This window comes from Cyrtonyx montezumae, unplaced genomic scaffold (assembly GCF_038088225.1).
Source record: "Cyrtonyx montezumae isolate F1298 unplaced genomic scaffold, pur_monq_1.0 scaffold_4, whole genome shotgun sequence".
NCBI classification, from domain to species: domain Eukaryota; kingdom Metazoa; phylum Chordata; class Aves; order Galliformes; family Odontophoridae; genus Cyrtonyx; species Cyrtonyx montezumae.
Genome location: NW_027072045.1, coordinates 15,255,617 through 15,543,974, shown reverse-complemented (window position 1 = coordinate 15,543,974; position 288,358 = coordinate 15,255,617). Strand labels below are relative to the sequence as shown.

The 288,358-nt window shown below is 40.5% G+C and overlaps 6 protein-coding genes across 9 annotated transcripts in view; 4 read left to right on the top strand and 2 right to left on the bottom strand.

The window, feature by feature from the left end:
- DRGX (dorsal root ganglia homeobox) overlaps nucleotides 1-10,174 on the top strand; it is a 15,352-nt gene extending 5,178 nt beyond the window's left edge. The window contains exons 5-6 of the mRNA XM_065746185.1: nucleotides 366-478; nucleotides 9,912-10,174. Coding sequence (XP_065602257.1) covers nucleotides 366-478; nucleotides 9,912-10,174 — 376 coding nt within the window. The remainder of the gene's footprint in view (nucleotides 1-365; nucleotides 479-9,911) is intronic.
- A 12,096-nt stretch (nucleotides 10,175-22,270) lies between these two features.
- On the bottom strand, nucleotides 22,271-39,425 carry CUNH10orf71 (chromosome unknown C10orf71 homolog). Its single transcript, XM_065746153.1, has 3 exons — nucleotides 39,186-39,425; nucleotides 29,516-29,681; nucleotides 22,271-27,856 (listed from the first exon to the last, which is right to left on the bottom strand). The coding sequence occupies exon 3, from the start codon at nucleotides 27,613-27,615 to the stop codon at nucleotides 23,089-23,091; it is 4,527 nt and encodes a 1,508-aa protein (XP_065602225.1). The 5' UTR covers nucleotides 27,616-27,856; nucleotides 29,516-29,681; nucleotides 39,186-39,425; the 3' UTR covers nucleotides 22,271-23,088.
- Nucleotides 39,426-67,147: 27,722 nt separating this feature from the next.
- Nucleotides 67,148-86,829, top strand: TMEM273 (transmembrane protein 273). Its single transcript, XM_065746132.1, has 6 exons — nucleotides 67,148-67,246; nucleotides 71,174-71,221; nucleotides 72,046-72,156; nucleotides 73,325-73,349; nucleotides 83,998-84,024; nucleotides 84,707-86,829. The coding sequence occupies exons 1-6, from the start codon at nucleotides 67,192-67,194 to the stop codon at nucleotides 84,759-84,761; spliced, it is 321 nt and encodes a 106-aa protein (XP_065602204.1). The 5' UTR covers nucleotides 67,148-67,191; the 3' UTR covers nucleotides 84,762-86,829.
- Nucleotides 86,830-100,263: 13,434 nt separating this feature from the next.
- Nucleotides 100,264-130,397, top strand: VSTM4 (V-set and transmembrane domain containing 4). The gene is made up of 8 exons (XM_065746450.1): nucleotides 100,264-100,433; nucleotides 105,464-105,862; nucleotides 111,418-111,486; nucleotides 112,997-113,104; nucleotides 116,346-116,379; nucleotides 121,526-121,632; nucleotides 122,037-122,095; nucleotides 128,842-130,397. The coding sequence occupies exons 1-8, from the start codon at nucleotides 100,379-100,381 to the stop codon at nucleotides 128,965-128,967; spliced, it is 957 nt and encodes a 318-aa protein (XP_065602522.1). The 5' UTR covers nucleotides 100,264-100,378; the 3' UTR covers nucleotides 128,968-130,397.
- Nucleotides 130,398-138,943: 8,546 nt separating this feature from the next.
- WDFY4 (WDFY family member 4) lies at nucleotides 138,944-255,717 on the bottom strand. Of its 4 annotated transcripts, none has more exons than XM_065746149.1 (64): nucleotides 255,603-255,717; nucleotides 253,996-254,048; nucleotides 253,870-253,915; nucleotides 250,899-251,160; nucleotides 247,593-247,707; nucleotides 246,897-247,000; nucleotides 245,457-245,600; nucleotides 244,691-244,880; nucleotides 243,650-243,839; nucleotides 243,406-243,566; nucleotides 242,635-243,087; nucleotides 241,730-241,834; nucleotides 240,807-240,997; nucleotides 237,850-238,460; nucleotides 235,309-235,402; nucleotides 230,229-230,443; nucleotides 229,348-229,460; nucleotides 228,432-228,639; nucleotides 228,089-228,165; nucleotides 227,181-227,399; nucleotides 226,311-226,495; nucleotides 224,715-224,946; nucleotides 222,754-222,905; nucleotides 222,112-222,223; nucleotides 221,784-221,974; nucleotides 219,486-219,638; nucleotides 218,514-218,587; nucleotides 217,591-217,752; nucleotides 215,901-215,992; nucleotides 214,865-214,964; nucleotides 213,924-214,129; nucleotides 213,150-213,319; nucleotides 212,521-212,646; nucleotides 211,955-212,116; nucleotides 211,644-211,841; nucleotides 210,091-210,208; nucleotides 209,384-209,541; nucleotides 208,727-208,965; nucleotides 207,535-207,644; nucleotides 206,506-206,697; nucleotides 205,879-206,018; nucleotides 194,624-194,701; nucleotides 193,934-194,137; nucleotides 193,105-193,156; nucleotides 191,599-191,765; nucleotides 181,026-181,174; nucleotides 179,770-179,890; nucleotides 178,618-178,703; nucleotides 177,408-177,470; nucleotides 167,406-167,448; nucleotides 166,504-166,623; nucleotides 165,805-165,922; nucleotides 165,040-165,149; nucleotides 160,964-161,117; nucleotides 160,149-160,240; nucleotides 156,535-156,747; nucleotides 155,875-156,022; nucleotides 154,879-155,036; nucleotides 153,204-153,362; nucleotides 149,373-149,552; nucleotides 145,740-145,922; nucleotides 144,839-144,926; nucleotides 142,674-142,785; nucleotides 138,944-141,599 (listed from the first exon to the last, which is right to left on the bottom strand). In XM_065746149.1, the coding sequence occupies exons 4-64, from the start codon at nucleotides 251,157-251,159 to the stop codon at nucleotides 141,533-141,535; spliced, it is 9,588 nt and encodes a 3,195-aa protein (XP_065602221.1). In that variant the 5' UTR covers nucleotide 251,160; nucleotides 253,870-253,915; nucleotides 253,996-254,048; nucleotides 255,603-255,717; the 3' UTR covers nucleotides 138,944-141,532. The 4 variants fall into 4 exon arrangements, with proteins under 4 accessions (XP_065602221.1, XP_065602220.1, XP_065602222.1 ...); XM_065746148.1 differs by having other exon boundaries at nucleotides 253,996-254,045; XM_065746150.1 differs by lacking the exons at nucleotides 138,944-141,599; nucleotides 142,674-142,785; nucleotides 144,839-144,926; ... (36 more) ...; nucleotides 221,784-221,974; nucleotides 222,112-222,223 and having other exon boundaries at nucleotides 222,888-222,928; nucleotides 253,996-254,045.
- LRRC18 (leucine rich repeat containing 18) lies at nucleotides 174,615-175,523 on the top strand. Its single transcript, XM_065746180.1, has one exon. The coding sequence runs from the start codon at nucleotides 174,662-174,664 to the stop codon at nucleotides 175,448-175,450; it is 789 nt and encodes a 262-aa protein (XP_065602252.1). The 5' UTR covers nucleotides 174,615-174,661; the 3' UTR covers nucleotides 175,451-175,523.
- Nucleotides 255,718-288,358: the final 32,641 nt, after the last annotated feature.

The following is a 288,358-nucleotide window of genomic DNA, read 5'->3' as shown; positions in this document are numbered from 1 at the left end:
AGTACAGCCTAAACCATTAGAAGATGAACCATCATCAACTCCCTTCTGCCCATGTGGCTGTGGGAAGCTGACATTTACCCAGGTTTATTTGCCTCCAGCTGGTTCTTGAGGCATCAATACAGAATCATAGAATCACAGAATATTCTGAGCTGGAAGGTACTCATAAGGATCATTGAGACTAACTCCACACCAGACTCCCCAAAAATCAGACCACGTGTCTGACTGTGCTGTCTGGACGCTTCTCGAACTCCATCAAACTCAGTGCCATGACCACAGCCCTGAGGAGCATGTTGGTGTGCATGTGCATATGCTGTTTTTTGGGTTAGTTGTTCTAGATCTGAAAGCTGCTTTCTCCTCTCCCTCAGCATGAGTCGAGCAGTTGGTCCCACAGGACCCTTCTTCCCCTCCTGCCTGCCGGGGACTCTTCTCAACACGGCCACCTATGCACAAGCTTTATCCCACGTTGCCTCTCTAAAAGGTAAGTGACTGCAGCAGCTGAAAGAGCAGCTCCATTATATTTGTTGGATTCTCCCACCTCTGCCAGTGAAAAGCCATTGGGAAGTAGTAGTCCTTTCTCTTGTGATTGGTGGCAATTGCACTGACTGATGCTATGGGCACAGGAATGGGTCTCTTCTGGTAGTGTGGTTTGTGGACGAGCTCCATCATTTTGTTCAGTAACTTTTAGTGAGGTCAGGGTTTGTCACAAGGCAGGTACAGCTTGGTCCTTTAAAGTTTTCTTCATATGTGTTTTTTTTTTTTTTTAAGAGTCAAATTTATTCTAGTAAATTAATTATACACATCCTTTTGCATTATACATTGCCTGGCATCGTTACTGATACCTCATCCACTCTTTGCACGCAGTTTCCTTTGCAGTATTTCTCTGCAACTGTTAGTCCTTTCTCCTCTTGACCAGTGGGTCCCTCTGAGAACTTGAACACAGTGAGTGCAGAGGGACAGAGCACTATACGAAGTAATTCCCCATTATGTGGGACTCAGGCATTGGGAAGCAGTGTCCATATCCCTTTGGGCTGCAAAAAGCAGCAGTATGCATCTTTTAAAAATAAATCGCCAGCTGATCCATTAGCTGTTCCTGGTCTAGTAATTTCTAAGGCTAAGGGTGTAAGCAGGATGAATTCAATTTATAGATTTATAGGATGTACGGTCTCATAGTGCTGCCAAGCACAAAGTGGCACGTAGCTTTGCTCTGTGCTCCAGTGTGGTGCAATATTTTGTGAGGAAAATTTCCCTATTGTGGACCTTCTGCTCTGAAAATTGAATCCTCTGCAGCCTCTCGCTATGCTCCCTGGCATAACTCATGCTCCTCATGAGTATTCCCCCTTTAATCAGGGCAGTCAAGGTTCTGAAACAAAAGCTTTGAATGCTGAGTTTTGCATTAAGTTCAACATTCTGTCCTGTCTTCCTTCTTTCCCCACGTGTTTCCAAAAAAGGCAGAAGACACAGCAAATGCCATTTTGGTGGGTGATTTTGAATTGAGGAAGGCCACAGAGATGTGATCTAAGCCCTACAGCTTGAAGGGTGGCAGACAACCTAAATGCTGTGGCAGACAATGGCTGTTGGACAGTGGCTGCAGTTTCCTCCACCTCTGTCCTGTGACCATGAGCTCCTCCACTGGGCAGGAACGGCCTCTCCAGAGTAGACACAAGTGATGTTTTGAGGGGCAAAAATTATTTTCTAACAGATGTTGTCCTGGATGTAAAAATAGGGCTGACTGTGTTCAGTAAATAATTTCAGGTGGAACTTGCTGCTTTTATTTTTCCTTAAAGTTTACTGTTAGGTGTTTTAGAAATTGAATGCGTCAATAAATCCTTCTCACATTTTATGCTTAAATTTAGCTAAATTTTAAGGAAAATAGTAGTAATAAATGGAAGCTGAGCAAAATGAAATAAAAGTGGACAAATGCAAAATTTGTCATGAGGGTTTTTAAAGCTTTATTTATTTGGAAGACTGATGGAAATTCTTCTCTGTGATTTTATGAATCAGTCACTAAATGGAAAAACTAATAATCTGCTCCTTTTTGCTTGATAGCAGTTTTACAACCTAGGGGCAGGAAAAATCCTATTCCTGAATCTCAGGCAGATATAATCATTAGGTAGCTAGTTGCCTAGGCTAACAGACAAAGTCCCTGAAACTGTTCCGAGATGAAAATACAAAATTTTCTTTTTTTTTTTTTTTTTGGGCAGCTATCTGGTGCACATCTGATGAATTTCTCAGTTACACCTTCAGTTCCTTGCTGAAATGATTTGGTTTACATTTCCTTTGTAACTCTAGAAGCATCTAGATATGTTCAAGGAGGTAGATATATTGCAGAGTATTGTGATTTTAAGAAATCCAGCTACCAATCCTACAGCGAGTTCTGTGTTCCCTTTCCCTGTTTCTCCAAAAACAATTAATCTGGGTTAGAATTGAGTCTGTCCACAGCAGATCTGTGCTCCTTCTAGTTAATTGTCAGTCAGAAGCAGGATTGTCTCTAAAAGTCCAGTGCAGACCAAAAGGTTCTCAGGTATGATTCACATTCTGTTTTACTCTGGTACAGAAACACAAGTGAATGATGGTCCTTCTGAAGTAATGTGACTTGAGAGCACAGCCAAGCTCTCACGCAGGTCTGGAAGAAGAGAGAATAGTTGTAGGAAGGAAGTAAAGGACAGAGTGAGGCTCAGTGTTCACTAAGCCTTTACATGGCCTTCTTTGTCTTGCTCAATTCAGATAGTTTCCTCTCTTCCCTCTTTGAGGTAGGAACTGGTTTGTACAACTTCAGGTCTGCCAAGGGAGAGCTGACCATACATTTAGTTGGATATTGCTTAGTGTTCTTCTGTACCTTAATGAAGTTTCCTAAGCGTCTCCCTTGAGAATCTAGTCTCTTCTTGCAACAGAAATAGTGACAGAGCTCTACCATGATGATTCTGAGAGCAGAGAACTTTGAGTAACACAAAATCCCATCAAACTGAACACAGGGCATAACATTCCAATATTTTGCATTTTTTTCCCCAAGAATTTGTGCATATTTTTGAAAAGTCATGTGATCAAGCTCTTCCTGGCACCTCTCTTCATGCTGACCACAATTTGAAATTACCATGAATTCTTTGTGCTTTTGGAAGCAAAAATATCTCCTCCAGAGTTAAAGTCAGTTCACTAGCAGTGGATGCATAGCCCAGTTTCCTTCTATGCAAATTTCAAAGGAAATAGTGATAAAGAGGTCCTCTATGTGAATCCTGTAATTAGATATGTATTCTCTCAACTGGGAGAACAATTCTGGCATCATTCGGTAGGACTGTAAAGACTATCTTCAGACAAAACAGCACTCTGAGCACAACAGACAGCACTGGGAAGTTTAGGTTGTTTTCTTTTGAGGAGGCAAGATGTGCTTTGTTGGGCTTGTGAGCCAACACTTTGTTGGTGTCAGTGAGTAATATTTGACTGATGCTTTAGAAGGAGACAATTAAAATCAATATGGTGAATTACAAGTGATGATGGTGATGTAACTAATTAACAATTATTTTATCTCTCAGGGACTGTTTTCATTCTGCCACCTGAGAATTCACTGTCTTTTATAAAGAAACCAATACCTCTCTTTCTTCTTCTCTGACTCTGATGGTTTGGCTCCTGCCCCAGACTTCCAAAGCTGCATAAAATATCTAGGGTACATGCTATCTGGATCTAATTCATAATATAAGGATATAATAAGTGCAGTTTCCCAGATGAAGTCAGTCTAGTAAAGACAAGATATCTCAGGACAGCCTAGCAGAGGGCAGCAGCTTTGCTTTTGGACAGGCTGTGAGGTGCTCTGTAGTCTTGCTTTATACTCTGCGTGGCTCTGCAGTCCTTCAATGGGGAGTGCTCCACTGAGTCCCACACATGCTGCTTCTGGGTAGCTGGTGGATATGGCTGGAACATGAGACTGGGTCTGCTCTGGTAACTGAGTAGAAAACTGTTCACCCTGTGCAATTTCTCATTTGAATAATTAGCGTAATATCATAATGTTGGTGGATTACCATGCTTCCTACTTCAGGCTTTTAGTTCTTCACCGCTGCCCACAGTCAGGGAGAAGTGTAGCTCACACAGATGAAATTTCTGCTGTTTGTTACTTTCTGCAATTGTCCTAATTTGACAACTATGCTACTTCATTGTGATGACTTCGACATTTCCTTGGTCTTCCAAGATGAATCACTTACTGTAAACTATACATCTACAGTCCATTTAGTAGATTTAATTGCAGACCTCAAATATGAAGGGAAAATACTTGTTTTATTTATGGGCTGTATAACAGTAGAGTCATCAGGAGACGCTAGCATTCTGTGCACAGAGAGACCTCAAAGTACCTTCTTAATGGATGACAGCATGAATGCAATTCATTAATGCAGAAGATGTTATTAATGGGTGTAAACAAGAATCTCCGGTTTTTAGCGGAAGTGTTCTACCATTTCTGGTGGCTGAGGCCAGAAGTGTATCTGTTACATTCCACTGAAATTTCCCCAGACCCTGTGATTCAAAGTGCAGTGTATGAGGAGAGAAATAATTACACTTGTCAGGGAATTACTTTCATAATTCATTCACGGATCTGCCCTGTGCAAGTTATAGCTCAGTTGGTTTTTATGGCACCTCCACACCACTCGCTGATAGAAAAGCAAGACTGCATTATGCCCACCAAAGTGGATATTCCAGGGCACCATTGATTATGCTCCTTTATGATTTCTTGCTGCTGTGGTTGCTGTTGTTTCTATTAGGGGAGGTTTAATTGCAGTATCCAGGAAAAAAAAATCATACCAACAAAGAACCCCCAGCTAGAGCTGTCTATCCATTATATTTCAATTTCTATTATGAAAAGATGGAAGGAATTCGCTCAACGTCGTTATGCTATACAGGCTGAGAAAGAAGTATTCAGGGACTTGACTTATCCCTAAACTGGTGCTTGCTGAACTGAAGCACTTCTGCTTGCCTTGAGACTGGGGAACTGGAATCAAAACTCAGGAGTTCTTCTGTTTTCTCTGTCATTCTTTTGTACTCAGTTACAGACGTACTGATTTTTCTCAGCATGTGACCATAGCAATCTCATGTAAAATAGCAAACTAGCAAGTGGGTTCTGTTTGGCAAATGTGTTTTCCCTAGTTTGCTTGCCACTAGGACCGTAGGGAATAAAAAACAGTTTAGTTTGCTGCAGACAAAGAAACCCTAGGCAAATTGCTTTGATTGTTGTACAAGTCCCCGACTCAGGCACTGCCCTACCTCACAGCTAGATTTTTATGTATGTATGTATGTCTTTACCACAAATGTTAGAGAACATGCAGATATCAAGAGCATCTGGGAGTTATGTGAAAGAGACAGGTAGTGGGCTGTTCCTCAAGGCTGAATCTTGGTCAGATGTGCAGACGTTACCTAAGCAAGGCTTCCCATTTGCCTCTACTGGAGTGTCACATAAACATAATTTAGGGTCAGATCATCTGTATGGGAGAGGTTGCTGACATAAATGGTGATGATTGCAGACCAGAGAATATTCAGAAGACTCATTCTCTAGCACTTGTGGGCTCTATTCTAGCTTTCATATCCAGGCAGGCAAGGTTATTACTTCTGAATTTTCTTTTTTAAACTATACCAATGGTAAAAATAAAGGAGGATGTAATCTCCCATTTCCAGTATCAAGTTATTTGCGCTGTGAAGCTCCTGTTAGAAGAGTTGAGCCAGATGACCAGCTCCTTGTTGTTTGTGTTGGTTACGTAGTATTCACAAGCCAAGGAGTTGTGAAACTGTAACCTTTGGACTCTGCTGCCTGCTCTGGGCAGCCAAGGCTGCCTTCCACTTTTAACTACCTTTAGGACAAGAAGGAAGAAGCACCCAGCACAACTTCAGCAGGCTACTTTCAATTACCCTGGAAACATCTGGTGCCTCCACATTTCAGCATTTAGGTCCATACCTCTCAAATTGTTATGAATCTCGTTTCACTGCTCTAAAATGTTTGTATAAAGCCACCTATTTTGTACCCACTTGTTTACCAGTCTTTAGTAGACACAGTGTTGGCAACACAGATGAACAGCAAGAGGGGGCTTCCTTTCTTATCAGCTCTCACTGGTAAATGACACAATGAATTCAAGATTATTGTTGACCTTTCAACCCTTGCGGAAGTGACTTCAGAGTTTTTGGGGACTTAGAATTCAAGCAAACCAATGTAACTATGGAAAAGTGTATTTAATATGAGCATAATATTTTCACTGCAAAGTAAACAGAATGCATTGACAGAAGAGGATTTTAAAAGATATTTTTTTCTTCACTTCCTCCCCCTCCCCCATTCTCCCATTTAGCTTGCTATTCTGCTGTTCACATCAAATGCTGACATGCACAAACACTGCAAGAGGTTGTGAACTGAGGTTTTGCATTTTGGAAAGACTGCCTGTTAGTTTCCTTAAACTGTTGGGTGGAAATAGAGAATATATTTTAAATACTTGTGTTTCAATATGAGCCCCACTCTCATTTCACTCTAAGCTGAAACTGAACCTGGGAATTGCACAGAAAGGTCTACAACCAAAATTGTAGTTCAAATATCATTACAATTGAAATGTAATGTTGGCAGAGACAAGACAGAACTAATTTAATTTTTCCTGTCAGTCTCTGTAGTAGATCAATTAAACTGCCAAGTGGATCAAATATTTCAGACTGTATTTATGACATTAAGTATTTATGTTCAGGCTGAGCATTTAAAGTATGATCTCATATAGGAATACGTAGAGGTTCAGATCAATTCAGCAGAATTTGCTCTAAGTTAATGGAAATCTAATTGTGCATTTTAATTTTGCGTACAAGAGGCAGTAAGCTCATGAAGGAAAGAAAACAGTTCTCTGTCTGTATTGTAGTAACCTGCCCTAAATCCCATTAAACAATATCAGGCTGCATGAAATGTTTGCAAAAGTTGGAGCAGCTTCTAAGGCTAAAGGTCTAAATCTCACTGATCTTGATGTGAATTAGTTAGATGCCTAAACATTTCTGAAGCTGTTAAGTAGGAACAGTCTCTTCCTCCCCTACTGCAAGCTCAGGTCTTCTCCAGTTAGATGTAAGAAAATACCGATGTCTGCTGAATGTGGATGAATCTTTCTTGGGTCACATCCCTGTCCAAAATAGCCTGACTGAATAGGCTGGTGGAGACCTTGGGCTGCTGATTCTCATATTGTTTGTCCTGGTTTTTATGCCATCAAAATCCAATGGATTTCACTGGATTTGCTGCCTGCAGACACAGGCAATTGCAAGGTAGATTCAATCTTCCTTTTACATTAAACAGAAATAGGGATAAATCCTACTCTCCAGCAAGATTCTCGAGCAAATGACACTAGCTACTCTGTATTATTTATTTATTTATTTAGGTAGGTAGGAACTGTTTTTTGCAAGTGTTTTAACCTGGAAGTTTTAAGTGAAAATGCAAGGAGTGATTTATGGGTAAATTATTGTTAGATATTCTAGTTCCCACTGCAGGTAACTCTGCACCCTCAGGTTGCAGAGCCATGGGTAATATCAGGTCTAATTATTAAGCAAAGAGCTTACGTTGGTACTGAAGGCTGTTAAATATTTTATCCCTCTCTAACAATGGAATGAAAATTGTTCTTAGGAGCTGGAGCTGGTTTATGCTCTTTTGAAAGGGACAGACTCTTCTCCATTTTTCCCCTTCTCCTGCTTGGCAGCGTGTTTATTTCTGGTGGGATATCTTAATGTGTTAGAAAGCAGCAGTGTGAAGAAAGCTGATGCACAGAGAGACTTTTACATGCTCCATTTCAGAAACCAACCTTAAGTTAGTGGGACTTACTAGCAGTGGGAAAAAAAAGAAAAGACTTTCCACAGCTGAAAGACCTACAGGCTGCAGGGACTCTAAGTACCAATCCCCCTCTCCTCCCTCTTGTGAAAGCAGTGGCCATCCAGAACCCCCGAAGTGGCTGCATTTCAGCAGGGCAAAACATGACTTTATAAGCATGGGTAGTGGTGGCAAAACCGTAAGTTGTGCTACTGAGTGGATTTTGCTATAAACTTTTGTTGTGCTCAAAACAATCACAAAGATTGACTTTCCTATGCAAAAAAAGCAAAACTGGAGGATGTTTGTCAAGTAGTAATACATGCTTGTGTAATCCATTTGAATGTCTAAACCCATGGAAATATTCTGCAGGTCAGATGCTCTTTCAGGGAGTATTATGAGAGTAAAAGGGACTACACTAGAAGGGATGGTTTGTCCCTTGTAGAACCTGTTTTATTTCTTTTCTCCAGAACCTTACCTGCAAGCTGCTAATTTCTGATGATTGTTGTGAAGTCTTGCCAACATCCTAAAAGCAAACAACTGTCTGCTTTCATCCCTCACAAATGGGTGCTGACCCTTGGCTACTGAGAGTAGCGTTGTAAGAGAAAAACTACCTGCTCCCTGCAGATTATTAATTCCATCAGTTAGTCATGAGCCATTTAACTCAAATATTAACTGCAGAAATTAAAGCAAGTCCTTGGCTTGGAAAGATCATAGGAAGATACTGTGTTATGTCAGGTTGTGTGCAGCCCAGCTGTTGCCTGCTTTGTGTATCAGTGAAGGATGGGCTTCCGTATGGGGCTCAGAAGAGGATGTGGAGCTTTTGTGGCCGCTGAGAACCCTGGGGAGAATGGTGTCCCATGGTGTCTTTTACCAGAGAGCAAAGTGAAGTAAGTGGCAGCTCAGTCATTTCACTCCCCCTCCAGTACTTCATTGCCTGCTTCATACAGCAGGTGTATCTCAGATGGTTGGAGGTAGGTAGGTCCAGCCATCCTGATGGAACTCTAAGCCATCTCAACAGCAGAATCTTTAGGAGGAATTGATGCACTTCTGGAGTCACTTCTTTTTGAGTCATCACACCTAAGCAATACAGAGTTTGTCTCTTGAAGGTAGAATAGATTCACACAAGAAGACTTGATGCTGGTAGTTGGGGTGTGGCCAAGAAAAATCCTTTCTCATCTTACAGTGTGATAGGAGAAAGTCAACAGTTCCTGTGTAATATATAGAATATATTCAGCTGTTTTTCTCTGCAGTAATCTTTCAGATGCAGGGGTTGGAGTCCCACACTCACCCAACAAATACTATTGCCCAGACTGATCTGACTTCAGTATGTGGGCAGAGGGCAGGAGACACCTCCAGGATGGGGCTGAGGGTAGGCACTGAGCAGTTACTTGGGATAGGGTCTGGAGACAAGTTCAGCTTTGGTTATGGTGAAACCTCTTCTGTGATCTTTGCTGCTCTCTTCTGCCTCTGCTTGTCCTCACTTGCTTCATCTGTTTTGCAATATATGAACTCTCTACAGCTACCTGAAAGGAGGTTGTAGCAAGAGGGAGTTGGCCTCTTTTCCCAGGTAACTAGTGATGGAACAAGAGTCAATGGTCTTAAGTCATGCCAGGGAAGGTTCAGGTTGGATACTAGGATAAATTTCTTTTCAGAAGGAGTGGTGATGCACTGGAACAGAGAAGTGGTGGTGATAATGCCCCTGAAGGCTTTCAAGAAAAGGGTAGATGTTGTGCTGAGTGACATGGTCTAGAGTTGTCACAGGCATGGGCTGATGGTTGGACTGGATTATATTATTGGTCTCTCTAGCCTTAACAGTTCTATGATTCTTCAGTTCTGTCATTCTCTGTGGGCTTCAGCAGAGCAGGATCTAGCTTTTCTAGAAACAATCAACATCCTGAATGCATTCCTACTAAATGTCTATTGAAGAGGGGATTATGCCACCTGGAATTCCGGCACCATCTCTGTTTTCTCCAGTTTGATTGTTGAGGGAAAGAAACTGTATGGTGTGGTACCTGTAGGTGTGGGTCACTCTGAACAAGTCAGAACACCATCTCCATGAGGATGCCCTGCTGTTGGGAGCATCCCTTCCCCAGCAGTGATTCTGCTTTGTCTTCTTCCTTCCCAGGGAGCCCACTGTGCTCATGCTGCGTTCCAGACCCCATGGGCCTCTCCTTCCTGCCCACCTACGGCTGCCAAAGCAACCGCACCGCCAGTGTGGCTGCACTGCGCATGAAGGCCAGGGAGCACTCAGAGGCCGTGCTGCAATCTGCCAACCTCCTGCCCACCGCTGGTAGCCCCACTCCTCCTGCAAAGCCCAGCCCAGAGAGCAGCCAGGACAAGCAGCCATCTCCTGCAAAGGAGCATATGGAAGGGGAGAAGAGTGTATGAGCCAAGCCTTGGAGCCAAGACCAGAAACTGGGGCTTTGCCATTGATGGAACTGCAGAGTGGCTGTGCCCCCGCAGGACATCACAGGGCCACCAGGGACTCGGCAAGTCTGAGTAGCCACTCTGGCTGCCTTTCACACACCCTTGCCTCTTTTGCACCACTGTAGGTTCATTCTCCTGATTTATTGGCACTATCCGTGTTTGGAAACATTTGTGAAACTGTTTTTAGCCCCTTTCCATATTCCAGAGATGCCAAAATGCCCAGGACACTGACTTGCTTCTGTACACCTCAGTCATGCTCCCCAAGGCTCCATTTCTCAGCAGCAGGGCCAACCCCAGCTGCCTCTGTGTTGTGAACCACCTCCACTTCGTTCTGAACTTCCCAAGAATAAATCTCACCATGCGGGGAGCAGAGCTGCTCCCTGGGGATCACCACCACAAATAGTCCTTTATCCTGCATGAACAGGGCATGGCTGCCAGGTACAGAGTCTGGGGGGGGACTCCAGGCATCATCTACCCTCATTATGTACAGGCACATGAAAGTGCATGTTTACACCAGGCTGGCCTGATGTTTTCTGGTGGCATTTGACTTCTTAACAAATTCTACCCCAGGCAGGCCAGCTGTAAGAGTAGCAAAGGGAAAAAAAAAAAAGAACAAAACTCTTCCTAATTTTGCCTTCTTCTATCCTTTCCCCTAAAGCCAAACTTCCAATGGAGTAGAGCATTGGGGAATTGTTGAGATCAACTTATCCATAAATAAAATCCTTGCACTGGCTTCTATGTGAACATCAGTCTTGCCATTCCCAAGGTTAGACATAAAAGACACATAATTCCAGAGCAGTGTTCTTAGCTTCAAGTGGTAATGCTGGTATTTTATTGGAGAGTGCAGTTATGTCTATATGCAGAAAGTTGGGGGGATTACAGTGTCATTCTCTTGGAAAGAAAGACTGGAAAACAAAATCATCCTGCGTTGCAACAGTGCAAATATGTCCTTTCATGATGAGTTTTTAATAAATAGGAAATAAAACTTGGAAGGGAATTCCTTTATGCCATCCAAAATCAGACTCTTCTGCTCACTGAAGCCTGGTTGGAATGACTCTGGACACGAAAATGGCTGAATTATTACACAGTGGGCACAGTGCAGAGAAGAAATTGGTGCCTCAGGAAGTGTGCTCTTATTCCATAACATTGCAGAGCAAGACAGGGTGAAGATTCCTGTCAGATCCAAAGGTCTTCTGAGCAGGTCTTTCATGAGAATGGTGCTCAGGTCTGTCCTGCTGAGAACAGGAACCTATTACAGCCCTTGGAGTGGTGGTGTTTATCACAGAGGCTGATTTTGGCATAGAACCTCACCTAGCAGAGCAGGTTCACACTTAGCAGTTCAGGATTTTCTGCCGCATTCATTGTTGACCCCATGGCTTGAGGATGTGGTTGGAAAGGCATTTGCAAGTAAGGTTGGCAGCAAAAATGCTTTCTTCAAGGCAGGGTTTGGTGTCAGGACCCACGCAAAGTGTGGAAACCCTGATGTTCAAGGGATAGATTGGCTGCATCAAGTACCTTCTTTGTGCTGGGAGTGAACGGCGCTGGGAATATCTCCAGAGTGGGATCCATTTCCTCGGCTGACAAGCCATGAGGAAGGTTGATGCTAGCTCTGTCCTTGGGCCTAAGTACAAAGAAAAGCCCAAGAGGGTCCACGTCCCTCCACTGGAGTCATTTTGCTTTACATTTGCCATGGTTTTTTTTCTTTTTTTTTTCTTTTTTTTCTGTCAGTCCTGAACTGTACTAAGTGTTGGGGTAAACATGCAGCAATCTGTGCTCCTGCAGTGTGCTCCAACTTCAGGAGCTGCTCTGCTGAACAGTAAAAGAAGTATGTTTTCCTGACTGCAAATCATGGCTTGGTTTGAATGAGAGTAACAACCTTCTTCTTCCACCAAAATAAAGTAGATTGCGATGTGCTTTGTTGAAGGGGGCAGTTGGAGAAGAAAGAATCACCAATTTCTTAGTGATCTTTGCAATCATAATTTGTTGGGTTTTCCTTTATTATTTTTATTTATTTATTTATTTATGAGATTTCCACAGCCTCCAAAAAAAGATTAAAAAAAATTACTTCCACTCCAAACAGGCAGGCCCAACTTCATTTCAACATAATTACCTTGCATTCAGTTGAACTTCAGCCCTTCTGTACACTAACTCTTCAATCTAATTGTTTGATTAAACTCGTATTTCCTCCAGAAAGGTACATAAATAAGTGAATTGTTGAGCAAATTAAGAATACTTAACAGTATTGCATCTGAAAAGTAGTTATGCTGATTAAATTTTCTGTCCTTGAGGATTTTCAGGAAATTACTTTTGATCGTCAATAACACAATTAAGTAAACTACACGCACATTAGCATGAATAATTGATAAGAAATTATGTATTACCACGAAGCACTGATTTAATAATTCATGATGCGACACTCTAGTGACTGTGCAAAACTGGATAACATCGACAAGTCTGCCTGATGTTGCTGGAAATGCTGCAATTACAAACAACTCCATAGTTTCGTTGTACAATAAGGAAAAGTATCCGATGCATGCTGTAGTTTCTGTTTGTTTAATACATGAATAAATTTAGAAAGAACATCCTGAAAATTCCTGTCCTGTTTTCATTCAGATTGGTTCCTCTATGCCATCTTCCAACGATGGCTATCCCATTCTGCTTAGACCACAATGCTGTTGCAGAGTGGGGAAGCTCTCAGATTTGCAGCTGGAACCTGGATGCAACTTGCACAACGTGGGGGCTCGAAGTTTTGCAGAGCTTCCTGCTTTAGCAAAGCTGCTTTAGCCACCCCAGAAGCCTCAGCTCAGAGTCTTCCAGATTCTGTGTGGTCTGATATTGCTATTATTATTATTGTTCAGCAGAATTTTGTGGGTGGTTGCTTTGTCAGCTATAAATGAAACACTTGGATTTTGTACGTTTTGAATGTGTACAACAGCATGTTAAATGTGCAGCCCACTCACCTGCTGGTCTTGCAGCCTGCCTAGCAGAGGCAGATATATATGTGCATGTTGGGAAAACCAGGGGATGCTAAGCCACATTTTCCTCCCAAGTTCTGGTCTAAGACAGGGCAGTGAATCCCATGGGAACTTGCTGGAAGTTGCAGGGCTATAGCATTAGGGCAAGAGAAAATTCAAGTGATGTGTCCCTGTCATGCCCTCCTCCAGCCACCAGACCCTGCTCCCTTCCAGACACACTGTGAAGGAGCCACCTGCCCTCCTCCTGTGCTGTCATATATCAGGGCTATCTCTCTTAAACCACTTCTGAAATGGCCATCTCAGTAGCTTTGATTAAGCCTGGCATTTAAAAGTTTATAACTCAGCTATAAAAAGCCACTCAGGCTGAACCCCAGTGTGCAAGGCTCCAACCCAGGGGGATGATTAACACGCAGCCTGATCCAACATCAGCCTTTTTTCAGATGGAAAATGTAAGCCCAAGTTTTGAGGGACAGATGGAAGACAAAGATTTTTCTGCTTGATGATCACTGCATTTATCACTAGATCCCCTGCAGTTATTCTCCATGTATTTCCAGATTATCATGAGCCAGGCACAATGTGAGTGGCCACTATGCAAGTATCACTTGCATGATTTTGGCAAAGCATCTCCAGTCCTGGGCTCTTTCTTCATGTGGTCACAGACATCCGCAGTGCCCAGGCATCTTCTGTGTGGGCCATCTCTGCTGCCTCTGCCTGTGCTGTCCCCACTCTGCAATTCACCTCTGCCACAGCTTGCTTCCAGGCCTTTGCAGCATGTTGTTCTGGGTTTGTTAATGGGCTCGGTGCAATGCACCATGAGACCTTCTAAATCTGTGTGGCCTATAAATCTGTGTGGCATCCTCTCAGCCTTCCATGTATTTTCTGTCTCGCAGATCTGTTTAGGCCTTCTTCTGCCTGTCTACAATATAGAAGAAAACGAGGAGCAGAGAATACATCTTCACTTCGTTATGCCGTTGGCTAGTGCTTCCCTCACTACACGCTGGATAGTAATGAGATTGCTAGGCTAATTGGCTCTTTATTAAGAGTATTATTTACAATGATGCTGCAGGCCATGTGCATGCAGAAAAGGACAATCAAACTCTTCCCTCTTGTCATCAACGCCCTCACTTCTGTGTTCCCACAGATTGTTGCTCCCAAGCAGGTCAGGGATGGCCTCCTCCCAGCTCCTGGGTCTTGCCCACCCATTTATCCAGGAAGTCTGTACTTGCTTACTAAGGGCAGCATTCATCAGGGCCATGTGTGTAACTCCTCTCCCTGAGGAGACCGAAGCGGAGCCTTCGTACAGCTCTAAGAACCCCAAGAAGTCTCTGCAGTGGAGCACTCATGGGATCTGAAGGCAGAGAGCTGTACCTGAGTGCTGTCAAGGCCTCGCGTGTAGGGAGGGCAGCTGCCCTCTCAAACTTCACAGAGAAAATCAAAGCCTCAGACCACATCTCCTTCTCCAGCACCACTCCTGCCTCCCTGCAGCAGAACCAGGCAGGGAGATGTGGGAGGAAGTCTTTTGCTGTTGGGTGGACCATAAGGGAGCAGAGAATGGAGATGAAATGCTTGCGGTGTGCTTCTGTGGCACACTCTGCCTCTCAAGGAGCTGCTGCTCAATAAGGATTCTGTTGTGTTGGTTGTCTGTGTGGTGGAAGCAGCGTGTGAACAGGGGGAAGTGAGAAGCTCTGAATGTATACCCGAGCTCTCAGCACATAATTCAGCCTTCTCCACTGAGGAGTTTGACACCCCTGCCATAAGTAAAAGAGCAGCCTCTGCAGAGCGGAGTAAATAATGCTTTACTCTTCCCCGTTACAAACTTCCTTTTCTCTGCAGTGAAATATTGACTGCGTGACCGTATTACCGCAAAAAAATAAAATAAAATAAAATAAAAAAATCTCTTCCTGACACACACTAATGACGTTTTTACATAGATCTGGCCTGTGAAATTTCTTCGGCATATAGCATATCCAGCCTTACTGAGGGTGATGCATCAACAATATGTTAATGATCCAGTCACAGTGCCTTCATTGCTGCCTTGAGCTCTCTGCCATGAGACAAGCAGGTGCTGCTCTGCTTCCTCAGATGTCTGGACACCATTTTTTGGTGGTGTGGCAGGTCTCCTTTGGACAACAAGAAACGGTTACAACTCACCAGAATTTAATATATTGTTCTGCATAGGTTTTTCAGTATTTAACCCTGATAGTTTCTTACGTAGTCAGTGATATTGCAGTATTGCTGCAACAACTGAAACAGAGAGGGAACAAGATGTCATACAGAGAGACTTGGACTCAAGCAGTGGACACAGGACAACTTCAGCACGAGGAGCTTGGCTAAATACAGCTCATTAGCTGCCAAATTCTATTCAGTTATGCCAGTTCCTGCATGCTCCAGGTCATGCACTTCAGCCCTGGCTGGGACCATAAGTGTGATCACCAGGTATGTCCCAAGAGCAGACTTAGGAGGGCCATCAGAAGGCAGCCTCAACATAGCCAGCCTGAGATGCTGGCTCTGGGGACTGGTCAAGGCCATGAGAAATCATTCGTTTCTAATTACATTGCTTTTGCACTGTCAGCTGAACTAGTTTACCTTCTTGTTCTTCTACTTTAGAATTTTTGTTTATTAAACTCTAGCAATCAGTATTGGCCCTAGAGACTAACACTTGCTGTAGTGGCAAATTTATTAGGCCTCCCTTAGCTATTGAATAAGCTGAGATTTTTTTATTATATACACACAGCTTCTTTACACCCTCACGGTACATGAGCTGATGTGTTAACTAAGATCCAAGGCCCATTAAATAAGAAGCCCATCTCTGCTGAGAAGACTCCCCAGGAACCAGAGCTCTGCCCATTATATCACAGCTGGCTCACCCCTGCTCCACCGTGCTGGCTGAAGCCATTGGGTTTTGGCAGATGCCTGAGAACCAAGATGCTGATGTGATCACCAGTCCTTGGCAGAGTAAGGCACAGGAGCAACCCTGGGAGTTGTTTGTTTTTATTAGATTTTTTTTTTCTTTCCTTTAGCAGCATGCATGAAATTGGCTGCTGGCAGGGAAGGAAGATCTACAGGAGAGTGAAGTTGATCCTATCTCTCCTTTGAAACATTACTCCTGATCAGAACAAGATCTAATTGGATCTGAGACAGGAGTTCTCCAGGGAGGATTTCACAGTCACAGTTCAATGGGGGCCAGAAAAGAGAGCCAAATACCCAAGGACTTCTGCAGGGCTGAACCCAGGAGTCATCCAGATTTGTGCTGTAGCTTCTTTGGAGAAATGACCAGTGAGAACAAGCAGCCAGGCATTCCTTGGCGCGTATTCCTATGAGTGGGGTTATTAGCAAAACCAGCTTCATCCTTTTTGATGGGCTTTGCCTCCAAAGGCCTCAGGACCTGCACTTGAGGGAGCCAGCTCCATGCACCTTGCTCAGCCCAGGACTGTGCACAGTGTTTATCCCCACTCTGATCTGTGGATCAGAGCTCACAGCCTGTGCCCAGGGGTCTACTTCAGTAACTGTCCCAGACTCCATTGCCTGACACTTCCTCACTGAGGGCTCACAGGCCATTCATTGCTCCATGCCATACTGCCCTGGCTGCACTGCACTGTCAACATGGAGAGAGGAACAGCACATCTAAAGATATAGGAGATCTTGTTTGCCCTACAGAAATGAGAGATCAAGGTGGATTTTTTTGTTTGATTTTGAAGATAGTGATGGTCAGATTCATTATGTTTTGTTAAAATGACTCAGGTCCGCTGCTCTGCACAAACGTTGAGTGTCTAGAGAGCTGCCGAGGCTGGAAAGCTTCTTGTTTATGGGAAACTCTGGAAAACTTCCAATTTCTATTCAGCTCAAATCAAATCAAGCTTTCTGAAAAATAATCCAGTGAGTTAAGAGCCATGCTTTTGTACTAGCGCTAAAAATCAGAGATTTATATTAAAATACAATCAGTGACACTGTTTTTTTTCCTGTTCTGCAGTATATAATTTGTCAGTGCAGTGGAAATGCTAAGTCATGGTCTGAAGCAGTGAATGAGCACCTGGTGGGAAGGCAAGGCCAACCCAAAGGAACTCAGGTGCATGCAATACAGTTGCAGTGATCAGAAGGAGTGGAGCCAGGATTCACCACTTCCAATACCTCATTCAAGGGTTGGCTGTGGAGATAAGTGTATTTTGCTAGAGGACCCTGCCCATCTGAGGCCTTCTGAAGGTAAGCAACTCTTTTCGTTTGTTTTTGTGTCTATGGCTGCTGCACTTGGGTTGTTTGCCCTTGTTTGCTGTTGCCAAGGACTTTGCCACCCTGCTATTACCACTATACTTTCAATCGTGTTACAGTCTTGCAGCCAGAAACTTTGAAAGCAGGAAAGGAACAAGCAAGCAGGAGTCATCATTATTAATTAGATTTTAGAATCTTATTAGTGCTCCAGGAAAGAGAAGCCAAGGTCCTGGAGATGCTTCACTCCTATTTCCCCATGCAGGCGTGTGACTCGGCCTTGGATTCACATTCTGTTTCTCCAGCTTGTACATACTTACCAAAATATATCTGGGCCGTGGTTTAACAAAGCCCATGAGAAACTTGCTAGAGAGGAGGATTGCATTTATCAAATGTCCTCATTAAAAAAAAAATCCAAATATCTGTTAACCCCTCTGCTCCTCTATGCCTTCATCCTCCCTCCACTCTTTCTGTGACCATCTCTTCCCCAGCTCAGCTCCTTGCATTCCCATCAATGGGAGGGACTGGAGGAGGGGGGTGGGAAGTTAAGAGTGAGTAAGTGAGAATTCACTTTGATTTGGGCTGGATTTAGTATTAGCTGGAATAACAAACATGCACTGAGTATCCATATAGCTCTACCTGTGGCTTCTGAACATCACAGGCTTCCTCCTTTCTTATCAGGGCTACTTGTCCTTTCCCTGTGTTGTCCAGAAGTATCCATGGTATGGATGTAGGCACACATACGAAGTCTTTGTCTCACCAAAATGGTAGAACTTAGAGGATGGTCTCACTGCCACGGTACAAAGCCGAGTTTTGCTGACAAACCTCAGCTGCCTGAAGATGTGCTCCAAGCACAGTGTGAATGTACCTTACATCAATGCTACTCTTACAGTGCATGTGTGGCCGGAAGCTTTTCAAAGACCAGGCTGTTGTTTGGGCTCTTCAGATGAGAAGCTTAAACATTGACAAGTCTAAACCACATGATTAGTGTCCTGCTGAGTATGATCAGATAACCTCACTTACTATCCTCCAGGGACAGAGATATTGCACACCATTAAGCTTGTCATGGATGCCCAGAAGGATATAAAACCACAGCCGGGTTCCTCTAGCATTTGAAAATGTGTTTGGTTAGCAGCAGGAGCAGACCCCAGCGCCGATAACAAGACTGCCTGCACAGAGCTGGTCTCATAGCAGCTGTACACAGAGATGCAGGCAGCTCAACACCAGAGGGAGTTCTGCAGTGGCTCAGAGGTGGCAGCCACATAAAAGCATGTCAGTATCAAGTGAGAACTACTCATTTTTTTCCATGAAATGTCTCAGCTCACAAGAAGGCAGCTGAGAAACACAACTGTGAGCAGGAGGCTGGGGTTTGCTGCCTGCAGGGCAGGTACCAAGGTAACTGTAATGAAGCAGGGCAGCATGCAGCTCTTAGGAAACTGTTGGAGCCAGTGCGTGTTAGTAGGTCTTGGCGTCAGTACTCTAGCTGGCATTTGACCTTGTTTGGTGTATGTGAAGGCTCAGCTGGTTGCTAAAGGGAGATGTTTACTGCTGTTTAGTTGTTCCAGGTTGATAATGCAGGGATTTCATGAATGGAAAGCGCAGCTGCTCACACCTGTGGCAGGACAGAAGGAGGAATGGGGGCACCCCAGGTATATTTCTTTCTTGGACAAGAATGTGGAAAGAGGCAAATATCTTCCCTTCACTTTTCTTTTGGGAAAAAAAAAAAAAAAAGAAAAAGGAAAAAACAAACAAACAAAAAACCACAAACAAGCCACAGCCAATTTTGGCAAAGAATAGTTTCGAAATGCTTCCATCACCTTCCTTGAGAAGGGATGCTGTCCCAGGAGACCTAATCCAGGCAGTGCTCAGCATAAACTGATAATGCTATTGGACTTTCTTAGTGTGGCCAATGAAATATCAGCATGGCCAAAGAAAAGATTTCTATTTGACCAGATCTATTTTGCATCTTCTGCACCTTATCAGCACGTGGAATAAAAGGAAGGATCCCTGTTTGTCTCAGTGCATCCATGCTATCTGTGTTCTGTCAATGTAAATAAGATCTTGGTTAGGGTCACCTGAGCTTACCATATGCTCATAAAATGCTCCATACTGTTGGTGACTATAAGGGCTGCTACTGCCATAGTGGAAAAAGCAAAGTGCCCATTTATTATTATTATTAGTGTTTTCAGTGTTTAACTTTTAAGGAACTGGAGGGTCAGTTGAGACAAGTTGAGGGTCTGACACTGAATGGGTGGGTGTGGGCATTGAGAACTCCAGAAAAAGGTTGGCCAAGTAAGCATAAGGATGAGTTAAGGGTGTCAAGGAAAGCTTGACTTTGACAAGCCCTGGCTTTTCAAAGCATTCCCTACATTTAAACACTTGACTTTTTGCTGAGGTTTAACTTCTTTCCATTGCCAGAAAAATTTTAAAGACCATCCCTACTTCTCACAGCATCCTACCTACCTCCTTTCAAAGTACCTCAGATGCTCATTTATTAATCTTTGCTAGTGGACTTTGACATGAAAAGGTGCTGAATTTTTAGCATGGGAAACTGCTTCCCCAAAGGCCTGACTTAAATCTGCTTTAATAAAAACAGAGAGCTTTAAGCAATTGGGACATAAATAATTTCTCTTCTGCACTATTGAAATGCTGTTTTCTAAGTATGTTGAGTAACATATTAGAAACAGGTCTCTAATTGCCCATAGAGTACTGAAGACCTGACTACTTAATGTAGAAAGTCAACATCATGAAAACTTTGAGAATATCAAAAAGAAGCAAGGGAAGACCACAGGTCATTTTCAGCCATTCCCTATCCACTTAAACCCCATAATTACATTATTATTTTCAATATCAGGGGGCAGCGGTAAATGTAAGATCATTGCAAGACTGAAATAATGTTTCTAAAGACCAAATAAATTAATCATTGACCTCTATTGCTATAATGTTGTTTCACACACAAAAATCACGTTAATGTTTACTTGAGTGTTCCATGTTCTTTCTATCTTGCATAAGGCTCTAAAACAGAGTTTCTTTAGTAAAAATGACTGATGTGAGTTGCTCCAAATTACACACTTGAGTGTATTCACCAGAGCCCATGTAACCCATCACACACAGTATCACCAGCTCCTGATATTGGTTTTGAGTGAGACAGAGGGTCAAACATAGAGGTCTTTATTTTTACAGGAAGAAAACAGAGTATGCCTCCCAAAGAGGTACAAATCTATTGCAAGTGTTTCTGGTAAATCATACCTAGTACATTTTCCTGCTTGTGCTCTGTCTTAACATTTTCATGGTCAGGAAGGACTGCTTGGCTAGTCAGAATTCAAAGCAGAGAGAATCTGAATGAAATTGCCAGTGCATACAAAGACAGAGCTGAAACCTTTCAGAAGAGTCTCAGCTGTATTTTGTAATGGAACAGGCAATGAGAGAAACTGGGGAGAAACTGCTGGACCAGCAGCTGGCACCTTACCTGCAGGGCCTCTGGCAAGACTGCAGCCCTCACGGTGGGGTACAGATGGCTGTGGTGCTGGCTTGGGGTGCACTCATCTGGCCTGCCCACACCTCTATAGGAGGGGCAGAAAGCAAGAGGAAGTCATGTCCAGGGCAGCTCCCAGACCTATGGTTATGTACCCCATGCATTCTTTGCTGGTGTCAACAGTTTTGTGGGCATAACTGGAGATAAAGCTACAGTGAGATGTAATTGCAATGAAAAAGCTGGCTAGAAGTCACCCCAGTATTATAAAACAAATCCCTATTTATTTATTTATTAATAATTATTTGCAAACATGGAGTTTGTGATGACACATGTTCCTGGAGAGATGGTTACCAAGGCCCTGAATACTCAGGGAAGGGATCTTTCAACTTGGCTGCCTCTCTGAAATAAATAAATGCAGCATTTTGCATGAGGAAAGCTGAGTTCCTGGAACTGAGTAAAGGCAGCAGATTGGCAGACCCCATCTGTTGTGTGACAATGAGAATGAGAGACATGCGGGCTTCCCGGGAAAGGAAGGCTCAAAGTGAGGAGGTTCTGCTGACAATGCCTAGCTGAGGGACACCTTGGCCCCTCTCTGGTCCTGTGTTTGTTCCTGTCACATAGCAAGGAAGGCCCATCACTGCAACCAAACCTCAGGGCACCCAGAAATACAACACAGAATAGAAACTGCAAAAGAATGGAGAGGTGAAAGCAATGGCCCCAGCCCCCCTGCCTGCTGTGCTTCTCTGCACACTGAGCCGTGTCAGTTTGGTAAGATATTTGTGATCAAAATAAAGGAAAAATATTCATAATAGGACACATTTATCTTAATTTAACAACTTGGTAAATGATTTTTAAATTATTTTTTTTATTCCTTCCAAAATGAGCCCTGTTCTATTGGAGAATAGATTTTCTGAGTTCCAAGTCAAAGCTGATTTTTAAATTTTAATGTCTGAAGGCATTAAAGTACTCCTGTGCTTCAATTTTGATAAAGGAAAACTATGACATGAGACAGGAAAAAAAGGGAAACCAATACTCCAAATATATATATTTATAAGCAGACACATTACATTCAGGTTTTTTTCAATCTTTTCACCATGGTTCTCTTATTATCTATCTGTGATGATAAAAAAAGATCTTAAGCAAAGATGAGTTATAGTTTGATACAGAGCTTTCAAAGAATCTGGATAATCCCAAAAGCACTTTTTCAGAAATTAATGCGTTGGATGTTGTATCTCTCTCTCTCTCTTTTTTTTTTTTAAATCACAGAATGCATGAAAACAAAATTAAGAAAAAATATTTTTCAGATTTTAAAAGTTAGCATTGTATTTCAGTGGGAGCCTAACACCGAACCAAAACAAAAAGCATTTCAATTATATCAAGCAAAGGCCTTCTCATCCTAACAAAAAAAAAAAAATCAAATACTGTTATGGGATTTCATTCAACTTTGCTCCTTACCAAAATATTTTGGGCCAAATATAAGTAGAAGTTTAAAGTTGCCTTTTAAATAACCCCAGATGATAGAGGAGCATATTTGGAAATTATCAACAAATATAGAGAATTCAGCAGCATGTTAGTGGACACTGCAAAAGTATATAAGAAGTCAAGAGCAGCTGCAACTGTATTCTGGTTGTTTAAATGTTTCTTTGGTATGGCTGTTGTATTATGCATTCAGTATACAATCTTGTCCATAACATCTGGTTAATGTGCGCAAAAAATGAATCTCAGTTTTGTGGCATGTTTGTAGCTTTCTACCTGTCAATACAGTTCAAAGGCAGTGAGTGAGGAAAGTTCAGGAGATGTGGCATCTCTCTTAGATCTCAGGATGAACAGGATTGTCTCAAAGGTTTTACTTTCTGTCATGTATCACGCAACACATCTGGGCAAAAGGACACTTGCTTTGGCAATCCCAGCCATCATAATGGCAAAGCAGCAGCAGCAACAAGCAGAGGCTTCATACTGTTGTATTTATTTGCTTAGCTGACATTGCCCCTTTATCTCACTGATGATTTGAGGTTTACTCAATTTTATACATCTTCAGAGTGATCATCTCCTCTTATCTTTCAACATGGTCACCTTTTGTTTTCCTCCCCCCATACTGCAGTGAGATTCAGACAAAAAGTGTTGTACAAACATCAAACCTGTATGTGCTCATGAGTGCATGTGTCTGTCCAAATGGATCTTAAAAACAAAATACCAGCTGGCATGTTTTGTTACTTCATTTTTCAAGATACTCCTTCAGCAGAAAGATCATCTAAATTAGTGAGAGACACTAGGGCTGTATTTGGGGTTGGACTCATGTCCTTTCCTAAGCAAATATTAGTTTCTTCAGTATCTTGGTTGCAGGAGTAAGAGTCTGGTTCAATATAGGACTGGGTTTCCACAGCTTCTTCATCTCTGTAGTCCTGTTGGCCATCTTTTGGTAATTCTGCTGGTTCTCCTTTTATGGCTGGCATTAACCAGGTAGATTCAGAGAGCTGAGAAGGTGACTTCAGCAGTGCCACAGATGAAGCTGGCAAAGGCAGTGCTCTAGGGTACGAGGCATAAGGAGAATTCCTAATTTCTGAAGATGAGGGCTGGTATACATTTCCTTCTGAGGAAGGGACTGAGACTTGAACATACTTGCCAGTTTCTGGGTCATAAAATGTCTTTAAATTAACTTCAGCTGGTAAATCAACTACATAGTATTGGCCAGAATCAGGGTCTTGGAGAAGTTTACGCTGGGTCAAAGAAGGTGAAGGGCTTACTGCAGACACTCCACTAAGTCTTCTTATACTGGTTTCTGTAGGAGTAAAAGTTGAGTGAGGAGCAGGATGGATAGAATACCCCAGCGGTGAGGGAGATGCTAGTGTGTATCCAGAATGAGAAACTTTTCTCCCTACACCATCTGTGTGCTCTGTCTGATGTTTTTTCTGCTGTTCTTCTATTTTCTTTCTCCTGCTTGCCAGCTTTTTGGCCCGCCTCAGAGCCTTTTCTGTTTTCGGTGGCACAGCGGGTGGCTTGCCTGCTCCTCTCTCCCCAAGTCCCAGTCTCTCAGCTTCCCCTGCAGGATCAAGTAGAAGATGCCTCTGTGTTGAATTAAATATTTCTTCTGCAGACGTATCAGACTGACTCTTCAATGCCATATTTAGTAAGGCAGGGTCTATAGAACTCTCTGTCTCTCCAAGGCTAGAAAATGTTGGTTTCTCTGATGGTAAACTGACTAGAGAGTGCACTGTGCTTCCTGACCTGGGGCTTGTAACAGCAGAGCATTCAAGACTGTTTAACAAAACTTGTGTACCTTCCACATCTAGCATGTTCTCTAAAGCTTCGTGAGATACAGAAGAATATGCATGGTCCTCCGATATGGATTCAGTGACAGGGGAAATTGTTTCTGTAGTTATTATTTTTTTTGCACAAGAACCACCTCTGCGATTAAATAAATTATGGTTCTTAAAGTAATTTGCCTTTCTTTCTGTGGGATGGCTGGGGCTCTTTTGTAATCGGTCATTTTCCAGACCTAAAATTGGCTGTGTTAAGCTGTGTCTTGACCTCCTAATCTGGGGCTTCTCTTTATCCTTGCACATACTTTCCTCGTTCATTTTCCCAACTTCATTTAATAAAGCACAAGTCTCTTCACCTTCTTCCATCAGCTTCTTTAACAAAAAGCTCTCTGCATCTTCCAGAATATTGGGGTCCACTGTTGCTGAAGTAGATCCAGACTCACTGGCATCTCTTCCTCTGTTGGGTGCTCCTTCCCTCACTTCCTGCTGCCCTCTGCATGTGGATGCTAACCAGCCTTGCTCTGGATTATGCAGCATGTCCCGGGGTTGCTTGCTGTGTGCTGTTGGGGGTACAGATCTACCTTCCATTTCCTTATAACTGCTGCTCACTGTATCATCTAGAGAAAAGGATCTAAACAGTGGCAACTTGACAGCTCTTATTACTGGAGGGGACCTGAATGTGTTATTTTTGATCATAAACAGACAGGGTTTGGCTGAACTTGAAGATGGTTGGGTTTGTGGCTCTTCAGACCTTGGAGTGGATGCATCTTTCATCCTTTCAGAAGCAGAATCCATGCCATTGCCCTCTTCCTTTTTCTCTTCCCTTAGTTTTTCTTTCATTATGCTCCTTTGTTCATCCTCTGTAACCATACCCTCCCTCCTCTCTGTTGCACAGGATTGCAATTCATCTTCCCCAACTGCTTTTCCTCCTTCCTCGTGGCTTTTCTTACTTTCTGCGCTCATTTCAGCCTTATTCCTCTGGCTTTCTTTCTGCACCAGGCGCTCTGATGGAAGTGGCTCCTCCTGAAAAGGTTGCTCTACGGTGGAGACAAAAGATTGCTCAGAAGAACTAGGGCTTTTCTTGTCTTGTGCTTCATGGCCAGTGACTAACATATTGGTTTGGATGTCACTGTAAAACACATCCTCTGCTGGTGAGAGTTGGCTTGGGAGTGTTCTGGCAGCAACATTTTCACTCTGTTTACCTGCCTGTCTTTCCTTTTCCTCAGCTTGGAAACTGGAATTTTTCAAGGGCTGTCCAGGTGTTGTATCTGCATTGTCTCTACTGTATAGTACCATTGCTGAATAAGGCAAAGTTTTTCTTAAATTGGGCTCTTCACATTGATGCCCTAACAAGGGGTGGTTCTCATTATCCCTTGTATTTTTAATCAGATCTTCACGTGTTGAATGATCTTGCTGCAAACTGTCTCCAGTTTGGTGAAATATAAAGTCTGCTGTTGTCTGGGGTGAACTCAAAGTCAGGTAATTGTCTGTGAAGTGTCCAGCTAAATCAGTTTTATTGTCCTTTTCATGAACACTCTCAGACAATACAGAAGTTATATCACTCAATTCATCTTTCTCTGCCATCTTCATGTTATTTTTTTCTTGCAAATTCTCCAGCATGCTTTCCCTAGTCTTATTTCTATTCTCCAAGACTCTTAACAGAGGAGACGGGGTATAAATGCTTTTAACACGTTTACGCACGTCCTTCAAGTTGAATAACAGACTTGATGCTTTTGATTTGTAACTATCCCGAGACCTGTAATCACTAAACACACTTCCCTCATTGTCTCTCTCTGACACGCTCTCAGTGGGAGGAGGTGTGAGCAGGATCAGCTCACTTTCCATGGGGTCCATCTCCTGTTTTGGTGGTATAATGGGTGTTAAGAGTTTAGTGATGTTAAAAGTTGGACTGGTCGATCCAGGGGCACTTGCCTTTTTAATCAGAGGAGTCACATCCTGATCAGCTTTTTCAGAAAGTAAACATGTTTCATTGCTGGCTGGGAACTCCTCTGAAGCCGGTCTCCTCTCTGATACTCCTTTTGTAGCCCTCAGTCTCCTCCAGGGTGGACTGATGGCTTCCTCTTCTGTTGTGGTGTCTGGAAGCCCTCGTGGGGGTGGGACAGGTGCCTGGGATGGAGGTGAGGGGGAAACCATCCTATAGGACACAGACTGAGGTGAGATAGAGGTCTGGGACATGGCAGGAGGGGAAAGTTGAGCTGGCTGTGGCAGGGGTGGTACAGGAGGGGCTTCATGGATGGACGGTGTTGGGGGATGGGTGGGAGCTGGGAGAGGAAGTGGCTGAGGGACTGAGGGTGGCTGAGGAGGATCCTGGTGCACCTGGATCCTAGGTGGGGGTACGGGAGGAAGAGCAGCAGGAAAATCAGTCCTTGAAGGGAGGGGACCCTGAGGTACAAATACAGGTGGGAGAGGGACACTGAAAGCAGTTTCTGGTGGAGTTGTCTCCATTCGAAAATCTTTCTTCTGCTTCTTAGTGACAGTGGCCTTGACAGGTGGCAATTTAAGTTCACTTGCATGGGATCCTTTAATAAAAGGTGCTTCTTCAAGTTGTGTAAGAGTTTCCTTTTTTGTTACTGGATCAACAAGCTCCTCTTTTTCAGACAATTTTTTATGATGGACATTCCAGGATTCAAAAGCACTATTCTCACTGTGAAGAAAATTGCCTTTTTTTGCTGGCTCATTAACTTTCAAATTTTTGTTTTTGAAAGCATTTTTAGATGAACGAGAAAAATTTGACTTGGCTACTTTTGACATCTCAATCAGCACAGGATAACAACCATCAGAACTACAATAACTCAGATCTACTTTATTAGGTCTTTTCTGTGTCTCAAGTTTGCCACTGACATGGTGGCTACGTTGACTGTCCTCAGAAAATTCAGTCAGTTCCTTGTGGGTGTTTAAAGTGGCTGTGTTATTGCAGCAAGCCATATTGTCTTCATGATTTAATTTACATCTTTGAAAGCTATTTTTAATGGGCTGCTTACTGGCTATCAGGGAATCTCCTGACCCTTGGTTTGCAGTCTTATCAAATGTCTTAATCAGAGAAGACACTTTTGAAACATGTTTACTGTTCCTTGGACCAGGGACTGGCAAATTCAGCTTTTTCTTTTCCATACCAAGGGTGTTATTCTTAGCACTATTTTTCTCTTCTGGAGCACACTTTGGTAACTGCTGGAATGTTGAAGCCCATATTGCATGATCATTGTTTCTTGCTGCTAGCTTGTTACAGCCTGCCGTTAGCTTGATGGCATGGTTTAATGCCCCTGGATGAAATTTAGCAGAGAACTGGCGGGTGAAGTCAGGTGAAAGGACAAGATCTGGTTCATTGTAAGAATCTTCAAGTTCTGCCACACATAGACTTTTGAAGGCCCGGTCTGTGAGGCTGCTCACCTCTCGGTCTGTGTCATCCAGGAGACTCCCAATACTTGAGGAGTCACTCTGTCCTTCTGTATGTTTCTTATTTCCCTGCATTGTTCACGGGAGTCATGAATGAATTATCCAAAGGATTAATGCCAGGTGTCAAACAGGCACAGATGACTGTGTTGGAGAGTTCCAGTCGTTTGCAATTTATGAACATAAAGCAATTCCTCCGGTCAGTGCTTCTGCATATTCACAGAATCACAGAATTGTAGGGGTTGGAAGGGACCTCCAGAGATCATCTAATCCAACCCCTTCATTCATCTTACGGAACAGGTGAAAGAATCTTTCTCCTCTGCAAAGGCAAAAATTATGAATTATAATTTTCATATAGTAAGATTATTAAAAAAAGTGACTGATCTATCTAGAATATATTCTGACTAAATTGCTGCTACATATATTGAAAAAATGCTAGGAACACATTCAACAGTACGAAAAATAATAATAGTTTCAGTCAATGGGGGTAGTTTACAAAAGATAGTTTAGTCACTGGAAAAGACCATTAAAAGTGATTTCACATCAGAATACTTACTAGAGCGCTTAAAGACTCAATAGCCAAATTTCAAGTACTTCCTTTTGTACACCTCCAGCATTTCCAAAGGCTGGGAAGGCTGGCCTTTTTTTGTCTGGGAAGAATTAGCAGTGAGAAAACTTATTTCAAAAAAGAATGTCAGTGTACATCCGTGCATACTACGTCTACAGAGGTGAACACTGTATCAGTTGAGCTTTGCTTTGATAATTACCCCGAGCATGAGGAAAAAAAGAAAGGAACTGCAAGTAAAGCGTGAAAAAATAATAAGAAATAGTTTGCTGTGCATTAGCGTGTTCCAAAAAAATAAAAAACTGTTGAGGGAATATGCATTAGCCACCCATATTCAGACGCAGTTGGGTTGATGGAAACTGAAGAGGCTGCTATTATCAGTTTAGCCAGCAGAAGGCAGGAGTGCCTAGGGGACTCTATCAGTCCCAGTAAAGGAGTGTAGGGAACACTTGGCTTCACTGCCAGAACGGATGACAGTGAATGGAAACCCATTCAACACAATTATAAAATATCAGTGTTCCATTAATTTCTGATTGCAATGTGAAGGCAGGGCCCAAATCAAGGTCTATCTTTACATCAGTCCAGAGACAGAGTGGGGGAATCCTTGGGTGGAATGAATACAAGCAATAGACCCTTCAGCTATGCTTGAAATGTATACTCTAAACCCTCCGCAGTTTATTTTCTAAACTCTTTAGATAAGTATTCTCACACTTGATGGCTTGAGCAGGCTATTGACTAACTGTTGGTTAAAACCAACACCCTAAAGAAAATCTGATCTGATTTCCCATTTCCCAGTGGAATCGCATCATTAACTTGTAATGAGCTGAAACACCCAAGTTCCCTTCTGAAGTAGCATCCATCTTCTATACAGGTGGGGGCTATCCCCACATAGAGCTTGGATCCACTGCAGAACTGAGCAATGAAATATAGAATTCAGCCCCTCAGCTGTCCAGATGCACGACTTCACGTTGGCTCAGATCTGTAAGACTCTTAGAAAGGGCATGTCTTTCCCCATGATGACTCAGTGCTAGCAAGTGTGAAAAATCAGAGGAACTGGGGTTACTCAGCTGAGGTAGACACAGTCCTTCAAATGAAAATAATCCTTACCTTCCTTTTCTATTTAAAAAATTCAGCCAACCTATTTATGAACTCAAATTATCATAGTGAATCTTGATTCTGATCTCCCAGTCATAAAATCCCAATGACTCAGATAGAACTACAATAGATTTGCACCAAAATGAAAACCAGCTTTCCTTTTTTACCTTGTACAAAGATTTTTCAAAACTCTGTTTTGCTTCCATAACCCCATATAATTTTTGTGTACAATGCAACAAGAATAAGAGATTAGAAAGGCCATTCTGATATTTGTTGAGGTGATTAATTGTAATGCGAGAGGGAAATACAGGTGCATACCTGCCAATTTTGCTTTTCATCTCTAGAACTTCCTCTTTTGCTTGCATTTGGCTTCATCTCCACCCATCTTTAGTGAGGAGGCAAAAATAATCCAATGATGTAGGTTCGGCAGAAGTAGTTTACTGGGATGTTTCCAACCTCCAGCATTTTTGATCTTAAGCAAATTCTGCAATTTGAAAACACTGAAGACATTTGTTTGCATGGCAAGAAGATATCTGCACACGCTATACTCATTCATTCATTTGTTCATTCACATTTTACAAGCATTTCAGGACTGACTTAAAGGATTTCTTACCATAAGAGAGACAGTGTTAATAACCTGATAATTTGGTGATTCGGTAGCTTGTGGAGTGCAATCAGGTTCCTAGCAAATAACTGGCACAACCTCCAACACTCCGTTAGCCCCAGCAGAGACCAGCAGGGGTTATGCCAGATGGCTCCTTCCCTGCTGCTTTCTGCCTCCCAGCTGTGCCACCCCCTTCCAGAGGGACTGCAGAGGAAAACGTTTATTTCCACTCCAGCTGCATCTGACTTTCTGCTGCCAATGGGGATAGACAAATGTCCATCACCTGGACTGAGAACTAAAGAAGCTGAGACCTGAAAGCCCATCCTTTTTTCTGCCTCTGTAAAGGAGAGGAAACATGGACAGATGGGATGGTGAGGAGCAGTAAACAAGGAATCTTTGTGCTTCAACACACAAATCAGAGGATGCTAAAGTTATGCTCAGTTATGGTGGACACATACAGCTGCTTCCATTTAGCTGTGTAGAGCCCCACAGATTTCAGGCTAGCTTGCCTATCCCTTGTAAGATAGTATTTATTTCCCACAGGGAGAGAACTGCCTGGAACTAAAGTGAGGCAAATAGGACACAGGAGTAGGTACGGTAGATTTTCCTGAAATAAGAGCCCTCCCTCCCCGAGGAAACTTTCATGTAAACCTGCAGCTGTAAAACAAACTGGACAAAGGAGCAAGATGGTCACCTACGCCTTATCTGAGAAAGGATGGCTGTTATTGTTAACTTAAGGACAAGCCTGTACCCATCAGAATTTTTCATGGTCTTTTCAAGATCTCTTGGCTAAAAAATACATACATAAAAGCAAAGAAACAGAAAAATGCCATGTTTGGTTGTGGACAGATGTAGAACATCCTCACCACAGAGATCTGTGATCAGTTATCTCTTTGGACTGAGGTTAAATTATGATTTCACTGCTTCTGTGGCTTCTCTCAATTGTGCAAAGCTAACACAGCCGTGGGAGCATATGATTATACTCTGTCTCACTCACCAACAGAGCTGTTGACTAAATTCCAGTGGCACAATGCTTATCACTATTTATTGGTGGTGATGTCTGAACTAGGAAGAAGTTTGGCTTTCAGATCTCATGGACAGAGGTCTGAAGAGACATGTTGTCCCTTGTAAACTGAGAACATTTGCTGAAAAGTGAGTAGGGTAACAATAAACACAGGGATCATGAAGCAATCCCAGCAATTATTTTCCTAGATGGAGTCACTGTTATAAAAACAACTCAGTGCCACTGACTAAAGAAAAACAGTGACTGCTTCTGAAACCTTTCTGAAGATCCTTGTCTTGGCTGGTCATAATATTAGTACTTGGGCAGTGTAGTGTTTAAAGTGGGAAATGCATCCACATCAAGAGTTCAAGATGTAAATCACTACAAGGACTGGGTTGAACCAACAGCACTATACTGTCTGCCTGTCACTTGCATAAGTACGATAGCAACTTCTTAACTGTTGAGCAAATAAACTACTCACAGTTTGGTAATCTGGTAAAATCGTATTTCTCTGCTTTTTGTGGACAAACATAGCAGTCTGCAAGCCAAGTGCAGTGTTTGAGCTTAGCTCAGAATTTACCCGGTTCTAAGATTTCAGATACACGAATTCAGTCTATTTTTTTTCCACATAGTGAAAAGCAAGGCTAAAAATTTGAAACTGCTTGGGAAAAGCTGATGAACATGTCAGGTGTTTCCATAGGCTATCGAAAAACCTTGCACAAATGTACAGACTTCAAGGAGCTTACTTATCAACTACTCTCCCTTCCCTTTTAAAAAGGAGGCTTTTTCAGTGGCTCTTTTAAGTGCCTAGCAAGTTGTGATGAGGAGGTTAAGTTACAGAGACTATTCCTGTCCTGGCACAGAGCGAATGTCAACTGTTTTCACTAGGCAGGAGCTGGATGAACCAGCAAACTTGGCTGTAGAGTGTGACATCACTGCTGCTGCAATACATGAAGGCATGGTTTGTTCCTCCACACCCCCCCTGGGCTGCTATTTGGCTGAAATGTTTTGCCATCTCAGTGGCATTTTGGCAGCGCCCTTGTGAGTTACATAGCAGCCTGAAGTCAGCAGCACTGCATCTCTGAGCATGGGAAGGGAAGGTTTATTTTTTTTCTTAACCTTTGTGAGCTGTTTTCTTTAGGTGGTGCTCTCTGTATGGCATTCATCCACAAGGAAGCCCCAAACCCAGAGATCAACGACTACTGGATACGTGGGCTGCCAAGAGTGTATGGGTTGGTCATCCTAGGCTGCATCAGAGCTAAGTGCTCCCTCTGACCTGTCCTGCTGCCTAGGCATCTCCATGAGCACTGCTTCTTTTGAACAATACTCAGGATGTATGCTCTGTGGGAAGGATCACAGTATCCTCAGCAAGGAGGGGAGCTCCTTGCCAAAGGAGACAGTGTCACTCCAGCCACATTTTCCCAAATCATCAGGAAAGGCAATTTCTGGATTAAGGTAGTCAAAAGGTGAAAGCTCTTAGCACAAGTCTTCATTTCTCTCATCCAGCAAGATCACTTTCAGTTATGCTTTGTGCTCATAATGGACATACAAAAAGTGAATTCACCTTCTTGCTAAAAGAGATACTACATGGCTGAGTACAAATACCTGCACCAGCTGAAAGAAGATGGAGAACTAGGTGTGCATAGTTTACAGTGAAGACCTCAAAGACTGACAGAAATTAATACAGTAGAACAAGGTGACTTCAGCTATTCCAGCATCTGATCATTGCAAAGATCAGTCAGTGTAGACTGGGGGTGCATTCCCCTTGAGTATTTGGCCTAGCAATTGTGTCTCAAAAAGCTTGTCTTGTCCAGAGAAGAGGAGACACTGTTCTTGACTTTGGGCCAACTTCTGTTCTCAGTTACACTCGTATAAATCTAGAGTCATGTTACTGACGTCAGTAGAATAACTGAGAACAGAATTGGTGACTCAAAATACATCTACTTCCTAAGCCGACACTGGCACATTATCCAGAATGCTACCTAAGTAACTGTAGCCATAGTAAAGAGAAACCCAGCATCTCTCCAGAGCCAGTCCTCACCCCCGTGTGGCATTCAGATCAATATGTAAAGGAATAGAATTTGGAACTTACAGTAAATTGCTATGTTACCAAATAGTCTCTCCTAGAAATTCTGGCAATAGCAATGTATCTGTGGTAATTTTAGTATTTTCTGCAACTATAACCAGAGTATCTAGATCTGAGAGCGGTGTGGTAGACATGGTGCAATTCCAGACTGGATTAGGAGAGCTGGTTAGCAATCTGAATTGTCACCCTGTGACGTTACAGGCTATGAGAAGTAGCACGAAATATATATGAGTAGTTAAAATTGTCTATTATTACTGTCCTTAACTCAGAGAGGGCAGTTTTGCTTGAATTAAAAATGCTCATTTTATTTCCTGCATCAAAAAATACTCTGATGGTGCTGTAACAGGGAGTGTGATCTTGTTTTGAAGTTTCCCTAAGTAAATACTCCAAGTGATCATGAAAATCTAATCTAACTATTTTTCTAGAGGAAATACTGTTAAAATAAATATGACTTATTTTCTTTGATCAAAATAGGTTTCTTTTCTGAAGGAAAAAAAAAAAAGCTGAAGCCTTGTTCTCTCCGCTAGTTCTACTAAGGCTGGTGTTTCTGTTATCTGGAACTGGGGACTCATCAGAGCTGCAGCTCAAAGAAGACTGCTGCAACTTGGTAGAAGCATGAATGCAATGATGATGATGTTATATGTATTCTGCTCTTTGTTCTGCCCCCAGAGGGAGCCTCTTCCAAGGCCTCAGCTGGAATGCTTATTGCGCTCAGGCTGCAAACCTTCAAGCACTGAGACATGAAGAAAAATAGAAGGAACAGAGACTCCTTGCAATACATATGGAGAAACTTGGCAAATCTCTCTACCTTTCCTTTTTGGATTAAATGACAAAGACCCAGTGGTTATTTCCAGCTGCTCTCTAGGCTGCCAGCATCCTCTAAATGCCCCATCCTGTCAATAGACCTGTCAAGTCTGGAAGAAAGATGTCTCTCAGACAGGGTTGCATTTTAACTGAGGCTTTCTTGCAACTTCCTGCTCACTTATTCAACCACCTGAGCCCTGTCCCCTGTCTTTGAAGAGTCACTAAAACACAAAAAGGATGGAGGAAGGCAAAGGTGCAAAGCACATAACTGACACGGGAGAAGGGCAGGTGCTGCACTTGACAAACAGTACAACTCTGTGAGAATCACAAGGCAAAAGCATGATGCTCCCTCTAGCACAAACAAATGACATTTAAGAAGTGAAGCCAAACAGTACATTTCTTGGCATTAAATGTCTGACTGGAAAAGGACACTGCAACTAGATTGGTCATCATATTCTGAGATATTTATACAGTTCCCCAGTAATATGGTATGTGTACACTTCATGGTTATCCATAGAAACTCTCCTGCTACAAGAAGGATTTCTATCTCATTTATATTTCAGTAGCAAACACACAACTTCAACTAACTAATTTTCCCAAGATCTGTGGCAGGCCAAGGAACCTAATCTGTATTTCCTGAATCCAACAAGAGGAGCCTAACCTTTGACTGTTAAGGCAAAAACAGTGTTATCCTACTGCCCTTTCTAGAGCATATTAGCTTATCACAAGCGGCTGCAAGAGCATGGAAAAAGCTTTATGGTATAAAACCCTACAACTCTGTGGTGATGTAGTTTAGCACTACATTATGTAGTGAAAATCATGCAGATTTGCAGGTGACTATCTTACTGCCAAGCCCCCTGCTCCTCCTCAGGTTCCTGACACCCATATCTCTTTCTGAGATTGTGAAAACTCCAGCTCTCCTCATCAGTTTGAAATGATGACTGACACTGTATTGGCACAGCCCTTTCCCAGAGCACTGACAGGATTTTGGCTAACTAGGTAGTTATTCATGTCCTTTTATTTAGTCTCAAGCAAGTCTTAGAGGATGAAAGCTGAGTTGTTACTTTCTTTGAGTAGCTTTCTTTGAGTTACTTTGAGTATAAGAAAGGAGATTTTCCCACAGCAAAGTTGTAGAGTACTGCAGTGTTGCAACGGCTAGAGATGAGGGAAGAGGAAAAATATGGATGACAGAACAAGTATAATGACCTAGTTATCTTGTAAAGGAGTATGCTGGACAGTCCCAGTTCTACTTGGGAAAATTGCAATGATACAAGCAAGTATGCCAGACACAAGAGGAAACCAGATGTATTCTCCTCTGTGACCTACACAAGGAAACCTGCAGATAGCACCCAGAATGCTGCACTTCTCTCTCCAGGCTGGGGAACCTGAAACCAACCCCCATTTACGCTGCCCTCCCCCCCCCACAGCCCCAGCTCACCCATACCAACTGCACCGTCAGGTTCACACTTGGGCCATTTAAGCCTCTGGACAAGGAGAGTCTGACCCACACCCACTCACACAGGATACTGTCTCAGGAAATAAGCCTGCAGAACACAAGTATTGCTCTGTTACAGGTAGTCTCACCTTCTCCTTTCCTTTATATTTTCTGGATAGTTCCAGGGTTTGGACAGGGATTTCACACTATCTATTAATTTTCTATTAAATAACATAATTCAAGCCATTTGTAGGTGCTAGGGATCATGTTCTAAGTAGTTTTATGACACAGTGAATTCCACAGAACATGTAACATGAAATATCTGTGCTGTATTAGTAAAGAAACTTTCCAGATACATCACTCTTGTCTTTGGAAACATACAGAACTTTCCGAAGGCCTTGTGAGACACAGATGTTCATTCACTTTCACAGAAAAAAACTTCTAATCCAAAATGGATGTCAAGATTGTGTTTCAAAAGATAAACCAAAACAGTATATAACACATTGTCCTAGCAGTATATAACACATTGAACTAGTAGTACCCGTAAGAAACATATTATGGAAGACACACATAAACATACAACAGAAGAGCAGAGAGTTTACAACGCTGAACTGAGATGAATATCATCATGTGGCAACCTTGCAGCTAAGGCAGTCCCTCTGAATGCCAGGGAGCAATCAGTGAGGAAACTGTCCATAAATGGATAACAAGAATTGACATACCTAGTCACAGTTCATCTTCACACACGTGAGAAACAAATGATGACATTCATATCCTGTAAACTGTCTAAACACACTGAAATCAAGCCCCAGTTTAATTTTCTTCACTACAGATTTGCACCAGAATGAATTAATCAACTCCAGTCAACCTCTGTTGGATTTACAGAAAATTAAGGCAGGGTGAAGGCTCATTAGTACAATCTGTTAGTAATATCCAGCATGATGCAGAACAAATCCAGAGAAAGAGAGCTCTGCCCTAGTAACGTCCCTGCAGTCAGAATTAGACCCCTAGAGCTCAGATAGTGAACCAGGAGATTGGGACATGCACCTGGGCACGGAAGAAAAGGTGAAGGCCTTAGTATTCAAGGTTTTCTGGCTCAGGCTGCAGAAATAGATTTTTTTACTATGCCTAGCTACAGCACTCAAGTGCAGTCAAGAGTACTCAGTTCTTGAGAAGTGATGCAGCAGGCAGGGAAATAACACTTTTATACATGCCAGAGCATATGACTTCAGCACAGAGCCATCCATTTGCTTAACATCTCTCTTCCAATGACAAACTGCACCTCAACCATTTGCAATGATAGCAGAGCCATTCCAGCTGAAGGACAATGGACACAGTTATCTACTCACAGTAGGACTTTTATTTAAGAGGGCTGGAGAAGCCCACCCACCTGTGCTCCCAGTTGTTATCTCTGGAAGCTGCACTATTTTCTTCATTTTGAGGAGAAAAACCCACCTAGTGGGCTCCTCCTGAACAAGATAAAAGCCCCTTCCAATTCTCTCTTCACTGTGAAATGAGTTCATTCTTGTGAAAATGGTGTGTCCCTAAGGCCCTTCTTCATCCTTTTATAGCTACTGCATAAGTTAAGGCATTTCTTGAGATTACTCTGTAAGGGTAATATATTAAAAAAAAAAAAGAGAGAGAGAGAGAAAGAGCAATAAAAAATCAAGTTTTAAGCAGAATCCACCCTTGAGAGAGAGGCCAGTGACTGGCTTGATAGAGGACAGCCCAAGGTAGTCCTCTCAGGAACTTCAGTGATGCTGTCATCACACCTGAAATACACCTCAACAGAGCAGAAGTCAGAAGTGTGCAGAATTGTACAATGGTTGGCAGTGAAGATGACAGACAAGCCAAGCTGACATGAAGGTGCAACAGCTTCTGTCTGATCCAGCTCTAAGTTGACATTCATACCTGAGACTGAGGGTCTGCAGTGGCTGTGAACTGCAGGGCATCGCTGTTTGCTGCCTGTTTGTAAAGGTGTATCCAAATGTTAACCACCCTTTTAGAAAGTTTTCCCAAAATTTCTCGGATTCTCATCTATCTTTTTTAAGTGGAAGGTATGAGTTGGGTGGCTTTCAGTTACCTGGTTCTGTGGCCAAAACAGATGGAGACATATTTTCTAAGAAAAAGGGAAAACAATCCTGAAACTTGCAATGCAGGTAGGTGTGAGACTGACCTGCTTAGCTCACAGGAAGGTTGGTCTGACTGTTACTGGATGATTTAGATTAATCATCACTAGCTAATGCCTTCATGAATATCATTATTTGGATGCACGGGAGATGAATAATAAAGAAACCCAGGACTATAATTAAATATCTGTTTTCTTTGCCTGTCTAAAGAGGATCATTCGGCCAGGAAGAGGGAGACCAGGGAAGGGCTGTACTCTGATGGCTTCAGTACTGCCTCAGTTTCTCTGGGAGCTGACTGGAGACAGTCTTTTTGACCACATACATAACCCCACACCCCAGCTGCACGCAAGTCAGCACAGCTAAGCCTACAGTTAACAATCACTTGCAGAATTCCCCACTGCCAGAAGCTTTCTGTGTGAGTAAAGCCAGCTCCAGTAAAGAATCTAAAGGCTGATGCAGAGGTATTTTCTCCCAAGCTGGTCCATAGGTTTAGTTGGCTTTTTACTGGTCTTGGAGAGATTTGTATTGTATTTTGTGTGGCTCAAGTAATGCAAGCACAGATAAGACAAATTTTTAAGCAGATAGGAGTTAGAGACTTCAGAGGGAAATCTCTGCATGCAGATTTGTGCTGCAGGGATGCAGTTACACTTGCAAGCCCCCACCTGGCTGGGCCCTTCCAGTTCATAGGTGAACACTTGTTAATAATGTTTTGCTAAGTATGCTGCAAAAAATGCATGTAATTTAAATATTGTTCCAGTGGGAAGGATGGAGAAATTTAGGTGTCTTGCAGACACTATATACTGAGAATCTCTAGTTTGTTAGTATTTTTCACAAGTCTTATCATCCAAGCAATTAACTGAGAGTTTTTTGCTCTTTACGTGTTCAGGTCTCTGAAAAAACTGAAGGGAAAGAACCACAAACTTTGAGTCTGCCCAGAAAAGGAACTCCTAGTTTCTTCTTTTCTCACTTCTCCTTTCCTCTCACTCCCCCACAAACACCAATAAGGGATCTCTAAATGAGAGCTGACAAAGTCAGCCACAATCAGCCACTGTGGCCTGGTGCAAGGATTTTTTTCCCTATTCAGAACTAACTGGATTGCCTATTTACAGGGCATTTTAAAAAGTGATTTAGGTTCCCAAGCTTCAGTTCAGCTATTCCCGTTCATATTTTGCTCTGAGGTCTGCAGTAGGATAACAACATGTCGTTCCTTTGGATGGCAGATGAAGAAGTTCTGCAACAACTGGGCTCAGAAAAGCCTATGCCATTTAAGAAATTTTCCAGTGATTAAAAGTGGATACAAGTCCTAGTCACAGTCATTTATAGTGGCCTCTTAGCACTGCTGAAGTATTTGAAGTATTTTACTTTTTCAGGCTCTATAGTGTACTAATTGCTGCCTATAAAATATTTAAACTGTTTCCTTCCTATTTGTTAAAAAAAAAGAAAAGAAATAAAAAAAGGTTGCCTTCAAACCCCTACACAAATCACTGAAGTTCATAGGAGTTATTATTTTTTTTAATCTCCTGGCAGTAATCATCTGGAAAATAAAATCAGTGTACATTTGCTCAAAAGTTGCTTAGATCACAATGTGCAGGACAGTTACATGGAGCTTCATAGCAATTTAGTGTTCTTTAAAAAAAAATCATCCCCCTTTACCAAATAGTTTCAAGTGTCACAAACAGTAATCACTACATACAGATATATATGTAAGTCTTGTTCCATGCACAGACTTTCAGAGGCAATCCAGCATTTTTTAAGAGCAGAAAAAAGCTGGACAAAATGAAATGACATTCCACCTCTCATCACTGAAGAAAAATAAAAAAATACTGTTTGATTTCTCTCATCTGATCATTTACACATTCACACACTCAGACACCATCATTCTTCATCATTTCCAGGTTTTAAAAATGCCCGTATGCTTCCCCCTTACCTTCAGTGCTCCAGCTTCCTGATCAGGGACAAAACAGTGCTGTGCTTTCCTCCCTTAAGTTAAAGCCCCAGCACATTTTACAGCAGTCTGCTTACTATTAGCACTTCCCATTATTTATGCATTTCAGACTCTCCTTCTGAACATGGTTATCTTAATAGAAACAATCACTGAAAAATACACTAGCAAAAAAAGAAAAGTGGAGGAGCTAACCCTTGAGCCCTCACAGACCTGCCAGGCCAGGTGAAGTGAGCAAGGAATCCAAAGTTAGTAAAATGTATTTAAATAGTTATCAGGCAAGGGGAAGCCAAACGGAGATCATGGTGGGGAAGAGGCAAACATACGTATTGGAATAACCATGCGGTGTCAAGTAACAGACAGATGAAACAAACAGTCATCAGCTATTTTTACATTCAGATTTGCCCGTGGTAATGTTTGAGAGATAACTAATACAGAAAGTAATGGTGTGCGATTGGCTTGCTACAGCCAGTGATTTCAACCTGAAAGCACTGCATTTTTGTACCTCCAGATGGGAGGCCAAGTGTTTGTTAAGGACACCATGAAATATAGCATGCAAGAAATACGGACATGAGTAACAGATTACTGTCCTACCAGTGCCTTTTCATAAATAGCTCATTTCATCATCAGAGCTGGACAAATGTATCCAGCGTTCTTAGAGTAAGGACCCCATTCCACCCTCCTTCCAAAGCAAACACCAGCAGCCCTCCTGGAGGCACATGCCAGCATTGGGTTTCATTTGGTGAACTGCAATAGGATACCGAATAGCAGGGGAAATATGCCACAAAGTCAGCAAGCTAAGTTTTTGTAAAGCAAATATAAACAATAAATTGCCCCCTGTGCATATTATGAAATATATGCCTAAAGGCAAAGAACTCTTTGTTGATGTTATGGGGCTCAGCATTGTTCTGGATTTGAGCCTCAGTCCACAACAAATGAAGAATCTCCTACAATTATGGTCCAACTCTTACTTCCATGCTAGAGCAGGTCTCTACGTGAGCCCGGTGTTCACCTGCAGTTTGAAAAGAGCTGCTAATTACATTGCTACAGCATGAGTAAGGCAGCAACCATGCCGTTTCTACCACTTCAGATTCTTCAAGCTCTGGGAGACTTGGGATGAACAGCAACTCCCTGCAACCCAAGAGCAGCCTGAACTCACCTGTCCTTGGAGGGGCTATGATCTGCCTTCCCTAAAGCAGCCTTCAGCCCCAATTTTTCCACCTGGGAGAGGTGTACTGCTCCCCACATATCCCAGCAGGAAGATGTTGCCAAGGCCATTCTCCTAGACTCCTGGTCTGTGCTTTTGGTGCTCAACTGCTTCTGCTAATTCATCCCAAACCAAATGCTGGTCTTGCCAAACGTCAGGGCACTTCTGTCAAGTTCTGGTCCCAAATTGTACACTCCAACAGCTGCTCATACCCACAACCCATGACAGCACCTACATTAAGATCCAGTGGATGCACAAATCATAGCCCCTACGATCTGAGCCATCTGAGAGAACTGCTGCACACTGTAAAAATGGGTTGCAATGAAAACAAGCAGTGGAAAAGAAGTTTTCAAGCACCCACTGACAGTAATGGAGGCAAAACTGTCTGTATACGTGTGCCCGTCTCTCCCACACATTTCTGAAGAGGGGTGGAATGTATTTCTGGAATACTTGTGCTAAAAATAAATCCATCTCTGCTATCTATGAAGAGAGGCAGGTATAGCCCGGGTTTCTGTGAGCCCATGAACTTATGAACTGCTTAGAGGCTGAATCACAACTAAAAAGACCCCTTCAGAAACTAACTGTAGAAGCTCGCACAGGAGGGGTGGCTGAGGGATTGGAAAATCCAACAGAGGCCTCTCACAGGAAAGCAGCTGGGGTTAGTGCTACCCATGAAGAATGTGCTGCTCAGGCTCCAGCTTCAAACAGGCTCACATCTTAGGATAGGCATTATATTTGTTCAAATATGATGATAATAGATACAAATATTTGCAAATTCAGTGCTCAGATGAAACTCTGGGATCAGATGGCCTGCCATTAAAATAAAACCACTTCTGGCAAAAATTACTGAACAGTATACAGCAAACACAATCCAGAGGCACACAGATGTTGTTACCCTACTCCCAGGAAAGTTAGAAAGCAAAAATTCCTGCTGTGTCTCTTCAGTGAGTGTGGAACAATAAGAGATCACACTGAACTTCTGTAGACAGATATTTGGAATGAAATTCGAAATTTATGTGAAATGAGAATGCAATTAACACAAATATGTCAATAGCAAATGAATATGTGTCGTTTAATGAACTCCATCTTTCACACACACTTTCTCACACGCACAAATTTGAAACTCAGTATGACTGGCGAGGCTGAGAGCACTCACATGAAAGCCTTATGCAAAAGCAGTAGTTTTTCAGGATTTTTTGACTTTTATCCCACAACCTTAACCCTTTTTCCAGGGAAATAAATGGCATTCTGTCCTACTAATGGAGGCAGGGTTTTCCTTTGCTACCTTAGCTGCAAGTCCCACAGATACAGTATTATGCAGACCTCAATGAGCTGATGGACCAATGACCAAAAGGTCCCTGATATATGGAAACTGCAAAGTGGAACAGATTATAAGTAGAAATGAAAGCACGCTAGGAAAATGCAAGTATCAAACTACTTTGGTTGTAGAAAGTAAATGGTTTATAATTCTCATGGCATTGACAAGCAAGGGGCTTACTTAATAACCCAGAAGAGCATTAGGACTACATTGAGCTTTTAGTTGTTTGTTTACAACACTTTTTGTCCCACTGCAGGAGGCAGCAAAGGGCTGAGGGTTCTGACAGAAGTCGCCTTGTTATTGCTATTGCTATGTGTTTTCCTACCCAAATTGAAACTAAAGATGCGTTTTCTGTTCAGTACCTCTTGTTAGCTAATATAGGCTGTGCTGCACCAGGCAGCAGGGGAAATGGCAAATAGATCTCTGTATCCTCTATCCTCTTCTGAATTGAACCTCAACCCACATCCAGGTTTGAAACAAACTTCTGTCCAGAAAAACATAGCAGAGCAGACATAAGTGAGGGCAAACAGGGGCAGTCCTGCAGCCTTCTCCCTAGTGGTCATTTCTCCAACCTGCTGGAAGGGCTGCTTACCCTCACACCCACAGCCATCATCCAAGACTATTTCTCAAGGTTCAAACCTTGCCAGAGACTCCTAGAGCTCTGACAAGGAGAGAAATCCTGATTTATGAAGTCCTTGGATCTTTCTCTATTTGCCCTTATTGCAGATTGGAAGGAAGCCTAGAAAAATAAAAGCTGCAAAAGGGAGCTCTGGAAGAAATTTCAGCATGGGTCAAACCATTTCCTTGATTTTACAATTCAGAATTTTACAATACAGTATTTAATATAATAAAAAATCCAAATTATTTTTAGTACGCCCTCTGAAAGTATTAAGAGAGGTTTTCTTTCCACAAACAGAAAGCTATAATTCTTCCCTGAAATCAGATTTTTCTTAAAACTATCGGTCTTTGCTACATCTCAGCTTTGTGTTTGTGAGCTCTGGCAGATGCTGGCTGCACTAGCACCTATCTTATGAGCTCTACCTTAAACTCAATTTTAAAAAAAATCTCTCTGGCATGACCTGCTCTCTCTGTTGCTGCCCCATCAGTAACACACAGTCTCAGCTGACTCGGAGATGGCTCCTCTGGATTCCAGCCCCAAGCACCCTGCTGAAAACCCCCGGAGGGCTCAGTAACCCTCTGATGGCTCCCAGAGACAGAAGTTGCCCTTGAAGGATTGTGAAGATCAGAAGCCTCTGTGACGATATTGGCAAGGATGTCAGTCACAACCACATCCTATTTGCCCCAAATTATACTGCAGTCAGGAGAAAAATTCTTGCTTTTGACAGCAAGACAGCAGTGTCACATACCTTACTCATATCTGCACAACCCAAAAAAGGTGCTTTTTGCACAGAAATTTCATGTTAAACACTCTGCTAAATGCTGAAGACAGATATGACTTAAAATAAACCTACTGTGGGAAATGCTAAACAACAGAAGACGGCTATATTACTCTACAAGAAAGGGTTCAATCCTAGAAAGCATTGTACTACATAAGCCACTAAGCCAAAAAAACCTGCCAGATACCTATCTGTGTCTGGGCACCAATTTACTTTAGGAATATTATTTTTTTCTTCACTTAGGATTTTCCAAGCCATCAGGAATTGTCAGTGCAATAAGCAAGAACTGAGAGAGTGCCAGCCCGTCCCAGGATGAGCAATGAAGCAGACTTCCAGCCAAAGGTTAGGAAATGAACATGCTTGTGACAGATCAGATGAGGGAAAAATACCTGTGAATAGCTTCAGTGACCTAAAAATCAGCTCTCTGAAAAAAACCATTACAGAAAAGCCAGTGACATTTAGAGATGCTAAGACAAATGCATTAGGCATTTTATAAACATAGCTCTAATCCGTCTGAGTTAAGAAAAGAGGTGGGAGGAATGTGGATTTACTGGACTAGCATAAATATTTCCTATTTACACATCACAAAGCAAAAACCAGAGACCACAGGCTAATTAAAATAGCTGGATGGCAATGATGGGAAACATAAGCTGCTATTTTTAGGGAATCATATGAGTGCCCAACCAGCTACAAGTCTGGTCAATGTGGAGGTGTCACATGGCTGCCCAGAGCCCTGAGCACTGTACCTTGCCACAACAGATTAGGGACCAGATTTTCCATGACATTTTTCTTAGGACCACTGACTGTCTTGTGTCAGGATCTCCTGCAGCTGAGAGATGGGCTTTGGGCAGTATTTGCAGGACAGCCCCCTGCAGATTTTGGGTATTACCAGTGTTTTATGGGAGGGAGCTATGTCACACCACAGCACAGCTGGTACTGGAGAAGTAGCTGCTGTTCAAGTGTGGGTTCACTGCTCGGTGGGGAGGAGTCAAGAGGCAAAAGATAAAACAAAACAACTTGCGATAGGCTTGTGGATTTGCCGACTCACAGTGGTTTTCATTTTGTGGTTTGTAGAATATATTTGCTGGGGGCCCAAAAGAGGAACAGCAGAAGAAAACATGAGAATTTTCTTCCTCACCAGGAACAAAGTATACTTGCACTGTCACCTGAACTCACAAAAAGAACAGCACAGTGTACTCAGAAGATGTGAAGCTGCAAATGTGTGTCTGTGTTGTTCTGTGCTTGAGCACTAGTAGGCAGGGATGGAGAGACCATCTTGCCTCAGTAGAGAGAGTTAATTCCAGAAGTGAATCAGACAGGGAAAGCATTTACATTTACATACTCTCCTTCCCAAACAAACACTCTTCTGAGCTCAAAGCCCTCCTCAGGAAAAAAGTGCTGGAAATCACAAAAAAAAATCTGAAAACGCTTCAGTTTTATATATCCTGGTAACATTTCATTGCACGGGAAATGCTCACTGCCTGAGTAAAGGCACCTTGCCTTCCCCACAGCCCTTCCCTCTATGCATGGAGCCACTACTGCTGCCAAGCCAGCACCCTAAGCACAGCTAGCATGCAAGCCACAGCATACACCATTTCCAAATCTGTTTCCAGCCCATTAGCAGATCAGACTGCACTAGATGACTGGGAAAAGCAGCATGGCCTTTTCCTTTTTCCCATTCCAGTAATCCAAGGAATTGGACTATTGTGTTTCTAGAATGGTACAACTTTAAGTTCTGCTGAAGGAGAACAAATAATCTAAAATTGGCTCTCGGTAAGACAGGAAACATGCAAGAGGGAACTAGAACTTGATGGCCAGTCTTTTAGAAAAAGCCAGTGTGTAATTGTTCAGGGTTTCATTGAATGTTCTGAATGGAAGATTAACAAGCCAACAGATGGTGATGATGAGATTATTAGGGTTAGCAGGAGGAATTCACGCAAAAACAGAACTGCCACAAACAGCTAAAAACCTGTTCTGAAAGATAGCAAATGTGTTTTCTGTGCAGAGCAGTTCTGTATAAGACTGGGAAGAAAGGAGTCAAATGAATAGAAACAACTGCTGCAGAAAAGCAAGAAAACAGCATACATCAGAAATTAGAGCTTGGATGTGCAGACTCACTGAAGGCACCAGCTCTTCACATGGCACTCAACACACAGCCCAGGACCTGGCTGTCACATCCTTGGCACCACCTGCCATGGAGTTTGGGTGGGTTGAGAAACTGGGGACGAGTCCTCAGCCTGGAGCTAAGCCTGGGCAGCATCCGAGATTCCCCTGACCACTGGTCCTAAATATTTTATCACAACCCCTTAATTAGGATTACCCAGATGGGTCCCTAGTAATCAGAGACTGCTCTTAGCAGTAAAATAATTCCTGGGACTGAAACTCACTGTACCAAATACACAAAGGTTGCTCTGAAAATAATGCCTCCTATTTTATTCTGTTGGCCTACAAAGTCAGAGATGGATGGTGATGGCATAGCAGTAGAGGCTGAACCTTCCCACCAATATTCCATTACATTTTGCTGTTGTGTGACAGATAGCAGCAGAGGGGCAGCCAGAGAAAATGATGTCAGACATGGAAATGTGTATGAAGCAGAGGTCTATCATTGAATTCCTCCATGCAGAAAAAAAGGCATCCACTGATATTCATTGATGTTTTATGAATGTTTATGAAGACAAATAGTGGATGTGTGCACAATGAGGTGGGAGTGGTGTATTTCAGCAGCGGTGACAGAGGCTATGAGCTGGTGCAGAGTATGATGAGCATGGCATGCAGGCTCCTGTTCATCTCTGGCAAAAATACATAGCAATGGTGGTAAATATGTTGAAAAATAGTGTTATATAGCTAAAAATTTGCTCTATCAGACAGTGTTATTGTGATCCTTGTAGCTGTTGCATTTTACATGGGAATTAAAAGGAAGCATTACTTTTGGAGCAACTCAAGTACTGAAACGGCTGGTATTAATAAAGGGAAAAATGCAAATAAAAGAACTGTTCTTTAGTCTCTTTCCACTAAGAAAAGAGCATGTGGTTTGAATTATGATTGCAAAAATCACTGACTTCAGACACTTTTTAAAGGGTTATAGTCTGCAAAACTCATTAGAAAATTTACACTATCAAATATTTGAATAAACATATAACGCAAATACAAGAACAAATACTGTACTTCTTCAAAAAGTCACTACTGGTTTTCTTTACATTTTACAAAGATATTTTGGATGAAAAGATATATAATGAAATGACCAACAGATGGAAGTTTCAATCCTGTAAAATATATGTGATTAATTATCTTCCTGCAGAGACCAGGGGCCCTTTCCTTAGGAGCAACATAAAACACATTTGCAGAATCAGGGCTGTAAGCAAGTCTATAATTTCACTCATGCAGATGTGCTCACTGATTTCAGCAGAAGTGTTTACACACAAAATATAGCAAAGACTGAAGCATTTAAGCATAGTAACCTCAGAGTGCATTTTTATTGCAAGAAAGTATTGCTTTTTCAAAATACAGCAATACTACTCAAAGCCAGAGTATATCTGCAATCCATTAACAGAAGGACTCTGTATGCAGACAGGCCAAAATGAAGAGGCAAAGTCTGATGTCTCCACGGATGACATTTTCAACATTGTCGACATCATTTGCAATCAAAAACCCATTGATTTCAATATTCCAGCCTTGCAGAAGGACAACAACTCTCCACATGGCAAATGATTTGACGTACTGAACCTGAATATTTTGGAAATTGATACTAACTGCAGGAGCAGCCTGGCAGATGAGGCTGAGACAGCTGCAATCAAGAGAAACCCTTTCAGAGACATGAGTGGGAGCTAGAACATGCTCTATTTCCCTATTGCTTAAAGATGGAGTTTGTGCTGTTCTCACAGAAGGGATGCTAATGGCACCTTGGGATAGCCTTTTTCCTGCCTAGTTGAGCATGACAAGCATGAAGCGTCTCTATAGAAAAAAAATACCACCCACAAGTTCTGAGAGTGTGCAGACTTTCAGGAAAAGTACTGAAGTTCCACATCAGTAATTTAAATGCAGAAAACAGGAAGAAAGCAAGAAAATGGTAGTGTAAACTTAACTGAGTAAAAACTATATGCTATTTAGACAGCAATATTTTTACACTCTAACTTTGGATACTTTTGTTAATTCCAGTCTCATGATCCGCATTTGTCTTTTCACCTTTCATAACTCTACCATTTATTTTGCCTGTTAAGAAAATTCACCTGCAGATTCACACAGCCCTTCTGTCCACTCATGATGTGAGTCACATTATTTTGTGAAGACTCTTATCCATTCCTGAGGTTTTAACAAAAGTCACACGTTTTCTTAGGGGTTTCCTTTGCGTCCAGTACTGGAGTAGGCAAGAACCTAACACTGAACTCTGTGGTGAAGATCTTTAGAACCACACCCCAAGTACACCCAGTCCTATGTCTTAAGACAAAAACAAACAGACAAACAAACATACACAACAAACAAAAACCCAAACCAAACAAAAACCCCAAGCAAAGAAATCAACAGTTGTCCATTAAAATTAAACCACTCTGCAGAGCACCTAGAGATTTATATCAAATACTTGTATCAGATGATTTTCTTAGTTGAACAGCTACAACATGCTCGTGTAGATGTTTTTTTAGATTCAAAGCAACTGAACAAAAAGAACCAATAGAAAAAAACAAGAATAGAATCCAGATTTCAGCATTACGGACCATTCATCAGACTAAGCTGAGTTCTAGCGTGAGAAAATCTCTAGGGGAGGATTTTTATTAGCACATTCTGCCTTCTGCAAATTACTTTGATATGATCATAATGCTGTTGTGCTTTTGTCTACCTATTGGTAGTATTTAGAAAGTGCCTATTGCTCTTGAGTCTGGAGCTACATAAACAACAACAATAATAATTAATAACTTTTGCAATTAAATTCTACCAAATGAAATCTCATCTTCAGCTTCAACTGGATGCATTCATCTGTCTTAAGTTGTTGTCTGGGGTTGCTGTGCACTATATAACTGTTGATATGTTCTATCCCAAAGGTGGTTGGGAAACTTTGAAGCTCTATAAATAGAATATATTATTATTATTATTATTACTGAGAGTTGACAGGACTGCAGCAGTGCAGCCTCAGGGGACAGAGACACTCAAGAACACTTTCAGCATTTGAATGCACGGATGGTTCACAGTCAGTGATAAGAGAGAGAGAAAAGCTCTAGTATGAAACATCCCATGAGAGCAACAAGATGAAATTCAGCAGATGAAATTAATCACATCCAGCCCTGGTCTTTTACATGTTTAAGGTGGCCACTTACACTGCCTTTCTCATCAATGGAGAGTAGCAGACAGCTCTGGGAGGTCTGAAACGCCTTTCTACCCACAGGAGGAATCCTGGCCTCAAGGGATCAGCTCCTCTAGAAACACCCTGAAACAGCTGAAGAGGGGTGGCAGGGCCATGACTCCAGTGAGGAGCCAAGACCCAGCACCCACACAGCCAGTAAATACAAAAGAAAAGTGCATGAGATAAGAAGACGTGTAAAGGGAGTGGGAGTACTGGGAAAGTCTTACAAAAACAAGGAAAGAGAAAAATCAACTGCAATAGTCACTGGTTTTCTAGGTTCTGAACTTTGTGGGTCCAATCCTATTTCTCTTGGTTACCATCAAATCCTCTCTGGCAGGAAATATGAACAGAATAAGATTGCACAGGGTCAGAAAAAGGATGCTAAACAAATGAATGAGGCACTCTCCTGTGTATCCCCTCACTTCCACTTCCTCAGTGCATCAAGGAAGATGTGGGCCTGCCCAGCAAGCTCTGAGAACATAGTTCAAGCACAGTATAGCTGCCTGGCTTTGCTGAGAGCTTTTGCTTTCATGCCTGAGTGTTGTTCCTGATCACTGCAGTGCAATGGGGGTTTGGAGCTAAGCTAAAGAAAAGAATAGAGAAGGTGGACACAGAAACTGTGGGCAAATCTGAGGAAGATGGAATGTCACAAAGCCACATAAGTAAAGGCTGCTATATCTCGCCTCTGAGTCAAGCAGGAAACAGCATTTTACACAGAGAGATGAATAGAAGAGATACATACATACCCTTGTACGGGAACCCTGCTGGAGCAGACAGCCTCCTTCCCTGCCAGCTACTCTGCTATGTCACGGCATGACAGCATGACCCCACCACCCTAGTGTAATCAGGTGCCTGCAGGGCCTTCTAGCAGAGCCCGTCACTGACAAGAATGACAGCAAACCCTGCTTTCACCTAAAAAGACAATTGCCTTTAGGTCTGCTTTCTTTCACTATTCATTTGACAGCATTGGAGAGGATATGTCCTTGGCTCTTAGTCTGCAGAGCTAGGGCAAAGGAGAGGGCCTCACTTCACCAGCGGTCTGACTGGATGCCATGGGGGGCTGAGTAGTTATGGTTCAGCTCTTTGTTCATCCTAATGAGGAGTTGGCCTTAACTGCACCTTATTCTTCTCCAGAAGAAATCCAACAAAGTCTGCCCCTGCCCTGTCCAAGACAACATCGGCTGATCTGACTCCTGCATGTGCCAAGTGCCAGAGAACCTGGAAATAAAATAATGCTCACACAATGGCCTGGAGCACCATTGGTCTGACCAGCATGACAAAGAAAGAGGGTGGAAAATCAACAACTGTGAGGCATGGCCATTGGCAGTTTGGCTTCTGAGAAATACTCTCCTGCACACAAACCCTATTATGTAGTGTCTCTCAAGAACAAACAAAAAAATAGCATGTCTATGACTCTGGACAGAATTATTTTTCCACTGTTATTCACTTTGTGGTTTGTAGCTCCTAGATTGTGAGAAATGGTAAAAATTCACCCCATCAGTTATCTTTCTTCTAAGCTGAAGAATCATACTTATTTAATCAGTTTTCATGGAAAAAAAAAGCATACTGCCCAATTTCTGCTCTCTCTACGTTGTCTAATCTATTCTTGTGTCCTTCCTGACAGCAATTACCACAGATAGTATTCATAGTGGATTTATGTGGCAACACAGTATGATTCTTGATTGCTTTCCCAGTCTTCTGTTCATCTTTCTGACTGCTGAGCACGAAACAGACATTTCAGAGTCATGAGTCTGTCCTACCAGCATGGAGAGACAGACATCAAAGCTAACACAGCAATACACTTCAACAGAGCGTCTTTGAAACCTTTGTTCCTTTTAGTTCTGTTCCAAGAAGTTCCACCTCAAGAGCATGTACTGCATCCACTGCAAAGCTGAGGACTCAGCAACTCCTGATATCATTTGCAGAATGTACCACCTACTTTAAATCACCCATAATCTCCTTAAATACACGTTCCCAGTGCCTGATATTAATCACTACTCAGGGAGTAGTGGTTAATGGCTCAATGTACAGATGATGACCAGTGACGAATGGTGACCCTGTACTGAGATTGATGCTGTTTAACATCTTCATCAATGACATCAACAGTGAGATTGAATGCACCCTCAGCAAGTTTGAGGATGACAACAAACCATGTAGTGCTGCTGATATGCCTGAAGGACAGGATGCCATCCAGAGAGACCTAGGCAGACTGAGCAGTGGGCCCAGGTGAACCTCATTAGGTTCAACAAATCCAAGTGCAAGATCTTGTGCCGGGGTTGTGGCAACATCCATTAACTGTACAAAAGCTGGGAGATGTAAGGATAGAGCATAGTCCTGCTGAAAAGGATGGTGTACTGGTGGATGGCAATCTTGGGCATGAGACATCCAAGGTCAGGCTGGATGGGGCTCTGAGCAACATGATCAAGCTGTAGGTGGCCCTGTTCGTTGTACAGGAGTTGGCTTAGATGGCCTTTAATGATCCCTTCTAACTCAAACAGTACTATCATTTTATGAGTCTATGATAATCCTGACATAAAAACTCTTTGTTTCTTTTTCCAATGAATTGGTGAACCACTGCCAATGCACACAGACAGAAAAAAATGAAATTATGCCTACTAATTTGCATTCAGTGGAAACTGTAGCGTGGGTGCAGGAAATGTCCTGCAAATCCTTAAGCAAAGATGAGAAAAATTATTTGTAGGTATGTGCAACCTAGGCTAGCACTGGTGAGTTCAGGTCTTGATGCTACAAACACTCAAGGTACTGATGCTTCCCCAGAAGCCCTTGCACATCTGTCATGTTGCTAATGATTTTATCCAAAGCGCGATCTATTTGCCTTGAAATGCCTTCCATTTGAGGAGTTAATTCACAGTCTTAACAGCACCACAAGGCAGGTTTTTGTGGTCAAATATATTGCCACATTAATAACTTCAGAATATTACACATAGCACAAAAAAATGAAAATAAAATAATAAATTAACAGTAGAAACCTTCATGGCACCCTTGAGAATTTAAGTGCCATTTTATTACACACACCTTAGAGTTAAAGTTTTAATTTTATTTTAAAAGACAGCAATATATCATTCTCATCCTCCATGTTAAAAAAAATACTTAGGTTGATTTGCTCTTTGTTTACATTACAAACAAAATTGTAGTCAAGTGATGCTGATCAAATCCTTACAGTTTCACAGAGACAACTGAATTGTTGCAATAATTCTTATTCATTATTGCTCTATGAGGAACTTTCCTCTAAGAATTCTTATATATTTTAAGTAAAAGTAAGCGAGCCCTCCCCAAATCCTTTCGAGCTGTTATGTAGTTCATTTTTACAAAGGGCTTATAAGGGTGGACACTGAGACAGGCAGGGGCTACTGGCATCGTTTTCAAAGCTACTGGCTTTGAAATAGTTCCTAGTTAGCAGTTTGGCTCAGGTCAAAGATCTATCTCTAAGTCAGAGGCAGTTCCAGGAATTATTCCCAGCCCCCTGCTCAGGGCATGCCTCCCTGTCCAGATGTATGGCTGCATATATTGATACAGTACAAGTACAGTAGGCGCTGCCATGGGTTCCTCTTGCCCTGCTGAGCCGGCACTGGGGAGCCTTCAAAAGTGGAAAGGCATTCAGAGGCATCTTTTTCTTTTACAAGCTGCAGACATTTGCCTCTTAGCAAAGAAGGTCACCAAACAGGCGTAGGGGTCTTGGTGGATATCACTGTAGTGCAGTTTCCAAATGGCTACTCAATCCCACAGCTCTCCCCACTGCCTTATATTGCAGCCCAGCAGAGCTATATTTGGAGATAGATACAGGGGTTATGCTCCCAAGAGCCTCTCATGCAGTAAGTTCAGAGTGTGTTGCTATGATGGACATGCACACATGTGCCCTAGCAGAGTAGAGGTCAGCCATCATTCATGAAAGTGTGGAGACCACTTACAGTCCAGTTACAGCATATGCTAGTAACACACATTCCCTACCCACCCTGCTTTCTCCCCAGTAAGCTGCTACATTTTTAATGCCTCCATTAGCTCTCAGAAAAATTGACAGCTCCCAGCCTTTCCCTGCAATGAGCTTCAGTGTAGAAACACCACGTCATCCAGCTTTCAATCACAGGCCAAACAGCTAAGGGTTGGGACAAGAATGCAATACTTGAAGAAAAAAATCTGTCCTCTCAACCCTACAGACTTAATATTTAAGTGTTATTCTTAAAAAGCAATAGTATCTAGCACGTGCAGTATCATTGTTGGAAACTGCACATGCTGAAACCACAGGTAAGCGTTTGGGTTTTCAGTTTTCAGTACATTCACATCCAAGGCAAGGATGCTGGTCCTAATACTTCTACTGAGAGTTATAAGACTCAATGTTTAATGCAGACACATTAGGTAATCCCCAGAATGCACCAATTTTTACATTTCTTTTAGCACAAGAAATGATTCTTTCATTTAAAGAAAGGACAGTAAGAATGGTTTCTACACAAGGCAGTCAGACCTCACTCCCTCCAAAAAACACTTAAGATGTTGACACTCAGAGCTGCAGAAGGAAAGCCTGAAGGTAGCTGTGTTACAAAGGTTCAAAGTACCAAGCAAACAGAAATAAAATGAAGTATCTGCTTCTCCTAAAATGCTTAGTTTTAAAGAGACACTGCCAGGCCCTAACATCCTGAACCAGCAAAGGAAAACGCGCTCTGTTGTGGATAAAATGATGTTTCTCTAAGTACCACATGATTTAGACTGGGAGCAGAAAGTCACCCAAGGCTCTTAATTGAAATATCACTGACAATTATGTTATGAAAAGTTGGCTCAGTTTTAGTGTAAGTGCCCAGCTATGGAGAGACATGAGTCTGTTTTCTCTCAGGTGATTCAGCTCTGCACAGCTACCAGGAACAGAAAGAGGTAAAATCATACTTCTGTCACTGAAGGAAGCCATGCACACAGTTTGAACACCAATTTAAATCAATTTAGAAAACAATTTTGTTAAATCAGATCCATCCCTTGGTATAGTTTCTTTGATTTTAGCTTGAGAGTGCAATTTTGGCTGAGGGACTGAGTGAAGCAAGAACAAAGCAGGTCACTCTGAAGCTGCAATTATACATGCTGTGCTGATTGCTGCCAAGCCAGTCAGGAGGTTAGTGCCCAGCAGTTTTCTGGCTTAATCTTACTGCCCCATCTTCCTGCTCTGGATCTTACTGTCCCCCTTGGATTTCCTAGCCTGACTCTGTAGAAACAACACAGAATGAAAGTCATCTTAGTAAGAGCTTAAACCAATCTGCATCTTTCTGATGGAATTGGGTTAGAGAGAGACCACAAATAATTAACACTGTCAGACTCATGAGGACAGTAAGCCCCTCAGTAAATAAGTAGTGATATGTGCTAACCCATATGCTAACTCAGTCTGAGCCTTAAGTTATGCTGCCTAAATCTTTGCATAGTACAGGCTGAGAGAGATGGGGCTGTTCGAACCCAAGAAAAGAAGGCTCCAAGGAGACCTGAGAGCAGCCTTTCAGTATCTAAAGTACAAAGGAAGGGGACCGACTCTTTAGCAGGTTCTGGGGTGAAAGGACAAGGGGAAATGGTTTCAAACTGAAAGAAGAGAGATTTAAATTGGACATAAAGAAGTTTATTACAATAAGGGTGGCGAGGCACAGGAAGGAACATGTTACTCAGGGAGTTGGTGAATGCCCCATTCCTGGAAACACTCAGGGTCAGGCTGGACAAGGCTCTAAATAACCTGATCAAGCTGTAGATGTCCCTGTTCATTGCAGGGGAATTGGACCAAGTGGCCTTTAATAGTCCTTTCCAACTCAAATGATTCTATGACTTGGTTCAGTTATCCACCACAAACCTTTGTATACCACACTGACCCTGCAATCAGATATCCTACTCTGAAAGGCTAAGTTACAGGATTGTCAGCACGATCACACATCAGCTGAACAATGCTGACTAGTTACAGGCTGCCTGACTGCTGTAGCTTTCAGCAAATATTCTGTAAAACACATTAGCTTAAATTGCAGTGTGTGTTTAGTTCATATCTGGCAGGATGGCAACATAAAGAAAAGTGCACTGTGAAGACATGCCTCTTGAGATGAGTTAAGGATGATGCATGAGTAAAGGCTGTCTACATCAGACTCCCAGCACAGGGGCTCCAGCACAGTAAGGCACTTCCCACTCCCACTGCCTGGGCCATGGGGCTGTTATTCTGTCATTGCTCTCTTGAACTTCAACCTTCCAGACAGTGTCAAAACATGCAATCAGACCTTACCCTTTAATCTTAATGCTCTCAATCCAAAACCCTATTTTCAAAAACTATGTGAGCTCTTAAGAGAGTAAGTCTCAATGAAAATGAATCTGACAGCAGCACTAAATCTCTTCAGCACTTTCAGAGGTGTATTTTTACTTCTGATTGTACATTTTGGCCAGGAAAACCCTTTTATGCAGTAGCTGGCAGTCTATTTGCAAAGCACATCTCCTTGAGCTCCTAGAAATCCTTCAGTTCTGAACAAGACAATGCCAAAACAGATTTCGTGTTAGTGATAGACTAGCTCTGAGAAGGAGACTGAAGAGATTCCTTGCTACCAATGTTCCTCTGATTTCTACAGCTCAGGAAGAAGTCACTGACAATGAATGACTCTACATCCATCCTTCAGCACAGGAGGGCCAACTCCTCTCCAGCATCCTTCAGCACGACAATCTTCAAATTATATATAACTACATTTATTTCATTCTCTGGAAATTCAGCTGGGTTCAGGAGCAGAAACACATCAGAAGATGACAAAAAACTTTTTTCTGTCAGAGATTTCAGAGGGAATTGTGAGATGTATGTATTCTGTTGTGGTAGGAGAAGATTGAGTCTCTACACTGAGAAGTGTATACCCTTTTCCTGGGGAAAAAGAAATAGAAAGTTGGTATTGTTGTTGGGGACTAACAGATTAGACATTTCTGCTGCAATACGATACCGTGGAGTTCAAGAGAGATTGTATGTGTGCTCAGAGGAATGAGTGAATCTTTGTAAATGCTGATGCACTGTAAATAAATAAATGAAGTATTAATCATCACCGCCATCAAACTCTGGGAGAAATCTATCTTTGTATTATTTGGATGAGACTTTGTGATTAGTTCAATCCTGCCATTTTAGAAATTATTAGTCTTTTATAGCAGGTCTGAAACTCTATGCCAACAAGAATGTGATTTCAATGCATATTAATGGGACAAATGGGGGAGGGGAGAGGAAGTTGATACGATTCCCTTATAGAGCAGAATACTAAATAAGAAGGTTCCAGCTGTGCAACAGGAAAGTTAAAATGGTTTGTTTGGATCATTAATATTGCAATGAAAACTAATTAAACCTAGAGCTACAAGGAGGAGCTCATTAGAGATTTGAATAGAGGCAGCTCTCAGCATCCTCTTGTTTTAGCAGTTTCTTTTATCATACCAAGTGGGATAGCAAGAGCTCACTGAACAGACAGGGGATAGTGTGAAGAGCTGACGGGTATGGATGCCCAGTCCAGGAGTTGCAAATGTAAGAGGTATCTGACTGCTGGAGGCCTTCTTTGGAAAACTCTGCGTAAGTTTTAGAGCTCTGTAGGATGTGGAAAGCCCTTCTGCTGCCTCTCTGCTCAATCTGTCCCCACACAAAATACTGCTCTCAGCTCCATGCAGAAGCCCAGTGATATAGGCTTATATGAACTTCTTCCTTAGACATTTACCTCAGGAATGAATACCGCTCAGACTGGTCCTCCCTATATCTGCTTTACTGCCTCAAGAAACCACACCAGTTCCAACTAAGCTATTGGTTATCCATCAGAAGTGCTGGAAACAGTGGCTTTGTTTCATGTCAGTAAAGGCTGCAAGGAGAAAAGAATGACGTCTTAACATCACTTGTAAAGGACTTTGGATGGGAAGGCTCTTACAGTGGAAAGGCACTTTACAATTTTAGTTATGATGCCTAAATGTTGCAATGACCTGAGGAGTTTTACTATACTGAAGTCATAGAGAAATCTAAATAAGATACTAAACCAGTGATACTAGACTGTACATATGTAAATCATATTAGAACTTTACTTGGTTGGTTGGACAACCAAATGCCAATAAAACCCAAACAAACAGAAAATGAACCCTTTCTTCCCTCAGCACCACTGTCAGACCACTTGAACACAGGGATCATTGAAAACTCAGTAATTTTCAAGTGATAATCTTCCCGCACACTGAGGTGCTGGCTCAGGGATTTATTCATTTTCTTCACTTTTGAGTATCAGGGAAATAAACTCTGAACCCTCTGTTGTATTCACTGCTAGGAGACAGAACAACCAAAAGGGCTGGTAGGAAAAACAAAACAGAACTAAAAAACACCGTCACCAACAGGAACATCAGCATCAACAACAAATGCCCAGAAAAATGTAAGATGGGAGATTTATATCGAAGAGTCCAGGAGATGAAAATGGCCCCAAGAAAGCACGCAAGAGATTAGCTCCAGCCCAACCTGCATTTCTAGTAGTATAAGAAAGACAGACTTGCTTAGCTAACCAAGGAGCAGGAAAAAGTATAAGAGCCCAAATGAGGCAAGAATGTACTTCTGATTGCCCTTGAATACAGCAGTCATGACCTGAATTCATATGCTTGGATGTACACTGAACCAGATTTACACAAAAATCAGTGTTGGAGACCTAAGGAAACGTTATCTGTATTGGTCTCACTTATCTTCATAAGAAACAGGTGAGTTTGTAATCATGGCACTTTTGTCTTTCGGTTGTTTGTAATCCCGGAAACCTAATTCCACTTTCTATTTTCCCCTCTCTGATGCTGTCCCTCAACCAAAGTCCTCAACAGCATAGTTTTGGAATGACTAATACCCAAGCTTGAGTGACTGCAGTAACCTCACATTCCCTTTTCTGGTGCAGCTTGCATAGTACAAATTCACATAGTTCAAACTCAGCCCTCAAATTCTTCACATAGTAGATCTGCTCCTTTCACCCCAGACATTAGCACCTTAGAATGACCTCATGGTGCCTCCAAACTGTTGCATCTGATGTACACTTGAACGAAAAGGATGGTGACAAATAAGAGGAAAGGAAAACAAGAAACCTGTCATGATCATGGACTTGATTTCCACAGAATAAAGAAGACAAGAGAATACACTGCTTCATGGAAGTTGGGACCAGTGATCACCTTGTATTTCTGTATATCACATAAGGGCTTTTATAAGGACTTATTAAAATAAATCTATGTAACAGAATGCTGAATTTTAAGCAGAAGAGAGGCAGTGGGTGACACCATGTAGGCTATCTACAGATGGACAAAGCAGAGGAATGATGTTTGCCCAAATCTGGTGTGCTTCAAGGATTATTGGGAAAGGCAATCTTGTTCAGATCCCTCCCATAAGATTAATTTGTGTTGTGATGCAGGAAGAAACTAGTAATGTAGTCAAAGTTGAATGCCTTGGCTGTCATTTGATCACGCATAGTGATGATTTTACTAGCAAAGTGACTATGCACTGAGATGCTGTTTCTGCTTATTGCTCATCATTAACGCTGTCTCCACGGGAAAGATCTCAGGCCTCATCTGTCAGATAGACAACACTGGTTAAATTCTCTAACCACGTTTAAGCATATAAATCCTAATGTAGGTGCATAGATTCCCATGGAAGGAGCTAAAATAGATCTTAACTTATCTACCTGTACATAAGTGTCTAAAGAAAACAGAGAGGTAGCTAGGAACAAATATATGTCTCATTTCAGGCATTCAGATTTGGTGCCTGTCTTCCTTGTTTGTTCATTAACATCTTTCCAGTCACTCTGCTTGGCACACCAGAACAAGGCAGGTACCACAGATTTTTGGGAATCTTCTGCCAGGGCCAGTAAGCTTTCGGCTTTCCACAGCACCATGCAGAGGAGCAAAATGAGTCTTCACAGACAATATATTCAAAGGAAATCTAGGAAATCTGCACGGAAATGATGAATAGTTGTTTTATTTTAACTTGGTGTTTATGAAGATTGCCTAATGACTTGTAGTGCTTTTCAGTGTTTGTTAAATGCAAAAGGAGAAGAATCACATAATTCCAGTCCCAAAGAAAGGCAATTGGCTTGTTTCTGCCTATTATATTCCATTAAAGAGGCAATATCTGCTTTGTCTCAAGAGAAGCCCCAGCTTATTTATGTCTAGTGTTAGGGCAAATATTAGTTAGCACCAAAATGGGATGCAGTTAAGTGTAATGCTATGTCACCAGCATTGTTCAAATTATAAACAAAATAAGTGGCAATTACTTTGAGGCAGAACTAGCTTGTTTGTTTATGTAGCTTTACTGTATGTCCATTCACAGTTTGCATCCAACAAAATTTATAGTGTAAAATGCAACGTTTGTACATCTGAGGTACAGTCTAAGCATTCTTGTTGGTGTATAAGAGCCAGTTTGCTTTCCACTGGTCATCGCTGCCCTTTATTAGTGGTATGATATCACTCCATTCCCTTATCATTTGGTACATAACTAGAGATGGTCAGGGCTGTTTAAGACTTTATGTCATTAAAAGAATAAAAATAAATGACCCAAGCTAAACTTTGTTACTCAGAAACTTACTGTGCCTTCTTACTAAAGTTCAGTATCACGTATTTTGTGCACCCTTTTTTTGATATCTGAATTCACTAGCCAAAAAAAACCATCCCAGGATGCATCAAATGTTTTGCTGTGCCAGTGCAATGCATCATTCCCACCTCTGGTTACTGCACATCACAAGAATGCAGCTCAGTTGGTGAACTGGCCAAGAGGGGATAACAGGGATATGAAGTACCTGAATCACAACTTGGATTGGGCACAGCATCTACATTGTCAGAGGAACAACTGGTGTTTTTCAGGGGTCTATTTCTGATAGGAACTCAATTTTTCCATGTTTTATTGAAATATTTCTTCTATCAGAAACCCCCAATTTGACACCTAGGAACAGAAGAGACAGAAAACATCTCACCCAGAACAACACCGCATTCTTTAGTGGATCATTCAGAAGAATCAAATTTCAGGCATTTGGCCATTAAAAAAACCCCTGCCTTCTGCCCAGGCTAAAAGCAGCAATGGATGCCTAGACTTTTCCCATATGTTGCCTAGCTGCTAAAATTGCAAAGATACTCTGGGAGAGCTTCAGGTACTTATATTGCTACGTACCTGTAAGAAGCAGGTAGTAGCTATAAGCAGTTTGTTATGATACCATTATTATTTCCTGAAAATGTGTATTACTAAATGCATTTGTCACTTCTAAATTTAAATTTACCTCTAAATTTCCTAGATCACTTGTTTCAGCTTGCCAAGTGGTGGTGTCAGCCATGATCACTGAAACACATTTTAATGAAGTTCTGGTTTCAGAAGAAGTAGGCAAAACTAGATAGTTTTTTCCTACTATGTTTGAGATACGTAAGAACAGCTGTGCTTTCTGAGAGGTACCTGTGCATTATGGGGGACGTCAGCACAATCTTAATAAGAAATTAACAATATTTCACTGAAAGACATATTTGCTCCCGAAAACCTCTGTCTTCAGAACCAGATGCCATGCCTTCAACACCATTACTCTTCAAATACTAATAAGGGACTTTGTCAGCACACAGCAAAATGCTGCATTCCCCATTCACCAGTCAGCACAGCAAGTGACCTTTTTGCTACCCACAGAGGCCAGCAAATGAGGATTCTTTCAGATCAGTGTGGGGAGAAGCCAGGGAGGAAATGCTTGTTCCCTGTCCTTCCTCTGCAAAACAATGAGCCTCTTCATTCACATGCTCTCCTGGATGACAGCTGCTGCAGGGAAAGAAATGGTCTCTCTAGTTGCATTAGCAAAAATGCTTAAATTAAGGTTGGATTTATATCAACTGACCCTACATTTTATCCCGACTTTAAAATATTGCAACTAAAGGCAAGTTTCTGTCATTATAATTACAAGATTCACTGAAAACAGTTCAATCAGCACAAAAGCATTTGAGTTCCATAAAACATCTCTCCTTTGCTCCAGAGGGGTAACTACATGTTAAAAAACACAGATATAGCATAACAAATGCAGATTTTCCAGGCAAAAGGAGGCTCTGAGGTTCATACTTAACCCTCTTCTATTTCTCTCTTGCTCTTGCTGGAATATTGGATTGGAACTGGGCACACTTTACCCTTTCTTTCTCTAGTTACGATTTTTTCTGGACAAAGCACTTTGCCCCTCCACCACTCATGCCACCTGCAAACACAGCCATTTTCAGAGGCTGCCTAGAAGCTTTCTGAGTTATCATCATACACTTCAAAGGTATTTTAAGACACAGATGGGTGTATCAGAATGTGCAACGACGACAAAGCTGGGCTGCCTGGGATGTTTGTTTGTGTCATATGAAAACTTACACAGGAAAAATTCCAGCAATGCTTTATCAACACAGAGCCCTCCAGCAACTGAGACACACTTGATTACCAGAGGAGTAGACATTATCTGCCAGCGAGTACTGGAGCCTTCATTTAAGGTCACTCAAGCAGAAGCTCATTACTAGAGAGACAAGTTCACCCCCAAAGACCTGGAAAGAATAGCTTACTACTCATGGAACACAGAGATTTTTCAATATAATTCTGAGTGTATGGAAATCCACATGGTCTAAGAAGAATAATCCTTTTCTCCCTGAGCAGACTTAATCCCAGTCCAGAGCTGACCTTTACAGAAGAGATGTTAGCTGAAGACAGTGGAAAAAAAACCAACAAGCAGACACATCCCTTCCCAAGCCAGCACAGTTCTCTGGTGGAGTTGGATCAAGTGGTGAAGGACATCTGCTCTAACACCATCAGGTGTTAGACTGCTGAATTTTCCATAGTGCAATATCTTCTACTCAGAACAAGAAATCAATCCATACAATAGAAAAGTACATACACTCAAAAAAGCAATGTTATCCATGTGGACACATTCTTTAGACAGCCAAGACCAAGATATTGCAGGATATCTCCGAGAGGTTGGTGAGAGCCAGGATCTGTAGAACCTCTACAGATCAGCTTCAGGACTGCTGTGATCACAGCATTGCATATGTGTGCTCATCAGACCTACCAAAGGTATCAGAACTCACTGAACTACTTCAATCAAATTTGAAAGTTAAAATATTTTATAGCTGGTGAAGTTTCTGCAGATTTAAAACAAACTTCCCACCTGCTGGACCTCTGAAAGATAGGAGAAATAAACTCTTTTATGAGAAAAAGCAAGTCAGATCAGGTGGTCTCAAGTCATTATTAGAATGCTAGTTGCTTCTATTAAAAATAAAACAGGATCAAACTACAAAAACAAGCAGAGCCTCTGTCTCCATTGAATGCTATTTGCAGTTTTACTTTTGGAGAAACACAAGCTAATCTTCAGTCTTCTCAGTTCCTTTAACTTAGTAAACTTTTGCCCTGTAAGTTCCCACGTTTCCCTCACAGTGACTCATGGACTGCTACGTCTAAGACAGGATCCTGACCGCTTTCCTATTTCCTTTTTCCTTAGCCCAGTCATCTCAAGCACCCTCTTGCTTGTAGACTCTCACAGTAACTGACAGGCCAGCTGGTGGCATTACGAATAGCCTGAAAGATTGTTTCTTTGTAATCTTTTAACCTAAATAAACTATTTCATGCTAGACTATTTGTCTCCAACTTTCATAAACAGGCTATGCAACAAGTTTCAGATTGGAATAGGGCAGTCTAAAGACAAATAGGGCAACAAGTTTCTGTAAAATCTTTCCACTGTGGGCTACAAATACACGAGGCTGTACACTGTATTTAAAGGTCACCAAAGGTCATCCTAAGAACAGATCCGTGGGCCTAAATGTAATACCTGGAAATCGACACTTCTCCTAGCATTTTTTTTAATTGTTCAAAACCAGAAAAGAGTTGAAATCCTTTGGTCTAAAGCATCATTCTGGAAACAGTACCACCTGGTCTCCCAGGATCCAAAACCTTGCTTATGGCAGTAGTAGGAGTCTAAAAACTCAGTCTTGAATGCATTTGACTGTTTCAACGCACCAGAAATGCACCTTTCAAGTAAAACAATTAGCCATGTTTTCTATGTTGATTTGCCAATCCCAATTTTTGTGTTTGTCCACTTTATTTTTCATTTCATTCCATCTCCTAATGCACTAGTTGATAGGTGTTAACCCAAAAGATATGCAACTTCTCAAATTGATTCACAGGTACTTTCCTTCAGCATAGGAAAATAAATTGCCTTATGCCATACCCTTCCACCCTGCTGCAGCATAGCACAGATCAGTCTGATAGAGAAATGCAAAAAATCCTCTTTACCAAGAAACAAGGAATAATCACACATAGATGCAGACCAATTGATTAAATAATCCAAAGCCACTTGGTAAAGAAGAAAAAGTTAGGAAACTTCATACACACAGTTCTATAAATCTTGTGAGAATAGAGCAAGATCTGAGGCAGGACACCTGCAAATTGAAGACTGCAAAGATGAGCTGTGAACTGCTTTGCCATTTACTTTCATGGTGCTGCATGAAATAGAGTTGAATACACCTGTGCCAAGGCTTTTTTTTCATCTTACATCTACCTCTCCGTGTTGGTAATAGCACTAAGCTATAGCACCCCTCAAGTAAAATAATGAAAAAGATTTTTAAATATATGAGCACATTCCCTCATATTGAAGAGGAAACAGAGAAGGAAAAGAGGAGTATGACTCAAATGTTGAATGGTTTCCTGTAGTATTCCTTAATATAAAGGGAAGAAGGCGCTAAATAACTGGTGCAGGCATGTTTCCTTCTATTAACACACCCAACATCTGCGATTCTATTGCTTGTTGAGATGTGGAATCCCTCCCAGTTGTCCCAGCAGCTCAGAGTCCTGACAGAGGAGGAGATGGAGAAAATAGAAAAGGAAGAGCAGCTGTGAGTTTTCAAGTGTTGTTTCAATTCGTTCCGGATGCCCATAGCAAAAGACCCTCAATTTTTTTGGCAGTAACCAGCCTGAACAAGTACTCCTTGATTTGTTCCATGATGTGAAATGGCACATCAGTTACAGCATGCCCACATATACCAGATAACCTTGAGATTGGCTAAGATCCATTGATACCCATCAAGCCAAGTGCAAAAAACTTTACTTCCTTCTCTTCCTAAAATGACTCCAAGACTTAAGCGTACACTCTAAAAACAGAGTTTGAGACTGGAGAGTGGATGTGTCCAATGATGTACTCTCACTAAGAGCCGCTAAGGGAACAAAAGAATCAGACCAGTGAATCATCTCACCCTGTTTCTGCCTACAGTGTTTAATACAAAGGATATTATCAATGCTGACAGACCACTTGGTGACAGAACATCCAGCTAGCCCCTAAGTTTAGTTTTGACTGCTCACTTTGGGAATTATGTGCACTCCTCTGCATTGGAGATCCTTATTTCTCTTCAAACATTGGATTGCCATTTCTTAAAGTGCATAATTTTTTCTTTGTTTTGCTATCTCTTCTACCTTTCTCATTTCTGTCATTCATGCATGCTGACAGAAAATGTTGACAAAAAAAGAACTGTAACTGGCAGTTACAGTTCTTTATATTGTTACTGTGCTGAAAGTAACCTGAATTTCCTTCTCTCTTCCTAACACTTTAGTTTGCTATGTGTTTTGCCCTGTAAGGACTTAATATCCCCAAATCAAGCAGATAGTCCTATCTCAAACAACCAATGAGAAAACTGTCCCGGCCACATGGGTAAAGGCTTTACAGCAAATCCCTTGTTCAGTTCAGCATCTTCACAATGCTATACCAGTTAAAACAAAAAGGGAACAAGCATTTGCTTGCTCTAGGGGTCTTCTAAGAAGGTCTCTTTCTGAACCCACTGCAACTGCCCTGGGACCTCCCACAATCACTGGCTCCTGCACCGACCTTACCATGCCCTTTTTGTGCAACTGTTTTAATTCATGTTTTCACACATCAGGACAAACTCAGTAGAGAATCAAAGTTTAGCAGAAGGACATAGACTTCTTTTGATCCTCAGATGGAAGAGAAGGAACAGCACTTTAGTGTGCCTCTAATTACAGCCACCATGACAGTTCATACGTGTAGCAATAAAAATAACCATAAACCTACCTAATCATTAAAATAAAGTAAACAACTCCTCTCTGTATCATCATACACAGGTACTGGAGTTGCTAATAAACCAGGAAAAGCACTGAGGCACTGGAGGTGCATCTTCCCTATCTCCACAGTTTCTTAAACAACTTTAGAGGCATATTTTTATTAAGTATATGCAAGGCAGATGATCTTAAACCTCAAAAAGAGTCTGTACAATAATTGTGTGCTCTTCTAATGCTCTCCAAAGACCTATTCAGAGTCCATTCTGAAAGACAATAATATATCAAGAACTTCTGCAAACTTCCTTCTAATGAACACATGCCAATTTGAGACCAAGAATTCTGGCCTCAAAGGACAAAATAACCACTGCTCTTAGTCTCTGGGTGTTTTGCTACTTTATTTCAGAGTGATTCAAAATCTAATTAAATTTCTAAACTCTAATGAAATTACAGAAGAAAAATCATTTAGGATTATATTATATACAATTACTCACAGCTGAAAATTACAGTTAGCCTCTTTCACCAGGGTAGGGTCTCCTGAGAAATCCTTGTTATTCATATAACATATAAATCTGACACTACTCCCACTATTTACAGGTCAAAGGTAAAAGCAGAATTAATTAAACGTATATATCCAGCCCAGTGGTGGAGATGGGTAACAGAGGGTTGGTTATGATGACTGTGCTTGAAGCTACATTTCCCAGTTTGGCCAAGAATTGGAATAAACCTACTCCAAAGTAGGAAAGCATTAAGCCTGGCTTATTCTGGTCAGTGTCCTTCCTCACCAGAGGTATGCTCTGAATGGGAATAGTGAAGCAAACATGCTCAGCAGCGCACAGCCAGCCAACCAAGCTATCTGAAACATTTTGTGGACAACTGGCAACAGGATAAACCATGTAGCTTTAGAGAGTTCAGCCAAACACTCATATTTAAATGCTTAGTTTATTCTCTGAAGTAAGAGACCAATGAGCCAGGCCAGTGGAAAAAAGCAAGCAAGCAAGCAGGATGGTAAACATTCATGTTATTTATTCTTTCCATAAGAGGTTCTCAGGAACTTAAAAGCACAGGATCATTTGCTGATGACATACAAAAACACTGAGAGTTTCTGACTAGGATCCTGATGTCTTTTACGTTCATCTGGTGCAGAAAGTTCTGTTTGGATTTGGAGTTTCCAACTCCAATCCCACATAAAACCATGAACTGCCAGAGAACAGCAGTGAAATACACACGTGCACACCTACACACTCACAATGGGTCAAACCATTAACAAATACTGTGGTTATGGGTACCACATTCAATGAGTTCTGCTTATGCCTCACAGAGCAAAATAAGCCATGAATTGCTGCCACCTCAGAGAGTTCACAGGTCATCTTTAGTTGCATTGTTAGTGACTTAAGAGCTGTACTTCTTGCCTAGTACCACGTTTTCCTTATCCTTTCACAAATACCTGAAAGCCTGTGTGAATCTTCACTCATATCTTGTCAGATAAGCTAAACACTGCCTGTCTGCAGTCATTTAACTGCCAAGGTGACTGTACACTTACAGTCACTAGCATTTCTTATGGCCTAAAATGGCCCCATTAAAAACAGACTTCTGGAAGGAGGGCTTTACAGCTGTAGTTTTCTCAAAAAAAAAAAAAAAAGTTTCATTCAGTCTTCAGATGCAAGATTTCACTAAGAAACTACCTCACCAAGAGGAGGAAAAGGAAATATCCAAGAGATTTTCTTTTAAAACCCTGCACTCAAATTGTTTCAGATTATATTGATTGAAGCAGCTACATGAGATGAAGATAATAGACAGCAAAATATTCAGCTAAAGCAGAAAGGCACACCAAGAATCAACAGGTAAAAGCAATATGGAGACTTTCCAGAGACTGCTGGGTGAGTTGGTGAGCAGCAAATTAGGAAGAGGCCCATGTTTTCATGTCTTCTATCCCTAAGGAACAGATCTGATGTGACCTCAGATGTATGAGCTCATTTAAGAAAATGTGTTAATATTTAGTTGCATGTTTTACTGTCATTTGATTTTGCAACAGGTTAATGTGTTTGAAAATGTGAATTGCATGAAGAAAAAATAAAACAATTTATTTTTTCCCACCACTGTCTAACAAATAAACTTTATTCCTCTCAGAAACATCACCAACCAGTAAGCTGGTGTTTTTCAGTTCCTACCTCACCTGGACATTTTTCTAAGGTAGAAGTGACACTAATGGTTTTATTTTCCTGAAACTCACTTGTAACATATTTGCAGCTGTGTTGAGTTTTTTCCACTCTGTGTTCAACCAAGTACTCTTCTCCTCAAAATATTATAATAGCATAAATTTTGACTTAAAATACATAAAAGTAAGTAGGCTGGCAACAAAAGGTTCCCCTTCTAAGGCAGAAAAGCCGCTTGCACCACACTAGACTTAGATTTCAGCAGAGACCTTGGTTGGACCTTTTCAATGCTGTAAAAATAAATGTTAGCATTTAAAACTCACTTAGAAACAAAATAGCTGAATGTAGCTCTTTTGATCTTCCCCAGAGTATATTTATTTATGATTATTGTTTATATATTGAACTTAAGCCCAAAAAGAGAACTTGTTTGCAGTTTTACTATGCAGGATGTGACTGTTACTTCCCTATAAGCCATGTGATCTGCCTTTTTTTTTTTTCTCCTCTTTCTCCTCTCTTCAGAAGAACTTAATTCAGAAAATTTGGGTGAAAGTCAGAACTTCATAATGGCCTCATTAAAAAGCTGGATGCCAGTCCTAATGACATTTCTACTTCTCTTACGTAAGTGATTATTGTATTTCTTTTCCATCCTTTTAGAGAGGTGCATTTTTCTCCCGACTTTGGTGGGGTTATTTATTTCCCAGACTGACTGCATGTATGTTGTTTACGAATTTGTTTAGAACTCTGATCTTCAGGGAAGGAACCTATGTAGAGTCAGTGAAGAAATTTGCTGGGTCTTCTAGCCCAGATTTCCTAGCTTGAGTGCTAAGGGATCATCCAGGAGACATCCTCAAGTTAAATGTGTGCATCTTTGCAGATGAGATGGCAAAGCTGCTGAGTGCCCTGTTTGGCACAGAGCAGGAAAGTAGTTCAGTGGAGCATGGGAAGAAATTTACCCACACACATGCTACCTACAAGCCACTTTTTGTTCTCTGTGTCTCTCACTTGCAAGACACTGAAACTCCAGACTCGGGATGCTTCTAAAGCTCTCAAGCCAGTGCAGGGCTTGGCCATCCTCACAACTTGCCTCTTTGCTTCATGGTTCCCCAGCTCCATTTTGTGCATGGAATAAGTGGGTCACACAGATAGGAAGCAGCAGCAGAACTCACACTATGATTGGGGCTGAGGTGGACTGTGAGAGAGGAAAGAGCAGGCAGAACCTCCAGGACAGAAATTTCCATGGGTTACACTGATCTCTGAGACATTAGGTAAGGGTGTAGGCACCCTCTGGTGGCAAAATCCTCATTGCCACCAAACAGGCACCCTATGCTGCCCTAATTTAAGCAGAAATTCACAGAAAATTACCTGTCCTTGGAGAATTCCATAGGTAGTTTTCCCCACCTGAAGCATGCAGAGCAGCCATTCCCCCAGCACTCACTCGAGACATGCTCCTGCCTCTGCAAGCAATGTTATCCATAGGTCTAAAGCAGTCCTCAGCCCTCTTATGGTCTTCCTCAATATATGTAGAAATTTGTCACTCTCACTACCATCACTGGCTTTTGAAATCCTCTGAACTTTCCTATGGATGCTCACTAGAGCCCAGAGGAATGAGGCTGTTTGCCACAAAGGACATGGGTAACCAGCTGTGCTTATAGATGTGAAGAGAACGTCAGCAGCAATTGCTCTCTATTACTGACTAGCTATTGCTCAGCAAACAAACGGTGCAAGTCCCATTATTACAGCAGCATTTCCCTGGAGTGAGGAGATGCAGACTCAAGAACAGCAAGAAAGCCACTTTGCAGGGAAAACGTATTGACATGCCTTCAAGTGTTATAGAAAAGGGTGCAGGCAATACCATATCTGTGGGCTTGGATAGAGGGAAGCCTGTCAAGGGCTAGAGGAGTTCCTGTCTCTTTGTAAGAGGGACTCTTATCCTCATCAACTTCTGTGGAAAAGGACAGAGGAGGGAAACCCATTTATATGGATGCCAACAGTGCCCATCTTGAAAAATTTAGATGCAGCTTAGAATTCTACGGCACCAAATACTGGCCAAAATATACTTTTTGTTTAAGTAATGGTGAAATGCAACAGAAAGCACTGCAATGACAGCAGGGTAGCAGGCTCCTAGGCTGCAGCAAGTGAGAATTCACTGAAAGCAGCCACGAGCACAGCAATAAAGGTAAAAAAAACTGCTTACCTTCAGAAGGCCTCAGATATGCAGGGATCTCCAGCAAGATACCCTTGTCTTCACTGCCATCCCTGAAATGAGGTCTGGGAAAGGGTGGATCCTGGGTCTACCCCTTCCCGTCACTCAGGTGCATGCACCCAAGCCCCCATGGGCTGGGCCTGCCTTTATACCAGGTGCTCAATCACTAGTTCAAGCCATGACTTAGCATTTCCTCTACAAATGACTTTCAGCAGCTATTTTAAGTAGAGTCATTGCCTGTAACACCTTCTTTATTGAAGTCATTCCCTATTTGACTCCGGAGTTGTTCAGATACACACTGTTAAATCTTTTATTCTACTTCACCTCTGAGTTTCCCAGATATTTTCTTCCTTCTCCCTTTACTGCTCCAAAGTAAGCTGGCACTGAACCCTGGGCTACTTCAGTGCCACGATGCTAACCACTACCTCCTGCCACGAGGAGGAGAAATTTGAGAGGGAGGAGGGGGCAGAAGGTCATGTGGAAACAGGAGGCAATAGAAGGAAATGAGGAATGAGGTGTGCACGAAGAGAGATAAAATGCATGTTTTTATTATGGCAGGTTATGGGAGATTCAGGTTTGCCACAGGCAAACTGGCCATACAGTATCAGTAAAACCCAGTGGTGTCTCTAACACAAGTCATCTATCCTCACTGTTGTGCAAATGTCACCTTCTGTATGAGTCAGGCACATGAGAGGGGTGAGAAAGCTCCATCAGTTACCTCAAGAGAATGATCCAAAAGTCACTCCAGCAGAGACATCGAGTTCACCTGCAAGGTTCTGTGACCCAGAAGCAAATCTCATTCAGGTTCAGAGGGTCTATTCAAAGGATTGGAGATAGTGTGAACCCTGAGATGAGAGCCATTCAGAAAGCTAGAACCGGGTCTGCAGAGTATTGGGAACCATTGCTGTTGCTGTCCTTGAGGATTGTTCTGATCCATACGAGATCAGAACTGAAGGCAGGACTTGGATCAATCAGCAACATGAATGTCTGTGGGTTGACAGTTATACAGATGATCTTAGTGCTCTTTCTAACCTTAATGATTTGATGACTGCATCAATCCATTTCTTTCCACCTAAAGAAAAACCAAAACAAACAGAAGCCAGCCACCGAACACTCACTCCTCAAAAGCAAAACATATTTAAGGAGCATCCAGTAAATGACATTAAATGTTAATTAAAATCATATTGAAAGTATGAATTGAAAACATTCTCTTTAGTCCTGTGGGTTTTCAGAGATTTCCCTCCTTCCTTTTTAAAAGGAAACTAATAATTAAATCTCAATATATTAAGCTGACCTACATAAAATATTCCATGTAAAATATTATTTCTGCCATAAAACACATAATCTGTCACTAGTTTAATTCCATTAGAAAGCATACATTAAGGTCTATGTATTATGACCATTAGGATAATAAAAGTAATACAATATAACTTTTATTATATTTGAATTTGAAACATTCTTCATATGAGCACAAAGAATAATTAGAGAGGTGGAAGAAAGGTGGCTTTTTTTTAATTATTTTTAATTTATAATGAAATACGTTCACAGGCAAGAGCAAAGAGACTAAAAGAGACTGGCTTTGAATCTGAAAAACCAGGAACTTTGCTTTTAACACCCACAATGTAGTCTTAGTTTTATTTATTTAAATTTCATATTCTATAACTTCGATTTTGGTCATGTTAAACGAATATCTTTGTGGTCATGTCTACAAATGAATTCTTCACCCCTCACAGCTCCCATCTCAAAGCATCATGGGATTTTTTAAGATAAAATGTTTTGTTTCTGTCTGTATAAAATAAATTTCCAGACATCTTGATTATGAAGAAGAGTTTGGAGGAAAAAAAAAAAAGGACTTTCAGCTGAGAATTACAGCTCCCAAAATACATTTGGTTTAAAACACAAGAGGTTTTTTTTAAGCTTCTCTCCATGATTTTGAAGCTTGGTTCATAATTTTGAAAATTTGGGATTAGAAACGTGACTAAAACCAGTAAATAAAAACAAATCTGTTCAGAGCCACCCAATAGATCAGATTTTTCTGACATAATGGCAGAATCCCCAGAGCCACACTCAGATCAAGAGAGATTTTCAGCCATCTGAAAAGCAGACTGAAAGTGGATTCTCTAAAGGGACTAGAATGGCTGGTTGAGTGGTTCTGAGGAGGATTATACTCCTAGTTTAAAAGCAATCCTATTTCTAACATTCATTTTACTGGAGAAAAAATGAAAGCACAGCCACCAAACCTAAAGAAGGCAGAATGACTGATAAACCATTCTAAGTTTTATCCAGGTAGATATAGAACATTTTTCTTGATGTCCTAACAGGCTAAAATATTTATGTTTCAGATTTCTGGAGTGCAAAGGTCTATGCTTCTGGAAACTCAGAGGATATAGGTGAGTTCATGGAAAGATTTTCACTTCCAGATAGGAAAGTAAAAACTTATATATAACAAAAAGGAATGTAAGTAGAAAAATTCACATGCTGCTTTTGTATAGAAAATCATACTCTGGTTATGTGCTTGTACTTTGCCTGGCACAGCAAAGTCTAGCCATGGAACTATGGCCTTAAAAATTGCTTAACTAAATAAAATGAGAATATGGAGGCCAGAGCCAGGAGTAGTACAGATCCTGCACACAAGCAACCCCTCAGAATGATACATAAACATAAGGGTGGACTCTTATGTACACACAGTGTTGCAGAAATCATGATATGCTTTGTAATTTACACTTAAAAATAAATATATAAATCTTCCTAGCAAGGACTCACAAGCAGAGGAGCTGGGAGGGACAGGATGCTGGGGTTGGGAGAAGATGAAACTGTGCACATGCAGGTAGAGGAGGCAGGAATATAAGTCTGGAGATACAGTGTGAAGAGCAGTGGAGGCTATGGAATCCACTTTGGGGGAAAAAAAAAAGTTGCAGCTATAAAGCTCTGCTGAGATCTGGACACACCAAATGCAAAACTTGTTCATTACCATAATACTTCATTGAGTTCCTTCACCAACAGGTTTGCGTGGCTTCATGCTGTGCTGGGGAAGTCTGGTATGTTAGTATTCTCAGCTAACCAGTCTGACTCAGCTGTGTCAGCCCCTTCTGAAAAAGTAAAAAACAATAATAAAAAAAAATAACTTTTCCAACTTCGGGTTACAGTATCTGAAACACAGTTATATTTATTAATTATTGGTGTGTATTCACATGTTTGTTCTCAATTTTTGCAGATTTCACATATCTTATTATAGGAGTTGCTCTGGGAGCCTTTCTAGCAATTGGTTTTATAGCAGTAATAATTTGCATGATCAAAAAACAAATGCTTGACCATGTCTTCAAAGGTAAGAGAAAATACTGATTTCTCATTCAGAGTTCTAGATTTCATTGTGTTCTGATGCAGCAGATCTGAGCTTTGCTGTTAGGAATTGCTTATGTGTTGCAACTCCAGCTTTCCTCTGAAAAACTATTTTTAAAGTGTCTGAAGTGGTAGGGACCCTAGAAATATGGATTCACTTTTCAATTTAACTAACTCAGCTATTTAAAAAGCAACTTTGCAGCTCAGGTTGCACGCAAAGTACCAGATCCGTGTAGTCCATTTTTCAAAACAAAGGAATTCCCCTAAACTTAGCAAATTCCTGCCACATTATAACAAACAAACAAAAAATAAATAGATATATTCACATATATAAATATATGTATATGTGAAGCCATTAATGATCTCAACCAGAGAAATGCTGGGAGAGATCTCAGTGTAGCCAGGCTGCTACAGCATAGGACTGGGAACCACTCATTCACCCACCACATCCATAAGCACTTGCTTCTGTGGCAATATCTTCACATCAGCCTTCATGTAACAAACAAGAAGTGATGGCCCAGCATCCTAAACTATATAGCTTCACTAATTCAGGAGTTTACCATGACCCAGCACTTCAACAGCAGACACAGCCTCTTAGTAAAAAGAACAGCCTCAACTCTCAATGTGAAGCAGACTGAGCTCCCTGAGCCTAGCCTATTGGTCTCCATCATAGCATAGATTCAATTTCATTTACAATAAATGCTGATCTCTTAAAGGGTATTTTTGCAAAAAGACTCCACAAAGACACAAATGATAGTGTAATACCACTTCCTGAAAGACAAACGGCTGATGTTTTCTTTATTGGAAGTACACAGAGGTCCTAAGGGGAAACTATCTCCTTCTAATACTCATCAAGCATCTGCCCTTGAAGTTGTTCCTCATTACACTCTGAGGATGTACTACAAACTCAAAAAAGCTAAAATAAAAACCAAAATAATTTTGAGAAAATTGTCCTGAGAAATTCCAGGTGGAAGAACTGAGAAAGGCTTTAGGAATGCTACGTGGCATTACTAATATCAAAGAGTTTTGCCTCAGAAAGGATGGCTTTGCTTACTTTATCACCTGCTCTAGTTACATCCTCACTGGTTCTGAACAGGCCTATCACCACTCTGTTCCTGATTTCTTAATTAACTCTATTTTCCTGTTCTCTTTAGAGTCAGATGGCAAAATGGATAGAAGGTAAGAGTCATTGCTCCCAGGATTTTCTGAGGTGCAGTGTGATATGCAAACTGTAGTAACTAACACCGCTCTCTTTATGCATGACGCTTCCCTACAGCTGTGATTTGAAAGATAACACAACAGACATGCAGGTCTCTAGAGGACCATGCTACTCAGTATGTCTAGTGGAGCAGCATGGAAAAGGGAAATCCCATTTGACAGGGGTTTGGCATGTAAGAACTAGGAAAAAACACCTCCGCAGGATGAGATTCCTTTTAAAAAGAAAATCCTTCAAAATGCTTTTGATTCTGCATATTTATTTTGTGCTATATATTACAATAACGTTTCAATCCCCAAGCCTCTAAAATGACAACAAAAAACACCAAACCAAAACTGTCAAATGAATCACTAAATGAGAGCCAAAAGCCTTGTTTCATGGGTTCTCTTTGACACTGTCAGAATTTTTCTGTATTTTTCCTATACTGATATTTTCACAAGTGCTTTAGATTAAATATGTATATATAAACCAGAGCAAATGGCTTTGTCCAAAGCTTCCCAGTCAACTACAACTGGACAAGTTTTGAGATTCCCCTTTACCCCTGTTTCTCACAGATCAAGTCACGCACTGATCATTCTAGAAGGGATGCATTTTTGTCCTTTACCTTCATAACCCCTACTCAGAACTAGCAAGACTGCTGTAGGTTTTGAGCACCTAATGGGCTCACAGGTACAAGAGGCAATGCCAGGCTGCTCAGGAGATGGCTGTTTCTCATCCGAGGTCATTCACTAGAGTGGAGATGTGCAGTGAGGAATGCAGCCTGCAAGCTGTCTGTTGGATCACAGTAATCTGCAGGAGTAGATTATGTTTTGTGTTTCTCCAAGACATTTTATAAGTAGAAAAAAATAAATTAATTAATCAGCATTCTCATAAAGTGAAGGCAACAGCTGTTCTCAGTGACCTAAGAAAAGCCCTTTAGCCTCTCTCAGAAAGGTGGATAGAAGTGCTAATAGGCATGTCCCCATCACAGCCGTTCTTCACAGAGGCCATACAACATATGCAGACACTCAGTTGAAGATCAAGGCAAGGACATTCCTTGGGAAAAGTACTTCATTATTTTGCTTGACAGATGAAGGCCCCCAGCCTGGAGCATGTGATGTTTTCCCAGGGAGATGCTTTCACAACATAACCCAGCTAACTGTCGCAAAACCTATTTCCTTCCACATCACAGAGCATTCAATCTATTTTCTTGCAAAGCACTCACAATTTACGTCTATCAACCTAAAACAAATTAAGTCTATCAAGTCAGAAGGCAGAACATCAAGCACCTAGTAAGCTGTTTCTGTTGTGCTAAGGGCAGTATGGACAGCAATGAATGGGAAGGAGCAGGGGAGGGAGAAAACTAAAGCAAAACAGAAACCACAGACACCAGAGTCAAGAGAAGGATGAGAATAGAGAAGGAGAGATGTATCTGAATGAGATACAGATGGCATTCTCTATAAACAGTTTTACACTGAATTTTGTTTAACTGCCATATGGCTGTCTGTTTTGTACGATATTTCTGTCAGAGACATTGTAAGCATCCATGATACCTTCCCTCTGATCTTTCTAAGGGAAGTGACCAACTTAATCATACCAGCAAAATTTAACAACCTTGATGAAGATACACTGACCTCTCAGATGATTCCTCATCTTAATCTGCAAGCAGTTGCTAAATTTTAGAAGTTCCCATTTGCATGTTAAAATTCTGGTCTTTGTGCTGGAAGCAAGATGCAGTTCTTACAAGTTTAAAGACTTTGGGCCACTGACACTGACCACTGAGAAAAACTCACAGTATTCCACAATATTTGGTGGCAAAACCATGCATGCTAAAGATGATGTTCTTCTGTTAAGTGGAAAACAACTAGAAATCCACCAGCTCTTCTTAGCTGTACTTTTTAATCCTATTATAGCACTGAGTAATTTACTAACTCCTTTGTTCTTGTTCACTTCAAGGGACCTATATACTACTCTTAGTGGATTTTAAATGGGTTTTATAAAAGAGATGCTAATCCGAGGAAAAAGTATTGACTTCTACTCATCTTGAGGAAGCCATTGTTTTGTAGTGTAAAAGAGTCAGTACATAACGCAAACCTCAGTAACCAACAAATACATAATCCATTCTTGTTTACCTGCTCTAATGTTGGAATAGCACAACTGATAAAACAGCTGCAGATGATGCAAATGCAGACTTACAAGGAGGATATGAGTGGAAAAAAATCAACAACACTTATCTGTGAAATGTAGCTATTCTTGAGATAGCACCACTTTTTATCAAGTGTTTTATAAACAAATATATGTATCAAGGTTTGTTTTATAAACAAATCTATGCTATTCCACACCTCAACTGATGGAGAACCAGCTTGTTTTTTCACCACCATTACTAAATGCAAACTATCTAGTCACAATCAAAGGGAAATGCAGCATACAAAATCCAATGTCCTATTTCATCTTTTTTCCAACCCTTTAGAAGGGGATCTTTCCACAGGACTCCCATCCATACTGGTGTCTCTTCTTTGTAGGACCCAACTTGAACCAACGAATGGTGGTATATGCCCTTTTTTAGATTTCAACATTCATCATTTAAGTGGTTGAGGACATTTGTATATCTCTAAAAACAAGATGTATGTAAGGAAACTGTTCCTAAGGACTTGAAAAATGAATTTAAAAAATTGCAAACAAAAAAAACTCACAACACATGAATACCACAACCCCTCTGACTTGAAAACATCACTTTCCTGAAAACAATTTTGAAATATCATAGAATCATTGAAGCTGGGAAAGACCTCCAAGATCACCTACCAGGGAAAAAAACCAAGATCAACAGTCCACAAATATTACTCACATTGAATACTTATGTTATAAATGCTGCAGTACTACAAGTACTGTGAATATCCAAAAGAGTAATCAAGCTATATGTTCATTTTATTAGATTTATTTTTTTCTGTAGGTCAAAGGGATAACTTCCCATTCACTCAGGTCAACAGAGACATGATGATTGAATCTAATCTAATTTTCACTGCTTGCTTCAATTCTCTGAGGACTCTAATTCATGGGTTTTTAGGCCAGCGGCTCATCATGGAAAACCCTTTTGATAAAGCAAAGTCCCCTACCAGAAATTACTTACTCCTAGGTTTACTCCAATCAATCACACAGCCATCCTGAGCGATAATTAACCTATCACTCCTTTAGCACTGGAGAGAAGAACTGGTACACCATTTGCAGACAATTTTCTACTTGATTGCTGACAATTTCTCAGGGAAAAGTAAAACAAAAAACACCACCTTAATTCAACTGACAGCGTACTTCTTGAACTCACGTTCAAGAAAATTTTGTTTTAAATTTCACACCATTATATCCAGAAGTACCTCAAGCCATCCTGATGACTGTGGCATACTTAAGTAGGTATCATCCAAAGCAGTGCCATTGTGGCCATCAAACTTAAATCATTCAAAGGAATGCAGAGAATCTCTTTTCATGGTAGAGTCCTGGAACTGAACTCCAGGGAAAACATTGCAAGGTCACATTTTCACCAAAATCAGACACCATTCTCGTGTCACTTTTGATGCTTTCCCAAACCATTAAAGTAGAAGTTTTTCTAGCTGCAAATGATAGCAGAAATTCACCGTGAATAAAGTGGTAAACACTGTTAGTTATTTAAGTCGGGCATATATCACTGTGACTTAATTCATAAGAGGATGCCTTTAAACTCAGTGGAATACTTACTAACACCTGAGAAGAGAAAGAGCCTTGAGGCAAACTCCTGTCAACTAACAAAACAGTAATTTAGATGTCAAGTGACAATTATGTAATGTCCTTTTTTAATTAATAGCTCGTGTCAGTTTCAAATACTGTCTTGGTGTAAGCTTAGTAAATTATAATGCTAAAATTTCATGCAAGTTTAATGTATTAATAAAAATGTCTGAGCACATTTAATGCTAGCAATATTTTGAGTTAACTACAGTGTATGGCAGCCAGATTTATTCTGACAGAAGGAGACAAAGAAAGAGGCATACAGAGACAAGGAGAAAGATGGAGAGACAGAGGACGTGTAGTAAAAAGGAATAGGCACACATCTGAGCCTACTGAAATAGCTAAAATAATCTGCTGCCTCAACAGTCTTAGCAGCATTGTATATCAAAACTCCTCATGCAGCTCCGTGGGTTCTACAGGCTCCTATATAAATCACTCAGTGTAAGATCAGGTTTTAAACACAATGCACAAGTTATTCTGACCTGTGAGGGAGGAGCTTCAGAGCTGCACACACCAAGTGCCAAGCATATTGGTGATACTTTGCTACTCCAAGTAGCATCTAGATGTTCTCGAGTTTTACACTTGATTTCTTCCAAGTAGCTGACTTTTCTTTCCATTGCTGGACTTTCCTTGTGAAACACATGATATGAATGTCAGAGGATTCTTTAAACAGAATGCAGAGGGCTTGGAACTAAACCAAGTACATATTTTAATCTTCTTTTGGATGGAAACACAACTTGGTCTATCATTCTTGAATTATTCTCAGCTGGTAGAGCTCTTCCAGAGGGTTGTAGCAGACCACATCTGTTGATAGGAAAAGCCCTCTTTTTTCCTCATTCTGACCACACAATATCTATGCACTCCAAGCACGAGCAATGCACCTTCTTGCTCATGTCAGATTTTCATAAATAATAGTAATGACAATAAGCAATTTCTAGGCAGTAACGTACATAAAGTCTATAATTAGCAGCAACTCCACAAAAAGCAGTCCTCCTTTCATCCTATACCCTCATGAAACAGGCATAAGATGTCTTTCACCAGCAACAAATCACACAGAGTGACACATGATGACACTGTGTATTCCCCATGTGCACAAAGGCTCACTACAGCTCAGAAATGCAGGACACTGGTCTGCAGCCCACAACCAGTTGCATCTCCAGCTCAAAGGTGTTCCTCTAGGAAGCGAGGTTTCATTTTAGTAACACTTAGTTTCAGCCAACCCAATTTCATTGCATAAAGGGAGCCTGCAGGGATGGGCCTGCTATCCTCTTGCACTGAACATCCCTATTTAACAGAGGCAAATCACAATCGCAGAGTGCAACAAGTGTTTTGTACAAATAGCATGTTACTTTCCAGGCTGCCAGCAATCTGTGATGGGCCTGTAGCTGAACAAACTCTCAAAGCCCCCATGAAATGATAACCTTTGAGGCTGAGACAGAGTTCAAAGTCACGGCTCATTGCTTCCATCTAACCTCCCTCTCTAAAACCAAGGAGAAACAATCATTGCATCTTGAAAGCCATTGTTCTCTATGTTGTTCAACTCCTAAAATATTGCTATGGATTAAACAGGAGGGGAAATCATCCACTTGGAAAATATAAACATCAGAGATGGATGGCACTGCAAAGACAATGAAGCACAAATTTGAATGTTGAGCTACAGCTTCTTCTTCCAGAAGCTGTGTAGGTTATAGAAATGTCTCAGCCTATAGATTTGGGTTAAGAACATTTTCCCATTTTAAAATGTATGGATCTGTATTCAGCTGCACAGACAGGCAGAAATAATAAACATTAACAAGAGCTGACTTCAGTTTCAGAGCTTCCTACCAGTTTTAGAGTTACAAAGAAAGAAAAACGTTCTATTTTCAAGAGGAGAACAGTTCTTAGCTTTCTTTTGATCCAAGTAGTCTGGACTATATGAGCTGCAGAATGCATCATTTGCCAAGCAGGAAGCCAATCAAGTAAACATGAGTCACACCACTGATTCTATTAGCTGAAGTCTGAGCTCAAAAACTTAACTGATTACTTTCTTTTAATGCTCGGGTACTTGAGAAAATCTCAAGGAGGAATCTTTTGGAAAATAGGGCCAAAATTCACAAATCAAAATCTTTAAGTATAAATGCATTTAAAAAGAAGGGACCTTGCCCTTATCTGAATGCGTCATTGGGAATGGGGGTGCACAGGAAAAAAGAATTAAGATCTAGAACACGAGCTGTGCAGGACACTGGGTGCTGAAATGCTTTGCAGTGCCTCAGCCCCTGGATCAGCTATCTGCATGTAACACTATACGTCCAGCCTGCAGGCAGGGAGCGATACAGTCTCAGCCACTCTACTATCCATTGAAATCAAATCTGCTTAAGATGCAAACACATACTGCTGCTGTACTATAGGCAAGTTCACAGGAAAAAGTTCTTGAAATAGCAAGATGCCAAAAATACATCTGCAAAGGAATTCTCTTTTATAGTTACTAACCAGAGTAACTGCGCTGTCTTCTCCACAGAAGATTTTAAAATGAAGGTAAGAGGAAATAGCAGCTGCTATTGGTCGTTTTATGCCATGATAGAGAAATTTTTGTGAATTTCAATTACTTTTCAGTGAAGTAATTTCCTCCAGAGGAAATATGTCAGAGTTAGAGGTGGACGTTTCCTTTGAGCTAATCTGACATTAAAAGAAAATATTTCCCAGTAGTAAGGTGTTTCACTTTTCAGCCAGGAGATACTTGGTATAAGGCTAGTCCATTCTCAGTGTTTCATTCAAGCTGTGGCCTGGTTCAGGATTTGTTCAGACATCTGTGTAGATGCTGCCATTCAAGTGCTATAGTTTCCCCCTACAAGACTTACCTCCACTTCAATGAAGCTTTCTTACACACATTTATGGAGCATCTTGAAACAACAGAATTGAGGCATCAAAAGGAAAAGAATTAGATGTAACTTGCATCTCTGTTTGCCTTAAATTCCCAGTCTCCCAGGCCAGCCCAGCTTCCCTAGAGTCACTGAGCCACATGCATATGTCCTTGCTTTCCTGAAACAAGCCTCTCTTTTCCTCTCTGAGGAATATTAATTTTAAACTATAATGGTCAGCATCCTTTCTTGGGTCTGGAGAAAATCAATCATTCAATAGAATCTTTGATACCTCTAGGGTCAAAGATCAGAAAGATTTCTCTCAACATTCCTCAGCTATATATACCTTGAGCTATTCTTTCATCACTTGTGTTTTCTCCAGAAGACTTTCTCAAATTCATTCTTCAAACAAATGCATTCTTCAAACAGTCAAATCAAGTCAACAGGGTTTTCATAAATCATTAGAGGCTTACAAATAAGAAAAAAGAAAGCCAGCAAAGACATAGCCTCCATAACCCAAATGAGCTTTGCAAAGGAATCTGCTTTACCAAATCAAAATCAATTCTTTGTGTTCTGCTTAGATGATAGTTTCCCTTTGCATTGACACCATGACAAAAAAAAAAAATATTAAAAAAAAAAATCAGCAGCAAACAACTATTGGGGGAACACAAGTGGAAGACTACTTGGTGAGTTACAGTCCACTCAGGCAGGAATGCTTTGGCACTTTGCTAAGGACCAGTACAAACCTGCACAAGATGAGCCCAACCTAGCCAATACACTGGATCAGGTCTGATTCTTTGCTCCAGGCTAGGGATTGGTGAGTGGCTGGTAGACCGAAGGCTTTATTCATTGCAGTAATTCTTTGGGAAAACAAACAAACAACAGGTGTTCTCAGTACGCACTTTGGATCTGAGATTAATGACAAACATTTAAAAGCTACCCAGCACTATAATCATGCATGCTATTGCCAGTAAACACATACAGAAGCAGGCAAAGATGGTCCAAAAAAAAATAAAATAAAATAAAATCCATGTGTATTTGTGTAACTATATTTAAAAAAGAAAGACAATCCTAGCAAAAAAATCTCTCTCTTCTTGCAAATATGTATTTGCAGAAAAAATTATAAATATCCATTCTCTGTTAAGGCAATAGTCACTAACAAATAGAGCAATAAACTCGCTTTTCTACCTGGTTCTTTAACTCAACTGTCTAGCAGAAGGTTGTTCATCTGAACAACCTTGTCAAGTTACTTTTGCTCAGGCTACCCTTTGAATAAATGAAATTAATCTTTATAATTACACATTTCAAAACCAAGGACACTCAGCTTTGCACTGTGCTGGGAAAAGCAGGCTTTAAAAAGCAGCACTAAGACAATTGGTAGGCACTTTCAGGCCTCAGTGCCATTCAGCACTATTCATGAAAACAGGGAATACTACTTATACAGGCACACATACAGAGGCAGAATTATATATATGCACACATACAGCCCAGACTGTTAGGGTTCATTAAATCCCATTCCAGGGTACTTCACCAATGCCAGCTATTAGCCTGATGGGCAGAGCCACACTTCTGGCTATTTTTTGCTCCTTCCTGGCCACTTTCCACATTCTCTGGGAGAGCATCTGCCCTAAGATGCCTGTGCTCTCACCAGATCTGTGGGCTGCATTTGCAGTTGACCTTTCTACAGCTGCCAAGCAGACAGGAATCCTTATTCCTTCCTCCTCCTCTGCACAACTGTTTGAGGCCAGTCTTGAATAGCTCTAAATCATTTGATTGTAAGAGCTGGTAATGAACCTGCTGAGTCAGGAGAACGCTTTCCTGGTAATATTCAAACACCTGTCAAAAGCAATTCCTTCCACAGCCATCGTGGTCTTTTTGCTGGCAAACCTGCTGGTGCCACTGACTGCAGCACTAAACAACTCTGCCTTGCCCTAGAACTGATGCAAACCTGGATAAAGCTCAAAAATGGAAGACCGCTCTCTGTGGGGCTGCCAGCACACACCTGAAGCAACTCCGTCCCTGACCACACCACAGCAGGGCAGAGGGCTCCTGCTCCCAGGGAGCACCTACCCAGTACCCAGGCTAACTCTATCCTTCTGATCGTTGTATACAGACACTCACCTCTTTATTTCACATGCATTTGGTATGGAGCCTGACTGGGTACCACAGCTTTGCAGCCTGGTGTCTGAGTACTGAAAGAAAAGAGGAAGCATCACAAAACGTAACTCTAACTTCTGCCTTGTAGGCTGCAAGTGCCTGGAATTTTGCAGGCCGTTTCTGAGGGGGGTTTACGGAGCCTGAAGGCTTTTCATATGGGTTTAAATTGGGCTTAAATACTTTTCACAGATACCCACAGCTTCAATGGAAAATCTGTATGGACTTGTAAATAGAAAGAGACAGAAAACCACTGGCTGAAAAGTAACTAGAGTAGTTTCAAGTGCATTAAAACACACCTGACTCACTCCCTGGTATGATTTACTGGTACAGAAGAGGCAGAGGAGGGTGGTGGCCAGGAGCAGCTACCCTTTGGTTAGCAGTACTGCCTTACAAGTCTTTGTGAGCTGATTCCCAGGGGTGAGCTTCCATTGCACCCTTGAGGATAGCACAGTGTGAATATGAGCTGCTCCCAAAGATCAGACCATCTCAGAGAAGTCCTGCTCTGATCCCCAATCCCTCCCAGCACAGTTGGGTGCTCAGCTCAGGGAACCAGGCCTACTGCCAATCTGCATAGCATAGCAGCAGCCACTTTCAGTGAGATCAGGCTCCTCAAGGATGGCCAGCACAAGAGAGGCATTGAAATTCTACAGCCAGTGAGGTAAGGCTGGACCATCTTTTGTGCCCCAGCTGGGACTGCCAATTTTCGGAAAGCAGTCTGGAAGCATCAGCAAGAAATTCATTCTCTGTGACTTACCGAGTGCACAGGGCAACGCAGAGAACAGCAGCAGCCTTCTGAGCAGTCTTCTCTGCTCCTCCTGTATGCAGAGAATTCAAGTCATTTAGGACTGGGACGCCAATCTCTTCAGGACAGCAGTGGAAGACAGTGCCTGTCCCAGTAGCTCCCTGACGCTTCCCCCCAAACACAGGCAGGGAATGGGATCAGGTGAGCATCCCTGAACCTAACCTACTGCTGATTCACTCCAATTAGCTCAGATCACTTTGCACTGGCCTCATTCTGCATTAATCAGCTGCTGTGGACAGAAGAAGAGGGGACTTTTTAAAATTTTTTAACGACTACAGCTGCAGAGAGGCAGAAGTTTGTCTAACTTAGTTCACGTGCTTAATTTAGTGTCTTTTTTATGTGTGCATGAAGAAATTTAGACAAGTTCATAAACACCATGTCCTCAAGTCCCTAGCCTCTCCAGAAGGAGCTGGTAGAAGTTCTTAGGAGCAAACTGAAAAATACTGGTGTTTAATTGTGATATCCCAGACCACAGCAGAGCAGTGGAATTACTTTGCCTGTGGAGCACCAGCCTGGTGAAGGCAAGAGGCAAGTTTCAGGAAACTGTGGGTTCTGTATGCTCTCCTGTGGACTTTATGCCCAGTTCAAACTAGAAAGTTGCAGACTAGCTCTTAGCTGTTTCTTACAGATGCACGTGCTTGGTGCAGCACATTTCACATTAGCAGAAAATTTTAGCACAGCTTTCAAAAAGATAGTTGCAATAAAATTTTTCTAAGAGAAGGAAAAAGTTTGAGGCATGTTACAAGAAGTCCATCCCTGGCTGCCTGATGTCCTGTGAGGTATTTCTTTATCAAAATAATCAGAAAATGCTTAAGTAGTACTGAAGGAGGAGGACTGAATGCCATTTCCCCCTCTGAGTCACAAGGTCTAAGAATATAAACAGCTGAGGTCTGCAAGACACGATGAGGTCTTACTTCCAAGCACTGACACTAGATGGAGTAAAACTGAATAAAAGAGTAATGAAAGAGGAAGAGGGAAAAGCTCCTGCATTTCACCAGCTGCAGACATGTTGAAGCTTTGCATATTTATTATGAGGAATGTACTGAAAGTCACTATTAACATTCCGCTCACTGTTCTTTGCAGGTCAAACGTGGGATCAAGCCAGAACAGGTGTGTTTCTGTGTGCACGTGGGGTTTGGGACCATCCACCTGGTTCCTACTGAAATCTAGAGAGCCCAGGTCTACCCTGTGTGGGCTGCAACAAGCCACGCAACTGCCTCATTCTCCTGCATCCAAGCTTCACGCCTAGGACTCTCCAACATAAGGCATACTGCAAGACTGCCTATGTTGTGGCCTGATTGTGCTGCAGTGCAGCTGCTCCATATGAGCAGCCACTGGAGCAGTGAGCTCTTAGTGTTGCAGCAACACTGGAGTACGTGAGCTGCTGCCCATTGACATGAGAAGGGGCCTTAGAAGCAGCCCCAAAGGCAATGATGCAGAGCAATTCTCTTAGCAAGATGCTACCCTAAAGTACCTTGTACACCCCTACCTAGCAGCAAAGAGGGCATCCAGAAGTCACATCACAGTGAAAATCTCACATTCATTCTATTAGCTTGCCAAGGGGAAACAGGTACCCCCAAAGAGACAGACGCATCTAGAAAGGAAAAGAACAAGTGGGAAGAACTTGATGAATGCAATTACAATCCTGATAATAATAGTTCTGTAGAAATCCTGTAATTTTTCTCTACATAGCACCCAGCTCAGCTTTTATAATGATGCTGTAGATATTTTTAGATAAACCAACACTAGAAAGTTATCGTTACCTGTAATGTTGTCTTTTCTTTTTTTTCAGAGATGACACCAACACACCAGAACAGCAAAGTACAAATAAGCAATTTTGCTATTGACAGTTACCTGGTCTGAGAATCAATGGATGTCTCTTGTGCGCAAACAGGAATCTCACCAGCAGTAATTCCTTTCTTTGTTCTTTAATTGAAAGACTAATTGATTGATTGATTACAGGAAGAGCTTACAGTGCATGCTAACTTCCATCACCTGCAACATAATGCCTACAATCCCCAACAGCATGCACAAGAAGGAAATGCATGAGGAAAATAAACAAGATGAGCTCTGCTCATTAACAGATCCTGTTTAGTCTGTGACAAGTGTATGATTGATTTCTAAAATCAATTAAATACGGAGTAACTGAAAAGCTAGAAATACATTTCAGCTGCAGTCACAGTCACGCTCATATTTTAAATCAGGTTGAATTAACTTAAATCTTGTTCATTTGAGGTTGAAGTAAAACATTCAATTCACACTCAAGTTATATTTTTTTAACTTTAGGATCAGTATCCTTTGCTTAACTTTAGATGGTAGTGTTAATTTCAGCTATTTTAAACGATTTGTGGTCAATTACAAGCAAATGTTTTCCATATCTTGCTTTTAGAAAATTAATATATTATGATATACTCCAAACAAAAACTTTTTGGACATCTGGTATTAGATGTTCCATTTCAACTTTCTACAAACAAGCCAATCTACTATTTCCAAAATCCACCCATCTTCATTTTTTTCAGCACAAACAATGCACTAAATTCAATATGAATTCATGAATAGTTTCAGTTTCCCATCCTGTCCATTCTTGTTCTAGCCCTGTCTATTTTGTTCAATTTGTTTTCATCAACACTGCTTTACTTTGTTCTAGTTACAGCCTTCTTACAGTGCAAACAAGAAGGGCAACTCTTAGGCTCAACTCCAGCTTAGAAAATCTTTATCATATTAAAAAGTATGACTTGAAAAACTCACGGATACCAGGTGCCCCCAGCCCAGTAATTAACTTCCAGACTGTGAACAGCCACTATCAGTCCTACATGTTATAGGCAGACCTGATGCCCTGAGTGGCATAGAGCCAAAACACTGTCAGAATAGAAATATCAAAATTATGTTTCTATGAAGAAAATATTGTACTAAATTCTAATTGAAACTGAAGTGATTTGGATGTATTTTTGTTCTGACCCTAGCAAGCCAGGTTATTTTCTCCAAATATACAAAGGGAACCTTATTACTTAGATTGTAATTTTTTTTGCATGCTTTGAACAAGAAAATGTAAGGCTTATTTCAGAGAAAAGTGATATATGGGAATAATTTCACTGGATTCCCTAGGTGTCTGTTACCCACTTCAGTACCAGTGCAGTTCATTAGTAGCATTTGCTAATGGATAAACTAAAGCAGTAATGTGATACTTGCCAGTAATTGTGTGCGTGTACATGTGTAAGTGAATAAACCATCTTGTAAGGTATCTGTTAATTGATTTGCTTCCTTTAGTACCGCTTTAATTAAGACTTGGAAAAGAAGAGAGCATGTGGTTAGGGAGGGAAGCTATTACCTTCCCTTATTTGTATGAACAAACATTTCTTTTGCATCGTTTCAGTACTCGACAGGAAATAAAGATGAAAACAAACAAAAAAGGGTAAGTTACAAGCAGTAGAAGAAAATGGCCTGGAGAATTACAGTTAATATTCTCAATCAGGAAAAGGCACTGGGCTGGAAAATACATAAATCTGTTCCATGTGATGTAAGAGAAGAGCCAGATTCAACTCCTCCCAAACAAAAAAGGATGGCCAATTTTCTAACAATCAAAAGAGTTGAAATCTGAATCTTCATTGGTCTCTCACTCTCATGGCTGTAAGTGATGAATCAAACATTTTAGTCAGTTTTGTTTGTTTATTTGTTGTTGTTGTTTATTACAACTACAATTAAATACAAAAGAATTAGATTATTACAAATCCTTTTAGTAGCTAATCCCAATTGGGAAAACATAAACAAAGGAAACCTATCAAACCTGCTTAATAAAAAGATGTTTATACTCACCTACAAAGAGAAATATGAATGGAGAAAGGACCAAGAAGTGTAGTGCAGTATGATTACATAGACCAGGTTTGGAATACTGAGTGTCTGCTAATGCAGAATCATATAGTCACAGAATCATTAATGTTGGAAAGGACCTCTAAAGTCATCCAGTCCAACTATTGACACATCCCCACCATGCCCACTAACCATGTGCCTCAGTGCCTCATCTCCACTATTCCTGAACACCTCCAGGGACGGTGACTCCTCCACCTCCCTGGAAAGCCTGTGCCAATGAATCACCCTTCTTTTGAGAAGAATTTTTTTCTAATATTCAACCTGAACCTCCTTGAAAGAACTTAAAGCCACTACCTCTCATCCTAAGAAGAAACAAACAGTTCTGATGCAGGCTTGTGAATATCACGCTCTACACGCAAGGAGTACTAGAATAGCTGTCCTAGGTCAGAATAAAAGTTCACCTTCTCCAGCAGCCTCTTTGCCACAGAGGCTAGTAACAAACGTAACAAATGTCTGCAAGAAATCTAGGATTGTAAACACATGCCTCTACTTTCCTAGAAGATACTGCTGGCCTCCAGCATGCTGCTGCTTAGCATCAGTAAGCCAAAGGAGATGCTGTTGAGTTTGATAGCTTCAGATGCACTTTCTTTCCACTGTCAGAAGTAGTGGATTCCATAAATATATATATATATATATATATATATATGTATATATACTAAAAAAACAGAGGCCTTTGCCCTCCCTGTCACTACATCAGTGTATTTGCATAGCCCCAACTCCCACAGTGTGAAATCAATTCCCAAAATCCTAAGAGGGCATGGTCACAATTTATAGAGAGGGGAAATGAGACATGGAGGTGCCAAAGTGCTGCGCCAAAGGCCAATGCAGCTTCAGCAGAGCAGAGAATACAGACATTTTCCAGGTCCAACGTGGGAGACCTAATTATTATTATTATGAGACCATCATTCTACTTTACTGCTGCCTCCAAGAAAAATACCACTTTTGGAATGGTTAGGTGTTAAGTATTTCACCTTATTGAATATTATTGGTCTTGATTCTCATATTTCAGGCTTTAAGCCCTTGAAGATCCCTATGCCTTCATTCACAGATGTATCAAACACCATCAGCAAAGTCTTGCTCTGGGGTTGAATGCTGTGTGTAATAAACCCAAGCCCAAATGCTTCACTGGCAAACTGGCACAATGCACAGGTCCTGTCTTGGGCATTCAGTTATAAAAATATCTTCCCTCCTATAAGTCATGCAGTGCTTGCAGGCCAGTGATGTTTCATCTGCATTCCTTACACTGCTGCTGGCAGCACTCTGTACTTATGCAGGAAATTCATAAGGCCTTTCACTTTACAGATCAGATCCCACTCACTGCTATCAAAAATCTATCTAAGTCAATGAACAATTATAATAATTACCTTTAATCATATTCTTCAATTACTCCACAGCACCAAGGGAAGACTCACAGGACTGGGACCAGATGCAAAGATACTCTGTTGTGATTAAAACTAGCTGAGTTGTTCCAGTGATGATAAAATACTGACAATTCACCCCCTCTGGAAGCAACCCCTGTACATTTTAAGCAGTCTCATATTTAAAGTGGAGTGGCTCGAAAGAATGAATGGAAACCTGTGGGGACCCCTTCAAAAGATATGCCACCTAGAAAGGAACATAAAGCAAAAAACAGCTACTTAGAAGAAATGGCTGCTGCATTTTCACAGGATGAGCAAAGCAGTTGTCAATGCTGGGCAGGCTGGTTGCCGAATCTATCCTCATCCTCCAGGCATCTCCAGCAGCTCTCTGCCTCTGGAGGCTGGCTGTCTCTACTCAGGCCTCTATATGGGACAGTACTGGTGGCTTTTTGTCCTGGGGGTGGTGACAGGTTGGCAGAACAGTCAAGGGACTTGGTCAGGGAATGCCAGGAGAATTGCTTTTTTGATAAGCAAACTGACTGCAGAAAGGAGAACTAAATATAAAGGAGACCTGACTGGTGCTGGGAAGGTACTGCAGAAGTGACTGCAGAGGAACAGACATGAACAAGCAATCCCCTCAAGGCAGTGTTGTAACCAGTTCAGAACCAACAAAGAAAGCAGACTGCTGCCAATAGACATTACTGAATTTGAAGTTTTATACTAGTTGATACTTTAAGAAATCAGGTCTTCGAAGTGTGGTTGTGGCAAACTCCCCTAAGTTAAAATACATCCTTGGGCTTGTAGAGAATAGCTGGAAGCCCTGATCTCTGCTATAACATACAGGATCAGAAACCAATCAATATTAATATTAGTAATAAATAGTAATAATAATAATAGTATCAAACACAAAACTTCTAAATTGCCAAGGCTGTTTCATGCCTGCTTACAGAGATTTGAATTTTCAGAGTTACAAAACACAATGGCAGGCTCACACCAGCTTACTACTGCAAAGGCAATCACTCCCCAGTGACAAACACCAGGCCCAAGAGGTTTCTGTCTTACAGAGCAGAGGGCAGAAGCCCTTTTGGACTTCAGTGTCAAGAATGTCTGCGCCTGGGCACACCAGCCCACGCCGGGTAAGAACTTGTAACTTGTTGCATGGTGAATGTCCCACCTTGTCTCTTCTCTGCTCAGTGCTGGAGCTTGAACCACAGCAGCACCCCAGCCACATCCACTAAAACAGGACAGCTCCAGAGCAGTTGCTGAATCCTTCTCTTAAAGGAGAATTCATGTGGTGCAGCCCCTAAGGTACATTCTGCTGAAGGGTTTAGATGTGTATCACATTCAGAGCTTGCATGGCTACAATTGGTTTTGATTCTGTTGAGTTTAGTGGGAGCAAGATGAAGATGTGACTGCAGCATCTGTGTAAACCATAGATGTCTTCCCACCATGACTAAGGAAAAATAAAAACCTTATCTCGTAGCCTGGATTGTCCATGACATAAAAACCAGTCATTGGCTTAGAGATTGGTGGGTCTTTAGGCTCCTTCCTTGGAAATGCAATTGATCTGAAACAGGAAGGAGCTAAGGGAGGCTGCTGCCACTGCACAACTTGTCCTCAGGAGGACCAAAGAAAGCATCCACAGATCAGGGTGAATACAGAATCAGAATCAGGCTCAGAACAAATAACAGCTATTAGTTCCCCACTCCCAAGCCTTCCTACTGACTTATTTATTATCTCCTCCTGAGTAATTTGTCATAATCTCTGACTCGTCAGGCCAATTAATCATGCTTCAGAAAAAATGAGATTTCTCACAAGGAGATTATCCGTCTCTGACAAACAAGGGATAATTCAATTAGTTTCCTTTTCTAAACATTTATTAACTGGTTTTGGTAAATTAGTCCTTTCTGTAATTTAGCTATAATTTAGGAAGATTTAATATGTCATTAGGCACACCAAATTCTGTGCTAATATAACATTATGGCTGTGATTTTAATTGCCCCAGAGTCAGGAACTGTATACATAAATGGCCTGATTCCCACATGGAAGCAGCAGATAGGAGGTACACAGTACTCAAAACCCCTTTTTCCATGAGTTAAGTACATGCTTAAGGACTGTAGAGAATAGGATGCTTTCTCTGACTTGGGTAAGAACTGACAGAGAGATAAACATTTGTGTATTTGTTTGCAGTTCTTCATACTACACACTACAGAGTTTCATAGCATACACGGACTTAACTCCCCTCACGGTTCTCAAAGGTGCTATTTCCCTAAGAAAATCCTAGTATCTAACCAGCAGCTGATGGTGGCTGAGAATGTCTTCTGCTTCATTCTGGAGAAGGAAGTCAGAAGGTGTTATCTTCTTTAAGTCGTTTTGGACACTTCCAATTGATACAACGTCATGGCATTAAAGAAGTAAAGGTCACTTCATACCAAGGGTATAAATCAGTCTCGCATTTAAGAAAATAGAGTTTATTACTGCAGGCAGCTGCCTTTCTGACTCCCCAGTTGGAGCAACTGATACTCGTTTGCAGCTGACATGACCATGAAAAGCCCCAAAGCAGCATGATCTGATTCTCTACCTGTTTTGAGTACAGTCATTGCTAGCACAGCAGGGGAACATACACCCCTGGCAAAAAGCCAGACATTGTAACCACTCTGCCATTACACCCTTATTTTGGAAAAAAATAAATAAATTCCTTACTTTTGTTTTATGGTTGACATACTCCAGGAGTCACTGGGTGGCATGCTGTGCTCTAGTTTAAAGCCATATATTTGTATTTGAAATAAACTGTATAAAACTGAGGCTTTTTCATGTGTTGTTTCACAAGCAGTAATGGGAGACACGATTCTCAAGTGGTAATAAGAGGCAATCAGCTACACCAACAAAGACATAGTAACTTGATGGAATTACTGCAGGAAAGAGTAATGAAGACAGAAGGAAAGCAGAGCCCATGTATTTTTAAATTTAAAATGCTCCTATATTTAACTACAACCCCAAACTCAATAATTATTACCACTAAGGGATCTATTAGGCAAGGACTGCTCTGGAGAAAGCCCAACTGACCTCAGTGGGAATTGTGCCTGAGTAAACTTCCCACTGGAGCATGCAATACTCCTCATATACTCACACTCAGGAGCATTAATAGAACTCTGTATCCAAAAACTATTTCATTAACTCTCAAAGGTGTCATTAGCAGCAGGGGCAAAGCTTTAAAAACTATGAGGACAGATTCTCTCTGTCCCTTTTTGGCCTGAGCAGTGTCCATTAATGCTCCACAAGCAGCTGGATGAATGCACTGCCATGGCCTGCAGGGTGCATTAAGCTCTCTTGATTTTTCTCCTCATCAATGCCACTGCAGGGTACAGAGAAGGATGGGTAGAAAGGTAAATGCCCTGGGGAAAAAGGAGTGTTCACAGCACATGTGGAGCTGTGGGATGGTGGGAGATGTGCAGAATAAAATGTTCAGCTGTACAGAGGTTCGTACAGAGTAATGCCGACAAGTCTGGACATCACATTTACAGTCTGTCAGACTGCCAGGCTTGGCATTATCTCAGGACAGCATACAGTGTCAGGGGAGAACTGAACCAGAAAACTATTCTACACAAAGCAGAAAAGCATGAGTAAACTCTCTTCCAGTGAAAACAAACCTTGGAGAAGACCTGCACAGTCTCCACAACTACAAACAATTTTTGCTTTCAGAGGGATACTGGGCAGAAAGTCAATTTATTTCTGATAAAAGTTGGATACAAAACCGAGGTTTTTAATACTCTTCAATTAAGATAGCCAAGACTCTCACAAATGAAATGGATTGCAGAAACTCACAGAGTACCTCAGAACATATGATTAAGACATTTTTAATGCAAGAGAACAAAATGGATAAAAGGCAAAAAAGTTTTCAACTGCTCTAAGACTTGACAGTTGGATTCTCTTCCTGAAGGAGGGAGTGAGTTGGCTAACCAGGTCCCTGATAAGAGAACATTTCTTCATCGGCATAAAAGACACATACTCAGATACAGACTAACAAAAGACTCAGATATAAAATCTGGCAAAACGTCTGGAATCTGCCAAGTAGAGGAAGTCACCCAGACTTGACTAAAGCTTAAATAGTGCAGACTGCTCTGATACAGCAGCCATGAGAGTATATTAAAAATACTCTTAAGAAATCAAGACAGCCTGTGCGTGGGTCTGTAAGTCCAAAACATCAGTACGTGACAGCACATAAGCCACAACCATGACCAGAGAGCAAAACAATGTGAGAGCTACAATTCTCAATGAGCTTGAGAGAAAAGCCTGGCAAGTTCAATGATGGCAACACCAACATTGCTGCTGCTGCAGATGTATGGACAGCATGGCTTCAGACTGAGACTTGGATGCCAACTGTGATGCTTACTAACTTCATCAGTGATGCGCAAATCACTGAAGGCCAGGAATGCTGACTGCACTACAATGATAATAAAATAAATCAGAAGTGAGGCCCCAGTAGAGAACTATACGAATTAGATGTATGGAAAGTTAAGCTGGAAACAAGTTGATTTTCAAAGTCTGGGTGAAGAAGGAAAATCTTACTGAAGATCTTAACATGGCAAGTCTGAACAAGACAGAAGATTCACTGGACAAGGAGAAAACAAAACAACAAGAGAAGATTTAACGGAACCTTTCAGGAAATAAGGAAGCTCCCAAGAAGAGCTGAACAGAGCAGAAGGATCACAACTGCCCGAAGACAGGCCCCCAGGAAAGCTACTTTGGGAACACAGGGAAGAAGAATCAACATGACTGTTGAACATCTGTCTGGTTACTGCAGTGGGAAATCACACCAAACTCCTGGAAAGAAAGAAATTCCCTGAACGCGTGTTGATAAAACAGAAATCATAGTGTGGCTCAGGGAATTATCATTTTTAAATTTGAATTTTAAATGTGTTTTTGCAAGTTTTATTAATCCATAGAATGTGCAGCACATAAAATAGGAAATATCTTAGCTAGAAAGAACTACAGATGTAAGTAATTAGTGGCACATTGCTCACATTTCATTGTAAAACAGATGTGTGTACTATTTTAATTACAATGACTAATATAACATATGCCTTTTATATATAATGTTTTCTGTGAGTCAGTGCTTTAAGTATGTTTTAATTTTATTTACTTTCCTAAGTTCAGCATTGGAGAAGGAAAGTATAGCTGTTACATGTTAAATGTTCAAAAAAACAGAAAAAGTCTCTGTGCACTATTGGAAACCTGTGTTTTGGTAGTATGCATTTGCAATTGGTAAGAGGAATGTTATGATCTCCAGCTTCACTCAAATTACTTCTTAATGATAACATTTCCTTATCCTGGGGATAGACCACAAACAATCATGGAACATTCTGGAGCTTTCTGACTTTTAAAAGGTCGTATCACACTTTCCTTTTTTCCCTACAATCTCTTTCTTTAGAATGGTGTTCAAATATATCCTTTAAAAAAAAAACAAAAAGCATATGTGTATGCCACAGCCCATATTATGGTTAATTGTAGTGGTCATTTTACACCGGAGCCAACATTTCTTCTCAGTTAAACTGTTAACTGCTTTTGCACTGACAGTCAGAGAGGAGTCTATTTAAAATATAAATAAATCAGACCATAGAATCATGGCAGACATTCAAACAAGCTACTAATAAACCTCATGTGTCAACCACGCAGAATTTAGGTGCTTTCACTCACCTTCCCTCTTTAATACTAGAAGTCCCCTAAGTTCAGATATAACTTCTGGAAAAGATCAGCATAAGGTGTGTTGTGAATCCCATCAAAGGAGCTGAATCCCGCCCCTCTCCTGCTGTGTCTGCATGGCCATGCAGGCACACACACACTTTTGAGTCTCCCCATTACCTTGGTGAGGTCAGCCCCTAGCATGGGGCACCCAGATTATGTACTCTAACAGCCACTTTCCCAACCAGAATTCTACTCAATGTTGCAGACAATGTATATTTTGATAAAACTGTTGCTCCGAGTAAAACTGTTGCCTTTTGGGATGTAATCCCACAAATGCACAGAATGCCACGATGAGGTATTGGCTATATTTACCAAGAAATCCTTATCCTAACCAAGGGAATATTAATTAGAGAGCTTGAAGTATTTTAACAAAAAAGTGATGCGTTTGTATTGGTACTAATTTAATTATTAATTTAATTTAACCCTCTGACACCCTTTTCCTTCCATTTTCTCCTTTCAGATCCCCAAAATAAAAATGGATGAAGTACAGTCACGGACCATTTTCTCAAGTATGTTGTAAATCACTGTGGTGGCAAATTAGCAAATGGCAGTCTTCTACCCCCAACCTTCCAAAGTGGCAGCAAATGCCTTCATCCTGCTGGAAAAACTACCAGTCAACAGAAATGAAAGGCCATGGATAACTACTAGACTATGTACATAAGTTTGAGTGTATCTACTACTGCTCTCAGCACTGCTCTTGTAATATTTGCTGGTATTTTCCCAAAGATTTTTGTACCTGACCTTCTTAAAATTTCATATTTCAAGTTCAAATTGACGTATCGCTTGCCATTGCACTCAGCCATTGCTTATGGTACTTATCATAAGCAATCTCCATCACAACCTTCCACTCCTACCATTAATAACTTTGACAGAGTTTAACCATCAGAACAAAAATGTTCTACACATGGGCTCTCCAACAGGAGTTGTTTTCTTTTCTGACTGAGAAAATATTAGTCATCTATTTGAAAAGCAGGGAGCTTTGCCAAAATCTGACTTAAAATCAACACAGTAAACTTCTAATCTTTTCATAGGTGGGAAAAAAAAATCGATGGTCACATTTCTAGGAAATAATCTAGAGTTCAGAAATGTCTTATCCAAGTAGTAGAGATCATTCATACAGGTCTGCTGTCATTTAGAGAGCGCAAAGGAAAGCACCCTTTTGTACTTGAACAGAGGAATTTTGCAGATGCTTGCTTGTGATTCTGCCCACGTCCCTGCTGCCCTGCACAGACATTGCTCCATGTAGCCATGGAGCTAGCAAACCAGGCAGGTCACAGCCAAAAGGGAGCTGGCTGGAGCTTCACCACATCACAGTCACTGCGTTCACTAGGTCAGGTTCTCCCCTCTTCCCCCAGGCAGTGCCAGTAGCTGTGTGCCTTTCTACAGCCCACTGCTGAGGCAGTTCTCCTCTCCACACTGTATGAAGTACATGACGATCCTTCTCCTATTGCTTTGTCATATGAGGAGAAGAGAGCAAGAAATAAGGATCAGGATCTCTTTTTTAATTTTTACTGCGTGGTCCAAATTTGAAAGTTTACACGAGATTACTTCTGAGACAGGAGAAATGCAAGCTAGTTTTGTGAAATGGCAACCCTATATCTTATCCAAGTGGCCACAACTCTGCTAAGAAAAATATGTTTGGTTAAGGGATTTATCCAAGTATCTGGTATGTTCAGTATGCAAAATGTGGCTTCTCTCATGTTCTCTGCAAAGAATCATATAACAAATAGCACCTAAATTTCTGTACTTTGAAAAAGGACAGATAAAGAAATTCTTTTCCTCCTGATTTTTACCTTTAAAGGAAAGATGGTGAAGAACACATGACATTCGGCAACTAACAGCTATGTGAAGGAGATGCCTCTAACTTACTGCAGCATCATTTTATTTTAATCTTAAAGGCAGATATTATACAACCCCAACTACAGCATGCAAAAGACTATATGTTAAAACATTCAGTATTTGAAGGGCATGAAAGTCAATTATTTTGTTTATTCAAAGGTGTGCCAAAAATTCTTCAGGGAGATCACTGCAGAAACACAAGCAAGGTAATTTTCTAAGCAGCTCATAGGCCTGCCAGATATTTGGATGGGATTCCTTCAGTATTTCACTGTTCAGTGGAAAACATAAACACGTGCCTCATCTGTAACTCCTCCTGAAGCTCAGACGCCTAAGTTTGGTCACTACTCAACCACATAGAGCATGCAAAATTTGTATGCAGATTGTGGCTTGAACTACTCCTGGTAAAGACCTTTACAAGGAGATTTCTTTAAGAGACAGTATAGTTTTTCTTCTGATTTAAAGTGCAGAGAATTTGTTTTGAAGTTAGCAGCTGCCAAAGTGCAGCAATACCATTCCAGATGAGAGAGCAAAAGGCAAGCACATCTTCCAGGGACATTCCTGAGGTTAGAGAAGGATTCCCTGCTTTTCTGACAACAAACTGTGCTGTGGGTAAGCATGTGGGTACTTTGCTTCCAGACTGGAATGTTTTAAAAAATGCAAAACAGACATGCATGATTTATTATCCAAATCTAATTAAAGTAGAAACACAGGAGGAGATGGTAGAACTTGGAGATAAGAGAGCAAGGTGCTATCTATGTCTGAATGTGGCAAGGTAGGTCAGAGCTGAAATATCATTCCTTGGGATATGAAGAGCTGAAGTGCCTTTTCTATCGCATGCTCAACGATTTAGTTTTTTTGCTAAAAGGGAGAAAACATATAGAGAACATAAGACAGTGTCAAAGAAGAAGTGGCTAAAAGAGCTCTCTGGATCTCATTTAGTTCAATATCCCTCTGAAAAGCTGCTTGTCCACTCGTAAACTATTTTTACAGAAGTTTGTGTAATCTATACCTAAAATCTCCCAACAGTAGGGCCCCTAAGCTCCCTATTCCAGCCCCTAACCAACCTTGTGGTTAGAAAACATTTTCTGCTATCTTATCTTACTTCTTGCAGTTTAGATTCATATTTTCTTGTTCTACTGTCAGTGGACACGGAGGGTTGTTTACTCCTTTCTGCAAGCACCCCCAAACACCTGAAGGCTTATTATACCTCCCAGTCTGCACTGAGCAGTCCAAATTTGCAGTTTCCTCACAGGCCATGTTTCCTAGAGCTGATATCTTCCCTGAATAATTCATGTTTTTTTCCTGGTTGTGAGCTTCAGGTCTTTCTAAAGCTAAAGAAGCAGTTTCTAAAGTTCCAGTAGCAGTTTGGTTCCATTTGTTAGAGTATGAGCTTCACAGCCAATTTTCCTGATTTCTCTGAAGAGGCAAATTCTCAGTGCATCCTAGGTGTTTAGGTAGAAAGAATAATAACTAAAACATAGGAAAAGAATGTAGTATCAGTTAGAAGCAATACTTGAGCAGTTTTTGTTCATATCTCACCTACCTCTTCACCATAATTCACCTTACTTAAAACCAGCAATTCGTAGACATTCATTTCCCTGCTAAGCACTTAACTCCAACTTCACCCTCAATGTATGTTGGGGAAAAGCCAGACCAGAAATGCCAGGAGCAGGCAAGGGGAGCACTTACTGTGGTATTTCTGGCCTGAGCAGCAGCTGGCAGGCTACAGAACTGATGTGAAGACCTTTATTCTTAAGATTCACCCAGGCTAAATTTAATAATATGGGAAATTTGTTGCAAAGAATGTCGGATGTTTAAGATAATAAATCAAAATATAACCAGACAAATGCTAGACATATACGTTCTGATATGAGTTCACTACTTTTGTTGGTGTAACTTGCCATATGTGCTGCGTAGCACCAGTTGAGAGCAGTTGCTGTTTGTGAGTCTCCATGCAGGCTCAGTGTCTCTTCTAAGATCCACTTAACAACAGAAAGCATTCCCTCCACAAACACTGTGCTTTACTGCTACCGAGGCCACGTCCAGAATCACCCTGAGCTGCCCTGGTCAGGGAAAAGGGGTACACTGGCAAACCTCATCTTGCTTGATGTTGACATAACATCTTGCCAAGAAAGTGTAGCAAATCATTTGAAGCTGAAAAAGTCACTTGGAAACACAGTACTGTGTGCCTGTGCTGTCCATATCACTCTCCTCCAAACATTTGCTGACAGACAGAATCAGAAGGAAGGCACCGAGCTGAGTGGATCACTGTTCTGTCCTGGGAGAACCATTCTTACCCTCTTTTTTGTGATAAAGAAGTGTTAGATTCTTAGATCCAAGTTTTAAAAATGCTACTAGAACACACTGCGCAGAAGGCACAGACCAAATCCCACGAGGCAGTAGATATCACTGACAAGCCATGTCACACCTCACCAGGCTCAGATACATCACTTACTGAGGAGGCAGATGAGCCAAAGCAAGGGCCATCACAGTGCAGCTCCAGGGCAGCTCTCTGACCACCAGCTCTGGCGTCTGCACCTCTTGAAGCCAGGCAGACTGGGATGAACAGCCTTCCAGCGGGCAGCTCAGAGAAAAGCAGGAGGGATACTTTAGTTGGGACACATGCCTAATGAGAATGCATAGCCAAAACCTATTAATGTCCTGAAAAGGCTCTGAAATTTATCTTACCATGACATGCACTCACCTACTGCCAGAAATAAGGAGAGCTAAAAGCTACATTTTCATATATTTGGAGAACAGAGCTGGAACTGGAATAGGTTTTTTAACAAGTTTCAATGACACTATCTACTGATACATGGAGCTGAGATGATACCTCTGTGTGTGATGAGGCATAGTAAGATGCAGTAAGTCTTAAGCAGATTTTAACATCTTGCTCACCTCTAAAACTGTATTTCCCAAACACCAGCCTTCAGTGTAGCCAGGGAAAAGTACCGGGGTAGAATTTTTAATCCCAGACCAAGTTATTCAGCAGCTCTGGACTGTTACAATTCGAAGTTAATTTTGCCCATTAAAGGGATGGGAAAATCTGGATACAGATCCAAGCTCCCTTCATGCTTGGCAACACTGAACAGGTCTGGACTCCATCTCTAATCACTGAACATTCATTTAAAATTAGGATCCCCTGGGCCACGGAGATACCTGCTGCTGGATTCTTAAGACCTGGCTCTAACTACTGCAGAAAGGTTCAGGCAGGCAGGGAGCATCATGCATGAGGCGTGGGAGGCAGAGAATGGGGACGTTTGCAAAACCTATGGGCAGCAGAAACCAGGGGGCTGTAGCTACCTCCCCTGACTGTGGCTGTGCATGAAGGTGGGGGAACTTGCCCAGCAGGCCTCACTCTTAGGCATGAGGCCCCACCAACATTGCTCCATGGGCACAGGGCTCCAGGCTCCATGGGAAGAGGAGACCTGAGATGCATCAGCTGCTCCAGAGTGCTGAGCAGGCACTTTCCTCCTCCCAGCAGGCCTGTCCTGACAGGAAACTGGGCTGTGTCACTGCTGCCAGAGCTGAGGAAGCAACATTCTGTGGGGCTTGCCTGTGTCAGCACACGTCCAGCAGAGCTGGGGAGGTGCACGGGCTGACTCGGCCCTGCAGAATCACACTGCATACTGCTGAGGCCTCTGGGATCTCCGGTGCACAGACTGTGATCCTATTAGGTCAGCAGCATGGACAATCTGGAGAAAACATTTTGCAAAAGCAGAGTAATAAGTTTTATAATAGAGCAAAGTGGGTTGAAAGGGTGAAAGACTAACAGTGAAATAATGCAAACCATACAATAGCAACCTTTCATCCAAGTTGCCAAAGTATTTACAGTCCTATCACAGCCCCTTCCACTCCAGGCAGAAAGAGTTCACCCAGCTGCAGCCTGAAGTTGAGGCCAACTTGAGTCAAAGCATCCCAGAAGGCAGCACCAAATCTAAGAAGATGGTGGGGGCAATGGTTTGTGTTTCCCCACTATGGGGAAACAAACTGATCCAAGCTCATTCCCCGAACTGATCCAGCTCATCCCACAGCTGAGTAGGTTTCTTGATGCAATTAGAGGGATTTAGCAGCACTGGCAATGGGTGGTCGCAAAGAGACAGTCTGATTTTTACAGGGCACCTCAAAGCTCAGGCACCCACGAGAGCTTAGGAATAGCTTGTTGGTATTGTTAGCAGAACAGTGAGCACGGGGAACAGGCACGATAGCCTGCAACATTTCAGACAACTCCAGGAAAGCAGAGGATGCATAACACAGCTGTCCCTGTCCCTCACTTGTTCACAAAAAGGCTCTCTGTGAGTGGAGAGAGGAACATCTCACTTGCTGCCTGCACAGATCGGTGTCCTTTGGGCAGGTTGAGCAGCCCGCAGCCCCACTTAGTGTTATGCCATCCCAGTGGGCTCAGGAAGTACGAGGGGAAAGGGAAGAGGAAGAGGAAAAGAGGAGGGGAGTTGCGGAGGGGGCCGGACGGTGGGAAGAGCAAACAAGTAGGGAGGGAAGGGAGAAAGCGGAAAAAAAAAGGAGGAGAAAGGGGAGGAGATGAAAGACAAGGGGAGAAGGGAGGACCGGTCGGGGAGGAGGCGAGAGGCCGGGGAGGAGAGGAGGGAGCCAGCTCGGCGGAGAGGGAAGGGACGGGACCCGGCTCCCCTCGGGCCATGCGTCTCCTGACCACGGCGCTGGCGGCCCTGCTGGCCGCGACGCCGGCCCCAGGTAAGCGGCAGCGCCAGGAGCCCGTCCCTGCGGCCCCTGAGGGACCCCGGCTCGCCGCCGCGCCGCGGGGTCCGGGAAGGGGCTGGGCAGCACCCGGGCTGGGGTAGCGGGCCGGAGCCCGGCTCCACACGGAGAAGGGAAGGGACCCGCCACCCCCGTCCGCTGCTCCCGCATCGCTGCGGCAGGAGCGCCCGCGGCTGTGGGTTCAGAGCGAACCCCCCTTCCTGTACGGCAGCTGCTGGAAACGCTTTCTCCGCCGCCTCCTTTGTCAGGCGGGACGGTGTTTGCACAACTGCAGGCAAAGTTGAGGCAAAGAGAGTTCTGTTTGCCTCACTGTTTTTGTTTGTTTGTTTGTTTTCTCTACAGGTTCCTAGGTCCCGTGGGCATCCAGTGAGAATGGAGCCCCCAGATCTCTTGTTATTAAAAACAACCCTCCGTTCAAGCCATATGTTTCCAAAATCAAATGCGTGTTGGCTGAGGTTGTGTCTTAAAGCTGTAAAAATTGATAAGATTCTGGATCAAAACTTCAGGGCACGGTGGGGATGAGGAGGATGAGGAAGTCTCACTCATTCAATAGCAATAACGGTTGGAATTAGGATTTCTGCCTCAAAAGGGCAGGAGATGACAGAGGCAGAGGTTCAGTTCAAGTTCAGTCACTGCAGAAGGGCTGTGAGAGAAGGAGCTTTTGACTTGAGAAACTTGCAGATGCAGCCGTTCAACTGAAAACAGCTGTTTGCTTTTGGTGATCTTTCTAGCCAGCTCCTAATTATTTTCCCTTAAACAAAGAGCTTTGCTTTTTCCTGGCTCATCTGCTATTCTTACTGTTTAGTAGAAGAGAAATCAAAATAAAGCAAGCTTTGACGGTAATATCATTTCACAGAACAAACTACAGGGCAAATAGAAGCCACCCCACCTGCTTCTGGTGATGCAAATCCAGGATGAGAAGGCAGCTGCCCTGATGGCAGACCTCTGTAGTCACCTAGCTATCCCCAGGGGCTGAGGAAAAACCCTGATTCAACCTGTCAGCGTCCGTGCAAGAGGGCAGATGGACCTGTAATTAATGCTAAATCCAGGTTGGGAGCAGTAGTGTTCAGGAACAGCCCCACTCATGTAAGCATCTGTACCAAAGGAGCTGGGGTTCTCACACAAGGATGCAGCCACTGTGACTGTTGGTCTGCTGCTGCTCTTCCAACACAGACCATGGGAACAGCCTTGACATGGACAGGTTTCTGGCTGCTAAACTGGTAGCTCCTTACACCTGACAGTGCCATAAATGTATTTTGCTGAGGAATATGGCAGTCCAAACCTAGCTAATACTTTCAGAATAGGCTTTTTCAGAATGGGGTTTAAGTTTTAGCAGTACACTTCTCTGATTCCTAGCAGGCAGTGAGACTTGATGGTGGAAGGTATGAAAGGAACAGCTGAAACACTGGAATGTGGGCAACTAAGCGAACTGGATGCTGATAGGAGAGAGATGAGCAAGGAATCCTCCAGTGTTGACCAGTCTTCCTTCCCTTTTCTATTGTTTTCCTTCTCAAGTAGAAGTAGGACTAAGCTTTTGTGAACTCTGCTAGAGTGAAAGGTAAAAAAAGACAGTGATTCCTCACTCAAAGCTGGAATCTGAAGTCTAGGAAGCCAGTGCTGTGTTGGCCTGCTCTCAAGTGGTGCAGGAGTCTCCTGTCTTGGCATAGAACCCAGTAGGGACAAACCTCATGCTGGGGCTGATCCAGCAGCAGTTAAAGACAGAAGTAACTTCCAGTAGCGCGTGGGAGCCCTGAATGAGGCTTTTCCTTTCCACATGAGAGATAAATGACCGCTTTCCTCCAACCATCCACCACTGTTCCACCTCCAATGGGGGTGGATAGGATCCAGTGGATTGTTTTCCTGTTTTATATAAAGCATCACCTGACCACCCTGTAACTACCAGTGTAAAATGACAAGAGGTCACAGGGAAAGCATTGGAAATTTGGAAAGCTCTCCCAGTGCTGCACTGATAGCTGCAGAAGAAAAATAAGAATATAAGTTTCCTCTGATCATACAAGCCTCCAAGCAACACGACTTAGCAGCAGATGAGTTTTGCTACATGAAAGATGCGAAATTTGATACTACCTTACAAAAGGGCACATCTCCTCAGGACAAGTAGAAGCCCTATGTATAAAATAAAATGTTTGTATGAGTGTAAACAGCTAGAAAGGGATCAGAGATGCCACATACAATGCTTCTTTATCTTCTCACAGAGGCTTCCATCGTCACTATGTCTGAATTCCTCCATATTTTCTCTCGAGTACTTTTTGGCAGTGTGTTCTGCCTAGTTTCAAATTAAGCAACGATTCTTTAGCTTTTTATTTAGGGATAGTATTCTACAATTAATCCTAGCCAGCTTTTTCAAACAAGAAGTTCACATATCAGGAAAATGACATAATTGTTTTCCTTTACAATTTTTCATGACATGTTCATAATTTCACTAGAAAAATCCTGTGTTTTGCATTTACGCAAACCACATTTTTATAATTGATTTCTTAAACTTTTGTAGCGTAATTATAAGAAACTTCAAAAAATTCTGAATTTCTGAACTTGTTTCTTGTTTTCTGAGCAGCACAGTCTTCAAAAATGTAATGTCATTTTGATGGTACTTTATCTTCATTTATGCATGTATAGCACCAAGGCCCTTTGACTCCAGCATGCAGTAAGTGAAGATTTGTGCCTGAAAATCTTTGGTGGTATTCAGACTTCATTTTTAATTTCAACATCCTGTTCTACCTGTTTGCTTAGTATAATACAAAATTAACTCTTGATTTGGAGCTCACACACAAACTTCATGCATAGACAGTTATAACAATAATTTAGAGCGTGCTTAGTTTTTTTTTTTCTTAGAGAAGCTAAAGAAAAAAATACAACTTTCATCATGTAACTTTTTTTCCTTCATAAAGACTCTACTTGGATAAGGTGTCTACTTTACACCATCTACCTGAAAAATTACACCAATAAACAATATGGTTTCAATAGAAAACCCAAAATAATTATACTTCGAATTTTCAGAGTTCTTCTCTCAAGCAGTTGCAACATAACTTTTTTTAATTCAGAGGATTTAAGTAAATTGATATAGCTAATCGCTCCATCTCACAGCTTCTCTGGGGCCACAAAGTCTCTGCCTCTAACGCTCTTTCAGAATTAGACTGAAGTGCTTTACTTGCTTATTTTGAAGATAAATACATGTTTGTGTTTCAGGAGCTGATGTCAACCAGGAGTCTGCCAAGATGCTCATCGTCTTTGTTAAAATGTTCCTAGCTTCTATGCTAGCAAGGTGTCCAGGAATGAAAAAAATCCATCTCCCAGAATTGCAATTCTCATTAGTTTTTCAGTACCTAAATGGAAGCTTATTACTCATATTTTAGAGGATGTTTCATGCTTTTCAGAGAGTATTGCAGGGAGTGCTTGCTCCCTGTTAAAATATGTTTTTTTTCTCTCCAGTGGATGCCATCAGACAAATAATTTAGGGAACACAATGCCATAGTATACCACTGGTCAAAAATAGATCAGTCTGTGATATGACTAATAGACATCCTTAAAATACATTCAGAAGGAAATAGAATGAGTGTTGAATCCCATGCCTCAGAAAAGAGGTTAAGCATGAATAAGTAAGGTCAGGAAATAAAAATCTTCTCCTAACAAACAGCTATGAAATTCCTTTAACCCTCACCTGTGTTGTCTGTTGGTAGAAAGAAAGAAGTGAGACAAACTACTGGTCTGAGCTAGACTCATGATGACAAACAGAAAAACACGAGTCAGAAATGAATGGGAAAATGGAACAACCATCTGTCCCAGTATAACCTCATGTCACATTTTCTCATTGAAGTAATGCCACTCAATCAAATTTGCACTCAGAAGGACTGATCTGACAATTTTCATCCAGATGATCCTTAGATTATGACAAGAAGAGTAGTACTTAAAACAGAGGACATAAGGAGCATTGTATTGAGGAGTTACTCGTGTATGAGGACTTATGGGCACATGGGGAGGTTAGTAGATTTTCAGTAACACATTTAGGGAACAGTATCGTGTAAGGTCTGCACAAATAGTGTCCAAAAGAAAGAAACAAGTACACATTGCTTGTGACTATCAAGTCACTCTGATTGGAGTAGCACATAGGAAAAACCGAGGACCAAGTAACAAAAGTGAGCAGCACTTAGAAAGATAAGTCATGCACTTAGGGAATTTCTTGGATAAACCAGGAACTCAACCACAAGTGACAAAAGAGGGAAAACATTCTGCTGTACCTAAATATAAACTGTCAAATAATTTCAAAATATCATGAAAAAGGTAAACGTCATTCTGGAACACACATGCAAGTTATTTCTAATCAAACCTGGGACGTGCACTATTTCACAGGACATTAAGAACAGCAACAAGAACATTACAACAAAATCAAAATTGAAACTAGAACCAGAGCACAGAAAGGTTACTAAGTGAATAGGGAAGTGGACAGGGAAAGGAAACACTTCTTTATTAGTGGAGACTAACAGAACTTGGCTTCTTTAGTTCAACAAAGTGAAGGCTGAAAGACCAGATATTTGGAGTCAGGAAGCAAATGGCAGTTAGCTTAAAAGACAAAGTTGGCACAGGAGCATAAACTGGCTATTAAAACAGATTTGCTTGGAAATTCTCAAAAGGCTGCATGTTGCCAGAAAAGAAGTCAGCAACAGCTTGCCAAAAGATATTCTGGACTCTTGCTCTAAGCTAGCTTCAGACAAGGCTCGTCTAAAGCCTTGGGTGACTGGGAGCCTGTAAAAGCACCAAAGAGCCCAACTCAGCCCTATCTAATTAAAGAACACAAGAATATTTAAGCAGACTCACTGAAGGAGATTCTCATGCTACCTCTCAGAATACATCAGCTTCTAGAAGCTCACTAAGTTACTGCACACTGAACTGATTATGATGTCTGTTTACCTACTGTGGACTTGCATGCTGGGGGAGATTATGGTGCTTTTGTACATGCCTGGGATTCTCACCATCTCTTTTTTCCTTTGCAGATGTTTGTGAGGCTTTAAATGTGACAGTCTCTCCAGGACCAACAGTGAGGTACTCGGAGGGAGATAATGCTACTCTTTACTGCCACATTTCTCAAAAGAGAAAGATGGACAATTTGCTGGCTGTGCGGTGGGTTTTTGCTGTATCACCCACCCAGGAGTATCTGATGATCAAAATGACCAAATTTGGGTCTGTCCAGTATTATGGGAATTATACTCATCATTTCCACAAGCAAAGACTTCGTCTTCTTAAAGAAAAACATGGAACTATGTACAAATTTCTTATTCTGAGCCTCCAGCAAACAGATCAAGGACATTATATATGTAAAGTTCAGGAAATTGGAAAACACAGGAATAAGTGGACAGCCTGGTCAAATGGTACAGCAGCTACTGAAATAAGAGGTGAGAAATCATAGATCACAGTTCTACAGTTTTCCTTGTCCCATGATCCTTCTTTCCTCTCTGCCAAGTTCATTCAAAAACATATAAAGCTAAGTTGTTTTTTTAGTATTTGTGAATATGAGAAGAAAAATCAAATACCCTACTTCTTTACTTATTCATTATAATTCAGACATTATTTAGCGTGTAGGATGATGTAAAGAAGTAAGATTAGTAGATTTGTTGAAAATAGTTTACTTCCTTCACCTTTTGCCAGAACAGCAGCAATTCAAACTCTTTTACACTGATCTACAGATCTCTATAATTTTGCAAATGGGAAATTATTATTTAAATACAAAAGAAATAGAGAGAAATTAACTGATTTTCAAATGAATACACAGGGAGTCAACCAGAGATAGAAGCTGTGTATTTTAGATCTTTGTTTTGTTCCTCTCAGTTCCTCTCTCATTGCATTTAGTTCTAGTCTAGAAGCAGTTTGCAAGTAGCATTCTTAGTATAATTCCTGCACTTTTGTTTATACTATTTAGATACAGAAAACAGAGCTAGAAAAGTAGTGACCTGCCTGTTTGTATTGAAATTCAGATAAAGGTATGACCAGCAGCAAGTGAGGATTTTGAACTGTAGATCTCAACTTAAAAACTGGCCTTCTCTTTGGAGTGGGTGATCTCAGACCTAACACCACCAGATCTGCACTCTTAGAGATGGGTGAAACTGGTTGTTGAAGAACAGACTCCTCTGTGAGGTGGCTGAGCTCAGTAGTTGTGCTGTTAAGGCTAACTGGTGAACTAAGCCCTGCTTGTGGTTATATAGACAGAGATCTGATTTCACAACAGAGCCAGCTATGATAACACCAAAAATCAAGTGGGACTGCTTGGTCCATAGGTCTGAATATTCAAGAGGTTAATTGGGCAATTACAGAAAAACTTGTAGGAGAAAAGAGTGCTTCATGAAGTTTATGTCACTAATGTTGATGGTAAGTTTACAGTTGTGTTTAGACAACAAATATTATTCCTGTATCTGAGAAAATCCACTCCTATTTATCTAAATAATGTTTTCAAGAAAATGGCCCTGAATCTCTTCTGAAATCTATTTTACATTGAGAGAATCCTACTGAGGACAGGCTTTTCAAGGTAGATTCAAGCACATTTATGTAGAGTCTGTATTGGTAGATTAAATTCAAAGCACATTCCCTCAGTACCAACTTCATTGGCATCATTGATTTTTCTCTGTCCCTTTTTGGATTATACACACAGCAGAAGAACAAATGAGGCAGTAAAAAATAATCTTTGTGAGTGCATGATCTCCTGAGGATTGTGCTCAGGCATCACAGGATTTTACTACGATCTATGGGAAAGATGAGGAACAGTGTGAAAAACAACAGAGAAACAACATCTTCTCTTTGACCAACCATGGTTAAACCTGCCCTAAGGAATCGTGGCATTAACATAATGTAATCAGTTGATTTCTAGTAGCAATAATGAAAGATAATAACAACCCAAAGCTGAAGCTCTGTTTGTTTTAGTAACAAAGACTGTGGATCAATTTTAAACAACCACAGGAAAACCTAAACTATTTAGGTTACTGGGTGTGCAGAACTTTTCCTTCATTGAAGGGAAAGTTCCATGTGCAAAACAAGTAACTTATTCTCGATTTGCCAAGTGCCCAGGGACCTTCCATCTCCCAGTCAGTGACTTGGGCTTCTGGACATACCACAGGAGAAGGTGACCAGTACTAAGGTTATGGTAGAGAGGGACAAAGGATACATTAACTTCACAGAGGATTCATTAAGTTTACAGTTCAAAGAATGAACAGTTTCATGTTTGATTTTCGTTGCTGCTTTCACACGTTTGTTCTTAAATAGAGCGGGGCAAAAGCACTGGAGCCCAGCATCACCCAAGCTCAGCCACATTGCATCTCTGGAGATCATTAAATTTCAAAAGCATTGACCCCATGTTGGGTGGCAGGAGCCAAGATACAGTTGTTAGTCTCACAAATACATGGGGTTAGGAAATTAAACTTCATTGTATTTGTGATTTAGCTCTACAGACTTCAAGCATCAGCTTGCTTCTCACTCAGTAGGTATTCTTCCCTGCTGCTCCTGCTCTTGCCTAGGAACTGGCACTCCTCCTTGCCCTCCTCTCCCTCTCTCTTCCTCCTTTACCCTTCCAGATTTGGCTAAAATGGGAGATTCAACCACAGTCATGAAAGAACTAGTAGGAAGGGGGACCTTTGGGTCCTAGTATTCAGATAACATACTGTGATTGTACAGGATTTGCTATGCACAGGAGGGAAGGGAACACTTTTCAGAGTGGTGATAAAATCTCCAGTTTCCCCAGTGGTAAACACTTGAGGTTTTCAAGGAAATTTTCTTCCAAACACATTTTGTATTTTATATTATAATCAGTTACACTTTTTACTGCAAAGGGATTTAGTTATATTGCAGTTAGACCCAGGATGAAGCAAAAGGAGCAATACAAATTGCCTAAAGCACTTGGATACTAAAATTGTGCTGCTTGTGCTTTATCAACTAAGGTTTCAACAGTACTATCAACAGTATCCAAAGGCATTACAGTTACTGCCTTTTCTACCATCTTGTTCCATTTAATGTGGCTGCAGTCATGTGCTAATTCAATATGACATTTTTATGCTAAAGCACCTGATAAATTTCATACAAACTTGCACATCGCAGAAATTGCATTTACATTGCTCATTTGGTTCACACAGGAAGAAGAGGTCACTCCATAAAACAGAAAATTGCAGGGGGAACACTGCTATTAATTTACATCCAGATTTTGTTTTTGTTAGCAATGTTATTAGTGTGAATTTGTGTAGTACCTAAAAAAGTTGCAAATGCATTTTCTTGCAACATATTTTTTTTGCAGACAAACACACTTTAGTTGTGAAAAAAAAACGTTGAATTACAGGTTATACTGTTCCTTACTGTTTAGTGGTGGCAGTTAAAAGATTTGTTACACATCTGTCTTCTTTAGGGCCTGAATACGTCTTCAGAAAAGAAGCCTCATTTGAGTTTGTGCCTTTAGGTGTATTGACAATAAAATAGTAAACAGAATTTACATAAAGGAACTATTAAACCCTGGTAGTAAACCCCACAGAAGTCCATGTTCTCATGTTGCCAAGAAGTGTCTCCTACTCCAGCCATGCAACATAGTAAATCTAGACTATGCTGGAACATTTCCCCTTTGCCCATCTCTCATCAGAGGCACCTGTTCTTTTCCTGGTCTTTCTGGCCAACATTAGCTCAAAAACATGGTAGTAATCTTCATTATAGTACAGAACCCCCCCCCCCAAAAAAAAAGAGTTTATTTAAGGAAAAAATGTCATTGTAAATGTGGTGTTCCTAATATCTTCCTATGAGAAGTCTCAGGACAATGAGTATCCTTCAGAACAATATGCAGTTGGGGAATCCCTTAAGTGCATTGTACCAAGTGCTACACATGGCTTAAGAAGAATAATATGTATTCCAAGTGCATTATGATCCAAGAGATTGTAGGAGGACAAATAGAAATTTAGACAGTCCAACTAAAATCCTGCTGGCGTATATAACACAAGTAGAGATGATCACAACAGTCTGTCTTGTTCGGAAGTTTGACTGTGAGTTTTCTACAAGACAAATCCTTGGTTCTTTTAAATATTAGTAGCTTGAGATGTTTTCTTGAAGTAAAAGTGTTGCAAAATAAATGAATGCAAGAATTCTTTTTCCTAAAATGAACAAAAGTCCTCTTTCCAATGAATGTATTCTAAAATGCTTGCCAAAAATCTACTGATTTGATGCTGAGTAGACATGTAAAATAAATATTCAGGATGGACTTCCCATCATAACTAAACAGTAGATTTAAACAAACCTGAAAGTAGTTCCATATTCACTGAGTCCCACTCATCACAACCCTAGAGGATGCACCTTAATTAATTTCCTGATTATTAGGATACTTTTCTATAGCGATTTGCCATGGGAACCTCTCTCAGCAACCTGAAGGACATCAGCAGACTCCTGTTGTATTGTAATGATGTCTAGCAGAAGTATTTGTGGATTAACGTGAATGAGATCATCTAATCTGACATCATAAAAAGGTCAGCATGCATAAACAGCAGACTCCAGGCTGAGGAGAGCAGAGAGGGGTTTGGAAAGTGATCCAGCAGTCGGAGCATTTGGATTCTAGAACTGGGTTGTACAGCTGTTATATCATCGACATTCATACATTTGTCAAGAGCTGTGTAGTCTGCTCCTCTTTCAGAGAGGACAAGTCTGTGCAGAACCTGCTGCCGTTTTCCCTCTTACCTGTGTTAGAGTGTAGTCACTTAGTCAGCCCTTTCTCTAGGCTATAGAAGTGTGTTAGTATGACTTGTATTCATGTAAACTCTCTTATCACATATCAGGAAAACCCCACAACATAGGCACAGGAATTTCTAGAGAAAAACATAAGCTGTTTTGCTCTCAACAGATGATGGTCATTGCTATGGCAGTGATAGAGCAGTTTATATAGTTACGATGTTCAACCCAGTCTGTTTTTGCTTCTAAGCCAAGAACACTGAGTGTCCTGTGTATCTCTAAAAGGTGGAACACAGAAGCTTTGAGGGAAGCAGGAAGAAAAAGAACTCAAGCAGTACTCTCACTTTGACGAATTATTTGGGTGCTGTTGTAGGAATTGCAGGGAAAAGACAACCTGCCAAAGGACATCCACAAGAGCTGTAGAAATAAGGCAAGCTGGGCAAAATCAAGGACTGCAACGTCAGTCCTGAGGCTGGGGAATCACTACTGTGTTTGCAGCGATCACTTCAGTGCCAAGCATTGTCAGAGTGACTTCCCTGGTTTTTTAAAAAGCTGTGCCTAAGATGCCTGGCTAAAAGTCAATACTCAGGAAATATTCAGAACTGCGCCCATCAGTAAAGCTGTTACTCTTTCAGTTGTTTGTTTGTTTGTTTTTTCCTTTTAGAAATGGACTACAGCATTGGGAAGATTTCTAAAATAAAATGAAGTCCTACTCTCTTGTTCAACTTCTTTCTGAGAAGTAGACTGTTTTGGGATGGACACACAAATTATAACCCTAGAGGTAGTAGTTCTGGGTAACTGAGAACAAAGAGTGGGAATAAAAATAGTTACATACAATTTTAGGGGCAGATTCTTCCTTGGCATACTCAGACCATCCTTACAAAATCATTACAGATCTTACAAGCCTGTGGCTACTGTTGTTCTAAGCTCTAGGCTCTTTAAAAGTGTGTTTTTATCCCCTCCACTACATTTAACTTTTGATTGAAGAGCCACACGCTGCATCTCTGCAGCATAAGATGACAAGGAATCCCATCTCACAAGCCATATAGCCCTCACTGGGGCTACCAAACCAGATGGGATTTGGTGGAAGACATTTTCGATAATGCTATTTTATAATTGAAGTGTTTCACTGAAACTTTATGATCCTGTGAGTTAAAGTACAATCTTGGTGCACTGATGTGTAAGGCAGAACAACCTTTACTCCAAGCAGTCCCAACACTTTATGCTGTTTTTTTAGTTCTTATTATGTCCTCTTTGTTTTGTTTTTCAGTCATTTCATCAAAAACTTCAGATGATCCCACTTACAAGAAAAAACATGAAGCTTGGAAGTTTTTTGAAGGTAAAGACACATCTAACTGCTGCTGGTTGCATGCAAGATGTTCGCTTGGCCCAACACTGCAGTACAGCTGAAGTGCCCTCACTGGGTTTGATTTTGCACATTCCTATACAAACTCAGGCTGTGCTTCAGATGGCATCCCAAAGAGTACCAGGTGCTGGCAAAATGAGAATGGAAGGCTCCAGCTCCTGTTCCTTATACATCTGTTACAGTCAGGGGTGGAATACCTGGCTGACTGTGAAGTACAAATGCAGACCCTTATTTAGAGGGGTGCTGAGCATGCCTGAAGAGGTGCCCAGCACAGTGTGTTCCCACTGGTCTTAGAAATATTTCTCTGCACAGCAAGAGCAGCATTAACTGAAATTCTCTGGAGTTTCAAGGCAAGCAGTATTTTCTCCATAGATTAGAGAACATCTGCTCTAAGAGACTTGGAAACCCAGAATATGCACTCAGCTGGGATTCCCCCCTCCTCCTTCTCCTCCTCTCCCTCCTGACACTGAACACCAGTGAAGAGGCAGCCCAGCGTTTACAGCCATGCTGCTCTGTTGCCTGCCAGTCTCTGCTCCATTCTGTGGGGAACTTTGCTGTTTAAACCACAATTTACAGACTCTATTGTTCTGTGTATGGGGGGATAAGTTGAAAACAAAGCACAGAACTGTAGGTCAGGGGTCTAGATCCAGCAACAATATTTTCTGCAAGAATGCTTGACCTCTGAGGCTTGGTTTCCTCTCTGTAAGGCAGGAAAGAAGCCAGTATACTTCCCTAAGGGCGTTTCAAGTCATTAATGGGTAGAGCATCCTTGAAGTGCTCTACTTAGAGTTCTAGTAAAAGCAGAATAAGTCATCAAAGTCTTCTGCTTCTGAACAAAATACTGTCTTGATCTGCTGTGGTAGAATTCCTAGCCCCTCAGGTGAGATCGTGCTATGGAAAATGACTGAAATCTATAAAGGGAGTCTGATGCTGTAGATTGAAAAATAAAGAAAATATATAGATAACAATTTCAAGCAAATGCTGCAACCAAAAAAAACAATTGCAGGCTTCCTTCCTTCTTCCTCAGTCACTCAGCACTCCGACATCTCTCCCTAGTGCCACTTATAAACAGTATTTTCTTTTTTTTTTTTTTTAAACCAGTACAGCTGTTTGAACTGGGAAATAATCCAGCTGAAGTTGTTCTGTTTTTTTGTTACCCCAACAAAATGAAAACAAAACCAAACCACCACCACTACGACAAGAAAAGTAAACAAACAAAGAAACCAACTCTCTCCTTCTCAAAAGCAAACCTTCATAAATACACCTATTACTGTTGATGGAGACTTCATCCAAATTTTAAACTGAGCAGGATGCTGTACGAAAATTTCAAGGAAGTTCATTACGTCTAAACTAAATGGTCTTTAAGGTCCCTTAATTCTTTTGGGCCTTGCTCAGTTTTAGTCTTGTTGACATAATATTTTTTGTCTTGTAAGCGTGAAACATGCAGCTGCAGCACTGAGCCTCCCCTGTGCTTGCCTTTCAGATCTGTATGTGTATGCAGTGTTCGTGTGCTCAGTAGGAATCATCAGCGTCCTCCTTTTTACACTCATCATTCTCTGTCAGTCACTTCTGAACAAGAGGAGATGCACAGGTGAGCGAAATGTCTTTCCTGCTGGCTGCAAAACCCGTGCCAAAGAGGGAGAGGGGAGAAATAGAATGGAGAAAATACAGGAAAGAAAAACATACCCTGGATTTTAAACAAAAGCTATATATATGTGTGTGTGCACAAGTAGGAAAGATCACTTTATTACTGCCAGAAAAAAAGAAACTGGAAGTTTCCTCCACAGATTAATTAGAACAAAGGCATTTTGCTCCCTTTGAATAGCTGTTTCACTTTATAATTGAAGTGGATTTCCAAAACTCTTCCACTTTTCATAAACATAAACTGGAGGTTGTTAGGACTTCTTTCAGAAGAGACTAAGTGCTGCATCATTAAATTGCATTTTGACAAGATCTAGCTAAAACTGTGCAGAAATGCCATTTCTGCAGATGTGTTCAGAAGTTTCCTTGTCTTGCTTGGGAAAATGAGGGTTGTTATTAGCACTCCTTTGTAGTGTGCTTTGAACCCAAAGTATCATTTTGTTATTCAGATGTGCATTTTTACAATAGTCTTTCAAGATGAAGGACTACTATTTCAACCTTTTCCCCAGAGGGTTTTTTTTTTTTTTTTTTAAGAGGCTAAGCCTGCCTGAAAGCAGCCCTGTTAGAATCAGAATTGCTATTTCAGATCCACAGAGTAACCAGTGACGGCTCTGCTTTCATTTCTACTTAAGAATGGTACATTTTGGAGACCTCACACTGGGAGAATTGAAATGCCAGCAGGATTAGCAACCATCAAGCTAGAGGAGAGTGCAAAGGGCCATCTCCAAACAGAAGCTTTGAAAAAGAATTTGGTTAGTGATTCGTCCTGTTAATGACAGGAGAGAATCATGACTTGCCTCTTCAGCAGTGCACACGTACCACAGAGGAATGTGTGACTCAGATGCACAAGGGAGAACACGAATAAGCCCAAACATTGATTTCTACAGAAGCCCTTCCCTGACCACAGCTGTATTTCAGGCTGTGGCTCCAGTGCCCTCAGTAGTGTAACTCCAGTTCTCTTTCAACCCAACGGTAGTGCTTGCCAAAGAGGAAGAAATAAGATCAGTGTTATTCTTCCTACCCTGTTAAGTGATGACAAAGGTTTTGTGCCAAGGGAGTACCCACAGATAAGTGTTTTGGTCTTGGTGAGTCACCTTGCAGACACAAGCGCTGATTTATTCCTTTTTTTTTTTCTTTTTTTCCTCTGGCCAACATAGGGCTAGATTTTATTTCTGTTTATGTTTATTCACTCTGGCACAAATGAATGAGCAGCATGGAGAATAGCTCTTCACAGTGAACCAACAGAAGCTAAATATAAAATATAGAATACTAAAAGTATATACAAGAGAGAAAAAGCAATTTCTTCTGAGCTGCTAAATTCTTTCTTCGCTACCCTAATACCTGAATAATTGCACACTTAACTAAAATTTATTTAGATTTTGAACACTATCCAGTAAACACTGGCAGCATTAAACGTGGCTCCAATGGAAATGTAACAGAATAAAACTTAGCAGATAAGCACTCAGCATTCAACACACACATATATAATGTATATACACTCAGTATATAGATATAGCCTTTCACCCAGGGTCACCTGATCGGATATTTTCTAGAGCCACATTAATCAGCTCAGCATCCCATTAAGCAGCAGGGAATTAAAACAGCAGCGCTCTCTTATTCAGACTGTTTGAATAAGGCATCTCTCCTCAAAATGCGTTGTCTTACCTTCTATCCACCCTTGATACTCTGTACCTCCATCTTCTTCCACTTCTGGTGAGGTTATGGCTTCCATCATCTTCCTCCTATTCCAAGAGAAGTCTGGCTCTGCTGTTCTCCTCAAAACTATGTCAGGTTGTCTTAACAAAGACAACCAAAGCTAACTCCTTACCTCACCTGCTAAGTACATTTCTGTTAGGGCTTCTCCCTGAGGGTCTCCAAACACTCTGTCATGGGAACACCTACAACCCCTTCCACTCTCCCCATACCTTCTCTCCAGGTTCTTCCCAGTTTCTCAGCCCTAACACCACAAAAAAAGCATCACCTGCTCCAACCCCACCCCAGGCAAACAGCCCTGTGGCTTTGGTAGAAGCCTGCTCTTCACAGACCTTAGGTCAGAAGATTGCAGCTTTTGCTCTAGGGCAGAATAAAACCATGCATACTTAGCAATGGTCAAATACATTCCAACAGTGTGTATGGTATCTCTTTGTGGATCAGGCCTACTCTTCTGACTGTATGCCTGGAGGAGGTAATGGTGATAGATGGAAGCCCTGCTTTGGCTAGCCTACATATGCAGACCTGGCTCTGGTATGTTAGCCCCAGTTCCCAGTGCTCTTAGCTCCCCTTTTGTTTAGGTCTGAAATTCAGCCCAGGAGGGGCTGTGCAGCTTCCTGTGCAGTAGAATTGAGGGGGGGGGAAAAATAACTGAAAAATTTTGAGCACAGAGCAGCATAGTTCTGTAAGAAGAAAATTAAGAGGCAATGTGTACACGTCTATGTTGCATTACTCAGAGGTGCACCGTTTTTTCTTTTTGAGAAATAAGTTGGCCCAAGTTAGTCAGCAGAGCCAGAGGCTCTCCTCCTGCCTGCTTTTCTCCATGCTTAGCACATGGCCAAGATCGGGCAGAGTGCAGAAACCACAAAGCCACAGAAGAGCATCTTAATAACCCTGGCTCCTGTAAGGCTGCAGGGAGTCTGCCCTTGCTGAGGGCTACTGATTCAAAGCAGTATGAAGCAGAGGGATATAGGCAGTTCACTCACGTGTGCTGTCAGAGGTGATTCTGGCTAGACTAGACCACTGATCCGATCCTAGGAGGCAACCCCTGTATGCCTGAGGCTGCAGCTGAGCCTGCATTAAGAACGGCAGTGGCTCCTGTGGCTGAATGGTTATTTCGGGCTTCTGGAAATAAATAGAGGCACCATAGGGAAATAAAAGTCTTCTAAGCAAAATTACTGGCCTGCTGTTCTTTCCCTTAGCTAGCTGTCTCTTGGCTGGGCTGACCACTGGAATGTGAGCTGCCCAGTACTTCCACATCAGATTGTTCTTGTTATTTGATACATTTACCTCTCCCAAACATAGCTTTGAGACAGACTGCACTTTAATCCACAATATACGGTGTTGATTGGCAGCTCTCCCAGAGCGACCACTTGGCACCTCTGCAGTTCTAAGAGCACTGATTTACCTGCAGTGTCCATTTGTAACTCATAAACTCTGTTGGTGGGAAGCCACATTTTCTTTCTTTCTTTCTTTAACAGTGAAGCATTACCTGGTGAAATGCCCCCAGAACAGGTAAGAGATTACAATTCTTTTTATAATAACCCAAGACACCAGTTCTCTGTTGGTTTTGCAGCATATCAGCTCTGCCCACAGCAAGGGGCTGGAGCTCAGTGGTCTTTAAAGTCCCTTCCAACCTAATCCATTCTATAATTCTGTTCTGTATATGCTGGAGAAGATGAGTAAAGCCTTCTGAAGTGCCTGCTTCAGTGGCAAGCCTTTCCTTCATACTCAGAATTGCCTTCTGGAGAAGTCTGCTTTGATCCTCCATAGCCTTCCAGGGTTTCCCAACACTTCACTAGATGGCAGTGGCCTAAGCCATCCTCCTACATAAAGCATATCACAGTATGACCCAATAAATCCTGCATACAGAATCAGGACTGTGGCTCAAAAGCAGATTTTCTAGGTCCACACTCTATTCCCAGCTGAAGACTCCAAGGGATGGGAAAAAATGGTACTTCTGCTGAAGTCATTAATCACTGTCCCTTTAACTAGCACTAACTGCCAAGTTTTCAATTGCACAGTGCTATAAAACAGATTTCCAACATATGAGCTTCTTGAGATATAAACTGCGCTGAACCAGCAGTAAAAGATAGATGGCAAAAAATAGTTTACAAACAAAAAAGATTTAAAGAGCATTGCCTCATAATAATGTGAAAGAACCATTGTTTCCCAGTTTTCAGTGACAAAAAACATGTGCTCCTAGCATTGTAGTTTAAATCAATATCACTTGGTATCACAGGCACTCATTCTCATTGTATCTTTTTAGCACTGATTATTTGCCAAGTATAGCATGTCCTAGATCCTCAACTAGTGTAATTTTGAGTGCTCCCTTATGGGATAATGGCTTTATTCAACCAACACTTGGATGTAAGCAAAGTCAAAAAAAGGCAACAGAGAGTTCGGGAGAGGTCAGTACAAACTGAAACTTTCATGTTATTCATTGAAGATCTTTGTTCTGTGACTCTAACCAGCCATTGCACCACACCAAAGACGTACAGACAGCGCAGCAGTTTTCATTTCTGATTATTTTTCCTTTTACCTTCTTTATTAGCTGCTGGGATAAGGCTTGAAAGAGGGGGACAGGGAGAATCAAAACAAGAGAAAAATGAGAGTGACTGAAAAGCCTACAGTCAAAATTGATGAAAATTGAGCATTGAGCATGGCAGCCAGATGAAAAGACTTGTTATACTGTGCAGAATCAGCCTACCTGGGAATACATGATGCAGTGTGATACTACTGCAAACATTAAGCTCTGGGGCTGTGTAGCAGCGTGGAAAAAAGCCAACATGATTTTTTTTTTGTAAAAGGGAGTCTCAGGAAGCGAAGGAGTGTGACTCAATATGGATAAAAATGTGCCTTAATGTATTTTAGTATGGCAAGATATGCTAATGAAAGCCCTGATCCTACAAAGGTATGTCAGAAGTGCACTGACTTCAGGGCTTTAAAATTAAGTGCCTATGAATGTGTTATCAGTATCATGATTTTTGTTCTTTTTCACTCTTATTACCTTTTATTTTCCACTCTCTACTCCCAACATGAACTATCAGTTCCTTTAAACACATTAGGACTGTTCTCGTACCTAAATTTGTAATCGATATTAGACACGTTATGATCCATATCTAATGCAAAACATTAGTTTCCATGCATTCCTAGCTCAGGTTGTGCTTCAAGGCATCATAAAACCTGAATTCCAAGTAAATCTCATATTATGGGTCATTCAGATGTGTTACAGCTGTAGGTAAACCAACTGGAAGGAAGAAGATGCAGTTGTGTGAGCTGGCATCAGGCACTTCTCACTTCTAGTTAGGATTCAGCAGTGCACCAGCAGTGCTATGGTCAGGGAGTGACAGAATTTAGAGATTCAGAGGCAATTTGAAGTGTTAGAGGTATGAGAGCTGTGACATAGCCTCATCTACCTGCACCGCAAGGTGCTATTCCTCTAGAAGTATTTGCTAGCTTGTCTTGGAATTTAATTCCAGACGTTTGAATTCTTAATTCAAAACATCCAGACTCAAAACCCAACTCAGTCTGATGAACAAATCTGCGTGATTCCTGCCATTCAGAAAGGCTCAGCCTAGAGGGCCTCAGCTTCAACTCCCCTACCACACTTCAAGCTCAGTGCAGAATCCAGTATCAAAATTACATGACTAGTCTAGTGTCTAAAAACTGTCAGCACTCCCACTGCAGTAATACCTAAGCACCTTAAAATATTTCATGTCTTGACATCATAATGATAGCTTCACTTAATTGGAAACTGAAGCTAAGTGATTTGCCCCAGGTCTCACAAAATAGCCTCGTCAGACAAGAAAATTAAATCCAGATTTCCTCAGTGGAACAAAGCAAATGTTTTGGCTTTGGTTTATTATTTGACCAATAACAAATTAAGAAAAAAAAACAAGCTAACCCAAAACCACTTCTTTCCCACATTTTAAAAATAAATAACTAAATAAAAAGTACGGCTATTTTGGGTTTTCCAAACCACTTAATTCTATTTTCTGAGGTTTTCTTTAAATATCCTCTTCTTTAAATATTCTCCTTCTTATTATCTGCCTTGTTATTGGATCGTTTTGCCAGTTTTCAGGTAATGAAACCCTCAGAAGGTACAACTTTGAAAATGGGATTTTTTTCCTGCCCTTTATTTATTTGTTTTGGCCTGAGCTCTACTCCAGGCCTTCTGCCACTGCTCTTTCAGAGACAAATAATTTGAGGTGGACAGAGCATTCACCTCAGCAAGCTGTTCATCACAATCCCTTGGTCCCACACCACTGATATAACAGTGTAGGAGAGAATTCTGCTAGTCTGAACCAGAACCAAGCATCCAATCCCCCAGCACCTTCCCACACAGCTATATGTGTGAATCCACCTGTGCTGGCAGGGAGGTGGTGAAGTCACTGTCCCTGAAGGTGCTCAAGAAAAGGCACTGATAAACTTGGTTAGTGGGTATGGAGGAGATGGGTTGACGGTTGGATGAGATGGTCTTAGTGGTCCTTTACAACTTTAATGATTCTGTGATAACCCTTGTCAGACCATTGACAAGAGGGAATAGATGACCAAGACAGCCACAGGAAAAATCCCATATCTTAAGGGTAGCAATGCCCCAAATGGCAGCAGTTTCCCAGCTCTAGGATAGTGTGCTCCAGAATTACGAGTAATGGTGCCACGGTTCTCAGCCACCTCCCACAGGCTTTCTTCTCCCCAAACTCCTGTCTCTTTCTCAATCTCTAAAAGCTCATTAGGTCCTTCAAGAAATGAACAACGTGACACTGTTAAAATATAAGCTGGGAAGCCAGAGGAGGAGCTGGAGATAAAAAAGTAACTTTCTTCTTTAACACAGAACAAGACAAGCTCACAAAGATGCAGTGTTTCAGAGCCAAGGAGTCTTTTCTGAGCCTCCTTGTTTGGTTTGAGGAGCTCAGTTGGGAGACAGCAAGCAGAGTTATTGTAGCTCCCAGAATCAGTTAACCCTATACAGCCCTGGCACTTACAAAATAAGTGTAAGCCACAAATACATTATTCTGTAGCTTTGCATTTTCGGCAGCCATACAGGAATAACGAATACTATGAAGTGACACTGAGCCTTTTCATATATCGTGCTTAAAGCAGCAATATTAGAACAGTAGTACCTTTAAGCTATACATCTGCCTTAATGACCATAAACACCAAGCGAAAAAATCACTTCCCTCCCCATTTTGATGCTGTCTGTCCTTTGCAGTTTGCTGTGTTTGAGCAATGGAGCTAGGCAGGACAGCTTCATTTCCTGCTGGTTTAAAACAATTTAACATCTTGATTTTAATAGGGAAACAAATGATTGTTGTGGGATAGGTTCACAGTTATGCAGGCAGATTTTAAAATTACTTTTATGCAACCCTCATTTTACATAATTGATGTGATTTGTTTATAAATTATGAAAATATTTTACCTCTTAAATATTTTTTTAAGAAATTTGGCAGAAAACTAATGTTTTGGACTGAATACAAGGAACAGAATTCAGCAAAATCAGCAAATCAGAGACTTTTTTAGTTGACACAAGTGTAAATCCAGAGTGATTTCACCAATGATAGTGATAATCATTTGGATTTACAGCTGTGCAAAATTGTAATGCCTGTTATTTTGTTATTCTTGTGTGGGCAATAGCTGAGACATCTTAACTTTCATTAAGACTTTGGCCCAGTTTGAATATTTAATTCTATTAATAAGAAGAGAATGTTTCATTATGCAAAAGAACCTGGAGAGGAACAGCACCTTGGGACAAATGACTTAAAATTCAGAGAATTCAGTGCTGTCTGTATTACTGCTGTGGAGAACCTGCCAGGGTCCCACTGTATGGTGTAATCCCCAGCCATCTTACACCACCACCTTTATTGTAAAGAACTTCTTGGATATCAGGAAGAAAGCTTTTACAATAAGGGTGGTGAGGCATTGGTACAGGTTGCCCATACAGATGGTGGAAGCCTCATCCCTGGAGACATCCAAGGGCAGCCTGGATGGGACTCTGAGCACCTGATTGAGCTGTAGGTATCCCTGTTCACTACACTGGAGTTGCACCAGATGACTTTTAAGGGTCCTTTCCAACTCAAATAGTTCTATGATTCTATTTCACATTAGTTGCAAGTTAGCATGGTGACAGGATCAAATCACTGCAACCTGACTGCATATCCGAGCCCTTCACTATTCAAAGCAGGTTCTGTTGTCTCAGCCTTTGGGACATACATTTGATGCCAGGGCTAGATTATCGTAGTGGCTTTTTCCACCTTTAAGGATTCTAAGGTTCTATTCTATACGAAGGGTTAAAAGACAGCAACAACAACAGTTAGACTTTGGGGATGATGAGTTTTAATTGGCCTGGCATAAAAGCCTTCATGTGTCAGAGCCTGTTTATAATATATTTGTTGTACTCCTCCCTCACACCTACTGCAGCTTTTTCAGCATTGGAAAAAAAAAGAAGAAAAACAAAGGTAATTAGCTTTTTCTGTACACGGATGAAGAAATGCAAGATCCAGAGCATTTGCAACCCCCTCTCTGCTTTTCAGTACATCTCCAGGTCAGAATCCAAGTTGTCAGGCAGGGATTCACACAAAGCAGTGTGTCTGCTTGCATGAACTCACTGGCACAAACTGTTTGTCCCTGCACTGCCTTCCCTTGTCCCTCTGCATTGCAGCTCAGGGGAGACTGTGACCAGTGTGACAAGCATGTCCCCTCTGCAGCCCAAGAAGATGAAGAAAAGGAAAGAGAAAGCAGAGCTTCCACCAGCCATCCCAGCAAAAGGTACGAGAACAGAGACACAGAGAGAGTTCAGAGCTGGGCACACTGAGGAGGGAGAGTTGTGTGTGCGGTGACAGAGCAGTGCCAGAGGAGGGGAGGGAAAGGAGCTGGAATATTGCTGTCTATTATATCACAAGCAACCAGCTCTCAAGAGCTATGTTGCACACAAACAGTATCTTTTGCATATCAGATCCTTGAACCTTACTTTTTTTTCCCAGTTCATAAGCCCTACGCTTCATTGTAAAATAAGTTATCTAAAATATAGCTAAGCTCTTATACAAGTATAACTACAGGCATTTATGCGTAAACCACTGTACATTTGTGATTTATAAATTGCTAATGCATATGCTAAAAATGACAGTGAATTACAGTTATGTAAAATGACCCCTTAATATTTCTTTCCACAGCTCCAATAGCCAATATTCCCAAACCCAAGCTCTTGAAACCTCAAAGAAAACTGATCCTGGTAAGTAATTTTCTATGGCATTTTCTCCATACTTGTCTCTCTCAATAATAATTGTTGCAATATTGCCAGAACTCCAGGTTCAGAAAAAGCAAGTTGGCTTAAAAATCACAAAAGTGTTTTTTCATGCAGTCACATTCACTGGCACTGCTGCCCAGAGAGCTGTGGGTTCCCAGTCCGTGGAGACATTCAAAGCCAGGTTGGACGGGGCCCTGATTTGGTGAGGGGCACTCAGGCCATTGCTGGGGGTTGAACAGGATGATCTTTAAGATCCCTTCCAACCCAACCATTCTGTAATTCTATGGCTTTGAAAAGTGATTAATTACCTTGGTCCCTTCCATTCTGAGCATAGATTATACTGGATTATATATTCCCACTTTCTTGCAGTTGTGCCTAAAGAGTTAGCTTGTTCTTAAAAGAAACTTACTGTTGCTGCTGGGAGCTGGTGCTCTGGAGAACACATCTGTCTCCAGCAGATCACAACTGTGCTGTCATGTTCCATTTGTGACTTTTCAAGTTAGAAAGAGGGGGCCATTTTGCCCCATAGTGGTGTAAGTCAGCATTAGCTGAAGCTGCAGGAATGAAATGTATGTATGCAGCTTGTAGTGAGGTAAAAGAAATCTTGGATCTGGTTTCTGTTGGGTTATTAAACACCTAGTGGGTATTTGCCAGACAAGTCAGATGAGCAGATGTAACATTGCAGCACCTGGCCAAGACATCTGGGGTAGCAGAGACAGCTTTATAGCAGTTATTTCAGTTGCATCCATGGCCAGGCCCATGCAGGGTTTCCTATGGAGTCAATCAACTGAGGTGAGTTGGAGCTGGAGCCCAAACAGGTGCTCTTTCTGTTTTGGGATACTTTCTACCTTTGCTGGCAATGGTGACTAACTCCCTAGATTCAACACCTGGGTGGATGCGGGTGCCTGAAGTTGGGCTGTATGAATAACCCAAATGCCTCTGTGGTGGGCTCACTTTTAGGAGGGCTGGGATTGGGAAACTTTCCACCAGCTATTACAGAATACACCCTACCCTTTTATGCATGTTCATGGCACAGCCTGGCTACGTGGGCACAAGGCCTTTTTTTTAATCCTCAAAAATCTATCAGATTTTAAAATTTCGGTCCCCTTTGGAGTTAAAAAAATGCCATCCTGCCAGATGTCTGCAGGATTAGGGATTGCTTTCCTTCCAGCTGTCATAATTGCACATCTGGTGTCAGTACTGGGCCTTTTTTCACAAATGGCACAGAGTTGGAATGAGAGACTCAAACTGCTGAGTTTCGGGACTTCTGCAGCTTTCCTGTGCAGCCCAAGGAAGTACCACACCAGGAGAATATTCCAGAAAACCTAAGCAAACAAGCTTGAGAATAAGGAAACATTACAAAATAATTCCAGTGTTTTGGGAAATTTTTTTGCAATAACCTAAATACCAGCAGAATTATTTCCAGAGGACATGTGCTTCTGGTTTCTTGAAAGATGTTTATAATAAACCAGAGAATTTCTTTTGTTGTTAACATGCTAGAGTGGATTACAGTATAATTTTATAAGAATACAATAACCTGGATAAAATATGGACATAATCTCAATGAAAATTAAAAAAAAAAGACAAAAAAGACAAAACCTAATATCATGTTCAATTGCACAGCCTTTAGTAAAGCCTTTAAAAGCTCTGCTTATGTCATTTTGCTTTTGCTTTAGCCAGAACAACAATTCTATGCTCCCCTTGTTGCAAAAATAGTCCCCATCAGTGTCATTCTCTATTAACATCAGTGAGAAATGTGTACAGATCAGAGGAAATAGAGATGATGAACTGCAAAAAGGGATGGGTTTTATAGCAAGCAAGAAGCACAGAGAGTCATTAGAAAGGAGAAAATTCTAGAGGCCCACAAATTCTTCTCTCTATGGAGTGTTTTGCTACAGCCTTAAGTACTTAGCCCTTTGAGTTGGTAGATACAAATCTTAAACTTCCTCAACCAAATTTTCCAGTAAACCTTTCATTGCTTCCTAGAGGTTAGTTGTCATAGTTCAAGAGTTTCAGGTGCTGAACATCAAAGTGGAAAGGTTTTCACAAACATTTGCATCACCAAATGTCACCAAACATAGGAGTTGGTGTGAGATTCACTGAAGCTAATGAGAAGACCTCGATTTCAAGTTATACCAAATACTGCAAATTTGAGTAAAATTTTTGTTGACTTCACCACCCTCACATTAAATTATTAGGAAAGGAAAGCCTACTCAGGTAAGGCAGAATCCAAGGGATATTCCTGATTCTGCCACTGACAAGTCAGAGTAGTCATCCTACTTCGAAAACAAATAAATTCATTCCGTGTTACAAATGATCCCCCTGGGCCTAGTTCCCATGTAAATGTAAAGCACGTGGTCCATGGGAGTTGGCTTCTACTGCTCCTGCATTGACTAAGTTGTTACTGGAGGGCATCTGAGTTCTGTTAATCACAGAACACGTATTGGTCCTGTTCATCTTCTAAAGCAGAGGGTTTCCAGTGACTTTCTTTGAGCTATCGGTAGGAAACATCTCTCCACCTACAGCTCATGCAGATCTCAGAGATCTGCATTCCCAGTTTTTACAGATGTGTCAAATAGGAAGCTCAGAACTTATTTTTCCAGCTTTGAAAAATCCCATTCTTACTTACCATTGCAGGCTAAGTGCTGACGGTATGCTGCATGCCAGGCAGTGCATGTCAGGACAGTCCCTGCACAGAAAGTGCTGACTCTGCAGTGAGCAGCGTGTCTGAAAGCCTGCTGTTTGCAAGCACTCATCCAAAGCACAGCTGTCCTGATTCTGCCGAGTCTGCAAGGCAGAAGGGAGTTGTTTTGAACAGGAACTTGACATGTGTTTGACACCTGTGGAGCTGAGAAGGCCATGATTTCCTCTCATCATCTGCACGTATTCAGCCAAATTAAGCTTATTTCACAGTAAGATCAGTGTATACTCCTGAATCAAGCAATGCAGGAAGGAGCTCCTAGAGCTGCCCAGAAGCTGAACTTTCCTTCACCTGAAAAGTCATTTTGACTTTTAGGTTTCAAGTGTATGCTTTCCATTGTGAAATTAACCAACCAGACCCACTGCATATCTGAAGTGGTGACTTTGGAGTCCTTTTGGGAAGCGGTCTAGCTGTGCAAGTGAATGATCTGCAGTGTCAGAATTGCTTCAGGGAACTGTGAAACACAGAGAAGCTCCTTTTGGTTTTTGCTTGCAGGGGAATTTGTGCATTTTAAATCATGTTCCAGACTGTTATCCTACAACTTCAGCTTCACAGGAGCACAGGAGCAATTTTTCCCACTGTAAGATTATTATCCATGTTGATTAGAATTTTCTCCTGCCTCCTTACAATTAGGCAGTACCTTATTCAAAACCAGCCTTATGCCATACTCAGCACACCAGCTAGGAAAAGTGGGCTCATCATTTTTTGTGCAACAAGTAGAACTCCTGGTAATTCTCAACATGACCTTTGAAAAGGAAAGGAAAGAAAAGGAAAATGAAATACTATTCAGTAACCTTTGAGACTCTGGATCAGAGAACTATTCGGTCTCTCTTTCTCTTGCACAATTTTAAATTGAAAGCCACCCTCTGTTAGAGGTAGTTTCCTCTACAAAGTGTAACAGTCTGTGATTCAAGATTCCGATTTCTCAAAGCATTATTTATCTCCGCAGATTTCAAGTTACATTGTATGTATGATATACAAAGAAAAATCGAACATTTTTTTCCCCTCAACTCCCTGTGATCCTTGAATATTTCCACCCAGTCCACATAATTTGTTTGTCTGCCAGATTTCTCTTCAGCAGTCTCTCATTAGAGAAGTCCACTTCTTCATGAACATGATTTATATTGTCAGGTTGAAACTCGGAAGAAGTCATGTTCAAACTGTTGAGACTGAACTGTCTCAAACAGTTGCCCAAGGAAAGAGCTATAACTGAACAAACTAAAATTAAAGTGGAAGAGATTTTGCATTTGCTAGAGGATACACTGGAAAACAATGACTCTTTGTAATTTGTATTTCTGAAAAGGGTATGATCCCAAGACAAGAACAAGAGATGAACAAGATAAAGGCTGCTTCTAGAAATGTCACTTTGGAACAGAACTCTCTTTGAAGAAATCATTTCAATATCATTTTAGAACGATAGAATAATTTTTCAGAAAAAGACATTGTAGCCATGGAGATCTCAAGGACTTCCTAGGTGGAGAGCCAGGATAGAAAAAGAGGTGAAAAGTCAGTCATTCCCTGCCTCTTTCTCTTCTGTCCAAGTGTCAGTCCCACCTCAAACATCAGTTATTGAAAGTCACGTTGTTGTTCCAAAAAGGAGGTGGTGGCAGGATTCCAGGCTTACATTGCCAAACTGCTGACCAATCCAAATGAGAGATGAAATCATAGAATTAGTTTTCTTTCTCTGCCTACTCAAAAAAAAAAATGGTTTTTGGACAAACAAACCACCAAAATTAAATTAAACATGCAGTTGATAAATGAAGTATGGAAGAAGGCATGGAAAAACAACCCTGGCTACCATTGGTACTCTAAAGTAGCATTGGCTTCCATGTGCTGTTATTACACGTCCTTTGCTGAAAACTGTATACACTTCACAATTTTGAACCTCCTGTGTGTTTCCTCATATTTTCAATCAAATTATTACATACTAGAAATATGCATAAGGGAAATTATTCTACACATTTTATGGTGTGCTGTTCCTTGTAGCAGTAATTGAAGTACCTTTTCCACTTATGAAAGTACTAATTTTATTTGGTTTTATTGCTTTTCTAGATGTAATTATTTATTTAGTGTGTTTTGGCTTTATTAAATTATGTTTACTATAGGAACATCATAAAAATGTATGAAAACAACACATCAGCCACTACTGCCCAATGACCTGTTTTGGGGAATCTAGTGTTATTTTTCATATCCAAACATAATAGAATAAAGTAAGAATAAAGAGATAATCTACACTGGAAAACAATGCAATTTCGAGATAATACAATAAAACACCTGGACAATATGATTTCATAAATCTTAGTTCTGAAATTTACATGAGTTGGGCGTTGATGTGGCTATTTTAGGACATGCTGCATTTTCTAAACAGAAACATAACATGAAATGCAATTAAACAATGAAGGGGAAAGCATATATAGGTTTGGTATGCTCTCAGCAACTGATTTCTACAGAAAAGTGAAAACATTTCCACTTAAAAAATGTACTGGATTGGCCTTAGGAAAAGTGGAGTTTTAATCTAGCAGTGAACAATAGCTTGTTTGTAATGCTTTATCAGATTCTTTTTTAGGAGGCTTTGTATATGCAACATGTCGTTCTATTCAGGGTCTGAGGTGACTCCCACTAAAGCCAATAGCAGAAGTCTCAGTGCTTTCAAACAGAGGCTAGATCTACTAAGCTGTAGTGAGAATAAAATCTTCAGCATTTGCAGGTGTTAATGTGATGTCCAGCATCAACTTAGCTCACTTTCAACTGAATAGACAAGCAGGTATAGTTTTTAGATATGAAAATGAATACTAAACATATCAAAAAAGGCAAGACCAATTGCCTGTCTAACCCTGAGGTTTGATACCTTCATGCCAGAAAGAGAGGAACAGACTGAGAGGCTTTTTTAACTCTAACCCATAGCCAGGGTAGCATGGATGCCTTTCTGACCTTTAGGTCACTCCCAATAATGCGTTCAAATGTACTTTCTGTGTTATTTAAGAGGTCCAGTTGCAGTCTATAGGATGTCCTTTTACATCATAGTACCAGAAAAATCCACAAAAGCAGGAAATTTTGTGAAGTCAGCAGTGGAGCACTCTGTAGCTAATGAGATGCAGAAGTTGAGATCAAGTAGGGATATTCATGCAAGGTAGAGGAAGACCATGTAAAGAACCAAATGCAAAGATTAGAATCCTGCAGAAGACCTTTACTCACACGCACAAATCAGCTGACTACAGCAATACCACTTGCAGTAGCAGCTGCATGGAGTACTTCAGCATCAGATCTACAGAGGAGAATTAAGATGAAATTCATGCTGGAAAAGTGTAAGTCGATCCACCCAGGGGAATCTGTGTGAAACAATCTGAAACAAAGAGCGTGAGCAACTGTCAGGGCAAATGAAAGTATTCCAGGAAAGCACAAAAGACAGGAAACAGGGAGTGTGGGGGCTGGTTTCAGACAATATTCACTGTTTATGTTTTTAGCCAGAAGACAATAAAACGAGTATTCAAACACCTCTAAAGGAAACAGGAATAATTTATTCTAAATCAGAAGGGAAAAGTGTTGGGAAAAGGTTTTTTGTTTGTTTGTTTGTTTGTTTTCCCATCCCAATGCTTAAATACTGTATGGAAACCTTGCTTTCTGAACTTTAAGTTTTCAGTTTGCAGCTGGAAACCTTTTCCTGGTCTCAGAGTTGCCTTCCTATGAGGCATAATTTTGCAACTGCAACAAACTGTGTAGCTGCTTTTTTTAATTGTCCTTTTTAGTCTTCAACATGAGAACACCAGAGTTTTTGCACTTCACCCTTTTCTGAAGAACACAGACTAACTTTCCAGGGACAAACTAGAGCACAGTTGAAATCCAAGGCTCACATATAATCCCAAAGCAACTCCTTCATCTGTGGCTACATTTAGTGCAGAGTAAACTCAATGACAGCAGAATAGAAATAGCATGTTTGAGAGAAATACACTCTATTCTATAGGATATTTAAAGTGACTTTTACATTCAGTGATGATGGCATTATAACTGCAATTTGTTGTTTGTTTCCTAGCCAAAAATAGCGGAGGAGAATTTAACATACGCTGAACTTGAACTTATGAAGCCAATTCAGGAAGCCAAAGGCATTCCCAGTACAACAGTCTATGCACAGATACTCTTTGAGGAGAACAAGCTGTAACAGATCACGCCTGTATAAATGTCCTTTGTCTGTGTTCTATTTAATTCTTGCTGTGCTGTTTATTTATAAAGATCATACAAATGTCCATATTTTTTTATTGACATTCACGTGCTTTTGTATTTTTATGTGATTTTTAAACAAAACGTAGTTGAATGTAATCATAGAAGAAGCAGTTGGTCGACAAGTGACATCCCAGAGGCATCCCTGAAGTATTTGCTCCCTCCATTTTAAAGAGGATGAAGTTCCACTTTGATCATTTTCAGTGCTAATCTTTATTCCTTCTCTGACACTAATGTGACAAGTCCAGCTGCAAACACGGACATCTGAGCCACCTCAGAAATACTGGAGGCAGAATCAGTGCACATCGGCCTCCTCCAGAGAAAGACCACTGACCTGAAGTTCGTCAAATTGCTGCTGTTCATCCAATCAGAAAAAATACTAATTCAGTAAAATTGAGATTTTCTTTTTTTCCACAGAAAATGGAAAGCTAGAATTACTTTTTCTGCCTTCCTCCCAGCTCATAGTATTTATCAATAAGCTTGGTCCCTTTACTGCCAACTTCCCTTTCCACGTACCCTTCTTATGTACTTCAAAACAAACACTTCAGAATAATCCAAAGGAAGCATTCCTAGTTAAACCACGCCGATATGACAAAGAATATTTATAGCTTGGAAACATTTTCCAGGATTTGGTGTTTTTATAGTTCTGGTTGAGAATAGGAAAAAGCTGATAGTGAGTATGAAACTTCCACAGAACCAGGACACCGGTTTTGGCCTTGCTATGGGCTGGTGCCCCTAAACTTGCAAAAATTTCTTTCTGTGGCCTATTAGCAAGCTGCTGATGTGGAAGAAAAATTGCAGATCTTTTCTCTCTTAGTGCAGAGCAGAGTCTGTAATGCCCTGCTCACTTATCCTGGAGTTGTGACTCTGGAAAGGCCGTGGCTTTGGAGGTAGGAAACTGGGGTGCAAAAATGCTCTTCTTACTTCTCCTCTTGATAGCTGGGAAGGGATTCTTCCTTTTCCTATGATACCCATTGATTAAAATGAGTTATTCTCTGGCATTCCAGGCACGCCAGTCAAGAAAGACATTTGGACTGATGTTTTCCCGTTCCTGAATTTGTAATGCTCTGTCTCCATTCATTATCAGGGGTTTAACACCCAGCTCCTTTCTGCCCTTTGGAAACTTTACTCCTTGAGAACTGCAGAGTTAACAGGGACATAAAATCATGGGTTCTTTAGCTCACTCTCAGGCCCTGGATGTCTGATGTTCAGCACATGGCAGATGCTCTCCAGGCCTGCATGAGGCAGAGACAGCCCCTTGACAGGCCACTCATTCAGCAGCAGTGTGGGTTTTTGATTAGCACTGGTGGGCCTTGTGCTTTGAAAATCTTAATCAAGCTGATCCAAGTACCTTCTTCCTTCATAGGTCAGGCCTTTTTTAGTAACACAGCAAGTTCATTCCAGGGCTCAGAGCACAGGTGGGAACCCTCATGCTGCTGCTGCCATTAGCACTTAGGAGCAGAGGGCAGTGGCAGCATCACAGGGTGGGACATGCAATGGAGAAGAAGGGCAGTCTTTGGATGGCTCATACAGAGTAAGCAAGTCCATATAAACTGCTTTTAAACCTTTCTTGAATGGGGATAGAGATTACATGTCATACATAAACTGTTACCTGGCAGCCAGGGTGAGTAAATGTAAAATGCAGCCACCTGTTTCCATGCTAGTTAAAAACCTCTTTTATAAGAGAAGAATTCAGGACTTGTCAGGCTAACCTTTGTGTAAGTACTAATTCCCCTCATTAAAGCAGTTCTTTCCAAACTAAAGCCAGCTTTTATTAATAGGTTTGTTGCTAGTAATTATTTGCATTTTTTATGTTTGGGTTCATGAGCTGTCAATAGTTTTTTTACCTTCTTATTACTGCAGGAATTTAATCACCCACCAAAACAGTCTGGCATCGTTCCTTATTCTCTACAGAGCTTTCAATTCATTGACCAAAAGAATTGGTGTTTAAAGAGTCATCAAACATTCAGGGATATGTTCTGTGACATTCAGAGTCTGAATATTCAGAGAGAAGAGCTGTAAGGAAAGCATTAGAAAGTTACAGGACTTAACAGTAATTCCTTTGGAATTAAAAATACAACCCTAGCACATTATTAATTTGGTCACTTAATTAGGAAAAACATTATAAATTTGGTATATAAACATTGCTTATACATTCAACTGGCTATTATGCCCATTGTTCAGACACATCCTCTACTGTATGCTTATGCCCAATATTTTAATGAATACCATTCTTTGTGTATTAATATTCTATATATTCTTGTTTATGTTTTATCTCTAATTCCCCAAAATAATAGTTAATTGAGCTAAATAAATGACCTTTATTGTCGGGATAAGTTCTCCCATCTGTGTAGGATTTATTGCTTGTTAGAGAATGATATGAATATAATTAATATAATTCTAAATACCAGGCATTTAGACAACCTCAGTAGGTGAGAACTGAATTTTTCATTCTGCAGAAAAGTCCATGATTTTTAAATTCCACTTGTGACTGATTTAGATCACAGCAGAACCCTGACAGCTGAGTGAGAAGAGGCTGGAAACACTACTCAGGATAACACCTATCTTCCTGAGCAGACATTTCCTAAGCTCTTCTTACATAGTATCCAGCCAGATTTACTAGCATCCGGTCACATTACTGGAGAAAGTAAAACATCATCCTTCCTCTTGAAAGTAATTGTACATGTTTAAGTTTCAAAGCAATTCACTCCCAAGACTACAGAGAAGAAAATTCCATCAGGTAGAACTTGAGAGAAAGAATAATGTGGATTTAGAAATGCAAGGCAGAATTCACTCTGGCCTTATTCATCATGCTTAATCAGAATAGCAGCAGAGCTGAATGTGGTCCGCTGTTGTTTTATGACGGGGGCTCCCATGAAGACTCTTAATACCTTATTAAACAGCAGTTGAAATCTGCTGAGTCACACAATTTTGGTTACTCCTTCTGTTGTCATTGGTAAAACGCAGCCCAGTGCTGAAATTTTAACAAATACAGCTCTATTAGCTTCACATCAATTTAGTGTCAGATTGTTAAATGTTAATGTACTGCACCTTATAGCTGTAAACAGGATTAGAGATGTTTACAGTTTTGGTTAAATGCGCCTTGTTCCCCCACATTAAATTTTATTACCAGAATCCTCCACCAGCAAATAGGAGTAAATCATATTAGTGTTGCAGGGTGTGTGGGGGTTGATTTTGCAGCCCAAGGAAGGGGAGTTTTTATCACTCTTTATTACAACTTTCTAATTGGTAGGTGTGGTTGGAATGTCATTATCTCTGTAATTACAAGCAAATTATTTGTTTTAGAATAACAGTAACACAATAGTGGGGTTCTCTTCTTTAAGAATTTCAATCAGCTTATATCCTTAGCCAGGGTTTGGCCCAGTTCTGCTGGCGTAGCAGGACTCAGATCAGATGAAATTTTATTTGACCTTTTATATGTAAGTCACATGCTGGTTTTTTTGTTTGTTTGTCTAAGACTTTTCCAAAGCAACTCTGGTAAGCAACATCATGGTGCAAAGACCACTTGGGGTTTCAGTCTAAACTGACGAGGTGAAACATATTAATTCCTAAATTCTACTAGATAATGGTTGTGGGTTTTTTGAGTTTCCTAGGCTAAGCTGAAATATCCTCAATTTGGTGTGCTTTGTTCCACATTTAAGTACATCCCCATTTTATTACCTTAGTTGGGAGGTAGGATGGAAAACCTGCATATCAGTTGAAGACCCTAAGTTTGAATTATTCCTCTCAGAAAGGAGAAGATGGAGGTGATTGTGATGCCAGCTGTCCATCACTTGATCTAAAGGTTGAATCAGCTTAGCCTGACAACCTGACTCAGTGTGGTATAGGTTGGTCTCACCTGTTGTCAAAAGAAATCAAAGCAACAGGGTTCCATACTTCCTTCACAATCTGTTCCCACTAATCACTTCATGCCATTGCTCCCAAATTGTGGATCCCAAACAACCCCTCTCAGAGCTCCTTAGCTCTTTCAGCAAATTGGCATATTCCAGGATTCTGCTCAGAGGCTAAATGAAGTAATATAAAGTAATGTGTTCTAACGACAGCGCAGGAATAGGTAAGACAAGAATTCTACCTCTCCTGCCACCACATTATGGTTAACTCTTGTTCCTCACCAGCATTGCTACTTTCTTTGCAAAACCTTCAGAGGCCTTTCAGTCTTTGGCTGCCCCAAACAGGAATGAAGCCTTTGTTATGCCTCTAATTGACAGCTGCACAGGTTCTTTATTTCAGTAAATAACACAAGGCAGTGCAGACACATTTCTCTTTGCTGTGCAGAAACTGGGACTCTCCTGCAGCAAACATCAGGAGATCACAGAATTGTAGAGTATTCTGAGTTGGAAGGGGCCCACAGAGATCATATAGTCCAACTCCTGGCTCTGCACAGGACCACCCAATATCCAAACCGTATTTCTGAGAGTGTTGTCCAAATGCCTCTTGAACTCTGGTTAAAGTCCAACAGCAACATTTCACAATAAGAAAGTGAATGAGAACACAGTGCATTATGGCTCTGTACATAGAGACTTTCTCTGGGGGTTTTTTGCTACTCCTTCTGTGCTAGCACTGGGCATAGTTGACAGCAGATACAGTACACAGCTAATTACAGCTCCACGTCACTAGGAAATTAAACATAGATGCTTTTGGATTATCCTCAGGAAAAATGAGGCCTCATTCCACTGCACCAGTCCCAAGGTAAGTGAAGAATCCTGTCCTGAGTACTCAAATCAGAGACAATCAACAGGGTTCCCAGCCAGCTGATATTCTATATGTCACCTCTGTGCCTGAAATGGTCCCGTGTCTTGCTAAGTCACTCTGCTTTCACTGAAATATGTGCCCTTCAGTCCCCCAAGCGAACGTAACTACACTCACTTCTACGTCTACTTCCTCCTTGCTTTCTCTCAAAGATCAGTCAGAAAAGAAGAGCTCTGTACTGCCCAAATGAGTAAGTCATTGTGCACACAATGACAGCAAATGGCAAAGGCCACTTCTATGTATCACTATAAAAAATAACATTAATTGGGATGCTTTGCAATTTCCTGTACAACCCATAATTAGGTTAGATAAGAAACTAGCAGTGTCTAAGTGCTATAAACGTCTAAATTAAGTTATTTTGAAAGTGCCCAGCACTTTGACATTTGGAGAGTTCAGAGTAATTGGAGTATTGAAATAAAATTGCTGCTGTTATTTAAAAGGTCATTATCTTCCTCGGGTAGATATATGAGGACTATTTTCCACTCTACTGAGCTGTTCTATTTGGTACAATTAGACCTGCTTGAGTAGATTTCTAGTGGGCCTCCTCCCACTTATCACAGACCTAGCATTGCACAAGGAAGGGCCTGTAAATACACAGCCCAAACATGGAGTATATATTCAGCTCATAATCGGGCTCTGAAGAGCCAAAAGCTGCCCAGAGCTTCAGACAGACACCCACCAGGAACACCACATGATGCTACACTCCGTAAGACAGCAACTGAGTCCTTGCATGATGAAAGTCAAAAAAAAACCCGAACACATTACAGGCAGAGGACAGTTTGTTAGACAGGCAAAGGCTATTGAGCAAATCAGCATTTCACCTTCCCAGTGAACGGAACTCCTAGGTTGGCAGCAACCCCAGTTACTTCAATAAAACTACTGGAATCCCTTTTTTATGATGTGTATGGTCTCACTGTCAAAGTAAATACGTGCCTTTTGCTTGCATACCAACTGCAACACTTAAAGACAGCAACTTATATCACTATACTTTGCATCATATTTTGGTTATTCCACTAGCGTCAATAAAATAAAAAATCAGGAGGTAGAAGCACAGACATTGACAGAGGAGATTTAATGTTATGATCTCTCCACTGGAGATTGTTGCAGGCAGAAGACCATGAAAAATGGTCTGAATTCACAAGGGGCTTAAGAGCACTCTCGCTGCTTGTTCCAGTGGCTGAATTCCTGTGCTACCTCCCATGGGAGCTGAGCATACCACCAAAAGTGAAGCAGGTGTGAAAGCGTAACTTGTCCACGTCCCTCCTGGCCAAGGAACAGAGATATGAGGAAGAAACTAAGTTCTTAAAGTCCTCTGCCCAAATTGGAAGAGTCCCGACAGATCCCGGCATCTCTCTCTCGCGAGAGGCTGACTGGCGTAGGCGTTGCCAGGGCAACGGCGGGGGATTTAAAACGGTCAGAACCCGGAAGTATCACTCAGTCCTAATGATCAACTGCGTTGAAGTCGGCACAGCCGGAGCTGCAGTGGCTGATTGAGGTACAGGGCGGGTTTTCGGAAGGTTCCCGTCTCTCGGGAACCGAGCGGCCAGTCCCTATGGCTGTTCTCGGGAGAGGCTAACGAGGCGTTAAGGAGGCGTAGGCGTTGCCAGGGTTTCATCGCCCTCGCCCTCACCCCTCAGCTGATTAGGGCTCAAGGAGGGCAGCGAAGTGTCACTATCCACTGTTTGTTTGTGTTTATTTTATATATATTTTTAATTATTATTATTATTTATTTATTTTTAAGTTATTACAATTCATATCTATATATATATTATGATAAACTATTTTTATTTATTTACTTACTTTCAATTTTTCGTTTATTTGTTTTTATTCCTTTTTGTGCCATGGTCTCTACTAGACAGAGGGCTTGCCTTAAAAAGGCTGTGGCGACCCAGACAGAAGGTCTGCCTAGAAGTGTGGCTACACAGGTCTCTGGTTGCAAGGAGTGCCAGAGCCTGCTGCTGCTGGATGAGGGTGCTAAGCAGTTCTCCTGTGCAAGGTGTGAGCAGGTGGAAGATCTGCTTAGCATGGTGGTTGAACTGAAAGAGGAGGTTGAGAGACTGAAGGCCATCAGGGACTGCGAGCGGGAGATTGACTGGTGGAGTAGCTCCCTAGAGTGCCAGAGAGAAAGGCACCGGGGAGATCCCCCACAGTTGGTGGTGGACTCCCTGACCTGTCCCCGTAGGGCAGAAGGGGGGTATCTGAGGGATGGGGAGGGCTGGCAGAGAGTCCCTGCTCAGTACCCTGCTCGGTACCGTGGGCAATCTCCCCCTCTGATATAGAGATGTGAAGGTTGGAGATTGTCTTGGCCAGAGTGACCATGAAATGGTGGAGTTTGCTATTCTGGGTGATGTCAAGAGGGTGACTAGCAAAACTGCTACCTTGGACTTCCAGAGGGCAGACTTTGACCTGTTCAGGACACTTGTTGCAAGGGTCCCTTGGGACTCACTCCTGAGGGGTAGAGGGGTCCAGGAAGCCTGGATGCTCCTCAAGATGGAAATCTTAAAGGCACAGGAGCAGGCTGTCCCGGAGTCCCGTAAGTCGAGCTGGAGGAGAAAAAGACCAGTGTGGATGAACCGGGATCTTTTGTTGAGACTCCGAGAGAAAAAGAGAGTCTATGTCCTCTGGAAGATGGGACACGCTACTTGGGGTGACTACAGAGAACTGGCCAAGATTTGCAGGCAGAAAGTTAGAAATGCTAAAGCCCAGCTTGAACTTAGACTGGCTACTGCTGTAAAGGAGAACAGGAAACCCTTTTACAAATATATTAACAGCAAGAGAAAAACTAAGGAAAATTTCTCTCCTTTACTCGACGAGGCAGGGAATGTAACCACAGATGATAAGGAAAAGGCTGAGGTTCTCAATGCCTTCTTCACATCTGTCTTTAATAGACAGAACAGTTGTCCACACAGTACTTGCCCTGACCTGGAAGTCCGGGACGGGGCGCATAATGCACCCCCTGTGATCCAAGCAGAGACGGTCAGAGATCTACTCCTCCATCTGAACTGCCACAAGTCCATGGGGCCAGATGGGATCCACCCAAGGGTGCTGAGGGAGCTAGCAGAGGTGATTGCCGAGCCACTTTCTGCCATCTATCAGCATTCCTGGTTATCTGGAGAGGTCCCACAAGATTGGAGGCTTGCCGATGTGACTCCCATCTACAAGAAAGGCCATAAGGAAGACCCGAGGAACTACAGGCCTGTCAGCCTGACCTCGGTATCAGGGAAAGTTATGGAGCAGATGATCTTGAGGGAAATCACACGACACGTGCATGGCAACAAGGGGATCAGACCCAGCCAGCACGGGTTCACCAAGGGCAGGTCGTGCTTGTCCAAACTCATCTCCTTCTATGACTGGGTGACCAGACAGGTAGATGAGGGAAAGGCTGTTGATGTAGTCTACCTGGACTTCAGCAAGGCCTTCGACACGGTCTCCCACAGTATTCTCCTGAGGAAACTGGCAGCCCGTGGTGTGGACAGGTTCACTCTTCTCTGGGTGGAGAACTGACTGGAGGGCCGTGCCCAGAGGGTAGTGGTTAATGGAGTTAAGTCCAGCTGGCGTCCTGTTACGAGTGGTGGCCCCCAAGGGTTGGTATTGGGGCCCATCTTGTTTAATATCTTTACTGATGACCTAGATGAGGGAATTGAGTGTACCCTCAGTAAGTTTGCAGATGACACCAAGTTGGGAGGATGTGTCAAACTGCCTGAGGGAAGGGAGGCCCTTCAGAGGGATCTGGATAGGCTGAACAGCTGGGCTGAGCTCAATGGGATGAGGTTCAATAAGACCAAGTGCCGGGTCCTGCACTTTGGCCACAATAACCCCATGCAATGCTATAGGTTTGGGGCAGAATGGCTTGAAGAATGTAGAGAGGAAAAGGACCTGGGGGTGTTGGTTGATGCTTGGCTCAACATGAGCCGGCAGTGTGCCCAAGTGGCCAAGAAGGCCAACGGCATCCTGGCCTGTATTAGAAATAGTGTAGCCAGCAGGAGCAGGGAGGTGATCATCCCCCTGTACTCAGCTCTGGTACGGCCGCACCTCGAGTACTGTGTTCAGTTTTGGGCCCCTCACTACAAGAAGGACATTGAGGCCCTGGAGCGTGTTCAGAGAAGGGCAACAAAACTGGTGAGGGGTCTGGAGCACAAGTCTTATGAGGAGCGGCTGAGGGAGCTGGGATTGTTTAGTCTGGAGAAGAGGAGGCTCAGAGGAGACCTTATTGCACTCTACCACTTCCTGAAGGGGGGTTGTGGTGAGGAGGGGGTGGGCCTCTTCTCCCTGATAAATAATGACAGGACGAGAGGGAATGGCCACAAGTTGCGCCAGGGAAGATCTAGATTAGACCTGAGGAAACATTTCTTTTCTGAAAGAGTGGTCAGGCACTGGAATGGCCTGCCTAGGGAGGTGGTTGAGGCACCATCCCTAGCGCTGTTCAAGAAGCAGCGTTTAGATGAGGTGCTAAGGGATTTGATTTAGTAGTTCAGTGGGTAGGGATAGTGATAGGAGGATGGTTGGACTAGATGATCTTGTAGGTCCTTTCCAACCTTATGAACCTATGGAAAAGGAGACAATTTCTGACCTGAAAGAAGGTTAAGTTCCCACGTCACTGCTGCATTTACCCACAGAGATGGGTTTTTCAGAGCTCAGTGTTCTTTCCAGTTGAGACTCATCTAGTGTCTTCAGCTGCAGCCTGCCATCCAGCATGCTCAGCCCTGATCTCTACATGTACACAGCCAGCAAGACCCTTGTGCTTGAAACCCAGGTGACCACTGAACACAGGCTCGGCTGTTCCCATTGCAAGACAGACATTTGCTCAGCATTCACTGCAGCAAATGCTAATGCTGGTTGCCAAGATCCCAGTGTACTCCTGAAATTCACTTGGTTCTGGATTCCAGACTCCCATAAGACATTAGCATATTACTGCTAATTATTTTAGCTCCTATGGCTCTCAGATTCTCCCCTTGTGACAAGGATATGAGCTCTTGAACAAGATGATATGCTTACCAATTTCTCTTGTAACAAATTTTGAGATCCATGGATGAAAAGAACATGGAAGCACTAGCACACAGTGACGATCACGTGAAGTTTCCCTGTGGGAATTACAGATAGGTTTCCACGGATTTTAAAAAAATAATATTTGAGCAAATACCTTTTTGTAGTGTACTTTTGCATTGCACAGGCAGCCCTGCAAATACTGCTTTGCTAGCATTTATTAGCCAGTAGAAAGCAACAGAAATCAGACACTACTTAATGCTCACTGTAGCATTTATAACACTCCTACTCCCAAACAAGTAGGCATCACGGTCTGTGCAATAACCAAGTAAGTCCAATTGAGGCATTTTAGGTTTCACGGTCTCCAATTAGATTAAACTGGTTTTTAATGTCACGTAAATGTTGTGCTGTTCTATATTCTGCTTCTTGGTTTACCTAAAGGGCAGAGTTAAGACTATACCTTCATTTTGTATTTTGTATCTTAATAGTGTTGGATTTCTTTTAAAGGTAATTCTCACCCTGAGCTACTTACCCCTTGCAAAAGTTGCTTCTAATATAATTACAACATTCTAATGATGTCTGCATCATGCCACTTACAGCAGCAACGGAGTTATGCTGAAAGCATTTGCTGTGGAGTTGCTCTATCTCTTTATTTTTCAAAGCATATTCCAGATCTTCCACCCCTACATCCCATTAGGTATTACAGAAAATGTATCACAGGATGTCCAGAGCAAGCACCACTACTGCTCCTGAGGGCTGTGAGACAGAAAGCACACAGCACTGTCTATGCTTCAATGAAAGCTATTTTCATATCCAGAGCTGACAGACTTTCAGGTACCTTTCATCATTTACCAAATACACAAGGGCTGAGCACAAATACAGAGGAAGGTACTTGCAAAAGGGCTAGTTTCAGTTATCAAAATGAGCCCAAATCTTGCTGTGTAGCCAAATCTCAGCTCACTTTTAAGGCATGCGAGGAGAGAGAGAAAACTGAAAAAAGAGTGTACTTAATTGTTGAATTCTATGACAATTGATCTTTCTCCAGTCCTCAGAAAATCTAGGAATAACCATTGGGTAACTCTGATTAAAAAAAACTGGTGAATTTTGGCAGGCTTGCTGCATAGGTTTCCACCAAACACAGAGAAGTTCATATTGGAGTCATCAAGTCATGCTCTTGGAGGTTAGGAAAGATACCCAGGGAGGTCATCTGTGTAGAAATAATGCAGTCTTCCTTGTATGTCTGCATCATGAGCTGGCAGACAGTTACCTCACCCATGATGGAGATTAGGCAAAGCATGGGGAAAGGGGTCTGTCTCAGCACTCTTTAAGCCAGGAAGTTTTTTGCCATAGGAAATCTTGCTCGTTCAATATTATTCAGAAGACAGGCCATAAACAAAGCAGTACCCTACAGGAAGGCAAAAGATGGTGTAGTTAAGCAAGATTAGTAAGATCTACTCCAGATTCCTCCTAATGATACCTGCAAGTTTCTGAGCACCAAGATTTTGAAATATAGCAGCTCTTCACATTCCATTGTCTCTGGCTGTTCAGCACACTACACGTAGGGTTTCACTCCTGCAATGCTAAGCAGTCAGAGCAGTGGAAATCAAGGAATTCTTGTGGCTCTGGCTGTCCAAGGGTGTTTGGTGGTATGAACACATGGATCTTCACGGACACAGTGTCCTTATTCATCCAGGCTCCACGCTGATCTAATCTGTGATGTTCAGGAAGCCACTCTGCCTAATTTCTCAGGCCTTCCTTTCATAAGCCAAGAAATAAAACTTCTGTATCAGAGATAGGCAGAAGAAGTAAGGGGAAAGTAGTAATTATCACCAGTATAGCTCCCTCAAATTGTTAACGAGCTTGATTTTTCACACTTTCTCCATTTCAACTGGGAACATAAATCGAATTTGTATTTATTATATTATGGCCTCGGCTTTCTTATAAAAATCCACTTCTACCACACAGAGTGATTATAAAGGTAAATCCTGATTCTGATACAGTCAAGATAGCATCACATCATATCCAATGAAGAAGGCAAGAGAGGAAAATAAAGAAAAAATGTTGAACAGATGTATGAGATCACCATGAAAAGAAAAAAAAATCATTAATTTCAAAATAAAGACTGCTCCGTAACATATTTACAGCTCTGTTGGATAAAGGCACTGCTGTCAGTCTAGGATCTAGGAGTTCTTATCTTCACTTTACAAACAAAATAGCTTCTCTGAAGGCACACATTTTCTTCACGCAAATTCAGGGAGGAGAAATAGCAGGAACACATTAACATATTTGTATGTTGGTAAGAACAAAGATTCTACTACAAATTCAGGTAACATCAGTTTGTAGATTCAGTATTTTTGGATCTCATGAGAGTAAAATTAGAACTGGTTCCTTTTACTAAGCTACATTGCTCTTGAGCACAAATCAAGACTACTTTATTTGCAAGTCATTATTTGAAAACTAGAAAGAACAATGCCAAATTCAGTAGTTAAAATAGCATTAAAAATACAGAAGTTTTTCAAAGACAAATACTATGAATTCTCATTGTCTAAGTGTATGTCTGTCAGAGTCTTTCCCACAGCTTTGTAGTCCATTTTATGATTTGAATGAGAGCTGACTGCACACACAGTCCAACAATTTCTCTGAGATTCAGTCCCCAGCCATATGTTTCTGATGTTTCTGACTCTTTCATGCTCTGAATGGCACTTTTCTCTCCATTCAGAAGGCTGAAAACATGAGTTTGTGACTAGTTCTTCCTACCCATCCACAGACCAGCAGCAGATTCTTCCCCAGTCATCGCCAACAACAAGCTTGGAGGAATTTCTTGAAAAAGAGAGAAAAAAATGTTATAGAGTAAGATGCAAATAAGATAAGACTTCCTCCTCTATATGCAGAATTAAGAGAATGTGACAGTCAAGGTAGCACGTTAAAATTGAAAACAATGATCTAGACTAGAAAGAAGACTGAACTGAGAAATGGATCCAAATTTTCCAGAACTTCAGATGGTTATTTGTAATCATCCAGCTGGATCAGGCACTTTCAACCTCCTCTGATCCCAAGAATCTGTAATTGTTAACTAAACCTCCCAGGCAGCTTCAGAATTCAGGCTTACCAGCATATTGGATGCTTACCAGCACGCAGGCTTACCAGCATATCTGCTGCATGTAGAGTCATCAATACTTTCCCACTTTCCAAACATATAAGTATCATATGAAGTGAGCTAGCTCTCAGTATAGAGAATATAGGGATCATTTAAACTTTCAAGATGCCAGCACTTCTGGAGATTAAGAAAGCAGCTGTTTTACTGAAAGTTACAACATAATGGGGTAGAAGATAGCGATAAATATTACAGATAGATGACACTGCAGGACAGGGATTGAGTAAACTAAAAAACTGCTGTCTGTGCAAGATGAGTTTAACTGCAAAATTATCCTTTAGCCAAAAACTTCCAGATGACATTTCTTTAAGGAGATAGCACCTCCAGGAATGCCAGTGGACAGTGTTTTTTTCTGTGGTACAGACAGAGCATTGCATTCACTAATCTCTCCAACTATTTAACTCCAAAGCTGCTGCTCCTTCTGAGCTGTACCTTCTCCCACCACTGCCTGTCCCATCACCCTTCATGTAACGTTGCTAGCCATGCCAGTTCCTAAAATGACTGCATTTGGCAAAGAGTAATTCAAATGAAATTTAAAAACAAACATAAAACACACACATACACACACACAAAAAAAAAAAAAAAAAAACAAAAACAAACAAACCAAAAAAAACCCCAAACCCACAAGCAAAACAAACAAAACACAAACTTCAGAATAAAATAACATGAGAATTCAGGACAGGGGCTGACGCATTGCCCTCTGCCGGCCATATGCTACAATGCAAAGGACAGGACTGTACCTGGACACTGCGAGTGCTGTCACCGCTGGGCTGCTCTTACTTGGCTTTCCAGTCAAGGCAAGGCTGGGATTCAGCTCCCGTAAGAGAACAAGACGTTTTCTACACCTGTTACCTGTTGTGTGGTTTAAAAAATAAATATTTAAAAAGCGTCTGGGGGGCAGCATGGAAGGGATTGTTATTATTTACAGTCAGCAAGTTGTTGAGAACAAATATATTCAATCCCAGACTGTGCTGTTGCAAAATAGGCCCATCCCAATTTAATTTGTGGCTATGATAGTTACATGTGCTGACGTGTGGCTGTATCAATTGTGTGCTAAATTGGATTTGTGTATTATTGCTTTCTAAATTGCATGCCTAGTTCAGCAAAATTGTTCATCAGTTTTCACTGGCTCTATGCTTAATAAGATGCCCCACAATACCTTGCAGCCAGGATATAATACAGCTCATAATTGCCTAGTAAAAAGAAATTACATAAAGCCCTGTTATTATCAACTTATCTAAATTTGCTCATAACAGAACCAATAATTAAATGCTGAGAACATTTCACATACACACACATACATACACAGACCTAACAACATAATTCAATCATAGTTACTTCAGTCTTTTTAATGACTTGTGTTTTGTATTAATTTTATTTTCTTTAATGCACAGAATGAGATGTGGGAATACTTGGTCATTTAAAAATTCTGAAATCATCTGGATACTTGAAGGGAAAATGTCACAGCACTGATTACACTTCAGGTCTTCAATAAGGAATGCAGTTTCTGCATGCTTCTGAGAACACACTTCCTTACACTCATGCTAGAACAGGTGTGTGTGTGTATACACACCAAGACATGCCTGGTTAATGCATACCTTCTTTTACAACCCTCTGTTAAAAAAGCACAAACAGGAGTATTTTGCTGTGCTCCCATAGGCAGCTTTCAAGTCATAGCTTAGAAAATTATTTAAGATGATTACTTTTTAATTTTTTTAATAGCAAAAATCTCCGTTTGCTGACAGACAAAAACTATGGAATTGTACCTGAGTGAAACTGACATGGAAATATCTACCACAGAAAGTGAAGGATAAGAATTTAGAAAACACTTAAAATTAATTAGATGTTTTTACACGTAAGAAGAATCTGCAAAGTGACTGCTAAATGCTACAAGGATTCTGGAAAGTGTTAAAACCTGTGCTTGGACATGCAGCAATCTCTGATTAGAGACTGTAACGAAACCAAACCAGGCCAGCTACTGCAAGCAGACTCACATCTGGCATCTCTGGTTTTCTTGATCCTTCCCATCTGGCTCTACTTACTCTCAGAGACATGACAAAAGACAGGATGGGCATCTGGTCTGGCATTTTCAATATGCCTCTGCACCTATAAATATTTCTGCATCTCAATCTAAGTACTTCAGATGCCAAGTTCCACAAACAGCACTCCTGAAGATCTCAGTGGTAATGCCCAATTACTGCATAATATCTTTTTATACAGAGTTACATCTTCAACTACCTTTATGTAAATCGTGTGCCTAAAACTGAAGCAATAGAGAATGTCTAATGAGGTTCAGAGCAAATAAGTGGTGTAAATTATATATGTTAACAACACAATTTTATTTTTTAATAAAATTCATTGTGAACAGAAGCAAGCTGTGCTATTAGGACATGCCTTTAAAGCTTCCTGGCAGGCTTCAGCTCCTGTATTTGTTAGAACAGAGAAGTGAGCTTGAGTTGTTTTTAATACCAGACAGTGCTGTAGCTCCATCACCTTGTTCATCTTGGCTCAGCAAGAACTCCAGGGCATCGGCTTCAGCTTTGCATGGCCTTGCTTATACTGCACCATGCAGTAGGGTATGGAATCAGTCTGGAGGAACTCTGACCTCATTTAAGGCAGCAAAGACAAACTATCCACCTTGACATCTCAGCACACATTAGTACACATCAGCAGCAGATGTGATGAGGAAATGGGATTTATGGAGCCATGACAGTTCATTAGTTTCATAGGATTATGCAGAAAGCTGTCTGTCAAGCTCAATGGAACTTGAAAAGAACCCCTTAGTTTCATCCACGTCACACTTTCCCATGAGCCTAGTGGCTAAGGGCTGTGCTGTCTCTGTAAGGAAGGACAGTAGCTACCCACTACTGTTGCTGGTTACAGTCATGCTGTACCAGTGTCATACCTGGGCTGCTTGCTTCTCCCACAGTGCTGCTCTGTGAGCTCGAGCCAGCAGCTTGCCCCGGGCTGGTGGTGTATTCAGTCTTCCACAACTGTGCCAGCAAAGAGGCAAAAAGGAAAAAAAAACCATGGATTATAACAGCACAAACACAGGAGACTTCCCACCTTCCATGGTTGTTCTCTTTCTAGTAAGGGGTGAAAATTGGATTTCTATCAATCTGAGCTGGACTTGGCAGGTTTCTCCCTCCCAGCACCACTATGTTACAGTGTGTCTCTCTGGAGAACTGTATGCAGGGAGTGTGGCAAGGCTTCCCAACTGGGATGGTAGCCATGATCCCAGTCACCCAGGAAGCTCTCCCATCTGTCTGGAGGCAGAAACAAGAGAACTCCTGATCCTGAGAACATGATATAGTAAACTAAGCTGTGAACCAACTTGCAGAAACTATAGATCCTGAAATGTTCTGTAGTACTGATTTATGCAAAAGTGAACCTCAGTGCTTTCATCACCACCACCTCAACGTCTCCATTTATGAAACAAAGGTAATGCATACTGATATTTTCAGGCAATGCACTGCCATTCATTAGCAAGTGCTGCAGAAGTGCCAGGCACTATTTTTCCCTGCAAGGAACTGTTTATCCTACAAACACATATTTCATAGAGGCAATAACATTTTTGCCTTCAAAAACACTCCAGAATGAAAAGTGTATTTTCAAAACTCTTCCCAAATGACAGACTCCTCACCGAGGAGGACAAAAACTGGTAAGAAGCAAATCTTGTACTCCAGTTTTCAGCTTTTTCCCTATACTGCCCTGTTGAGAAAGTGGCATGGACTTTTAGTAGCTCTGTTCCTTCATTCAGGTCTACATTGAATTAGGATTCCCTTTTCTCACCCCTGCCCACCTACCCTGACCATTCCATCTGTGCTTCCTGTGATGATGATGCTGCGTGTATCCCAGTCCATCACTTCAGCAAAGCAGCAGCAAGCAATACAGATTTTGGGGCTGCAGGTGGTGTTAATGCTCACAACAGGCTGGCCATTGACTGTCCACAGGTGGAGGTAGGATCCAGCACAGGAGGCAATATCACCCTGTAACAAAGCAAAAGGCAATGCTTTCAAGATCCTACACTCATCCTTCTCACAGGAGAGCAGAGGTAATGGATTTTAAAGGATGCAAAGCAGCAATAAACTTTTGGTTCAAAATGGGGAGGCCTACACGCATTCAGCAGAAAACATTTAGTAAATTGGACTAGAAAAACAATGACCATTCATAAAATAAAAGAACATGGATGACGTTTTGAATGAATTTTCCTTTTTTCAACATCTACAGAACATTATACCCATGGTGTCTACTTGCACCCTCCTCTAGTCTTGCTGGTGCTATAGCATTTAATTACATAGCACATTTTATTCAAACTATTCCCACGCCTCTTTCCTTTAAGTCTTTGTAAAATAGGCAAGCTCAACATTTGTTTGTCCAGCTGTGTGTTCTTGACTTGCCAAAACCACCTTAGACCTGATTGTTAATAAAAATGCACAGAAGCTGTGTCAAAATAAATAAATAAGGAAAAAAAGCAATGTCTTGTTTCACACCAACCACAAACACAGCTTTGAATCCATTTCCCTCTAATTGGGCAGGGAACGACCATAGGAGGTTCTCAATACTGCAGTCCTGGGCACACACCACAACCAGGCATCCTACAGACTGAGCAGTTACAACACAGCAAGCTGCACCAGGATGTTGCCTTTTATGTTTTGCAACCTCTGTTACCTTTATGTCAGGCAATCAAAAGAATCCTTTTCTTGCCCATCAAGGAAGACAGTTTTTGAGCATAACAAAGGATTCAAAGAACCATGGAAAAAGAGGTAAAGGCAGAAAAGAGTATGGAAAGTTAACTGCTATGCTCTGCCTTCACCTTTTAGTCAGCTCAGCCCAGCTGAGGATCAACTGATCCCCAGCTACTGCCAGGGATAGAGACTGTACACAGACAGTACCTAGTGCAGGTTCTAGACCAGAACTAGAGCTTTTAAATTTCACTGATACATAAAGAAAAGTTCTCTTAACTAAGGACACAGTGTTTACCTCCTAAGCTGTGAAGCCTTTGGTGATTTCACAATCTTCCTCTGCCCCTCACAGGGAGCTTATTGTCATCGCATTTTTAGACTGCTTCGCATTCTAGCAATGGCCAGCTCAGCATTCAGTGAGCTGCACTTTCAATGCAGGAAACATCCTTTGCAACCAAATCACTCCTGCTCATTGAGTGAAGATTCATATTCATACCAGTGACTTTACATAAAGTGCAATTACACATGCAATCCCTTGGAGCAAGTAACTTAGAAATCCAAAAGCCAATGCTGTAGTTTTAAATATCCTTATCAGTTAATAAATATATTAACTGAAATTCCACTCAAACTTTTCACTAGTAAGCATTATTTTGATGCATAGTAAGAACCACTTAATAGAATAGCATCGAAGTCACTGATTTGGGGAATGGCTAGTGTGCCCTTAAAGCTAGCAGTGCACATCTGGTTTAAATCAACTAGAATCATAGAATCCTTGGAGTTGGAAGGGACCTTTAAAAGTCATCTAGTCCAGCTCTCCTGCAACTAGATCAGATTGCCCAGGTTACCAGACTGTACTTCACCTCTGACTGATTTGGGGATGGATCTTTTCAAACTGGAGGGCACAATTCTGAAGTTAAAACAAAGACAGAATATTTGATACCAATAGTTAAAGAGATTAAATTTCAGCTAATCAGAGTGAGAGTACACAGTATTTGTGCACTTGGTAATGATCTATGGTGTTTTTCAGATGTAGATGAGGGATTTAAAACTAACTTTTACAATTCCACTGGAGTTAAAACTTTTTGAGACAGCTTTTGTTTGTTTTTGTGCCTATTCAACACAAACACTATGAGGCTTAGATCCATAAATGGAGCTTCCAGATGTTAAAGCAAATAGAAAGCCCGACAGTTAGTTTTAGTCACAGAGTGTACAGAGTTCTTATTTCACAGAAGATTATGTGAAATTCAAAAATCTGTTTCCTACTAATCTTTGTTTCAAAACATTCTGAATCGTTCAGGGAAAAAAAACCCTCATTCCTAAAACCATAATTTTGTGTCATCTGAAAACATTTAATTTAATGGAATGGAAACAGTGTTTCTATCTTCATGTTATACTACATAAATAAATAAACAAAAATATGTTTCAAAATGAAACATCCTGCTCTGCTAGGGTCTATTTTAATCTCTAATGTGGACCCCTTCCCTCTATTTCTGCCTGAAGTCTCAAACTATTTCCCAAGGTCGCTCACTTTTAAATGAACCTTTCTGCAGGCTATTGTCCAATCAGTTTAACTGTTCTGTCCAGCAATCTGGAGGGCTCCACCACAGTGCTCCTGGCATAAAGCATCTCATTTTTTGGACAGTTCAGAAAGAGACACCAGCCAAAACAGCTACTGTTAAAGGTGAGTTTGTGTGCAAGACGGAGAGGACTCCTGTAACTCTCCTGAGGTCTGAAGGCCATGTTTGTTTTTTTGCCAGCCCACCCAATTGTTTCTGAATGCTTGGTGCAATTTTAGCAGCCTTCTCAAGGGATCACCAGGTATTGTGAGTTGGCTGGACAAAGCCAACAGCCATGTAACATTAGCCACAACCCCTGGGGCTGAGAGCTGAGCTGACACTGAACAGACTAATAAAATTATATCCTCAACCATTAGCCTATAGACTGTACGATTAGTAGAGCTCTAATATGACACAGGTTAAGTAGAGAATGTCTACTTAGTCTTACTGCTATTAATTTAGTTTTGCCTTTCTTGGTACAAGTTACAGTGCTAGATGCAACCCCAATTGCCCAAGTAGCTGCATCTCTTCTCTAGTAGACTAGAAAAGATATAAAAAACAAATGTACAAGCAGTGTTCTTGTAAGGTAGAAGGTTGGAAAAAGAATCACACTAAGAGTGTTTATAGTTAAAAACCAATACAGAATATTTTCCTATCAGCATGCACACAGTATCAGCCAGGCCCAGACCACAGTAGGATTTTTTCCACTGCTGGTAAATACAAATCCAACCACTGTTATCAGCAGCACACTCCTCAGCTGACAGGAGAGAAAACAAAAAAAACAACAACACTGTCACTACAAGGGTGTACGAAAGTTTTCAGCTGAGGTGCTGGACTGAGGTCAAACATGTAATAGCTGACCCAGGCCTATTGCACGAATGTCAGGAGAAATTAATGGAATAATGGAAGCAACAAGGGTACGGGTGAGCCAATACTTCACGCTCGGCAAACTAAAAGAGTTTTAATACTGCTGCCTACCTATCCAAAGATGCTTCTGCTTAAGCTACTCAGTCTAAGACGTTGCTTTTAGTGCTCCCCTCTCATCATTAAGAACACTATTAGCAATCTCAATAGAAGGAAAATAAAAAAGATCAATGTATCAGACTCAGGATGTTTTTCTGTTAGGAAGAGTACCCATTAAGTTATCATGAAATGTTCATGGATGCATCAGAAGAAAGATGATAAATGAAGATCTTACTGTTGAATTGTTGATGGCAACAGAAGAGAGACTTGCCCCGTGGGCAGGAAGCTGGGTTATGTACGTCAGATGGTTCAGGTCCCAAATGATGCAGGTTCTGTCATCAGATCCACTCACAATGATGCTGTAGGTCACAGACGCAGCAAGGCAGGTTACTGCCTGAGAGTGCCCATACAAAGCCTAGTAGGGAAAAAGTAACCAATAAGAGGGTCTCTGAACCACAGTCCTACTGTCATTTACTTAGCAAGAACAAACAACCCAGTCACACTTTGGAGATCTGAAAATGGTATAAAGTGAAAATCACAAAGGACCTTGCAGAATTATTCTTGTCCACAACTTGCAGTTCAGGAATGTTGAGTCTCCAAGGAGATTAAATGACTTTCTCTAAGTTGCACAGTAACCCACATGGAACAATTGAGCCCTGTATTGCATTTCAGATTCTACCAGAGTGGTTTGTGTGCAGGAACAAATTATTACCTTTTATTTCAGTCAAGACTGTTTTAAGCAAGTAGAATTTGGACTTGATTTCTAAATTTTGAAAAGTTATCAAGTGCCAGTGACCTTCCCATCTTTCCTTTCTGTTCTTTTTTTTTTTTTTCCAATTTCAGTTCAGAATAAAAACAACAATTATAGGATCATTTTTGCTTCAGAAAACCACACGCTAATTCCTCTCACATTAATCATTATCAGCATAGATTCTTTTGCTTTCTAGGTTTCAGAGTAATACAGAATACCTGGTTTAATTTAAAACAATTTAATAATATAACATAAGTGAGTTACATTTTAGGCAATTTAATGTTACAGAAGTCATAGACAGAAATACTCTGATGATAACTGTGTAATGCAGCATTCTCAAGTGACAGCAGCATTTTCTGCTGCATAATCACCAATGACACTAAATTCTGCAGAGCAACAGAGAAAGACTTTCATGAGTTTCCTAAAAAGACTTTTAGGGTTCAATTATTAACTGCCATACTGTGAAAAATCAGACCCACCAGTTTTATTGTTGGTTTTAACAGTAACTGCATATATCCTGCTGACTTTCTCTATGTGACATAATTACCAAATCTTCAGGGTCTGTGCCAGAGAGCCACATATCTCAAATGATTTTTTGAAACACATTTCATACTCTTCTCCAGTCTGTGACTGTTAGACTGAACTCTTGCTGGCTAGCACATGCTGTCAGTTGACAAGGTTATTAGGACAACAGCGTTCAAACATTAACCCACCAGTACAGCTGAACTGTAGCAGTCTATGACCTACAAAATTTATTTTGCAGTTGCAAGGGATGAAATTCAGTTTGTGATGTATTCCACTGAAGAGAACCACCAATTTAAAACAGTGACAAAAATGGGGTCTCCTCTCCAACAGTGGTCCTTAGAGGTCCTCTGCAGTAAACTCTGTGGCTCTAGAACAGTCTCTTTTATAACCTCACATCTGTGCCCAAGAACTAAACAAGACCACTGCAGAAAGGGCTGGGATAGGGCAAGCTCAGAGACTCCAAATTTCCCCTCCTTCCTCTGAAGGAAGGAGTGAAGCATACCTACTGTGACAGCATCCATATTGCCAGACAACCTATGCTTCTATGCAAATTTTAATCGAGATTTTTTCATTTTAACCCAGAAAGACCTCCTGCTTGGTGATGAAATGTTTTAAATGCAAGTTAAGTGTGGAAGAGAGTAATAGATTTGAGCTCAGTTAAAAATCTCTGCTTCAATATACAAATGCTTCAGTATGTATTAATGTAAAAAACAGTCAAGTGCTATAGCTTCTCTAACATCTCGTTATTCCCCTGTGAAGACTTTGGGGAAAAACTGAGGGGCCTGTCTCCACAGTACATTCACAAATATCAACAAACAAAAAAAGAGGACCAGCTTCACTACAAGAATTCTCAAGTCCATGAAAATTAAATCAGGCCCTGGTCATCTAGCTTAACTAAATGACATGGGCACAGCTACTCCACAGCTATGTTCAATACCTCCGCAGCCAGTTTGCACAGCAGACACATTGCAGCTTGCCCGAGGGCATCTCCCAGCCAGGTCATTCATTTTGCCCAGAAGTACTGGGGGCTGGATTGCTGTGCTTGTGAATACTGAGGGAACTGGTAAATTGCACGGATCAATACCAAAGCTATTACGCTCAACCTTTAGTGTTCCACAAAACTGTGACAGCAGCCCCTGCTCGAGAGGAAAAAGTGACTTTTTATGGTGAAATATAGTTTCTGCACTTTACTACATTGCAAATCAGAATGTGTCAGTCCCATGAGACAACTGATAAGTGAATAGCATCCACTTTATAGCACATCAGCTTTACTTAAGCAAAGCTCGCTCTCTTGGGAAAGATGATACCACTTTTTTGCTCAGCAAAAAAAACCCCAAAACACCAGCCACCATGAAACACTCAATAACATGAAAGCAGCATGTAATTCACTAGAAGTCATTTAGAACCAGAGTACAAGTTTACATCTATGCCAGTCATCAGAAAAACAAAACCTCTGAAAGTAAAGAGAAGGAAAAAAATAGATACAGCATTTGTCACTGTATGACCTCATGCCACCGGTTGGACTAATGGGCAATATCAGATTAATCAAAGTGGAACACATCAGCAAAGCTGATTTTGAATTTTAACAAAAGAGAAAGGCATTATACTGAAGAAAGAAGACAGTCTCTTCAATGAGCTGCTTGAAACTTAAACAGATCCCCAGATTGGTATTACTTTCATGGTCATGAAGACTACTGCTTGCATTTTCTCTACTGCTATTTCTCCCATTTATACGTCCATCTCCTGTCTTAAAATACTAAGCAGGCTGATTAAAAGGTCATAACTAAAGAGCTTGTCTCCTATTTTTTATTTCTTCTAAGAGGTAAACACAAAACTCAGGAAAAAAAAAGCCACTCTAAACTGTTTCCTTTCTAATTTCAACATCCCAGTATTTCAGATATATGAAGGTCTTGAAGCTTCTCTGGCCTCCCAACAGGCATTAATGTTTTCATATTATTTAATGACAAATAAAAAGTCTTTGACACAAAGAAAAAGCACTGAAACCTCTCCTGAATATGCCTCCAGATACTCCCAAGCATCTAACACGCAGAGACCTACTTGCTCAATGTACCCTTTATTAATTCAGGTGAGAATGACAGAGGTCTTCTTGAATCCTTAGGGAAAAGATGTTATAAGCTGCCTTTCAGGTATGACAGTACTCTAGATTTTCTTATGAAGCTGAGCATTCATCATAGCTAATTGTACAAATCTTGCATGAGAATTTGCTTTTGCAAATAGAACTGCATTTATATTGCCACTGAGTGACTACAGATGAGCTCTAAATCAACAAGCATCAAATGACTGTGGACAGTGAGGTCACAAACTATATCATTGTAGGGATCCACTTCTACCTCATGAAGTGAGCTCTGAATTCAAATTGTGGGAGAGAAATATCAAGGATATTGCCTAATCAAGTGTTCACCTCCATCAGCTAAGTTCACAGAGTGTTCTGGAAATCCTTTCCACTGCTCTAGCAGTACTACTTCTGAAGACAGGAGATTCTTTACTGCTGTTTCTTTTTATCATCATAAGCTTTGGAAATGCTATCAAAGCAAATAAATAAATAAATAAAACAGCAAGCAAGCACAATCTATAACTATCAAGTATGGGTATAGAGCATATAACCAGCTCCTGACCTCACTGCAGATTTTCACATTATATTGGTGACTATCACCTTTTTTTTTTTCACTCTTCTGTTTCACTGTAGCACATTTCCTTTTCTAATCGGCAGATGGAAAGAAACTTATGCTTTGTTTTTTATTAAGTTTCTTTAACTAAAAAGTCTCTCACCTGTCTCAAGTTTAGATGTTTCACTTTGTCCTTGACCAAAGAAAGTTCCCAGACACACACAACTGAGCTCGTTCCAGATGTGACTATAGTAGTTGCTGAAGGACACACAGCACAGAGGCACTTTCCCCAGTCTGCCATGCACTCAAATGTAGTCATATTCTGTATGAGAAAGCAGTTGTCAGACAAATACACATCTGGTGGTATCATGCATTTATTAAATGACAGATTTCATTTTCAGAACTCAGCCTCCCTTTCTTTAAACCCAAAAAGAAAAGCTCATCTTATCCCACATCTCTGATGACAGCAGACAGCACAACTGAAAATTATGTACAAGGGCTCCTCCAAAAGTAACACTTCCTGTTTAGCCCATGATGTAAGATGTGGATGCTGGTGGAATGGCAGTAGAGGATGAATCTTCCCACCAATATCCCCGTTACATTTTGGTGCCATGTGACAGATGACAAGCAATCTGACAGAACGGTGTGTAAAATGGAAGTGTGTATGAAGTGAAAGACTGGAACTCAATTCCTATGTGAGAAATAATATGTACCCATTTACAGTCATAATGCTTGCTGAACATTTATGGAGACCAAACAGTGAATGTCAGCACAGTCAGGCAGTGGGCAGTACTTTTCAACAGTGCTGAAAGTGACAGTGGGTCACCTCTGCTGGTACAGATTTTTATGAAAACAAGAATCTGCATGCTGCATTCATCAGTGGCAAAACTTCATAGCTAGTAGTGATGATTCACTTTACAAGTGAATTTGCTTTATCTATTAACTCAGCATCTTAGAACACCAGAGTTCCAACCCCTCGCATTACAGACTTCCTACTTGGCCTCAAGCAAGTTCATTCTGCTACCATATAGTGATAACGTGCAAACATCCAATGACAATTAAGAACAAAGCTACAGTTGTTGCTGCCACAACTAATATTGGAATTTATTTATTTTATAGGGCACAGAAAGCAAAACAAATCTTTTTTTTCCTCCCATATCCAGTGACTGTGGATATGTCTGTAAAAACATAACAGTGTGGCATGCAGCGATATTCAAGCTGAATAACATATTCTGCTGTTTTAGTATCCAAGCTAACATGAGTGTCTTAGCACATCATAATGTTGGCCCAAACACACCCCAAATTAGTGTATTTGTAGCAGAGAAAAACTGAATCTGCCCAGTGCCCTAGCCCAGCAGTGTGATGACACAGCCTCTTGATTTTTAACAGAAGAAGCAAGTGTTAACTTCCTAGAATAGGAGACATTATTACATTGAATGAATGCACTGGGCTAAGTTTGGAAGCCAGAGGGGAATTGACAGATGGTCCTAGCTACATTCCAGCAGAAATTTCTGCAAAATGAAATTTCTAAGCAGAGGCCAGGAGACCTTGTTTTGTCCTTACAACCTATGAAATGAGGTTTCTCCTTCATTCACCATCACTAGAAGGAAAGCTTGAGATCATTTAGAGGGGAATTGTCACATCCTTCAGCGGTAGAATGATTTTGTACTCCACTGGAATACCCAATTTGATTTTTCTCAAAAAATCTGACTGCAAAAGAAGTATTCACCACCCTCCAGAATCATTTCCTCAACAGCCTCTGAAAATGGCCCCCAAACAAACCAAAGGCCACAATATAACATCCACTTCTGAAACACTTAAACTTTTTCTTAATTTACCTTGTCAGACCCATAGTTGCCAAAGCAGCAGGTGAAGTCATCAAATCCCCAGCAGAACGTTTTGTTCCAAAGAGGAGGAATCAAAACTTTATTTTTTCCGACCGCCAGAATGCCTTTCTCAGTATGAACCATGTGTCCAACAGCTCCTTTGGGATAGTCTGACAAGACAGAGAATGCATTTCATTCTGTTGTTTTTAGAAAACTAAGGTTAGCTTACTGCCTTACATGGTTTTGTGGTAAGCTGGCAAGCCCCATAGCTGGGCTCAGTGAGGAGTAACCAGCTCCACACGCAGAAACCCACTCTGCCTCTGCGATTCCAGGCAAGAGTAGAAATTCCCCTTTTGAATAAATCCATGCAGAGAGGGAGATGGGCTCCAAAGGAAAGGATTTAACAGCACTGCCATTAAGTGCCTTTTCACTGGCAGTCTGCCTTATGCCATGAACTAGAGGATGCAGGGCTTGTCACCAACAGCCTCTGAATTACAGCCACAGAAGCCTGCTACCACAAGACTGTGTGATGCAAACACCACTGCCATGGGATTAAGAAGTGAAATTGTCCAGGATTCTTGTTAAGAATAACCAACTGAGAAGAAGATGACAAAGACAAAGAGTCAGGGAAATAAAATTTACTTTGCTGATAAATATAAAAGGAGAGAAAAAGAAGGGGAAACAGTCAGTATTAAGTTTTAATTTGATAAATTCAGAATGCTGAAGATAAAAAATGGTTTAGATGTCATGAAAAAAAACCCAATCTGCTCTCAACTCCACAAAATAATTTTCAAGATCTAACATGAATATCATAATTTTGAGAGGACCTGTGTGGAGTCAGGAGTTGACCTTGGTGTCCTTTCCAACTCAGGAAGGGATCTTAGTACCAACTCACATTAACTCACACAAGGCTATGTGACTATTTCTGTGCTTATAAAAACTCAGATTAACCCCATTTAAGATTTCAGCATTTGTTAGCTCAGAAAATGGAGAACAGCCCCTGTGCACCTTTTACTGTAACTGGTGAGAGTTTCAGGTTTTGCAGGCTGCTGATAAATGGAGGAAGAATTCCACTTGATTGAAAAGACAGTAATGCTTCTCTTCCCGATGAACTTCTACTCTGAACATTTCTGGGTGGATGCGGCTTAGTGAAGAGCTAGAACAAAGGAATGAAATTGAAAAATGCACCTCCCATCAGCCAGGTTGTGAAGGAAACATCTATTTAAATCATTAATCACAGACTCCAGAACTGTCATACACAAACTTCTTCATTAAATTAAGATCATGTTCTCCTTATCATCCCATTTTCATCATGCTACAACCCTTACAGAGATAGGAAGCTAGTCTCAGTGATTTGGGAGAAGAGAGAAGACTGCAGGTGAGAATTCAAGCTGCCTTTACTCAACTGTACTCAACTCCAGACTAAAAATTACTAATGTGATTGTACAGAAGGAGCAGAACCCAGATTTGATTCCACAGCTGTATGGTATATGACAATAACAGCATATTTAGAGGGTGGAGCCACAACCTAGAGAACTCTACAAACCATATTTTAGCAGATTTAAATCAAAGACCATCTCTAATCTAAGTTTCTTGCTTTCAAGTTGAAATACTTCAAAATAAATTGTGCTTTCTGCTTTCCCTCCATCTCTCATGATTAATTGATACCTGCTTTGGTATCTGTCCAAAGTTGCTGATAAAACCCAGGATGGTGCTCTTAATCAGAGGATCTTTGATGTTGTTGAGGTCCATTTTGTCTCCATAGAAGTAAGGGTGGTATGTGTTAACTGCTTCTACAGCAGCTGAGCCATGTTGCTTGTGCCCAAAAATCAGGTCTATCCAGTGATGGAGGTGTGCACTGACATAGTCACTTTCCAGGGCCTGAAACCAAAGAAAATGAATTAATTCAGTAGAGCACATTCATTGCAGATACATTATCATTCCCTGTTCCCTGTTAGAGACAAACTCTGCAGCACTCACTGCTGTCTGACAGAAGCTTCATGACTGCCTGGGTTTCAATACACACATTCTGTAATCCTTACAATTTTCAAGCTGAAAGCATTGCAGCAACCAGATTTCCTGATGCTGAAAATGCTCAGGGTGTCATTTTTTACTCCAATGTAAAATATGTATATTTTTGCCTGACCAGATCTGCCGTCCAAGTCACATGCACATGGATAAACATAACCAGAAGAAATGATTACTACTAGAGAATATAATAAGGGACAGTACAAGGCAGAACACATCCAACCCAGCGCAGGCTCCCTAGAAAACTGAGTGACCATAAGTGACATTTGTGCTTGCAAGACCCAGATAGGCAAAGACACAGGCAATGGCCAGAAGTTCAAGTCAAACCTTTGACCATCTCTAGATTAGTGAGCCTTACCTATGAAGCTTCACTAAACACCATTGCCCCCACAATCACCAAAGCTTTATGCACTCCCCATTGGCCTTGCCCAATGATTCAAGCACCAGTGTTAAGCATGACTAAAACTACTTTTCTATCTCCTAATCCTTTGACTGTAAAATACTCCCTGATGCTCAGTTAAAGGTCCCCCAAGCAGGCCATCCTGCCCAAAGCACAGCAGAATTAAACACACTAATGGGATCCAAAACAATGGTTCATTTCACAGAACAGACAGTGAGCCCAGTGCAGCTGGTTTAAATGACCATGCCCACAGCTAAACAGCTCACAGGGCAGCTCAGAAAACAAGTACAGCATACAATTTATCCCCTGCAAATAGCATGAAAACACTTAAAAAACAACTCAGAACTCATCCTTATTAATAAAAGCAGTTAGTGCATGAATTACAAACTGTAAATTTTGCTTGGCTTCACTACCAGAGCAAAACAAAGCAACCAAGAGAGTTGCAACCATGCAGTCACTCAGTATTTCACTGAGCACTGTGACATGCCCAGCAAGGGAGATAGAACTGTAGTTTAAAAAGAGAGTAAAAAATTACTTTATGTAGACCTAACCTATAGATTCCTAACTTACTAGACATGAGACACGGAACTACTCACAGATTTATCTCAAGATTAATCTTTGCTCTCATTCCTTAAAGAAACAGCCAAGTTTTGCAACAGCATTGACCCGAATCTTTTAAGATCTTCAAACTCTGTGAAGCCTCCTGAAAAGGATGACAGCACCAGTAACAAGTACCTGTAGTCTTGCAGGTGTTTTCAGAGGAGAGAGATAGATGCTTTTGCATTACAGAGTTCAAGACCTCTAACTTTTCACTTCAAGATTAGACAAAGCTTTCCCAGGCAGCCTAATCAACTAAATTTCCATGGCAAGACTTCTTGCACCCTCCTGTGCAACATCTGGTGCTAGCTATGGTTGGAGAGAAAATACTGGACTGGCTGTACTTGAGGTCTGATCAGGCCTGGCAAATCACTAAGAATAGGTCTTTTTTAAGCATGATTTTCACTTGCTAAACTGCTCCTCTTTGAGATTTCAATTAATTTGTACAAGTCATGTGGCTTTATCTTCTGTGCCAATGCTATCAAACAGTGCAGCTGGGTGGAAGCAGGTCTGCAGAACACAACAGCTGGTAGAGAGGACCCAGTACCCACATTACATGCACTGTGGGGGCTTTACTTCAAATTAGATCTAGTCTGCTCCCTCAGGCTGAATACCACCAGTGGCAAGAGTATACCTTAGGTGCACAACTGGAGCACAGCTTTTGGTTTTATTTCATCCAAAACTAATCTAGTTAACAATCAGAGATCTCTTTATAATGAGAACAGAAGCATGCTATGCAGGGATGACTGACAGATCATATCAAAACTGCACCCTTGCTCCAAACCACAAGGCTAAAGCAGATGGTCCCATTGTATCTAAGTGCATTCAGAGTGGCCAGCATTACACAAGAAATAAGGAGCAAAGCTCAGTATTTTACATCCAAACAAGTCAGAATGTAGGAGACCATGCCTCCCCCTACATTTTTCTTTAAAAAACATCAGTAAAAATTGCAGCAACTCTCAGGCATTTCTGTTTTCAGTATTTCTCTGTTAGGGAAGGACAATGGCATTCTCATATTTAACTAATTGAAGGACAGGGATTAAGCATCTTGCAGGGTTACAGAGAGAGCATAAGACAGAGCAGAGGAAGAAACCAGAGCCTCCAAACCTACACTATTACTCCTCCTTTGGAGTCACTGGGGAACACCAAGGAAGAATTAAGTACTTGATGGTAGTGGCCAACGCCTACATGCAGTGGGTAGCACTGAGCTGCTTCTCTACAAGTGAGAGAAATGGGCACTCCTAAACTCAGCTGTTCATTTTAGAGATGACTGTGCTTGAACTAAGCATGCTCACCACACACGCAACACTTACAACAAGAATCTCCTTCCTTATAATAGATGATTTGTCATGTGGTGATGAGCACCGATCAGAACTCTATCTTTCAGTATGTCTACAGCTCCAAGCCTTTAGATCACTCTGTAGGCACTTTCTGTGATGCCTAACTCAGTAATACCTATTACTGTGTATGTACATGAGCCTGAACAGACAAAGACAGAAAGTTGAAATGATTTATTGAAAAATGTCCTTATTACTACTGACATACTCTCATTTCATCAGACATATCTACTCACTGTGTGCTTGTCAGCCCAGCAGCACTGGGCTGTGATCGGAGTTATACATTTAACAGCTAGAGAAATACAAGGTAAACAAAAGAAGATTAACACAGATTCTGTAAAGGTACTTATAAGTTACCAAATTCAAAGTAAGTTTAACATACTGTTTTTAAGTTAGTTACGTGGCAACACACCACAGCATCTAGCTACTAAGCATGGGGACAATGGAAACTTGCTAATAATAGTAAACAGCTATTCACCCCACTGTGTAACTTGCAATATCACTAATTCACCAGCTAATATGCAGACATTGCACATTACCAGGAGCCTGTTCTTTTAAAACTGGTTTCACAAAAGAAAAAATTTTGCCAGGATGGATTTACAGCCTGTACACCATCTTATAAAGGATTTAAAAAACAAAACAAAAGCACAGATATATAAGCCTTTGCCAAACATGGAACTAGAGCAAGATTACTGGCAGCACCCAGATGGCTGCAGGGACAAGAAATTGTGAGAAGAGATAAGAATAAATGAATCAAGCAGACACAGTGAGAAAAGAGAGAAACCTCAAGTAAAAGGAGCGGAGCCAGAGAAATCCCAGATACAAAGGCATGGTAAAAGAGGCTTGTACATAATGCCAGCCAAATGAAAATAGTTGCCTTCTAGTTCAGCACTATAGCCCAAAACACCATATCCACTAACCTGTCTATGCAGGAGAATGAATTTATGGGGATCTCCATCTGCCCAAGGAGGAAGCTGCACATCTCCCAGCACTGTTCCATCCTGCATGCAGCCTGCAGGAATCAAAACCAAGAACTGCACATGTTGCAAATAGGAACAACTTTTCCAAAACAGTGAAGTCAAGGGATATATTTAGGTGACTTCCACACAAGCAATTTCAGATTCTACAGTAGTGTAGAACACTGAAGAAATATTTTCTCCTTAGATGTCTGATCTACTAATAAAGCACTGAGAAGATGTAATTAATACAGTAAAGATATGCTTGTCCTCAGCACAAACCATTTTAGCCCTGAATGCAAACTCAGACAAGACAGACCAGGTCAACTTTCTTCTTATACATAATCCTACTGGAGTAACTGTCAACTATTCCTGCTAAAGCAGCCTCTAGGAAGGATTTTATTCTCAAGCCCTTTGCAATCTGTTTCCTTTCAGAAAGTAAGCATAAGTTCTCAAATCAGAACAGGAGTTACACAACTGGATGATCTAAATTAAGGTTTAGGTCTGGGACTGTAAGTTTCCTTACAGGGCAGCAGTGAACAGATTTGGGTTATTGGATTTACCTTTGCAAAATCTTTCTATATACCAGTGAAATTCTGGTTCCTTTTTTAGGTAATACCTAAGTGATACTGAGGTCACACGTGGCAACATTAAGCACCAGAGACAGCAGATTTTAAAAAGACCTTTCATCATTACCATTTAAGCAACCAATCCATCTCCAGAAGTCAAATTAATATATGTTTCATAGCCATAGAACCGATGTCCCTTCTAGCACTTACCAAGTTCAAAGTGATTGGCATTGGTGAGGAACTCTGGCAAATAGAAGAATTCAGGGATGAGCTCCCTGACATCACTCATATTGTCCCTTGATGCTGATTCCCATGTGCTCCTGACACTGTGAAACATCCTGTCTGCAACATCAAAGCTCCCACCCTGTAAAATGCAAACAGACAAAAGAAACCCCAAAAACATTATATTGTGAATATTCTGTTAAGAAGCAGATGCAAAATCTCAGCCAGTTCTGCAATACTCATCACATTTGATTAGATGGCATCTCAAGATCTGTCCCAGGTCTGTTTACTACCTCAGCCCCAGTTTGCAGATACGCAGATTAAGAATACCATATAGCTTGAAGACTGTGTAGCTTGTAATAACCTGGAGACAAGCAGAAATGATCAAGGACTGTTTGAAAATATCAGCATAACCAATATTAATGCTTCTCAACAGCTTTCATTGCAAAGTGATTTATAAGTAGCAAACACAGCCTTGGTGGTTTCAACTGTGACCCAAAGAGCTGTGCAACATCTTAAGTTCAGTCTTCTTGAGAAGATCCAGACAAGCTGGAAAGGCCCAATGGGCAAGGGGCAGCAGAAAAGGAGACAGCATAAAGAGGAGAAGAAAGGAAGAATGTTTGAACACAAGGCTGAATTGCTGTATGTGGAAGGAGAAACAAAGTTCCTCAACTCCTAAGAGCTTCTGAATATGCCTGTTTTAGTAATAGTCAAGCACTAGATAGCAGCATCCCACCTAGCCTTAAACACCATTAAGGACAAAAAATCACCCACAGAATGAAGGGTATATGCCTTGTATTGGAACTTTCCAATAGGATTATCTAATGAGACTTCAGATACAGTATGAATTTGTGAAAATCCCATGTGCACATCTTATACAGAGGTCTCCACATCGCACAAATATTTTATTTAATGAGGTTTTACAGTAACAGAAATAAGGCAAAAGAATCAGTTTCTGGAGATCACCTCACTGACTTGTTTAGAATGAGCAAGTTGATTCAGGTTACCAGCAAAAGCTAACATATATTCCAGATGTAAAGACACCTTTGCTGTTCCACAAGGTAAATTCTGACAGGACTTTGGTCCAGCCTCAGCAACAAATGATAGCATAGTTCTGCTTCATCTACTTGTATTTCATGTTCTTCATCCTTATCCCACCAACAATTGTGAAGCCTACCTATACTCACTGAAGGGACTGAGGGAAAAGGTGGCTGAAGTCACATGAGTAAGCCTAGCTGAAGTTAATCTGATACACAAGGTCATTTTGCTCTTGATCATTATTAGAGAAGGACCCTTGGAGTCAAATTCAAATTGAAATTAAAACAGAGTAGAAGAAGCAGTATAAATAAATCAACAGCTAACAAGTATCTCATTGAAGCATATTAAAGGGCTTTGTATATTTAATCTGCACACAGTGTGCTGCGTCTGGTGGTGATTGATGCTTTTTCATCTTTTTTTGCAGCTTTTATGAGAGCTGATAGTAATCTCCTGAGAAACAATATGATTTGTAATAAAAAGATTACCTGTATTAAATAAAAATAATATATACATAGGAAATGCTGTTAGCGCAACAAATCTGGTTAAAGATATTACCACCACGAAAAAATGTGATTTTTTCCCTGGCTGTCTAATTCGTTTTAGGGAAAAGTAATATCTTTAAAACTTAAGCCTGTATTATTTATAAAGGAAGCAATAACTGATTTTCCCATTTCCTATATTAATAAATTTATTTGCATATATTTATATCAGAATTAATGAGTTTTCTCTCTGTGAATGCAAAAAGTGTGTTGAAAGGAAAAAAATAAAGAATCAAGAATTACTTTATGCCTTTAGATTGCAAGTCAACATAAACTCTTACAGCTTTTCTCTAGCTAGATACACTAAGACTGCGTTCTTTTCTGTTAGTAGAGGCCTTAAACTATGGATAAAGTATACCAGGAAAAACATGTTTTTCAAAACTTTAGCATAGTATATAAAAGGAAGCTGGTCAAAGCAATCTCTGGAGTAAAGTTAGAACTCCAGATGTGCATAAAACTAAAAACACCACCAAGTGTTGTTATAGCCAAAGACATCAAAGCATTTCTAAGAAATGCTCACGTAGGTGCAAAGACTTACCACACCCTCCCAAGATGTTGAGGTGCAGTTACCTACAGATAGTTCTTTAATGACTGCTTAACAGCACAGTGAAGAATAAGAAATCTGTACTCTTTAAGAACCTCAGAGAGGCAAACACCAGAAGGAAGATCAGCCTGCTAGCTGAAATGCAGCAGTGGGATCAGAACAAAAGGGAATAAGAAACACTCAGATGTTGTACTATGGGACATGGTTTAGTAGAGAAATACAGGTGGCAAGTGGATGGTTGCACTGGATGATCTCAGAAGTCTTTTCCCTCCAACTTGGTGATTCTGTGATTCTAAAACAGCTTTCCTGGCTCCCAACTCAGCATCCTTCCAAGGTCTTAACTTTGGGAGTACTTTGCCAATAATGCTCTTGACTGCATATAAAGGTTTCAGATCTGATGCTTTCCTGACCACATCTCACACTTAATAATTCCTATGCCACAGTAGGACCATTCACAAGCTCAGCTTAACATGTAGCATCAAAAGAGCAAAAGAATAAGAATGGGAGTTCAGCAGTTTTAGTGAATCCACATCCAGACAAAATTTTAAATGCTTCAGATCTCAGCAGCCTTTGAATATTACTATCCACACAGAAATGCCAGTTACCTGCTAATTACACAAGCACATTCACAAAGCAGGCTAAGAATTTGTTCTGCATAGAAACTGTGCCAGTGAGACAAGGCAACCTTAATCATTTACAAGAAATAGCTGCTCCACAGTAACACATGACTGCAGCTAACATATGGCTCACAGGGCAAAATGGTAACCATTGCCTCAGGTGGTTCACTAACCCATCATCTACTGCTGGTAACAGCTGATATCATAGGGCTCATTACTTAATTAGCATACTGCTTTATTTGTATTAGCTGAAAAAGTAGAGAAAAGCATAACAGCAAAGCTCTGGGAGAGCTGCGGGAAATATTGGCAGCCCTTGCTGTAAGAGCAGCCTTTAAAAAATGCTGTCCCAGCTGCCTCTCTCATAATGCCCCATAAACAGGTAAACTTCAACAAGAGATCTCTTAAATTACATGTTTGACAATGTGTCCTCCTGGCAGACCCTGCTATATCAAAATGTATTACAAAAATGAGGGCAACAACTATCTGCTGCAGCCCAAGTTGCCCTGCTCATGCATCACCAACAGCACGAAGAAAGTAGCCAGGAAATCTGGTGCTCCTGTATGCTGACTGGCTGGGAAAGGTAATACACAGCTCAGTTTCCATGAAGTTTAATTCCATAGGAAGCACTTTAAGCACCAAAAAAAATAAAAATAAAAATGGTGCCAGGTTCAGAACAAGTAAAATCAGAATATTCCTTCTGGGGCACTAGCCCTATCTCACTCTACTTCTCCTTCAAATACACCAGTCTCATTACTCCTGTCATACCCCAGAAAGAGCCTTCATTCTGCCAGCTCCAAGTACTTGTCAATAGCCACATTACGGTATGAGCACTTGAGACTTTGATGGCACATATTCTAAGAGCATCTGCCCCAAAGTCAAAAGGTAATGTTCAGAGTGATAGTAAAACATTGACTTGGTGGCTACGTGTCTCAGCACTCACAAAATACACCACAGAACCAAAGCAAACCTTCTGCATCATTCTTGCTCTATAAAAATGTGTCAGTTGAATTTAGCAGACACAATATGTGGTCGTCAGTTAACCCAGAGCCTACACAGAACAGACAAGAGATGCCAAAAGAATGAATACCTCTGTAATTACATGGTCATCAGAGTGTGTTCTATGAATATAGAAGGGCTTGGGTTGGAAGGGACCGTAAAGGTCACCTAGTTCCAATTCCCCTGATGTGAGTACGGATGCCAGTCACTAAATCAGACACTAGATCAGGCTGTCCAGCGCTCTATGCAACTTGGCCTTGAACACTTCCAGGGATGTGGCATCCGCATCCTAAGGAGGAGGTGTAAGATGGAAGCTATCTCGCCCCTTACCTGCAGAGAACAGAAGGTCTGTGTAAATGGCTCCAGTCGGACCAGGTAAGATGCCACTATAATTGCTGATGAATAGTGAGTACAGTAATGGCACTGGGCTGACAGGTCTCCTGGAAATTCAACACATAATCAGATTTCAATGGAAAATTTCACCATTTCAAGCCCATAACAAATTACTACAGTACAGTTCAGTAATTCTTTAAAGTAGATGTGTTCAAACATGTGCAAAAAGCACACCACCTTGCATATCTGTGTTGAACATGCAGTTACAACCATCTCTGCATGTTCTTTTGTCTTGCCTACTATCTTTCATTTTCTGATGAATAAGGCCTTTATCTTGCCAGACCATTCTCTTATACCACCATACTAGTAACAAAAAATGGACTTGATCTCCAGAGATCAATAGTTCCAATGCTTAGTTTCCTCCTCTTATTGTATCTGTTAGCTATATTGCACATAGCCAAACTGCACGTAGAAGACTGCTATTAGAGAAGACTGATGCATACAAGTTAATTAACAGAGCAATCTTTTCTCAGACTCTGCTTTCTACTGCATATCTTCTTGCCCAGGGGAAGAGGACAGAATGCAGCAGTATAAGGAAGTGTTTGCAAGAGAGTCATTTCTCTTTCAATCCTCAAGCACTTTGTACCCAGAAGTGAGAGGATCTCCTTGGTACAATGTTTCCCTTGACTACTGCTCTGGAAAGACCAAGGGATTCATAAGCTTTACAGCCTCTGTTGTCTGTTAGCCTTCTAAAATGCTCACCTTCACTCTTCTCCACTTCCTTGAAGCGCTGGATGAACTTCTGCTTCCTCTCCACAGTTTGTGCTCCCATAGGCTTTGACAGGTCCCGAAATGTGTGAGGATTATTAAGGTTTAGAGTCTGAAATGCAAAGAGCAAACCTTTTAGAACATAGACTAAGGTATCGTGGCCACCTCAGTGACACTGGATGGTAGCAAGGCAGCTTCTAAAACTTCCACCTGTACAAGGTTGCCACAGATTCAGAATTGAAATACTCATCTCTAGAATTAGGAAGGGACTTGGAAATAAAATGGCAACATATGCCACTGGAAAGACACCGCGTACAAGGTGCTTCACAAATAAACGACCTACCAGGTACTGAATAAAAGACCTGGCATGTTACAGATTTCTTTCAAAGACTTTTCTCTCTTGATCTCCTTGGCAGGTCACAGAAGCCTGCCCCTTACTACCTACTAAGCAAGCACAGCCTTCCTTTAAGTACGAATGCACGTAAGAGATGCTTGTCTACCTTACAGAGGCAGAACACATTCCTCAGCAAGCTGACCTGAAGACAAGTCTAATTTGGAAAGAATCAGTACACTCTGACTTCAAGTTTTGAATCATTGGTCTAGGCCCTTCTGCTGCAGTGGCATAATACAACAAATCTTTATATCGCTGCTGTCACAGAAAGTACTGAGTCCTGCTAAGCAGCATGCACTGACCTGAGAGTGATAGTCAGCAAGGACCCATGGAAACACAGGATACTGCATGTAATCATTGTAGCTGCGGCCAGCCAGTGTGTTCAGGTACATGAGGTAATCAAAGTTGCTGATCTCCCTCTTCTGCCAAGGAAAAGAAGCAGACATTAAAATCTCCTAACTTTACCACTGCAAACCATGCCTCAAAACCAACCTCAGAGCTCCATGGATCCCCCATCCACCAAGACAAACATTAAACATAATGGAATCAATCACCCATTGTCATTCAGATCAGCACAACAGCTCTTATACCACAGTCCATTCAACAGAATCTAAGTCTTCTGGCTCTTCTTCAGAGAGCCATTTGCATTTGTATATAATCACCCTTCGTTTTTATGCAGTATTTGAGTAACAGAGACATTTTTTCTGATTTTAGAAGAGCCATATGCAAACAATCAGTGTATTTGCAAATCCTGGACAACTGCTTGTGTGGAAAGGATTCAAAAAGTCCTCCATATAATCAAGAGGAAATAGATTTCTTCAGTGTGTCTTGAACCACCAAGATTAGAAGTATGAGAAAGTGAATGGATTTCTCAGCTCAGTATAAAACCAGCAAAAACAAAAGACATAGACTGATTTAGATGAGCTGTGAATAACCATTCAACTAGGTGGCTTTCTTTGCACAGCATTTTAAAATGTGCACAGGATCACACAATCTGTCAGATAGTTTGACCATATGTTTCACAACAGGAGGAACAAAACCTCTGCAATAACCAGATGTAAATACTCTGCTCGTTTTACTAATAACCTCAACTCCAGCTGTGAAAGAATAGCTTAGGCCTTGAAGCACAGACACACAAATATATATAACTGTGAGTGGACACATGGGTAATGACAATCTTAGCTTAATCACATGGAATCATTACCTGCCACTTTTGGAGCATTGTTTTTTCCCCTCCTGAGTGTTTCCTGTATGGAACAGATAACTGATTGAAATAATTGCTTCAAAAATATAAGATAAATTCATACATTAATGTTCGTGCTCTTTGAGCCCCTGTTCTCATCACAAGACGACACTAAAAGAATACTGCAGTTTCATCAGTGAGCAAATCATTTCAAAATCAGAGAGTGGTGATGCTTGGGTTAGTGAGGAAGGATCCGAGTTTCATTACCGCTTTCAGTAGGAGGCAAGGGTCCGCCTGGGGAACAGGGATGGCCAGCTTCAGATGACAGATGAGGTTATTGCTTCCAGTCACTCTCCCTGCCTAACCATGCAGAGTGCTAAGCTACTTCTGATTGAAATATCACCTCAAGTGTGATAACTCCGCAACAGTTCAGAAACTGACAAACTGGGAGAAAAGATACCCCTGCAGCAGGAACAGAAGGACAGCTGATAAAGGTTTTTCATTCTCCATATAAAAGATCATTTTTGCATAAGGATTTTGAAAATAATGTGGTTTTGAAAAAGTAGTCTGTTGTGTTGTTTGTTTGATTTTTTTATTTTATTTCTTTTACAATTTTTAAGCATGAATGTTTTTTTCCACTTTCTTCATTCTCAAAATGCAAAGCAATTTCTACTGAAGGCTTCAATTTAAGCAAACCAGCTGAAGGCAGATTCTAAACAGGGAAATGTATTTGAAAAGGGAGAAGGGTAAAAGGATCTGAGAAGGCAAAAGTAATAATCCAGGTGGGCTAGCATCAGAAGGACATGGATTTGTTCTTGCTAGCTGCAAGCAATCAAACTGAGACAAGTGATAAAGTCTCTTCAATGAAGAAGCCATCTGCCAAAATAAAAAGGTTAGTGACATGATATAACTGGTGGTGGAAGGTGCTTTCCCTTATGACTATATAGCTTTACACAAAAGCTAAGATGTCAGTTCACAGACAAAGTCACTAATTTCATGAAGCCTGATGGAATCAGATCAATCACAGAATATAAAACTACTATAGGAACAACTAGCTGTTATTTTGCACTCCTGTGCTCTATATTGGATTACACTAGCTAGTCTCAAAAGCCTAAATAAAATACTAGGATGGTCTATGGTCATTACAGTTTTATTAAATTTGTGGTAGTAAATTCTTGTAAATGACTTCTCGTGATTATTAATCATTCTTTTACTGCTTATTCAGACTCAGATCAGCTAGTAGTGTACATTAAAGATAAACAGTACCATTTACTCAAAGTATTTTATTGCTTACTTAGACATTCTTGCTATGGATAGATTGGTAGGTATTTGAGGATTTTGTACAAACTGAATAAACTATTTAACAAACAAATGTGAAATCCTGGACTGATTTTGGCTCGTGGTCTACAACTCAAGCTTCAATTAGTTTCCCTGCAAAGCACGTGAAAACTAACAATGATAGGCTATTTTTACAACAAACAGGAAACACAAAAAGGTATTATTCATATCTGATACAGGAAGATGGGGCCTTGACAATTTGTCCAAAAAACAAACCAAAAAAAAGAATGGAAGAAATTAGTACATAATTAGTACATAAAGGGAACTTATAAACAGGAAGGAGACTGACTTTTTACATGGGCAGATAGTGGTAGGACAAGGGGGAATTGTTTTGAACTAGAAGAGGAGAGATTCAGGTATTTGGAGAAAATCCTTTACTCAGAGGAATGTGAAGCACTGGCCCAGGCTGTCCAGAGAGCTGTGGGTGCCACACCTCTGGAGGTGTTCAAATCCAGACTGGACAAGGCTCTGAGCAGCCTGATCTGCCAGAAGACAAACTTGGCCACAGCAGAGGGTTGGAACTGGAGTTGGATCTTCAAGGTCCCTTTCAACAAAAGACATTCTAATATTCTACAGTAATAGAAAAAACAAACAAACATTAAATGATGGAACCCAGGCACAGTGTTGTTGGAGTAGAGTACTTGTCAAGTGAGGATCAGGTGAGGTCCTTCCCTTCCATCAAAAGCAGACACAATCACTAGAACCATCCAGCTTTACTTTGGATTCATGGCTGAGTTAAAAGGCAGGGAGTTATGTCATGTAGAAACCTGCTCAGTCTTATCAGTTCTCCAGCATTTTAAAGTGGGAGTATGACAAAGGGAGAGAACTAAAATACTACAGATGGGGCTAAACTGGCCTAGTCAGTGTGCCTGCTATACAAATGTACACAATATATGTTGATTTGTGTGTGCCATTACCCTCTATTGAAAATCCTGCTCTGTAACAAGCCCTAACCCAATAAGAACAGTCTTCAAAAGCCAACGCAACCTCCTCTAAGTGGAAACTACCACATAACTCAAAGCTCAACTCCTAATGAGAACATACAAGGCTCAGTGTAGTCATTCTCCCTGAAAGAGTCATGCTCCTGGGCCTCAGGGGTCCAGATGGGATGCTCTCCCTGAGTTCTGAAACCTCCCTTGTCAGCTCACGGGGCTCTGAACATTGACAGAGGTGTATCTCTTCAGAAGTTTTTTGTTTTGTTTTTTTCCCCTTGAAAATAGTTGCAAGTTTTCCTCTTGAAATAGTTGCAACCAGTTACTAAAATCATGAACTACAGACATACAAATTCCAGGAAATTCATACAGTACAAGAAGAAATTGATGCAACTGCACTTTTTGAAGATAGATAAATGCAAGCTCCAGCTCAGAGCAAATCTTCCCTCCTAGTCTGTATCTATCTGGTCTGACGTGTGCTATGGATATTAGTTCCAACATATACATACAAGAATTTCACAGTGAGTTACAGCCAAGTAAAATGAAATAGCCAAATGACTGAAATGGACAGCTAAGGCAACAAGCTCACATAGTTTCTAACCAGGCCCAGATGCTTTTTATTTCTGCATAATTTGAAATCTAACATTTCCAGACACAACATACACTTCAACTCTTTTCCCTCCATCTTGAGCTTGCATGCTGGAACCACTCATTATGCTAATGATTCCAACGACGTGGCACTGCTGTTGCTTAGGAACAAAACTAGTACAGGCTGCAGTCGGAACTCCACAGAGGCACTGAAGCTGGGGAAGTACTTTTTCCACTCTTCTTCCCCTCAGTACACTCACATGCACAACAGTTTCTTCAGGAAGTTCAAGGAAGTCCAATTCCAAACTTACAGGCCTCTGAAAAGGAAACTGTCCTGTGCTCCTCTGTTTATCAATTGAAAATTGAAGAGCAGACCAGAGGAAGACTGCATGGTAACAGACCTTGAAGGCTCATCTCACACTGCTGAAAGAAAGAAGCAGCTTGTGACATTGGCACCATGGCTTTTAAAACTTCCTAACTGCTAGTTGGTAAGATCTTAAATGGGGGGAAGCAAAACTGTTGAGATGAGACAGTATTTTTGTACATCCTTTGTGGGGTGGGTATTCATCTTATAAGTGATCTTGTACATGTTGATTGCACAGAAGCAATATAGAAAAGTAGGAAAATTAAAGAATGAATATCCTCAGTATCTATTTATTCAGGATTCAGATTCAAACAGCCTGCTAGCAAGAGACTGCATCTAAAATAGTCAGGGAATTAATCTCTCTTCCACAATAGGTCGTATCCAACAACAAAAAAAATGGAAACAGCCTTGAAAGCAGGGAAATAAAATGGTCTCCTAGTAGGAACTGCTTGGCTTCATGCAGCATCATTTGCTGTATGAATACTGTTTTTAAGTAGTACATGAAATGGTTTCCTTTGAGCTGGAACACATTACCTCACTGTGCTGACCCCAGAGAGACCCTGCTGGACTGGGCAGCCCTGTTCTGCACCATCCAAACTTCCGGAGAGAGAAGAAGAACAAGCTTTTTCACGGGGAAGTGAAAGATGGTATCAGGATGGCTCTGTACGGTTTTGGATGCAGTGAAGAAAGAAGCAGCAACCCATGGGAGGAAAAGAACAGGGTGAATCACAGAGATTTTGAAACACCCAAGACAGTGCCATTGACAGAAGGCCTAACTCTTCATGCCAACACTATGCTGAGGAAGAAAAAGAAATGCTGAGGTATAAGAGACTGCACCAGGGTCCAAATCTGTATTCTTCTAGCCCTGGACCTCCTTCCTAGGATAGGCCTAAACTACAATGGGTCGTGGCAGGGCTCTGTGCAAGTAAGAAGTAATCTGCAAGCATTCCTTGGCTCACAGCCTAATCTTCAATCAACTAGAAACACAGTGCCACACCCAGGGACAAAGGCTGCAGCTCACAGGGTGAAGGGTTAAAGTCAAATGTGGGTGGAGTTCCCACTTGGCACCATTGTTTCTTGGGCAGTGGAGTACACATGTACCTCTTTCTCTGCTACAGCCAGAGATGCATTGCAAGCAGGAGATCAAATGGGCTTGATTAATATTTACAGCGAGGAGGGCTCCTGTGATTCCTGAATTTTTAATATCAGTAGCTACTGGATCCCTCTTATTCAAAGAGAAAGGAAAAGAAGACATGGCTAAGTAAGCTCTATTATCTCCAGCTACAGCCCTGCAAAACACTGATAATCAGCTTTCAAGCATGCAGAGACAAGAGAGCTATTCATGCTCTGCCAGCTGGTGTGCTGCGGTGGTGCTTCAGAGCTCTAATGTTGATCTCTGTCTCTGGCACTGAAAAACACTTTTTATTTTAAAAGTAATTTTGAAGCCTGGATTCCACTTCTAACCCAAAACAAACAGCCCCTTGAAAGTGTGAGCACACTGCAAGGACACGTGTTTACCTGATCACCACGTTAGGTAGGATCTAAGGTACGATTTTAAAAACTTCAACTAACAGTGACCTGACCCAGGTGGTTGAATCACTTGAACATCTGGCCATTTTCCTGTGCATCATAATAAGTGATCCAATTTCAGGAAAACTACTGATCAGTTTGGACTTGTAAAACTCTAAAAGACCCAGGTATGATTTTTTTTTAACAAGTCAGCAAGTTTCATTGATAGAGAAGTACCCAAAAGATTAAACTATGCTATTACTCCTCATCAGCATTCTTCCAGCACTCAGCTCTCCACACCAGGCTCCCTCTTGTGTTCCCAGGTACACACAGCAGAGTAATAGCACTGGGAACTAGCATTAATAGAACAGCACAGCAGTTTGTGGTGTTCTCAATATATATATATTTAAAGAAAATTGTTTGGGATGAAAGTAGAGCAAAACTTTTCCCCATGGATTGCTCCCCCTCCCCGAACAACAGCCTCTCCCCCAGGATTTTCATTGGAAAGTTTCAGAAAAAAAATCACTAGGAACTGAACAAAATGTTTTCCTTCTGAGAGGTTTAAAGATGTCTTAAAAATTATTCTAAAAGATTATCATTTTTAATTTCAAAAACAAATATTTTTTCCTTTGAGGCCGATTCCTTTTCTATTAGAGGCATAGTTAGCTGAAAAAAGGCTTCACTTATCAAAACTAAATGTTTTCATCAACTTGTACAACTTCAACAAGAAATTCAAACAAAAAGAAAAGTCAGCCCCCAGAGTCACCAAGTTCACAACAATTTCAGGAAGCACAAAATCTCTCTCCAGCCTGTCCAAGCCTAAGGCAGTTATCCTGCAGATCTTTTTTCATCAACTCCTTTAAAATAGGGGAATTATAATTTAAAAAAATGTTTTGGCTCCTGCACAATCCCAGGCAAATTATTTAAGCTAACATTCACAAATTGCTTAATTTCCCACAGTAATTCCTTGTTTCCTTCAGTTCCCAGTCTATATCATGAAAGGAATAGCACTGATAATGCTCTTGGAACAATAAGTTTAAATATAGCAAAGGGCAAGAGACCTTTGAATATAATGTTAATATATCCCTGTAAATATATCCCTATAAACCCTGTGGGTTTTTAACCTTTTAAATCATTTCATAAAAAATATCAGAAAGATTCAATTTTGGAACATACCCTCAGGGCAAGACTGACCCCACAGCACTGCTTCTTGGAGCACCTGCCTCATTATGTTGCTCTTAGGAAAGCAGAGATATCTTGCTTTTGCATCATTTTTGGCTACAGTATGCATTTGAAAGGCGTTGAAATGCCTTCACTGTAGCCTGAGCTATCCCTTCATGTATTTGCACATGATTAATGAGTTGCCAAAAAAGCCTGAAGGGTTTGTAATGAAGCCTTTCTAATAGGGAAATGTTCTGTAGACAATTCCACATTTTGTCACAATCAATCATCCATCAAAGCTGCGATTTGCCTCTTCACAACTAAATGCTAGCCTGAGTGCTCTATCTCGTGGTTAGCCAGCTCAACCCACGCTCCTCTCAGCATGGATCATTTCTAGGGGACTCTTTGTCACTAGCTGTGACTATTATTTGTATTTGATGATGTTCAATTACATGAACCAGTCACCAACCATGAGACTACAGTGGACTACTACTCACACAAGTCCCTATTTGCAGCACACAGCGTATATTCAGAATCAGTACCGACCAGTCTGACTAGAGCACTCACATGCATTATTTGAGGATAAAGCATCTTCATCGTGGGAGTTTATCAATCCTACAACATGTGTGGAAAGACAAGGTAGGATTATCCAGAAGCGGTGCTCGGGAGCACAAGGAGACACTGAGATCTAGTTTAAGCTGTCATTAAGCAGCACTGACAGAGACTCTGCTCAGTATGCCCTACTGAAAGTATGTGAACTGCAATCTGTTCTGGCAAATCTGTGAGCCAACTGGTTTCTGAGGTCCCAGTTGAAGAAAAACTATTAATCATCTCCTTTAAGCATTCAGTTTCTCTTTCAATAGTCTCCAGAGCTGAAAGCATCAGGTCCAGTCAGCAGGACATTTAACCAACCTATCTGTCAATGCCAGGCCTGTAAGAACTGTAAGGACTGCTTCGAGACCCATAATATATTTCACCTGAGTCCTCATACAGCAAATGGATAATGTACTTCATTCACTTTCATTATATGCTGATCTCAAACCAGTATCTAGGGATGAAAGACAGCAAATTTATCCCACTTGTAATACTTTTAATTTCATCCTGTAATACTTATATTGCTTTACAGAGCAATGCAATGTCATGGTGCAATAAAATTATATTTTTAATAATTAGAATTTCACCTACTCAAAATGCTTTCAGGAAAGCCTTTAAGTCTTGACCTTAAAACAAAACAAAACAACCTTCTGAAGAGTCCTACAGTCACATGTTAATTGATGATTATGTCATTATTTTGTTTTTAATTAGGAAGTCACTGCTTTCAAAGGCTTTGCTGGGGTCCCCTGCTTCTTCCAGAGCCTAGTATGTTTGTCTCTGTCTGAGGAAAGATGGCCAAGGGGAAAGGAAAAGGTCCAGAGGGGAAAAAAATTACCTTGAAAACTGCAAAAAATTCCATCAAGATCTCTTTTGATGGAAGTCGTCGTCTTGACTTAAGTAAGATGGGTATCACTACCTTTCCCAAGTGCATTCTAAAACTGGCTGATGTGGATGAGCTTGATTTGAGCAGAAACATGCTGAAAAAGATCCCAAACAGCATCGAGAAGTTCCAGAATCTGCGCTGGCTTGACCTGCACAGCAATCAGCTTGAAGAGTTGCCCAAGACATTAGGTACACTTCAGAATCTTTTCTACCTGAATATATGTAACAACAAGCTCACCAGCAAAAATTTGCCAGAGGAGTTGAACCTTCTCAAGAACCTGCGTATTCTCAACCTTGGCTTGAACTGTCTTGACAGCATCCCAACCTCACTTGGAGCCCTGAAGGAACTTAAGGAATTAGGGCTCTTTGACAACTTATTGACTGCCATCCCAAACAGTGTGAAAAGGCTCCCCAAGCTCAAAAAGCTGAATGCAGAAAGAAACCCTTTCCCTGAGTTAATGAAAAAAGAAGAATATGTCGACTCCATCAAACGTATAGAATCGCTTTACTTAGTGCAAGAGAAAGACCTGTGCTGTTCCTGCCTGAAGACCTGTCAAAAAGAAAGGGACAAACTAAACAAGTTCAAGAACAAAATGCCCTGCCCATCCAAGAAGCTCAGTTTCCCTTCACTCCTTACACCCAACTCGACTGCAATGGATAACCAAGAACAATGGAGATTAAAAGATCAACATATCTGAAATTTACAAATGTATTTCATGGGCCATGGGATATTAAAATCCAGCTCAAGCTAATTAAAAGCTAATCACCTTCCTCCTTCCTTTTTCTGCAGTTCTCTTCATTTAAAGATATCCAGTTTTAGAAGCAGATCTGAAGTGGTCCCTAAAACTAAATCTGTTGAAGGAATTTTTACAAAAATAGTTATTTCTAATAACTATGCTCACACCACTTAGCCCCCAAACATTAGTCTTTACATTACATTACATTTCAGTGGGTGAGGTGTAGTTACTCACAATCTCAGTGAATATACTTCATAGGAAATAGAAGAGTTAAACATCTTGTTATCTTGTTTGCCATAAGGAGCCAGACTCTGCTTAAGCAAGCTTTGTGAGATTCTGGATGCTGTACCAGAGCACAGCATTCTCTGGATTGCATAACAATGAGCATCATTGCCTACTCACATTATTTAGTCTGTCTCAGTCTGAGTCTCACTCCAAGTAAGCTGCAGAAGGTAAAAAGGCTAAGAAGGAGATCAATCACCATTTTTAAAGGTTCCGGACAGTTCACATAGGCAGTACCTTCCTGCCCCAGGTCACTCCTTCTCTACTACCCAAGAGTCAGTTGGTGAATCAAGGAAATCATGTCTGGTGCTTCCTCAGTAATTTTTAGCTTTCAATTGATATGCATGCATGCACACATGCACCTAAGCACACGTGGCATGTTACTTGCTCATATCACATCCCTAGGACACACTGCTAACAGGCTGCAAACAGCAATATACAGGTGCAAGCAATAAGCAGATTATAAAAGTAGTGGAGCATGACACATGAAGAGGTGCTGGCTGTGGCCTCAGTAATGCATGGTGATAGCACAGATTTAACTATATTTAAATGAAGAATCAAGTGCCATGGGTGAAGCATTCAGTGGTCCAGAAATATGCAATTATCAATTTTTAAATAGCTAGAGCAGCAACTGAGAGTCAGAACTCCTACAATATTATACCTATGGACTAGATGGAAAAGCTTGGTACCAGGTTTCCAGTAAACAGCACTACTTGAACATCATTTGCTATATCAAACTAATCATTTCTTATTTCCATGCTTCAGCTCTGCCACTATTAATAGCACGTCTAGGCAAAGACCTTAGTCTGGTCTGCCTCCCTGTCTCATGTAGAGCAGGAAGAGCAGGAATGCTATGGAGAAAATTAGCAATTGCTTCACACAACACACATTCATCCCCATGGAGTTAACCATCACTTCTGTCTCAGTTTATGCCCTAACCAGAGCTAGTTGCACACCACACTGATATTTCTCACAAGCAGATGGCTAGCACTCTGGGTAAAAGTGTTCACTTCAAAGATAGGTAATGACCTGCAACAGGTAGAATGAAAACAAAAAGAAGAGGAGCACAGCTCACACAAGCACAACACTACAACTCAACAGATCTCAACAGTATTCTGCCTTCAGGTGATCATTCCAGAGTATACTGGTCAGGCATTTAGGGTTGTTAATCCTCACACACCCAATTTGAAAAGAAATTGGAATCTCCACTGCTCAGTTACTGTAGTGTGCCAAAATGTCCATGTAGACATCTGTCATTGCCTACTCTAAACATGCAATAAAGAGCCTATTATGTAGAAACATTATGGATTAGCTCTATAACCTCACTGACTGTCTCTATTCCACACTAACCCCTTGTGTAAAATTTATTGATAAAGTCATATTAAGGAGATAATTGTTAATCAACCATGCACAGTCAGCTACTTAACACATTCCTCATGCCTTCAAGTCATGGATGCTGTAACACTACAACACTGCAGAGTTCTGGAGACACAACTGAATCTTTAAAATAGAGGGCACAAACAGTTAAGTTTCCAATTTCCTTTTTTTTTTTCTTTTTCTTTTTTTTTTAACATACAACTTATTCTTGTATTTTCTCTGATTTTCTACCATTATCCAGCACTCTCTCTGTTTTTACCTTATATTCAGGGACTCCTCTGTTACCCCCTTTGACTTCAGTGCAGGCTGGAAAAAGCAAAATCTACAGGTAAAAGATAACAAAACAATTTTTTAATAGTTATTTGTACATGGTATATGTGTATCATTTCATTTCTGCATATGATCTATTGAATAATGTCATATCTTAACAACAATTTTTAATGGAGTCATAGAATGGTTTGGGTTGGAAGGGACCTTTAAGATCTAGTTCCAACCCCACTGCTATAGGCTGGTACACCTCCCACTAAATCATGTGGTAGATGCCTCTGTCTATAGCAAGGGAATGTCCCAGCATTTCACCAACCCAGAATAAAGTTCCAAGACAACACAGCAAATACATACATTTAATGTTAAGAAAGTGTCTGTGGGATGGTCAAAATAGTTGCTTTCCTAAATAGAGCTTTAAAGTTACACATAAGGCCATGACTTACGATCAAGTGGCTTAAGATGGTATTAACTAAAACCAGAGAAAGAGAATCCTCTCTGATGTTTACCAGCCTGCTGTCAAAAGTGGCAGAAAGGAATACCAGCATACATATCAGTCCCCCCCTTTACCTTCAACTAAGGCTTTTTATTTTCATTCTTTTTAAATGTCAGGCAATTTTAAATGTCAAACACATAGGTTTCATAACCTGCAGCTGAATGGCAAGACAGGCAGTTGAAGGTTCGTGCACTCTCTTGAACCACGTAAACAAGATGCCCCCAGTGGATGCATTTCAGAGCTAAGAGACAGCGAAGATAAGGACTAAAAGCAACCATCTCTGGGATGTAATCTGGTAATTTTAAGTAGTCACATTATGCATCCAGTTTAGAAAGGAAAAGTGGATAAATTCACATTGACTTTTTAAGGAATGCGCCATTAGAGTGTTCAGAGATTTCAGGAGCAGAAGGATCTTAAGAAAAGGAAGCAGCACAGCTGCAACTGCATTCCTCTGGGCTGAAAGGATATATAACACAACACATCATTGGGTGCTAGAAGAATCTTACAGATGCACTAGCTTCCTTGATAAGTCAATGACTATACAACGCTCCAAAGAATTCACAAGTCAGCAAATGAAAAATTTCATAGCTTTGTTTACATGTAAGCCATTAAAGACCATAAAGTTGCAACTGAAGAAAGAGAGGACAAAGACAGACATCTGAAGCCAAGATAAACATGGACCAGCCACATGGTATTATAAAGTTATTACCTCTTAAATATATTTTTTCGGTCACAGTCATGGAAGACAAGAAATCTGGAGTAACCATTTTTGAAGAATATTTCTAAGGCGATCTCCTAGGAAAGTAAATCATTTACAGTTTGAAGCAGTGTAGAGCTAACATCAGTGCTGTAAAGAGCCCAAGTTGTGGCTCGTCAAGTTCATAAGGGCTTTAAAAAACAAAGGGCATGACTTCGTAGCAAGTGTGAAAAAGCATAGCAAAATAGGCCTCACGTTCCCAGTTTCTCCAACTGTAGGAATAGTTCTACTGGGTTGACTAGGATTGTGAATGCTTCTGTGAGGCAAAACCAAACTCCTGATATTGGTCCCATCACCCAACGTCTGCTATTTCTGAAGCATTTTTGTCTTGAAATCTTGGTGTGATTAGCATGACACAAATTGTATTCTATATAAATAGTATAAATTGTATTCTATATATTCTATATATCCCTTCCCCCAAAATAATAATAGTAATAGAAATACAGCAATGCAGAACCATCTATATCCTCTCTAGCACCACATTTTCACCCAAGGTCTCATTAACAATTTCTTGCACTCATCTTCATTTTTCAGTTTGGATAACACTTTCATTTCTCCTGTTAAAAAAAAATAAGTCCATGCATACACATACATATAAATACATTTGAAGAAAGCAAGATTCTACTAGCAACTTCGATGTTATTCACAAAATTGAGGAAGAGGTGACCATTATTTTGCTCTGATTACTCATGAGCAATGTGAGAAAATGTGGTTCATACAGTTACTCATAACAAGGGTTAACATTTCCGTACATGTTTGGAGAGTGACCTAACCACTGAAGCATCCCATACTCTATATCCTAAAGTAGGAATCATCTACTGAAATTTTCACATACATCATGACATATGAATTGAGTATCACAGATAAATTAGAGACTTACTGGGAACTTCAGTCAAAACAAGAAGCCGACTTCACAGCTGATTTTCAAAAACAACGAGATGGATTGTAAAAATACTGTCAGCCCAACAAACCAATCACTCTACTGGGAGGTTGTTCTTATTCTCAAAGAAACTTCAATAGTCTTAGCAAAAACTATTCATGTAGTTGTCAGTCACATTACAATACAGCAGCAGCTTTCACTCAAATGGACACATTAGTTCCTACCTGCAGAAGAAAGCGCATTGGACGGATCTCTTTTATATCACGATACAAGTAACGGGAGCACCTCTGGTCTCCCACAGCATGATCTTTATGACATAAGTTGAAAATGAAGGGATCACTGATGCTGGAAAAGGAAAAATAAAAATAAAAACAAATGAATTTTAAAAGAAATCAGGAAAACCTTCATGAATGTGATAAGTCCTGTCTTCTAAAGACAACTGTAGTATAGAGAAATTGAAAGGCTAGACAACAAAGGCAGATTTTTTTCACTAGTTCTCAAAGTAATAATAAAAATAAAAGTTGAAAAAATATTCAAATTATTATTTATTTATTTTTTACAAAAGCCTGCAGAGGCTGAAGGTAGATTTGGAGTGATGATTTTCGTGTACGCAAATACGTAGATAGCAGTGTTTTGCATCTGCTGAAGTCTGAGCAGCAGCAAGAGAAGGAATTGAGTGGGAGGACCTGTAAGCCATGGTCAAAGGCAAACATCACTGCTTCTAACAGCTACTAATCGGAACTAATAATTAAGCTATTAATTCATTATTACTGTAGGCACGTACATGTACTGCAATTGCTATCCACAACGCAATCCAAAGCAAGCCCCTTAGAAAAGCAATTCAAGTTTTAAATCAGGCTCTGTCCAATCAATCTGTAAGTCATCTGGACAGATTGACTGGTATCGGATTTAGTAAGAATTGGATGTAGAACAGACAGACAGTCAAGGAGTAAAAATACCAAGTTGCTCACTGTCCCACCGGGCCTTGCACATGAACACACAGTATGAGCAAAGAGCTAAGTCTAACAGACTCATTTTCAGTATTGATCAGTATCAATAAATCATGAGTCAAATATGATAGCAGTGTGCCAAATATTAATTACGATTCTCTCCGTCTTAGAAAAACAAACAGAAACTTATGAGATAATGAAGCAAAAGACTCTTGTAATGACTGTTCCATATGAATAAAAGATGGGAGCCAGCCAGAAAGGAACATTAACAGCACTTGAAAAGAAAAAAAATAAAACAGAGAAAGAGACATGTGTTAGACTGCTCATCATCTCCATCTGTTGGAACTGGGAGTCCTTGAAGCACCTCCAAGTACCTACAGTAAAGTAGGTTGAACAATTCTGCAAACATGAAAGGATGGTTGTGGGTCTAATTTCATCCTGAAATCCCCCAAATTCTGTGCAAAATCTAGGGTTGAGTACTCCAACACTGAAGTTAAACAAGCAGGTATCTGGGAGGAAAAATGACTCACCTGGACAAGCAGTGCTGTGTACAGCAGACCTCTTCCAGAGGGGACAATACAAAGTATTCACAGACATAGAAGTGGTCTCTGCCAAAAAGCAGCACTCCTTCCAAAGCTGTGTGTCCCTGCACGACAGCCATAGAGCACTTGAATGTGACCTAGTATGGGATTAAGCATAATAAAGTCAGGAGTGGGTTACACAAGTAAGAAAGTCAGTAGGAGCAGGACTCAATGATGCTGAAGGTTGTATATTTGTACTAAGAGAGCCACTATCTTGATTTACAAGTGTATAGGGATACAGCCACAAAAATCACAAAATAAAATAAAATATTATCACTGTATGCCTTTCTGGAACATGAAATGAGAAAGTTTGATCTCCTTTCCACTCAATAAATCTATTCCTTCCCCACCTACCTGCGACTGCATCACTAAAGGCTTGCAGATGTTGCAGAAGACTTGATTGCAAAACCCTGTCAGCAATAGTGACACTACAAGGGTATGGGGTTGAAGCAGTGAAGAAAGAAATAGCTTACATAAGAACAGTAGCATATAACAAATATCTGTACAAAGTACTGAGAAAAGGGAAATACATTTGAAAGTGGAAACTACATTAAATCAAATGAACACTCAAAACCCTCCGAGCAGATTCCAGGAAGCAATGAGCAAGGAAAGAATCTAATACTCTTGATGTTTCTCTCTCCTTAGTCAGACAGATCAGAACAGAACAGAAATCTAAATAACACAAAACTCCTTGCATTTGTACTTTTCCTTCCTATATTATAAAAGATGCCAGTCAAAATATACCAGACTGTGATTCTATTCACCATAAAATAAAGATTTATATTTACATTCTGGAAAAGCTAAAAACAAAAACAGAAAAAAACCCTCCCTTGGCCTATTAAGATTCACTTTCTTTTTCCTCTTATTGGGCAAAAAATTGGCCCTTAAAATAGAGGAATTTTTTAACCCACAAATCATTTTGGGAATTATTGAACATCATAGCTTTGCATTTTATGCTAGTTCATTGAAAGATTTCTTGGGAATGGATCAGTTTTGATAAAAAATTCCTTTCCTATGGAACAATTTTTAAGGCTGAGAGATAGTGTAGAAAAAAAAACAAGCCAATAAAGAAACCAAAAGAATCTCTAATGATTTGGAAAACTGGTCTCCAGGAAACTTCAGTAGAAGTTCTGATCTTAAATCAGTAAGTATTTTAGTGCAAAGAATTTTCCTAACATTTAGAGGCAAAATACTTATTGTTTGTGTGTGTTGTTTAAGAATATTTAAGGCTAAATGATCTTGTCCCTATGAAACTTCATCAGAATACAAATCCTGTATTATTTTTTGCACATGTAAAAATGGACACAAACAGCATTGGTTCTAGTAGATCATATGAAGTCCTCATATTACTGTGATGAAGATACATAGAATAGGTCTTGTTCTATAGTGCCTACAGTCTTCCTTGTCTTCCACCGTATAAGCATTCTGTCTTAGATATTAGCATAACTTGGTGAAACTAGAAAGTTTTCTGCTTTGCAATTCAGTACAGAATGAAAACTGTATGACATGGAAAGATGCAAGAATTTAGAAGAGTGATTACTATTTTGATAAATTTTAATACTGACAAACGACAAATAAATTCATAAATAATTCAAATAAAATCATGCTTCTACATTTATGAAAATTAACGAAAAGTAATTCCTTTCACCAACAAAATGGAGAGGTTTCATTTTAAAAATTATTCGTGTAGGAATAGAAGATTAAAAGGTTAAAAAAAAGAACTCTAGAAGATTTTAATGAACAGCTTCTGATGAAAATCTCTTCTCTCCCTCCCTGTTTCCATTCCAATTACTTTAGAAGGAATCTAACATTTCAGTCACCTCTCTTGGTTGATCCCCACAGGAATGCCTCTCTTCTGGCAATAAGCCACCACAGAACTGGAGCACCATGTGCACATGTCATTGTGTGGTTAGAGGTATGTATGCTTACGGTGAGAGTGCTGGGGTATTCTGCTCACATTAGTGAACCACATGGCTTCCTGAAGTAATTATATAACAAAGATTGCTTCTTCCCAAATGGAAGGTTACTGAATAATGAAACATCAGGCAGTTGCATAAAATAGCTAAATGGACACAGTATTGAAATCCAGACTTCTAAGAAATCTGCCTCAGCAAAACCAGCCCTCTTTTCCACGTGAAAGAGCCATTTGACCAATTTAACTTTGCTTTATTATTATTTCGTTCTGTTGCATGCATAGCTATCATGAGGCTCCGGGCAGGCAGCAGAAGAAACGGATAGACAAAAGTAAAGTAGATAAAGGAGATTCTCAAGCAGAACTAGGCATGAAATAGTAGATAAAGGGGAAAAAGTAGCAAGAAAAAGGCAAACCAAAATGGGAGCAGGAAGGTGGTAAGAAAAACAGCAAAGAAAAACGAGTGTGAGTATGCTTATGTCTCTGATCCTCTTAATGTTGAAAAGCAAAGAGACAGCAGGAATGGGGTTTGGAACAACTCAAACCACAAATACAGAACTGAATAAAATATTGGGTACAGCACAGGAAGCAGCTGGGTCAGTCCCACAATCGTACAGCTTGATGTAGGATTAACAACAAAGAAGTTAAATGCACCAGTGTGAATTCACCTCTCCTGTTTATGTTTCATGGCAATCTGAATACCAGTGTAAGATATTGGGTACAGCAGCTTGACTCCAGCCATATAGTCACTGTGATCAGATAAAAGATTTCAGTGAAAACCCTTTGACTGTATGCATGGTATGAAACCACACGCTGGTCAGTGCAATGCAGGAAGCAAAGCTGCTGCTAGGAGCAGGAGGGATGAGACAAGAAAAAAGGCAAGCAGGGGAGACCTGATAAAGCCAGGAGATGGACTGAAAACCCTAGAAGAACTGCAGCTGATCGCCTAGATTGTTTACAGCAGCAAACAAAGGTCAAACTACATGCAATTCCTAGAGCTTCATCCTGGATCAGTATTGCACAGTGTGCAGTAAGGAAGGTCTGCAGTTCAGCCTGAGAAAGTATTTCCAATCCAGTGAGGGAACCACAAAACCAGACTCAGAGCTGTACCAAAACCACTACTCAAATGAGCAATTAAGACTGGAGATAACAGATCACATGTATGTTTGGGAGGTACAGATTGTGGAGGGGGGCTGCACACAATCACTAACATAGTCTGGCACAAATAACCACTTCAGTACTAGGGCAGTGCTGGGGCACATTAACAGGTCTTGAAGAGGAAAGAGCACATACCTCTCCTTAGTACACTCTGCATTCTATACTGTCAAATCACTAACAGTCACTGGTGCCAAATCCATTTCTTCATTTCATGTTAACACCTCCAATGGAATTAAATATGCTTGCACTGTTAGAAATAGTAGAGTCCCTGGGCTGAGTTAGTTCTTCTCATTTGGAAAACAGGGCTTGTTTTTATTCCAGTTGAGTAATACAGGTCTGACAAAGAAGTGTACTATGGAACCCCCACCAGGACAGACTTGTACCTATAAGCCTTTCATCAAAACATCAGGCAGCTTGAAATTACCACAGATTAAATAAAAACTTTTCTTTTCTGTCAAAACAGAATAGAATCCAGTTCATCAACTACTAGAATCATTAATCAATGACGCAAAGCTGACATAAAATAATTGAATAATTACCTTCTAAGGTATTGCCTAAAGCTCTGCATCCCTTGATTGCTCTATTCATTCATATGTACAAAGAAATTAAAGCTAAAGGCGTATTTTTCTTTGAGGGGGGTTGAGAGAAGGGGGGGGATCCCTTTTTCCTGTTTTTCAGAAGAACTGTTTATATGTGCATCCAGTTGCAGTTGAACAAACAGCAATAAAACCACACCTGTTCTGTAGCTCAGGAGTCAGGTTTCCGAAGGAATTGCATGCCTGAAGATGCAATCAGTCCTTAAAGGCCTTACAAAAACACTGGAGGAAGTTAGCCATCTATTCCTACAGAATCTAGCAGTTTTGTGTTGCCCTTCCAGGGAAAATACAGTGAAAGGAAATTAAAGTCATAGAACTCTATCAAAGATACATGCTTACCCATGTCACAGAGACTCTGGAACACAGCATTTTTACAGCATGTGAACAAAAGAATGGATACCCGAGTCAGTTCAAAGATCCATCTAAACAGCTGCCCTGAGTATTGGTAGCAGAAGCAAGGAGATTAGCATGTTTCTTATAGTCTGATACTGAATATTTCTTCCCCTTCATAAATATTCTCAGTAACCAGTAGCTTAGTGACATCTTTAAACCTCTTCCTTCCTCTTTAATGCCACATCTTGCAGTCCTCTATAAACACAGCCATCTCTAATAAGTTGCTCAGAGATGAAAACTGTATGTATATACTATTTCTGCCTGTTCTGTTGTGTATCAGGGTACATCAGCTACAAAAGATCTGTCAGTAAAGTCAGACTGATGTTATTTAGAGCCACAGAGTTTAAAATGTTAGGAATATATGAAACAGAATACAACGCTTTCACAACTTCTGCTAGGACAACAGATGCATACTTTCATGGTGACAGCCATATATGTCCAGCTCTCAACACCACTCACAAGACCTCTCCTGCAATGTTTGTTAGTTTGCTTGTTGCTGAAGACTCATCTTACTTCACAACAGACACACACACAGCTCATTAATCACAGCTTAAGAATACATGACAGGTTGCTTCATTCTCCTCAGGAGCTCAATGACCAAAGAAATCTAAATCCACTAGTCTCTCATGGCAGGGGTTCCAGGCTCAAGTCTGATCTCATCTCAGCTGTTACAAACATTGGCTCAAATTCCTTCTACTTGGAACTGAATTGAACTATTGTAATCATCAAAAAGACTGTAATAAGCCTTGCAATCCCAACTTTGCTCTGAAAGACCCACAATACAACTCCTCTGCAGGTAGCTTCTATCCACCTCTCCTCTCTCCCCCCCAACGTTTTCCGGAGCAAAAACTGCATGCACAGGAGGTGTTTAAGCGTGCACTTGTTGAGTTTTCAACAATTTCCCAAATGCTGCAGGAAAAGAATATTATGTATTTGGGATGAAGGAGAATGAAGAAGAATATTCCTGTCTGTACATAGCTATGGGCACTGGGGCTGCTCTTTGTCCTTGCTTTCTGTGCTGAAAGCTGCCATCTGTCCCGGCCCATCGCCAGCATGAGGAGTTGGCATCCCTTAGCTGATGATAGCATCTGGAAGCCAGTACTAATAGGATTGTGCTCATACCTCTTGCACACTCAGACGTCTCTGCCTCTCTCCAGGCTCCTATCAAACAGAAAATGCTGCCAAAAACAAACATGAGTCCTTTAATTTTCCCTTACGCCAGTTCACTTGAGTTCATGCCCTTCTTCATGAGTCCCAGGAATATACACAGCAAAGCTTGTCTACCCTATACCCTGCTGCATCCCTCTACAGAAGTCAACTGGTAAGGGATTGACTGTGCTAACTGGAGTGGGCAGTCAGGGCCCTGGAATCCGTTAGGAGCTCTGCAGGGATCCTGTAGAGATCTCTGTGGAGATCTCCCACAGTATTCTCCTGAGGAAACTGGCAGCCCGTGGTGTGGACAGGTTCACTCTTCTCTGGGTGGAGAACTGGCTGGAGGGCTGTGCCCAGAGGGTAGTGGTTAATGGAGTTAAGTCCAGCTGGTGTCCTGTTATGAGTGGTGTCCCCCAAGGGTCGGTTTTGGGGCCCATCTTGTTTAATATCTTTATTGATGACCTAGACGAGGGGATTGAGTGTACCCTCAGTAAGTTTGCAGATGACACCAAGTTGGGAGGATGTGTCAAACTGCCTGAGGATAGGGAGGCCCTTCAGAGGGATCTGGATAGGCCGAATAGCTGGGCTGAGCTCAATGGGATGAGGTTCAATAAGGCCAAGTGCCAGGTCCTGCACTTCGGCCACAGTAACCCCATGCAATGCTATAGGCTTGGGGCAGAATGGCTTGAAGAATGTAGAGAGGAAAAGGACCTGGGGGTGTTGGTTGATGCTCGGCTCAACATGAGCCGGCAGTGTGCCCAGGTGGCCAAGAAGGCCAACAGCATCCTGGCCTGTATTAGAAATAGTGTAGCCAGCAGGAGCAGGGAGGTGATCATCCCCCTGTACTCAGCTCTGGTACGGCCGCACCTCGAGTACTGTGTTCAGTTTTGGGCCCCTCACTACAAGAAGGACATTGAGGCCCTGGAGCGTGTTCAGAGAAGGGCAACAAAACTGGTGAGGGGTCTGGAGCACAAGTCTTATGAGGAGCGGCTGAGGGAGCTGGGATTGTTTAGTCTGGAGAAGAGGAGGCTCAGAGGAGACCTTATTGCACTCTACCACTTCCTGAAGGGGGGTTGTGGTGAGGAGGGGGTAGGCCTCTTCTCCCTGATAAATAATGACAGGACGAGAGGGAATGGCCACAAGTTGCGCCGGGGAAGATGTAGATTAGACCTGAGGAAAAATTTTTTCTCTGAAAGAGTGGTCAGGCACTGGAATGGCCTGCCTAGGGAGGTGGTTGAGGCACCATCCCTAGCGCTGTTCAAGAAGCGTTTAGATGAGGTGCTAAGGGATTTGATTTAGTAGTTCAGTGGGTAGGGATAGTGATAGGAGGATGGCTGGACTAGATGATCTTGTAGGTCCTTTCCAACCTAATGAACCTATGAACCTGGGAGCAGCTACAGGCTTACTATTAAAAGGCGTTTTTCAAAACAAAACAAAACAAACAAAACAACACAGAAGCACGTGTGAAGGGAGATGGCAGGTGTTCAAATTGTACAAAGTGCCATGGTGAAGAAGCACAAACAGAAAAGCAGAGGCCTGGCTGAAGATTCTTGGCTTTTTTAGATTTTTTTTTTTTTTTTTTGACACAGTTCACATCAGACACTGTCCTCTGCACCCAGTAGCACAACTGCTGGCTGAGCTGGGTGGGGATGCAGGAAGGTGCTCCCTGCAGCCACTCAGGTGCAGCAGAACCCTAGAGAAGGCAAGTCAGAGGAGTAACCATCCGAATATCTTGTCCTTCTTCAGGCAGTCCTATCTGAACACAGGAAAAGTTTCAGACTGAAAACACTAATTTTCAGCACTAATTTCAGCAGTGAGGCAGCCACTGGAGCCTCTGCACATGCAGCAGGGAAGACAGAAGAGAGACTAAGGCATAGAAAAGGGAAATGACTTGTTCCAAGCACCTCTTTTACCACCCTCCTGCTTTGATCCCAACTGCCAGTCTATGTTCATACTGTACATCAGCACATGCAATGTTCTTTCAAACTAACAAAGCATCTTTAAACTGCAATGAACTGTAGCTGCTCCCACAAAAACAAACTGCCTTGGTGTCCTACATAGCTGTGAAGTTAGTGCAGTGCCCCTAAGATCACCGGCTTTACTAAGTGTAGAGCTGCTGCACACTTCTGTCTGCCCCAGATGCTGAACCTTACAGCTGCTCACTCCTTCAACTGAACCTGTTCTTTAATGAGCTCCTTGCAGCCACAGATTTCATCCCCTCTTTAACTGATTTATGCTAGTCATTTCTATTATTGTCCTTGGCATCTTCTGTGCTCTCCCCAGCCCCTCCTTTAAGGAAAGGCATTGTGCCCAGATTTCTGCTAGGCCATGCCCTCTTGTTAACTTCAGATTCATTACTCCAGCTGCTTGGATTTCTTAGTCTCAAATGACTTGCTGGCAAACAGAGCTCTATTTTTCACAAAAAAAGTCAGTTTCTACACCAAAATCATTTCCCAAACCTTCCACACTTTATTCATCTATTACACAGTAACTGCACATTAACAACCTGGCAGGACTGCTTCAGGCTTGTAAAGATCAGGGAGGCAATCTAGCAGCTGGAGATTCAGGTTGCAAATTCAGGAATCCAGCGTCTCTGCTGCTAGACCAGGGTTATTTATAAAGGACTGGCCCTGGTTCTCGGTAGGCAAACTGATGGTCATAACAGGTTCCTATTTGTAATTCTGCAGCATAACATTATCATTCATATCATGGTACCTCTCCTACCATGCCCATGACACATACAGTCTCTGTACACTAAAGATACATGCAAAACAATCCTCACCTGTATACACACTGCTATGCTATTGTTCTCCTAAGCCCACAAAGGGCTGTCCTTTTTCCTAGCTTTCACAGGTGTGCCCTGCTGGGGCTATTTGTAAGGAAGAAGGTGAAGCATCAAAATATCACAGCTCCCTGCCTGCCATTCTCTTTTTATCTGCCCTGAACCTCCATTCTATGTGCCTAGAGTCAGGGAGCAGCAAGCTACAGATATGCACAAGTCGTCTTAACAGCCACTTGTTTCTTTTTGTACCACCACAGAGCCAAACACAACAATGGCACTCTGCATCTCTAGTTTCACCAGCACCACATTTAAGGTTTTTGGCTTTTGGATCTGACACTGACAGATCACTAAATGGTGACAGGAACTTTGGGAAAGAGGTGCAGAATATGTAAAGAAACAGGAACAGAACTACACATAGCCTCATAACTAGAAATTCTAGTGATAAGTTACCACTGTGAGGAAAACACCTCAAGGTTATAGGAATTCCACTAACTGCAGGACACTGAAAGTTCAGCAAATGTGTGTTACAAGGTCTCTAACTGGAAGAGGAAAACTTACAGTCAATACAACTACAAACGAGCTACTTTCAAGGTATGGATTTGTATATACATACCTTCAATCCTATGCACTGGCAGAGCAGAAAGGAGTCTTATGGCAAACTAATAAGCGATTGTGCCATTAAAAGCCACAGTTGCACAGGTCTGTTAGTTATTTGTTGATTTCTGGAATTTTCTGAATCAGAGTGCTTGACTTTGAAATCTGGGAAGTGTGTGCCTCTATAGTTCCTTAAATACATTTTAGAAAGAGGGCCAAAAAAAGGACTCGTCTAAAGGCTGAACTTCACCTGGATTGCATACTGTTCAAACACAGATCATGACTGCTCCCTTATATGATTTGTCTTTACAAATTCAAGTACAAGTTGAGCATAACATTCTACCTGGACCCATATTCTTTTGACTTAACTTGCTGACAAACTGAGCCAACAATATAAACAGCATTTGATCTGCTGATTTTTGCAAAAAGCCATCCCACATCTGAATACGTACAGTTGTTTTTCTGTTTTTGTGTTGCCATTAATCAGATGTCAATACATGACAGTATAAAACAAGGACCAATATCCAGACTACAACCACCCCTGTGCCCCAGAAATTAATCTAGCAGCTTCCAAGGCATCACAATGTGCACTCTGTGCAGTACAGTAGGTAAGGTGGCTCCAATTGCCTGATTAAAGTGCAAACAGCTCATGAGGCAGCCATTTACAAGGCAGGACTGCAGTGCACTAAGTGAGCGCAGGACAGCTAATGTCACCCCCTGCTGCTTTTTTTAATACTTCTGTCAGCTCAGCAACACAGTGACTGCTGCTGGAAAAAACATGGCTAGTGTTTCTGACAGCTTCCTGTGGAGTCACAGGGAGAAGAGACAGACAGCCTAAAGGCGCAAAATGAGATCAGCACACAGAAAACATGCTTCACATTTTCATGCCTGTCTCCTTCTGCTGGGGAGAAGTATGTGGGGGCGGGGAAGAGGAGGAAGAGCAGGGGGATGAATTATGTTGTATAGACAGACAATGTACCAACAGGTCTAGTAACATAAGAAAGCCATCACACTCAAGAGCTCCAATATGACCCCTGGCCACTGGCAGAATGCCATAAAAATTCAGCTATGATATTGCAACCAAAATAAGTATTTCTATATCTAGGTATAAGCCCTACACAGCCCTGGAACAGCTGAGTCTAAATGATTGTGTCTAACTCCCAGCTACCACTGTGGGATGCTAGCTCCTGAGCCAACAGGGAAACAACGCCACTGGAAGTAAAAGGTACACTGCAGAAGATGAGAGAACAAGGTCAGCTCTCCTCTTCGTGATAAAACTTCTCACAGTTCTGGGGAAAATAATTTGTGCAGTGCCTATCCAACATCAAGAATTTGACCTGAAGACACCATCGTGGGGTCTACGCCAAAAGTGAAGGGCAGGCTGTCAGGTATCCATGGTCTCAAGGGGAAGAATCTGTCCAGTATTCAGGGGGAGTTGTAGAAGATAAAGGTGTGTGAAGGGATGAAGAAAACATTTACTAGCATTCAGCAGAAAGAGATCATGAACATTACTGAACTCACATCTATACAAAACTGTTACACCTTTCCAGAGATAATAAACTGAATCCAGACACTACTCCAGGCTTGAGTAAAGACAGAGAAGTTGGACAGAAATCTCAGGTTTGCGGAGTTTACCATGTCTCAGGCAAATTCAGCCAATACTGTCTCCTAGGTACACCCAAATACCTTCATCACACGCCAGAAATCTTTGTTGTTACTTCACAGAGTTAGTGTTAAATGTTCTTTGAGAACAGGTCTATACAGGAGTTTTGTACAGTAGCTGGGAAGTACCAAGTGCTCCAAATTAGCATGTATTGATGTACAGTGTAGACTGAATTCACCTGAACCAAAAACTGAAAGGAACAGGTAGGCCTCCACATTCAATCTACCTTCTGTAATGTCAACTCAGAAAATTTTCTAGCTCATCTTTACTACCTTTTCATTCTCTGCAAACTCCTGCAATATAATTTGTCTCTCCACACACAGTTCCAAGAAGTCTTCTGAATGGAAACTTTCATGTAGAGCAGGGAAGAATGTTAGCTGGTTACAGTCCAATTCTTTCTCATCCATCTCCTTTTCTGCTCCATTTAGCATCAGCTCTCCTATATCAGTAAGAAAGAGATTGCAGTTTTAGTGGCAGTCAGATGACAGCAAAAGCATTTGCAATTTAGACTTTTGCCCAATCTGTTCTATCTTGGGAAATCACATTTATCTGCCAAAAGAAAAAAAAACAACACCAAAACAATCAAGAAGTGTATGACTGCTGAAGTAGGATACATATTTCATCTAAAAGCAACTACACTCATCATAATTCAGACTAAATCCCTGTAATCACTGAAGATTCAAACTTACTGAATAAATGTATTTATTCACATTCCTGAATTGTGTTGGGCTGATCATATGATAACAAAATAACTAAAGAATCTGTTTATATGCACAGAATTGAAAAGGACAGTCTTCCAGGGACATGTAATGGAACAGGATAGAAGAACCCAAAGAGAGAGAATTCACATATACCTTGCCCAGGTCGTGTTCCAAGTTTAGCAGATTCAGATGGTGTACAGAACTAAGGAAGGTATGATCAGCTTTCTCCTACATCTTCATATCAAAGTAGACTGTAGTCACTTTCATGCAGAAAGTGCATACTACTTGAGGTGTGCTCACAGTCTAAACAATAGGCTCCGTTCCCTTTTGATTACTGGGCCACGACATGCTAAAACTTAAACAGCAATACTCCTACACCCAACAGTGAACACCAGAAGTTTGACTTGGAGCAGCCATAGCGATGGCTGAAATCTACAGCCTTTAAGACTGAGATGACGTTTCTGAACTTCAGTTATTTCTCAACTTCCTGACTGAAAAATTATCAACTTCTGTACCATATTTCACAAGTTGGTTCCTTTTTCATGATTTTAATGTCTCACATAACAGAAAATCTGGCCTAGAAAAATGTTGACAATAGTCATATTTTGAAAAATCTATTTCCATTTTAAACACTGAAAAACAATTTTACAATTTAATATTTTTGGAAATTTCTCCATCTTTCTATCCACATTTTTGGAAAGTCAGATTTCTTTTACCGCTTCCCTGAGCCATTTATCACCTGGTTTTAAATACTATTTTAGAAGCAGAACTGAAGTATCTACAGAATCAGGGGAAAGGCTACACTTTTCCTCCTGACGTTAAGCCATTGGGAACTTTTCAGATGCCCCGGACAGCAAAAAGAGCTTTCATTTTTATTTAGCATTTTTGCTGTCAGATCTTCCTTGTGGCAACATAAAGAAATGTTTATATACCACTGATAAAAATGGTACCAGAACTTTTTAAGCCCAGAACACTATTTTTCCCAACACTAAATTGTAACTCTGAGCTCCCTCCTCCATCTCCAGCTCTCTTAGTGTCTACCCACTACCGTGATGTAGTTTGGCTCTAAATGGTTACCTGAATCCACTTCAGCAGTAGGGATTCTCTCATTTCTGTTTCCAAGGAGAATCTGAAAAGAGACTAGGTATGACAACACTGAGATACGCTGTTAGGAAACATAACTCAAAACCTTGCTGCAGAGCAAAATGCAGATTTAGAACTACGTTGCAAATGAGTGCCTTGGAAATCAAAAGAAATGCATTTTAAAGAATCTAAAGGAAGAATGAAATGTAAAAATATATGTCAACAAATAAGGAAAAGTCTATTGCCTTTTCAAAGGCAACCCTCCACAGGGATTTTATTAGATAAAATGATGCAGTTCAGTCTGCAGAAGACAGAATTTGAACCTCACATAAAAGCTGGAAATGCCTTGAAGATAGGAGCCTCTTAACATTTTGATTGTTTCATTTTCTGATTGACAGATTTTGACACTTAGACACTATGGAGACAGACAGTACTAAATGTCCAGCATACAGTGTTCAATACTTAGTTCAAATCACTAACTCCACTTTTTTTTTTTAATCATCCACCAGTTTTAGCAGCCCTAGTAAGCATAAGATTGCTGGATTGCAAGATACTATACCCTTGGGATATTGCAAGCAGAAAAATATGCTTGGGTTATACTCTCTCTTATCTGGGAAGATTTTATATCAGAAAAGATGGAAAATCATTCTGTGGCAGCTAAATACATTGCAGTTGCTGTTACTGTTCCCTAAAAAAGACCAGCTCATTGGATTCCATATGGATGGCACAGCAAATTGGTAAATCAGCTGATGAGATTTAGAGGAAAGGGGGGGATATGAATTCATCAGCAAGAATTTATGCACTTCCTGTAAAAGCTTTCTACCTCACTCTTCATTCGCATCATTGCCGGTTGGTTGCTTGCCTGCTGAATCCTTCTCCTCATCCGTGAAGGTCCTTCGTAACAATCAAGAATCCATCGTGGCTCTAAGGACTGTGAGGCAACTCTCCATGGGCCCCATCTGTGGAAGAGTTGCTCCTCAAGTACCATCCAGTCCTTAGCTGCTTTGCTGTAACCACACTGCAGCATCTGTGAGATAGAACCAATTTGTGTCATTGTTCCATGCTTCCTTCCTCGCATTCAGTAATGGCACCACCCCAGATTCAGAGGGACCAATCTGCTGAATGGGACCACTGTAGATTGCTGCAGACCCAGCAAACAGAGGACCAACTGATCACTGAAAAGGCGACATGAGAAATGCTACTAGACAGAGACAAATATAAGAATGTAACATACCTCAAACTCCTGGAGAATGTCTGTTTCCATTAGATTTCCAGCTCAAAAGCATTGAGTCAGGTGAGTAGAGAAGACATATTCACTTAATCGTTTTCCTGACCAAAGTTCATGTCTAATGGGAGCAACTATGCTCAGTGAAAAAGTCTGAAAGTCTCAGAAGTATACTGTACTCCCACGAATACGCTCTCAGAAGTATACTCTTACTCCCATGGCATAAGTCTAAATACATATACCTGGGGAGAAGGCGAGGAGAACACACTAAAATGCTGTTATGTTTACCTGCACGTGATTTCTGTACAAAGAGGCATACAGCTCCTGCCCAGTTCTTCGGTACCGTTCCATACACGACACAAATCCCTAGGAAAAAAACATCAGAACACATCATGCCAATATGAGGTGCTCCAGATAAACTGTGAGAGGCAGAAGCAGGCCTTACTTACTAAAGCTTTCACAAGAATAATTAGAGACTAGGGCCTGTGTTTGTGTGCTTGACAGTGCTTCAGCCAGTATAGAGATGAGGCAGATATTTAAGAGCAAGCTGCACACTTACTCCAGAGAGGTGAACATATCCATGATCTTAACCAGGGTCATTAAGTGGAATTACTCAAGAATGAGAATGAAAACATTAAATAAAATTGCAAGGTTTCTTCTTTTGGAACTGAAATAATTAGTACTGCAAATAGCATAAAAGACAATTATCTGTTATGTAGACTCCAAGTGAGGTAAGGAACCAAGATTACTAACTATATGCTTGCTCTTTGCTATATAAGCAGAAAGTGCAGACAAAGGAATGGGCCACGTCATCTTTCTGCAGACAGGAAACCAACTGTTCCTAAATATATTTTTGATATTTAGGAGCTTAAGTCCACTTGGCAACAAGTGATTTTCACTATAAATATACTACTTGCTGGGAATGTGATGCACAGATCTCCAAGCTAGCCCTGTAACAGGAAGATCATAGAGCTGTGCCAGGGCAAAAAGACACTCACGGTAACTACGTCTGCTTCACTACCCAGCCCTGAACTCAATCACTACCCAGGTACTCCTAGAATCACACATGTCCCAAAGCAGTCCGGCAGAAATTCCTGGCCACTTTCCTTTCCAGACTGCACTAGACTCAGAACAGCGAATGTGCATCAACAGTCTTGCATCTCATTTGTTATTTTATTGAGGAAATTCTTAAGCTGAAGGTCTCTGTTCAAGCACAAGACTGATTCACTGCTGTCAGGCTGCATTTCCAACTTTACAAGTGGATTGTTATGCCATCTTCTGCAAGATATGCAATTGCTCTGAGTCTCTACCTTTCCAACCACATAACTGTTGTAGTAGGCATAGACAACACGTAACAGAGAACATAATACTACCATCACAAAGATATAGAGGCTAAGACCCTGATCAAAAGTTCATCGGGGTGGAATTATTAAACTCAGGGAACAGGAAAACAAAGCGAGTCTGATTATATATATTCTACCAAAACCTACATCTTTATAAATGTTGGATCATAAGATTCACGCAGCCAAGACCTATACAGAACACAAACCACAGAATTTCAAGCCATACTTCCTATCTAAGACTCCCTTTTGGAATGATCAGTAGAATAATAGCATATGAATAGTAGCAAAATAAAACCTAGGGTATTTACTGTTACAATAATTCATCAAATGCACATTTTAAACTTCATTCAAAGACAATCTTCCAGCTTTGAAAATGACAGCTTGGTCATTCTCTTTCTGTTAGCAATCTAGGAAACACTGAGTTCCAAAGACTAGAAACAAAAAGCATTTGTTATCACGAGATCTCTTGCCTGATCAAAGACACACAGCATGCTGAAGGGCTGTGCATACAGTTGAAGCACCAGCCACTGCTGAGTAAGCTGCTGGCTTGTTTCACCTTACTTCATAGTAAGGTGAAACATACTTCAAGGACACTAAAGAAACAGCTCAGGGTTTGACTCTAATAGACTCTCCTATACTCACAAGATTGCCCTTCAGTGTTATAACAGTTTTCTATGCAGGCATGAAGATACACCATCCATGACTCTCCTTGCTCAGTAACTTTCCCTGTGACTGCCAGCAAGTAGGTGCCAGGGTGAGTTCTGCACCACTTCCTGTTGTAAGTAAAATATTCTCCTGTTTGACAGAGCATTCCCTAGAAAAATATTCTACCCTGTTACAACTTCAGACTGTCATGTCTGATAGAACCTGTTCAGAGAAATATAGAGTAGGTTAGAAAGCCTCAAGTACCATGCAAAAGCTCTCATGCCCACCAGATGGGTTTCTGATAAAGGTAAAAAGAACTCAGATTGCTGCCAAGTCTAAACTGGCTGTGGAAATTTCAGACCCTCACTACCTACTGCCATGGATCAGATGGGTAACTTTTAAACGCATGGACGCTGTGCCACACTGGCAGTGATTCCTCACAGCAAACTGTCTGACTGCTGCTTGCACTGTGCTATAATTAAGTTAACACACAAGGTCTATGTGGTGTGCTGATTACTGCTGGCTGCCAGCCAGGTCCATACCCCTGCCGTGAAGTCACATTTATTGGTGTTTCCCTGCAGGAAGCTCCTGTTTTACACTGATGAAAGTCATTACATTTTTGTTTGTTTAAAGCATCATTAAACCTGTAATCACAGTTGTGGCCTCGCAAAAGTATTCCATAATTCATATAAAATTCCCATAAAGGCTGACCTAGTAAGCAACAGCATCTCCATGCTGTTGAGCCAGGCTCAATGCAGGAAGAGAGCATGCACCCCAGTTTTTTTGTGGACATAGGGTAAAAGCCATTCAGAGTAGACAAGCAATTCCTCCATGTATTAGCAGCCATTTCAGATACCCACAGGCTATTGAAGCAGAGCTGGAGCCCTACTGGCAGCTGTTTCAAAGTTGCGTGTAGCATATCCTTCAGTCATGGTCACCGATCAGACCCCTGAGGTCAAAGCCCACACCCTCACCGAATTTGCTGTCCCAGCCCTAGTCTTTGGGAACACACGTAGGGTTCTAAGAAGGAATAATTCTGCTGGACTCATCTGGCAAAGAGAAAACTATCCACTCTGACTTTCAAACAAGCAATAACTAGTCATCTTCAACCAGATGAACATGTCTCCAGTGACTACCCCCACAAGAAAACCATCCGGTTGTAAAAATGAAAGTTAACAAAATTAGAGATCACTGTGACTGGGAAAAAAAGATCTTTAAAATATATCCAATAAACAGAGCCTATAGAGTAGTTTATTATTCACCCAGTGTTTGCTCAAAACAATTAGAATATATAGCAATGATTGATGGAATGACTAGCACAAAATTTGCCACAGCCTCCTAATGAATAAGCAGGTTCCATTAAAAAGACAACTGAAATCATATGCTATAGGTGGTTATTCTTTAAAATAGCAACTCTACACAGCGCTGAATGCCACAGCACCACAGTTTAGTATTTATTTTTAACAAAGGGAGACGTACCGGCTTTGATAATTGTTAGTACTCTGTGACATAACACAGTTTGTGTTACATATATAGAAAGCAAATCTGAATGCGGGAAATATGACCAGTATGCTAAGACCAAAAGGCCATACTAATCCATCCTTGCTTAAGAGTCATAGGGTATCATGCTTTAAGTCTTCCTTAGAGACTCCTCTACTTTGCAGCCCTAGGCATTTGCATTGAAGTACAGTCAGGTCACCTTGCTGCCTCACATTCTTTAGATAACACTTACAGCTTGAAAACATGATGGAAGTTACAAAAAACAACTGCAAAACAGGCAACAAAAAGCCATACCACCACCACAAAAATTAACAACCAGAAGCCAAAAACATTTTTCTTCCTCTTACAGCACAAAGACACCATGCAAATAAAACCAGAAATGATTAGCAATGAGGAACAGTACAACCATCAGGGAGAAAAATATTGGAGCAGAGAAAATGAGCATCTCAAAAATACCCAGTGAGTAGATATTCTATCATTTCTTTCAATAAAAACAACTGAAGGTCATCTTGTAGTATGTAATGGTCAGGGAAAAAAAAGTAACAAATGAGGTGAGGCTTCCAAGTTAACAGTTCATTACTGGGCTTTAAGAATATTTTGTGTCTATTTTCTTTTATTATATGTTATTAGTGCATATATATCTATTTTTTATGTAACACTCCTGCAGTTTGTAAATACTCAGGCTTTCCATAATAAACTCACAATACAGATTCCACATATATCACAACTCATTCTTCAAAAATATATTATGCCATTGGAGCTCCGTGCTTCAAGGTTTTCTGTTGTGAATTACAGGCTCTGTGCTTTGTTATACAACCCACACGCACAAAAACATATGCATCAAAGCTCTTAATAAAGTAATGAAGATCTTCAGGTAAAAATCTGTTAAGTGATATTGTCAGATTGTGCATCTGCAGAACAGTCAAAATATTAACAAAATTACACCATTTCTTTTACAACTTTTACATACCACTTTTCTGCTACTAAAGTGAGGCATGCGTGTCACTATAACCCCAGCATTAAGATATAAACATGTCAATAAATACCTGGACACCTTAGATGTGACAGTTAAGCACACTTAAAAACCTCTATGGGCAGTGACTGCTAAAGCAGTAAACAGAAAACTAGCACCATCAGGAGGACAAAAAAAAAAATATAGTATTAATGCATATTTCAACCATTCATCTAATCTTGAATCAAACAGAGAAATGCAATTTTAATGACAAAAAACTCAAATGTGATTTTATAAAGTTCAGTTTTACTTCAGTCATCATCTAAAGCCAATAATCAATTTAACAGAGAATTCCTGAAACGCTATTTCATAGCTACAAAGCCAGATTGGCAACAATTAAGTTTTGAGGCTAAACTCTTCTAAAACGCAAGTGTTATCTAGTAGTATTCACTTCAGTTCTCATAATCATCCTTTTCCCACAAATCTAACCAGAACTACTTTTCCCTCCCCGCAAATACAACAACAAAGTCTGAATAATTCTGGTGTTTTCCTGCTAAATCACAGTCAGTCTCAGAAGAGTCAGTCTCAGAAGCAGAAGATTCCAGTTAGCATCCAGAGCATTACAGAGAAGCATCCAAGTGTCACAGTAAATTACTAAAGCTGGCTGAAGTCTCCAGTTCACCTACGATGTGGTACTCAGCAACAGAAGATAAAGGGGCTTCCCAATGAAAGCCAAGTCAACCACTGCTTCTACATCTAACGCGGTAAATCAGAGGCCAGATATCTCACGCAAACAAGCCACTTGTCCTGTTACTAAACTACTTTTCAAGTAACATACCACGTCCTGGGAAGTGAGTAGGTTCACTACTTCAGAGAAAAAATTGTTTCATTAGACAACAGGAAGTAAATATACTAAGGCAAATAATGCTTTTCCTAGCAGATCAAAAAGTAGTTTGTGCTAGTCCTTGGCACGTACTCTCCACACTGAGGACTGTTTGCACTCTTTTGAATCACAGAATTGTTATTGCCGTGTGGATTTTATTGTTACTTTGCCAAAATTCATTTAGCTTTTCAACAGACTGCAGTTCCAGCAGTTAAGTGTTGCATGTGAGCTTCGTGCCTCAACCCTCTAGGAGGCTAATGCACACTGCCAACTGCTCCTAAGGATCATGGTTGGATTCCTGGCATCACCAGTTGGTTGGGGAATAGCAAACTTAATGAGAAAAACCTCCATATTCCAGTGCACCAGAAACATACCCACACACACAAGGGTGATGAGTTTCAAGAGGATAATCCCAAACTACAGGGTACACTTGATAAGACTCCTACACTGTATTATCAGCTACACTTTGGCACCACAGAAACTGCCATGCTTCTATAGCAACTATGTACAATATGTGTATATGCATGCACACACATCCCTCTTCAACAGCTGATACTATTGAAGATTTAACTGTTCTTGCCAACATTCATAAGTTACTTCCTAACAGCAAAAAAGCACAGTGTAAGGTGAGACCTGTTCTTTCTTTCCATCCTGCTGGAAAAGAGGTAGTAATAGCACTGACAGGTGAGGCTTAGGCAGTACTGTGACAACAGTATGCTTAGAGAGCTCAGAGTCCAGAATACAAAGAATTTTGGAAGTCATGGGAAAGAGGTTTATCAGTTTTATAAAATGACACACATTTAAAGGTGTTATGATAATTCCATAGCTTTTTAGAGTCTGGAAAATCCTATATTCCATATGATACTCTGCAACAAATAGTGTGACTGGAGCACAGATGAGTGCAACAAAGCTTTATCTTTAGCTAACAAGGGTGAGAAGAACGTGGAATGATGGCACAGGAGGGAAACCCATCATCCTGCAGAGATTTTTAGGACCTCTGCTGGTGTCTGTTCTTTACTTGCATGTACCACCACCTAATTATACTCTCAGCTCTTTTCAAATCCTGCTCTCAGATAGATACTTAATATACTGACTACCTGAACTCTTCTGTGCACTTTATACTGCTTCCTGCATATAACTTGTTGATAAGTGGAGTTGGTCATAATTCTTCTCCTTTTAAAGATTTAAAAAAAACCCCTAACATTATATATATGTATGTATAAAGCAATTCAAATAATTCTCCTGAAATTACTATAAATGGAATGTCCATTTTCTTAAGGAGTTTTGATGCGACATCTCTGAACCAAGAAACACAACTGATTTTCCTTTCATAAATTCTGCAGAGAAAAAATTGTTTCAATGCCTAGCATCTGTTTCTAAGGCTTCTCTGTGCCTAAATGAAATTCTTTTTTCATCCACATTAGCACCATTCAATCCAATGCCATGATCTCTGTTACGTGAAAATAAAACTCTGCAACCATCAGCTCTTGAAAGATGAGATTTTAATGCTATCAGCTTTAGGAATTAAACTCCTCAGGCTAAAATTCCATACTGAAGCTTAAACTTGAACCAGACAAGACAGAAAGGAAAGAAGAAATCAAAATAGAAAAAAAATGAAGGAAACAAGATCAGACAAATTTTTTACATAATTTGTAATTAAGGGACTTCACTATCATAGAACAGTATAAAAAAACATTGAAAAATTCCCTTTGAATGGTTGCCAATAACAAATTTTGGAAGGGTAATGAATCTCGTGTTACAGGCTTTAGATGAACTGTAACTACTATAAAACAAGCAAAAAAAACGTTCCTAGGATAGATCCTCTATTGTGCATTGTGCTGTGACACACTGCCTGCTGTAGCAATTGCTATTGGCTTTTCAGGGGGAAAGTGTTTACTATGGGGTAAACACCTAATCATTTGTATTCACCGTTATACTACCTTTATATTCATATTTCTCTATCAAATAGTGGCTATTTATGATCTTCAAAGTAATCTGAAATTGATAAAGGAACAGTACATCAGATAACCACTTAAGAGGACACAAATTCTTTGTTCAAAGTTAAAGAAAGTTTTCCAGCTTGCTGCAGCATACTGTAATTTAGCTTTGAGCCAGTTATTAAACAAGACAATAATATTATAATGGCAATTGTTTAATATACATCATTAATAGCAAAGTGCCTGCTTTCACTGAAGTAAAAATGTGTGCTATGAGCAGTTTTGAAATGAATATTTGATTCCAGTCTTCCCTTGTGCATTTAATGACATGCTAATTTACATTTTAATTACTTCCTAAGAAATCAAAGCATTTGTTGACAGTGGAACATAATGTCAACTTCACAGTGCACTGTTGGTAGATGGTTAATGAACTTAATTAGATAATTAGTGATGTTAATTATCCTTCTATTATGAAGACAAAAATGTTACACAAGTAATGCACTTTTCTAAGTACTTCCATTATATCTTTGCTCATTTTAACTTGGTTTACTTGAAAAGCTGGTAAAATACCAACAGAGTGATTGAAAAGAAAAATTTTTGTTTAAAACTACCCTCAAAAATACAGACATCTGCATTTGAATGTGTGACTTGATAGTTTGTGAATATGATCTAAGAATTTTAGTTTCAAACAGGTAATTTCTCCATATTCCTTTGTACCTGATGCGAAATCATTATATATATGACTTCCAAAACTGGGAAGCAAAATTAACAGCCAGGAGGTAATGAAGTTTCTTGATGGACTTGTGTGGAGTGAGAACCCCATGCAGGACTTACGCTGTATCAGTGATGCAGCTATGATTTGTTCCAGATAAGTCAGCCTTGACACTGTACAAAACAAGTTAAAAGCCTCCTGTACAGTTCATAAGCAAAGAAGCACCTGACTTTGTCTAGTGATTTGTTCTAAATCCATAGCAAATGCTACTACTGTTGCAAGTTCTTTAATTGGACTCTATTGAATACAAATAATAACCCACTAATCAACCTATTTCCTCTCTATACTAAGCAAAGCTTTCAGATTTTGTCTGTCTTCCTCCACCATTCTCAAATTCACTAATAGCTTTGCTCAGTCAGAAACAACAGTGCTCAGACCTCAGTAAATATAACCCTTTATTTTTCCCCTTTTTATAATGGGATTCAAAGGCTTTATCTCTCACCAGCTACTTCATACCACTACTTTTCTTTTTATTCCATGTTTCAACCAAGTACTTCTTGTTGCAAGATAAGTCCATAACTAGCAGTAGTGAATGCAGGCCAGTAGAAGAATTTTCTCAAACGAATACAGGACATTCTTGATAATGGTACCAAACAAAATAATGGCACTTTGTAAAGTGACCATCACCAAACCAAGGACAAAAATAAGACCACAAGTTAAAAGAGCTATGATATTCAGATAACTCTTTTTCTACACTGAGAGAAATAGCATGTAGCACCTACAGAAAAACCAGTTCACTTTTTTTTTGACTCAAACATACCACTAGCATTTTTTATCAAGTTGTTTTGTTTTAATTCTATTTTCTAAATGGGAAACATTGATGCAAGCAGTTCTTTTCAAGATATTTATTTTACTGACATCAGACAACCTAAAAGTCTACAGTTTGAGCTTATCACAGAAAATGCTTTACACACAACTTTTACTTACGATGTTTTAAGTGAAAGCACTTTCACCTCACCAACTAACATATTTAGAGTTGACATTGCCCCTGTTTTTCAAGCAGTTGAAAAAATACAAAGCATTTCCTGAAATTAAGGAAGAGAAAAAAATGCAAGTAAAAGTAGGAGAGAGTAGTTTAACATTATTTTACATTTTACTCAGTACTGTAAGGCCACACCTGGAGTACTGTGTCCAGTGGGAGGCTACCCAGTAGCAAGACAGATGGAGATGCAGAAAAGAGTCCTTCAAAGAATCGCTAACATGAGGAAGGATTTCAGCATCTCTTATATGAGGAAAGGTTTAGAGAGCTGGGACTGCATTGTCTAGAGAACAGAAGGTTCAAGGGGTTCTCATCAATGTGTACAAAATGTCTGACAATGTGTCTGAAGGCTAGGCTGTAAATACAAAGGCAGTTCTTTCAGTGGCATCCAGTGACAGGTCAACAGGCAATGGACACAAAGAAATAGACGTGCCACCTGAACATCAGGAAACACTTTCTGACTGTGAACGTGACTGAGCACTGAGGTTGTCCAGAGAGGTTGTGGAATCTAAGTCTTTGGAGACACTCAAACAATTTGGACATGGTCCCAGGCAATCTGCTCTAGGTGTCACTGTTTGTGAAGTAGATTTGAACAAGATGATTTCCACAGATACCTTCCAACATCAGCCTGTATACGATATTCATCTTTTTCCTTCAGCAGATGCTTTTAAGGTAGGAGGCCATAATTTAACACCAAATCAACTTCTAAGAATTCTTTGATGTTATTTACATGTTTTCCATGTGACACTTAAATTAATAAGAGACTATTTTCATCTACCAATCCCTAGCTGTAACCTACAGTCATTTATATACTAGTACAGAAACAATCCTCAGCTCCAAAAAACTTCATCTAAAATAAGGCTAAACTAAATCTGCAGAAGCTTATAAATTGCATTAGATGGGAATCTCACTTACTTTAAATGTAACTTGTGTTCCCAGCTTACTTTGATACTGAGAAACACATCTTTCATTTTTCTTATGAAGGAAAAGGACTATGGAAAAACATTTTCTTCCCCTTAGATTTTTATCTCTGAAAAGCGCAGCAATCTTTTTCAAATATTGGCTGGAGGGAGAAGTAGGGAAAGAGAAAGTGAAGAACATCTGAAACTGTAGCTTTGCATCTCAATGAGAGGAACAATTTATCAGAGCTACGGAGCTGTCAGTCCTTGACATGATAAGGAATAACATCAAATGAGTAATGTTTCCTTCAGACACAGCTCCTTTAATTACAAGCCGCCTCCTTGCAGAAGAGAGACAGAAGATGCAGAAACACCAATTTCATGCACTTGTGCCTGAATAATGTCTCCGTGCTGCCTTTTCCAGATGGCAACCTTTTCACTGGAGGAACTAATGATGTGGGCATATTTAGGGAAAAACCAATAACGGAGTCTTTAACCTTCAACAACAGAAAGCATGTTGTACAAAATGTTCCTTGGGATACATTTACAAATATCAATTACATTGCTCACTGAGGTGTAATCAGCTGTAATAATCAAAATTAATTTTAAAAAATAATTAAACAGACCCCAGGGCAAATAGTCGATGCAGTATGACATCACAGTCTACATATGTACCTGGGAAAAACTTGCTCACTCTAAGCAGCAACATGATTTTAAGGAATTAGAAGGTAGCTGTGGCATGCTCTGAGAAGAACTGCTGCTCAGCAAGGTACTATCAGGAGGCATATTACTTGGGTATCATCTTATCAACACACCTGGAAATGAAGGAGTGATCACTGAAGGTAAGCCTTCAGTCCACTGCAACCTTAACTAGAGAATTCAAACTCCTAGCTGGCAACTGTAGCAGACAGTCTCTTCAACAGGAGAATAAAGGACTTTGATACGTTCTGCACTTCATTACAATGAGAATGCCTAATACTAAGGTGACCCCCTGAAACAGCTCTGAATAGTCTGTCAGTGCAAAGCTGCACTACCCTACAGCTACTCTAGTCCCAACACACACAACTAACTGGTATTCTAGACAAGTTCCCAGCAAAAAACACAGAAATGACCCTCTTTCCATATGTAAAATAAAAGCTTACACATGAAAAAGCTAGTAGTCCAGCTGCATTACTTCTACTAAGGAACATAAAGGAACACAGATGTTGGCAATAGAAATGCTGCTTACGCTCCAGACTCACCTTTGCTTTTTATAAGCATGTCTCTCCTTATCCCTTGACATGAAACTGTGATTTTGACTTTAAACCTCAACACTTGTTAAGAAGTAAGAGGACAGTACCACTGCTTATTAAGTTAAGCTCTACATCTTCTACAGCATTCTCCCATCTAACTCACTGAAAGACAAACCCAAAGTAAATCTTTCTGGCCCTTGCTATCCAGGAGACCAGACAAAATTATTCAGAATTTTCTTTTCTGGTCTTGAAGACAAGGAAAACAACCTTAATGGGAATGGGTGTCTAATTTCCAAAGGAATATTCCAACAGACATACCCAGAAGCATTCTAAATCCAAACAAGTTCTCCAGAACCACACCAGAGGAAGAGAAGAAACACAAGACAAAAAGCAAATGTTACCTCAGATTTGCATATAATTTCCTTCGTATTTCGGCTAGGCATCAATCTCATAGCTGAAGACAGGCTTTCACTCCAGGAATTATGCTTGCTTTGAGACAGGCCTAGTACTGATTTATTCTGGAGAACTCTCTTTTCAGAAGCTGAGCCAGGGACAGAAAAAAACAAACAAAAAAAACCATCTTGAAGTTGGGCTTTTGGGAACATCATGTATAACATATCCATCTTACGCTAGAGAAAACACAGCAGTGCCTCACTTCAGCTGGCTTGTCCTTATTTACAAGAAAATTGAATTAACACGTGCTTTTTAAAAGTCTGTATTTAAATAAGTCTCACTGAGGTTTGCCACAGACCAGTATCATCGGGATGACCTTCTTCACCCAAATATCTTCTTCTTTGTTAAAGTGTTAAATTAAATAGGACACAACTGACAAAGAACATCTTTCTTGCAGTAGAGCACCAGCCCGACAGCCTCACCATATGATTACAGAAGGTCTGAGGAGAACAGACAGTAGTCACAATAGCAAATTACTGAGTACAACCAAGAAATGAGCAGCTTTACATTACGTGCTGTATTTACTGCAATACCTTTGCTTACTAAAGTGAGTGTTATGTAAAAAAAGTAGAGACCTAGGAAATTTTGCCAAGCTTTTGTCATCATTTCTTCCCATAAAGGAGTGATCTCAGCTATCTTCACGTCCCTTTCTCTGTCACTTCCTTTTACAGAGAGATCCATGCTGTAAATGTCCTCCAGAGCCTGCTGCCTCTGTGAGATGAGCTGCTTCCAGATGATTTCTACTGTTCTCAGAATCTCCTGATGGACTAAGAAGGCAATATGAATGAAGAATCAATTTATTAGTAACACATCAAGCAGCAGATAAAGCAAAAACATCTAATTTGGAATAACACTGCTGGAGTTTGTAAAGTTGCTCATTTTGCTCCCTGCCACCGCGTTGGAAGCCAGACAACTTTATTTAATACACAAAATCACACATTTCAGCTCCATGATTTAAATTAGTAGGAGCTACATATTTTTTGGTTCCTGTCTTGGAAAACCATCTCGTCAGAAGTTTGATGATCTGATCACACAGAGTCCTAAAGCACCTAAATGTGATTCCTCAAACATCAGAGACAGTGGGAAGAAACAATTCAAACATGCCAAGTCATGAAACAATCCGACAAGCAGGAGTTGTACAAGGAAGTTGGAGTTGTTTTGCTGTTTTTCAATGCAATTCAGACCAGTCTGGAGTATCCCCCTGCAGTAAGATTCAACTGACAGCCTTCCCAGTGAATCGTGCCCATATATTTTCACTTTTTTCCCTTAAGAGCCACAGGTTTCTTCCTGTGTATAACAGATAACAATCTACATACATCCTGAAAAAAAGAATCAGAACAATAAATAGCATGCAGCAGTACACTGACAATGGTCAGAACCTGAGAAAGATGTCCAATCATATCTATTATTTCCCAGGATGTGGGACACAAATTTGGAATAAAAAAGTTTTACATAAAAACAGTCTACTTTTTCACAATGTGATTGCAGCTCCTGCGAACTATAAAGAGAGAATTCAGCAGCATTTGCACAGGCTACACAGCTAACTGTCTAGGCTGGGCACTTCCCTATTCAGTAAGTTGAAGTCAACACGTGCAATAAATTACCATCATCTGGAGTAGGCAGGCTGCTCTTCTCCTCTTCACTGGGTGCTAGGAAAATTTGGTGATATGAAGCCACTTTTGGTTTTGCATCCACCCCAAAACCTTCTGGATAGCTATGGCAAAAGAAAAAGAGCATGTTTGGAAAGCAGATGTAGAACAAACCAAGGACAATGAAGAAAACTAGATATATTTTCACTCATGCACTCCTACATGATTCATGTAGCAGGTCAATATTCCCAGGCTCATTGGCCTACAACACTGACCGGATGACTCTGCAGAATTTACAGGAAATGGAATTTAAATGACTTCCCATTCTGGCTTTCAAAGTTATGAAGCATTCATCAAGATCATATGGATCATTATATTCTACATCTTATCCCTGCAATCTTTGGTGTGGTTCTGACTACCACTCCCCTCAATTAGCTGGAGCACAGGACTGTTCTGAGGTAGCCAGACTTTATCCACCATTCCTGCATCTCTCCTGAGCATCCTATATGCAAGCTCTTTGCTCTGAATTTCTTCCGCGGAGTTAATTCCCTTTACATGGGAAACACTGTGCTGCCATATCCTACATCTGATCTGCTTACTTATCCGGTTTTCAAAGCATTCAGCACAACAAAGCCACTAATATAATGGTGCCAAAGTATGTATAATGTAGATGTTGTTACAGTTAAGAACACAACTGCCAAAAAGTTAGACTTATTGGGGTGTGAAGTATCAAATAATTTCAGTAGGTAAGGAACAGCAAGATTTTTAGCATAGAAGTAATAAAATAAAGCCATCAGACAACTTGCACATGGTTCTAGAAATACTACCAGTAATTGAAGAATAAAAGATCACAACCCTTCTTAAAATCTGTGTAAGTAGAACAGGTAGTCATGAAATCTTAAGCAGCTTACGGAAGAGACCCCAAATAGTCAGAAAGTTCATGAAACGGGAAGACCCAAGGTTGAAAGAATCAAACAGGGAAGCATCACCTATGATGTTTGCCCTGTTCTCATTCTTCTCTAAGGACCAAAATTAGACAATATAGTAGTAAGGACCACCTAGCTCGTGGTTCAAACCCACTGTAGGCACTTGTAACATAACATATTTTTTCAATGGTAAGCAGGCATCACCACAAGATTTCCCCTTCTGCTATACATAGCAGTACAGACAGTTAAAGTAGATGTCATACTGAGACAAACATTCATACCTGCCCGAGTTCAGTTGGCAAAGGCAGTGCGTTAGACAGATAATGAAATTATTACTTGAGTTGTAAGTTGCAAAAATAATGTCCCACTGCTCCTGAAGAACATTGAGGGTGTTCAAGACATTAAACTGTTCTGGCAGTGACTGCTGTGGTCTGGACAGGCAGTAGAGGATGGCTCTGTTTAAACAGCTGTACAGGGTACTGAGGAAAACATCCTTTTGAGAAACAGAGGCTTCTAAGACCTATGGAAACAAAAAAATAGTAGTGTACTTGGCTTGTTCAAAGAACTCCCATCACCAAGGATCCATTCCTGTCACTTCTTTTAGTGGTTGTAAACTTATTTCAGGAATATTCTCCCAGACCACCTGTTTGGCACAAACTCACTCTTCCTGTTGTTCTGTGGAGGTCTCTTGAACAACAAAAAAAATTACTCTTCCACAGTTCAGTAACACATATTTATACAACAGACAGTGGCACAGGGAGAAGAGCTAACAGCCTAGCTCTAGCTGTCAGTTACAGCCACAATGATCTCATGCAGGATAACAGGAATAATGACAATAATCAGATTGCTGCCATCTTCTTGAGAATTGTGGTATTACCACCACAGTGTGAAACAAAACGTTGACAGTGGTTTGAAAAAATATCTGACATGTGACTCACCCTTGTAATCTGCTTGGCAATGAAGAGCAGAATTTGCTTGGAGTCTGCAGCAAACATTTTGCTGTTCATTTTCTCAATCAGTTTCTGAGCAAAATAAGTAACATTCATCATGGATACAGATGCAGTTGATTCTGAAGTGCCATAAAGATCACTGTTCCCTGGAGAGGATACAAGAGGGCTGTTTATCCCAAGTCATGCTGAGATATAAAGTATGTGGCGCAACATATGAAACCATCAGATCTGAGTCTTAACAGAATCGTGTCAACGTCTCAGAGTAGGGATATGTCGAAGAAAACTACATCTAGTGGAAACATTAATTAGATTGGGAAGGACTGCTCCATCCAAAGGACAGAATCAATCCCACTAAAATGCTGTCATGAAGGACAGGTCTCATTAATGACTCAGCAAGTAGACCAGCTACAACTAAGTTAACCTACTGTAGTTTCCAGAAGCGCTCAAGGATAAGCCTTTTTATTTTATTATAAAGACAAACTTTATTTCTTATAAAGTACTCATTTTGAATGTTCAGAATCCGTTTCCAAAGTAATTGAGAAACACAAAAAAACTACAGTAATTTGTGCAATCTGATCTATGACAGAATAAATGCATAGATCAGACTGTTGAACTGAGTCCTGTGTATTGCTTCCAAGCCTACACAACAGTTACAGCTAAACAAAAAACAAATAGATCTGAATCTCACCACTCACCTCTTGGTCTTGTTTTCCCTTCACCTTGGCTGTTAACATCAAAGACATCCATAGCAGAAAGCAAGACTTTTGTTTGAAAATGCCTCTTCTTCTCACTGGTAGCATCCTCTGGAGAAGCCTGTATAGTCACCATGTACATATTACTACAGCAGAAAAACACCCAGAAAATTAGACTCTGAAGTTCAATTTCAGCCTTTACTCAAAGGCCTTTGATTTCACTAGATCTTTAGTGGTTTGGTAAAAGTTTTGCTTGCAGTAATGTGAAGAGGTTCCAAACAAAGTAGCATGACCTGAGATAGCTGAGATTGCCAAATATCTCTCTAAACACCCTAGGCACTGCCTTATAACGATAAGGAGAAAAACAGCTCCGAAAGAACAATAACTCTATTTCACTTCCATGCTTTAATTCTCAGTGTGGACATATGAAAAGCTGATGCAAGGTGACAAGTTATCTTTGGCAGCTTATTCCTAGTAATACTTAAACACAGAGAACTGGCATACAAAGTTTGAAATGGTAGCTCTCATAGAAAGCTTGGCAAGAGTACATGCTTGAACTGCTACCTGACAACAAACATAATGGCAGACCCTCATGTCCTAGCTAGGAGAACAGGACATCCTACATAGGCCTACGCTGTAGCAGAGCGCCTGTACAATGGCCTTCTGCACACTGAACACAAGCAAAGTTTTGCACAAGGGTAGAATGGAAGCTCATGGGTGGTTCCCAAGAAATCTTGTCCTTAGTGAATTTCAGGTCCATTTTGCAGGCTCAAATCAGGTAGTCATAATTGTCATCCCCTATTTCAAATTTTAACATGATTAAGCCTTGGAGAATTATGTAAACTTTTAGGGAACTGCTGCTTGACAAGATGATCTAACTCTCAGTAATTGCAGTAAAACCTCATGCATTACTGTTTGTCTTACTAAGCTAAGTCTTGATCAGGACCCACACCTGGAACATCTGAACTGACAGTCTGCTGATTGAATCTTTGCAGTGCTCTGAGTGGTTGGAATTTATAACCTAGGTTCAATTGTTACAACTTATTTATCTATTCTAAGAGGGAGGAAAGACAATTGGTTTTGAGTTATTTGGGCACTGAAAATAAATTGTCTCAAAAAAACCAACAGTATACAGGAATGTTCCGTGTGAAATCTTTCATTCTTAGTATTCAAGGGGTGTTCTAAGGATACGTAGGAATTACTAAGGAAAGTGGAAAATTCTCATGCCTTACTTTAATGTTAATTTTTTCCTGAAAAATGCATTTGCTGTTGTCTAGAGGTAGCATTCTCTTAGTTCGCACGAATGCAGAGTAGGTAGAAAAGAAGTCTTGCAGATAAGGTTGGAATTCCATTAAGTATGTTATCCAGATCTGCCAGGAAGTTATACATGCTGAGGGCTGTGATCCATCCTTGTCCTGGGCTGCTGAAATTGCTTACTGAACGCACCTCTTCATCACTCTTAGCCCTTCACTAGGCCACTAGCATGTTAACTGTCACCTGCCCTTCCACCCCTAGTGCAAAGCAGAGCAGTAAAGCTTAAGGACCACAAAAGAAACCTCGAGAAGCAGCTCAAGTGGATGTCCTTGTTTGTTTGCTGGGATGTTAAGAAGACTGTCCATCAAGAGGATGTGCATGAAATCCCACACTTGTTTCTTAGCAGGATGTGGCAGAAGTGGGAGAGAAGAAGAATCAGTGCAGCCTTTCCCTTCAGCAATTGCTGGACCATCAGGGGTTAAAAGATCTTCAGAACCACCCTGTACACACAGACAGACAAACAAAAAAGAGATCTTAATTTATAATCTCCTCAAAGTTTATTTTTCATAGCAACACATTTCTGAAGGCTTTGTGTTGCCTCACATTTACATACCTTGGGTGCTCCAGAATGGAAGGCAACCATAGCCAAAGTTTTCAAGAAATCAGGACAGTGCCACACTGGGTCCTGAGTATAACTGTGATAGATCAAGCACAGAAATTGTATAACATTCCCTGGATAGACAATCTCCCAGGAGGCTTCTGCACCTACAATGGGCTGAACACAGACAAGCATGCATCTGGTCAAGGCAGCATTCCACACTCAGATAAAGCTTATATTTGCTCATTTACAGGTATTCCTAAGTAGCTAAGCAAACACATCATCACCACAGAAAAGCCAGGAAAGGCACAAGTACCTAACCCCCAGCTTAGAGTCCGAAGATACACCTAACCAGAATAGTTACGTATCTTTATCATGAAGAATGAGCAAAATGAGTGACACTGTGGGTAAAATCCCATCCCTACGTTCAGAATTCTTAAACATGAGCCTATCACATCAGCCATATATGCCAATGTTTTGAACTCCATGATCAGTTAGACTCAGTACTGCTATGAACCTCTAACACTCAGATAATAAATTACGCCATTCACATTACACTTTCTTTGCTACAAAAGTCTTACCTTGTCCACAATTACTCTAACCATTTCTAGCAGTAAAACAGCTGCTTCTGCACACAACCCATTTTTGAGCACGTTTTCTGTAACATGCTGTTGCAAGATCCACTGCAACATGGAGTCAAGATCTCCCTACATCAGGAAGAGACATATTTTAAGAACAGATTGGATTTATGACACATCAAGAACAATGCCTATCTAAGAAAAAAATAAATTCACATATGCACATTCAACACTAATGTACTGTCCCCTTCTAAAAGGCATCTTTGGCATTATTTGTAGGGTGGAAAGCCTCATGACTTCAAGACACCAGCAGAAAGTACCCAAATCTATTTCTGAGATTTTAATGAGTTCTGAAAACATAAGAACAAACAAGGAAAACTAAACTGAAATGCCTTCTAATGTGCATTAGTTAAATGGCATTAAAAGACATTAATAAATTTGCTGAGAACACGTTTCCTTAAATCAAATTTAATTTACATCATTCTTAAAGTGTGGATGACTGATTTCAACTATCACAAAAAGCAAGTAGTGGTAACTTTCTTGTGAATCCTTCCATACGGAAGGATCTGCCACGGAATATCAAAGTAGTAAAGTTACAGCAGCTTAATGCTTGTCCACTACTACTTTCTTACCTTGGCTGCTTCAGGTAACTCACTATGTGGAGTTGACAGAAAGAGCCCAGCCACAAGCAAGTAGATCTCAGGGATGTGGACATGATCAGTCAGACATTTTTGCAACACAGAAAACCCAAAAATCAAGATGGAGCCACCGTCAGGTACCAGAGGATGAGTTTTTAAATTATCTTTAAAGGAAAAGAAAATATTCTGAGGAACTGTCTACAAATGAATGCCATTTTGGAAATAAGATTACTGAGTCAACTTTATCCTCCTTCATCTGTGTCCTAGGTCACTTAGATGTCTGATAGATTTCAACCTTAAAAGTTCACAAAACTACTTCAGACTAACAGCAAACAATTATTTCCCACTGCCATTTTTGTTATAGGAGATTCCCCCTGAATTCTTCCTCTTTTCTCTTTCCTCTTGCATAATCACAGATCTATTGTCCAACTGGGAAAAAGCTGATAAAAAACTACTTTAAAAAAGCAAGCAGGAAACAAACTCAAAGAAGGGTTCAGCGCACAAGCTGAAGTTTGAACTCCTCAAAGGCTTATGATCTACCTTGATTAAGTAAGAAAAACAAAAAAGACTATCTGCAACTTCTCATCAGAAAAACCAACTCCTGTGCAACCGAGCAACAGTGCTTTCCACCTTTCAGCACAGAGGAGCTGTGGTACTAGGATAAGCCTGCCTTGAGAAGTAATAATTCTTTATCTAGCAAGATTAATGGGAATTATGCCACTGAGCTTGATCAAGGGATTGTTTCAGGAGCATTAAACTAATACATACTCATTAGAATACTCAATCCAGCAGTGCTGTTTTCCAGCCAGCGCCCAGCCACTACCCCTTCTTTGAACTTGTTCAGCAGCAAACGATTGTGTAGGAAGCACAGAAGTAGCTTGATTCCTAGCACAACTGTGCTAGAGTGCAGGTAGCTCTGCGTGAATAGCAGAAACCAGTCTGGTCCTAGAGCCAAAAAAGCCTCCTCTTGTGCCCTAGAATAAACAGGGAAATGAAAGTACATGAAAGGAGATATAGTAAATAAATTTTTCCTCACTTTTAAAATAACCTCTAAGTAATTTAGAAGCTCAAGATTCTCTGGAAAATTTCTGATCAAAACTTTGCCACAACACAGACTTACAAAGGTTTAAAGACATTCACAGTTCAAGCCACTTCATTCTCACTAAACTCACCTTTTATTACAAAAATCTCATTAGCATGATGTTCTTTCTGATAACGCATATAAGTAACTGATATAAACTACATCAACTAGGCCTTTTAATCTAGGAGATTCAGAATTCCAGTTTAAATTTTGAAATTCAAGATAAGTTAACAAATGGAAATGCATATTTACAGCATCCAGTAGTGTGAACTCCTTTTACTTATGCAAGGTGCAACTATAACTGAATGTTTATGACTCTGATACAGAGAATTAAGTAATTCACATTAGATTTTCACAGACACTTGTGATTTTTCCAACTGTTGCAATGAAGAAGAAACAGCAAACTCCATATTCCTTTGTGATCGTTTTCCAAAAATTTGAAACTTGTTTTTTAAATGAAGATCAGTGTGAATCCCAGATAAATCACTGCCAAAACAATTCTGAATACAGCCTGATCTTCCCATTTTGCTGACATACAAATAACATCACTGTGTTTTGTCATGATCAAACATCAAGAAAGAGGAAGTCTAGAAGAGTCACTCTTACCTCCCACATTCGTTCTACTTACTCAGATGACAGATGAATTTTGGCTGAGGAGATTACATCTAACAGCATCTTCAGTAACTGGTTTCGAAGCCAGATTGTCTTCCCAGATGTTTGGCTTAAGGCTACAAATATCAGAAAGTATTAAGAGCAATGGAGAAACAAAACACACATTCCATTGCTTTGTTGAGCAACCTTGTTTGCATTAGATTATCCCAATGGAAGTACTTACAACAGTTCTGGTAAAGTAAAAAGATGTCAACGTCAGAATTTACACTTAAGAATTTCTACAAAAATTAGAAATGACTACTGCTCCCATTTTAAAAGATGTCTTTAAAGTTTCTTAAAACTCATCTCAACTACACGTTGAATAATAATCCATAGGAAGCAATCTCAAGTAAAATAGAAAAGGAAATGTAAACACAAAGTGACACACATTTCCTAGCACTGTCTGTAAGTACAAACTACAGTTAGTGTCTGCTTAATATATTGTTTAGAGGTGCAGTAAACCATATAGTTTAAACTGAGAGATCACAAACAAGGACAGTCAGTTGTTTGGAAGTGCCTCCACACACAGAGGACTTATATGAATTGATATATTTAGTAAGTACAGTGCTCCACCTGCTACACGTGTAGCAAATCAAAAAAATCAAGGATGTCAAATGAAATTTTATTCTGTACAGTATGTTGGAGGGAGTTTCAATTTCATTGGCCTTCATCTTAGTGTATATCTGTGAAATCTAACATTATGTATAGAGTCTGGACAAAGTAGTTAAAATACTGATGGCTTAGCAGAGATGAGTATCCTTCTATAAGCCAGGCCTTCATGGATAAATACTGTGACTTCCACTCTGTTATTCTTCACAGTGGGACTTCATAACAAATGCAAATCTTCCCCACAATTTTCAGACATGAGTGTAGCCTGTCCCTTGCCAGACAGTCACCTGAACTGCCACTGGTGGCAGAAGCAGTATGTTACATTTAGTGTTCATCACACTGTAGGGAAGAGAGGATGTGCTCAGCTGTCTATGAGAACATACACACTAAGGGTAGTCGCTCACCTTCACTGGGCATCTCAGCTGTAACATCCAGGCAAAGTTGATTTTCATACACAGAAGAGGGTTTCAGAGAGTAAACAAGGAACAAACCAATCCTTCAGAGGAAGAAGGAAGCCGTTTCAGTGAGTAGAATAAAAAATATTCATTTAATTACTTTGAGATAGCATACATATCCTAGTGTTCACTAAAAATGATTGATAATGATGACACTGCTAGAAATTCTAATGGCTTCAGAAACAGGCTTGAATTAGAAACATAAAATTTTATAACCTAGGAAACATACAAAAAGAATTACAACCTGGTGTAAGCAATGTCTATTTCACTGTGCAAGAGTTTTACTCCTAATTTTAGAGGTCTTTGAATCTGAGGATGGCAACACTGGGTTAATCACTCTGCTTACACAAAGCTGGAGACAGGGTCAGACTGAACTTGGGACACTCAAATATCACTGTGATTACCATTCAGTTTCCAAGTGTACAACAGAAAGCAGAGAAACCTCAGCAGCTACTCAGGGAGGAGAACTAGCAACCTCTTTTCATCAGTATTTTACCTTAACACATTATCTGGTTTTACAGATAGATGTGACAAACATTTGGTGCAAGTGCATAACCTCCTGCCCACAATAAAGGTGTTCCTCAAGGGACAGAACATCATTTGTTCTTCAGGAATGGTCCAATAGATGCGTGCAAAATTTGGGACCAGTAGAAACCCCAGCACCTTTCAGAGCTGTAGAGAACCTGCTATAACCTGTTCTCGAGCATGTTAAAGGATGGCGACTATTTTTATCCACTTAGCACCAATGGGCCTGACAACCAAACAAATCACCAAGGAATAACCATTTATGAGATTAAAAAAAGTTTTATACTCACTCCTTAGCATAAGACAAATGTGATGCAGTAAATTCATTACTCATACTTCTGTGGGTAAAAAACAGGCCAACTCATACAGCCTAAGGTAGGGACATGCATACAATTTCACACACAAAAGAAGCAGGGCTAACAGTAAGTTCATGTTAGCTTACTCCACAGTAATGACTTGAGATACTTGTATCTTTCAATAGAGCTAATAGCTGACTACATAGACCACAGGTTTCAGCAACTGTCTCTACAATTTACTTAGTCAAAGACAGAGCTTTAAGACAGCTGTCTCCTGTGCAGTGCATTAGCACTGTGTTAACTGGGAATATAAACAGGAATATTGTTCACATTCTGTGAAAATCAAACAAGTATTGAAACATTCCACATCATGAAATCATGACTATCACATGTTTAGGTGACAAAAAAAAAAACAAAACAAAACTGAAAAGTATAGTTACTGTAATACAAATCAAGCGAAATGTGATTAAGTGCATAGACAAGCAGGGCCATGCTCCAGTACTAATGGGGTTGCAATACTTCAGGGTCAGCCCTCAGTGAGACTAAATATAAAATAAATACTCTGCATAGTCCCAACCGTATCACCGGGACTATTTGCACCACCATTGTAAGGGCCACCACCCAGCCCACGAGTTACATCAATGTAAGCTTATGTAACACTGTTTTGAAGGCGTAAGAGTCGTTATTTAGCAGGGACCTTGGAACTGCCAGAGATCTGGGGCTCCTACTGAAGATGAGATTAGCAAAGTTTTATTGGATTTCCCTCCAACACTGTCTATGAGCTGTTCTCCTGCCAAAGCAATAGACTTGAATGTTACCTGAGAACATCCTTTGTGTTAAAGTATCCTTGCAACAGGTGGGACAGAATAGTGCAGAGCATAGTGATCCTGGAGTTACTGATTTCAGGATCATTGAAGAGGAAAATGAGCTTGGGTACTATTTGCACTTGGTGGGCAACTTCAGCATTCTGACATCCATTTCTGCATAAAAGCACAGGGACTATTAAAAGCTTTTACTGGAAAGAGCAGAATCTGTTAGGTTTCAAATAAAAGGATTCTCAGATTGCATTGATATTTTGCACCTTTAGGCTTCTGATGCTGCCTTGGCAACCAATCAAACATCATCAGACAAATTGAATATGTGTCAACAATAGAGATCTAAAGACTACTTTGTGTGTTTTCCACCTTTAGCATCTGCCCTCTCCCCAGAAAACTGCTGCATTTCGGTGAGTTCAAAGAAAATAGTATTGACTTTTCAAGCAGTGAGCTGGAGGTAATAAATGCTGTTCTTGTAAAACTCAGCAAGGGACAACAAATAGTTCTGCAGAGAGTTTTCTGGTGCCAAAATGGAGGAACATAGCATCCTGCTCTACTCAGTCCTTCTGCATTGCTACATCTCTTCAGATACATTTAACTCTAGTGAATTGGTTAAGAAAGTATATTATTTCAAAAAATCCTTCTGATTGGATTCTGGCTTTAAAGCATATCACTATTCCCCTCCCCCTATTTTTTTTTATAATAAATTTCATGCTCCTTCAAAGATTCAGATGCCTCTCCCAAGCATACATATTAACTTTTATTGTGCACTCGTTGTTCCATGTAAATAATGTCACTTGCAGTCTCAGATCAGTACAGATGAATCATTCACCCTGAGAATCCAGCCATTTTGACTAGAATAGGGCTCTCCATGTCAGTTTCTCAGTCTCAGCCATATGCTTCCCATTTAGATGCTAGCTGTGTACCTGGAGCACTGCAAGATCTCCACGAGATGTGCAAAAAGAGTAAGGTCAAGATTTTCTGGTGCTTTCATCCAAAGCTGAAAGATAAAAGAGAGATTTTATTACTATGATGAACTGACAGTACAGTAACCAGCAGCAAAGGAACAGTAATAAGTGGTTCAGAGAGGATAACCTCAAACCCCTTATCTCTGAATAACAGTGCACAGAACTCTATTATCATGCACGTGTACAAAGGTTAAACTGTAAATAAAAGTACAAATAATATTTTCAGCATTGTATGAATGGTTTCTGCAGTTTGGGAAGGAAGAACATGACAGAGTAACAGGTATATTTTTGGAGGCAAAGAAAGAAGAGATTAGGAAAGGATGCCTTAAACAGTACATCCACTCACAGGTCACACAATTTACTTAAAGGAAGAGCAGGAAAATCACAGCACTCCTCTGTGGAATGAAGAGCTAAAGCTGAGCCATATCTGGAAATAAAAAGAAGCTATCCAATACCACAAATGAAGGGATATTTTATCTCTAATGCTATAAATTCCAGCCATGTTGTGCCAAACAGATACTGCTTGAAGAAAGAAACCAGGAAGGTGGAGAGAAGCACTGTCTGGTCTCCCTGCAGGGACATAAGATAAGGAGAAGCACAAAGCCACAGACTACTGCTCACCAAGGCAAGCTATTTCTATCCAAGCACTGGAAAATTCACCCCAGTGCAAAGAAGTCCTGCTTCTGAGACAGCCTTGTGAGGAGCAGGACCTCAGGCTCTGCAGAAACACTCCAAAAACTGCACAAGGGCATGACACGGAGCCACAGTGCCTGCAGACATTCCAGAAGCCAGCACCTCATTAGGTGAGCCATGGTGAGATGTACCATCACACACCACTACATCCCACATATCAGATTCAGGATATGCTATGAGAAAACTGAACTTTGCACTACAAAAGTATCTTCAATGAAGTCAAACCCACAGCTTTACCTCGAAGTTGCAGAGAACGTACTGGAATGCATTATAATTCTTGATGACTGAAGACTCAAAACCAATTTCAGCTGTGCCCACCAGCGAAAATATTAACTGTAAAATCCTGTTGTTTAACAGCCGTGTTTTCCTCTTTAATAAATATGTCAGCAACTAGAAAAACAAAACAAAACAAAAAAACCCCACATCAGGTATTTGCTGAAAACACAATCATAACACTAATTTTAAATCCAAGTCAAATACACCATTTACCTGGCTATGGCAGTTATGTGTTCACACAACAAGCATCATGCACATATGCTACATAAGCATCATAAAGGAAGTAAATACTTGAGTTCAGACAAACTTGTGTGAGAAGTAAAAAGTTAAATTTTGAACGTGTTTGATAATTGTGCAGGAACACAATACATGCCATATTATGTGGAATGTAATTTATGAAAAACAACATGCAAATTGTAAATAACCATTTAGAGTCATTTGAAAAACTCACAGTAGGTTTTCTGCTCTGTTCTTGAAGGTGCTTGCAAAGTGTGCTAGTTAAAAAATGATACTGATCTCTTTAAATGAAATACATTTTTGTGAAACATTTCTAGTGCTTCAATGGAAGTAATTTTTAATTACTCAGTCAACTCCTGGTATAGTGAGAAAAATGTTCAGCAAGTCACTACAGTTTAAATAAGTTTGGAGGAACAGACATCCTTTGAAAATACATACCACAACACGTGCTTATCAGTCATCTACTCAAAATAAAAAGAAACTTCAGACATCTAAGATCAAAAACCATAACCACTCCATTGCAGCATGATGAGAACACTATTTACTGTAGAGTAGAAAGGAACAGCTTGTGCACAATCTACCATTCGTCTGCAAGAAAGCATTGAGTAAGTAGTACCTACATATAATAAATATATTCATAGGAATGAAGATCAATTCATGATAAATTTACTAATTGGGAACGTGGAAACTTTATAATCAATCATTCATGAAGCCCTAATGGTAACAGCATTTTGCTTGAAACCATCTCTGCACAATATGAGTCTGCTTAGCCTACACAGCATAAATAAAGAAAATGATATTGAACTGAAACTTCACACTTCATTCGTAACACCCATAGTGTCTCCAAACTTGCCCGTTCTATCAAAGCTCTAAGACAATCAAACTCTTAAGTCTGCACAGCTTTCAGGTTTGAAAGATCAATTTATGACAGACTTGCATTCAAAATGCAGAAAGCGGTTAATTTCTCTCAGCACAATTCCTCAGACATAGTAAAGACTGAGCCAAAGGAATTCCCTGTCAGCCCTACTCTGTCATTCTCTACCCCTACACCAGACTGTAATCACAGAATCACAGAATTGTAGGGGTTGGAAGGGACCTCTAGAGATCATCAAGTCCAATCCCCCTGCCAAAGCAGGGTCCCTACACCAAGTAACACAGGTAAGCTCCCAGGCGGGTCTTGAATTTCTCCAGAGAAGGAGATTCCACAACCCCCCTGGGCAGCCTGTTCATGTGTCACACATGTAACTTTAAGCTATCATTTTGCAAACAATTTTCTTGGGCTTCTGCTTAGATATCCATTAACTCAGATAAACCTAGAAGCTCACAGATTTAACATTTAACATTTAATCTACGCATTGCCACATTCATTAGAGGTGCTAAAGATGCTGCAAAAGGCACTTAGATGCTACTCTGGCTGAGGAGAAAATAAAAAATAAAAAAAATACTCTCCTATAAGCAATACTTTTTGCTTCCATGTTCCTTAACTGAACAGACTTCAAACTATTTCATTGCTGTTCTTTACCCTTTAGAGGCCCATTCCAGCATCATCAAGCATTCTTCTGCCCTTGATGCTGGAATTTCATGAATTTGAGACTGGATGAGCCACAGGAAAAAAGCAGATCTACTTGAGAACTGCTTTTTGTGGAACGGGTGAAGCGTGTTGGTAAAACATGGGTAATTCATAAATCTACCATATTGATTTTACCAACTACATACAATACCCTTAACATGAGGAACATGATACCTTCTGTTATTAGATTGTGTCTGACCAAGACTCATCTGTCCTCACCTGCACCAGTTAATAATGTTGTAGAGGTTCCCAGAAATCACAAGCATAGAATTCAGAAGAGAATTGTTAGTACTGGATTTCCATATTCCCCCCCTCCAAGATCCCAGAACTTACACAGTTCCAATCATTAGAGCTGATAGCCAGGATATTCTTAGCTCACTGCTACTGACAAATTTTATAATAAGGTCTTCTAAAGGAAAGGCAATATCCAGAATGAACAGAAGAGCACCCACCTGATATCCACCTATGTGCCTCATCAATTTTTCACTCATCGGGCTACTGTTCAGGATGGAGTTCAGGACTTTGACAGCTGCATACATGGTGTGGTCATCACAGGCCATAGCAATGAGACCCAGGAGAATGGAAGGGCCTCCAATGAAGTTCAGGCTAGTAGCCGCTGGAGAGGATTTGAATACTCTCACCCCTAGGAAATTGTAGTGTTATTCTGACAGAAAGTTGTACAGACTATACCTATTATCAGACAGTGATAGGCCCAACTCAAAAAAAAAAAAAACAAAAAAAACCAACACAATCAGAAAAATTAAAGAATTGTACATTTACCATATTGGCCCACAGCAACTGATCCAATAGCCCGCAAGGTTCCTGAGAGGTGTCCAGCAATATTCTTAGCAAGTAATATTGGAGTTGAACTGTCCCGAGAATTAATCCCAATCTGAAACAAATAAGAGACTTCCTAGGAAAAACAGTGGAGTTACTGGGAAGACAAAAAACAACAAGAAAAGATCTAATATTTCAGATTCTTTAATTTTAGAATACAAAAAAAATACTCTGCGCATAAAAAATGATTTTTCTTCTAGATTGATCATTATGACAAACATATACCCACAAAAAAGACCACACAACTCTCTCTTTGAGACGTCAAGTAGGCCAGCACTGTCAAGAATGCAATAATAGTATATGAAAAATCATTGAGAAGGCTTTAAGTAAATGAATTATCCTTAGACTTGAAAAATATGGCATCTGTTGCTGTTTGAAGAAAGGCTTTTAGTACTGTGTTCAATGTTCCACCTATTCCGACCTACAGATGAAAACTAAAACTGTTAATTGAGTCAAGTAAAGGAATGGATAAAGGCAAAATGAATCACTGAAGGTATAGAATGAAGAAAAGACAAATGTTGCTCAGGTAAATCAAACAAATGAGAAAATGTATGAAATAAATGAGGAGTATGGTGAACTAGAGACCTCTTTAGCAACCAGCCGGCCATCCACTTCATTGTAGGAGCTCTTTATATCTTGAATCGTAGTGAAAGCTGAGCACGCAGCATTGATTCCAAAAGAAATCTTCTCTTCTGCCACCAGCTGTGCAGGATTATGCTCACCAAACTGGTCCTTACCTATAATGAGAGACTTTAAGCCTCTGAAAAAAATTTTCAAATTCAGCAAGACAGAAGAGAGGAAGCTGAAAAAAATGATTGCAGGAAGCCAAAGTTTAGACAGGTATTTAATTTTGACTGAACTAGAATTAGAAAAATTCCTGAATCTTCAATCCAGCATATGGCAGCTTGACAGCACAAGCACCAGAAGATGTGCTTAGCTTGTCTCCTCTTGTTTCTTCCTCTTTGTGTATATGCTACATCCTATCTCAGTATCCCATGAAGCTCAGAAGTCCAGAACAAAACTTTCTGTCCATTCAAAATAGACAGAGAAACCATTTCAGATACCTTCCACGTTACTGTGGGCTTTTTCAGATGTACTAGGTACAAGCATTCATGTAACAGAAAGAAAAAGACAAGGGCAAAAGTTCAGAGCCTCCAACTTATGTCATAGAGGAAGCTACTAAAATGTACCAAATTCAGAAGTTTAACAATTGTATGAAATTATTACATGCTGTTCTTTAAATAACTTTCTTGGTACTTGTACTTGGGAAAGTTATATGTAACTTTTTTTTTTTTTAAGAATCTTGTACTGATCGTTCCATAAATTGTAAAAACAGCTGATCTATGAAACTGTTCAGTAATGCTCAAGACAACCCTTAAAGGCAAATAGAATTAGCACAGTATTTGGGGCTTATGTGCTGAAATTTGAAGTCAAAGTTCCCATTTGAAAAGTTTCTCTGGATGTTCTGATGGAACAGGAAGATGTGAGATAGGTCCCAGAAGGGTCGGGGAAAATGACCATTTCACAGTGTTCTTATTATATCATGATTTTCTTGCACAAGGACATTGCTGGCATCAAATGGCTACAATACATGTTTAGTTTGGAAGTGATCTGGAAAGACCAGAACACAACAAAGAACAAGCACCAGAGACTTCATGAAGACTCAGTACTTCAAAAATCAAATCGACCTGACTCTTGTCAGTACTATTTTTTATTTTAGGGATGTACTTTTCATCTAATTTCTCTTTCAGCCCTACACTTCTTCCTGGATCCTGACTTAGAGACAACTTTTTTCCTCCTATACAGATAGCATTCTGAAGGAGGACTTTCAGACAACCTTTTTACTCTGTTTTAGGCTAGTGCATCATTAGGTGGGGTTCTTCTGCTTTTTCTAAAAGGATATGATCATCCCATTTCAGCCCTGATTTCTAGCACAGAGAGGAATGCACTACTTGTTGAACAAATAGTAATCAATAACTGAAATGTTTTATCTACTTGTTTAATAATTGAAGCTAATAATATGCTTTAGTTAAAAAGCCTCTTCATTAAATGGAATGTAGTTTATTCCCCTACCTCTACCTCTTTCTCTCTCTCTCTACCCTACTTTGCAGACATTTGCAATGACACATGTTTCTTCCACTGCCATTTTTTTCCCTTGTACCATAAATGCAGAACACCTGTTACAAAGCTCCCTCCTTAACATTTGTCCAACAGAAATTGCAATCTTGTATCTGAAGGAAATGGGAAATGTTATCCCCCGTTACTCTTCAGCTTAAAAAAAAAAAAGAGGGTAAAATTCCTTGATTCTTCTCCCTCCCCCCCCCCCCCCCCCCCCTTTATTTCTTCTTATTTTGCAGTAGGTTAAAAGATTCACATTGCATCTCACTACCGTCTTGCACAACACTCATTACCATGAAATTCCAGGTTTTTAGGGGTAGCTTTATGCAGAATTAGAATTTATGCACAGCTGTAATTCTAATGGAAGTAAAAATAAAAATAATTTTGCCCTGAAAAACAACTAGGGTCAGAGAAGAATTATCACATACCTTGAAGCTGTACTGCTTGGAAATTGCTACAATATTGTGGACCAAGCTTATTAATCATCTCCATGGTTTCCACAGAAATGGCTTCTTCAAACAAGTATGTGGGGCCAAGACGCCAAATCAAAGAAGACTTCTGTTTCCAAACTCGAGGAGTAGCTATATACCCGTAGACATCAACAAAAGAAGAGGGATCCATGGAAATACAACTACCTGGTAACACCTGGAAATACCGCATCTGCAACAGAGGAAGAATTTACTGACAGGACTCAGCACGCTCAGGGTCCCTGGAGGTCCTGGTCTTGTTCCAAAGGGTACAGCCTGCCCTCTCCTTCCTCAATGAAGTCTCACAACTAGGCAAGATGATTATCACTAACTACTGCTTAGAATTTGGACTCTCATAAGCAGCACAAACATAAGCATTATTGCAAGTTCAAAGCTATTTTTTTAAATTTATTCAAAGAATATAGTCAAAATCATTGCAAGTGTTGGCAACCAATTGTATAATAAACCAGACAAGACACTTTTTTTTTAATGTACATGTCAAGAAGGTTTGCATCATGTCAGAGACCCCAGCATAGGTACTTTTATTTACTTAATGCTTTTTTATTTATTATGAGCTCTTTCACTGTATGTTAAACATATTTGCTGTGAATTCTTTAATCAATTGCAATTCTGAGGCCTAGTTTTATTGATGATTTTCAGTCTCATTTGAAGGCAAATTAAATTAAATTTTCATTCTTGAAATGGATATAGGTCCCAAAAGGCATTTAGAAGACAGATCATTTTTCTCAAGTATGTGAAAGAGAATATTTGGAATTAAGCAGGTTGCTTTTACAAAGTAAGTAGAAAACACACAAGCGAGCTCTGCATATACTGAGACTGATTTGAAGCATAGGAACTGATTGGAAGAGACCAAGGTTACAAGTCCCAGCTAATAAAAGGAATAAAAAAACCCTCACAAACCAAAAGACACCACATCAACTAGAGCTGCATTTTCAGCATTGCCAGGTTACAGGATTCAATACCTATAAATCAAATCTCAGTAATTATTTCAGATTAACTTCAAAACCAAAAGCATGATGATGATAGAAACTAAGGGCTTTTCTCATTTGTCCTGTAGATTGCTTACTGATGATATCTCACACAAACTGAGAACTCTTTAGTTCACCATTTTTCTACATGAAAACTGAGACTCCTATGCAGAAAGAAGACTGCAAGGAAGGTACAACTGTATTTCATGAACATAACCCCAAGATAGCTGTAAACAGTTAATCCTGAGTCACAGGTCAAGTGTAACTTGGTGATAAGTGAGTGGTTATCTGCTTACTGGGGGAACAGGAAATAAATCAAAAAACAAACCCCACAGCCTAGTTTGAAGCATCAGCGTAAGCTGATAAAAACACTTTTGCAGAGCTGCATAGGTATTTCCCTCTTTATATGGATTTTTTTGTCTATTCAAGTGCAGTTTGAATAGGTACATCTTATGTAAGCTAATATGATTGCTCTGAGAAGACGTGGTATGTGAATAGGGATACAAAAGTAAAATGCAGTGAAAGGCAAATGCTAAGCTGTAAGACACAAGCTCTGTGCAGTCCTTACCTTTGCAGAGCCAAGCAACTGACCATTTATAAATGCTGACACTATGCAGTTCTTCTTTGCTTCCTTGGCAACTGTCACTGTGAGATGATGCCACTGGCCAGTGATCAGCAGCTTGCCACAGCTGAACTGGACTTGCTCTGGAAATGGGGAGAGATTTTGGACCTCTCCCTCAGGTTCCATGATATCTATAACAACAAAAACAGTGGGCAGTCAAGAGAAAGTCTCCCTCACTTTCCTCCTTGTAAGTTTACTTGCAGTTCTTGAAAAGAGGCAAGCTGGGATTTTAACTTCATCTACGTGAATCAAAGCACACAGAATTGCCACAAAATTCACACCTACTATTCTCACTCCACTGAACTTTCCAGAGGAAGTTGGGAATCAAATCCACATTTGAAGTACCTACTGTACTCAATGAGACTGGGACCAGTGCCAACAAGGAAAAAAGATAAACAGGCTGGCATGATAGAAAACATGCAAAGTGAGGCATGAAAATAAGTTGTTTGATTAGGAAGCTAGACTGCTCCAAAATTCCTCAGTCCTAGTCTCCAAACCTATCAGCTACCACACAGAACAGACAGGAACCAGCTGGTTCCTCACATCCAATCCCCACAGATTTGCACAGTCATATAACTGATGTTTAAAAGTTTCCCTAGTGCATCTAGTAGTTTTATCAATTATTGCAAGCCATAAGATAATTCTCAATGCTTAGAGCAAACTTCAATATGATGAAGAACAACAGGTTGCAAGAAGAAAATCTAAGAGACCAAGTGTCATTAGCATTCTGGCTATTCATAAAGGAAGAAATTTGCTAGTGAAAAAATCTGAGTTAATCACGGGACTACACTGCAGCTTGACTGAGAAAAGTCTCACCAAGTGGCTGGAATTCTACTTCTTCTGTGGAAATGACCAAGGAACAGTCCTGAGGGGAGAAGCTTACTGAAAAGCAAACAAATTCTTGTTCTGTTCTTGACATGTGCCTCACAATAGTGAGGAAACGGAGTGGGTGACTGTTGTGCATCACACCAAATTTGCTAACCAGAAACCAACAGGAGAGAGTCAGACCACTCGAGGGAGGGAACAATCTGCTGCCTGTAGATAGGAAACCAAACATAATCAGAAATGGGATTTCACTCTATGCAGAGACTAGCAAACATTTTTGCTGTTTTATTTGTAGCCCAGCATTAGAATTTGAGGCTTAATTTCCCATCTGATTTACTAGATTTTACTGCCTATCTTCAATAGAAGAAACTGTATACATAAGAGTGCATGTATTATTGAACTAAAATTGACTCCTGAGGTATTACTACATCACTATATCACAGACTTCATCATTTGGGTAGCACTAAGCTAGAAACAACTTCAATCAAATCCCATAACACGCAGGAAGTGAAAGGTACAGTATGAATATCCATTTCCCACTAGACTGAATAGAGGATTTCTGTCTATAGGAGAATCCCATCTAACATTTACTGACAATTTCTACTCTCTCCCTGCAAGACTACTTTTAAAATTTGGTATTTCTTACTTGCTTTCTTACTAGATAGATTTAAATTTACATTGTTGAAGTTAATGTCTATATGTAACACTGCTAAACTGCACCTAATGTCTCCTTTAAAGAGCCCAGTTCTACAGCTCAGAGCTGTACTGGGACACATATGGAAGTGTATCAAAGCACACAGATTTTATTTGCTACCATTTCTTACAAAAACAGAATGCCTTTAATGTGCCACAAAAATCAGTGTTTTCAGAAAGCTGTAGGTGAGGTGGAAAGTACTTACCTATGCCAATTCCACCTGAGACAGATTGCTCTGCACTTGGGCCCAATACAGTGGCCAAAGTAGGGAGATATAAGCACCTACAAAAGCAAAGCAAACACTCATTTATCAGAGATGGAAAGCCATCCCTAAAGGGAATCAGTGTCTTAATACAGCATAGTCAAGGTAGTAAGGCAGAATCCATGCTGTCAGCAGTAAGATGACATACTTTCTCTATGCCAAATACACTGACAACTTTGCTCCAAAGAAGGGCATACGGAATAATTAAGATGAGACATGTGACTAGCAGTGTCCAGAATAAGGTCTTGAGAAGAGTTCAAAGCAGCTAATGAGAAAACATCAATACCCATATCCTTCCATGGACATGTCAAACTCCACAAATGATGGAGCCAAAGCAGAGCTGTGGAGCTGTAAGTTTCGTGGTGATGTCATGGAGATGAGACTCATTGCAGTCTGGAGTGCCAATGCAGATCCTTTTGACACCCAAGGTGAGTTGCTGAGAGGCACAACTGTCTGAAGAGTAGTTTTATTGTCTGCTGCCACCCCCTCAGAACCTACAAGATCAACAAAGTGCTAAATCAGACCAATAACTGCTATGCTTTGCCTGTATTCAGATAGATCTCAGCAGTGGTGAACGATCATTACATGAGGGATTAGCTCTTCAACTAATACAGCCTCAGCAAACTGCAGAAATTCTCAGCAGTGGGTAAAAGCATAGCATTGAAGGAATCTCAAAATGGTAGGTTGGCAAGATGAGTTTACAGAAATGATAGGCAGTCATGGTTTCTCCCCATGTCTTCAGGCAGCTTTGAACTCAGTCTCCAGTAAAAAGGTTCCAAGCCATTGGTTCAATTTTTCCCATACTTAGAAAAGTCAGTAGTGCCATAATATAAATGGTTACAATCAACACATGGGAGAAGATCTAAAAAATGACTGCAAAGAAGTTAAGTCTCAAATCTGCACCATGCTACATTGGGTATCTCCAGCATGAGAAGTGCAAAATACTACCACAATAGCTTTTCACCTGAAAAACATAATAGAACAGGGAAACGACTAAGATAGCAAACAGACCATATGAACAAGCAGACTGCTAAAATATCCTAGAGATTACAAAAAGCAGTTTTCATTCACATTTTTAACTATTTCCAACTGTGTCCTAGCCTAGCTTGGAGCAACTCATTCCAATAACAATTTCCTGTAATTACACAGTCATCTATAATCCAAATAAAGCATTAGTAATAGGCTGTTCATCGAGTGCTTACCTTCATTCAGACCTGCTTTAGATGAACCACTCTCCTTACAAGAAAGGACCTCAGTTGGCTTTGTGATGTGCTTGGAAGGTACTGACGAAGAACCTCCCAAACAAAGAAATTGTCTAAAAAAAATTACAAAAGAAGAAAATGCAATCAATACAATATTTGTGACTAAGAACAATTATGGAAGTAAAACTCAAGCCAAAGGAAAGCAATTTTATGATTGGAAACAATTTTTAAAGAAATCTCAAATTAAACAGAAGGAACATTTTCTATTCTATCATCACAAATATGTTTGGTTTTATACTTGCACTTTCAAAGTTCTCCTGATGGAAAAAAATTAGAAGTTCTTTTTTTTTTAAGCACTGCTTTTTTATTACTACTAATTTCCTTTCCCCCCAAAAAAACTATTGACTTTTTTTTTAAACAATGAACTTAGGTTCCATTTTTTATTAAGACAAATCCAACTACATATCTGCACTCTGATCTCTACCAGATATTTCATGACAAGCAGATGTGAGAATAAGGAAAAAGCACATCCTCAACATGGAAACAAAACTACACTTTTTGTTTCGGCATCAGTCATGAATATTGACCTGAACTGAGATGGAATCACTTCAACTCTTCTGGAAATAGCTTCTTCACACCAGAAGAGAACAATCCTAAATAACTCTAGTTGTTTCACGATTACTTAGTTATCATTCACAAATGGCCTTAGAACCCTTGTAGAGATGATGCAGGAGACTGAAGATTCATACCAGCTTCAGTAATTAATTTAATTATATATTCTGTCTTGTTGAATCAAGGTGTAACATGGAGTTTCCAGCTATCACAGACTTTACAAAAATATGCACTACAGCAAATTCATTCAATTAAATATAATGTGATACCTTAACACATCTGGCTCAATAGACTGTGAGGCAAGCTTCTCAAAAATTCTCGTGAGGGGCAGATGCAGTGGATGATTCTCATGGCAGAAGGCATCCTGACAGGAAGTTATGATGGTGCTCAGCAAGCCAGACCCACACATCACCTGGCGGCTCTTCTCCGACTTCACCAGGGACTGAATATGATCAGTCACAGCACATTGGATTTCCTGAGAAATCTGGAAGACAGATCTGAGGTCAGCAACCAGGAATTAAAACTGTACATGGCAAGTTAACTTGGAATTGCAATTGCTGAGTCTCCGGGCATAGAAATCTGACCCCTCAAAAGAACCCTTAAAGCCAGAGTCTCATGCACAACTGTATGGCTGTTCTATAAAACTGTGCAACTCAGCAGTATGGGAACTGTTGAATCACAGCCTGAACCACTGATTGATCATCTGAGGCAAGCACTGAGTCAGCCACAGGAGCAGAGGTGAAGGCAATGCACCTGTGTGACTGGAAGGAGTGGAGTCTGGCACCACCTATTTTAAACTCCATTTAAGGGTCAACCACCACTAGGGAAGCATCTCTTGTTGGAGATCCCTCCCTTGTGGAGTTCCATTGGTGAACCTCAATCTTTGGAGACAGGTGAGCGCTTCCTGTATTCAGGTGTCTCTTTACCATCTAGATAACCCGTCTGAAAATACACCATCTATTCTGACTAATTATACCGTTTGGTACTACTCATTCAAGTTATTACCCTACATATGCACATCTGAGTAACTGCTCAGCTATCTGCAGTTAAGCTTTCCTGTTGCAACACTGTAGTAGCAAAGGATGACAGCAATCACCTCTCATACAAAAAAGGGAAAAACCTAGGGCAGGTTATTAGACATAAGTTTCAATACCAATACAGTTGCTCAGAACATACCTACATGGGGAGACACATTGGGACGATCTGCTTCTTGTTCTAAGGCACTGTGTTGTTTAAACAAAACAGAAATGTAGCAAAGTCCTTAAACACTTACAGGCTTTGCTGAATTGACGCTTTACCTCTTCACTGCTTCTTAAAGAAATAACTGAATTCTCATAAATTATCTTTAGAGCAACTTGCTGCCACTTAAGAAGTCTATTCTGTTGACCAAACTAGATTTCACTCAAAAGTAACTGTGCATTGTATGTAAACAATTTTTTTATTGTTCCAATAGTTCTTTGGATTCCTGATACACTCTTCTAGGAAATGGATATATAAACTTTAAAAACAAAGAAGAACCATGGTGATGGAAAGAACAGATCAAAATATTTGGGTTTTCATTTATAACACAAATGAAAAGAAACTTCACTGGATTCTGAACAAACTAGTTTAAGGGTGAAGTATGATTGAAATCTTCTGTAAACAGGCCCAATTTGGAGAACTGAAAAAAAAAATGCATGAGAGATAAGTTTACAGAAAATTTCTTTTTAAGACTACCCAACAACCAAAAGCATTAATTGCAACACTTAGGCAATAAAACTTATACTTTCATAAATAAAATTTATTTTTATACAAGAGGAGAAAAGGTTTTTCTGAAAAAAAAAAAATCTCTCTCAAACCATTCATTCCTAGTGATGTAAGTTCCAATGTGCTTCCAAATAAATACAGAAATGCCCCATCAGAACAAAATTACATTACTGTTCTTTAAAAAGAGTAGAACTTCTTTCTACAGTGAGTATCAAAAACTTACTATCTTTTTGTAACATTTAATTGTTATTTCACGCCATTTTTTCACTGGATGAAAGAAAGACCCTGAGCACAAAGCCATGAGAAAGCACAAATAAAGAAAGGTACAGGTCTTGGCTAAGTGAAAATACTGGTTTACTCCAAAATAAATCCAATAAAACCATAATGGCATAAAAAAATTGATTGTTTTCATTGGCTTAGCTTTGTCAATAGTGGCATTGCCTTGTTTTGAGTAAAACGTGCTATTTTCAGGGATGTTAGTTCCAGTAAAATGAGACCTTAGTGGAAATATTAACAGTGGACAAAAAATAAGGCTGTCTGTTTCTATACACATGGATTGATTTTCCTAACACATATTACCTGCACCATGAATCAAGATATTGAAGGTGCAATTAGAATGCAGTTGGGCTCATAGCTCTGCTTCAGATTAGAGTTAAAAGGGCAAAATGTCAACTAGCAATTTGTCTGTTTCAAGTAGTACTCAGATTCTTGCTTCTAGGAATCCATAGTTTCAAAATTTGGTAGTTGATTTTAAATCACTATTACTCCATTTTAAAATGATTATGTGATGTAGAAAATTAAGAACTTTGAACCTTCAGTGATGAGGATTAATTTCAGAAGGATTTTCAATTTTCTTATGTTTAAAAATGATATTTCAATAATTGAGTGTGCAATTGGAGAAAGAAAATAGTTTTCCATCTCATACATCTCACTAGAAAAGCTATCAGTCCTTCACAGAAAATTAGAATTAATTTTCTAACATAGACTGCAATTATCTGGCAAAGAAATCAAGGCATGAAAACAATGTTTTCAAAAACTCAGTTTTAAATAATGCTTTCAAAAGAAAAAGCATCCATGAGTTTAAAACTCATTGACTGTAATTTGGTTCTACTTCTGAAAATCAGTCGTGTATTTTACTTTTTAAAATGTGTATTATAAAAAAATCCAAAAACTAGTCATAGTTTAAATTCCTGGTGCACAGTTCCCAGCTGCAAGAGTATTCTCATTCTGTTACAAAATGTTGCTGGTTATTCTCACTCACTGGTCTTAAAGTTCATTTTGCGAATCTTCCACACAGTCTGTTTTGGTTCCTATTATTTTTTCTATGCCAACATACTCAGTGTTGCTTTAGCCCATTACTGTTTGGTCTCACAAAGGTCACAAATCAGCAGCAACTTTGGCAGAAAATTGGTATCATTTCTGAGGGTCAGAATCTAAGCACATGAGTTTTGAGTACCATTTATGTTTCTCTAAAAGCAGGGCTTTCTCATTGTCATTCTGTTGAACGCAAAAGATTTACACTTGAACTGGCCCAATTCTGATTGTTTTTCAGGGTGACTCCTTGAAAGATCTATCATAGCACTAAAACAAGCTGTAAGACACGAGCTACACTATCTGTTTTCCACCATTGTTCCTAAAAATATATGCTACTTGACTCAGCATTTAACTTGGTGCAAGAGGCCTCTTTAGATTTTTTTTAAAGGAAAATCTTCATTAAAAAACCTCTATCCACCAAGGTTTATTTAATCTCTAACTATCAAACTAAATGAAAAAAAAAAAAAAGCACCATATTTGTTACAAAGGAAAACTGCAGGGGAAATTCCTTCAACTTCTATACAGTAGTTCCTCCTTCACTAAGTCTCTTCGCTACACTTCTTGCATCAGATCTTGCCTGACTTGTATTTTCCAAGTAGGACCTCATTTCACAAGTTCTCACATAGTGGCATACGTTAAAAGTGAAGGTATTTAAGTCTAGGATTGTATGTCACTACCTGGTAGCATTATCCAGTTACCCAAACAACAGGGCACAAGGTTCTATTTATTCCCTCAGCATCTTTAAACAGAAAGAGTCACAGAAAAATAAGTAAAATTTCTTCAATGCTTTTTTGTGGTTCATTTGATGAACAACATTTCAAGACGTTAAATTCTATCAAGTCTACTGAGCATAACAGTAATCTCATTCTACCTGAGGCGATTCTATTCACAACAGCAGTACCAAACAACCACTATCAGTAAGAATTTATTAGCTAAGAAAAATTAGAAATGAAGGAAAGATGAACACAAATACAAGGTTGAAATTGCTTGAATTTTTGCTCTAGACTTTCATATTTTTAAGAACACTGCCATCTACTGAGGGACTCACAAGCTCCCACAGCTCAGAAACAATGCCATCAGCAATGCACATCTTTGATAGCACTCTCCCATCCAATTAACTGTCCTACTTGTTTTTCAGAAATTAATTACTATAATTATCAAAATTTCAAAGCCAATGCCTTGGTTCTGTTACACAGAGTTGAGATGTGCCAGCAGTTAGTTTCAATTCCACCTTGCATAGCTCTGGGTGATCTTATTTTATTTCAGTCTCTCGGCATATACATTGACTGTATTCAAATATTTAAGATAAGACAACAGAATATAATGTAGGCAAGTTACTTGTTCCCATTTCCTGTGTGTATGAGAGGCCTGACAAAGCAAAAGGGAGTCTAAGTTACACTGTAATCTTATGGACTGATAGATCTAAAGGGTCAGATTGTGCTGGCTACTGGATATATTAGCAACAAGTGGACTAGTTCAGTTCATGTCTGGGTATGTAGACTACTTATAGTGCACCTACATGTAGCTGAATTCTTTTATCACCACAAGGAACCATGATGCAGTTTCTGATCATGTATTCTCCATTAAGTGAGGACAGCCACAGACATGCTCACAAATGCAATTTGGCCAACTAAAAAGGGCTTTTAACATTTTCTTAGTTAATTATAACTTATTTGAAAGGAATTTTTGATAGTTAGTGGCCAGCTGGACAAGGACAAAGCTTTAACCAATCATCAGAACCATTAGGTTTATTTTGAAATGAAACTTAGATGACAGAGATAAGCTGTTTAAAACAGCTTCACCATTATATTAGAAAGAGAATTTAAAGTAATAAACATTCATCTGCCCCATTCCCATCTCTCTAATTGAGCTTAGAAATGAAGAGGTTATTCTTACAGGCTTATTTCCTTTCCCTTTTTTTTCCCCCCTCACTCAGACCCTGAGGAAATATATGACCTCACTTCAGAAAGTGGAACTATTCTCTCCCCACCTCATTACTTGGGTATGAGGTCACACTCTGTAGTAAGAATGGATCTAAAACATCTCACTCTTGCCTTTGCAGTATCTTGGAACCCAAACCAATGCATCAGACAGGTGTATAAGTGCTTAGTCAAACTGATATCTGTGAGTTTTTATTGTTCCTATCTCTACTGACACAATGAAATTTGTGCTGTTCCTCTGCCAGAGCTCCACAGTAAATTATACTCTCTTCTTACATGGAAATATTAATCAACTCTCAAAAATGAAGTTGGAGAAGAGTAGCAGACAATCTATATGGCTCAAACTCACCTGAGAATGCCCTTCTTTGTACAACTTTGGCAGCAGCCTCACCATAACACAGACAGCACCTGGATTTACAATGACACAGTCTCTCATCTCCCACCTGCAGGAAAAAAAAAAACGTATAAGACTTAACGTTACTGTTAACAGTAGCAAAGAGGGTATACGACCTATGTTCTAGCAGAGTACAGCATTAAAACTGCCTGGCATTAACAAGGCTCAGGCTCAGCATTCATAGCATTAACTGCTCCAGGCACAAAAGGTTAAGCATGGTCAGAGAATTATTCCTGGGTGCACCTTTAAATAGGAGTTGTGATGTACTGTCAAACTCCTGCCCCAAAAAGATTTTGAGAGGAAAGTAAAGACAACACAGACAATTAGGAAAAAAAATAATGCATCACATACCCTCTATACAGCCTATAAAGGACATTAAATAAAAGAGCAGGCATTAAGATTTTGTAAAAGGGACATAAAGGAGAACAAGAGGTCGTTATTAACATCTGTTATTCTAAATGTCTCAAAACAGCAAGTAACATGTAACACACTGCCACACAGTGACAGATAACTACTACTGCACCTTCAAGAAATAGTAGTTCAAAAGCAGTAGCTCATCTGCTGCATTTTCTATCCCGTTTCACAAGTTCATTATCAGTTTAAGCCCTCTGTAATCAAATCGACTTAAAGCTTGCCATTTGTCCACCTCCAACACTGTAAAACTGCCAATGTGTACTGTTCTAACAAACAACAATTTTTCAAATTCAACAAAAGGAAAATCCAGAACCTCTGACCAGTACCAAACTAGTCCCCTGTCAGAACTGGGCATCCGCTCCCTCAAGAATATCAGATAGCATATAATGTAAGTCTTATCCCTGTCCTTCTCTGTGGTTTTCCTAGAGATCTTCATCTGCTGGCTTGACTTGAAACATGGAGACAGCTTTTCTACTAAGTCCTCACCCCTACAAACCCAGCCTCAGGGTTATCCAATCAGCCTCAAAATACTACTCCCTTTACCCCCTCACTACAGCAGCACGGATTCCCAACTACACTCTGCACTGGCCATTACTTAAAAGTAAGACAAGTAAGATGGCCTGGGGATAAAAATGAGAAACTACAAAGGACTTAAAGAGCCATTAGCACAGTTAATCTACTCAATGGCAGCGGCAGCAACCATTCTGCTAGGGCAGGCATGAAAAGCAGCTTCCTTCCCAAAAAACGATCAGCCTTACTAACGAAGCTTGCAGCAAGCAGTCTCAAATCGCCAGGATCAAAAGGAAAAACAGACGGGGTTCAAACATTAAGAACAGGAACACAGAGGGCCATTTTTCAGATAGGAATGAAAAGGTGAATTCCCCTGTTACCCAGCAGCTTGCAGGTTGCATCACTGACCACATAACAGTGTAAGGAGCTATGAATATTATCCAGTATAGACACTAGTTTTCCCATGTTTGAGTCGCAGACTCCTAGAAGTGTCACACAACATCCTTCTCCCTTTCTTTGGGAGATGTTAAATCCACGTCACAGGACAGGGCATCGCAGGCTACCAACAATGACTGCACTCAAGTTCCTCCTTTCAATTTGCATAGCTCCCCGCTGAAGCCTTCAGGAGGAAGTGAGTGAGGAGTACAGCTAGGAGGAAGCTGCTTTAGGGGAACTACAGGCTTGTAGGAACTCCGAGAACATGATTTCTCAGTTTTATTTTCAAATAACTTATTATTGGAGAAGTATAGATGCTATACATCATGAAAACTGACAGCTTGACAGAATACATTTGGTCTTGTTTGAATATAGTGATGACTGAGGGATAGACTAAAACAAAGGTTGAAGGAATCACCCATTAGAAACATTGAACTAAACCTTTTTAACTGTAGTTCCAATCAGAAACATTTTTGAAAAAAGGACTGCAGACACAGAAAGGGGCTTCAGAACTCAAAAAATTATGACATGAATAATTGAGTAATTATTCATAGCTGAAAGCTATGTTGATTTCTGATATAGTCTTTTCTTACTGCCATACTCCTTTATAACAGGAACACTCATGACCACTCTTCTTTCATTTTTCTCTACTCTGTAGAAGTAGATGAATCAATTTGTGGATATGCGGGCACACACCTGAGCACACATGAATATGGGAACATGTAAAACCATGTAAAAGATTACATTTTTATCAGGTGACTGGAAACTTATTTCCATATCATTAAAAAAAGTCAAAATCAACTGGGGAACGTTCAAAGATGAAATGCTAGCTTCAAGTCTCAACAACATTTTCCTCAGAGTCCAGTCCTGCTCACACACTGCACATGTCAGAAACTTCAGCACTAGCTGCTAAAGTTTGTGCTTTCTGTGTCCCACTCCTCCATTAAGCATTATTGCTTACCATTACATACCTTTCAAAAAGATAAGATTTCTGATGTCCAAAGACCTGGGATTTTGGATTGTATGACTAATTTGTTAGTTTCTAGGGAAATTTTGCCACACCTTGCACATTCACTAACATATAAAATGCAGATTCTAGTTTTACTATTATATTTCCCATAGCAAATCAGAACTTACCTCTCTTCAGAGTTTCCCCATATCTGGTAAGCAGAGGCATGTGATTCAACAGCTTGTCTTTTGGCACAAAAAGGATGTTCCCGATGAGCTTGAACTCCATCCTGATCATCTCTTGACACCTCACCCATCTCTGAATTTATTTCCTTGAAGTAATTCTCCAGATGGAGGGTTCCTTTGACCATATGATCAAGAAAACTCAGAATCCATATGCAATTCTTCAGCCATGCTGGGAAAGGTTCCGAAGAACTGAAAGTTGCATCCAAGAATTCCGCAAATGTCCTTGTCCTCTCAAGGCTCAGAGGGATCTGCCATTCTCTTTGTGTACAGAAGCAGCCAAGTGACCCAAGATCCTCTGCCATCTTTTCAAAGAGACCATTTCTCTGAAAGAAATTGCTGTTTACAGGGTCCAGGTGCAGTGCTGCTGTTATCCCCTGAAGTGTATAGAAAACAAGCTCCAAAATGCAGTTCTGTTCAACTGCTGCCCACAGCCCATGTGGAGGTTCCTGCAAGGCACCTTCCATGTCTGAGAGAAGAGACAGGAGTCCATTGAATCCACTGCAAGTTCTGAATGCTGAATGGCTTTTGGGACTGTTCAGTATTCTCAAGAGTGACTATAAGCATTGGGAAGAAAGGAAACAAAAGAACAACTTCCAATAATGGACAAAGATGCTGTAGAATATTTTTAAATTACAAGTTCTTTGCAAAATTATTTCAATGGAACTTCCCTACAAACAACAGAAATCACTGGTTAAAGGCAAGGTTACCACTATGTAATGTTTCTCCTTTTACCTTTCCCCACGTACCTATGGAGTCAAGCACCCAAGATTGGAACATTCTCAAGAGAAAATCCAAGTAGTGAACCTGTGAGGTAGGGAATAGTGCTCAAAGGCATAAAGCAAAGAAATAAAATTTCCTGCATTACATATCCTAGATAATTTGGCTGGAGGAGGTTCTGTTCTATACCTTAGCCTATTCTGACCAATCTTTTCAAATTCTCTCCAGAAATCTTGAGATTTAAAAAAAAAAACACTTTGGAAGATAAAAAGCCATGAAGTGAGATTCAAAGACAATTACGTCCACAGGTTTTCTCTACCTTAACATATAACTTGATTTAAGCACTGTGAAGTGCCACTTCACAATATTACACAGGCATAAAAACTAACATCTTCCACTTGAAAAGTTTTGATTCCAAGCACACCTAGTAAAGTCATTAAGAAATAATGGAAGTGGAACTCAGTGGGGGGAAAAAAAACAACAACAACAAAACACCAGGAGTCCACTGTAATGTAATCTATCCCAGGGTTTTTGGATGTTTGTTTGCTCCACTACTTGTTTTTTAAGGATTATGTCCTTTCGGGCGCTAGAGATATTCCAAATTCCAGGTTGCATCTTTTCATAGAGATAGAATTCACATAGAATGAGATCATTTCAATACAAATTTCTCCTACAAATATCCAATGAAAGATTCACTTCACAACCTGCTGAAGAGGAGCAGCTCTAACAAATGTATCTCCAGGTAACAGGATCTACAACTCAGAGAAAACATTTCTAGAAGTAGAGGGGGAAGGAAAACACCATTACTGCCATTCAGTTTTGTATGATAATGTATCAAACCAGGCAGAGAACTCTGAACAGGGAGTAAATTTAATAACTCAGAGTTGAAGTTATCAGGATGGCTTTAACACATTTCAGAGAAGGTCAACAGTAAACACATTTCCTCCAGCTCTAACTCAGTTAGAATTTAATCGCCTATGAGTTAGTATTCCTCTGTCTTGAATCTATAAAACTGATGTCTGCTGGAAACCCCCTAACTCACTTAACGTTAACAGAATTTATTTCACATTCCATTATTCGTTATTCCTCATAATTGTCTACGTGCCACACTGGAATACGGCACTGCTAATTACATTTGGGCTCAGGCTTTAACAGCTAAATATATATTAGCAAATCAATCTGAATTTGTGTATAATGCAATCACAGTCCCAATAGACACAGATAATAAATTCATTTGCTTACATTACATTTTAATACAGTTATCATTTGTCAGAATTAGACACTGAAGCTGCATTTATTTTCATATTAGTTTGGACACTATACTCAACTTCTGCATAAATATTAGGTTTACTGTTTCATATCAAAGCTATAAAAACTAAACAAAGATCCAACAAAGTTTAGAGTAACATGGTATTTTTTTTTTATCACAAAAGCAGCTGCTATATTTTTTTTTTTTACTAAGTGTGAATGGAATTCACCTTGCAGCACAAAGTAAGCATTTATCTAGTTTCATTCTAACTCACCACTGCTTTTCAATTTACTGTCCATGAACTAAACTGAACTAAAGCACGTGGATTCTTTCCCCTGCTTCAGTTGCTTATGGATCAAAGACTCTATAAAAACAGTGGACATGATTAGTTCTAATTTCACCCTCCAAATATCCTCTTTTCTACCAACTCAGCTCTTTTCTTTCCCTCACACTTGTGCACCCAAGAGATGCCCAAAGCAAGGACAACAAAGTCTTGGAAATGTGCAAGAATCAAGCTGTTCACTTCACGCCCTCCTACCCTGACCCCTCCAGTCTTATTCTTTTTCTTCCTCTCACATCCTCCCTCCACATCTCCATTTTTATTCACATTAGTTTGTCCTTTATCACATTACATAGTTACACCTACAACTGTGCCTTAATATTTAATGGCTCTTTTTCTCTGCCTTACATTACTATTTAAGCCTTCAGAATACTTCAGTTTGGCATTGAGCAAAAGTGCTGACCATACACACACACCCTGATAAAAAACAGAAGAAATAATCTACAAGAATCAAAAACTATTTCATAGCTCTTTCCTCTTCTGCTCTTACCATCCTGGAAGAACACAGTGCTAAGGATGAGATTAAAAGAGATTTGCCACGAGCCAAGCAGTTTCCAAAAGAAAAACAAGCAATTTGGAAGCCATGCTTATTACCTTCAGAAGATCTAGTTTCAGATGTAGTTCCCCTTGAGTGGAAGAACAGAGAGCTCCAATAACAATGCTCATATATTCCTCATAGTTGATGACCGATAGCTGCTCCAAGATGCTGAGTGTAGCACCCCTGTAGCACTCATCATCCAAAAATATCTTGATATATGGCACCATTCCATAGTCCTTTAAAACAACTGGGGACAAATACAGTACCATTTGTTACTTAAACTATCCTTTACTTGTAGTTCTCAAAGTCATTTTCAGTGTAAGATGCCACATTTCTACAGATACAAAAGGGAGTCAAGAAAGAAGATCTTGTTGTAATCTTTAGTTTGTGTCCTTCGGATTAACAAGTAAGAATATAAAGACAAGATGATCATGGTCTCCAACCATTAGAAATGGTAGCTTCCTAATATTATAATGCATAAAATGTTGCCTAATTAGTTTTCAGCTTAAACATTCCTACAGTTTATGAAAGAGACTTGTTTGTAATGCAGTTTGTGACAATATATTTGCACCATGCAAAACAAATGTATTGAGTAGATTCCAGTATTCAGAAGATCCTTCTCACTCCTGTCTTACTCAGTTCCATAAGACTACCCACACAAACCTCCCCGAAGTGTGCCAACAATATATGAAGGGGGCACGTGGAAAAAAAATCTGGATGAACAATCATTACATAAAACTCATATGCATAGTTTTGATTTCCATAATTAAACAACTTAGGGGAATCCACATGGAAGAAAGCAGAGCAATGATTAGGGTAAGGCTAACTGTAGCAGAGATACACATGCCAGGAAGAAACGTAGAGAATAACACCTCTCACTGAAACACAAAAGCCAGAAAGTTTGGCAGTGCTCCTCAAGAGGCATCACAACCACTTATAAAATATAACAGCATCACCTATGTGATACATCATTTCATACCAGTGTTTCTCACACATCCCACAGTCAGGGCAGCCACCATCTTCAGCATTACAGCATTTAGTTCCTTCTCAGTGCCTTCTTCCAGACCAGGCAGAGGGATTCCAGCTATCAGGACATTGTTAACAACAAACATTATACAAGATGTAGGTAACAGCAGCTAGAATATCTTCAACCTAAAAAAAGAAAACTAATACTCCAGAAAATCCCAGTTCTATCTTAAATACTACTTACAGGCTACTTAAAGTCAAAGGCAAGCAACAACATACAGACAGGGCAGGACAGGCATACTCAGGGTGCAATCTGAGGTTGGGAAACACAGGTCTGACTCTTTGCTCTGCATCTCACATCTCTTGCATAACTACAGACAGTACCATAAATCAGCTATATTCAACAGTTACCACACCTGGACTATTATCTTCCTTTGAGATAGCTATATAGGAGATAACTATATCAGATGACAATGGGTGGCAGTAATTGTGATTAATATACAACCAAAATGCAAGAAACTGCCTTCCATCATCAGTCCTCTCAACTAAGTGTTGTTTACAGAGGAACTAAGCACTGTGGAAAATTTCATACACTAGCAAGCCAGCATCTCAGAGAACTCCAAGTCAAGATCAGTTACAGAAGTGTGGGTAAACAGTACCCTCCAGAGTAACTTACTGTACATTAGTAAAGAACTTTGCATTAACTTATATATATATATACACACACACACACACACACACACACCTTAGTAGGGTCTAGTATGATAGAGACCTCCCAAGTTTAAACTTGGGCCAGCTAACTCCCAGAAAAAATCTAGCTACTCTATAAGAAAAATCCATGAATTGATTGCAGAAAGATGCATCCTTTCCTAACGGTATGCATGCCTCCACAGTCATCATGAATGAGTTAAGTTTTACCTGACTTCCTCAGGATTTTGGCTTGCTTCCTTAGAAGTGCCAGCAGTAGGCCTAACAGCCCAGAGTCCCGGAATATATCACTGAACAGCGGATCCTTCCTGGTAATGCTGAGAAGGCATTGGAGAGCTGTTAAAGTACAAAATGGCTCCACATTTTCCTTTATCAAATACTGAACCTTCTTCAAAATTTCATGGGGAATATAGGACATGTCTAGAACAATTGACTCTACCAGTCTGAAAAACTGGTCCTGGACTGGATGTGGTTTGAGATGGATGATGTCAATAAACTGATTGATAGGTTGCAGTGTCCATTCCAGAAGAAAGAAGTTCACAGTATCCCAGGCCCATATGGTACCAATTGCTCCTAAGATAGTTCCACACAGGTGCTGATCATTACTCTTCTGAAAAATGGACTGCAAGACCTGAAAAGCCTGGAGGTTTTTGACTGTCATTCCTGTAAGACAAACAGTTGAGATACCCTTTTTTTTGTGTGTGTGTTCTGTTTTTGAAACATCAATGCTATTTAAGCACTGCAACTACAATGCTTAATCACATCTGAGAGCAGAAACAGGGTAAATAGACGTTCTCAATCTGAAACCAGACTTTACAGCAACAATCAGTTCATTTTGGTGTAAGCAACATTCAGGCTTCTGTAACATTAAGCACATAGATCAGGAGATGTTATCTCATACTCCTTCCTCCATCTAAAGACATACAACAAACTAAGTTTCATTTTATGACCTGCCTACACAGCCACACATATATACTGTACCTGAAGATCGTGTCCATTCATAATCAAACTGAGGTAACTGAGGATGTACAATATTTCCAGAAACTTTCAGTTCAGTTTTCCCACAGGTTGTAAGGCAAGTCAGCATGTCCAGAATCTCATCCAGATAGGGATCTCCTTCATTTTGCTGCAACCCCTCACATCTGGCAAAAAGAGTTGGGACAGTGATATGTTCATGCTTTAGTAATCCAAATAATAATACCCACAGAGCACTTGTAATTTTTACCTTAATAAAACTTTTAGCAGGAGTTGGTAGCCATCATTACTTTCAAACTCTGTTAATAAAGCTGATGATACAGGATAGGAGTCTTTCACAAAGCACAAGACAATACTAACAGCTTCACACACATCACAAGCAGGTAGCGTATCAGTCAGTTTAAAGAGATTCTGAACAGCTATTTTAATGCAGTCCACAGCTGTGGGGAAGAAAATAATAGGTATATAAGAACTGATAGTCAAACAAGTCCTAAGTAACTGATAAAAATGGAACAACAAGCAAGTTTGTGAAGTTTTCCCCAATAAAAGACATTTAACTCTTTCTAGAAAGAAAAAGCAGGTATGAAAATTAAGATGTCCATTAAATGCAGAACGTCTGGTTTTAAAGCATGAATACATTTCTTTGCTTAACCCAGAGAAGCTCACTCTCAAGAGCATAAACACCCAACCCACCCACATAAATTCATATTCTGTGAATTCAGATGCCTTAACAGAATGTAAGTGGAAGCAGACATTTATCATTTACTAAGTCAGTCACATCCTCCACAGAACTCACAGGTGAATTTTCTGCTTTAACAAGGTTTATGTATTGAGGCATACGCATTTTTCTCTAAGCAATGAAGACTAGCCTATCTTGTCTAATCTGATGGACAGTCCCTTCCAGGATAGCTTCCAAACTACTAAACCATTCACTACTTAAAACATATTCCTCAATCTCTCAATTTAGAATGTTGACAAGCCTCGTACATTGAGTCACATTAATTAAATAAATACAAACCTACATCTTGTGCTTGCCTACATTAGTGTGATGAAGTGGGATAGACCCTTGCTAGTATTTTTCTTCTTGCGTGTGCATGGGAAAAACCCTCAGTTTCCAGATGCCTATCAGCACTAAATGATGCTCCTGCACAGGACATCAAGAGCCTATGCTTTGCAGTTGAGTGAGTACCAGATTACATGGAAACAAACATCTACCCCAGAGATTAATTTACTGAGAATTCATTCTCAGGGCAACCATGAGGAAAGGAGAAGGCAAATTACCAAACCACACCTTGTAAGTACAGGATGCTGTTTTTGGTTTGAGCCTTTGAAATTGTTCGCAGCACACGGCCTGTGGGTACTTTCCATGAATGGCTACACTGGTCCCAGAGGGAAGCGGCTGCTATAATTAATGACTGAAGCTTATCAGCTGCCAGAAGTTCCTCTACACCTTGTTCCTCTCTGTACATGCTAAGCATTATCTGGAAAGAAAACAAAAGCAGCTGCAATAAACACCTTTAAAACGCTCAGGAAATAAAGGCTAGAACTAACCCTCATTTGTACACATCCACTGAAAAACAAAGCAGCACAAAATTCTGAGACATGTCACACACAGCTTACAGGGAGACCACAGCACCATAGGATCAAAGCTCTCTCAAACATATGAACACAAGTATTATAAAATAAGATCTGAATACTGTAAACCAAATCTAACTGAGAAACAAATCTATACTGTATTGTTGCTCCATCCATCGGTAGCGTTGGAGAAGTTGAGGGAAATTTAAAAATTAAAAAATATATTTATCTATCATAGTTCTTATACAGATATCAGAAGATGCAACGACAACTTCCACTAGGATGACCTGGAGTTTTCACCAGTTTAAATTATTTTGTTTAATAACAAAATAAGAAGTTATGCATAATCTCAGATTGTTTAATAATTTTCAGTTGTAACTTATTCCTTTCTTTAGTCATTTGGATCACCACCAGCTCCAAACAAAAGCCTGAGCAAACATACAAGTACTTAAGGCAAAGAAACTCCCCAAGGGGTATCTCACCTCAACAAGCATCTCCTGAGTTTCAATCTCATCTTCATTTGCGTCTCCATCACTGCTTTTTTTCAGAGGAAAAGTAAAGAAAAGGTACAGGCACTGCAAAAGAGCAGCTGGAAGTCCTGATGCAATGATGCTCCACATTGTTCTCTAAGTAAGGAAAATCATTATCAGACTCTCCTAAAGCTGGTTGTGCTTTTCTTGTTTCTAAATGCTAAGTGTAGCCATGAAAGCTGAATCAGCTACTTGAGCATTTTATTCTTAAAAGTTCTCACTGCAATCATACCACAGTTCTACACACCCTTCTAAGAGAAACAAATATACTGATGATGCTTTGCCATAGCTGTTTCTAGGACTTTCCACACCAGCTGAACTACAGCTTTTACAGATACTATACCCTGCTTAAAGAGATTCAAAGTTGATAAAGCATACAACCTACAAACTAGCAGCTAAAATAGTAGTATGACCAGGGACAGGGCTTCCTTTATCATTAGTTCTAAGGATATAACCTGTAGCTATAGAAGCCTGAAATGATTTGAGTTCTACATTCCATCCTTGACCCAGTATAACAGTAGTTTAGCTATAGTTTGGTAAATTACAAAAAAAAAAAAAAGTCAAGGAACAACTGTACAAACACTCTATTATCCCTTTTATAAATGTAAGACTCACTGTTCCTCTGCAGTATTTCTCAGCACTTTGTTTATTTCTCTTTTCATTAATGACTCCTTACAATTTAGAGAAGTGGCATCCCAGGGTGCCTGTTTGGCACACAATAATCAAAATAAAAATCAGCAGCAAATTAAACAAAAGAGTGGGATTTCTGATATGAAGTTTTGTGAGAGTCTGTATAACAAAAAAAGCAACAATTTATATCTGAAAAGCACAAATCTCATTAGAAATTTCACACTGTGTCTAACTATATAGAATTTTATAGAGTTCCTTTTGTGACACAGACCAGGCCCACTAAAATCATTCATATAAGGAGACAGACTGTACAGCTCAATACCTGAGAAAAATGCACCCCTCACACCCCAGCAGCAGGCTGTAGTGGTGATACCAGTCTGTGTTTAGAGCAGGTGTACTGACAAACTCTGATACACTTTGAAGTGCTTCAAAATGACAATCCAACCACTGTGATATATCTCCTTGCTACATAAGTTGTAGTGAAAGAAAAGTTAAGGATCAGAGGAACACTAGAAAAAGCAAATGCCTTTCTTGTTTTGCTCATCAGGCATCTGGAAGCACAGAGCATGCACTTCCTTCTTTTAGAAAAGCCTCAATTATAAACCATCTCACACATTCTGACTGTGTACCTGGGGCATGCTGATGGACAAAGCTTTAGGAATACAAACATTATAAGATGTCTCACTGATGGGGCAGCTACCCAGGCTCTCAGAATAAATTAAAGAAAAATAATGATAATAACCCTCTAATTATTTCTCTTACCAAGTCAGTCTGTGAGAGCAGATACACTGATTTCAGGAGCAAATAGCCATCTTTGACTTCCCCTTTCTGTTGTAGCAAATGCTCCAAAGCCAGCCGAGCTTCCTCTGTTAGTACAATAACATTAAACTTAATTCCTTAATGAGAGGTGAAAATGCTGTACTGATATTTTCTTAACAGATCTGACAAACTTTGTAAAATTGTATTAGCAAGAGCCTAATGAGGCAAATGAAAATACATGAAAGGGTTTTGATCCAACATTATGTTTAGGCCAGCTCATGTAAAGTACTTTTCATAAACTGATGAGTTTCACTGGGAATACCATTTCAGCTCATGAAGTTTGCCAGCTGACTGGTGCAAAGAGCATGCAACAGCCACCAGGAAATCCATGTAGGGCTTGCAGTACTTTTCATTGAAGAAAGCTCTTCAGAACATTAAGTGTAACCCACTCTTCCACTGCCTAGCATCAGTATAATAAATCTCCCACAAGTTCCAGAATAAGGTCATCGTGACATAAAAGGCCAGATCTTCAGTGCAGTCATACAAAACCAATGCTAGCTGACATCTACTAAAAGATCTGGTTTGGTACACCTAGCACCTTCTATTTTTTTAAATTTCCCTCACATAAAGAGTACCATGCATCACAGAAGATATGCAGATGTCAGTAAACTCCCAGTGGATGTGCTATGGAATCATTACCTGCAGATTTGCCATTGAGGGTCCTCTTAATCTCCTTTGTCAGAAGCTTGGAAACCTCACTTGCTAGAAGCTGAATGCTGGGGAATACAATTGCTTCACCAGACTGTTCCCAGGTCTGAAATCCAAGTTTGAAAAACTGTCAAAGTGTTTCTGAGAGAACACGTCTTTGATGGACTGAGAAATACCAATAAATACACGTAAAATTAACATTCCCCTGTAAAATTCCAGTGTTGTTTATCAAATGTTTCTTAATGGACAGGAAGAAGCACTGGCACTACAAATACAGCAGTCTACCTGTAACATTTGAATCGTGCAATGCATCTGCCGAACAGTACTTATTTTCTTCAATGGATATAATCAAAACAGTGTTAATGTCTGTCATAGCCCCTGTACCAGTAATTATTTGTAACAAAAAGCATGTTAGTGCTTTTCAAAGTTATTTGTTCCTCTTTGTTCTGCTGAGGACAGACTGCAGAGAAGCTATTTCATTCCTACACAGAGCAACCTGCAAGCTGATAACAACTCAGGCAACAAGGCAAGCACTTTCATTTCACTTCGTGTTTCACTTAGCTGGCTTACTTCAAAGTGCCTCCTTTTTTGGGGGCTACATGAGAGTGAAATGCAGCTGCACAGCATACCTACCAATTCATTTTAAACCAATAATATTATTCAATCAAGCATTCACTACAATGTTATCATTGTACAAAAGCTCAGTTATTACAGATCAGGCCACTGGCATTTTGATTAAATGTGATGGGTGATCATCCTGTGAGTCAGCCACTAACCCCTAAAATATGGTCTCCTCTAAAAACACATTAGTCTTTGAACTTATAAAGAGCTGTATCTGGAAGAAAATCAACCTGACTCTGTTCTAGGATGTCTGCCTTGAGGGGAAAATCAAGTAATGTGATGTCAACCTAATCTGTTCTCTCTTCCTCTTAAGCCTGGCTGTTTCTAGATGTTTAAGATTCTGCCACAAGCTCCTTGTCTGCTCTTACCATCTGTCCTTCCTACTCACAGACTGGGGGAACAGGCAGCAAAGTAAAACTTCCAATTTGTTTCATAGAGCATTACATTAGAATTGCCTATGCAGAATAACAGACTGTTTCAGTGTTAAGGATGATGACGTTTCCCTCTGAAGTTTGAGCAGAGCTTAATGGAGAAATGCTAAGCTGAAGGCCACCCATGTAATAAAATATTCTAAAGTTTTCTGAGGCACCAAGAGGGAAGATACAGAGGTCACATTAGAATGACTACTCTCAGCTGACATTTTTCTTCTCCTTCTGCCTGAAGGAATGCTGGTGAGCAATGAGCCTTCACACTTCAGCTGGCTCCTGGTTAGTGCCCTCTCTCTACATCCAGTCAGATCCTCTCAAACAGTGATGCATTATTACCTGTATCGTTCACCAAGGAAAGGATGACAGATGAAAATGCTCAAGGGAGAAAGAGGACTTATACAGTCCAATTAAGTAGGAAGAAACATGGAGCTTTATAAGTGGTACAACTGCAACAAGTTCACAAGAGAGCCAAGTCCGTCCGTGCACTTGTAGTGCCATATACAGGGAAAGAGAGACTGAGATTCATTTTCAGTGACAGGAGTGCACACACACACACACACACAAACAGTTCTACTGTCCAGATACAGCTCTTAGTTCAGGAGGGACACAATTCTACACAGAAAATAGTCAGAAGATGAAGCTGTGAAAAGTGAAAGTCTTAGTCATTATATAGAATACATGTAGTACAGTTCAGATTAAATTAAAAGGCCACTTCTGATACTCCAGGCAATATACTTGCTGCCTTTTCAGACCCTTCAATTCCTTTCATCAGCACTGCCTCAGGTCATGGCAAGCTTGCATTCAAACATAGCAGTCTTCGCTGTAGCCCTTGCCAGATACTACCAGGAACTCACTGTGCACTGAACTTGTTTGCAACACACTGACATCGAAAGGTACCTCATTCAGTACTGTTAACTGGCACCAGCACCTATGGCATTTTCAAAGCCCTACAAAGCCCTATACTGCACCAAGATTTACAAGCTTCACAGGTTCATTTCCTCATCCAACTGAGTGAAATGACTACCTGGAAGTTTTCTCCTTTGCCACTACAGACAGCAAAGATTTCATAGCACTGAGCACAGTGATTTCCCCGCACACAAATTTCAACACATTCTTTGTAGTTCTGTCACTTTTTGTGTCCCACAATGCTCTCACATAGACCATTACTAAATCTAACGACATTTTATTCCATCTGCTCATTACTTTTTATAAAACTGGCTCAGATACATAGGGAGGAGATAGGTGACCAAACTGAGTCTTAAGAACACTGAGAAAACATAAGGACCGATAAAACATGCCATCATTAAAATACAGTTTCATGAAAACCAAGCTTTCATTTCCTTTCCGAAAGGTTTGAGATATGAGACATAATGAGAGTGCAAAATTTCAGACTCTACACCCATAAATATCATAGATAATTCAGAAGAAAAACTATCCTTCTATACTACAGGACCAAAATACATTTAAATACAGGCTAGGTTTTCTTTCTCTCTCAGGATTATGTGATGCTATCCTGCCACTGTACAGTTCATTGCATTTTTCACACAGTAACAAACAAAATCACCAATGAGGCTTCCATTAATTAAAGGACTCTTTTAGGTTCCGCTTTCAATATCGCAAGGTTAGAAATTATTGGCTGATGAGAAATCTTGGGAGGGTAGCTTATTAACTGAAGCATTCTACCTCAAAGCTCTTTTCTCACCCACAGTATGACCCTCTGCTTTTCATGATGAAGATTCCCTATTTGTATCAATACCTCTCTCAAGAACTAGAATTAGACATCAGTGCTGCCGTTAAGCCTAAAATCCTGCCTTACACAGTGTACCTCTACACTTCCCCTAGCTAGCTGCATACTACAGTCACATTCTCCTCAGACTGAAACTGTGCCCAGCCTCCACTAAGTAAGAGAATAGTGGAGCCATACATGAAGTAACCACTTCACAGGGATCTCACTTTGAAACCTATCTCTACCATCAGCATATTCCAGCAATAATAGAATTTAACCTATTCACATGAATAAACCCATGGTCCGCTATATACATTTTTTCATGATAACATTGCAGATTAGTTACATGAGAGGTGAACAAGAAACTGCTTCCCCAGGTTTTTAGTGAAATAAAAGTGCCCATCTCCTAGTCAGAGAACATACACTAATTCCATTCCTAGTTAAGATGGCCACAAAACAAACAGAAGCAGAATCTCAGTGTACATCCTTGGCATCTCAGTCAAAGCAACACGGACAACAAACCTTTAAGAAGAGGGGGAGAAAGTCCAGCAGCCTTCTCTGTTGCTCCTCTGGGATAAGAAATGGAGCCACCTGCTCATATTCTACAAATTGTTTTCCTAGAATCTCCCACTGAAGAGTATGACTCTGAGGTAGTTTGTCCTTCCTGTTTGCAGGCTGTTCTGGCACTTCTGATTTATCGACATCACCCAGGCTTTGCTCTTTCTGTCCCGCTTTGCAAGGTGAATCCTCCAGCTGACACACGAGCTCAGCTGCTTTGTCCATGCTGAAATCAGAAATGAAGTTAAAGATACTGTATTTACAATTGACATCATCCCATACTATCCCATCGTCTTGAAGAACTAGACTTCGATAGTCATAGTGATTGGAGTTAGGACGTTCATTGGCATGGAAGTGCTTGCAGCCATGGTTCTTTTCCTAATTTTAATGGTTGAGCACTCTGCTCCTGGACAATAACATTTCCACCTTGCCATCATACAAACGAGCTCTCTTACAAGAGACATGCATGTTTTTTCTACACAGCTCATTTGGGTTTTGGTAGAACAAACCGATAAACCAGGTAGGAAAACTGGATTCTAGATCCAACTTTGCTACTGAGTCAGTCTTTGTCAATTGCCTCAATTGTAGAAGAAAATTCATAACTATTAGCATAATCAGATCTACAACAGAATAGCACAAAAGATCCTGGTTAATAATTTCATTAAGTATGAATGCTAATCACTGTGCACTACACTGTCTGCAACAAGCTGATAGTCCCACAAGAGTCCTAAACTTTGATGCAGATACCGATCCTTCACACTACAGAGGAACGCTTACTCTACTATGGCAACTCTACTCTGGTCTATATTCAATCCTTCACTTGGAGATGGAGGGCCATGAGATTTTCATCAGTCTCCAACAGTGTCAGTCTGGACTTCCCACCTCAACAGTTCATGCTTCACTGCTGCAGTTTTCCTTAATTATCTGTGTCTGAACAACATATCACACTTTCTACTCACAGTGCTGACTGTAAACAGGAAGACTGTTCCTCATGACTGCGTGGGAGAAACATCTGTCATATGTTACACTTTACCCTGGTACAGGATTTCAGCCCCCTTGAGTCATCACAAAGTTCTTCCATGTTCTGAAAATGCCTCGGTACTGCTCTACAGAATCAGTGAGCGCATAGCTCAGAAACAACTTTTCAAGGAGGCTGCAATCGCATCCCAATTTGCAGCATCCTCTTACCTAACAGAAATATCTTGCCTTGGAAACTATTCTACTAAGCTTAAATCAGTGCTAAGTAATAAGCAACCCACTCCCATCACCTAGATTCATCTTCATGATTTGTAGAAGAAGCTCAAAGTCCTTCACAGAGGCAGTGATTTCACAGATTATGAGACAGGGGCAAAGAAGTGAAATGCAGTGCATTTGGTTACATCACAAGGTCAGCACCTGAGTAATTAATGACACTACCTGAACAGAGCCAAAAAATATTTACCAGTCTTCTCTCTTCCTATTCACAGTTTACTTCACAAGCCTTTCTTTCTGGTTGCACAGCTAAGAAAAGAGATCAGTGTCACCCCTCCACTCCCTGTGAGACGTAGACCAGAGAGGAAACTTCAAAGGTTCTCTGGGCTGAATAAACCCAGGGATCTCCATCACTCCTCACACACCTTGCCCTCCAGATCTTTCAACATCTTCATAGTCATTCTTTGGATGCTCTCTAATAGCTTTATGTCCTTCTCATGTTGTGGCACCCAGACCTGCACCCAGTGCTGGAGGTGAGACCACATAGCACAGAGGGACACTCCCCTTGCCCAGTGGCAGTGCTGAACCTACTGTGCCTCGAGGTATAGGTGGTCCTTTTGTCTGCCAGGGCATACCATTGGCTCATTCAACTTGCCATCAGCTAGAATCCTCACATCCCTTTCCATGGGACTGCTCTCCAACCTCTCATCCCATTGTCTGTATGTATATCCAGAGGATTGCCCTGTCTCAGGTGCAGAATCCAGCACTCGGTCCTTTCAAACTTCATGCAGCTGGGAACTGCCCAGCCCTCCGGTCTGTCAAAATCTCTCAGCCCTCAAGGGAGTCAAAAGCTCCATCCAATTTACTATTAACTGCAAAACTACATAGTGCACATTTGAGATCTGCATCCAGATCATTTATTAAAGCACTGAAGAGAATTGGACCTAAAATGAAGCTCTGGCAACTACGTGAGACACTAGCTCACTGAAATCTTTAATCTCCAGGAGTGCATGAAAGCAGAATGAGACAATTTACCTCCTTATTTACTCCAACTGTTGAAACACAACAGACACACTAAACTAAATACCAGACAGCTAGTATAGTATATGTTTGTTCCCTCCACTTGCATCTTCTGTTTTATATATTCTTTATCCTAATAATTATTCCTTGAATATACAGTTTCATTTGGGATTTTAAGTTCTTCACATTTTCTGTTGCTAATGGAGGATAACTAATCCCCTGGACCAATCATCATATCACAGAGTCTAGGAATCAAGTATCTTCAGAAATAAGGGTAAATTAGATACTCTGCCAAGGCCTAATCTGTTTACTTTCTACTACACCACAACATTTGTCCTAATCCTCATTTTAAATTAAGGGCTCCTTTCAGATTTGGTAAGTCATAACTATCACAATTATAGAAAATGTGAGTTTGAATAACAATGATTTTAAAAAGACATGAAAGTGAAAAGATACAGAAGAAACTCAATGCTATCATTCAGAAAGTAGTGTCAGGTAACAGAGAGGAAGTGGAACTTACTCCTGTATTTTCCCTTTTGTTCTATATGAAGCTTGTATGAAATCACACTGCAATTTAGCTTTGTCTTTTCAGGCTGGTAAATAAAAGGGAAGAAGGGCTTCACTAAAGCTGGCAGAAAGACAAGCAATGTTGATATTAAAAGCTTAGTGACTGAACAAACATTGTTTTTTAAAATACACATTTTTAATTATGAACTATATTTACCTGAGATTTCAACTCTGTCAGCAGTTTAAAGGATGATCTCATAATGCTACAAAAAAATTAATTTGCACCACAATCAAGAAGTTAAGGAAACATGTAAAATCATTTGTTCTCAGAGAAGGGTCTCACAGCAAGACGGTTGACCAAAACACAATGAAGTCTGTCTCCAAATTTCAGAGCTTCTGCAAAAAAAAATTTAAAAAGGAAATTTAAAAACTTGGACTGGTGACTTAAAATCACAGCTCAAAGCACCCTAAAAAAAAATCCCACAAGCAATGCCTCTTTACAACCCCTTTTTTATTCTGAGCAGCCAAGATAGCTTGCTTGTTGAACAGTCATGCTAATCAATTTTCTGAAATGCTAAAAATAAGGATTACGCTACCTCCAAAAAAAAAAAAAGCTGTCCAATGTTGCAATATCTAAGTTGCTGGAAGTATGTCATCTATTTTACAAACCAGTTTATCCCACAAATTCAACCACAAATTCATTCCATCCAACTCATCATCCTATCCTTTCAGGTACCACCACCAGTACCTCAGAACCAGCACTGTGCCAGACTACTATTTTACCTCTGTACCTCCTAATCACCCCTGTTCCTTCAACCAAGCTTGCTCTATCTCATATTAACACCTTTCAGTCCTATGTCTAGAGATCATACACAACATTATTTCATGAGATAAAACTAACAGGCACATCAATAAGATTTATACCTTGATGTCACATTATTTACCTTCTCCTTTACTAGGACTGCAAAGATCTCTAAGATGTTTCATTTTAAGTATCAGTTTCCTACCAATTGTTTCCAGATTCTTTCAACTGTAAACTATTTGAGAAAGGGATTTGCTCCTCATAACTTCTGGCACGGCACTTCATAGAGCAGAGGCCTAACCTGGTTGATGATTTGAACCAAGCATTGACAAAACACAAAATATAAAGTAGTTTTAAAACACCTGCCAGCTTTGCAAGGCTTGAATACTGTTAAAAGAACAAGTTGTAGTTCAGTAGGAAACAGTCCTCACTTTTCCAACAGTAAATATAATCTCAGATTGTTTCAAGAAGGCATGACTCTTACTGCCAAAGGAGTCTCCTTAATTTATGCTAGAATATAATTTGTTCAAGCATATCAGTATATTTGAGTATACTCAACTTGGATAAGCTTCTGCAGTACAACCTCTGAACATCATTATTTCAGTCTCAAGCACTTAAGAGCATTTGTCTTTTAAGAGCATTCTCACGCAATTCAAAAAAACCTCATAAAAGTGACCCACGCACTCCTCATTTTTTTCCTGTTTTAAAAAGTCATGTCTAGATATCTATTTGGGAATAGTTTCTTTTCTAACTTGTATATGCCCCACTGAAGCCAAGAGATATCAGTAATACCTGTTTTTGAGTCATTCTCCCCTCCACAACTCAAGAGAGTAATTCTAGTTAGTCAGACAAAATAGTTGTACAAACTCAAAGGAACTAGATCAGGGCAATTGTATGCATCCCAGAACGGTAGCTCATTAGATAAGGACCAAATCTAATGAGTTTCCACTAACAGCAGCAACAGAAATACTGTTAATACTCCTAGAATAAAGAATACAAGCGAACAGTCCTGCTTTTTCTTTCAACTTATGCTGCTTCTGCTGTTAAGAAATGATTCTACCACAACAAACCAGATGCAAATCATGCTGCAGTTTCTTTCAACAGTTAAATCTGTTCCTTTTGCTTCCACAAAAAATTGCACGACATACCTGGGCTTCTAGATTCAGCAGCTCCTCTTAGAGTACACCACCACATGCAGATAAAGAGAGCTTTACTGGTTCTGTCCAATTAGGCACCTTTGTGCATGCAGTAGCTCCCACTCTGTTCTTTGAACTTTCCACTGTGAATCACTTGATGAGCTGCTGCACTTATTTCCTGAGGAAAGCAGAAGTGAAGAAGTGCAAATGAACCACATGCTCAGGACCTACCAAGCTCTCAAAACAACTTAACTGAAACTTAAACCTGTCAGGAATTGCATCTGTCTCAAGAAAGAGTAACCAGGAATTTTTCCTGCATACCATATTCACAAAGAAAAGCATGTGATGAGTGTTACTTTTGTTTTTAAATTGAAGGTTTACCAGACTACTACAGGAACACGGCACCACAAATCTCACACTCTGCACAGCTTCTGCACAAAGCACAGTCCTTCCTCAAATGCAGTACTCTTAAAATAAATATGTGCAAGCTGAGTTGAATATTCAAGTCTGTGACCTCTGAACTGAAGCGGTCACAGCAGCTACTCCGATTAAGAGGCAAATAAGCACCGTAAACTCTACTGACAATATAAGGAAGCTCTGATTAGCCATGAGGTGGTAGAAGATGTTTCTCAGTGGTCTGTTTGATTTTTTTATTCTTCATGACATACCTGAAAGGCTCCATTAATTTGTTCTTAAGGGGAGGTGGTGTTTAAGGAGTTTTATGGAGAAAATAGAGATATTTTCCAAAACTGCTTATGCTAAAGAACTTTACAATTACCTTGACAATTACTAGGACTGAGGCATTATAGCGACTAAAACCTAGGGAGATTTTCCTCTAAGTAGTTAAACCCAACAGTTTTCTGTTAATATTTCTTTCATTCAAATACTTCAAAAGAATTCAGAAAGAAAAATTGCTTTCTTTTCCAGCTTAAACTCACAACAGTACTGTAACTGGAAACATCTGATGCTTCCGAAGGTAGAAGCAGCAAGGCCTGAAGGGGTTGACTGGACTGTTGGACACAGGTCATGAAAATGATAGGAAGATGCCAGTAAAACACAGGGACCTCTCTCAGTGCAGTGATGTTTCCCGCATACAACAATCCTAGTAGATTGCTCTCATCCCTTATTGTAGAAATTCTTCAACAATAGAGACAGCAGCAAAATCATGGCTTTAGTTCATCCCTATACAGATCGCATGAAAAGCTAAGCAGTTCTTTAACGCCATGTAAGCAAATGAAACTCTCAGATCCTGAGGAAAATAGTCTGGTCCAATCTATACAAACAGTAGTGTTAAATTGACCAGGATTTGGAAAGAGCTGGGACTGTTCACCCTGGAGAAGAGAAGGTTCTGAGGAGACTGGGAGTGGCCTGTCAGTTTAAAGAGGGATGTAAGAAAGAAGCAGACAGACCCTAAGCAGAGTCTGCTGTAATAGGACAAGAGGAAAGGTTTCAGACTAAAAGAAGGGACATTTCAATTGGATATAAGGGAAAAAGGTTTCTACAATAAGAGTGGTGGGCAACCTGTAAGGTTGTCCAGAGAGGTGGTAGATGCCCCACCCCTGGAAACATCCAAGGTAGTGCTGGACAGGGCTCTAGCAATCTGACTAAGCTGTAGGCAGCCCTGTTCACTGCAAGGGAGCTGTACTAGATGATCTTTAAGGGTCTTTAAAGGTCTTTTAAGGGGTAGTAGCTCCACTGAACATGGCAATGGCCACACTGGTGAGCTCAGCTGAGAGCTGTAGATACAGGCCTCCAGGCAGCGTGGAGTACACTCAGAGCACCCACACACAGAGCCTGCTGAAGGTTGTACCAACATGGCCATTGCTTTCCCACCTTAGGCGGTTTACCTATTAGCCAGTACTTTCCTAGTTGCAACCTAAGCCAAAACCAGTGGTGAAATTAATGACACAGAGACACTAAAGAAAATATTAACATCATTCCAGGGAGAACACCACTGCTTTCCCTTTCCCAGCTCATAAGCAAGCGTGTTACCATCAGTGATCCATTTCCCCCTTTATTGTTGATTTAAAAATCACATCACTTGCAACAGCTCCTCCAATGCTATTTGACTAGGGAACATTATTTTCCAAGAACCTACCTTTCGGGGCACCCTCCCTAGACACTGTCTGGATACAAGCAGCCACGTCATTGGGGGACCTTTTATTCACACAGCAAGAGGAAGCATCATTTCTCATTTTAATTCTGCACTAACTGCTGATGGGGCTGAAAGTCCAGAGTTTCAACACACCCTCCCACTTCATCTCTGCTTCACTGGAGCAGAACAGCTGTAACCAAACTATCTGCAGTAAAAATAACACAAAAGGTAAAAGCAAGCTAATAGCTAATGCAGTAGGAGGTGGTGCCACAACTCCCCACATCAGTTTAAGCCATTTACATTAATAACCCACACACCCACAAAAACTGAGAGGAACAATCCTTACTTAGACCTTCCCCACACCCCAAGTCTCAGAAAAAAAGGCACATCTACATGCCTGCATTTGTATCTGTGTGCACATAAAGTAGTACAAGAGACTCCTCCTCTTAGTAAGATTTCAAAAAGTCCACTAATAACCTCCTTGACTCAGGAGCTCGCTCTACCAAGACTGGTTATAAACGATCCTCTGATAAGAGCATCGCTTCAAGGAGATCCTGCATGGGTCAGTGAGGATGAGATGGCACCTGATGTTGATACCAAGTCGGACATCGGTCCCTTTTAATCCCCAAAAACTGCTGGAACAAAGACTGGCTTAGCCTAAATCTCCAACTACAAGACAAATGCAAGGACTGAAATAAGTAATCTTGAGATTTGACCTCTCTAATCCTTGAAAGCTGCACATAAGCAGCTCATAACACAGTCACTAACGCACTGAATGCAACACAGTTGTCAGTCTGAACAGGCAAGCCTGAAAGAACACAACAACCACTTTAGCCCTGTTGTCATTTCCACCACTTCTAGTTTCACAGAGCAGAGCTGATCCAGAAGTACTACACTTCAGAAAATGAATAGATATAGGAGTAGCCCTCCTCAAGAAGCTCCACACATCCCACCTAGCACTGTCAGGGAAGTGATATAGATATACCTCCCCACACACAGATAATTACAAACACACAAGCTTCTGAAATCCAGGATGGCCTCAGAAGTTCAAATTTCCTCTGAATGTTTCCTAAGGCTATTCAACATGACAGAAAGCAGGAATTTCAGCTACAGTAAAAGTTAGCTATATTAAAACAGACAAAAAGATATTAAAAAAAGGAAATTCTCCTCCAGCTGTCATCCAGGTACAGGTAGCTCCTTCCTGTCATACATCTTAGCAATATGGAACACGAGGCAGCCTCAGGCAAGGACAGGTAGATAGCCTGTCTCACACCACTAAATAACATCTTTTATGTCAATTCTTTTTAAACTTCTCTTCCACCATTCCAACCTCCACACACAAGAGGAAATACCACTTCATGACTGTGCAGCACTGAGAGCACCCACAGCAGTGCATCTTAGCTAGAATCACGGGTGGCATCTTGAGGCGGAAGGTCAGTGACCGCAGGTGAAACAGTAGAGAAAGGCAACACAAAAACTTCCACTACTTGTTTAACTACAATTTTCAGTCATCAGCAAAGCTTCCCAAAGGAGTGACAGAGGCACACTATCAAAAGAAACACCTGTTGCCTGCCCACTCCTGGCCTGATGTCTCCCTAGCTCACCCAGGAGGCTGAAAAATCCCAGAGGTGATGGAAAAGGTGGTGAAGTGGCAGTATGTCCATGCATCATGGCCTTCTTGGGTGCCAGCAGCCATGGGGCACAGGCAGGAGTCAGAAAGCAGGGGTCCTGATAGCACGGCCTCTGGGTGGAAGTAAATCCAACAGCCTTCTTAGGAATCAGACCAGACCAGTGGTTTTCAATTTTCAAACTCCATTCTTTTGTTTCTGGGCATAACTAAACACCATCAAAATTATTTCAGTTAGTAAAACAATACCAACTTCTAAAAACATAAGAAGAAAGCAGCCACATATAGAAATTAATTTGTAAGAAAAGAGAAAATGTTCTTGTTTGAATAGTGTCAAACCAAAACTTTTTATCAAATGAACAGAATTTATTTTTTTCCTCGAAGAATAACATTATCAAATCTCAAAGTTCATCTGGGAAGTTGCTATTTTCACTAGATGCCACCTACTGACCAGAACTATGTTATGCAGGAAAACGTAGAAGCCAGCTCAATTAAACACACAATCTCCATACTGGATGGCACATTAATCTAAGACTAAGAAGTTGAAAGACTAATACAACATAGAATGGTATGCCATTTTCTCGCCCTCCTGTACCTCAGATTAACTTTCTACTACATTGTATAGAGGAATTGATTTCTTTCAAGATTGTGAATATTCAAAGGATCACGCTGCAGAACTCGTGCAGCAAGCCATTTACAGAATAGAAAATTAGACTCGACCACTCATTGGAAAGCAACACTCTCAGACTCAGACAAAAGCACAAGATGTAGTTATAAAAATATACATGCTTCAAGAGCTGTTTTCTTGGAAGGTTTAGTTCTCTCACTCTGGCAAATCAGCACCAAAGCCTCTTGAGAACACACTTTAAGTTTCAGAAATCTACCCTACTTCTTTTTTAACACTCCCATTTGCTCTCTGCACAGTCTGCAGCAGCCCTTCTTGTCAGAAGAAACAGGGAGCCTGAAGGTCAGGCTAAACCAATTAAGCAAAATCCTCACAATGCATGTGAGATTGGACGTTTTCCACCTCTGATGTGTTCCCTGCTAACAACATATTTTCCCCTTTTGTGGCTCCCAATTCTATCTATAAAACACTGCTCCTGACCTTGCTCTCCTGCAAGCTGTACTCTCAGAGGGATTCTGCATCCAGGAGGGCCGCTTTCCCACAGTGATAACTACTCAGGTATCTTCAAATAGCATGTTTTAATATTTTCCTTAAGAAGAACTGCTTTTAGGGTGCTCAGGTGATTTTTCTAGGCTAGTATATAAGAAGGAGGGAAAAGAAAAAAATCTAAGAAGCTCTGCTTGATTTATTACTAGTTTTTACATTAGTGGTTGCTTTTCTACAGACCATCTATAATGGTATGGTACAGAAAATTGCTGCAACTGCTACTCAGCAACAGAGAAGTTAGAGCTAGAATGAAAGCCTAGTGCTATACATGTTGAAGTACTTTGTTAAAAAGGTGAAGTAAAACAATAAGAAACTACTCATTAGTTCTATGACCTTTTCTTTAATTTTAATGTATTCAGCAGAACCTGAAAGCACAGCTTTCAAGTTAGTAACAGAGACTGCTGCCACGTGGAGCTGAGGAGGAACTGGTAAAAGCTACCTTACAGAAACTCATCACAAGAAGGAAGTGCAACAGGCAACAACTACTTGTCAGATAGGAACCCACTTTGCTGTACTACTTACCTTTCCAGAATGGAGAACAGTAGTTCAGAGCCAGCAGCCCAGAAAAATCCTTCAGACAATGGGTCTCTGGGGCTGACTCTGCTTGGAAGAATTGCCTCTCTATAAGCAGAGGAATAGAGATGGGAGGGCTCACATGAAGGTCTAAAGAAGCTTTACTCAGTAATAAGAGTTGTTATGCTGCAAAAAAGAGACAGCAGCCTCGAGATGAATGTTAAAACAATTGTTTCATAGCTCAGTGTGTCTGTTATTCATTATACAATGTGTAGAGGGGATGTGAAATTGCCTGTTACTTGAAGAAAGCACAGTGTTCTAAGATCTATCTTGTGAAAGTGGGGTATAAACATGCATTCAGAATATAACCCTGAAAGGTTTCTCTCTTCTTCATGTAAGCCATTCACCAACAAAACTAGTCCCAGAATCTACCTTCAGAGTATTGACATTTGCCAGCATCAGTGTAAAAAAAAAAACAAAAAAAAACTGGCCAAAGTCAGTCCCATTATTCATCACTTAGACTCCATGGATGGAGCAGTAACTCAGGGATGGGATCCATCTGTAAAAGCCTGAATGCTTTTTGATTCAATGATTAAATATTATCATGGCTAAGCCAAGATCTAGTGGTATTTTTATTTCTATTTAAGTTCTGATCCTTTATCATTTCCACTAAACTTTTTTCTTTAATGGTTGCTCAAATAAGAAAAGAATAAACATGAAAAATTCAAACAGCTTGCCTTTCACCCATACAGACCTTCCTGCAAGAGATTCAGAGCTCTTCCTCTCCCATATGCAGCTATTTCGTTGTACAGACTGTAAATACAAAATGATACCTTACTGCCTTTTAGCCTCCAACATACCTCCAGATGTTGCCCAGTTGATGGGTCTCAGAGACAGCATCAGCAGCCTTCATTATGAGCATCAGTGTTGGCACCTTCCCCTCCGAGTGTCACCAGGTGGCAGTACAGCAGAAGGGCTTTCAAGGTCTGTTGCTTCCACTGCTTTTCTCCAGTCCTTAAATAAAGAGATAGGAGAATACGTTATTGCACAAAAAGTAACAGTTTCATTTCCTGAATTTACTGTCAGCAATTTGAGCATTTATAGGATTGTACTTTCATATTCCTGCCAGTCTTTGGAATAGGCAGGTTTCAATTGGGCATCCACTGAGATCACAGTGGTTTTGTTTGACCCTCCCATTCCAGGGGCACAGAAGCTGTAAGCATGCAGCAGAGCAAATAAAAGATTCTGAGTAAAGAACAGAGCTTGGTGGGGAAGCTAATTACTTGTAAACTTTATCAGCTTTGGCAAATAATTTCAGAGAAAAAAAAATCAATGTCATTTAAAAGAACAGTAGCTCTTCCCCCCCTCCCACCCAAATACTTTTGAAAAAAATGTAAAAACGTGGTTTCAAAAAAATCATTTTGCAGTTAAACATCAAACAGAAAAGTATATAAGGCTAAATAAATCATCACAAAAAAGAGAATATCCTGAGACAAACATCATTTGGAGTGTGTGAAAAATCATGATCATGTTTTTGAAGGGTTATTTTGTTGTCCTTAAAAAATCCTATTTGCACAACTGCAACGAGCAGCCCAGATCAGTTCCTGTAAATCCAGTAGTACTGTTTTCAGTGTACATCATTTCTTTACAAGCTGTATGTTCCCTGAAGCAACACAAGCTTAGGAACTATCTTCCTCAGTACTTAAGACCGTACTTCTTAGTGCTATATTCCTGATTTTCAAACGTTGTTTCTCCACAGACTCATTACACTGCAGCTGCTTGAGTGTATAAACATGAACAACCCACACAAGAGATTGTATTTGAGAAGAGATTCATATAAATACACAGCTGGATTGGTCAAATAGGTCTGCTCCACATACTGACACTGGGGAAGGGAAAGGAAAGATGCATGTGTCATCTTCCAGGAAAGAGTAATCCGTAGAAAAAAGATGTTGATTATCAGAATTAGAGCTTTTTAGAGAATTAGAGAACTATATCTGCTCTAAACTGAATTCTGACTTTAAAAGCACATTATCCCTAAATGATAGCCTACCTGGAAACACTGATATTATTATTTTCACATTTTCCAATTAAAATTTGACCCAAAAGTATTTACAGGGAGAAATTTTCAGGTCACAGCTTTGCTCAGTAAGTAGGAATACTTGTTTTAAATCCATTGCATGGTGAATTTTTCTTCTATACATCTTGAAAAAAAATTATAGTCAGAATTACAATCTCCAATTTACAGGCTGGAAAACAGAGACATTCAAAACTGAAGCCACATGCGCAGGGCCACAGTCCCAAGCAGAGAGCCAAGGATATTACTTGGGCCTCCAAGATCCAAGTCCAGAAATCGTTAAAAATTACAATTCAATTTTAGATTATTTTCTTCACCTCTGCTTAAAACGATTTGAAATAGAAAAAACATACCAGCGTTAAAATAACATAACTTCTTAAATTTTTTAGCTCACTTCATTTTTCACCTAGCCTCCTGTTTTTCCCCTAGTTTCATTTTGAATCAGATCTGCCTAAATGACTATATTTCTGTCTGAGACAGCAGGAAGAGACATGTTCCCAAGGATGCCAATCTCAGTCCCCAGTGTCTAAAATATGCATGCACTGCTCTCTGGCTCCTGCTGCTAAAAGAAAGAAAACAATCCATTCTGCAGCAATAGCATTTAAGCTTTAAATAATGCATTTCTGTATCTCTTCTCTGAACCAAGGACCTCATTTCTTCTAAGCCCACAGATAGGATAAGTGATTGCCCAAGTTAATGCTTTTTAATGCAGCTGATTCAGGAGGTCCTGCAGCTCCTAACTGAAGAGTATATTGCTGTCAATGTTCTCAAAGGGGCAAGAAAGGTCTGGAATTGTAGAGGAACAGATTAGCAAGGCAAAAAAAAAACAACAACAGTGATCTTGCCAGGCTCCTGCCCCAAGAACATCAAAGCAATTCAGACATTTTTTGTTGGGATGCTGAGTGAGAGCAGACTAATGACAAGATACAACTGGATGCATAGCTGCATAAACAACAGAACTAGAACCAAGAGACTCAGGGTAGACAGTAGATGCAGCCCAGATTTAAACATGTCTTTCTTCCACCCAAGTGTGAGGCTCACTCACAGAACACAAAAATCTAAACAGCAGTATTTATTCCAATAATTTCTGGCCTAGCAGGTCATACAAGTGTGTATTTTGATGCAGGCACATGAACAGACATGATTTCAGTTGCATTAATCCCATACTTCATGGCAGGCAATTAATTTCCTGATTACAATAAAGAAAAACACTTTGGATCTGGGAAATTCAGAATTATTCTCACAGAGACTTTGAAGAAAGTAATCATATATTTGAAAGAGGAAATGATAAGGGGAAGACTCTCATCTGCTATTTCCCCATTTTGATAGGTTTTACTGCAGTAGCAAGTCTGTTAGGTCAAGGGCATCAAAAAAGTGAGGGTTGAAAAGTATCACTTTGTTACAGCAACAGATATAGCAGCCAAAAGCAGGTTTGCAGATTGTCTTATACAAACTGGGGACAGAAAGTTGCTCTGGAGGTCACTTAGACTTGTTCCAAACATAAGGCTGGCCTACCATAAAAGCTAGACTAGTCCAGACTCAGGACACTTGTTTTATAGATATCTGTCCTAGTACTATCCCACAGTCTAGTGAAAAAGATGCCTTTAGTCTCCAGCCCAAGTTTTTAAGCCAAAACTTGCAGGCATTGTTTTTTTTGTTTTTGTTTTTGAACTCTACTTCCAAAGAGCTTTTTATTTCATGATCTTCAAAGCTATCCTTTAACTACCAAATTGTGGGCTGTCACCAAATCCATCAGAACAGATACAAAAGGAAATCTGAACTGGGAACTTGGTTCTTCTCACAATTAAAAATGTCCAGAGAAGTCTACAGTATTAAATTCAGAGAAGACTTAGATTTGAGAAATTTATTGTTTTAGAGAGTTTTTACATTAATAATCTAAGCCTTGTTTGTCACCAGTGTATGAAAGACATTGCAGAACAAAGTTGTCTAGGTGTTCTTATGTCACCTTTTCAACTCATTGCAAAATGACTTGTTGGAAATGAGAAGCGATATTTAACAAATTTCACAATAGTACAGTACACACCTTCAATATGGTCAGAGATTATGATGTTTATAGTAAGAAAAAATGGCTCATTCTTCAGCAGTTCGACTCTTGGGCACATGAGCATCTACATGATGTACCTTTACAACCAATTTTTTTTGTTCAGGCAGCAATGTCTTTCCACAATTCAGCAGCCCAAATGGTTTACCCTTCCATTGCCAGTTGTTTTGCTCCCACTACTGCAACCACACCCCGTAAAGCATTTGCCACCATCCACGAGTGAGTATAAAGACACAGCATTGGCCACTTCTCCCATTCAGCCACATCTAAGGCCAGTTGGAGAGCCTTTACCTCTACAAATTGATTTGATTCTCCTTCTCCTTCAGTGGCCTCTGCAACTCATCATGTGGGGCTCCACACAACAGCCTTTCATCTGTGGTGCTTCCCAACAAAACAGCACAATCCATCTGTGAACAGGGCATACCTCTTTTCATTTTCTGGAAGTTCATTGTATGGTGAGGCCTCTTTAGCACGTGGTACCTCCTCTGCTGGTGATGTTCCAAGTTCCTTGCCTTCAGGCCAGTCCATGATTACCCCTAAGATTCCTGGACAGCTGAGGTTCCCCATCCAAGTTCACTGTGTAATCAATGCAGTACACTCACTCCAGGTAGCATCAGTAGCATGATGGGTGGAGGGAACCTTTCCTTTAAGCATCCAGTTCAGCACTGGCAATCTAGGTGCCAGGAGGAGCTGTGTCTCAGTGCCAATTACTTCGGAAGCAGCTAAGATCTCCTTCTCAGTTGGAGTGTAGCACTCCCCTGGCACCCTGTATGCTCTGCTCCAAAATCCCAGGGATCAGGCTTTAGGTCTCCCCAGAGGCTCTTTGCCACAGACTCCAAGTGGGACTTTTCTCTCCAGCAGCAGTGTAGAGGATGTTCTTTAAGTCCTGTCCCATCCATGCTGGCCCCAAGACCACAGCACAGGCTATCTCCTGCTTAATTTGCTCAAAGGCCTGCTGCTGCTCAGGACCCCACACAAAATTATGATTCTTCCACATAACCTGATAGAGGGGACTTACTATGAGGCTGTAGTTTGGGATGTGCATTCCCCAAAAACCTACCACACCCAGAAAAGACTGTCTCTTTCTTGCTATTGGTTGGAGACATACTGGTGATTTTTTTGACCACATCTCCTGGGATGTGACGATGCCCATCTTGCCATTTTACTCCTAAGAATGGAATTTCTTGGGTAGGTCCCTTCACTTTGTTCCATTTAATAGCAAAACCAGCACCCAGAAGAATTTGGATTATTTGCTCTCCTTTCTCAAAAATTTCCTCTGCTGTATTGCCCCACACAATGTCATCAATGTACTGGAGGTGCTCGGGAGCCCTGTCCTGTTCCAATGTGGTTTTGGATCAGTCCGTGGCCCCTTTGTGATCACTGTCCTCTCCGTGTCTTTCACTTTTCTTAGTTGCCTTTCTCAGTGGTGGTGGTTTTGAGGAGGGCCCCTCACCTGGATCTTCCTCTTCTTCCTCTGCTGCTTCTTCTTTCCATTCTAGACACAAGGACACATTTCCATTTCTAGCCTTCCAAGGGGCAACAGACATTGATGTCAGTGCCTCTTGTGATTGGTCAGGTGTGACTTCGAGGTTCCCATGTTTGCTTTGGACCTCAGTTTGGAAACCATTTCTTTCCAGAATAGAATTAAATATATCTCAGTAAGCAGAAGCCAAGCCCCAAATAATCTGTTCCTTAAACCTTTCTGAGACACATGATCTCTTACATAAATACTCACTGAGTATCTTAGGATCCCACAGGTGTTCAAGAGTAAACTCCCATGACACCAGGGGTCCCCAAACTTCTAAATGTCTTTCCTATTGGTTTTGAGGACCACTCCCTCTACATGATGTAAGTTACTATTGCAGAGAGTACAAGCGGGAAAACAGATAACACATTCCCTAGGCTGGCATCCTGAACGTAGGTAAGGAACTGGAAAAAGAACCTGGAAACCAGTCCAAATGCCATATCATCTGCTACACTAGCTGGGGTGTTTTAGGCACGAGGCAGGTAACTCCATCAGGAAGGGGGGGGAACACCGGAAATAGATGGGTCTACAAAAAAAAAAAAGCGGCATGATTTGAGGAAGAACGGTAACTTTACTACATCTAATAAAATTGAACAATTGAGAGAGAAAGTTTCCGAACCAAAGAGAGCTTACATTAGGGGAAAACTGCAGGGGAAGCATACGCACTGAATCTCCGCGGCAGCCGAAAGAGAGAGACAGAGAGAGAGAGGCTGCCGTCCCGTCCGGAGCGCCAACCCTCTGCCACTCCCCAGAACACCATTAATTCCTTAACTGCCTGCGTGATGATCTGATGTGGAACACCAGCATCAAAAACCACCAAACCACAACACTCATCTTTGATATTTGTCAGCAGTATACAAACAAACAAAAAAATCAGGTATTCTTTATCTGCTATGAGGAATATTACACAGTTATCTAAAAGCTTTTGTGGGTTACTTCAGCAAAATACCTAATCTTCCTATTCGAGGGAGACACTTTTAAATGAAGTCAAATAGTTTTCAGGTAGTTGCTACAGTAGTAGAAATCTTGCAGGGATATGGGTTCCTTTTGTTTGTGCTCGCCACTATAGGGGAATGAAAAATGAAAGCCATCTTCAGCAGTTCGTATTAATGTCTGCATAGTAAGCTTCCTGCCCCATTGAAGTTTTTGACAATTGTACTATAGCCTTCCCTCAGATTGCATCTACTCTCTAAAGAAGTACTCTTACAGTCTAAAATGTAAAATGAATGTTCCCAACCTACTTGTGGAATATGACTTGATAGAAAGAAGCAGACTGTAAAAGACTGATAAAGATACCCAGAAAATGCCTAGCTTTGTGTAAAACGTTCGAAGTTAAATCTTTTCCTATATCATCTCTAATTTATCCCTCATTAAAAAATATGATTCCATGAGCTCATAGTTCTGCCCTCTCAATCTAGAATTGTTTAGCATGCTTACTGACTCCACAGAAGCATTATTTCCAGGAAGCCCAAGATAACTTAAGACTCACATGTTTTCTTAATTTTTACTCAAAAAAAAAAAACTGTTCAATTGATCTCTCAGCTATACATAATCCCTGAACTCAAGTTTTTCCTGAGCTAGTAATTTTTCCCCCAGAAATACCTTTGAGTTTCCAGCTATTTCCAGTGTAGACATGGAGCATCTACAAAGCAGCCTTCTCCATCATACGTTATCAGATTAACACAAAAAGCCATTCCTAAAGTAGAGTAAGAATTTTCACTCCACAGTCTAAGTATTTTCTACTGTTTCCTAGACCTCCAATAAAAGCACTAATCATGGAAGAGCTAAAAGACCAGTATAACATGATGGAAAGTGCAACACAGCAGCAAGGTACCAGACCACAGCAAGTGAGGATCCAGTCACACATGACAGCAGTGGGCACAGAAATAAGATAGAGGAACCATTTACCCTTGGAAGGACTATAAGCTTCCCAGATTGACAGGGATCTTCAGATGAGATACCCTTACCTCCTCTTCCAACCCATAAATGAAGCTTGATGAGGGAGGATGCTGGCTCCACACCTGGTCCCTCAGATACATTGCTTGCACCTGAGCTCCTCTGGGTTGGCCTCACCATCCCACCAGGTTCAAGCCATTACTCAGCATTTCCACTACAACCAATGGTCATTTTCACCTGGAAAAACAGATGGAAACATCTTCAAGAAGTTTTGAACTGGTGATCAATTAGCCTAGAAACAAGGGTCATACACATCAAACTGAAATACCTTCTGGTCAATAGATAATAGAAATGATATCTATTCACTACCAACCCTTCAGTAAGATACTCTGCAGTTCCTATATATACAGTTATTCTGGATTGCCTTGTAAAGACAGTGCAACAATTGATCTGAAAATGTATACCATGTTTTTTCTTGTTCTTTGGACCCTTTTACATAAACTCAATTTTATACAATAAGAGACCCTAACAAAAAAAAATGTTGCAATCTAAATAAACTGGATCTGGATTTCAATGTTGCCAAAGTCCAGGATGATTAGATCTTGGGCTTTGAGCCATACCCATCTTGCTGATGAGTAAGAAAAATATATCAGTCAGCTAGTTACAACAAGTCCTTGGCCTGTCTATGATAGCAGAAGATGAGGAGGAGGAAAGAAGGATATGCCTTGTAGTAATTGGTGGGTGACAACATGTTGTGCACACAGCCTAGGGAAATAGAGATCTGAAAATTCCTCCACATAAATTCAGCAACTTCAATGGCCCACACACTTTTCTATCCCAATCACCCAACAAGTTTCATAGCCTCCAGCCATCAGCCTAAGCGCCAGCAAATGAATCATTTCTTCTGTGAGTGTCCCCACTACAATAACTTATTACCACCCTCTGCATTTAGATAGTACTTGCCAATCCCAAGTTTGGAAACAATGCATGGAGGTGGATAGGGCCAAGGGCTCAATATCTTGTGTGGGACCAAAGAAGATGAGTCACCATTACAGCTGGAGGCCTTTCCTCTACGCTTTACCCAAATTTCCTAACCCTTAGGCCACATTAACTGCCTTTCTTAAGCAATCAGTGGCAAATACTTGTGACATAAGCAATACTTTCTATACATTCCAAGTAGGTGACATAATTAATGAACACATTTATTTTCAGCTTCAATTAAGAAATAAATAGTAGCTTTTCTGTAGTCCTCAGTCAGTGGATTCATATATTCTGTCCCTCCAGATGTTATTGCTTTGTGACACAGTCATTCTAGATTTGGACTAGCATAAAAGCATAGCCATAAGATCAGTAGTTTCCAGCAACAGGTGAACACCTTAACATTATTATCTCAAGTCACCCAGAAAACCCTCTCTTATTTCAGATAATCCAGTCATAGAAGTCTTATTGCCTCCAGTTCTATAGTTTTCCCAGTCTTTTTAAGAGGCATGGTAAAAATGTTGCTCTTTAGCCTAGCTGGAGAACAAGATAAGATTAGCAAGAATCAGTAATAGTCCCTTTGTCTTCTAAGAGAGAAAAAGGAAAAACAAAGCAACATAGGGTCCTTATTAGGCAAGGTCTAGTCCCCAGTGCTACCTGAGATGAGTAGGTAAGAACTTAAAGTGATAGATTAAAACTGGAGTCTAACAAGTTAATACTGATAAGGCATATACCTCTTCATATCATTGTGAAGCAAAATTTACCAAGCATCAGATTGTTCACCCACTAATAAGAAACACGAGTTGAGATTAAACCAGCATGAGAGAGGTTAGTTGTGCTAATAATCCTATTGCAATCTAAGATATAGCCTAAGAAAGCCCCTCACCCACAGATGATAGTCAGAATTAGACTGCAATTAAAATTACAAAAATTAAATCCAATAGGAATATCACTAGGAAGGCATAAAACCAAACAGGCAGGTTAATCCATAGATTACATCTAAGGCTCCAATAGTGCAACACAACTAAGCTACAGAACAGTATTCCTGCAACTTAGTCTAAGCATGAAAAGTCAAGCCTGAGCTTAAATAGATCTCCTGGGCCTATGGGCAGAGGGTGTATGGAGGCCACAGCTGAGACTGGTCAAAGCCACTAAGGCTATTAATATACTTCCAGGCCCTGTAACTGCTAGATGAATTTAAATTCTGAGTTTTTCAGGTTACAGTTAGTGGTATTTACAAGTATTTGAATTTGTTGATATTTTTATCATTTAGAAAAAGAAAAAATTCTGACTCAGAAAGTTTTTTATAGCAATGCTTAACGTTGTTGTTGTTTTTTTAACTTTTTTTTTCTTTTATTGCATTTTAAATGGTACCTTTTTGAGCTGGAAGATGTATATGTGCTTGTATGGGTGTATGTGTAGAAGAAGCATCTGGCAGTGGTGTGGGAAAGATGTAGGTGAAAAAGTGACCTGGGTTGCAGGTGAAACAATGTGTAGAGCAGGTAGTACGTTGCTAAACCTACTCCAAGATCAGGGTACTCTGAGATGTAATCCTGTTGTGATGGTACAGTTCTAGGATGAACACCACGAGAAATTAGAAATGGGAAGAGGCTCTGAAGCTCACAGAAAAGCTGAGATGTATGCAATCCTGAAGATTTGTTGCTCAAGCTACACTATTCAGTGTAAGTTCTGTATGTAGACTTCAATAACTAAATATTCATGTAGGCCCTGATATTTTATTGGAACTTGTTGGGTTACCTTCTGTTGGACCTTTTCTCAGTGTTTCTTTCAGGAAATATTTCTTTGAATTATCCAAGTATAGCACTGCAGTCATCAATAGAACCACTTGCTGATCTTTTTTTTTTTCTCCTAGCTAGCAATTTGTAATAGCTTTTATTTTCCTTGACAATTTATTTGTCTAAAATAGTATCACTGGGAGATTCAAATACAAATTTCTTATATTTAATCTGTGAAAAATATGGCTTTTGTTCAACTTATTAAAAATAATGAAAACTCTTTATTTCGAAAATTACTTCGAGAAGCACTGGTATCTCTTATGGCAAAGAAAAACACTTCAAGTAGGAGCAAATGAAATGCCTCTGCTTACAGTGATTACTTTGTTTTCATTTAAAAACAATGACCAAAAAAACTTCAAAGCTAGCATTTAGGGTTGAAATTGGCAGTTACTTGTTTGAGCATTTTCATTTCAGCTATGAATATGATAATCAATTATATTTATATTAGTGCCCTTCACTAGAGAGGAAATCAAACTCTCATGGCCAATGACTTAGCTGGATGAAGTGTCACAGCTTTCCCACATGGTTAAAGATCAATTACCTTTGTGTACAGTAACACGCAACAAAAAAACACCTGTTGGTTTCCTGATCAAACTGCAAAATAATGCATCGAATCAAGCAAGAAAAGATAATAAAAATGGAGCAAGAAAGGGATCTGCTGAATGGAGGGGAAGATGAGGTTAGATAGAAAACCAGAAACGTAACTTCCCTCAGCTTTTGCTGTCTATACTTACTGTGTCAGGACACTTTCTTTGTGGTATCAAAGAGGCCACTAGTGTGCTTCTCATCGCCATGCTGAAGCCCAGTTAATAGAGTTTACTAGTGTGGAGGTAAATTTAGGAGTCTTTGTATTCTAAACAAAGATAACTGTTCACACCCCACTTCTAGCAGTGTGTAAATCTGAAATATCAATCGTGACCTTAACAAATTTAGTCGTTTCTAAACATTTGGTTACAAGCAGGAAAGGATCCAAAGTATCTTAGCCACTGCTGTAGCCTGCAAACTGAAAAGTACAATCTGTATAGGTGGCCAAAGAAACCTCTTTTGCTATTAGAGAGATAATTTCGTGGCCAGTATTCAGGATCCAAAATATGATGAATCTTCTCTGCAGAACAGCAAACTGCCGATCTCAGATGCTTTTTGTCAACACGACTCAGCAATACAAACCTGCAGGGTATGCACTTTGCCAGGGAGCTGTTTACCTGCTTTTCTAATTGCAGAAGGACATACTGCACAAGAGATGGGGATCATCAGGAAGTTATGCTATGAGCAGCCCGAGGGTAGGCTGTGTCAATTAGTCAGTTTAATTCAATTATCATCCAACTATTTATAGCTGATGCATACTAATTAACAGTATCTAACAATTTCCTCAACTGTCTTTTTTGCATTCGTAACTGCAAACTTTACCTCCTACCCAAGTTGAGGTGAAGGAGACCTTAGCAAGGAATACAGAAAGTGATGAAGGATCAGATGGAATGATGTCTTTGCCTTATGCCCATCCCACTAGTGCAGGGAAGAGCTGTTTTTCTTCCCTGCAGTAATTGTCGTTTCTTTCAGCTCATCGGCTCTCGCCAGAATCCCTCCGCAGAAGAGCTGCAGCCCCTGTGTGCTCCCTGCACACCACGCTCAGCAGGTAGCTCTCAGAGGCAACCCAGCATGCCTCTGCCCTGTGGACCAGCACACTTTGTGTTTCTTCTAAGGCACCACCTTATCAGATGTGCAAGCTCCTCGGCGTCTGCTTTGTGCCCTTATTTTCCCTGGCTCAGGCTGGGAGACATTCAGCTCCCGATGCTTGTCAAATCGAAGTGTCTGTTGAGCACGACAGGACGAAGATGCAGAGGGGGGATGCGGGATCAACGCTGCTCCCTGAAAGAGGCATATTAATAACACTGATGCACGGCTAATTAGCAGGAGGAGCCAGGTCCAGCCCTCGTGTCTGCGTGCTAGTGATTTATCGGCAGTAATTACTGAGGCACTTAATGCTTAGTTTGGATGGGAATTAATTCGAGGCCAGATAAATAATGCATTAAGGTTTATTTAGCCCCTCGTGAAGCGTCGCCCCGGAGGCAGAGCTGGGAGCGGAGCGGCGGAGAGCAGCGGGCGATGCGCGGGGCGGCGGCCGGGAGGGAGCATGCTGAGCCCCAGGATCCGGCAGGCCCGGAGAGGTGAGTCCGTCCTGGGGGATGAGGGGGGGAACGGGGAAGCTTCCCGAGCACCCCACTGAATAAGGGGGAGGGCTGGGGGAAAAGATATTAGGAGGGAGGGGACCTGTCCGCAGGAGTTGCCCGCGATGTTAAGGCAGCACAGAAGGGATAATACAAGAATTGAATTCCATCCTGGGACTTAGCAGAATCTTTGCACCCTTGTGGTTGTTGGTGATGCTGTGTTCCTAATGCTGAAATTCTTGATAGGGGTTGGAGACAGGTGTGACAAGTTTACCTGCAGTATGTCGGAGAAGCAGTTTGCTCAGTTCCTACAGGGCAGGAGACAGATGGGGAAAGTCACTCAGTGTGAGATATGTGAAAAATCAAAGGAAGGAAGGGAAACCTGCCGTGGGTTTGCTGCAGCTGCTTAAATTCATTCAGACCTGTGAGCTATAGTATGTGGTGTTTGTAAAGCAGCCAGGTAGAGCTGCACACAGCCAGTGCCTCCACACTGGCTCTCCTGGAGGAGATGCTGTGGTAGGGGATGTACTATGTGATTTCCTGCTGCAGCACCAGCTCCTCATTTGACACGGCATTAGTTGAGCATCATTGCCATACACAGCCTAATTGCAGTCTCAGGAGGTTATCTTCCCGCCCATCAGGAGCAGAACCAGATTAATGTCATTTCAGAGCTAAAGCAGATACAGTCAGGAGGGTATGGAAGGATTTGTTTTCTTCTTCAGCCATGCCAACATAATAAAACAGGAAAGTGCCACTGGTTCCAACTGCTGTGATTGAGACATTATTTCAGCAGAATATCGCTTCAGTTCATATGTGTGTAAAAGCGGTGTTTCACTCTGAACAGCCCTTAATTACCAATAGCCTATTAAATAGCAGTATCTTAGATGGCTTCCTGCCATCTGGGTTGTATGTGTACAATCTCACCTACAATAATTTCATATCAACCTCTATTTAAGCTGCGTGATTTTGTAGTTCAGCAGGTCTTTCATAGGTGCTGCCTCTTTGCCATTCTCTTCCTAAGGGGTGCCTCATCTTCCAGTCTTCAATATATTTATTATCTATCCAGCATTCCTGTGTTATTAATGCTCTGGTGAGACTAATTGCTAACTTATGAGACTAAAATGGAACAGGAACTTTGTCAGAACAGGGTGCACACACTTTTACAACTATATACTGTACTTTCACATTCTTCAATTAATCCAGAAGATAATATTATATATATATATTAAAGTCTATTAATGGGACAGCTATCTAGATGCCTGCAGATTACTGATGCTCAGGGAACATTCAGTAGATTCAGTTTCAATTTATAGCAGCATATGTTTGGTTCATTAATTGCACATTGGTAAGTTTATTTCTAAATGAATTTAGAATTTACAGAAATAGTTGTCTTGGTACCTTGTGAAATGTAAGAAATTTTCCTATGTTTGCAATGCCTTGGCAAAGCATTGGCAGCCTCTCAAAGGTTATCAAGCAGGGCCTAATCCTGCAAGGTTTTTCAATAGCACTTATTCACAGGAGCTGTAAATAAGGAGTGATGAAGATGCTGAATTTCTCTTGAAGGAAAGCATTCCATCTTGCAAGACAGACATGAATATAAAATGGTAGTTAATGCTCCCTTGAATCTATGTTGGGATTGTTAACGAATATTCAGGTGGTAAAGGCTGAGCAAATGAAGTACTGAAAAGGGCTGTGAGCATCTTTTGTTGGCAGTGAGCATCAACAAGGTCTGGAGATCTGCAAGCTGGTGTTTGAGCTTTGATTATTTCAAAGTAGAGGTAAGCTGTTAGCTCCACCAGTGAGAACTTAGTTGTGTAAGGGAGGCACTGTGACTTCTGTAGGCAGACAGAATACAGACAAGGGATGGGGAAAGGTGTTCTGGGTACAAACTGTGGGTTCACTTGAGTGTGATTGGAGTCAAGAATGAAACTGAACCTAGAGTTGTATTCAGTGTAGATTTCTTGTGCTTGAATTGCTAAAGCTACCATGTCTGCATGTACTTCAAGCTCCCTGCATCTGTGGAAGAAGGTCCTGGTTTAAAGACATTAAGTCTTTTCAGAGTGCTGAGTATGGACATGAGCCTGACATCTGGGGTGTAGCTCTTTATGTCTGTGAAAGGCATGGAAGCGAGTAACATTAACTTGCTTTACTAGAGTTAACTGTCTGTATAACGTGGAGCTTGCCATTCCATCAGCATCTGTAATTCAGACACGTGCATTCAAGAGGTACATGATGTGTTCATAAAGCCTAGAAAGGTGTAAAATCTCACAGACTGAAAATTTTAATGTGCCTAAATGAGCCTTCTGCAAAATCATTCATCCTGGTTAGACCTAAATGGATTTAGCATTATTTTTTTCATTTACAGTGGTTTATGTACAGCAGTTGACGGAGCTCAAGATTCTGAAATAAGTGACTGCAATGGAAAATCATCTCCTATTTTCACATTCTTTGCTATCACTTTCCATGATGCTCTATAGAAATGCTGTCTTCCAGAGGCAAGAGAACTTTTTAAGTGCGGAGAATATGGAAAACAGTTTTCATATTCCTTCAGTCTCAAGGAATGCATTTTTGTTTCATTTCTCTTTTTGGTCTGAAAAAAAAAAAAATGAAGCAAAGCATTTGCTCCTTGGCTTGAAAATTCTTAAATAGGCTATACCTGACAGTTGCATTTAAATGGATGAGGAAATGGTAGCCAGACTGACTGTTAGTTTGTGCATTTGTTCTTCAGTAAGTGTTAAGATGGGATTGCCCTCCATAGCAAGAGAGTTAGCTCGCTGACATGATAGCTTCCTTGTTAGTACTCATTTTCAGCACAGGCTGTCACAGTTGTATAGGCACAAAGAATAAACCTAACTGGGACTTTATACTAGTGGGTGCTTGACATTATGGAATTGTCTGCACTTCTCTGATCTATTGTCTCTGTTTGGCTGCATATTCATATTAAGACTGGAAAAGATGATGGGAAACATTTTGGCTAGCTAGCCTGCTGCAAGCAGACTGGTGTTTCTTCAGGTATCCTCCGACATGTCTGTAGTAGAACTGCATTATTTCTCTCATTCTTTTTTCCAACTCTCAAACTCATTATAATACAATTTTAATGAAAAGTGGGCTTTAGCAAACTTAGAACATTTCTAATAGTGATGAATAGTAATCTTGCCAGGAGGAACTGTAGAGGGTAAGGTATTATTATGCCCCTCTGGGAGTATGCATGTGTGCAATGTAAGCTTCATGTGTCTGCAGTGAGGACAAGTAGCTTTTAATATTCAGTGGTTTTGCAATGGTGTCATTATATTTTTAATGAAAGTACTGTCTTTGATTACAGAAACATGAATAACCCGATACCTCAACTGTTTTTTTATGGCAGTACAGATATATGATTCTATGATCTGTCTGTCATTCTCCATCCTCATAATTTTGGAGCTGGCTTGCTGAATACAGACAGATTTGAAAGCAGAAAGGTGTGTCAAAACATATTCGACTCATAATCTATTTTATGTCTGTCCATTACTTAATTGGCCAAAACTTCACAGCTGTATCTCAGAACTTTACAATTCATAATGGATTTACCTTTGCATGTGATACATTTCACAGTTAATATTTACACTCCAGGAACTAGAGAAAACTCGAAAGCAGAACTAGGGCTTGTTTCAAGTTTCCCAAAGTTTAGTGTACTGTGGGGAAAAAAGTGGAATAATCCTTTCTTCCTATTCAGCAGCTTTTCACTGGACATTTTCTGTCATCCAGACATATCCAAGTCCAAGAACTCACCAGCTAAGAAGGGCTTAGATGTCTGAAATGTCTTAGTTCTTGAGCAGATAGAGGACATCAGGTTAATAGAATTAACATGCTGGTAAAAAATTGGGTTTGTCTGCATGAACTTTTTTATGTACCAGAAACTGGGAGTGATTGAGTCGTACCTTTAGGAATGTCCTGTCTAAAGGAAGTTAAATTATTAATCGCTTCTTCAAGTCTTTCTTATTCACAGCAGAAGGCTTTCAGAAATTCTCATCTAGCATAGGTTTGCCAAGCTTAGGAATAAATTTTGATATGTAACAGAAAAATGAAAAGGGCATTTTTAGACCACTGAAAGTGACTTCTGTCTCAGTCAGAAGATGCTGCTTATTCAAAATCTTACTTGGCCTAACCAGTTACTAGTCCTTCAGTGTAACTGACATGCTTCAGGTATCAGGATTTAGACCTCATCTAACTATCAACACAGGCCAGTAGCAGGCACAGATAGCAGGACAGTCTGTACAATGAGCATACATGAGGTGATGCCCAACAATGGAGCAAAGAAAGTGGTTAAATGAGATTTCAACAAAAAGGAAAAGTTTGAAACCCAGTTTATGAACTAAAAGATATGGCAGAAAGAACAGTGAAGTAAATTTATTTCCTAACATCCCAGAAGCAGCTGAACAGCTTGACATATACTCTGGCATCTCTGTTTGCTGAGGCATCAACCCTCCAGTTTCTAGCTTTTCTCAGAGTTCTCCACAAAGAGGAGGCAATCCTGCTATACCGTGCACAACAGTTCAGTGTCATATTTCTGGTTTTTTTTCTGGTGTACAAGCAAAACTGGTGGCATCTACCCTCTCAACTTCTGCTGTGTTAGTGATTTCTCTGAACAGACACCAGCTCCATAGTGCTGAGCAAGCCCTAGGCCTCAGAGACTGCCAGGTGCATGCTCCTCAGGCCATTGCCTCTTCAAAATCAAGCTATGTGAAGAGCTCTTGTTTTCCTGACCAGTGAGAGGCAGAAAAGGGGAACTGCTGCTCTTGTAAACCCCTTCACCAAACCACAGCTTTGCAGCTGCAGCCTCTCAGCTTTGCAAAGTGGAGCTCAGAGCGCTCCACAGCCCCACTCAGCAGCTCTTCTTTTAGGGACTGATGTTGCATACATCTATCCCAAAGTGTGTGGGCAGCCAGCACCTTGGCACCTCCTGTGTACCAAGCAAGTGATAATACCCAGCCTTGTACTCCTGCAACTTAAGTAAACACCCCTGGAGCTGTGAACTCCCCCAAACACTTCCTTCGGCTCCCAAGAGCCCACCAACACAGCTGGGAGCACACCTTCCTGACAGGGAGCAATCACTGACATTAGCTGCAGCTGGCATGGGAGAACTGCCATTAGAGGAGAAGCCCGGCTGTGAGGAGGAGGGCTGTTGCAGCCCCTCCTTAAAAGACAAATCTTTTAGGACAGGAGAGAGAGTTTCAGGAGCTGTGCTCCAGAGGGGTAAGTGGGTGAAGTGCTAGGATAACGTGCTGGTGAATGTGGTTTGGTTCATGGTCTGCAGTTTGTAAGCTTTTGCAGGAAGAACTCTGAGGTGTTGTGGGGATTGGTCCTGCGTGTGGCATGAATCTGGGCTTTATCTCTCTGATTTGGAGAAACATGAGGGGATGTTGCTGAGTTGAGCTTAAAATACTGAGAAAACAGTGCAGGGGTCGCTGAGGGAGGTATAAGGGCTGGAGCCTGGTGTGCTGCTGGTTAGCAGCTTGTGTGCATCACAAAGGTAGAGGGAAGGAATAGGCCCAAGCTGGAGGATAAAGCTTGGGGTGGATAACTTGGGAGGCTTGTGTCTGTATCTGGTTCAGTGGCTATATGCATGTACAAAAGGGACCAAAAAACTTCTATTTATTGGATAATTCCAGAGGGATATCTAGCTTCTTACTGTTACTCAGTGGTATGTCTCCTTAAGAAGGACTCAGGCTGCTCAAAGAGGTAATACCTCTGTTGAGGTGCCTGTCTCTTTCCAAATTAAGTTCATGGTGTGACTTCAAAGTGCTGCCTTTGGCAATTGCAGCTTTCTGACCTGGCCTGAAGGCTCAGGCAGGAGATCACTCTCCTCAAGGAAAGGACTTGAAATTCTGTAGGCCTATTAGGCGAAGGTGGTCTGAATTAGAGATAATGAACCATGGTCTCACCTTGTGAGGAAAGCAGTGACACTCTAAGGGTGGCTGTAAGGAGAAAACGTAAAAAGGAAATCAAATATTTAAAACTGACAAAGCCACATTCTGAATTGTGAAATATCTGCTGGGTGAGTGCAGCATGGTGAAGTGAACACTAGAAGCAGAACGAATGCTAGTATCTCTCCCCTGAGAGGGCTGTCACCTGCTACTTCCAGCACTTGTGTAAATGTATTTCTTTTCATTGCAAAGCCTATATTAATGCTAACTAAAAGGCAAGCACAGCAAATTATACTTGCTTTCTTCTGCTCAATATGTTGTAGGCAAAGGTAGTTTGAGGAAATGATGTAGGTACTCCTACACTGTGATGGTGGGGAAAACCCCATGACAAGGCTGCAGGAAGAACAGTTGGGTGAGTGGGAAGAGGAAAGAGTCCTTGCCTAGGTCTACATGTGTTCAATGTGTTTAAAACAAACATGGAGGAGGGAAACTGCTGCAAAGAGTCTTTCTAAGGCATGTTCCTTCCACTGAGTTTCTCTATGTTTCCCTTATAGACAAAAGAGTAAATAGGACTTTTTGAAGAGCTAAAGAGAGGAGGTGTTACATGTTCTTTGATGGTGAAAAAAGGTCTTTTTTTCTCAGTGCATGTGATTGAAATTGTGTGCTTTGGTAGGAGAGATGTCTTTTTGAATTTGTATTGAGTACAAAAAGAAGTACACATCTATGCTGTATGGGTTAAACATCAAGGAAGCTTCATAAAGTGATTCTAAGGTTAACTGATTTATGCTACAGAGGAAAGGATGGGTTCTATCATGATTTCTTTGGAAGGTCTGTAGTTAGGGAATTTCATACTTGAATGCATACATCTTCTGGAGTTCCTGTTTAGTAGGAACCACCTTTACCTTATTAACTAGTGACATCTTTTTACAGACAGCCAAATAATTTGAGGTACTTATACCCAGGGTATGAGATATATAGGAGTAAGAATTCCTAGATTTCTATTTTTGTCTCTTAAATTAAGTAAACTTGTCGCTAATCCAAGTCACCAAGTTACCTGTTGTATGGAGAGGGAAATAGGCACAGTCTGTGCATTGGAAACAGGTGTAGTGAATGTTGAAATGGGCACATGGAACTGATGGTATAATTCCCTAAGAACTATGTAGGAATTAATACCTGTTTGATGTTTTGATAAGTTTATAAGTTATGGAGGAATTTTGGAAGGCTTTACTGTTGAAAGTGGCTGGGCAGTGTCACTTCAGTGTTACTGCTGGTTGCTAACGTTAAGCCCCAATGAAGTTTTCTGTATCTCAAGTTAGTATTTTTGAATTTCACATAATTTTGGGGGTGTATTAGAGTGTGACAAAGGATTATAGTCAGTGCACATTACCAGCAATGCTGGCAGCTACTGCAGTATCTCAGTAGTACAGCTCATATGCTTTGTGTGTCACAGGTGGTGAATATGTTATAAATGCACAGGTGAATGTGGATATGTATAGCTTGAGCTGTTATACTGAAGCAGACCTGTGTGCTGTATCTGTAATGCTGAGGAGGTACATCTTTGATTCCACAGTGCTTGGTGCTGGATAAATTAGGGGTATGGTTCCTGCTGAAATATGAATATTATGGTCAGAACTTTTTGTTAGCCACTCAGGTTGCTATGGTTGGTGAAGCTGTTGGTCTTAAAGCTGTACCCACTGGGAGGATTACCAGAGGCTTTCAATCATGGGTGTTGAACTTTTTGACTTGCATGGGCCAACTTGAGTGAAGAGGAATTGTCTTGGACTGCATGTATGTAAGTTGCTTTGAAAGTAGTACCTCCTATATGTCTTCATGGAATTCACAACAGATAAAAAGAGTCCAGTAACTGCTTTAGAATGCAAATTCTCAGGTAAAAAACACTATTTTTCAACATAGCCACCACCATTAGCTGTGCATTTTCACCAGTTATGAACAAGAGCCTGTATACCATGCTTGTTAAGACATGCATCATTGGAGGTGACCCACTGTTGCCAATGCGGAGACATACCACCCACTGTCTAACTGTGGTCATGTCCAATGTTCTGTCTCCATAAATGTTCAGCAAGCGTAAGTGAATGTCAGTTGGTGCCATTTTTTTCCACATGGAGAAATTCAGTTCTGTACCTTTGTTTTATACACACTTGTGTGTCAGATGCCATTTTGTCAGACTGCCCCTCTGCTGCTGTCTGCCACCCAGTAACAAAATGGAATGGAGTGCTGTTATGGTTTTATGATCTTTGTTGTATTATTGATATTCCACATCATAACATCATGTGGTGTATTGGGAGTTAAAGAGTTAATGCTCCAGCTCTGTGGATCATCGATAGTTCTGGGTGTACCTGTCTCAGAAGAGAAGAAGAACTGCATTCACCAGAGGACTGTGTGATGCTTTGCATTTTTAAGTGTTTCTGCTCAGAGGGAAAGATAAAAACTGTCTGCTGTCACGGGACTCTCTTCCCTTGGGATGGAGCTCAGCAGTGGGTGTTTGTTGCAGCCGTCCGCCTTCAGTGTTAGCGTAAGGCCTTCGGTTTATTGGACACTCTCTCTTGCTCATTTTATTTGATTCATTAGCCTCAATTCCAACTATATTGTATTATATTGTGTTATTTTGCTTTCTGATATCTTATATAGTAAATTAGCTTTCCTCCTCAGATCGTTGCCACTCTTTTGTTCCTAGGCCCATCTCCACTGTTCTTTTTCCCTTTCCCCGTTCCCCTGGGTGTGGGCCCGTGGGTCCCCTGCCTCAATTGTCACAGTGCTGGGTCAAACTGTCCTGCAAACCATTGACATTTTTTGTGCCCAACATGGGGCTCGACTAGCTGCCTTAGCTGGCCAGATACATACTTTTAGAGTGAATCTCTGTCTTTTGTTAGGAAGCTTATCTGTACTACAGGTCCTGTATGGCAAAACACGACCTTGAAGTCCAGGCGTACTGCCAGTTCTTCTGGGATATTTGTAAACTTTTTGGGTGCTGCCAGCTTGTTCGAGTAAAAGCAAAAAAGTTTTTACTGTTTCTGTTAAAACTGCGCTTACAGGGGTTGTATTTCATTGCTTTTTCCTTTTTAGTGCTCAAAACGTACTGGAACTTGGTTAAGCTTGCCATTCTGATTCATGGAGTCTGGTCCCTGTATAACAAACTAAAAGCAGTGATGGAGCCACCTGCCAGATACCTGGGCACCCCGGCTAATGTAACAAGCGATACCATGTTAACAAACCATTAACAAGTGCTTATGGGAAGGTTCAGACTCTACTGCCATCTGCCTATGATTTTGAGGGCTGACAGACAGCAGGCATCAATTTTGGAGCAGCCTTTGTAGAATATATAATATACTTAATAAATACTGTTACTCATACATTTTTTTTAATTTTATTAAAATGGTAAAGAGCAATAAAACTGTAGTGGGATGTTTGACCTTGTTTTTGTGAGACTAATACATCAGTGTGGTTTGATCAAAGTAGTTGCAATTCATAGTGAGTTCTCAAGGTACACATCAGAATTTTTTTTATGAAATTCTACTTTTTCTGTGCTTAATCCTTGGCAGTATTTGTTCATAAATGTGTGTACTGCCAAAAGCAGTGACGTGAATATGGTGTGAGCAAAAGTGAGGGATACCTTTCTTTCATAAAAGAAAGAGACATGATCAGATTTTTGAGCTGAATGTCTGATTGCAGCTCTATACACACTGTTTGAAAAATGTACTTATATTGAATGAAAATGGAGTTGCAAATATATTAACAATTTGTAGAGTTTTTTTTGCCATCTTGGAACATTCTCAAATTCCTTTATCAAAATGGAAAGCACAGCTGCATTTTTTTTTTCCAGTCACAGGATTGTGTTTAGCCAAAATGCTTAAAATTATTTACCATAATTCGAGTCAGCCCTGCACTGTGCCCTCCCTGTGCTCTGGTTTCAGCCCAGGTGTGGTTAATAATGCACTGATGTTCAGCTGGTGCTGGGAAGCCACCCCCATGATTGTGTGGGGTAGGGAGAAGGCTGTAGTGCAATCTGTGCAAGGTCATGGCTTGGACATGCTGACTTTCACTGGTTGTAGAGAGGACACAATCTATTTATACAGTCTTCTGTGATAATAGAGTGATAGAATGTCCTGGCTTGAAAATGACCTTAAAGATCATCTAGTTTCAGCCCCCATGCTGTGGACAGAGTTGCCAACCACTAGACCAGGCTGTTCAGACTACGTCCAACCTTTTCTTGAATGCCTCCAGGGATGGAGCGTGACTCACTGAAATAGAAGGATGAGAAAAATCTGTAATCATTTTCTGGCATTTGAGAGAGTAACTGTTCCTATAGAAAGATCTGAGCTTGTTGGTGAAGTGTAGGAACAGAAGGCTGTGTGGATGAGAAGGAAATAGAAGCGAGGATGTTGAGAGAAGGGAGTAAAACTTCACTCTTGTGGAAGCAGAGAGTTGTAGTTTGGCATGATTGTCCAAAGAACTACAGAGCTTTGGCAGCAGTGGGATGTGAGTTTAACAGTGCTTGTCAGGTAAGCAGCTATAGCTAACCAGATGGAGATGATGGATGGCTTTCAAGAGATGCTTCCAAAGTTCCCTGCGAGCAAAGAGCTTGCACTTGGCATTACTATAGACTTGTAGCACTCTTTAGTGATAGCGGTATGCTTTAAAGTGACTCAGCAAATGGATATAATCTAAGTGCTCTTTTATCCTCTGAACGGTCTGTACTGGTTCCAGTTGGGAAATTATCACAGCATGGTGCACACCTGAACATTAAAATGGGCTTTTGCTAGGAACAGGTTTCTGTACTAAGACTGATAGAGGACACAGCAGGTTATATTTGGGGCTCTGATGTACTGATTGCAGGGTTTAATTACGATTAGTAAGAAGAGGTAAAAATATATCTTTGACTTTTCATACCTTTTTCTGAAAAAGCAATTAAGGCATTGAATCTCTTTTGATAATGAAGTTAATCTGATCCTGCCATCTATTGAGATATGTTAACATCTGTAATGAACTGGCCAGCTAGCCTGTCCTTTTCAGTGCTTAACAAATAAAGCATAGGAGTATTATGTGAATTACTAGTGTTCACTTAATGACGGGAGCTTGTGGCTCTGTAACTTTGCCTGAAAAGCACAAAGTATTGCTCCTTGTGTTTTCTGTGTGTATTCATTGGCTTGACAAACGCTATGCTAAATGTTTTACTATGCAAAACTACTTCATCCTCCCCTTTCTGGGAGAGAAAGGAGGCCAGTGTTAATTAAGAAAAATTTGGGGGAGTGGAAGGCCAATTCTAATGGTTGTACTGTTTTGTGTGTTCTTTTACAGTGAGCATACTGCTGCACTATCAGTAGCGGAGTAAGATAGTGAAAGGAAAGCCCAACCTTTTTATTGAAGATGTGTACATCAGTTCTGAGCTAGCTCTGACTCTGGAAAAGCTGTAGGCAAATTTTATTGAGTATTTTTCTGCCTGAGCTAGTAAACTCTGGAAGAAGCCTGAGTTCATAACATTGCAGTTCTGCACAGTTTTGCAGCACCTGATGGTGCTTTGTGCTCAATCGTGTTGAGTGGGTGTCCTAACCTGTTAGTTAGTGGGAAATCTTGCCTCCTGTTATGCCAAGATGCCCACCCTTAGAATATACGTGTTGTGGAATTTGTACAGCCTGATTCTTCATAACTCTTTGGCATGCATGCAGTTCCCTTCTCTTTCCCTTTATTTCTTAATCAAAGAAAAAGGTGGGGTGCTTAATAGTGAGTTTCTTTGTTGTATTCTCACAGCTGGCATAATTTAATAAACCAAGCGTGTGCTGTGAAATATTTTGCGATGCATTTGTGAAAGTTGGATTTCTGAGCTTTTCTATTTTATCTGAGGTTTTCACTTGTGCCAGCTCTGTCTGGGTATGTCTGGGAGATGCTGCACTCACAAGTGGATGTAAAGCAGTTTTAATTCTTCCAGCGCAAGGATGCTGGCAGATATGCAGTCATGCTTCAGGTTCTCTGTTTTATTCTGGCTGATCTCTAAGCCCTTGTGGTTGGGTCTACTCACCAGACGCTTTCTGTTGTGCAGCTGCACTCTTGGGCAGGGTTTGTTTTATTCAGGGAATGTGCAGGCTGTCATGTGAGTCCCTTTTTTTTTTTTTTTGGAGTCCTTTTTGATGATGTGAGATTGCGTTAGGCTTCACAACAAATTGAGGAAAGGTGGTAGGAAATTGCACATTGTCTTGGCCTTAATTGTGTCCTACTGTTTTGGTACTATTTCTGAATGTATTATTTGTCCTCAGGTCACAGAATGTGCGCAAATGCTTGGCCGTGTAGCAGCCTGATGCTTCTGTTTGGATTGCCGCTCTATTTGGCTTCAGGAAACAAAAAGTCATTGCTGGTTTAAATAAACTGGTACCTTTCTAGTTGCCTAGGTATCACTGATCACTTCAAGCATTCTGCTTTTAATTTCTTTGTTGTATTTCAAGATAAAAAATTCTCAAATTGTTGTGGAAGTGTCTTAGTTTCTTTTGTGCTGACAAGCTGTGGTATCTTAGCAATCAAATGCTAGATAGATGCTAGAGACAGAAAACAAATACGAAGGAAGTGATTTTTCCCAACTTCTTTAGAAGGAAACACAGTAGGGTGCTAGTGCAACCTTTTTATTCAGACATTATATTAAAGAACAAACAATATTGGCTACAGTATGAGATCTTCCTTTTATGACTATTTCTGATATATTCTTTATTTTAAATACTAATGTGGTGTCACTACGTTATTAGGATGAAAGAACACTGGAGCAAGTGTCTGTGCTGGAGGACAGGTGGTCAGTCAGAATTATAATGGCTGTATTGATTTAGTCTAATTGTCTATGAAACTTCAAAGAACCAGAGCTTTAACTGATATTGAATTGCATTAATTTGATTGATTTTTTTGATGTTCCTGATCAAGTAGATTCTTGATGACTGTTCAGGTCTGAAGTAGGTGCTCAGAGCTCTGAGCAGGGAAGGGAGGGAAGAGGAGATTATTAAATGTTTTCAGGCAGGATTGAGCTCAGGAATGGGAATGATATGACTAAGAATGAATTGTAGCAAAGGGAGTTATCTTAAGGTAGAATGAGGAGGTCATGATAAAGTGGTAGTTTGCCTATTGCAAGGAGGCAGGTTTGAATTGCAGAGGGACTCTTGTAGAAGTCCGTGATGCTCTGTTAATGAGGAGAGGCAGAGAAGGAGTAGTCTTAAATAGCTTTGACTTAGGATGGGGATAAGGATTCCTGTCTCCATAAGGAACATCCTGTTTCTGACTTGGTCAGTCCATTCCTTGGGTTAATCTTTAAGTTTACCCTTGATTGTCACTTATTTTTAGTAGGGTTTTGGATGTGGAGCTTATTTGGTGTATCTCAAGTGCTGGTGCAGCTGATGTTCTTTGTCACCTGAACCTCTGCCCATAGTCTCTCCTCCCATCTTCATCTAGATATGAGAACATCCATATGCAAGTATTTTTGTGGTCTGCAGTTCTGATTCTTGCTATTTAATGTTATGTCATTCCAAAAAGATGCTTGGCTCACTGTTGGTGGGTACTAGCTATGGAACAATGAACGCGTGTGTATACGTGGCCTGTTGTAATCTTGATATGTGGAAACTGTTCCCCTGCATCTGAGTGGGTATGTCCTGCAGTTGGCGTTTCAGACTGTTGTTCTGCATTAAGTGAATGCTAAACAACTCTTCTGGATGGAGCTTGAATTCTTTTTGTGCTGATTTCTGTTTAGAGCTTTATTTTTGTGTGGCTGAATCAATAATCAATTCATGAAAATGTGAAGAGTAAAACCAAACTGGATTTTCTGAAAAAGGATTTCTCAATTAGAACTCTAGAGAATGTGAAGTATTTGCTGATTGTGAGTCTGAGTTATTGATTTGTTTTCTTTTTCTTTTCTGTTCAATAATTCTGTTAAATAGATGAGTGCTGAGAATATATATCTACCATTAAGAATAAGAGACTTGATGAACTGGATCAGGTTATCAGAGCAGGTATTTTGATCCCCAATAATATGGGCAGGCCATATTCATCTGAAAGTTTTCTCCTGACCTCTATGTAATTGTACTCTGTGAAGCATGCAGTAAAAATGTCAATGCTGTTATTAGCTATAAATAATTTCTCCTCCAAGTTTCTCCCTGATCCATGTTGTTGACTTACAGATGAGATTGCTAAGTACCTCCGTAATGAAATTAACTATTACAGTTATGGCTAGGAGCTCTAAGGAAATGGAAAGCAAAGGCAGTGTGAAGAATTATCAACCATTGCAACTGACTAACATGTGGTGCTGCTTAAAATAAGAATGAGGATATATGTCCTCTAGTGGCTGATCATGAAAGCCTTACCTATTCCCTATAATAAAATGCAACTAGGTAAGGCTGTGAAAATAATGCCAAAGCATGTATGAGAGAAGAACAAGATGTATCAAAGCTAGATGGAATCTTTTATTGGGTCTTTGTTAATATATATGATAAAATAATGGTAGTTTACAGTTAAAATTAATTACTGTTGTGGGGAAAGGGAAGGAAAGGGTTTGTCTAACTATGCAAGTAAAAAAATTATTTTTGGAAGGTGCTAGGAGTCAGATGCTTAGTCTGGAGAACGCTGAAGTACTTCAGTGTAAAGATGACTCAGTTACTGAAGTGGTTTTTCTTTGTTTGTTTTTTGGTATTATGAGACTAATTGGTTAGGTTAATAACTAAGACCTTGTATGAGAAACATCATAGTTCCAATTAAAAAGGTAAATTATTGGGATAAGGTATGTAACATGAATATGGAAAGGAGTCTGGGGCTGTGGATAAACGCACAAGTGACTGCTTGGTCCTTGTTGTAAAATGTGGACTGAGATGAGTAACAGGTTTTTCCTTCAGCATAATCCCTATGTATTTCTGGAATAGAGATTTAAATGTGAAAAGTCTGCTTTCTTACTGTGTTGGGGGTGATAGAAGATGAGATAATTT

Coding starts and splice junctions, on each gene's coding strand:
- CUNH10orf71 (XM_065746153.1), bottom strand. CDS start 27,615: ATGCAGGGAAATAAGAAACATACAGAAGGACAGAGTGACTCCTCAAGT.
- TMEM273 (XM_065746132.1), top strand. CDS start 67,192: ATGGCCTCATTAAAAAGCTGGATGCCAGTCCTAATGACATTTCTACTT. Junction 67,247..71,173: donor GACATTTCTACTTCTCTTAC/GTAAGTGATTAT, acceptor TTTATGTTTCAG/ATTTCTGGAGTGCAAAGGTC. Junction 71,222..72,045: donor TGGAAACTCAGAGGATATAG/GTGAGTTCATGG, acceptor CAATTTTTGCAG/ATTTCACATATCTTATTATA.
- VSTM4 (XM_065746450.1), top strand. CDS start 100,379: ATGCGTCTCCTGACCACGGCGCTGGCGGCCCTGCTGGCCGCGACGCCG. Junction 111,487..112,996: donor AGCTTGGAAGTTTTTTGAAG/GTAAAGACACAT, acceptor CTTGCCTTTCAG/ATCTGTATGTGTATGCAGTG. Junction 122,096..128,841: donor CTCAAAGAAAACTGATCCTG/GTAAGTAATTTT, acceptor TTTGTTTCCTAG/CCAAAAATAGCGGAGGAGAA.
- LRRC18 (XM_065746180.1), top strand. CDS start 174,662: ATGGCCAAGGGGAAAGGAAAAGGTCCAGAGGGGAAAAAAATTACCTTG.
- WDFY4 (XM_065746149.1), bottom strand. CDS start 251,159: ATGGACAAAGCAGCTGAGCTCGTGTGTCAGCTGGAGGATTCACCTTGC. Junction 221,975..222,111: donor AGTTGCTGTGGGCCAATATG/GTAAATGTACAA, acceptor ACAATTTCCTAG/GGGTGAGAGTATTCAAATCC. Junction 214,130..214,864: donor AAAATTCATCTGTCATCTGA/GTAAGTAGAACG, acceptor TGTTTATTCTAG/GGCACAAGAGGAGGCTTTTT.